This window comes from Panthera leo, chromosome B2 (assembly GCF_018350215.1).
Source record: "Panthera leo isolate Ple1 chromosome B2, P.leo_Ple1_pat1.1, whole genome shotgun sequence".
Classification (NCBI taxonomy): domain Eukaryota; kingdom Metazoa; phylum Chordata; class Mammalia; order Carnivora; family Felidae; genus Panthera; species Panthera leo.
Window position 1 is genome coordinate 24,970,155 of NC_056683.1, and position 286,641 is coordinate 25,256,795.

Below are 286,641 nucleotides of genomic sequence, written 5' to 3' on the forward strand. Positions count from 1 at the left end.
ACACATGTGAACTTTTGTACTCACCCCTTTCCCAAATGAGGAGGCACAATGGCCATTGTACCCATCACTGGATATGTTAATTACTTCTCCAATTCAGCCATAGTCCCACCGAATATTCTGTCACCTAAAGACTAAATGATAAAGTGTATTCATATATAAAATAATAATGGAAGGGGAAGAGAGAAGAAAAAGACTATCATACACACATAAAGACATACACAGAAAAGCAAAGAGAAAATAAGCAGAGCTACTTCAGTCCCTCTTAATGTAACTGGTCACTGTTATCTGTGGCTTCCTTCTTCCACCTCCCATTCCATATTTCCCTTGCCCTTAGCCAGAACTTCAACTGGTTGTTTAAGTCATAACCTGGTAAAATGACACAAAACTTCATTGGCAAAATGGTCTGAATCGTAATAATTATTTTCCCCTTTTTTGTGGGGGAGAAGGAAAGGTCTGCAGTTTTCTATAAACCTCACTACCAGGCATGTAAATATTTAGAGTTACCCTAGGAATCCCTGGGTTCCAGATACCATCCCCATTGCCCTACTGGGTAGCAGCAACATGATCTTCCCTTAGTTATTGGGATCAATCACTCAAGCCAGTAGAGTGACTTCTTCTACCCAGTGATTAGTGGTATAATAAACCCAGAATAGCCCTGTGGCAGTCTCATACAATTCATCGAAACCACTGTGGTGTCCAATAGTGGAAGCATTACCCCTTGGAGTAATATCTCCAGACTAGCAGAGCACAAAGATGCTGGCTAGGATAAGAACATTTCTGTAAGTGGGTTATTAATGACAATGGGGAGAAGAACAACCCTTCTCCTATTTCTTGAATCCTAGATCCGTGGATCTTAGCAAAGGAGAAACATCCCTTAAGACAGAATTCCATTCTTCAATCTGTTGTGTCCCAACAAGCATTTTAACAGAGTCTTCTTTAAGCAATTCCACGTTTCAGTTAAGCTAGCTGGCTGCTTCCAGGTGATGGAGTGAGTATATGGGCAATTTCATGACATGAGACCATTTCCACACTTCCCTCGTGAAGTGAGTTCCTTGATCAGAAGCAATGCTGTGCAGATTACCGTGACACTGAACAAGGCATTCCAGAGTCCACAGCGGCAGCCCTGGCAGAGGCAATACAGAGAGGTGAGTCATATCTATATGCAGAATATGTAGTCTATTCCTGTGAGGATGAATCTCTGCTCCCTCCATGATGCAAGAGCACCAATGCAATCTCCCTGTCCCCAGATGGCTAGCTAGTCTCTCCAAGGAAGATGCCATACTGGAGACTTAGTGTTGGTCTCTGCTGCTGGTATATTGGACACTTAGAAAAGTTCCAGGCTTTCTAACATGGAGGCAAGCAATCCAGTGGAGTCTTCCTGATCCCACAACTGTTTGACTGAGATAGAGGTAGGAGCTCCCTTGCCAGATGAATCCTACAGTGTTTTCTAGGAATCTTTTCTTGGATCTTATAACCTATTCTTCCAGATATTTCTAAGTATCTAATTTCTTGCATTAAATCCTTTATGTTTAACTTTTTCTCTTATCTGCAATTAAACCCTGTGTGTTATAATGCTTTATAATTAATATATTTGTATGACTGTATATGAATATATTTGATATGTCTGATGAATATTTTAACTAATGGATATACATGATTTAAATATTTTTAAAGACTTAACTAGAGGGCATGCAATGGTCCCTTGTGGACATAAAATTTTACAGGACTCCTGGAACACTGTAATAGTTACCAGGGGGTTATCTGACCCAATCTCAAATTTGCTTTAGGCTAATGAAGCATGTAGCATAGCCCTCTGCCATGCCCACATGCTCATGTGCCCTCTGACACAGGTGTGGGCAGTTGTTTGAACATGGTGCCCTCGTAAGGACAAGTACCTTGAAATGGCTTCTGCTGCTGCTGTTCCTGCCTCTTCTTCTTCTTCATCTTCATCTTCTTCTTCCTCCTTCTCCTTCCTCTTCCCCTTCTCCTTCTTCTTCTTTTTCCAAATCACACTTAGGTCAAATTCTTTTACCTATGCCTAAACTATATATCTCAAACAGATGCTTTAACCTTTGTGATTTTAATGAATGGTACCAAAAAGCTCCATTGGGTCTAAATCAAGCTTTTAATGTCCATTTTAGTCTTGTGCTTTTCCAGCTTCACCTGAGGCAGACTCAGAGACACACAATGGGCAAGAGGGCCAGATGGCTTCCTGGCCATTTCTCTGCCTCAAAGCTCCACTCCACTACACTCTCCATGCCACCTCTGACCCCCAGAGTATGTAGAGAGGAGAGAGGAAACACAGGAAAATGGCACAGGAGATGTTACGGTGTCATATTGGTAGCCTCTGGAGGTGGCTCTCTCTCCCACAGGCGAGTTTGTGGTTTCCTTAGAGACCTCATCTCCTAGGACCCTCCCACTGCCCCACTGCTAGGTGCAGGCTGTGCCCCCTTGACTGGCCATGGCCAGCACTATCTTGGCTCCCACTTGTAGAGGTAGACCCTGCTTTGACTCTCTCTCCCTCCACTCGGGCATAGTTCTACTGGAACATATCACACTGGCTGATTTCTCCACTGGCCACTCCTCCCAATACCCTCCCCCCCAATCCTGCTGCTGACAGAACTGCAGAAGCCAGCTCTCTTCTGTGCCATCAGAGCACCTGCAGCCGCCAAGGGCCTCCAGCTTCCTCAGGTACCAGTATTTGTGCTCACAGGTCACTCTCCATGAAGTTCTCTGAGAGTGCCCCTTACCTGACCTGTTGTGCATCAGAAGCACATGCCTTCCATGACACACAGCCTCTGACAGCCCATCCTCAGAAGTCCTCTTTCTCCATCAGGCTCTTCTGATCAGTCTGAACACAGGCAGGAAGTGGGAGACAGGCAAAGCCAGCAGGGCTAAAAAAAATCTCTTCTCTCTGTATGTGGTCGGCTCTGCTCATAAGGACTGGGCCCTGTTTTCTGTTATTGTTTTTTGTGTTTGTTTGACTTGGGTCTTGGTGGTGCTTTTATCCCATCCAGAAAATAAGAAAAGAGGAAAAATGGCATTTCAACATAGTGTTGTGTTAGAATCTTCCTCTCCTGGCTCAAAACACATTCAGGTTCTCCACATGTGTATTGTTCTAATAATTCTTAGCGGTAAATAGGCTCACATGCTAATATTATACCCGTTAAGATAACCAAGGCAACGTGAACTAAGGGCCTTGCAGGGGCCACTTAGGGAGTTATCACCTAAGGCTCATTTGAATTATACATTTCCCCACATGATGTTAATAATCTATACCCACAAAATAGCATTGTATTTCCACGTGGTATTACATCTGTATAGCTTATAATAATGCGAACAAGATCAGAAATGGGTTGTCAACCAACGTTGTTCACAGACATGCCAGTTGTAATATTTCTCACTCATTTGTAACCGACACCAGCTGGTGTCATGCTGACCCTTAACACCTAGATGACACTGGCCTGAATCCCTATTCCAGAATTTGTCCAAGTTCAGTGCCATCCTCAGCGTTTCTCCTGGTTCTCTCTGGCCCCGAGCCCATATACTCACCAAGGTGAGTTCAGTCTGCCATGTGTCCCACCCTGTGTGTGCAAGTGACCCCCCGCTGGGCCCAGTGTGGATCTGCAGGTGGATGACTGGTCCTTCCTGGGTCTGTACTAAAGAAACAGCACCCACACAGAGCTCTTGTCCCCAACACATTCCCTGAGGACGTGAGGAGATGGAGGAAGTTTTCACCAGAATAAAGTCAACATTCCTGTCCCTGATGTTCTATCAGCTCCTCCAAGACCAGGCACCACTGACCAACCACACCCTTCAGGGCCTACCCCAGGGTTGTCCTGATCCCCAGCACAGCTCAACTCTTTTCTCCCATTTTTCCTCATTCCTTCCTCCTCGATTGCTGCCAGGAACTCTGAGTTCCTCCCATTCTCTCCAGCTCTCCCAGCCCTATGCCCGGACTCAGCCTTGAACTCTTCTTTGCAAATCCAAGTCAAGATGCTGGGCTGAAATTAAGGGACACTTTTTCATCAGTAACACAACATTCCATGTTTACCCTCTAACACTTCCTTTAAGAGAATTGAACCTCCTTGGGGCACCTGGATGGCTCAGTTGGTTGAATGTCCGACTTCAGCTCGGGTCATGATCTCATGGTTCGTGAGTTCAAGCCCCACATTGAGCTCTGTGCTGGCAGTGCAAAGCCTGCTTCTGATCCTGTCTCTCTCTCTCCCTGCCCCTCTCCTGCTCACCCTTGCTGTCTCTCAAAAATAAGTAAACATTAAAAAAAGAAAAAGCTTCAAAATGAGAATCTAACCTCCTCAAAAAAAAAAAAAAACTAGATTGATTTTATTTCAAACAGCAATTTGTTTCTTTTTTTTTAATATACTATATTTATTGAAGTAGGTCCAGGGAGTCCTCTATTTGGAAAGACTTTATATTTCAGTTGGTTAGATTTATGAGACTATTTTAAACCCAGAAAATGAAGATTTCCAATCCATCCCACCCTGACTCCCAGCAATTAACACAAAGTAGTGGAATTTGCTTAACTACTAGATTTTATAGGCATCATTCTCTTTGTCAAGATGCTATGGCTAAAATCAAATGATCCTGAAGTAGCTATGAAGATTTTCAGGCCAGATGTAATAAAAGAAGGAGTAGAAGACAGTAAATTGTCTGTTCCTCCTTACTGCATGGGCATCCAGGTCTCCCTGTCAGCGGATTTGGGCCCTGATGATTGATCCTGCTTCACTCATCATTCCCTATCTCACCCTATGCCTCTCAGTAGACTTTCTGAACACTTCCTGCTGGGGCATCATCCATCTCTCACAAGCCAGAAACAATTCTTTAGTTTAGTTTTGTTGTGAGTCAGCCTACTCCCCAAAGTCCCCAAATGGGTTTCTTCAGTTTGTACATTTTAGGTGTCAGTCTTCCCAATAGACACCAAGCTCGTGAATCTGTAACGGCTGTTCCACAGGGCAGATTTGCTTTCCTGAATGGCTCTCAAAGCATTCCTTCTTCCCTTACCAAAAAGAAAAAAAAAAAGAAAGTCAAATCATGGATAAGCCAACTAGTACACCGTTTCTTCTTTCCCTTATTTCTGGTTTCTTCTCCCCTCTGAATCAAGCTTTTATCTCTGCCCTTGAGGATAATGTCCCAAATTAGGCCCAAGTATCCTATTTAAGTCATTTTTAAAATATAAATAATGGAATTGGAATGTAGTTTTACAGGAGGGAGGAGAAGGAGGAAAAGGAGAAGGAGAAGGAGAAGGAAAAGGAGAAGGAGGAAGGAAGGAAGGAAGGAAGGAAGGAAGGAAGGAAGGAAGATGGAAAGAAGGAAGGAAGGAAGGAAGGAAGGAAGGAAGGAAGGCAAGAAACCTCCAGCCCTGAATGTTTTACTACCTCATCACACCAGAGTCCTTTTCTCGCTCCCACAAACACCATCTCCATCCGGAAAGCCTTTCCCCATCAGTGATCTACTGCTTTCAGGCCAGCTTTATGTGGAAAACAAGTAATTTAGGGGCACCATAAAAGCTTATTGATTACCAATGGTCCACTCTGTGGTAGGTACTTAGGCAAGGAGAAAGAAGGAAAAATATAAATAATCCCCAAGTTTACTTCTGCAAAAATAAATGGGCCAAATACCAATATGGCACCTTCCCAGCCCAGATCATTTCTTGCACTCATTAAAATTCAAAAGCTGTGGTCCAAGTGTGTCCTGGAGGAAACTTCCCAGAGTCTCACTAATGGATCTCTCTACCCCACCTCTCCACCTCCAGCAAAGGCTCTCCAAGGGAAGAAGAGAAAGAAAGCCAGTGTCTCTCAAACTGGAGCGCATGTCAGAATCACCTAGAAGTTCTGTTAAACCACAGCTCACTGAGTCCCAACCCCACAAGAGCAGGGCCAGCCCGATAACTTGCATTTCTAACAAGTTCTTGATGATGTTCATGCTGCTGGTCCAGAGATCATTGAGAACCACTAGTTACAAAGCAGGAAACTATAGTGGCTAAGAACACAGTGTCTGAAAGTCAGACTGTCTGGATCCAAACCCTTGTTCCACCTCGCTCACTGTGTGGTCCTGGGCAATTACTTGTTGGTGCCTTAGTTTCCTCATTTGTAAATGGGAGTTAGGACTATAATCCTACTTCATAGCATTGTCTAAAGAACTGAATACATTTATTTGGATAAAGCACTTAGAACAATACCTGGCACATGGTAAAAACCATGCACAAATATTAGCTAATATTATAAATTTTTAAACTTAGACGATCGCGTTGTTTGTTCTGTGACCCCAGTCTGGCCCAGAGTAAGCAAATCCATTCTGCTAAATGTCTTGCATGTGAATCCACATTCTCCCCTCAGCTGTTTGCTGTTAGACTGAGACTAGTCAACTAATAACTGGGCCTCAGTTTCCTCACCCATAAAGTGGGAGAGTTGGAGAGTTGGTTTCAAGGTTCCTTTTAACAGAAACACAAAGTGATTTCTGCAGCTTACTGGAAGACCTTTGAATGTCCCTGGCTTGGAAACTACATCCAGTCACACCTTCTTTTGAACGTTCAAATGTTAAAAGTGTCTGCATCCTGCACCAGTTAGAGTGGCCGACAGTGTGTGAACTTGCCCTTGTGCTTCTCTTCTTTGTCGGGCGTATCTCCTGCTTCTCCACTTGGTTATAGCCAAAGTCTGTCTAAGCACAGACTCAGTGAGCTGTGGTTTAAAGGAGCCAAGCCAGACACAAGCACCTCCCATAATCCTTAGGGTGGCCCTAAGGGGCAGGTGGCATTGCCCCATTTTCCAGAGGAGGAAACTGAGCTAAGAAAGACAGTAACCTGCCCAGAGTTACCCAGCCGGCAAGCAATGAAGCTGCAATCTGAGCCCTGTTCAGAGGCCCGAGGGAGACACTGAGGGGTGGAGAGGTGGGGGTCACAAATAAGCAAACCAGAATGCCCCCACAGGGACCAGTGAAACAGAGTGGGCATGCTCTTAGCATGGTTGCTAGTTCTCAGCGTCTATTTGACACAGTCATCCCAGATTCAACCATCAACAAGGGCTATCAGGACCTCTCATCTGTGCCCCCAAAACTCCACAGGAGAATGAGGGGTGCCCAGCTCTTCCTCTTCGTAGTTCCTTCCGCACAGCTATTCCCCTGCTGGTGGTCAGAAAGCTCACCACTTCCTCCCCCAACCCTGTGCCCCCAGGGTAATCATTCATCTGTGAAGGCTGGGTCCATCACCACCCCTCCATGGGGTTTCTGGGGCCAGCACCCTCATCCTGCAGTGACCCTCCCTCAAACCACCACCATCCCCAGCACCCGACATGTTTATACCTCAGCATCTGAGACACTTTAAAGAATGCTTTCCTTCCCCTATCTGACCCTTATTATGGGCTAAATTGTGTTCCCTAACACACAATTCACATCTGAAGCCCTAACCCCCAGAGGTAACTAGGGTTAAATGAGGTCATTAGGGTGGGCACTAATCCAGTATGACTGGTGTTCTTTTTTTTTTTTTTTAATGCTTATTTATTTATTTTGAGGGAGAGAGAGAGAAAGAGAGAGAATGCATGCACGAGCATGAGGGGCAAAGAGAGGTGGGAGAGAGATTCCCAAGCTGGCTTTGCGCTGTCAGCATGGAGCCCAACACAGGGGTCAATCTCACAAACCATAGAGATCATGACCTGAGCGGAGATCAAGAGTTAGACATTCAATTGACTGAGCCACCAAGGTGTCCCAGCATGACTGGTGTATTTATAAGGAGATCAGGACACAGACACATACAGAAGGAAGACCATGTGAGGACACAGGATAGAGATGGCCATCTACAAGCTAAGGAGAGAGGCCTCAGAAGAAATCAACTCAGCTGACACCTTGATCTCAGCCCTCCAGGCTCCAGACCTTGAAGAACTGAATTTCTGTTGTTTAAGCCACCCAGCTCATGGTATGTGTTACTGCAGCCCCAGCAGATTAATACACCCACCCCAACAAATGTAATAGACACTTTGTCCTCTTAGAGATCAGTATTGTTTATCCTGGAAGTTCATGCCTGGACACCCTTATGCCTGGGGTAGTCCCTGGTTCCTAGGAGGCCCTTGGGAAGTGGATGTTCCCTGAATCATTGGATGAATCCATATATACAGCGTCCTGATATTTCATTAATAAAGCCCCATTGTATGCATCAGATATAAGAGACACATGAGATAAACTGAGAACCCTTACCACTGCCCAGAGCTATGCTTGAAAAACAACAGGCAAAAGGGAGTGGCTGAAAACACACAGGTTTTACTTTTGTTGAATGTGGAGAAAATTTTTTAAAAAGCAGTCCCAGATACCCAGAGGCTCACCTGGTCATCTTATTCTCCTATTGAACATAAGCCTTGGCACAGAACACCAACCCCAGATGTCACTCTGAAACCACAATAAAATGAGACAAAGCAAGGCCAGTTCATAATTTCATCTAAGCACAGACAAAAACAAGGTCACCGTGTCGCCCACAAAAATACTCTTCCCAAAGTCCCCTGTTTGGACTAAAATGACTGGTCTCCATAACTAAGAGACACTAAATTTCTGTTAAGCCACCCAGTTTGTGGTGACTGCTACTTTGCCAATTACAGCTTTATGTTGTTTTAGTCTCCCCTCTTCATAAAGATTTACTGAGGTGCCCAAAGAATTTCTCCCACCTTCTGGCAGCCCCCAACCTCCAAGCAGTCAATCTATAGAGCCAATCCTGACTTCCTTAGACCCTCCCCCAAATCAGGTAACCAAATCCCCAATCCTACAATAGGTCCTAACACCCTCCTACTGGATCCCCTGGTTGTTCACAGTGATGTTCTCACTGCAGTTAGTAATGAACCCCTAATGTGTCCCTGGTGATCTCAGGCTGGAGCCCCTTGACAATGCTGTTCAATTGGGTTTTGTTTGATGGAGTGGGATATACTAAGTGCCAAAAATTTAAGAAGGGGTGTGAAAAGGAAGATGAAGTGGAGTCATTAAAGTTTAAGAGGAGAGGTTTGTCAATTTCCAAAAGGAGAGACAGGTTTGGTGCCTCCATGGAGGCACCAAGAAGGTTGCCTCTATGAGGGCAACCCTTTCCTCCACCTCCCAACAAAAACTGCAATAGTGTCAGTACCATTCATTAAACTCTTGAAATTGGGTCTGGGGTTGGGGCAAAAGGGGCTGAATCTTACGATAATTGGCTGAAGAAACTGGACTATACGCAAATACCTTCAGAGAGGTGAGTGGCCCCAAGTACTATCTATTGGGTTACCAAGACTCCCTCTTCACCAGTCTGCAAACGTCTACAGGGCAGTTTGATAGTGATAAGAATAATTTCGTCCCCACAGTTTCCTATACCATGTGCTGGCCATGGTGGGTGATCAAGACTGATTAAGGAACTTGGTGACAATGACATTTCTCCAACCACTCCAGGAAACCCTTCAACCTTCCAAGAAAGCTGGTCATGAAACCCACCACTACCCTGCCCTCAGCTGATGGGATTTGCACTGGGCTTCTAGACCCAGGCAGCTAGTGTATAGGCTGGCTAGTGGTTCTTGAAGTGGACCTGACCCAAGGTTTGGGGGACCAGGAATGTCAGTGGAGGATGGAGAGATTCTGCTCCTTTCGGGGGCAGTTTGTATGTAAAATAGATAGAAGACATCACAAGTGAACTAGCTTTTTTTACTGCTGCTGTAACAAAGTACCACAAAGCTGGGTGACTTAACAGAAATTTAGTGTCTCTTAGTTATAGAGACCAGAAATCTGAGATCAAGGTACTGGTTGGTTCTTCCTGAGGGCTGTGAGGGAAGAATCTGCTCCCCACCTCTCTCTTGGGCTTGCAAAAAGGTATCCTCACATTCATATGATGTTCTGTCTGTACGTATTTCTCTGTGTCCAAATTTTCCCTTTTTATAAGGACATCAGTCAAACTAGATTAGCACTCACCCTGATGATGTGGGAGGTCATCCAATTTAACTTGACTTCCTCTGTAAAGGCCCTATCTCCAAATAAAGTCATCTTCTGAGCTAATGGAGGTTAGGACTTTAACATAAGAATTTGGGTAGGATACAACATAACCTGTAACAGTGAGTAACTGAGTGGACATTAAAGCAGACAATGAAAGTCAACATCTTGTGGGGCACCTAGGTGGCTCAATCGGTCGAGCATCCAACTTCAGCTTAGGTCATGATCTCACAGTTTGTGGGTTTGAGCCCCACATTGGGTTTGCTGCTGTCAGCAAAGAGCCTACTTCAGATCCTCTGCCCCCCCCTCGACTCTCTCTGCCCCTCCCCTGCTCACACACTCTCTCTCAAAAATGAATGAATATTTTTTAAAAAGACATCATCTTGTATGGTCCCTTTCAAACTATAATATGCACTAATATGCACATGCATCATCTGAAGACCTTATTAAATACAGGTTCTGATTCAGTCAATCTTGGGTGGGCCCTAGGATTCTGTATTTTTAAAACAGTTGGCAAGATGGTGCTGATGCCGATGCTGGTGGTCTATGAATCACATTTTGAGAGTGGAGGGAATACGGCCTCTCCCAGGACTATTCTCCTCTTGGAGAGGTCTTGCTAATGTGTGAGTAAGACTGAGCAATTCTCAACAAGGAAGTGTGTTCTGTGAACTCAGGGCAGAAGTTCTCAACATTCATAGCACATTAGACCCATCCAGGGAGCTTGAACAAAGTCCTCATGGTCCCACTTCCCAGAGATCCAGATTAGTCTGGGATTGGTGTCAGTATTTTTAAGAAGTTCCCCAGGTATTTCTACCACTGCTCTCAGGTATCTTTTCCACAGTTCATATATGAACATTTGTAACAGGTGCACTTGTTCAGTAAGTGACCTTAATTGTGACAATTTCAACCACCAATGTCAATGGTGGGGAAATATCTATGGACAGACAAGTCTTTTGTTCTTCAAATAACAGAATGAGGTCATTTTAGTGCTTTGTGAGATCATCCTTGTCTGAAAGTATAGGGGGCTGAGACATCGGCTGTCGTGTCATTTCCCTTATTTAGAACAGAGAAATTTACTCATTTTCTGAGAATGCATTGAGCTGTGCTCAAGCCAAGAACTAGCTCCCACCCTATACAACACCCATAATCCTCAAAGGACAGGAAACAGTCTTTCCGTTGTTGGTGGTGCTTTAGCAGAAAGAGGATGTCTGGATGGAAGTGGGCCTTCTGCCACCAGTTCCCTAGGGACCATGACACAGTAGGTTCCTACTGTCCCTACAATCCTAAGAACAGGTGCTTGAAAATAATCAAATATACCCATGAGACAATTAGCCTATGTAGGCCTGTTAGTGTTGGCAGTGAAGGCAAGAAGCTAAGATCTGGAAAAATAGGAGAATGGCATTTCAAAGAAGAGGGTTTTTTAAAAATCATACAGAATTTGAAAACATAAGCAAAAATAAAATGTTCCCCTATCAGCCTCTTTATCTAAGTGAACACCAAGTCTTGAACACTACTATTTAGAACTCACATCACACATTGTGCTGTAACTCCCCACTGATGACTGTCTCTCCCCTTGACTGTAAGTCCCTTCTTGTAAGGCCCGTGTTATCTGCATCAAAGAATCTCCAGTATCTAGCACAGTGCCTAGCACAAGGCGACATCACAGGAGGGCAGGATGTCTGCAGGGTCACTGCTCTATTCTAGCACCTGGGGCATAGAGGAGTTCAGCAAGTATTTGATGAATGAGTATCCGAGGACTCAAAAGTCAAGTTCTCACTATCCAGAGGCATGCCCTACCCTAGAGCTTTTCAGATTATTTCATTCGTGCAGATCGATGCAACTTTAGCAGGAGAGAGAATGGAAAGGGTGGGAGGTGGTTGCAGTGACGAGGTAGGAATCTTCGACCTTGACCTTCCTTTTTCCCCTGAAGATAGTCTAGATTCCAACAGCCCAGCCACCTAGTTTCCTGCCCACCACTGAGATCTGAGAGTCAGGAATCCAAGCTGCCTTTCTATAGAGTGGTGTTTCTTTATAAGATGACTGAAGTGTCCTTGTTGACAGCTCTTCTGTCTCACATTTCAACTGCTTCCCACGCAGTCCTGCCCTGATGCTCCCAGCTTTGCCTTCAAGTGACCCTGAAAGCTGTCTTGTTCCAAATGAGGACCCAGCGCATTTTTGCCACCGGCAGGCACCTTCGGGCCAGGGACTGCACATTCTAAATAAATTCAGAATAGCACAGCTGATATTTTGGAAACTGATTAGTAACCTGATGTTTGCTCGGCTCAGCTCTTAAGTTAAAATCTATTCATATCAATCAGCTAGTAGCTATGGAATATCAACTGGGAACCTGGGACTCTGCTAGGTCAAAAGAAGCACAGAGTGGGCCATATCTAAAAGCAGTTTCCCCCTTACCTGGGGAGGCCCTGGTTATGCTGAAGACAGCAGCTAGGTGCTTCACTGTGGGACGCGGATGCTGACAGTAACAGCAGCTGAAGGATGGGGGGATGACAAGGAACAGCGGCAGGTGGAGAAGGTAGGGGTGGGACTTGAACAGGGAAGTGCCAAAAGGGGGAATCGTGGAGTGTGAGGGTGGTGTGGGCACTAAGGCACAGGGACAGGAAAGATATGCTGTCTCAGGGCACCTCAACGAGACCAGCTTGTCTGGAGGGTGGGTGTGTGGGTCAACAGGGTTACCTAGCTGGGTGAGCCCAGCTGCCAGTGGTTAACTAGCTGGGTGGGGCCAGCTGGCAGGGGACATGCAAAGCCTTGGTGTATGAAGCAAAGCAAGTAATTCAGAGAGATTGGTCAGGAGGCAGCATAGGAGCAACCAGGGGTGGCAGAGACATTAACTAGGAGGAGTGGGGTAGGCTTTAGGAGGTGCTGGCCTGGCCTGGGGTAGCTGGGGTGGGGATGGGAAAGAAAGAACAACTCCAAGGTGAAAATGGCAGGATTTGGTAATAGATCAGATGCAACGGATGGAGAAAAGAGAGGCTTTAGGTAAGAGAGGTAAAAAGATTTGACGCTGCTAGGTTAAAAGTGTAGGGCAAATTCTTGTGTCATAAAAATGAGATGAAGAGTTATTTTCTTCCTTTTTTAAAAGAAATAGTTTTTTAGGGGCACCTGGGTGGCTCAGTCAGTTGAGCGTCTGACTCTTGATTTAGGTTTAGGTCACGATCTTGCAATTCGTGGGTTCAAACCCCGCATAGGGCTCTGTGCTGACAGCTCAGACCCTAGAGCCTGCTTCAGATTCTGTGTCTCCCTCTCCCTCTGCACCTCCCCTACTCATGCTCTGTCTCTCTCTCTCTCTCTTAAAAATAATAAATGTTACAAAAGTAAAAAAAAAAAAGAGCTTGGCTGAACTGTATTTTGTGGAAGGTAAATCCTGCAAGCAATAAAATTGGATATTTAGCTGAGGAGATTTCTAAGCAATATGTTGAAGAAGTGCTTTGGTTCACTTACAGAAAAACATGCTAGGAGAGAGAAATCGGAAGCAGTGACTCAAATAGACACATTTGTATGGCCATGTTCACAGCAACCGAAGGTGGGAGCAACCCAAATGTCAATGGAGGGATTAATGGAAAAACAAAATATTGTCTATACATACAAAGGAATATGATCCAGCCTTAAAAAGAAAAGAAATTCTGATACATGCTACGTCGTGGATGAATCTTGAAGACATTGTCCTGAGTGGACTAAGCCAAACACAAAGAGAACAATACTGGATAGTTCTATTCATACGAGGTTCCTAAAGTAATCAAATTCATAGAGACAGAAAATAGAAGTGTGGTTGCCAGGGGCTGGGGAAGGAGGGATGGGAAGTTAGTGATCAATAGGTAGAGACTTTCATTTGAAAAGATTAAAAAGTTCTGGTGACACATGGTGGTGATAGTTAAACAACATCGTGAGTGTCCTTGATGTCACTGAGCTGTACATGTGAAGAATAGTTAAAATGGTTAAATGGTTAAACCATTATGTTAAATGGTTTTCTTATGTTTCAACCATAAGAAACCCTTTCCACCATTCAGTCCATAGCAGTATGTGTCTGTTTTAGGTGACAACATGGAATGAGCACTGGACCTTATTCAGGTCAACTTCTGCTCTCATCCTGGCCCTTCCTTCTTGGAAAGCCATTTAACTACATTAGCTCTCAGTTTTGTGGTCCAGGGAAAAATGACCTTTCCCCAGAGTTGTATAAAGGGTTAGATCCAATTGTGAATGCGGAGGCATTTCAGTACCCTGCACACCTAAGGGATTCCTAGTCACAGCCTTCCAGGTTTAACAGTCAAACAACCAAAGCCCATCTCTAGCCTCATCCCTGGGGACACACCCCTCATACTAATCTCTTGCCTGCTGGTAAGTGCAGGAATGGTAGCATCCTCTTTTTTGGGTACTTTTTTTTACTGCTTTGGAGGGTACAGTGTTTTAGAACAGAGACCAAGGGTAGCAAATACTGTGTTGCAAAGGAGTCTCAGCACTGTCCAGTTTCAGCATGGCCTGATTGGGTGGTGGGGCCTGCCATGCACAAAGGGGGGAGGGGCACACTCAACCCAGACTACTTGGGGCTTTGGGTGTCAGTCACTGGGCTCTCATTTATAATTTCCCAGGTTCTCAGTAATGCTACTTACACTCTCCAGTATGGGGATTTGTTGTTCAAGGTTATGGAACCATAATATCAGAAGATAGTAAGCACTGTTTAATGATTAAACCACAAACTAAGATCCTGTGAATCCTCAGTATTCCCAGAAATGAGCATAGAGCCTACATGAAGTGAATGTTTGATGAGTGAGGTCCTGCATGCATGCACAAAGCATTGCTAAGTTAGTATTGCTAGATTTCATGCCTCAAGCATCATACCTTGAATTACGAAGCAAACAGAAAACTGCCACGTATCATCTCAGACAAGAAAAATACTTAAGAAAATTAAACCAATAAATAGTTACAAGCAGATTTACCTATGTTGACAGGCATCTCACTTCTGTATGCTCTAAGAGTACTTTTGTCACTCTGAGTACTTTTGTCACTTTTGTCAATGTCATTCTATTTTGTCTCTCCCATTAGACAATGAACTCCCTAAGGGCCAGAAGCCCCTCTTAATCTGTGTTGCCAAAGCTGGGCGCACAATCTCCCACATCAGTAGGATTGTTTGTGGGACAGAAGACTCAACAGATAAATGAGGAAGGGAGCTATCAAGTTCCCAAAGCTGGAGATGCCAGCCATGACTTCCTTTTCTCATTTCTTTCTCCCATATCCCATCACCTAAGGGTACCAAAGCGGTACCACTTGATTTATTTTGGTCTTTGTGTCTGCAAACGCATACATTAGCTGGCTTTTTAAAAAGAGGTGGCTATTCAAAAGACTGGAATTAGATGTTATTTTGGATGCTCACAGAGCTAATTATGGGATTAGAAAAATGCCCTTACCCTGAACAGGAATTGTGATGCATCCGATTATTTTTAATGTAAAACATGAAGCAAACATAACTCACTGTCATTTTTAATGTCCTGGTACATTTCAGAGACCCACTTAAGATAAATGATTTTCAAATGCCTGATCAGTCTGGTTTGAAAGCCTCTATGGAATTAATGTTCTATAATGTATTCAAATCATTTTAAATCCAGGCCCTGCTTTGATATTTGTTTTTCACTGCCATCATTGATGGAAGTACAAGTTCACATAAATAGGACATTGCCAATGGGATGTGTTCTGCCCCAGTCATTAATTCCAAGGCTCATTTTCTAGCACAACCTCGATGAACAGAGAGGTTGCAAGACAAGCCACTGGAAATGTTTATCATGACCCATGAGTAGTGAGGCAGGATAGAGGTGGAGGAGTATAAAATTGTGTGTGTGTGTGTGTGTGTGTGTGTGTGTGTGTGTGTTCAGCTTCAGATACTTATAGATATATACAGAGGAAAGATTTTGAAATCTGTCAGATATAACAGAGAAGAGTTTTTAAAATAGATACACATGGTTAAAACTCAGAACATGTGAAAAAATGATTTAAAAATTTGGCATTAAAAAGTCAGTCTCCCGCCTCTTACTTAATAGTTCCTGGTATGTCTCTCCAGCATTCCTCTGTGCACATGAGGATATATTTTATTTCCCCCCACCAATAGGATGATTATAAACAAGAAGTGCTAATTGCAGATGACATTTATTAGATATTTACAACATCCTCTAAGTGTTCATTTAATCCTCAAACTAATTCTGAGGTAAGTATTATTGCTACCCCCATTTTATAGATGCAGAAACTGAGGCAGGTACAAACTGAATTAAGTAATTTGCCCAAATGAGTGGAGAGGTAGGATTTGAACTAGGCGGGGTTGGAGATCCGACCTTCTACCCTCTTTCCACTCAGTCAGAGAGAAAACTCTGCAGAGTTTATATCCTCTCCAAGGGGATGAACCATTTCAGAATCAAATAAACCATTGCTCCTTGGGTATTAGAAGATAGGCCAATGAGGTCGCTGGACCATGAAGGGTAGAGTAGCAAAGACTGTCCCCAGCCAGAGAGCCATGGTAGGGTCATCACTGCTACAGGTTATCTCTGTGTCTGTGAAGGAGACCCGTGCTTCTTCTGAGGTATGTCTAAGGTTTGGTAGAAATGTAGGTGAACCTGGGCAGTCCTTCTGTCTACTCCAAGATGAAATCCAAGCTCCCTAGAATGTCAGGACCTAACTAGCAGTGAATTTGTCTACCCAGCACTTAGGGCAGCCTCTTACACAGGAGATACTAAATGAATGGATGCCCAGAATGAAGAATGAAACCATTCACTAATCAAAAAAATGATTGACAGCCATTATGGGCCAGATACTGGGCTAGAATGTTGGGAATACAGGGGAGAAAAAGACACATTTCTGCCTCAAAGAGTCTACAATTTAGAGAAGAACACAAAGAACACAAGTAGGCATACAGGATGCCACAACGTGGTGTTACAAATATGATGGTATGTGCACATGGGGGTACCGAGAATGGCCCCTGTGTCTGCAGGAACCTGTGGGTATACAGGTGGGAAACAAATTTCTCCAGACAATTCATCAGAAGGTGTGGATAGGATTAGGGGAAACAACTGGGGATTGTGGTATAATAAAAAAAAATATTGGGGGGGCGCCTGGGTGGCGCAGTCGGTTAAGCGTCCGACTTCAGCCAGGTCACGATCTCGCGGCCCGTGAGTTCGAGCCCCGCGTCAGGCTCTGGGCTGATGGCTCAGAGCCTGGAGCCTGTTTCCGATTCTGTGTCTCCCTCTCTCTCTGCCCCTCCCCCATTCATGCTCTGTCTCTCTCTGTCCCAAAAATAAATTAAAAAAAAAAAAAAAAAAAAATATTGGGGTGCTTGGGTGGCTTAGTCAGTTAAGCATCTGACTCTTGGTTTCTGCTCAGGTCATGATCTCACAGTTCATGAATTCAAGCCCGTGTTGGGCTCTGTGTTGACAGCATGGAGCCTGCTTGACATTCTCTCCCTCTCTCTCTGCCCCTTGCCTCTAAAAATAAATAAATAAACTTAAAAATTTTTATTTGGTCTTTGTCGCCCATTCTTGATACAGAGATTCTAAAATTCTTAGTATTTCCTGAGTGATGGGCATGTCTTTTGTTATTTATAATGAGCCCCTTTTGACCATACCTGAGTTTATGCTAATAAGGCAACTATTGGTGGGCCCTTAGACATCTTTAGGATGGTGCTGGTCCACAGAGGAACCACCACATGACTAGAGGGCTGGAAATTTCAGCCCCACTCTCTGACCTCCTGGGAGAAGAGAGAGCTTGGAGGTTGAGTTCAACCATCAACGGCCAATGATTTAATCAATTGTGTGGAAGTAACAAAACCTCCACAAAAACACTGAACAACAAGGCCCAGGGGACTGTCTGGTGAACATACTGATGCATTGGGAGGGTATTTCACCCCATCTCCATAAGAACAGAAGTGCCTGTACTCAGGACCTCCACAGACCTTGCCCTACACATCTCTTCCATTTGGCTGCTTCTGAGTTATATACTTTATAATAAAACTTTAGTTGTAGGTATAGTACTTTCCTGAGTTCTATCAGTCATTCTAGTAGGTTATCAAACCTGATGGTGTGTTGTGGGAATCCGTGAATTTGTAACCAAGTTGGACAGAAGTATGGGTCACCTGGAAACCTGGGATTTGCAACTGCCATCTGAAGCGGCAGGGGCGGGGGTGGAGAGGGGCAGTCTTGTGGGGCTGAGCCCCTTAGTCTGTGCTAACTCTGAGTGGTTAGTGTCAGGATTGAGCTGAATTATGGAACATCCAATTGGTGTCCAAAAAAATGGAGAATTGTTGAAAAGACATAGGGGTGTTAAGGTACCCAGAATCTGGCAGCAGAGAGAAGCTATTGGCAGCCCGCAGAACTGAAAGGACAAGGAGAAATACCAGTGGAAATCAGGGAGAACAGGAGGCATGCAGAGAGGCCACTTGGGCAGGAGCATTCATCCTGTGTGGGGCTGGAGCTGAAGATTCTGGGAGAGTTAGGGAATTCTCCCACCTATCAGGGAGTACCAGCCAAAGACCCCAGAAGTGGGCAATACACTTAAAAACCAAAATTAAGAAATAAGATGGACAGCATCAGGACTTGCCTTTGTTTCCACTGAGAAGAACTTACCAGCCTTCCAGAGAAACAGATCAAACTAGACTACGACTGTGCAGCAACTATTGTAAAAAGACATCATTGTATTAATAGCTCAGAAAATAGTTAAGAAAACCTCAGTCAAGTTTACCCACAGTGTTGTATTAACATCCTGAGTTAGAGAACATAACTTTGTCATTTGTTAAACAAGATCTAAAAAGCACAAACAACAATAGAAAAGGGTTGACAAATTAGACTATGTTAAAATTTAATACTTTCATCTAACGAAAGTCACCGTAATAAAGGTAAAACCAATACCAGCAACAAAACAAGCCATAGACCTGGAAAAGATATTAACAATGCTCGGAAGTGACAGAGGGTTAGTATCCAGTATATTGAAAAACCCCTCTAAATCATTGTTTCTAAGAATGAACAATTGGGGGGGGGGGTGGAGAATGAACAACCCAAATCTTCACCAATAGGGAAATGAATGAATTATTGTAATAAGTTTATACAAGTAATACTAAAATAGCAGTTCAAAATAAATGTACTAGATCTCCAAGTATCAAGCAAGACAAATTTGGAAAATATAGAATTGAATAAAAAACATAAGATGCATAAAACTGTATGAAGTGTCATTTATCTAAAATACAAACATCAGTACATATTGATCATTTGCAAATATACACGTAAAAACATAAAAGCACGGATGGAAAAGATAGACACCAGGATCCGAGGAGGGGATGCTGAGGGGAAGGTAAAGGGCAGGATGGTGGAGGAAGTGAAAGGAATTCCAAAGTATCTCTAAAAACCACGAAGTAGATATACCCACATTTGTAAAGTCCGAATGGTACATGCTTATACTATTCTCTGTTCTTTTCTACATGTTTGAAATATTTCAGAGAGAGAGAGGCTCTTCCAGGCATCTACCTGCAGCAAACCCACCCTGAGCCCTCTTTAAGCCCCAGCCACCCTGAGCTACTTGCTGGTCCCCAAACAGCCTGGTACACCTATTCTCCTCCCTTGAGATTCAAAGTGGGGATGACCAACAGCGATCACTAGCGGCTTCTTGAACATGTAGATCTCAGGTCCCACCCAGACCCAAAGATTCAGAATCTGCATTTTGACAAGCCCCGGGTAATTCCTAATGTACATTAAAGTCTGAGCCGCCTCCCGGAAACTGCTCCTGCTGCAATCCCTCCTGCCCGCTGTCCCTATTACCAGCCAACTCCTAAAACTCTAATCTGGATGTAGTTAAATGATTGCCTGTTCTAAGGTTTCTTTGAACCCCTGGGTAGGTCAAGAGTTGTTTTCTCAAAACCTGCAGCGTTATCATCATTTGCTAACTGGACTGTGAATTCCTTGTTAGTCTCCCATTACAAGCCTTTAGACAGTCGTCCTTTTCACAATATATGGCATAAGGCATAAATTCAAGGAATGTTCCATGAATCCACAAGACCCACATTTTTAGCCACGACTGGCCATCATTCATGTTAAAACTGTTCATCCAGGGGATGGGAATGTCTAGTTCTAAAGCACTTTAATACATGGAATCAATGTCTTACCACCTTTTTAGGCTCTAAATATAAAATAAATTAAATCTGCTTTTAAATTTTCAGCATTTAAGAAAACATGCATGCTTAAAATTTTGTAGCAAAGTGCTGTTTTTTTTGTGGGGTTGTTTTGTTTTGTTTCAGTTTGGTTTTCAATGGCACACCTTAGTCAAGCGGTGTTAAAAATGTCTCTACTTCAGGAACTCTTAATCTTTCCAGAAGTCTGGGCCCCATTTGAAAGCTTGATAAAGATGTGGGTCTTCTCCCCAGGTAAATGCACATAATTTAAGTTTATAATTTCAGTATCTACAAATTCCAAAGAAAGTCTAAAAGGCTGTGCAGGATAGCCTTACCTCTCATTGTTTTAGGGTTTTCCACAGTGTCATGTAAACAAAAATATGTCTGTGGACATTCCCACCATATGATACCTTTGGCAGCAACCTCATTTCTCTTGCTATAAAAGTAATCCCAGCAATCCTGTGAAAAGCATGACCACCTAATAACGTTTGCCATCACCAGCTAATAAAGTGTATTCAATTTGAATTAATCTCACAATTTCCACCTGTAAGTCTAGAAAACAAGAAGTCAGCACTAGAATCAATACTTACAGTCAGTCATAGGCAATCACAAAGGAGGGATGTGGGCCTGAGTAAGGAGTGAGTCCTATCTTCAGTTGCCTGGTTCAAACAATATTTTATCAAAAGGCTTTTTCCCCCCTCAAGATACATAAAATGTCCTTGGTAGCAGTCACAAAAGCAGTAGAAATCTTTTATTCTATTTACAAACACCATCTAACAACCACATGGTTTAAGCATTAGAAACATGTAAGGGGAGCCTGGGTGGCTCAGGGCATTAAGCGTCCGCCTTTGGCTCAGGTCATGATCTTGTGGTTCATGAGTTCGAGCCCTATGTCCACCTCTGTGCTGACAGCTCAGAGCCTGGAGCCTCCTTCAGATTCTGTGTCTCCCTCTCTCTCTGCCCCTCCCCAACTCATACTCTGTCTCCCAAAAAATGAATAAAACATTAAAAAAATTTAAAAAAAAACATGTAATGCCCAAAGGTATCAAGAGAAAGGAGGAGCCATCTGTGTAAGATTCTGGTGATGTAAGAAGCCCAGATCCTGAGGTTTAATTCCCCCAGGCTGCCTCAAAGGAAAGTCCAATGCCCACCCCTCCCAATGGGTGATCCCCAAGCCCTTCTGAAAAAAACACCACCTTCCAAGAATACTCACTTCTCCTGACATTTAGTCATCAGATCTGTGAGTACATTAGTACAAGAATAGTACTAATATAATAAGGAACATTTGCACTGTTTTCAGCTTTGCAAAGCTCTTTCACTTTGTGTAGGTCTAGCATTTTAATTATGTTGCCAGAAAGAGGAGTTTCCTTCTCCACAGAAGCCCTGAGCCCCCTGACAAGCCCCCAAACAAACCACCAACCTGTGTGGCTCTAAATTAGTGCTGAGTCATGGGAGCCTGGTCTATTTGTTGCCTTGTTTGCGTGCAGCTCTCAGATATTTGTGAAATGATTCCCTGGGGACATAAGTCAGCTCTTCCTAGAATCAGAGTGAGGTCAGAGGTTGATTGAAAAAGACAGAAATTTTGAAAAGGGCAGAAATTTCAAGCAAGGCAGAATTCATGAAAGAGCCTAGCGTTTTCAGAAGAACAGTCTTTCTTTCCGGGACTCATATACTTAAAAATGTGGAGATACAGTGAAACTTCGGATGAGTAACATTTTATTTTGGATTTTGATTTACTTTATTGCATTGATGTTCTTAAAATAAGATATCTCCATCAAAATAACAGAGGTAAACATGGTAGTACTTACTTCTGCCTGTGGCTGTTTAAATTCATTGGCCTAATGGGGGAGTCCATGCAGTCCCTTGTGGGTGGGTGGTTTCGCCTTGTGTTATCCATCTGGCCACTCACCGTTTACTGAGTCCCTACTAAGCACAGGATATGAAGGATGCACCCTTGGGTCTTCAAAGAGCTTGAAGTCTCTGGAGGAACTCAGAGAGAGCCTATTTTAATACATATAAGTTATTTGTTTACAGAGTGATGAAGGAGGAGAATCATTGGTATAAATCCATCATTTCTGCTAAAGGGAAAAATGCCCTGTTGATTGTATGTCAATGGTATTATTATCGATCATAAGATATTCTACACAATTTCAGTTCCCAGGGAGGCAGCACCAAGGATGTATTACGGGGAGCGGGAAAAACTGAGCTCTAGTCCCAGGCTGACCTGTGATTAACTGATTTAAGTCAAAGGATTCCATTTCTCTGGGGCCTCAGTTTCCTCTCCCAGAAAAGGAGGCTTAAGGTAGGTGACTAGAGACGCCATTCAGCTTCACTACTTGTTATCCTTTAAAAATTGCATTTCCTTCCTGAGAGAGGGAGAAATTATTATTATTTTTATTGTTTTGGAAGAAAACCAGATGTGGTGCACTAGCAAATACAGTAGTAAGCTCAACCCTGAACAAGCTGCTTCTTCCCGTCTTATATTTTGACCAGCTGCCATTGGTGGCCACCTAGCTCTTGAAACAAATGAGAAGAATGTCCTCCTTGTCCTGGGCATAAGCACAAGTGGATATTTGCAGAGGTACAGAAAGGCCTTGCTTAGTGTGTGTTCACACTTGGGTTTACTGCAAAACAGCATCTCTTAGCAACACAGAACTTCAAACAGTGAGGCTGAATTCCAGTGTGGACACTTCCAGAAGGGAGTAAGCAATCGATGTTGAAGGGGAAAATGAGAGACTTCTGATGGAATCCAGAAACCATGGTAACTAGAAGAGGAAGGGGACCCACCTGAATTAGTTTCCCCAGAAGGCTTAAGTAGCTGATTAGCATGTTACCCTGAAGTGACCGAAGATCCCCATCAAACTATTGATAAGGGTTCGTGGTGTTGAAACTTGCCAAACTGCCATCGACAAGATTTCACACCCTGAGGTTTAATTAGGTAGGGGAATGTAAACGGGGCACCCATCACATGTTTACTCCTTTGAAAGGGGAAAAATAAAAAGCAAGGAAGAGAGAACCCAAAGGAACAGGACTTTGTATTCTATCCTTTTATCTTCCCGCTGTTAGAAAGTGAGGCCCATCCGAGTAACCAGTAATAGCAAATATCACACATACCTTTAAGTAGAGGACATACATGCAAGGAAGGATTTAAATTCTTCACCAATTCCCCTTGGGGTTCAGACAGTTGTCAGTCTCATTAAATGAAAATGTGAAGGATAAACACTGGGCAAAGATCAAAAAGGGGCAGTATTGTAAAGCGGGAACAGAGAAGAAAGAAAGCTCTTTAGCAGCTAGCCACAGCCTGATCTCGAATTGCCTTTTTACCAAGGTGAGGGTGCCTCCCCTGAAAAGCTTTCGTGTGCCTCAGAAGAAAATCATTACTGTCAGAGCCACCTTAAGGACAACAAAAGACCTTCTTCCTCCTTATTTTATACTCACAGATCATTTTTAGCCCCAAATGATATTTCTCAGTTTAATCACTAAACCTGGTTTAAATTGACTTTAGCTACTTTTCTTAAAGTCAAGAGCATTAAAAAAAAAAAATCACAAGAGAAAATATTCATGAGGATGTGTTGCAGACTCCAAATGCAATTTCAAGAAAAGAGGGCCAGAAAAGGTTTGAACAATGGCTGCACATTTTTCCTAAGACTATTGTCCTCTGTTGAAGAGGAGAGAGATTCATAGGTACCCATTCAGGCCTGCTCGTTTAAAAATATGTTTCTGTATGTAAAAGTCTCACCTGATGCAAGACATTTTTAAATGAATTAGGTGGGGGGGAAAAGGCAAAAACAAAAAATAGATTCACAGGTAATAGAGTTTAGATTCTCCTTTTTTGGATCTTTTCTGCAGAAAGTTTCCCCAGGATCTCGGGAGGTATGTTTGGCTCCCTTGATGACTCAAACCAGCTCTGGCTCCAGCCCAGAAGGTGAATCCCTAAGGCCTCAAAAGAAAGGTGAAGGATTGAAGTACTTCACCTGTGCTTCTGGTTAGTTCCATTTGCAACAGCGGGATTTTCTGGGCATCTCACACAATGAAGATGGAGAGGGAGAGACAGAATTTTATACTCCAGAGACTTTTCAGTGGGAGAATATTTCTGAACCTGGAACAAAAGAGAATCAGGCAAATTTATAAGAAGACCTCATTGTTTAGAGTTCTGTTTTGTTCATTGGCTGAAGGTTAATGCCGAAATTATCCCCTTGACTAGGTAAACAATTCCTGGAGTGCTTAAAGGGCTCAGAGGTGTCTCCAGGGAGGGCAGTGGGTGACAGTAATGGCCTGAGGATCTAGAAGTGGACATTTTCCTGTAGGGAAGCACTTTGGGGTTTCCTAAGGTCACTGATGTTAGAACAGAGAGGAAACTGGTCCCAGAAGCAAAGGCACTCACAGGGGCCGAGGAAGCCCACCAAGTGTGACTTTGTGCTGAGAAGATGGAGAGAGAAAGGGGAAGCAGCCCTCTGGCTGGGGATGAGCCCTGTCAGATCTGGACATTCACCCAACCGAATCACAGAGATGAGGGAACCACAAATCCCTGCTTTGTGGAGCTTACTCCTACCAGAGCCAGGGATGGGGGTGGTGTGGGGGTGGAGGGAGGGCGGTTACTGTAGTGAACTAGAATCCTGAGCTCTGCTGTGAGGTTGAGTCCTGGTTCTGATACGTGCGACCTTGGGCAAGTTACTTGACGTCTTTAAAACTTGCTTTCCGGAGCACCATGGCAGCTTAGTCTGTTAAGCACCCGACTCTTGATTTTGGCTTGGGTCATGATCTCACAGTTCATGGGGCTTGGGATCCAGCCCCGCATTGGGCTCTACGCTGACAGCGTGGAGCCTGCTTGGGATTCTCTCTCTCTCCGCCCCTCCCCCACTTGAGCTGTCTCTCTAAACAAACAAACAAACAAATAAATCTTACTTTCCTCATTCCAAAATGGTGCAAATGGTGCTTCCTTCACAGGTGTGAAGGGTACTTTAAGTGAAGTAACACATGTATGGAAAGGTGTCAGAGGACTCAAGAAATGGAAACTATGATCATTATTTTTTTTTAATTTTTTTTAACGTTTATTTTTGAGACAGAGAGAGACACAGCATGAACGGGGGAGGGGCAGAGAGAGAGGGAGACACAGAATCGGAAGCAAGCTCCAGGCTCCGAGCCATCAGCCCAGAGCCCAACGCGGGGCTCGAACTCACCGACCGCGAGATCGTGACCTGAGCTGCAGTCAGACGCTTAACTGACTGAGCCACCCAGGCGCCCTGAAACTATGATCATTATTAAGGTTACTAGGACTGTGTCAGATTTCTGGTTCCTTCAAAGATGCAGAGCAATGTGTTTGCAGCAAGATGAGGCAAGCAGGATGAGGTAAGGCCAGAACATAGCATCAGATCTTACTAGTGGATAAAATCAGGGGCAGGAAACAGAGGCTGCTCCTGGTGCAGGCTGGGTCAGGAGGATGAGACCCTGTCCACAGCATGACGGTTCTCCACTCTTCGTGATGTTTATTTAGCCTGGTAGACAAGATGGAGGACAGGCTTGCCTGCCCCTGGACTGAGGCAACTGGGGATTCAGAACAATACACAAAGGCCTGGGCCAGCAAACATTCACTACCAGGAACTCTGACCACACGCAGCAAACTCCAGCTCTGTGTCTGTCTGACTCTACTGTAGAATTATTTAGCAGAGCTAATGGAATGAAATGTCCACTGGGGATTTCAACCTCTTTTCTCTATTTGATTGATATTGAAATCTGACCTCAGGTTTGTGGTGATGAAGAATCAGATAAACTAAGCATAGCTATCTCAGGTGGTTGGGGTCAACATGAACGCTTCTGATAGCACCTAAGTAATACTGGATGTTTGTATAACTGCTTACATTTGCAAGTGCCCTATGTTCACATTGTCATTTGTTTCTCACAGCAACCCTGTGTGATAGGTGGGTGAGGCAGGTGTTATGATGATTCCCATTCTACAGATGAAAAAACCAAGGCTCACAGAAGTGACTGGACTTGTTCAAGGTCACACAACCATAAGGCTGTGAGGTCTGGACAAATAATCAGGAAGTCTGACTTCAGATGCTGTTTACCCCACATGATCCTATCGAGTGTTTCTTTGGCCTTGAGACTTTTATCCTCATGTACTTAGGCTTTGATGCCTAGAAGTAGACCCTAAAATGGGGCTTCATGTGCAAGGAAGCAAGCAAGGGAACTGGGGCTTTTGTTGTCCCACACTCACCTGTCACAGGTTAAGGGGGAACTAAACTCCCAGGGACTTCCTGCTCTCCTGAAAAATCACCTTCACTGATCCCAGAGCAGTGTTTTGGAAGTAAGTCTAAGTTACAAGCTGATGGAAGTAAAAGCCCTTTAAAGCTAACCTCCTTTTCTCCAACCCCCAGACCTCCAAAAATAGTTAAAAGGGTCCTGAGGGGTCTGACTGAGCAAAGCACTGACATCATCCCCACAGTCACCTTAGCCAGGGGGCTTTGGAAGTCCTGTATCCCAATCACCTAATGATGGGCCATGTTAATGGTTCTCCCATACTTGCTTTAGATGAAAGATAGGGTTTAACTTGGAGTCCTTGGTGGTTCTGTAGCAGTTCTCTCTAATTTTTTTTCCTGAGTTATCCTGAAAAGGAGGAGGCTTTCCTGACACAGCCTATAACTAACAACACACCTACTTTCTGTCTTAGCTTGGGACCCACAATAACATCTATATATTTAAAAATCTAAAATTTGCACATTATTTCTAACAGGAACAACAGAAATGGACATTGTTGTTACTCCTTCTGGTAACTGTGCCTGGGAAACTCTGCTATTCCACTTTCAATCATCATGGTTCAGACTTGGCTATGGCTGCCTCCATGACATGTGACTAAGCCTAGCCAATTAGAGCATCATGGGCTGGGGACCATAGTGATAGGGTAAAAAATAGTACTGCCCCAGCCAATGAGATTGGCTGTGATATTATTGGAGCTTGTAGAAGAGAGGCATTCTCTTTCTGTCAGAGCCGCCAAGCTGAGCAGAGGAAACACCACACTGAGCCTGAGAATGAAGGTAACAGAGAAGGAAAACAAATCCAAGACATGGAAATAGACCATGATTTAGTCATGTGTAAGGCCATACAATCCTTGGTCTTTCTGATTACATAAGCTTATAAAGTCCCTTTTTTGCATAAGTCAGTTTGCCTTGGATTTTCTATAGTTTATATATGAAAAGATGCTAATGCCCTTACAGTATTGGTAATTTCTTATAGATTTTTTGCCATGTAAGGAAGTATGATGAGACCCTAGTATGCTGCCTAAAATAAGTCAATTTTTCAGATAAGGACATGTAAAGAATTCATTTTAGCTTTAGACTCACTCACCAGCATATTCTGTGGCATCTTTTCATTGTTACTTGTTTCCTCAAAGAATACAGGCATTATTCTAATTTCATAAACATGTAAGTTGGCCTATGCTGGGTCAGATGATGCCCTCTCCAGCCCTGGGTTCTTTATTTAATAGTGGCCATAAGGACAATTTTTGTGGATCCAAGGTATCATTTTCAAAAAGTGAGACATGACTTACTGTATAAGCCACCAATCCTACTCCTGGATATTTATCCAAGAGAAATTAAAACATATGTCTACATGATGACCCATATATTAAGGTTCATAGAAGCTTTATTCAAAGCAGCCCCAAACTAGAAACAACCCAAATGTCCATTAAAACAGAGAACGGATAAGAAGTTCTAGCACAGTTATTCAATGGAACACTACTCAGCAGTAAATAAAAAGGAATAGAACACTGATACATGCAACAATACGTGGGCAAACCTCATAAGCATCTTGCTGAGTAAAAGAAGCTAAACATGGAGCATCTGAGTGGCTCAGTTGGTTGAGTCTGACTCTTAATTTTGGCTCATATCATGACCCCAGGGTTGTGGGATTGAGCCCCACATTGGGCTCTGCACTGAGTATGGAGTCTGCTTAAGATTCTTCCTCTCTCTCTCTCTCTGCCCCTCTCCCCTGCTCACACTCTTTCTCTCTAAAATTAAAAAAAAATTTAAAAATAAGAAACTAGACACAAGAGAGCACATGCTATACAGTTCCATTTACTGTAAGTTCTAGAAGAAAAAAACTAGCCTATAGTGAGAAAAAGCAGATCAGTGGTTGCCTAGGGTCTTGTGTGGGATGGGGGGACTGGTTGCAAAGAAACACAACAGAACTTTTTGGGTGAGTGCAACGTTTTGTATCTTGATTGGGGTGATGGTCTCACAAATGTATACATCATGAAACTGTACATTAAAAATGTGTCAATGTAAAATATACCTCAATAAAGTTTAAGTGAAGTATTTCCCTAGGATTTTCTTAACTTTAAGACTCAAAATGTTTATATTTAAAGTAGTATCATCAAATTTTATTCTATAAATATTATGACTAAATGATACTATAGACATGCCATGAGGTCCACAAAATTTTCCAAATAGGCGATTCTTGCTACTTCTTTTGTACTTTCATTCCTGCTGTCCCCTCAACTGGGAACACACTCTTCCCTCTTCACTCCCTGACACAATCCTACATGTTATCCGATTCCTCATTCATTCATTCATTCATTCCCCAAATATATATGGAGTGCCAGGCCCTGTGACAGGCAGTGGGGTTGCTGAGATATAAATCAGGGGCCCCTGCCCTTTAGGGACATATGCTAGAAAATGGAGTTTTACTTGAATGCCGTTAGATTTATATTCCCAGAATTTCCTGGCTGATAAAAAGACTCTGTCAAAGACTGTTAACCTGGAGGCTACAGGCCGCTCTATTACATTACCTGAATGTGTGCTGGTTATTCCATACCCATGTATTTTGCAGCCTCCCTAAAGGTACTGTGTTAATTTTGAAGAAATGGAATCTTTGAGGAGGTTAACAAGACAGGAGGAAAACATCTCTGAGAAATTAAAGGAACACTTGGTTACAGTACATTCTTAGATGTATGATGAAAACATGACAAAACACGGAAACGTAACTCAAATGAAAGGGGAATCCGAACAGTAGGAGTTGCCAAGTTTCTCAGATGGGCCTTGAGGCTTACCCCGGCTTGGTGGCCTTTCAGACTAGAGCCTGGACCACAGCTGACTAGTTTGCTGATGGCATTTTTTTTTAGGTTTATTTATTTTTGAGAGAGAGAGGGAGACAGAGAGTGAGCGGGGGAGGGGCAGAGAGAGGGAGACACAGAATCCAAAGCAGGCTCCAGGCCCTAAGCTGCCAGAACACAGCCAGATGCAGGGCTTGAACACACAAACTGTGAGATCATGACCTGAACCGAAGTTGGACACTTAACGGATGAGCCACCCAGGCACCTCACTGATGGCATCTTTCAACATTTTGGAGTATTTTTAAAAATTGGTTACTATAACAAGATTTTATTAGCATTTATTTTTCAATTGTTTACGTTTTCTTCTTATTTACATCTTCTTCATTTTCTTCTCCCCCATCAACTTTGGGTTACAAACCATTAAAACTTTACTTGATTAAAAACATCATCACAGAGCTAGGACCTATACAGAGAAAAATTACTGATTTGCACTTAAATGAAATATTAATGTTTGAAAAGACTGTTAAATCACCTTTTTTTAAAAGAAGTTTTTCTTTTAGAATAATTTTAGACTTCTAGAAAAAGTTGCAAAGATAGTACACAGAGTTGCCATATACCACACATCTGATTTCCACTATTATTGATATCTAACATTTGTCACAACTAATGAACCAATAATGATACATTTTTATTAATTGAAGCCTAGTTCACTCAGATTTTCTTAGCGTTTACCTAATGTCCTTTCCTGTTCCAGGAACCCATCCAGAATGCCACATTACATTTTGATCATCTTGTCTCCTTAGCCTCCTCTTGGCTGTGACAGTTTCTCCAACTCTCCCTGTTTTTGATCACCTGGACAGTTTTTAGTACTGATCAGGTATTTTCTAGAATGCTCCGCAATTGGAATTTGTCTGATGTTCTCCTCGTGGTTAAAATGGGGTTATGGGTTTGGGGGACGAAGATCACAGAGGTAAAGGGCCATTCTTATCACATCATGTGGAGGCTACATGCTATCAACATGTTTCATCACTCTTGATGTTGACCTTGGTCACTTAGCTGAGGTAGTGATTATCAGGTTTTTCCACAGTAGCTTTTCTCTTTCTTTTCCCCCTTCCTTTCCATACTCTCCTCTTTGGAAAGAAATACTCTGTACAGTCCGCAGTTGAGAGTTATGTTCCACCTTGAGGGCCATGTATCTACATACATTCTTTGGAATTCTTCTGCAGAGAAGATTTGTCTCTTCTTCCCATTTCTTTCTTTTTTTTTTTTTTTTATTGAATCATTTATTTATATCAGTATGGATTCATGAATATTTTATACTTTGGGTTATTATCCAATACTACATGATTTTGTTGTTCAAATTAGCTCTTTCAGTCGGCTCGTGTGACACAACCCTATCATATAGGGGGTGGTTTCAGCATTTCCTTACTTTGAGGCACTACAAGGTGCCCCGAGCTCATCTTGTATATTTCCAGCCCCGGTCCTGGAATCAACCATAGCCCCAAGAAGGCTTGGTTCCTTTTAGTAGAGAATGGTATTAGAAACCAAGAACTCGGAGAGAGGAAGATGGCGGCGTAAGAGGACGCTGGGCTCACCGCGCATCCTGCTGATCACTTAGATTCCACCTACACCTGCCTAACTAACCCAGAAAACCACCAGAAGACTAGCAGAACGGAGTCTCCGGAGCCAAGCGCAGATGAGAGGCCCACAGAAGAGGGTAGGAAGGGCGGAGAGGTGGTGCGCGCTCCATGGACTGGCGGGAGGGAGCCGGGGCAGAGGGGCGGCCCGCTGGCCAAGCAGAGACCCCGAGTCTGGCTCGCAAAAGCGGAGGGGCCGGACGGACTGTGTTCCGACAGCAAGCGCGACTTAGCCTCTGGGAGGTCATAAGTTAACAGCTCTGCTCGGAAAGCGGAAAGGCTGGAGGACAAAGGGAGGGAGAGTTGCTGAGCCCCGGGGGGACAGAGCTCAGTTTGGCGGGGAACAAAGGCGCTCGCCAGCGCCATCTCCCTCGCCCATCCCCCAGCCAAAATCCCAAAGGGAACCAGTTCCTGCCAGGGAACTTGCTTGCTCCCCGCAAATACCCAACGCTGTGCTTCTGCAGAGCCACCCCTCCGGCAGCAGGTCTGACTCCCTCCCGCTGCCACAGGGCCCCTCCTGAAGTGGATCACCTAAGGAAAAGCAAGCTAAGCCTGCCCCTCCTGCCCCCGTGCACCTTGCCTACCCACCCCAGCTAATACGCCAGATCCCCAGCACCACAAGCCTGGCAGTGTGCAAGTAGCCCAGACGGGCCACGCCACCCCACAGTGAGTCCCGCCCCTAGGAGAGGGGAAGAGAAGGCACACACCAGTCTGACTGTGGCCCCAGCGGTGGGCTGGGGGCAGACATCAGGTCTGACTGCGGCCCCGCCCACCAACTCCAGTTATACACCACAGCACAGGGGAAGTGCCCTACAGGCCCGCACCACTCCAGGGACTATCCAAAATGACCAAACGGAAGAATTCCCCTCAGAAGAATCTCCAGGAAATAACAACAGCCAATGAACTGATCAAAAAGGATTTAAATAATATAACAGAAAGTGAATTTAGAATAATAGTCATAAAATTAATCACTGGGCTTGAGAACAGTATAGAGGACAGCAGAGAATCTCTTGCTACAGAGATCAAGGGACTAAGGAACAGTCACGAGGAGCTGAAAAACGCTTTAAACGAAATGCAAAACAAAATGGAAACGACGACGGCTCGGATTGAAGAGGCAGAGGAGAGAATAGGTGAACTAGAAGATAAAGTTATGGAAAAAGAGGAAGCTGAGAAAAAGAGAGATAAAAAAATCCAGGAGTACAAGGGGGAAATTAGAGAACTAAGTGATACACTAAAAAGAAATAATATATGCATAATTGGTAACCCAGAGGAGGAAGAGAGAGGGAAAGGTGCTGAAGGGGTACTTGAAGAAATAATAGCTGAGAACCTCCCTGAAATGGGGAAGGAAAAAGGCATTGAAATCCAAGAGGCACAGAGAACTCCCTTCAGATGTAACTTGAATCGATCTTCGGCACAACATATCATAGTGAAACTGGCAAAATACAAGGATAAAGAGAAAATTCTGAAAGCAGCAAGGGGTAAACGTGCCCTCACATATAAAGGGAGACCTATAAGACTCGTGACTGATCTCTCTTTTGAAACTTGGCAGGCCAGAAGGGATTGGCACGAGATCTTTAATGTGCTGAACAGGAAAAATATGCAGCCGAGAATCCTTTATCCAGCAAGTCTGTCATTTAGAATAGAAGGAGAGATAAAGGTCTTCCCAAACAAACAAAAACTGAAGGAACTTGTCACCACTAAACCAGCCCTACAAGAGATCCTAAGGGGGAACCTGTGAGACAAAGTACCAGAGACATCACTACAAGCATAAAACATACAGACATCACAATGACTCTAAACCCGTATCTTTCTATAATAACACTGAATGTAAATGGACTAAATGTGCCAACCAAAAGACATAGAGTATCAGAATGGATAAAAAAACAAGACCCATCTATTTGCTGTCTACAAGAGACTCGTTTTAGATCTGAGGACACCTTTAGATTGAGAGTGAGGGGATGGAGAACTATTATTCATGCTACTGGAAGCCAAAAGAAAGCTGGAGTAGCCATACTTATATCAGACAAACTAGACTTTAAATTAAAGGCTGTAACAAGAGATGAAGAAGGGCATTATATAATAATTACAGGGTCTATCCACCAGGAAGAGCTAACAATTATAAATGTCTATGCGCCGAATACCGGAGCCCCCAAATATATAAAACAATTACTCACAAACATAAGCAACCTTACTGATAAGAATGTGGTAATTGCAGGGGACTTTAACACTCCACTTACGGAAATGGATAGATCATCTATGACATGGTCAATAAAGAAACAAGGGCCCTGAATGACACATTGGATCAGATGGACTTGACAGATATATTTAGAACTCTGCATCCCAAAGCAACAGAATATACTTTCTTCTCGAGTGCACATGGAACATTCTTCAAGATAGATCATATACTGGGTCACAAAACAGCCCTTCATAAGTATACAAGAATTGAAATTATACCATGCATACTTTCAGACCACAATGCTATGAAGCTTGAAATCAACCACAGGAAAAAGTCTGGAAAACCTCCAAAAGCATGGAGGTTAAAGAACACCTTACTAAAGAATGAGTGGGTCAACCAGGCAATTAGAGAAGAAATTAAAAAATATATGGAAACAAACGAAAATGAAAATACAACAATCCAAACGCTTTGGGATGCAGCGAAGGCAGTCCTGAGAGGAAAATACATTGCAGTCCAGGCCTATCTCAAGAAACAAGAAAAATCCCAAATACAAAATCTAACAGCACACCTAAAGGAAATAGAAGCAGAACAGCAAAGGCAGCCTAAACCCAGCAGAAGAAGAGAAATAATAAAGATCAGAGCAGAAGTAAACAATATAGAATCTAAAAAAACTGTAGAGCAGATCAACGAAACCAAGAGTTGGTTTTTTGAAAAAATAAACAAAACTGACAAACCTCTAGCCAGGCTTCTCAAAAAGAAAAGGGAGATGACCCAAATAGATAAAATCATGAATGAAAATGGAATTATTACAACCAATCCCTCAGAGATACAAACAATTATCAGGGAATACTATGAAGAATTATATGCCAACAAATTGGACAACCTGGAAGAAATGGACAAATTCCTAAACACCCACACTCTTCCAAAACTCAATCAGGAGGAAATAGAAAGCTTGAACAGACCCATAACCAGCGAAGAAATTGAATCGGTTATCAAAAATCTCCCAACAAATAAGAGTCCAGGACCAGATGGCTTCCCAGGGGAGTTCTACCAGACGTTTAAAGCAGAGATAATACCTATCCTTCTCAAGCTATTCCAAGAAATCGAAAGGGAAGGAAAACTTCCAGACTCAGTCTATGAAGCCAGTATTACTTTGATTCCTAAACCAGACAGAGACCCAGTAAAAAAAGAGAACTACAGGCCAATATCCCTGATGAATATGGATGCAAAAATTCTCAATAAGATACTAGCAAATCGAATTCAACAGCATATAAAAAGAATTATTCACCATGATCAAGTGGGATTCATTTCTGGGATGCAGGGCTGGTTCAACATTCGCAAATCAATCAACGTGATACATCACATTAATAAAAGAAAAGATAAGAACCATATGATCCTGTCAATCGATGCAGAAAAGGCCTTTGACAAAATCCAGCACCATTTCTTAATAAAAACCCTTGAGAAAGTCGGGATAGAAGGAACATACTTAAAGATCATAAAAGCCAATTATGAAAAGCCCACAGCTAACATCATCCTCAATGGGGAAAAACTGAGAGCTTTTCCCCTGAGATCAGGAACACGACAGGGATGCCCACTCTCACCGCTGTTGTTTAACAAAGTGTTGGAAGTTCTAGCATCAGCAATCAGACAACAAAAGGAAATCAAAGGCATCAAAATTGGCAAAGATGAAGTCAAGCTTTCGCTTTTTGCAGATGACATGAAAATCCAATAGACTCCACCAAAAGTCTGTTAGAACTGATACATGAATTCAGCAAAGTTGCAGGATACAAAATCAATGTACAGAAATCAGTTGCATTCTTATACACTAACAATGAAGCAACAGAAAGACAAATAAAGAAACTGATCCCATTCACAATTGCACCAAGAAGCATAAAATACCTAGGAATAAATCTAACCAAAGATGTAAAAGATCTGTATGCTGAAAACTATAGAAAGCTTATGCAGGTAATTGAAGAAGATATAAAGAAATGGAAAGACATTCCCTGCTCATGGATTGGAAGAATAAATATTGTCAAAATGTCAATACTACCCAAAGCTATCTACATATTTAATGCAATCCCAATCAAAATTGCACCAGCATTCTTCTTGAAACTAGAACAAGCAATCCTAAAATTCATATGGAACCACAAAAGGCCCCGAATAGCCAAAGTAATTTTGAAGAAGAAGACCAAAGCAGGAGGCATCACAATCCCAGACTTTAGCCTCTACTACAAAGCTGTAATCATCAAGACAGCATGGTATTGGCACAAAAACAGATACATAGACCAATGGAATAGAATAGAAACCCCAGAACTAGACCCACAAACGTATGGCCAACTCATCTTTGACAAAGCAGGAAAGAACATCCAATGGAAAATAGACAGTCTCTTTAACAAATGGTGCTGGGAGAACTGGACAGCAACATGCAGAAGGTTGAAACTAGACCACTTTCTCACACCATTCACAAAAATAAACTCAAAATGGATAAAGGACCTGAATGTGAGACAGGAAACCATCAAAACCCTAGAGGAGAAAGCAGGAAAAGACCTCTCTGACCTCAGCCGTAGCAATCTCTTACTCGACACATCCCCAAAGGCAAGGGAATTAAAAGCAAAAGTGAATTACTGGGACCTTATGAAGATAAAAAGCTTCTGCACAGCAAAGGAAACAATCAACAAAACTAAAAGGCAACCAACGGAATGGGAAAGGATATTTGCAAATGACATATCGGACAAAGGGCTAGTATCCAAAATCCATAAAGAGCTCACCAAATTCCACACCCGAAAAACAAATAACCCAGTGAAGAAATGGGCAGAAAACATGAATAGACACTTCTCTAAAGAAGACATCCGGATGGCCAACAGGCACATGAAAAGATGCTCAACGTCGTTCCTTATCAGGGAAATACAAATCAAAACCACACTCAGATATCACCTCACGCCAGTCAGAGTGGCTAAAATGAACAAATCAAGAGACTACAGATGCTGGAGAGGATGTGGAGAAATGGGAACCCTCTTGCACTGTTGGTGGGAATGCAAATTGGTGCAGCCGCTCTGGAAAGCAGTGTGGAGGTTCCTCAGAAAATTAAAAATAGACCTACCCTATGACCCAGCAGTAGCACTGCTAGGAATTTACCCAAGGGATACAGGAGTACTGATGCATAGGGGCACTTGTACCCCAATGTTTATAGCAGCACTCTCAACAATAGCCAAATTATGGAAAGAGCCTAAATGTCCATCAACTGATGAATGGATAAAGAAATTGTGGTTTATATACACAATGGAGTACTACGTGGCAATGAGAAAGAATGAAATATGGCCCTTTGTAGCAACGTGGATGGAACTGGAGAGTGTGATGCTAAGTGAAATAAGCCATACAGAGAAAGACAGATACCATATGTTTTCACTCTTATGTGGATCCTGAGAAACTTAACAGAAACCCATGGAGGAGGGGAAGGAAAAAAAAAACAAAACAGGTTAGAGTGGGAGAGAGCCAAAGCATAAGAGACTCTTGAAAACTGAGAACAAACTGAGGGTTGATGGGGGGTGGGAGGGAGGGGAGGGTGGGTGATGGGTATTGAGGAGGGCACCTTTTGGGATGAGCACTGGGTGTTGTATGGAAACCAATTTGACAATAAATTTCATATATTGGAAAAAAAAAAAAAAGAAACCAAGAACTGATGTTAGGGGTACTCATTACTACTGGGGTGTTAAATAACATTTTGAAAGGTGTTTTACTTAAGTTTAAAAACTTAGCTTCATTTTTAAAATACTGTTAACAAAAAATGTTTCGGTGACTTTATCTATATATTTATATGTTATTTTACTATAGAAGCACTAAATTTTTATTCAAAGCTCTATTCAGTGTCCAACAAGTTAGACTGACAATAATATGCATATATGGCTAATTTTTAAAATTTTTTTTAAATGTATTTATTTTGCGAGAGAGAGAGAGAGAGAGAGAGAGAGTGCACGTGAACACCGGTGCTGGGGAGAGGCAGGGAGAGGGAGACAGAATCCTAAGCAGCATGGAGAATCCAGCACAGACAGTTTGGAGCCCACCTCAGGGCTCAAACTCATGAACCATGAGATCATCACTTGAGCCAAAACCAAGAGTTGGACACTTAACTGAATGACCACCTAGTCATCTCTAATTTTTTTAATATGAAAAGTCTTTCATGATTTTCATGACTTTCATGACTCTAATAGCCATAAATTCAGACCAAACTTATTAGAGACCAAACATTTATCTAAAAAATTTTTAACCAAAACATCTTGCTGTAGAAGGTATATTCTAGGTCTATGATTTATCCCATTCAGGATTATTCCCTACTCTCATACTTCTAGCTTCTAGTCATTGAAAGAAATCAGCTTCATAGATTCAGATTTGGCCAGGAGAACACCTAGACCATCCAGTTGTGAGTGCTTCTTCATCTCCATTTAGAATTATGAGGGAAAGAGGGGGAAAGAGTTGTTTAAAGAGCATTCTTTTTTTCTCTCTTAGGAAGTTAAAGCCTCTTTCTCTAAACTTGTTACTTGACTGTTGTTCCCACAAACCTTCCTGACAGTGGATTGCTCATTCAATGCTGAAAGTGTCCCTATTTAAAACCTGAGGTTCCTTTGCAAATTTTGGGATGATTCGCCCAAGCAAAAAGGGCTGTTTCTATGCTGGAATGAAACATATAATGTTTACTTGTCAGTCCTCTCATTCTACCCTTTTTCTGGTGTGTGTATGTGTGTGTGTGTGAGTGTGACAAAGAATATTCTTAAGCACAATAAGGCAAATGTGACATCTGTGATTTTTAGCAAACAAAAGCCAACATCAAATTCTAGATCAATTTTTTATACTAATTGTTTTTTAACTCAATTAAAGAGTTCAAAATTAAATTTTGACCAAGCTTTTAAAAGTAATTGGGCCTTATCAATCACATTTACAATTGAATAGAGTTTTGCATGGAAGCCTTATCTTCATTTTGTTATTTATTTTATTTGGCCTTTTGATCAGGAAGGATGAATTTGGCTCTACCCAATGAGTAAGTTTTTCTTAAGATATTACCTGTAGTTTTCTTTTGGATAGATTATGTGACATTTTTATTACTTCTGCCACTGAACAAAAGTAGATTTTTCATTTTCGTTTATGCTAGGTCTTGTAAATGTCAAATCTCTTGTTAGAAAGTCAGAGTTAACATTCCAAAAGTCAAAGGATGATATAAATAATGTTCAAGTATACACATTTAGAGTTTGAACTAATTTCATCTCACTTTTTCCTACCCCCCACCCCAATCAAGATAACCTACTTTTCAAACAATTATTTGAAAGAGAGAAATCAAACTATAGTAAGAAAAAAAATATAAAGACATAACATTCCAAACTGTGCTGTCTATCTATATTTCAAGTATAAATAAAAAACAGGAACATACAGGGACACCGGGCTGGCTAGTCAAAAGAGCATGTGACTCTTGATCTCTGGGTCATGAGTTCAAGCCCTACATTGGGTGTAGAAGCTGCTTAAATAAGCTTTAAAAAGAAAACATGAACATACAAGTAAAACTAATGTGAATTCCATTTGCTATGACTAGTATTATACATAATAAGTTAATTAACCCTGACACCAATTCCTTGGAACTAACTTTTAAAGAATTATGGAGGACTTAAAATTAGATTTCTATCAACTTTAGAAGTAAGCTAAAAATTTTTTTCCTCCTGTTATCTCCAAAGAAATAAAATTGTTCAAGTATGTTCATGATTAGGTTGTAGCTTTCATTTCTTTATTTCCTCAATTTTTAGGAAATTACAAACTGAGAGATTATTTAACATGCTTTTTCAAAAGCAAGAGAGAATGGCTCAGCTTCCTTACAGTGTTAAATGACAAAAGTTCAACAGAGTAAATTTTAAAGATCAAATCGGCTTTATTAATTCATTTATGAATTGGGCAACAGATTCATGCTTACAGCTGAGAGCTCCAAAGGGCTATAGGAAGGGAAAGGTTTTTAAAGACAGGACAATGAAGCCATAAACAAATAAAAAGATTCTTTCAGGCAAGGTTACCTTCTTTTAGGGACAAAAAGGTCTTAGTGTGTGGATTACTTCATCTTCCTTTGGGGGATGGAGAGGCCCCGTGTGACAGATGACCTTATGGGTACTGACCAGAAAATTCTTGACTGACCAGTTAAGACTACATTTCTGGAGGAGGTTGTAAGTGCAATTAAGTTAGGTTTTAAGCCCCAGTTTGGTGACATGCCCTAGCATAAGTGACTCCATTTGGGGCCTGTAGCTTTCTTTTTGACATTGGAGAAGAGTGAGTTCAGGATATGAATACAAGTTTAAGGTCATAAGCTCAGATGCTTTTGGGGGCCAGACAAATGACATGCATGAAGGGCATGTGCCAGGCAGGGACGAGGGGCAGTTGGAGAATACCTGCCCATCTGCTATACTCCAAGGAAGCATGGCCCTGCAAAAGGGAGCATCAAAAGGCCTTGGGCTTCTTCTATGTCATTGTTGTTTTTGGTTTTTTGTTTTTAATGTTCAGTCTCCTGATTTTCAAACATTGAGCATCATTTTTCTGGAAACATTGTGTGTGGTCTGTGAGCTGCATTTGGCTTACAAGCCAATCATCTGCAAGCTGATAACTGTGCACAAGAACATCATACTGGAGCTAATCCGTTTACAACAATAACTTATAAGAAGAAATATAATTGTTGGGTCCCCTCAGTGGCTCAGTCAGGTAAGCATCCTACTCTTGATTCGGCTCAGGCTATGATCTCACCATTTGTGAGATCAAGCCCTGCATCGGGCTCTGTGCTGACAGCCAGAGCCTGATTGGGATTCTCTCTCTCCCTCTCTCTCTCTCTCTCTCTCTCTCTGCCCCTTCCCCTGCTCAAATAAGCATGCATGCACATGCTCTTTCTCTCCCTCTCAAAGTAAATAAACATTTAAAAACTACATAACTGTTAAGTTCAAATGAATTCTCATGCTGGCTGATCTGAGCAGTGTATATGAGAGATTCAGCAAATAGGAAAAGGTTGCTTGGTGGCTTAAGAATCACAGGAAATAGAGCTGCAGCATCCTTGATGTTAATATCATCCAGTGATGATAACTTGACACCCTCATTTACTCAGCAGATTGAGGGTCTGAGTGTATTGAGTGCCCTGCATGTGCCAAGCACTGTGTCAGGCACCAGAAATACAGCTGAGAACAAATACAAAGTACCTGTCTAGAGGCAGGAGGTAGTAAATAAATAAGTAAATGAGAAAACTAGTACTTAGCAAGAGCTATCACCCAGAAGAGTAAAAGAGGGTAATGAGATAGTGGGTGCCAGATTGGCTCCCCCATACTAGCTGGTGAACCTCTATCCTTACCCTGAAGGTTATCAGAGTGTTAAATTCTCCCTTCCTTCTTGCAGTCTAGCTTTCTCTGTGAAGCCATTGGTGATGTCTTAATGAATTGAAGTCCAGTGTAATTTAAATTAGTTACTTTTTAATCTTGACTACATTTGGAGGGGGGAGAACCTTGTTCTGAGAGGGATTTAGGGAAACCTCTAATCTAATCAGGAACTTAATTAAAGTTAAGTCAGGGCTGGGTCAGGGCTGCAGACGGCTAATTGCAAACATTTTATATTGGTTCCTTTTAGTTTGAATTTTAGAGGTTACCATTTTCTAGTGCACTTCCAAATTCTGAGAATGTACCATTTGAGGATTTTTATCACCTTTGGGGACAAGGACTAATAACAACATGGCAATGAAACTTCTCCCCAGGGCTAGGGTTTCTCCCACCTAAAAATGTACATTAACAAGTATCTCTTAAAACTCCTCTTGGGTCATCTGACTGGCTCAGTCATTGGAGGGTGTGACTATTGATCTCAGGGTTGAGTTCGAGTCCCACTCTGGGTATAGAGACTACTTAAAAATAAAATCTTTAAAAAAATTTTTAAAACCAAAAACCCCCAAACTCTTCCTGTGGTATTATAATCTGCCCCTGCATGTTAAAATGGAGACATCCTGGAACGTCAGGTCAGAAGATCTGGGTTCAAAGCCAGTTATTTGGCTCTGCTGTGGGCAAACACTGTTATCTGACAGACACTTGACTTTTGTAGCCTCATCTTGGAGACCCACCACTTGGGGGTCCTGTGAGGCCTGAATGAGAGTGTGTATTAGAAAACTAACCCTGCAGAGTTCAATATTATTTATTCTTATGATTGGAATGGCCGTCAAGGTCACTGGCAATCCTTATTTTGTGATGAGTTCTAAAAAAATAAATGCGTCCTTGTGACTTTGGGGTACGGAGGCAGAGCCCAACAAAACAGAATGCTTCTGGAAAAATCAGCTACTGAAAAGGAAATTAATATCTGTAAAGCCATATTTAAATTCAGAAATAAAATGTAGATTTTATATAATAGTAACAGCGGTGGTAATAAGAAACAGCTACTATTAAGCACTTTCTCTGTTCCAGGCATGGTCAGCACTTTGCATTTATAATCCTTTCTAATGGCGAAAGGGGAAGAGAGAGAAAAAAATCAAGGTAATAAATAATATGAACTTGGAAAAGAAATCATTACTATACAATGTGCCCTATCACCCCCAAAAGCTCTTTAAATGCGTGCAGGTTTTGAGACCCATTTCTAGGAAGATTGGTGTCTTCTGCAGCCCTGCTGGCCCCTTTGGCCTACAGTTATCTAATCTCCCCTTCCAGCCACCCAAGAAAGTCCATGACCTCCTCCCATCCCCAAGGCCCAGCTCACCAACAGCCTTCAGAAATAATTCTCTCAGATGTGCCAGTATTTTAGTAGTAAGCACAGAATGCCCACAACAACAACAAAAAGAACTGCAGGTTTAAAATGTAAGCAAATAACGGAAATGTAAACGAATACCTTTTTTATATGTAGCTTAGAGTGTATTCTTTTGTAAAGCAAAAGTATTTCTTTTACATCCCCCCCCCCCCAAATCCTACTGGAAATGGGTTGCTCTAAGACTTCCATTAATAAACTTCTCAGAATGTGAAATGTCTCCAACATGCGGGGACGCTGGGGTGAAAGGTGCCACGCTATTCTCATTTCTGCCAGTCCCCGGGTGCAGGAGGAAATATGCTAATGCAGCCGTTTGCCGCAGGGCTGGTGTTATTTATATAGTGCTGGCTGGGCAAGGTTCGCGCTGGAGCACGGGAGAGGAGGGAGAGGTTTGTCTTCATGTGTGTGAATATAGACGCGTGCGCCTGTGCACTTGGCATTCGAAACGTGAATTCAAGATCTTGGGGAGGGGGTGGGGAATACCATCACCATTCACGTTTATGTGTATACAGTATAACTCGTGTTGGCCATGTATCCTTCTAGCATTGTACTTATACAGCATGCACTCTGGAGTGGGGAAGAAATGGCGATTTGGGAGTAGGTGCCGCGGTCGGTCGCGGGTGACCCGACGCTGCGGGTGACGAGCGACCTGATATTGGCAAATGCGCATTCTTGACGGTGCTCCGTGGATACAAAAATCAACCGTATCAGAATCCCTAAAAAGTGCGAGGGGGTTGTCCCCGAACGCGGGCTACTCTTGGGCTCAAGACTGGGAATGGGGTGTGGACAGCGGGATTGCAGGCACCTCTGAAGCCAACAGAGGTCACCGAGCCCCGGCGCAGGGGGTGGGTGGAAACCCCTCGAGGCTTCGGGAGCCAAAGCCTTGAAGACAACACGCTTCACACGCTCCGCGCGCACGCCGACTCCTCCGGGACCCTCAGACCACCCGCGCCTGCAGCTGCGCGCTCCTGCTCCTGCTCCTCCTCCGCCTCGCTCAGCGCGGAGGGGGAACAAGCAGGGGATTCTCCAGCCTGGCAGGAGCGGGGTGTCCCGTTTCCCCGCCCTCCCCCACCCCTCCGCTCCCGTGGATCCCGCGGCGGCGGCGGCGCGTCCCGGCTGGAGGGGGCGCTCGCGCGCAGGAGCCGGGCGCAGCAGGTGCCGCGGTTACCTCCACCTCGGCGGGGGGAGAGGGGGCGGGCCGGGGGCAGGGGAGGAGGAGGAGAAGGGAGGCCGGCTCGCGGAGCCGGAGAGCGCGGCGGCTCGGCAGGCTGGGACCCGAGCTCGCGGCTTCCGGGAGGCGCCCGAGGCCGGATAAATACATCCCGGGCTCCCGGGGAGCAGCGGACGCTACCCGCACCGCCGCCCGCGCCGACTGCACAGCGGTCCGCAGAGCACCGAGCCGCCTGGCTTAGGCGCGGAGCCCGCTCCTCCCCCTGCGGCCGGCGCGGAGCAGCGGAGAGCGGCGGGCTCGGCCGCCGGCGCCCGGGCCGCGGAGCCGATGAGCGGCGGCGGCTGAGGGCCCGGGCCGGCCTCTGCCCGCCCTCTGCCCGGCGCCCGAGCGGGGCCGCAGCGCCCGGGGCGCAGGGTCCGGGCCGGTGACATGGGGGCGGACTGAAGCACCCGAGGCGGCCGAGCGCTCTCTCTCGAGCCGCGGGCCCTCCTCCGCGGCGGCGGCGGCTGCGGGCGCCCGGCCCGGCGCGCTCTGCCCGGAGCGCCCGCGGGAGCCTCCGCCGCGCTTCTATGCGCCTTTGCGGGCGCCGTGGGCCCGGGCCATGGCGATAGACCGGCGGCGCGAGGCGGCGGGTGGCGGGCCCGGGCGGCAGCCGCCCCCGGCCGAGGAGAACGGCTCCCTGCCGCCCGGAGACGCGGCGGCCTCGGCGCCCCTCGGGGGACGCGCGGGCCCCAGCGGCGGTGGCGGGGAGATCCAGCCGCTGCCCGCCCCGCATCCCGCCGCCGGCGGCCAGCACCCGGGCTGCAGCTCGGCGGCGGCGGCGGCCCCGAGCCTCCTGTTGCTGGACTACGACGGGTCGGTGCTGCCCTTCCTCGGGGGCCTGGGCGGGGGCTACCAGAAGACCCTCGTGCTGCTCACCTGGATCCCGGCGCTGTTCATCGGCTTTAGCCAGTTCTCGGACTCCTTCCTCTTGGACCAGCCGAACTTCTGGTGCCGCGGAGCCGGCAAAGGCGCGGAGCTGGCGGGGGTCACCGCCACGGGCCGGTGGGACTCCGGCGACGTGGCCAACTGGACCAGCCCCCCGACCACCCCCTTCTCCACTGCCTCCTGGGGGGCCGCAGGCAACCTTAGCAACAGCAGCGGCGCGGACGGGGGCGACACGCCACCCCTGCCGTCCCCTCCGGACAAGGGGGACAACGCCTCCAACTGCGACTGCCACGCGTGGGACTACGGCATCCGCACAGGCCTCGTCCAAAACGTGGTCAGCAAGGTAAGGGCTGCGACCGCCCGGGCCTCGAGTCCTTCTCCCGAGCCTTTTACTCCTGGATCTCTTCCACCCTTCCCTCCGTCTCCCTCCGAGCAGACCGAGGTCCCTTAAAGCGATGCCAGCCTGTGTGTATGCATCTCGCGTTGGCTTCATCCTCCGTCCCCCAAACCAGATGCGCTTGCTTGGGTGTGAAGCAGGGGCTTTTCGCCTCCCTCCTCGGGGACACTGCCTCCCAACCCTAAGGGGGCTCCACAGCCTTTTCTAGTTTGCACCCGAACTCCCGTCCGAGTGCACATTTGGGGAGAGCGCCCCTCCCCCTAAAATGACTTGGGCTCCCTTCACCTATCCTTCAAACTATCACCCCGGTTCAGCCGGGGGTGTCCCTTGCCAAGGATAAGGCTGCTGACCTGTCAGCCGTCCAGCTCTGGAAGACTCGCCTCATTCAGGGTCTGATGGCTAGATCCAGGACCATGGCTCTGGCTCTAGTCTTCTGTGGGGCTAGAGTGTCCTTATGCCTCCCACAAAGAAATATCTATCCGTGGGACCGATGTCCTATTCCCAGGTGTTCGTTCCCGCAGACCTCAGTCATCCCGCGCCAGGTTTGGAAACAGACTATTAAAGCCAACTAAAGAACCCAGGTGCTGGCCACAAAAGCAAAGAGCTTGGGAAAATTCCCTTTCCCCCCCTCATCATGCTCATCCCTCTCCCAAGATTGGGATGTTTGATTTTAGATTTTGCCACCCAAGTGTTCCCTCAAGTGTTTTCTTGGGACTTTAGTCATATCCCTATAGAGTAGAGGAAGGAAACTAAGAATCTGTTTTGTATTCCGGGTCCACCACTGCTCTTATATAGCAGCTGCTTTTGTCTGAGTGAGGCATTGAGACCCTGGTAAGATTTTAGCAGAGCGGCTGCCTTGCTGAGAGTCCTGTAGCCCCTCTACAGAGGTGTTGCATTGTATGAAATGGAGCAGCAGTGTTTTTTGAGAAGATGTGTGCCAGCAGAAAAATGCAGAATGGGCAATGTCTGAAATCCAGTCCCTAAGACATCTGTATTTTCTGCTTTTCTTAACATCTAGGAGACGTTGTATGCCCATTTGTTAAGCAATTTGTGGTTTTTGCCCTTTCTGTGTTTTAAATAACAAATTTACATTTCCAAGTAGTGTAGACCTTTCCCCTCCCACCCTTCTGGGCAGTTCTGGGCAGAATTTTAAATACCTTGTTTAAAAGTGAGACTGAAATTGGACAGTTTGTAAAAATCAATGTGCATGCACTTTCTCCCCCAAATGAGTGTTAGTAAACAGTTGTAGCTCATGGATGTGTAAGATGAAACTCTTACATCATCATAATCGCTGTTTTAATCTTGTACCAGACTGGCAAGAAATGATCTGTCCTGTGGGAATTGACAGGATTCACTGTTAATGGGGAAGATCCTTCAGGCTAGGTTCACCTTGAGGTGTACCCCACCCCCACCCCCACCCCCAGCCCCAGCCCCACAGCCTCTCCTTTCCAAAGGTGTTTTGCTGTGACCCTCTCCCATCCGCGGAGGGCAGTGTTTGTTTTTTTGTTACCATCATGGAAAAATTCAGAACAATGACTACAGTGACAATTTTAATACTCTGTGAAAGTAAGAATTTGGCAACATTTTCAAATACTTTAAACCCCTTCTTTAAAGTAGAAGAGGAATAATATAGATGAAAGCGAATGTGTTTAGAAGCTGTTCCATCCTGGGGTCCAAGGGGAGGGGAACTTGAAAGTTAGGAGGTGGGAGACAGCATCATTATCCTAGTGGTGGGGACCCATGGACAGCTATTTACACTGCCATGGAGGGCGGGATGAAAAAACTAAAATAGTTCTTGAAAACTGGCTTTTAAGGCATATTGGAGAGGTGGACAATGTTTCTAAATTAGCACTCAAGAGGGTCAAAGATGGTAGGAATGTGTGCACTATGCTTTAGGGGTGCTTGATAGCTGTGCCATGGTTACGTGTAGCAGACACGGCGAAACTGGGAGCTGAAGACCTCCGGACAATAGTTAGAGATGCATTTTCCTGTAAAATAAAGACTAGAAAGGACATATTGATTTTCACACACAATAGAGATCTAAATAAAGGACTGTCCTGCCACAGCATTCTATTTCCATAACAAATGCTTCAAAGAGCTCCTTGAGCACATTTGGCATATACTAAGGCCAGACTTGCGCTGAAGCGGTCTGTGCACAGCGGATACTGTATCAGATGTACAAATATGGAATGTATACTGTGGTGGGTGCAGCATCCTAGAGGTCAGGTGCCTGTCAGCTTTGTTTGTATGTGGGAGCAGAAGTGGAGACGGTTCGCTTTCTGTCTGTAGATTGAAAGTTCAGAGTCTGAGAAGTTGCCTTTTGTACCCTCTTTCCTCACTCCAAACCATGATCTTCCCACTTGCAAATAATCTCACGCAGTGCCTTTGTCATTAGATTTGCCTCAGCCTATCCTTGGCCCTCCAATATGTGTCCTATTCTGTCCCTAAGTGTTAGGTGGGGTGGGGAACATAGAAAATCTGCCAGGCATATATTATATTATATTGCATTATATTATAAATATATATTATATTCTGAACATAGGTTGTATTATAAATACACCATTATAAATATACATTATTAATATATATTATATGCATTACATAGGCTATCACATATTTTATACGCATATAATACCACCTACACATGTGAAACTGCCAAGCCACTGGAATCCCAGGTTATAACACTTAAAAGGGATCTTTGGGCTGATGAGCCTATCTCCCCTCCTGATTAATATCCCTGACATGGATACCATTTCCAGGATGGGAAGGGAGGGCCCCATTGGCTATTGGCTAGGCAGCTCGCTCCATAATTGCAGCCAAGCATGTTTTTTGGTGAATATAACTCAGGTCATCTCACAGTTATTTGTATGGCTTGCCCCCTCTGAAGGGTTCTTTTTCCTTTGTATAATACGTGTTCAGATATTTGAGGATACCCAAGTGGTTTCTTCCCTGGCTAAAAAATCCCCAGCTACTTCAGACATTCCACACATAACAAAATTGGCCATAGCAATTGCTCTACTTGACATATGTGTGTCTTAAATTTTTTTTTTTTTAACGTTTATTTATTTTTGAGACAGAGAGAGACAGAGCATGAACGGGGGAGGGTCAGAGAGAGGGAGACACAGAATCTGAAACAGGATCCAGGCTCTGAGCTGTCAGCACAGAGCCCGACGCGGGGCTCGAACTCACTGACCGCGAGATCATGACCTGAGCTGAAGTCGGCCGCTCAACCCACTGAGCCACCCAGGCGCCCCATGTGTGTCTTAAACAGGACACTCTGAAAACAGCCTGGCAGACCCCATGTGTTCTAATCAAAAAGGACCATAGATGGACCCTATGCTTCCAATGACAAAACCTGCAATTGATGCATGAAAGGCTTTCAGTAAACATGACAAGCTTCTGTCTTTATAGGATTACATTAAGTCGAGATTTCTCAGGCTGCACTTCGGTGACGTGGCACATGATGTAGATTTCATCATAGTTTTGCGTTATTAAATCTTTCCTGTTAGGATCTTTTTATTTCTGTTTTATGCCTTGGTCCTTGGTATTTGTTATCTGTCCCAAAATTTTCAATGCCTTCAAAATAATCATAATATGACTTTTTGTGTGCAACCATATAAAGTTCTCCAAACATTTATCATGTTATTTCTTTTTATTAAGAATGTTGAGGGGCGCCAGGTGGCTCAGTGGGTTGAGCATCCAACTTCAGCTCAGGTCATTGTCTCGCAGTTTGTAGGTCCAGCCCCGCATCAGCCTCTGTGCTGACAGCTCAGAGCCTGGAGCCTGCTTCAGATTCTGTGTCCCTGTGTCTCTCTACCACCTCCTGCTCATGCTGTCTCTCTCTCTCTCTGTCTCTCAAAAATAAATAAACGTTAAAAAATTTTTAAAAAAAAGAATGTTGAATAATCCAGGTACCTGGGTGGCTCAGTTGGTTAAGCGTCCAACTCCTGATTTCTGCTCAAGTCATGATCTCACGGTTTGTGGGTTCAAGCCCTGAGTCAGGCTCTGTGCTAATGGCGTGGGGCCTGCTGGGCAGTCTCTCTCTCCCTGTCTCTGCCCCTCCCCTGCTCATGCACACTCTTTCTCTCTCTCTCTCTCTCAAAAATAAGTAAATAAAACTTAAAAAAAAAAAAAGAATATTGAATAATCCAAAGCCCGCCTTAACACTGAGCATTGTTGTGGATTTCCAGGTAACACATACCTGAGTGGGCCAGGTGTGGTGTACCTTGAGCCCTGTGTTCAACTGCATAGCTCTGCATTTTATCTCCCAGCCATGTTGAAAACCGTGTCTGTGTCTTCCTGAAACGAATCTCACCAAGCTCTGCAGTCACTTAGAGGTCAGCTGTGGAAGAACTGAGGCCGGACGTGAGCATTCCCTGGCAGCTCAGATGGTCAGAGATTTTACACAAGGTTAACAAAACCTCACGATTCTGTTGCCTTTAAAATATTCTTCTTAATAATTTGCATCGTTATCCCACGTTGTTCCGAGTGAATCTTCCTTGGTTTCCAGTGCTCACGACTTCCTTGAGTAATAAGCACGATCCTTTTCCTGTATATGAAGCTTGGGATGTTTGTCCCCAGTCTGATTCTTCTTCTGTTCTCCATGAATTCTCAAAAATTGCTGGCTTTCATCCTGTAAGTACATCTGAGAGTTGTTTAAATATCCTGGGAAGTAATTTGTATTCTTTTTCTGGGGCTCAAGTCTAGAAGTATTTAAAGTGATTCAGTACAATTTAATTAGGGTTAAAAATAATTACAATTTCATTGCAATGGTAATATTTTAAAAATAACCCAGTGTTAGGTCATCCTAATGGTATTTTATTTATTTTGTCTAGTGTATACAACACAGTAGTGAACATCTTTATGCATATCTATTTTTAGAAATTGACTGTAATAGATAATACATGCACATGTTACAGAAAGCGGACAGTAAAAGTAACATTTCTAGCCATCCCTGCCTCCAGTTTCCCTCTTCAGAAGCAACCATGGTTACCAGTTTCTTATGTATCCTTCCAGAAATAGTCTAAGTATATTTTCATTTATATATTTTCCTCTCACAAACAATGACATAATATATACATTGTTCTATGCCTTTTTTCACCTAAATTGGGGATGGGTGCATATCACTACTTAGAGAGCCCCTCATTGTTCATCCATTGTATGACCAGGCCATAATTTATTTAATTAGTCACCTACTAAGGGGGCATTTAGGTTGTTTTCAGTCTTTGCTGTTACATAATATATAATGAAATTCTGATATACATGAAACTCTTCGAAGTGGGGGGTCATGGGCACATTGGTGGCTCAGTGTGTTAGGCGGCTGACTCTTGATTTTGGGTCGTGATCTCACACATTGTGAGTTCGAGCCCTGTATTGGGCTCTTGCTGACAGTGCAGAGTCTGCTTGAGATCCTCTCTCTCTCCCTCTCTCTCTGCCACCTCATCTGCTCTTTCTCTCTAAAAGTATAAATAAATAAACTTTTTTTTTAAAAAGTGGAAGGTCAAAGTAGGCTCTGTTTTTATTTTGATACATGTTGTCAAAATGCTCTCTCTAGAGATCTTAACCAATTTACACTGCCATCAGTAATGCTTGAGGTCCTGTTCCCCACACCCTCCCTGGCCAAGGACTTACACACTTTAACATGTCTCCTAGTTTGATATGTGAGGTGCATATGGTTATTGTTGTAATCTGCATCTCTATTGTTATGAGCCAGGTTAAAGACGGCTCTGAAATTTCTTGAGCCATTCATGTGGCCTTTTCTTTGAACTGCCTCCTTAGGGACTTTGCCTTTGTGTGTGGTTTGGGGGAGGGGGTTTATTTTCTTACTGATCTGTCAGAGTACTTCAAGCAGAAAGTAAATTAACTCTTTGGATGTCTTGTGAATGTTTTTTCCCATGGTTTTTTTTGTGTGTCTTTTTATTCTATTTATGCTGGTTTTGTTATGCAGAAACTTGATTTGTATAGAGTCAAATTAATCTTTTCTGTTACGATTTCTGGGTTCTGCATTAAGATTTAGGGCTCCTGTAATCCTGGAATATCAGGAAAACACCCGTACTTTCTTCTAATTTTTTTTTATCCTAGTTCCTCTTTAATTTAGTGTTGCAGGTATCAGTTTTGCTTTTATTGAGCTAGCAGGATAAATTGCTAGAAAGGGAAGTAAATATTGGGTCTGTGGGTATAACCAGCGTTTCATGTGGGCTTTGACTTGCTCCTAACAGTGTCCTAAACATTGCATTTGGCAGTGGCCCCAGCAAGAAGACCAGAAGCTACACAGTTGTTAGCAGCTCTTGACGTGTTTTGGGAGCCAGTGATCATCCCCACGCACCGGGCTCACCTTTCCTTCATTGTCTTGTTCTGAGCCAGCTGCAAAACCTCTTCTTTCTTTCTTTGTTTTGTTTTGTTTTTTTTCTCTTTTTCCTCTTTTGTCCGTAGCATTTTCTGCAGGTCTCGATTCATTTTGGCCTTCAGCCCAAGGTAGGACTGAGTCAAAAGTTGATGTCATTTAAAAACATGATAGGCTTTGTGGATCTCCGTGTGGGCGTCGCCACAAACCAGCATTGTGCAGGGGCCAGCTGGGCCTCTCCGGACTCTGAGCCCGTGCCCCCATCTCCATCCACCTGCACACTCAGGAATGTCTTACTGTGGCTTGGAATCAGCCGTGGTGGGAACAGTTACCCCATGGAACTGGCAAACACTACACATGGGGTTTTCTTTTTTCTGCAGAAAGCCAGTTGTTAAACAATTATTGTGCCACCAAGTGTGACCCTAGGCCACCCCTTTCCTTTTTTTTCTTTCTTTTTTTAACTTTTCTGCCTCCTTCCTTCCATAGATGAGTCCCTTTTCTGGGCCAAGCCTTGTGCTATGTGTTCGGGATACAATGACATGTAGACAGCTCAGCTCACATAGAGCTTATAGACTAATGAGGGAATCACACCTTAACTAATTAATAATAATCCTTTAAGGTGCCTGGGTTTGCTTTTGGCTTAGGTCATGATCTCACAGTTCGTGAGACTGGCCTGGGCTCCAAGCTGATGGCGCAGAGCTTGCTTGGGATTCTCTCCCTCCCTCTCTCTGCCCCTTTCCCTCTTTCTCTCAAAATAAATAATAAGTACACATTGAAATAATAATAATTCTTTAATTACAAACTGAGTTAAGTGTGTAGAAAGAAAGGGAAATGAAAGACTAGAACAAAAAGCCTGGCCTAAACTGACTGGTCTCTGAGTGCAGCTGACATCTGAGTTAAGATCTTAGGTTTGAGTGGGAGAGAGAGAGAACGGCACTTGCACGGGCCCTCTGGTATGTGCCAGCTTAGAACTGACAGGAGGCAGTGAAGGTGGGAAGGTGGGGAGGGGTGGCTTATGAGTCATGTTCAGAACGTCAGCCATGAGATGAAGAGCTGAGGGGGTGAACCGGGATGGAGGGCGGCCAGGCAGAGCATGTGAAGTGAGAAGGGACATAGGACTCAGGGTGTGGGGCTCTGAAGAGAGGTTGGGGTGAGGGGAGAGGGTCAGATGGGGAGAGGCAGTCTGACCAAAGTCTCAGGTTGGGAGGTGGGGCGGGGAACCGGGTAGCTTGGGCTGTAGGGAGGAGGCCGGCCAGCCCAGGAAGCGGGTCTGAGGAGGAGCTGTGGGAAATTTTACTGCTGCTGCAGGCCCAGACCAGACCCCGGGCAAGTGGGCCTGAAGCCTCTTTCCAGGGCTATTGATAGGAAGCAGCACTGGCCCATTCGAGCGTTCTAGCATTTTCTCCTGCTCTCCTGGTCAAAAGAGGAGAATGCTGATTTCCACAAAGCTGAAAGACCCTGACAGGGGAAACCATCAGTCTAGAATTTACTTTGATTCAACCAGCTTTACCTTTACCGAATGCCTAGTGTAGGTTAAAAAAATGAATTGTCCTGGGCATGGCTAACGTATAACATTCTCTTCCTAGTCCAAAGTCCTCAGTTTACGGATGAGAAGACTGAGGCTGGAGTGAGTGTGGGGGGTGTCGCTGACTTACAGCCACCAGCCTATTAGGGCTAGAGTCTGGTTCCCCTCACCTGTACTCTTGCCTCTGGCCAGGAGCGGCCCCCATGAGGGGAGAAGGGCCGGGAAGAGCTGGAAGAATGGCTCCTGCCCATTCTCTTGGACTTGATCCCTTTCACTGGCCTGTCAGGCTCCATCCTCCTGTGCTGCCTGAGGAGGGTCATACCTGTCAGGAGCTGCACGCTGAGGTGTGGTTGGCTACACTGTGGCTTCTGGGGTGGGCTCGTGCAGACCACCTCTCTGTGCAGATGTCACTGACCTCTGCTCCTTCTGCCTTGTTAGCCCACTTGCCTGGGATGCCCTTTCCTCCTTCCTTCATCCGTTTGGTCCCTGTTCCTCCTCCAGGTCTGCTCATCCTCACTCGGTGTTTCTAGCACCCAACCATCCCTTTGTCCTAACACTGGCTGTGTGGTGATCAATGTGCTCGCTGTCCCCCTTCCGACTGGAGGCGTGCCTTGTTCAGCTTTTACCCACAGTCTTCCCTGTAAATGTCTGAGCTCACCTGAGTTTGCTGTCATGAAAAGAGGAAGGGCTTTTTAGTTTGGCAGGTGTGGGTTTAGGTCCTGGCTCTGCTGCTTACGCTCAGCAGGTATTACCAGCAGCTGTAACAGTTACAGGTCTAACTCTATTATCTGTATCTTTGGGAGCGGCAGGAACCTCGTCAGCAAAGTGGGTCATTGCTCACCTTACCTCGAGGGCTGTTGTAAGGCTAGGATGAGAAAAGCTGGGGAGAGCCCACTGCCCTCCCTCCAGGCACCTGGCAAATCAGGAGGAACCTGGGAATCTCAGATCCGTTTCTCCTTCCTATCTGTGGGGTGAGGACCAGCGGAATGAGTCATCTGAGAAATACTTAGGTGGGGAGGAGCTGACAGGCCACACCTGGAAGTGATTTATTCCTCGGGCAATCCGAGGTGTCTTTCTCCTCCGCCCAGAAACTGATAACATAGGGGAGCAGGTGTGCCCTTCATACAGGACACAGGAATCCAGGGAGGCCTGAGGAGTCAAACCAAAAAGGACCCCTAGTCTGATGAAAAAGACCATTTAATGGCTTTGTTTTCAGGTCACTGGTCACAGGGCTCCAAAGGATCTGAAAAGGAAAAGCCTTTTCTGGCCGACCTTGAGGAATGGGAGGGCAGGGCCCTGCCAGGGGCTTCATGCCCCCACAAAGGTCTTCGCTCAGAAACCTGACTTCATGCCCCTGGGTGGAGAATGATCTAAATATGTTAAAGCTTCTGGCTTAGCTGTGCTGTTGAAAACAGATCAGAGAAACCATGGACTTTTAGAGGAGTTGATGGTAACTTTGGACGTCAATGGCAGGCATCAGAGGGCTAACTTCAGGGGGTGGGTGAAGACCAGCCCCTGCCCCACCCACCTGGAGTGCTGTCCTTGCGGACTGACCCCAGGAACCTTCAGACTTTGATCTTCTGCAACTTGGGGTCTGTTCTTTCGTTTCCTCCAGGCTGCTCAGTGCTGGTCATTATGTGTGGGCAGATCTTCCTCTGAACAAGTGACCTAGAGATTGACAAGCCCTATATTGCTAGGAAAGAGGAACAGTGGTTATTGACAGATTTAGCTGGATGTCCCCTAAAATAAATCTTTGCTGAAAAAGAACCCTGCTGGGGGCTCTCCAGGCCACCCCATTTGCATAGGATTATATTCTACAAAACCTCTCCTGGGACTCTTTTGGTTTGCAAGTAACGAGAACAAATTTCAAATTCACAAAACAGAAGGGAAATCTCTTGGAACATGCAGGAATGGCTCACGGAACCCGGGATGGGATCTGAATATTGAGGGACAGGGGGTTGGATCTTTCGAGAGTCCACATGTGCTCTCGGCCCTTTCTCCAGAAGTCCGCTTTGTTCCCCCTGCGGACTGGCTTTGTCCATGCTTTTGCTTACCTGGTCAGGCAAGTCAGCACAGAGGCCAGCATTCCTCTGTCGATTCCAGATTTTCGGGTGTAGATCTGATGTCCAGCTTGGGGCTGGGGTGTCAGAGCAGGGGATACAGTTACCTAGCGCTGGGACAGCTCCTTTGAACTGTGTGACAGGAGGTGGTAGTGGCAGTTCTTTATTGGGATGCAAGGGATTAGAGATGAATCTTTTTGGCAATTAATTGGGAATAATTGAATATTGACAGTTTAACTATTAAATGCTTTAAATGAAGTATTCTTTTTCTTCCCAAAGACTCGGGATGTGACTTACCTGGCTGCTTAAGCTTAGCATGGAATTGGCAAGAATACCCTCCTGAGGCTTTTTTTTTTTTCTTTTCTAGAAATAGTGATAAATGGTTTCATTTATTAGCTCCAGATCACAGAGGGAGCTTGGAACCAGCCCTTGGGCGGTCACTGAAACAGTTTTACAAATAGTCACCCCCACCCCTGCCCCCACACAGGGTGAGTCCCCTTGTTTCTCCAAACCTTTCTGGTCAGGACCAGCAACCTAATTTGTGGGGCCCATTGCCAAAGGAAACGCAGAACCCCTGGCTGAAAAATTATTAAGATCAAGACAGTGACTGCCGAGCATGAAGCCAAATGTGGGCCCTTCTGAGTAGCAACGCTTCTGGTGACCTCCAGCCTGTGGTCTCTCACCAAGCCAGCTGTCACCGCTAAGCAAGCGTCCCCAAGCCATTCCAAGCCTTTCTTCCTGACTTGTCGGTGTCTTTTCTGCTTCTCTGTTCCTTGGTTGTGTTTTGTATCTTTTTCTAGATTTCTTGTAGTAAAAGTGAAACACACTTTTTGTGGGTCTGTTTTTCCCAGGGAACAGCTTCAGAAAGTCCTGGCCAGTTTTGTTTTGAATGTTGAGTTTGCTCAAGGTGTGCCACAGCCAGAAGGAGCCAGGGAGCATTCTTACATTTGAAAACACTGCCCCAGAAGTGGGACAGTTGGTTTACTTATCTGAGCAGTAAACCAAACAGCTGAGTCATAGGAATGTGTGGTAAAGAATGTTAAGTCATAGGAATGCTAGTTAAGTGTTTATCAGCCTTTTTTTTTTTTTTTTTTTTTTTTACGGGAGAAGAGGGTCAGCCCTCCCTCTAATTTAATTCTGTTTTAGCTAGCAGTCACACTTTATTTCTTCGTATCATTTGAAGAAGAAGTGCAAAGGAGATGATGCCAGTGTAAAGCCACCACGAGCATCCCAGTGGTCATATTAAATTATGGATGGGTTATGCACTCGGCATAGTAATTTGCACTACAGAGTGTTTCCTCCCAGATTAGATTAAAAGCTGCTTTTTTTTTTCTGTGTGTTTAAAAGATGCTTTACAAATTGGGCACCCTTGATTGTTACATACTGAGAAACTCCACTGTTCTCAAATGAATATACATGAGCATTTGCAGTGAACACAAAGTTTTGTCCTACTTTTTCAAGTTTTTTTTAATTGTGGTAAAATGCACATAACAGAAAATTTACCATTTTAACCATGTTTAAATGTACAGTCGAGTGGGATTCAGGACAGTCACACTGTTGGGTGATCACCACCACCATCCGTGTCCAGAACTTTGTCATCTTTCCAAACTGAAACTCTGTATCCATTAAACACTAACTGCCCACTCCCCTCCCCCAGCCCCTGGCAAGCACCCTTCCACTTTCTGTCTCTGAATCTGACTATTCTGGGGATCTCGTGTGAGTGGAACCATTATAGGACTTGTTCTTTTGTCACTGGCTTCTTTTACTTCGCGTGACATTCTCAGGCTTCATCCAAGTTGGAGCCTGTGTCAGAATTTCCTTCCTGTTTAATGCCGAACAATATTCCATTGTACGTATAGACCACGTTCTGCTTATCCAGTCATCCGTTGATGGACACGTAGGTTGCTTTCACCCTTTGGCTGTTGGAAATAATGCTGCTGTGGACATAGGTGTTGTCCTACTTTTTTGAAGAAAGTTACATACAGCCCCTCCTTCCCTCCCCTCCCCTCCCCTGTTAGAGGGATTTCTGCAGCCACACGTGTGGCACCTGGCCCTGGCCTATCTCTGCAGGCAGGCCTTCTGCCCTGCCTTGGGTAGGTGACACAGAGGGGTAGAAGATGGTTTGTGCCCTGGAGAAGGAGCTCATGGTGTAGCTGAGACCATCAGTAAGTGGAAGGTTAGTGTGGGACCAGCTAAGAGGAGGGTGTGGGGGCCAGGAGCTGAGGGTGTGGGGTGCTGAAGTGAGCATGCCCAGGAGAGCAGGTGAGGTGTGTGCCCTGACCTGTGAGTCCTCACCATGGGTGAGGGGATTTGGGTGCTATGGCATTGGAGCTGGGTCCTGAAGGTGGGCTGGGGTCTTAAAAGATGGAAAGGATTGAGAAAGGGCCTTGTGTGCAGAGGAACTGACAAGGGCTGGGAAGAGATGAGTGCAGGGTGCAGGGCGGGGGGGCCGTCACACAGGCCACCAGAGTCAGTCCTTGGAGATAGGTTTGGTTTTCCCCCAGTGGACAGTGAGTCATCTGAGCTTTGTAATGGAGAAATGATAGTAGAGACCCAGGGCAGGGGTACCCCCAGCCCCAGCCTGGGTCCACATGGCCCTGTGTCCTTGGGACCCCTGCAGCAGCCCTCTTGGCCTCTCCGGCTGCCACATGCATCTCCTGCAGCACGCATGTTGGTTTGGGCCTCCATGAAAAACGCTCGCCAAGCTCCCATCACAAGTGTGGCCAAGTCCCAGGGGCTGCGGCCCTCCCCTGGAAAGCACTGGCTTGGCCCAGCATCCCTGCCTCGCCTGCTGGGCCTTGTGGTCTCTGTGCCACAGATGGTGTCAGTTTGCCTGATGCCAGATCACTGGGACTGCTTCAGTGATCTTGGTCAGCCTCTGCATGGCATTGGCAGTGACCATTCAGTCTTCAGCACTCTCTCTTTGGGATGGGGGCAAGGGGCAGGGGCTGGTGAATGCTGCTTTTCCTTGATTTTTCTTCTGCCTCACTGGCTTCTCTTCTCTCTCAGGAATCCTTTCCATCACCCTCTATCTTCAGATCATTCCGCAGTGTCTCAGCCAGCTCGGGCTGCGTAACAAGTACCACAGACTGGGGGACTTACCCAACAGACATTTAGTTCCTCTTGGTTCTGGAAGTCTGAGATCAAATGTCAGCAGGACTTCCAAGGCCTCTCTTCTTGCCTTGTGCATGGTGTCTTCTCCCTGTGACCTCTGTGTATGTATCTGTGTCCTAATCTCTTATTACAAGGACACCAGCCCTGTTGGATTATGGCTCATCCCAATGACCTCATTTTAAGTTAATCACCTCTGTAAGGGCCCTGTCTCTATTTACATTCACATTCTGAGGTACTAGTGGTCAGGATTCCCAACATTTGAGGGCTTGGGGGCTTTTTTGGAGGGTGATAGGCCACAGTTCAGCCTATAACATCCAAGTTCCAGCACACCTGAGTAGGGCAGCACCAGATCTTTATCTGTAGCCTGAATGTTTCCTCAAAGCCCTAAACCTGTGTATTTGGTTAACATCTGGCCCCTGATCTTTTCCGCCCCCCTTGCTTCAAATCCCAGTGTTTTGGTCCTAAATTGAAGATGAGAAGCTTCTTTGACTTCCCTGCTTCAAATCATTTGTGGTTTGTGGTGCTCCATGACCCTCAGGATGAAGTTGGGTCTGGTTGGTTGGTTCTCGGGGTCCTTGATGGTCTGAACCCTGCACACTTCTCCTGCACTGCCTCCCCCCACCCCCATCATGCCTGTACAGGGACTCTGTGCTCCAGCCCCCAGTTTCTCAAATAATACTTGACCTTTGTATGTGGTGCTCTTTTGGCCCAGAATACACCTGCCCTCCCCATCATCCTGTCACCTTCTTCAAGCCTTTCCTGCCTCCCTATTCCTCCACTCTAATCCTCTGTCCCTGCTTTCCTGGCCCAGATCTGCATCCATGGTACCTGGATCTAGTAGGTGCTCAATTAACATTTCTTGAATGGTGAAGGTAAAGGGATAGTAAAGGGGCCTTTACTCTCATCTGGGCAAAGTAAGGTGATTTAATTCTAGGATGATAATAATAAGCCAGAGGACAGGTACATAGGCCAACTCAGACCTAAAGTCTAATTTCAGTGAGTTATTGAAAACTAAGGAAGGTGATGTAATATATTTGAAATAGCAGCTAATCAAACTTGAATTCATGCTAGGCTATAGACTAGATTGTATGTTTACTTTAAGTCCTGGTTTTTCAGAACTTTAAGTCACAGAGCCTTTTTTTCTCATGAAAGTGACACATAGAACTGGTCTGAATCTAGGACTGCAGTGGTGGTGGCTGGGGCTCTTCAGGTCACCCGGGAACTTTTGGAACCATCTATGGGACCCCAGCATCGGTTGTTTAAAAACATTCTCTGGATGATTTCCACATGGTACAGTTTTTCCCCCAGGGGACATTTGGCAATATCCAGAAACATTTTGGGTGGTCACAGCTGAGAAGGGAGTGCTACTGACATCTGGTGGGTAGAGACCAGGGATGCTGCTGAATATCCCACAATGCACAGGACAGCCCCCACAGCAAAGAATGATCCAGTTGAGCATGCCAAGTTTGAGAAATCCTGGTCTAGGCTAATACAGAAGTTCATTGTTTTTTCTGACCATACCCAGCAGATGGCCGGGGTCAGCCCGGTGAGACCTTGGTTCCTCTGTAACCCACAAGGGGAGCATTGGTATGCAGGCTCAGGAGTTATAGAAGAGCGATTCATCACACCAGGAATTATCACAGTTCAGCCAGGGCCCCTCTGCCCTCTGTGAAGAACGGGTTTGCTAAGTGCATTAGTGGTGTAAACCAAGTGTCAGCAGGCACGTTTAGCCTACCTAGGGAAGCGCATTATGAAACACTGCCTTAGCATATTTATGTACAAATGAATGTTGCTAAACGACCAAGTCACTCATTAAAGGAGGTCCTTTGAAACTGCTTGGAATAATGGTTAATTACTTGAAAAGGAAACATTTATTTGGAAGTAAAAGGTATTTATTTTCAAAACGTCTCTAATTCAGACCAGCTTTTTCCATAATTAATTCCCATTGAGGTGGTTTGATAATGTTTTCAGCAGCAGGAAACAAGAACTCCCCCAGGGGACAGAGGCCAAGAAGTAGAGTTCAGAATCAAACATAAGCACTGTTTACATTGACTGAGTAGCAGCTCGGGCTTGACCTTTCCCTTGGGCACAGGCAGTGAACCTTAAGTGGTCCTCTTGTGACATTTACCTGTGCTTATCTGTGAAAGTGAGGATGTGAGGTATCAGCTAGGGATGCTGGTGAGGCACCCCCTTAATTAACCTAAGCCAACTCCCCACCTCAGGGAGGTCCTGACCCCAGTCAGCTTCCATGCCCTCCTCAGCAGTGGACTCTTTCCTTCCTTAGATGTTCATGGCATAACCTGGCAGTCCCACTCATTTATATTACATTTGGAGAGTTTGTGCTTGATATCCTTGATATCCCTAATAAAGAACTGTCAAGGGCCACAGATGGTGAGACAGCTGAGTGTCCTGGGGCAGGGCAGAGAGTCCTATCTCACTCTTAGAAGGAACTTTCAAGTAGTAAATAAAGGTGCTTCAACTAGAGGTCATCCAGTGAGAGGTAGTGAAATGCAGGAAGGCGATGTGTCTTCATAGGAGCCTGGTAGTTTCTGGAGCCGTGTTGTATGGTGAGTCATCGGATCTTCTGTGTTCCAAGGTAGGATTTTTATTGTTTCATCTTAATAGAAGATTTATTTTTAATCTTTTTTCTGGGAAGTCCCATAAGAAACAAGTTTTCAAATATGTGTATCATCTAGGCTGTGAGAGTGTTTTGGGGTTTTGTTTTTGTTTTTGTTTTATTTTTGGTTTTTTTTGTTTTATTTTTGTGTAGCTGCGGATAACACGTTTGAATTAAACTGAATTGTGCTTAAGTATAAGCAGTGGTTTCTCTAATTAATTTCTCATCTGCCATTGGATTTATCCCCATTTATAATTCTAGTTCTTCTTTGACAGGACCTCAGATAAGTGACTAATGGGAGGGATGGTGAAAAGGAAAACTATAACCTCAATTATGAATCTCATCTCCAAAATCAATTTGGGGGAAACTGAAATGACCTTGAACAGGCAAAAGGTTACCAGGGAATTTAAAGACTCATAGTTTATCCTACTGAAAATAGGTTTTTAAATCTACATTCCTTTAGTATGGGGAGGCAGGACACACAGCAGTCTTTTTTCAATGATCTGTTTGTATAGCAAATATAGTGGCCTAATCTCATATAGTTAAAAGTATGTGCAGGGAAGACACCCCCGAGAAAAGTCCAGAGCAGCGTGTGATATGCACGTGTTCACTGAGCAGGCTGTCTGTGCAAGGCACTGTGCTGGGGCTGCTGGGGAGAAGGAGCCCGTGGGCTGTGCCTTGAAGATAGGCAGAGATGGGCAGTAGGAGAGCAGTCTGGGCAGAGGGAAGAATGGAGCAAACTGATGGTGAAGAGGGGGAGCAGGTATGAGTGGGGGAATAACCAGAACGTAAGGCCTGTGCAAGGAATGGGAAGAAGTATGTGTTTTCAGCGAGATGGGCGAGCACGTATGGTAGTGTAAAGGGTTTGAAAGCTTGGAGGGTTCATGAGGGTGCTGTCTGCTGCACATCGTAGAGAACCTCAGAGCAAATGCGCTTAAAAATTATCTTGAGGGGTGCCTGGGTGGCTCAGTTGGTTGAGCCTGAGTCTTGGTTTCAGCCCAGGTCATGATCTCACAGTTCGTGAGTTTGAGCCCCATGTCAGGCTCTGTACTAATGGTGAGAGCCCCACCTCTCTCCCTGTCTCTCTCTGTCATAAAATAAATAAACTTAAAAATTTTTTTAAATAGACAGAAATACCTGTGATGTTTCCAGAAATCCAGAGATAGGATGGGCTCCCCTGCATGCTTCTGGGCCTTCTTCAGCATTGCTTCACGCTAATGCTATGTTAGTCCGTGCTGCAGACTGGGGGCCTTGGACCACAGAACTCGTTCTTCACAGCTCTGGAGGCCAGAATCCCGAGATCAGGGGGCCGGCAGGATAGTTCCTTCCGAGGCCTCTCTCTTTGGCTTGCAGATGGCCATCTTCTCCCTGTGTCTTCACATAGTCTTCTCTCTGCGTGTGTCTGCGTCTGAATCTCTTCTTATAAGGACACTGGTCAGCGACCTCATTTTAACTTAAACCTCTGTACAAACCCTTTCTCCAAATACAGTCACGTTCTGAGGAATGGGGGTGGGAAATGGAGGGGGTTAGGACTTCAACAGGTGTATTTTTTTTTAATTTTTTTCTTAACGTTTATTTATTTTTGAGACAGAGAGAGACAGAGCATGAACGGGGGAGGGCCAGAGAGAGGGGGAGGCACAGAATCTGAAACAGGCTCCAGGCTCTGAGCTGTCAGCACAGAGCCTGACGCGGGGCTTGAACTCACAGACTGCGAGATCATAACCTGAGCCGAAGTCGGATGCTTAACCAACTGAGCCACCCAGGCACCCCTCAACAGGTGTATTTTGAGGGGATACAATTCAGCCCATAACAAATACCAAGTTCCTTGTAGTGTCAAGGTGACTTCCTATGACAGCAGGTTATTTGCTGTCCCCCCAGCCCCCTGGTGACTTGGAGAAGAGGGAACCAACAGCCTTCTCCTTGAGCACAGGGCGCGAATCCTTCTCTGTCATCTGCCCTCCCTTATCACATGCCTGCCCCTGGACTGACACCACTCACTGGGAAATGCCATGTGTGCACTAGGGATGGGCCACCTTACCCTGGGTGCTATGGGAGGAGGGTGTCTGTGTAAGCTGACTTCTGCAAAGAATGGCACTGGTGAGAGGAGGCACTGTAAGTTACCAGCACAGCCCATCGCTCTCTGCAGAGAGTTCAGATTTCCTCTGGCAGGTGATGGGGGGTATTGAAGGATTTAAAGAAAATTTTTTTATGTTTATTTATTTTTGAGACAGAAACAGAGCATGAGTCGGGGAGGGGCAGAGAGAGGGGGAAACACAGAATCTAAAGCAGGTTCCAGGCTCTGAGCTGTCAGCACAGAGCCTGATGTGGGGCTTGAACCCAGGAACTGTGAGATCATGACCTGAGCCGAAGGCAGACGCTCAACCAGCTGAGCCACCCAGGCGCCCCAAGGATTTTTTAAGCAAGGTCACGGCAGCATGACCTTCCCAGGTGCCCTTTATATTCCCAGCCGTGTACTGGCTGCTCTAAGTGGGCCCCTCGATTCACCCTTGGGAGAAGCCAATGAGGCTGCCCTGTTATCAGCATCTGCCAGGTGAGGAAACTGACATGAAGGTGCTAAGAAACTCGACCGGGGTCACACTGTGGACAGGTGGTGAAGTCAGCAGCCTACCAGGCATCACCCCAGCTCCAATATCTATGCTCGTTCTATGACAGCAGTGCCACATTTTCAGAAGACAAAGCTGGCTGTGCTGGAGGAGGGGGTAAGGTGCCAAGGGCCGGTGCTGCTGACGCTGGAGACCCAGGCCAGGGGTGCTGGAGAAGGAAGATAGAGCAAAGTCACTGACGTATCTGACGGAGGGAGATGAGAGGGCATGAAGCTTCGAGGGGATCTGAAATCCAGGTGTCTGTGGGGTTGGCTCCTTCCAATGGCTGGGGGAAGACTGCTCCAGCCCCTGGTGGTTGCTGCCGTCTTTGGTTTCTTTTCGGCTCATAAATGCATCACTCCCATCTTCCACCCTCCCGCAGCCTTCACCCCATGTCTTCCTATCTCCACCTCATCCTCCCTCCCTGTGTGTCTCTGTGTCCAAGTTGCCCCTTTTCATACAGATACCAGTCACACTGGGTTGAGGCCCACTTTAATGATGTCATTGTAACTTGATTACCTCTGTGAAGGCCCTGTTTCCAAATGAGGTCACGTTCTGTGGCCCTCGGGGGTAACACTTCACCAGAACTTAGAGGGGGTGGCGGGGGTGGGGAGACACAATTCACCCACCACAGAGCCCTTTCAGGGAGAAGGGAGAAGGTTCCAATCACTGGAACTCTGGTGATTGTATCTTTCACGTCAGTTTTGCAAGAAGGGGGCTTTCCATCCATTTTGGTGCTGTTGGAATCAAGGTGGTGACAGAAAGGGGCAGGTAAAGAGAAGAGGTAGCTGTGAACAAGGTGGGTACCTGTGGGGTACTTCACGCGGCGGGGAGGGGAAGGAGGAGGACACAGAGGCTGTGGCAGGTTTACTGGGGCCCAGTGTCTTACATGTGTCATCGCTGAGTCCTGACCACAGCCCTTCTGAGAAGTGGGCCTGGTTCCGGCTTACTCATAAGGAACTTGGACTTAAGAGAGATTAAAGGAACGTGGCTAAATGGACCCAGCTGACCAAAACGGCAGGGGTGGTGGGATTTGGGCCCCTGAGGGTCAGCGTTCCAGTTCTGGGGATGCATCACTGTCCCTGTGAACGGGCTTCTGAAGGCAGGCATTCGCGGAGGCTCCTTACCAGGGTGGTCGTAGCCCTGCATTTCTAGGGAGGAGTGTAAACCCAGGGTAGGGATCTGTTTTGCTTGCCTTTTGATACAGTAACAATAACACTCTTGTTTGGAACTGACGTACAACCCATAAGCACATTTGTTTAGAATCTCAGGCCTTGAAATAGCAACTGTGTAACTCCCTCTGTTCTGAGTGCTTGGCCTCCAGATCTACTGTAGAAGGGGAAAGTACAAACACATGCCTTCCCTCTTTGTGGTTAATCCAGCTATTTGAGATGTACTGTCAGCCAGGGGTCTGTGCCCTGGGCGGCTCCTTCCCCTTTCCCTCTGGCCAGTGGGAGGAGGAAACTGGGAAGCCCCAGTCACTTTGGGTATTCCTGTCTTATCTTTGGGGACCCATTTAAAACAATTTCCCAGATTTTTGAAGGTGGAGGTATCATTAACACGTTGGTAAAAAGCACATATTTTAACTGTATAGGTTAGTGGGTTTCAACTCCTCTTCCACCCATTAAGTACCATCTACATGAAGACAGAGAGCATCTCCCTCACCCTGTTCAGTTCCCTCGTGCCTGTCCAATCAGCTCACCCCCACAGGCAGCCACTGGTTTAATTTCCGGTACCCCAGCTTAGCTTTGCCTAGTGCAGAATGTCACAGAAATGCAGCCACACAGTATGCAGGCTTTTGTGTCTGCTGCTCCACCCAGCCCCATCTTTGAGACTCGTCCCGGCTACCGTGTAAACCAATAGTCTCTCCCTTTTGCTGCCACACAGTATTCCATTTTGTTTCTCTCTTCACCAGTCGGTGGACCCATGAGTTGTTTCCTGCTTCTGGCTATTATGCATTGATTGCCAAGAACATTCATCCTTTCTGGTCCTTACTACCTTCTAGCTCTAATATTTAAAAGTTGATTGACAGAATCAGAGCAGCTAGAGAGAAATCTTGACTTGTTTATAATCTAGGTAAGTTTCCTTTTTTGTCTTTTCTTTTTATGGGTAGAAGCAGGAGTGACAGGGTGCCTGTGGGAAGGAGGGGCCCCCGACTCTGTGGGGCGGGAATCTCGATACTATTTCCCTGGCCCTAGAGAGTTCTGGCACCACAGCTCTGGTGACTCACTCCCCAGGTTGAGGAGGAGGCCCTGAGGATGGTGGTTGCGACAGACCAGGAATAAGGACAGGCAGGGAGAGGCTACACCTGGACAAGGTACTGCCAGGCAGCTGCTGTCACCAAAGGGTTCTGATGTACACTTGACCCTTGAGCAACACAGATGTGAGCTCCAAGGGTCTACTTATGCATGGATTTCTTTCAAGAAATACAGGGCAGTAAACTTATTTCCTTTCTGATTTTCTTGATAACATTTTCTTTTCCCTGGCTCACTTTATTGTAAGAATATAGTATGTAATACATATATAACACATGTATTAATCAACTGTTTATGTTATCAGTAAGACTTCTGGTCAACCGTAGGCTGTTAGTAAAGTTTTGGAGGAATTAATTAAAAGTTCTATGTGGATTTTCAGCTACATGGGAGGTCAGTGCCCCTAGCTCCCACCTTATTCAAAGGTCAGCTGTAGTTTCATCCCATCTCTTGTGACACAGAGCCCCGGGCAGCTGCTCCTGTGACACAGAGAACCCCGTGCAGCAGCCAGGCCTTCCTGCCTGTTTTGTAGCTACCTCCCACTGGTGGCAACTTTGCTGACAACCTCCTCTTCCTTTCTTTCTTTAACAAGACGAAGGTCAGGGGCTCCTGGGTGGCTCAGTCAGTTAAGCATCTGACTTTGGCTCAGGTCACGATCTTCCAGTTTGTGGGTTCAAACCCTGTGTCAGGCTCTGTGCTCAGAGCACAGCTCAGAGCCTGGAGCCTGTGACAGCTCAGAGCCTGGAGCCTGCTTCAGATTCTGTGTCTCCCTCTCTCTCTCTCTGCTCCTCCCCCCGCCCCTCAAAAAATGAATATGCTTAAAAAAAAAAAAAAAAAAAAAAAAAAACAAGAAGAAGATGATAACGACCCAGGTCAATCTTGTGAGGGCAGAGACCTCAAGGTTTAAAGAACCTTTGGAGAAAACCCCAGACAAAACACATGGTACATCTCCTATCAGCCAGCCCATAGCTGGATGGAAATGGTGGCAAGGCCCCAGTTTGCAGGGGCCCTAGCAAGGGGAATTCTTCTCTGATGGAAAATCCTGTTTGTTCCTTTCACTGGATTAAGGGCGGAGTTAGGGGAGTATTTTTTTGTTCATGTTTATTTTTTGAGAGCGAGAGAGAGCACACCCATGCACACACCCATAAGCAGGGGAGGGGCAGAGAGAGGAGGACATAGGATCCAAAGCAGGCTCTGCATTGACAGCACAGAACCCGACACGGGGCTTGAACTCACAAACCACGAGATCATGACCTGAGCCCAAGTCGGACACAACTGACTGAGCCACCCCGGCACCCCTAGGGGAGTAATTCTCAACAGGAATGAGGGAATGAGAGGAGAGTAGGCCCTCCCAGTCTCTCAGTACCTGCCTGAAAACCTTAAAGGAAGCCATAAAATGTAGGCAGACGTTGCCCACCATTTTTAAACATACGACCATGTGGCATTTTTCACAGGGTTTTCACATTTCTGTTTGCAAATCACTCAGCGTTTTGTCAGGAGGTGTGTTTGTGCCTGTGCACACGTGTCAACCCAAGATGACCTGCATTTTTTTAAAGCTGGTGAAGCAACCAGGGGTGCACTTTTAGTGAATAACCATTTAGAGATTGGAGACCCCAACACGTTCACCGTACTGACCCATTCATCATGATGGCTGTTGAAATGACAAAACCCAAGAAGAAGGTTCTCCCTACATTTAGGCATTTAGTGTTTTGAACAACGTTTTTACACAGGAGCAAAGAAGCTTGGTCCCTTCAGGCTTTGTGAAAGCAGTCCCATGATTTGAAAAAAGACGTTTTTTTTAAAATGATTTTCGGCTTGGGCTTTTTCATGGTCTCGCAGCCAGCTCCCCTGCAAACCCTGAGTGGTTGGGAGGAATTCAGTGCACATCCAGCGGGGATCCGGGCTCTCCTGCATGCGGGTGCTGCGTGGAGTGGCGGTGGGGAGCCCAGCGTGGAGCTCAGTGCAGAAGACCCGGGTCTGAATCCCAGTGCTGCCTCTTCGCCTCTATGAAAAGCTGGGGGGTTCTTTAGCCTCTGGGAACCCCACTGCCAAGGTGGAGACAACGTTTACTGCATGAGGCTTTGTGGGGATTAAACCAAATGACTGATGTGCTCGCTCTGTCTCAGCAGAGTGTGTATTTTGAGTCCTTCTCTGCAAGAGGCTCACGTTGCACTTAGGAGGGCAGTCACGCAGTCGGCTCTGTAATGCACCTTGGAGCTTGCTGCACTGTCCCAGCCATTAACGTTAGACCTTTACAACAAGTATGGAAGGCCACCGGACATAATTAAGATCAGCCCTGGCAAATGCCAGTGTTTGCAGCCTGTGGCCAGCCAGCTGAGCCATGGAGACAGGCGGCTACTCCACTCTTTTTCACTTTGAGAAACCCTCTTCCTTTGGCCCCACCTCATCTCCAGGCTAGTCAACTGTTCCTCATTTAGGTGCATTTCCTAGGTCTCCTTAAATGCTCTGGTTCTCAAAATCTCCTCTCCCTGTTTTCTAAAACATCCAGGGGTGCCTGGGTGGCTCAGTAGGTTAAGCGTCTGACTTCAGCTCAGGTCATGATCTCATGGTTCACAAGTTCGAGCCCTACATTGGGCTCTGTGCTGACAGCTCAGAGCCTGGAGCCTGCTTCAGATTCTGTCTCCCTCTCTCTCTGCCCCTCCCCCACTTGCTCTCTCTCTCTCTCTCTCAAAAATAATTAAAAACATTTAAAAACAAAATATCTGTGCAACTCTCCTAGCTAAGAAATGAAAGCAGTTCACACCTAGGTATAAATGACTGATAGGATTAATTCTCTTCCTTTCTGGGCTCATCCACATCTTTAAACCTGTTAATCAATGACTAACCAACAACCTGCAACCCTCATGCCCACCCATGGGCAGGCTGTTTTGACAGTCTTTACCACCCTCCCTCCCACCCTGTCCCATGAAGAGCCAGGGGCAGGGATTTGGTTGTCTTCCTCTGAAAAAGGCTGAGATCTTTGATCAGGATATGTGTAACAACAGCAGCATCAAGCAAAAGCTAAAAGAAAGTTTGCTTTCAGTTAACATTTTAATTCCATTTAAAATTTGTTTTGGATCAATTTCAGCTCTGTAACATGGTGTGGGAGGCCCCCCCACAGGATTCGCCCCCTTGCTTGTCCCCACCCTCGTTCTAACTCCGTGTCGGGCCCAGGCGTGGGTCTCCTTCCTGCCCCATGTCAGGCCCAGGTGTGGGTCTCCTTCCTTCCCCATGCTTCTGCTGTCTTCTAGTGCAGCTTTCTGCTCACCCATAGCCCCATACATGCCCAAGGCTTGGAAGGTTCCCACAAAGAAGTCATGATGAGAAATGGAAACTTAGACCCCCCTGATGCACTGCTCGGGCACCTAATACACATCCACCATAAGGCCCTTCATTTCTCAGAGTTGTCATTCTTATTCGTGGCCATTTTCCATTCTTAGACTTGCAACTCTTCAGAGCCAGGACAGTGTTATTCCCCTGGGGTGTGGCGCCCTGTAGGTGAGCAGTACATGGTCATTAAACACTGAAGCTGTGCCGTACTCTGCAACACGCAGATGAGCTCCTGGTGGGCCTGAAGGAAAAAGTAAAACTGCTTATGTTGAGGGCCGGCCCTAAGAGCTTGGGGTAATCTGCCTGGAACATTGTGTGAGGTTGATGGGGAAGGTTGAGGGGCACAGGTGACAATGTGACACAGGAAGGTGCTGTCACTCTTCCTTTATTGTGGGGGATTTTCCTTTCCACCGTTCATCCATGGGCAAGTTTGAGGGGAAAAGGTATCTCCCTGCAAGATATAGTCACTCCAGTGGCAAGAGGGTGCCATGCAGAGGGGTCCGGACCTTGCAGATTTTCCTTGGTGTTAGAATCCACAGGACTGATGATACACAGGAAGGAAGTGGTTACACCACTATACTCTGCTAAGATCTTAATTTGGGGCTCTCTTCAAAGCGATAATGCTGTCTGTGCGTGAGTTACATGGAACACTGGTGAGCCCACATCCCCGTCCCACATCTTGAGTTTGTCATTAGCAGCACTGGAATGCAGTGAACAGTTGAAGCTAAGACTTGAAAATACACCAACAAAAATTGTTTTCTTAATGGTGGTAAAATACACATAAAATTCACCATCTTAGCTATTTTTAAGTGTAGAGTTCAGCGGCAGTAATGCTCACACTGTTGTACATCCATCATCGCCATGCTTCTCCAGAACTTCATCTTGCCCAACTGAAGCTCCGTCCCCATCTCACTTCTTTGGTGTAGACGACTTTTAAAAGAATGAGAGAGTGTGTGCAATTTCCTACAGAGTACATGCAACCGGTTGTGGGCTGGTGAGGGGGTGTCCTCCTTCAAGGGAAGCAGGGATGCACAAGGGCAGTTACGTTGCTTTTGGAGGAGGCTGGATTTTACACAGCTGATTGTCTCTTGTGGTGGTTGACCTTTTGCATATCATTTCCTAAGAGTATTTCATGTTTGTCCATCTGTTATCGGTGATCTTTTATGATCTCTTGCAAAAACAGAGGAAAATAGTTATCATTTTTATTTTCTCTGACCAAAAGGAGGGAAAACAAATCCCTATGCTTGCTTTCAGTGGCCCTCGAGTCATGTGATTAGCGCCCCGCCTCCCCACACGTGGCTTGCTGGAGTTGACGGGACTCCTTCACTCCAGCCTTAAAATCCAAGAATTGTCATGTTGTAATTCACATTGTGATCAGAGAGTAGTATGTCATGAAGGGCAAACAGAAAACACATGGCCAACATCTCTCGAATGCTGCAGTCCAAAAACACACCCTTTGAAGGGGGAGAGGGTTTCCAAGGTCAAATAAGTTTGGGAAATGCCATGTGTAGATCCCACCCTTCAGGATTCATGATGCATGTGAACATAGTCAAGGCTCTGACAGACCCGGCAAATGAGACCCCAGCTGCACTTCGTTTAACTGGATGTCACCACAAATTATGTGACCGTCCATCTCCTTTTTGAAATGAACATTTCCTGGTGCTTTTTCAGCCATGCTGCCTTGAGAAAATGCTTTAAATGCTGACTCAGAGGTGAATGGGTTTTAAAGATGCAGCCACACATGGGAGCACAGTCCAGGGGCAGGGTTTCGTTTATGGACCATTCACTTTATCTCATCGTTTGCTTCCTGTCTGCCTTAGAGAGAGGAGGAGTGAGGAGGACCTAATGTGTGGACAAGCTTTGTAAAAGCTGCTCTGTTGAATCAGTGGTTAATGGAGAATAGTTTTTTTTTTCTTAATGTTTATTTTTGAGATGCAAGTGGGGGTGGGGCAGATCCCCAAGCTGACAGCACAGAGCCCGATGTGGGGCTTGAACTCACCAACTGTGAGATCATGACCTGAGCTGAAGCCAGCCGCTTAACTGCCTGAGCCACCTAGGCGCCCCTGTGGTTAATGGAGAATATGAATTTGGATTGTATGAATTGAACCTTTTCAGAGCACGCCTTAGGGCTGGGATGGAATTCAGATGCCCTGGCTTAGCTAAGCCAGGCCAAGTTCATCCAGATAATGATTGCAGTTAGCACTATAGCAGAAACCCCATGGTTTTCTGAGGCTCACTGAGATCAGAACAGCTGTTTATTGTGTTCACTGGAAGGGGCTCCTCGAGACAAGTTCCCGGGTCCTGTAACTTAATTCTAGTCCATTAGCAGCAGAAGGATGTCCTCTCTGGAGCTAGCCCCTCCAGGCCTGTCATCAGCATTAAATACGATATAATTCTGACCACCTGCAGCATTGGGTGGGCTGAGGACATCCAGAAAAGCCACATTGGAGGGCCACTGGGAAACCACCTGGAAGCCATGGTCTTATAACTTTGCAGCTATGTTGGCTTGAAAGGGTCCCTTGTAACTCTTTCTCCTCTTGGTGAGATTCAGAACACCTAGCACATTCTCCATTTCCTTCTCCCATACATCTGGCTAGGCCCATGTGGGCTCCTGGGATCTGTCCTCAGGAGAATGGATTCATGGTAGGAAGCAGGGCCCCCAGTGAGATGATTCTGGCTTTGACTTCAGGATGCTTTTGAGTTTTATTTGAGGCAGAATCTTAGAGAACTGTCTGCCAGTGAACTTGTGCCCAGGGTGTCAGAGGCATCCAAAGTGGAAGGTAAAGGGCCCTTTCCTGGGGCAGGGCAGCCCCCCTACTGCTCCCCGTGCCCATGGGCTGTGTCTGCATGTTAACACCCTCCCCGCCCAGCCCCGGGCATCTGAGGAGACAAAGTGCATAGTCACATTTTGCTGTCACGTTGCCAGCTCGGCACAGTGTTTGTAGAAGATTAATAGTTCAGGGGGGAAAAAATATAAACGTGGCTTTGGGTAGAATAGTGTTGTCTGCTGCTTTTTCTCTTTTTGATCAGAGAAATAGTATTTTTACTGAATGACTGTGGAGGCTGGGAAATGGAGCTGTTGCTGCTGATGAGGTCAAAGTGAAGGGCATTGCATCCTGAGATCTGGCGGGGACTTGGAGAGCAGGTAGAAACCCTGTGCAGAGCTGTGCCCCTTCTCCTGATGGTCCCTCCCCAGCCGTGAGCACAGCTCTCCCCTCGGGGGGCAGCTTCTTTACTGGCCTCTCCCACCTTCTGTTCTGGCAACTAGCTAGTATATACAGCCAGTAAGATACCCCTTCATTTGGATCCATTAGGGGTAAGCCTATGTGAGTAACACAGACTCGAAATATCAAAACCCTTTTTGAAAATAGCTTAATTATTCTCACATTCAGGTGTTACTTATCAACAGACATCAGCCCCCAAGGAGCTGCTTAAATGACAGAATTAATGAGTGATCCTCACCTTGTACCAGTGACTACGCGAGGCACATTCTTTGTTATTGACTCAGAACAAACCTACAGTGTAGGTTTTGTGACTGCCCTATCATAGATGTTGAAACTCAAGCCACTAGAGGTGAAATTACTTCCCATGGTCACACGACTATCTGGGGCAACAAGAGAATCAAAACTCAGGTGCATCTGATGCAGAATCTGTGCCTCCCAGACATGACACCACCTCCCAACAGTCACATCTGGACCCTGGGCTCAGCCCTCATGTTGGGTTAGGTTTCATTCTTCCAGTGTTCTTGTTCCTCCTATGATGCTCCTCCTCGGGGGTGATGACAAACAGCTCAGCCCAAGTGCAATGAAGACAAAAATGGTAAAAATTCAACGACTTGTGCTGTCCTCTAGTTAGACCATTTGTTGTGTGCAGTAACGTGGGCCAGGGCACAGGCCAGGTGCAGCCTGTGGGCTCTGTGCACGTTGTCCTCAGCAGGTCCGTGTTGGCTGTCTTCGTGGAAAAGGTGGTACTGCTTTCCAGTCCGAGTCAGACAAAGCAAAAACATCCTTGTTCGAAGAGACCTTTTCACCTAATATTCACGCCCTTTCAAGATGCATAGAGCAGAGTTGAAACAGAAGAAAAGCTGGGATAGCTTCTCAACTACTCTGGTTCATACTATATTATAAAAAAGATAGCCATTCGACAGGAAGCCCAAAATTTGGTCTCCATTAAAATGCTGACCTTGACTTTTCCCAGCACTTTGGTGCTAAAATTTTTCTATGAATACTAAAGATACTGTGATATTCTTATTTTTAACAGTTACCATTTATGAAACACCTGCTATTCACAGGCACTTTCTAAGTTACTTTGGTTCCGTCACTGTAACAACGAAATAACACCAAAGCCTGTCCTACTTCCACTATAATGCTTTGCTTCTGTGTCCACGAAGTGTTGCATACCCAGCAACACCAAAGCTGTATAACCTATGACAATTGGGGCTCCTGAGTGGCTCAGTCGATTAAGCGTTTGGCTCAGGTCTGATCTCACCGTTTGTGAGTTTGAGCCCTGCATCAGGCTCTGTGCTGACAGCTCAGAGCCTGGAGGCCGCTTCAGATTCTGTGTCTCCCTCTCTCTCTGACCCTCCCCCACTCACACTCTGTCTCTCTCTCTCTCAAAAATAAATAAACATTAAAAAAAATTTTATAACCTGTGTAATACAAACCAGGGAGTTGTTTTTATTTGCATGAACTAGAGCTATTTCTTTGAGTTTATTGGGGGAAAGGATAGTAGTTTTCATCAGACATGGATTTCTTATCTTCTCTTAAAGATCCATTTGACCTCAGACTAGCTGCTTCACGTCTCTTAGCCTTGGTTTCTTCATCTGTAAAATGGGCACACTGATAATGATACCTGTGTTGTAGGATCGTTGTGATATCCGAATGAGAGAGGCTGGTCACAGCGGCTTGCAGAGTGCTAGACTATGGTAGTTAACAAATGTTAGTTCCTTTCTTCTTAAAACAATGCCTAATTTAAAATAGATATTTATTCTATTAGAGAGTTCTTTATTGTTTTAAGAAAAATTTCTCATATATTGAATATTCTCTTGGTTTTTGTAATAAAACTAGAATTATCTTTCCCTGGAGGTAAGTTGCTAATAGTGGAAAGGTAAGCGGAAACATTTAAAACTATATTGCCTATATAAATTTTGTATAATAATTACGTATTAATTATTTAAATTAAATTATATTTGAAGAACTACAGTCACGGTGGGGGGAAGAGTAGAAGATGCATGGTTCAGTGAACACAAGCAAATACAAAGAAATTCTGAGAGTGGGAGCTCCTGGGTGAGGATGCAGCTTTGCATATCCCCCCTTCCAGACATTAGCTTAGAGATTAGGGTTATAGAAATAAGACATGGTCTCTTTCTTGCAGGGACTCACAGTTTACTTCTGGGGTTGGCAAGTTTTAACTGTGAAGGGCCAAATAATAAATATTTTCAGCTTTGCAGGCCTTATGGTCTCTATTGTAACTACCTAACCCTGCATAAGCAGTGGAAACGCCTAAGCAGTCAGAGACAATATGTAAATGAATGAGTGTGGCTGTGTTCCAATAAAATTTTATTTACAAGTCAAGTGGCAGGGCCGTACTTGGCCTGCAGGCTGTAGTTTGCTGATCCCTGAGCTAGTAAAGAAAAACTTGTAAACAATAGGTGATTACAATATGCATGTTACATAGTCTGCATGTTTGTCGTGATACAGAATATCATAGAATAGGAGAAGGGGTCTCTGATCCAGTACAGGAACAAGAGACACCCTCAATTGAGTTTATTGAACTTGATAGATCTATGGAAATGTGTTCATTTGAATCTTTGTAATTTTGTACCCCTCTCCCTGTTCATTTAATTGCGTGCTTACAAAGATAATGCATGCTCATTGAAAGAAAACAATGCAAGCAGTACAGAAAGTCAGCACACTACAATGCACTGGTGATATACAATGTCATTGTATATCATTGGCTGAAATGAGTTTTGTCCTTCAGATGGGCATTGAGCCCAAAAAATTGGGGTGTATGTGGATATTGTGAGGCAGGTGCAGAAGAGCAATGCAGGCGAGGACCACGAGGCTTTTGGGGACCTGGCGGGTGCTTTGGTATGGCTGGATCATGCCAGGGGTTGGCAGGCAGGTGGGGCGGGCATGTGAATTGGAGGGGAGGGGCAGCTCAGGTCATACAGAGAACTTAACAGGGCTGTGTTAAGTCAGGCAGTAGGATGGGATTGAGGCATTTGTTTTCAGCAAACGAAAGATGATTTTCCTTCTGCCTCTGAATTCTTCTATGATTGATCACCTGGCTCATCAAATTCTTCTCATTCCAAAGGTTCCCTGATCCAACTGTCAAAAGTTTCCCATACTTGGCTCCTTCCAGAATTAGTGGAGCTATTTTAAATGTTAATGTTACAGTCCAGTTTTGCTCAGGCATTGTGTCATACTAAAAGATATCCTCTAGTAACATATGAAGCAACTTTTTTAATTTTTCAAGTTAAAAGTCTTCCAGTTACTTAAATATGAATTAGTGTGCTAAGGAGCCTGTGTGTTGATTTCACTCAGGGCATTAATAGTTCCTCCTGTTTAATGCCTAGGACTGTGGAGGTTTTTCTTTCTTTCTTTCTGGCTTTGCAATAGGCCTCTTTAATTTATAGGGCTTACTCTTAATTTCCCTTTATAAGGGTAGCTGGTGAGGGCCATTAGTAAAATATGCATTTTGGAATTTGGAAAGACTCTCCAAGGTTTTGGTTGGTAGAAGGGCATTACTTATTTATAATCTCATTGCCTTGTGGGATATAGATACAGTTTCCCCAAATGCCAAAGGGGGCATTAAACCAAATGAATAAGAATATTCAGTAATGTAAACCTCTGCTGAGAACAATACATGTCTTTATTTCCTTTAAGAAAAAGTAAAGGAAAATCAGTGTCTCCCATAGATGATCCTACATTGGTGGTTATTTTTCTGTTTACTTTTAAAATTCTCTTCGATCACAGTTTTGTATTTCTAGCACTTTAAAAAATGGTCAAATTCAGGAAGAACCAGGGAAGCCCCCAATATCAATAACTAAAGCATTGCAGTTTTCATTTCTCTTCCTGGGAACGTGACAGCAGGAAGTGGCAGGCAGTAAGAGTTGTCATTGGAAAAAGAAATGAAGAAACGAGATAGAGATCCCTGCATGAGGGTTAGAATGAATCCAAAATTACTACATTAACCAGAAATGGGGCTGTGTGAAGTTTAAGAAACATAATAAACTTTAATGCCTTGGTTCTGGATTGGGTGTCCTGCAAATGACTGGGAATGAAGGATTTCTAGTCGAAGTGTGTCTTATATCTAGCATGAACGGGCTTGCAATAGATTTTTGTGCAACTGTTTCCTTCAACATGCCTTGGTTTTTTGGCACTAAGTTAAGAAAAAAAAAAAAAAGAAAGTTAAAGAGCAATTTCAGTAGCAATTAATGAAAGACACAGAAACAAAACTAAAAAAAAAAAAAACCCAGAGTACCTGGCAAGGGTGTTTATTATGTCATATAAGGAAGCTTGCAAGGATGCCAACTTTAATTGTCAGTTGTGTTGGCTACTGTTGGCAGTGAGTCTCCTAGAATTGGAGGGTGAGCTTAGAGGCAAAAAGCAGAGAGCAATTTGGGGTTTTCAGGACATGCAGTATATTTTGAATTTTGATGAAGTCTTTTAGGGAAAAAAAAAATCCATGTACTGCTAGACTAAAAAATTATTTAAAAACACAGGGTAGAAGAGGCTGCCTAAATGTCGAGGAGCTGATTGTAGCTAATGTGCTTCGTCAGATTGCTCACGTAGAGTGTGTGCGTCCATGACTGATCTTGCAGGTAGACGGGTGTGTGCGCACTTGCCCATTTCTATGGTCTCCAATTAAGAAATGTGGAAATGGCAAATCCGTGGTCTATAAACCAGTGGTTCATGAGAAGCTGCTGGAATGCTACTTTAGGGAGAAAAATGGTGGCAGAAGAATGCTGACCTTATATCTCTCTAAATTCCTACAGCTCAGTTAGGAGTTTTATTTTATTTAAGCTTTTGAAATTTTAAGTGGCATTATCCCCTTTGTAGTGCTGAACAGAAATGTTTCCTTTTATCTCAACAGACTGTCCTCAGCTTTAGAACAGAGGACTTGCAGAGTGATGGGTGAAAGCATGTGGCTTCTAATGGAGCGAGCTCATCACTACAAGAGATGAGCTTGGAGAAAATTTTCTTTTTCCCATTTGTAAGAAATATGCCTTTGCTTTAGTCAGTGAGCATTAACATAAGCAATCTTTAGGCCCTGAAGATCTGGTTTTAAGTCAGTTTCCACACCAGCTTCCTCTAGGCTTGAGTTTTTAGATTGTGTTAAAATGCACATCCCTGAAAAGGTGGCAAGGTTTTTGGGTGTTATTTTTAATTTTTAATGATTTTTGTCTTACCCTCACCACCACCATTTCTGCCTACCATTGTGGGAGTTTACATTATATTTGCTGTATTTTTTCTGTCATTATAAGGTTCATAGATTCATTGTAGAAAGTTTGAGAAAGTCAAGGAAAGAATAAAATCAAAAATAAAGCTCAGTCTTAATTCAGCCCTCCAGAGATAATCACTTTAATAGTTTGGAATACCTTCTAATAATTTTCCCTACATACTTAAATATCTCTTCCATTCACTGGGTTCTTTTTTATTCTGAGTTTTTTTCATACCATTACATCATGAGCATTTTTCTCAATCATTAGTTTTCAAAGGCAAATTTTGTTTTAATGGGTGTTTTGAATTTTATTTATTTTGAGAGAGAGAGCGAGAGCGCATGCACACATGAGTTGGAGAGAGGCAGAGAGGGAGAGAGACAATCCCAAGCAGGCTGCGCTGTCAGTACAGAGCCCATCGCAGGGCTTGATCTCACCATGAGATCATGACCTGAGCTGAAATCAAGAGTCAGAAGCTTAACTGACTGAGCCACCCAGGTGCCCCAAGGCAGATTTTGTTTTAACTGACACATGGTGTTACATTAGTTTCAGGAGTCCAACATAGTGACTCAACAAGTCTCTACATTATGCAGTACTCATCACTGTAAGTATGTTACCATCTGTCATCATACAACATTATTACAATATTTATTGGCTGTATTCCTTATGCTGTACATTTCATCCAGGTGAAACTTTCTACCTGGAAGTTTGTACCTCTTAATCCCCTTTACTTATTTCACCCATCCCCTACCCCATCCCCTCTGGCAACCACCAGTGTTTTCTCCGTATTTATGAGTCTGTTTTTGTTTTTGTTTGTTCACTTATTTCATTTTTTAGATTCCACATGTAAGTGCAATTATATGGTATTTGTCTGACTTATTTCAGTTAGTATGGGGCCCTCTGTGTCCATCTATGTCATCACAAATGGCAAGATCTCATTCTTTTTTTATGGCTGAGTAATATTTCATTGTATATATCAGAAGCAAAATTTTAATGACTGTATAGTATTGAACATTTAGTCAAGTTCCCATTTTTTATTTTTATAGGTTAACAATCAGTGAACATCATTGCACTGAGACCTCTGTGGGTATCTCTGATAATTTCCTTGGGAAAAAGTTCCAAGAAAGGGAATTACTGGGGTAGAGTGCACACTGTTTAAAGTAACGTGATGTGTATTGTTAAACTGCCTTCTGGAAACAGGGTCTAGTTTACATTCCTAGCACAGATTTGCACCTTGGTGTTTCTCCTACATCTTTAAGAAATTAATCAAAGTGTTGTGCTTTGATTTTCATTAAAGGAATTGAGTATTTCTCAAATGTTTTTTGAGATTGAGTGCTTGACCCATTTCTAGTTGGAGTATTAGTCTATATTGTTATGTAAATGCTTATTAAATATTAAGGATATTAACTCTTTGGATATTGTAAAATACACTTTTCCCTCTACCCTCCTAGGTTCTGTGTCTGGGGCCCTGGAAATTAGACTGGCAAAAGGTTGATGAACAAGAGAAAAACAGAGTTTATGAACATATGCAGTGTGAAAACACACAGGAGAAACTCAGTGATAGTAACTCAAAGGGGTGTTAGAATCTGAGCTTATACAAATTCTGAACAAAGTACAGTAAATTTTTAGAGAAGTGACAAGACAAAGGAAAAGGGGGTTTGGCTGTCAAGGGAGGCAAATCTGGGAAGATAAATAATGTGGGGAAACTCATGGAAGATAAGGTTCCCTGTAGTGAGTTTTGTTTGCAGACCCATTTCTGTGCAGACTTTCTGTCTTGTTCATGGCCATAAAACTTCCCAGGAGAGGGGATTTATAGCAGTCCTCATTTCTCAGAAGTTTCTGCTTTTAATCAGATAAAAAAAGCTGTGAGAAGGCTTCTTTTTGTATATGTTGACTCTCATTTGCCTTCAGCTCAAAATAATCTTTATGCCAACATGGCATATTTTGGAACGGCATACTCTGATCCCCTAATATATTTGACAAATTTAGATCTTTATAATTTTGTTTATGGTATTTTTAACCCATGGAAGTTTCAAATAATAAATAAGCAATAATTTACATAATTTAAATCATAGTAAATAAATGAATAGTAATTAAGTAGTAAGGGTTAAAGTGTTATAAAATCTGTCAGTTCTTTCCTTAGGTACTTTTTTTTTTCTCCCTTAATTTTTAGAGATTTCATCTCCATTTCAAAATTGAAGAAGTAATCTGTTTTCTTCCAATATTTTCATGTTCTTGTTTTACATTTACTTTATCATAGGATTTATTATTACCGAAAATAAGATTGCTTTTCTTACCTCCCATTGATTTTGCATCTTCTTTAGAAATTTCATTAGTTTCCTTGATGAATATTTTTCTACTCTGGCAAGTCAAGCAATTAGATGATTCCTTTGAAAATAATGCAAATTTTATTTCTTTTCTTTGAGCTTATCCTTAAAATATATAGATAGAAAAACAGTCTGCCAGATTTTCCACAACCTCTGCCTTTTTTTTTTTTTTTTTTTTAAACAGAACATGTGCAGCTAAAATTGAGAACACTTTTTAGGGTCAGCTGTCTCACCATTTAGTCATGGCTGGCAAGCATCATGAGGCATCTCCATAGAATGTCCCTGGTTTGGGAACAATGGCAAAGAAAGCAAGCCTAAGATTACGAAACGGGGCCATGACTTAAACGCTTTTATGGTCGTGTTAAACCTGCTGATGAAGTGTTAACATGCTTAATTAGAGGATTGTTTTCATTGTTCTGTAGGGAATGGATTTGAGGGAGGCCAGAGTTAATGCATGGAGACGCTTGTATTAGTTCAGGAAGGGAGGATGGTGACATGGCCCACATCCTGTCCTCACCCTGCCAACTCGTCCCAAGGAAGTTTAATCAGGCTCTTTGGTTCAATTTGCAGATAACAGAAACTACTCTAGGTGTTAGGGAGTAGGGATCAAATACAGGGAAACAGTGCTCACTAAATTGCAGGAGCAGCTGTAGGCTGGGCCTCCAGAAGGTTTCCTAGAACAACTCCCTAGAACTGGCCCGCCCAGTGAGGAGGCTAAAGAATCAGGAGGTCACTGTCCAACTGCTGGCTCACGATTACACCTGAGCCACCTCCAGATGGAGCACTGCTAGATCTGAACAGCAGAATGGATGGCCCACTTACCCCCACTGCACACTCTTCCTAATGCAAGTGATCCCCCAAATTAGGTCTGGGTTGTGTACTGGAAGTTATTTTAGGGTGTGCAGCTGATTGACAGAACCTAAATCACCGCCGAAACCTTAGCTGGAAGGGAGTCCGGAAGTGGTTTGTTTTTAGCCTCCCAGCTCACATTGCAGAACACACACCAGAATGATGAGTGCATCCCTACCAAGTCCAGGTCGGTCAGGTTGCCCATAGTGAAGACGGAGTGTGGGGGATGGGGTCAGGATATGTTTGAAAGGGAGAATCCTCTGGATTCTGTGATTGTTTTGGTGGCAGGCAAAGGGTGTAGAGACTAATGTCAGGGACAAAGTACATTTTAGATTCTTTTTAAAAGTCTATTTGTTTATTTTGAGAGAGAGAGAGAGAGAGAGAGAGAGAGAGAGAGAGAATCCCAAGCAGGCTCCCTGTAGCATCAGCGCAGAGCCCGACGCAGGGCTCGAACTCATGGAACCATGAGATCATGACCTGAGCTGAAAACCAAGAGCCAGACACTCAACCGACTGAGCCACCCAGATACTACATACATTTTAGATTTTTAAAAGTCTCTTAGTCCTTGCTTAGCGAAATGACTAATTGCTCTATTTTATCAAGAGTTGGTGTGAACATATTTCAAGAGAAAGGTGATCTCAAAGCTTCCTCGTGCTTCTGAAATTCTTTTGGAGATATTACTGTATCTGAACACATTTTGTCTTCCAGTTACTTTTGTCCATCCTAGAAGTAGAAGTCAAAGGAAGGGATGCCATCTCCATGGATTCCCTCAGCCCCACCCTACCCAGCTTCTGGAATGTGCCCCAGGGGTGGTGTTACAGACAGATCCCCAGGAATGAGACACCTTATCTTGGGGAGTCTGGAGGCAGTTTGCTTATTGTCTCAGAGAAGTTGTCTAGTCTTGTGCCTAATTGGAGGGGGTCAGGGCACCCGCTGGGTTCCCTGACCCCCTACCCCAAGCTGAGAACAACCATGCTGGCCGACACTTCTAGGCAGGCTTTCTTTCCTTACTGGCCATGGGAGCAGTTCTGTCTCTCTCAACTGTGTTTTCTTTCATTCCAGCATTGTTAATTGATACAAGTTGTGTTAGGTAACCATGGAAAGTCTTATTAGGTAGCAACTAAGTGGGGTTGTGGCTGCCCTCAGCTGGGTACCATTATTGCTCAGGTGGCTGAGCTCACAACAGTATTGGCATTACCCCCGTCTCCCTGAATGTTTTCATTAAAATCTCTTTTGTCTCCTGGCCATCTAATATAAGCATAATGTACTCTTTTGCGTCACTTAACCTCAAATAAACTCATCAATGGGAAGTTTGTGTGGAGACATAAGCCAGTGATTCTTTGCCCCAGAGCCAGCAGCTGGTGCCCTCCTCCTCAACAGCAGCCTGGGACCAGGAGGCACTCCTGCCAAGAATGTGCCATGCTGAGGTGCAGGACAATCTGACGTGATTGGGACATTAATGATTACAGGTGTTGTAGGCACCTCCTCTTCAGATTGGCCAGGTGTGGTTATAGACGTAGCTCTTAGTCTTGGAATCAATTGCTCTGTGGGCAGGATCTGTGCTGGGCAGAGAGGAGAGAAAACAATTCAGAAATGGTTTCAGAATATATAAACCTAGCCGGAGAAACCAAATATACACACACAGTTATGATGCCGTAACTCACATTATAAAGCAGAACCTGTATTTCTGAAGATGGGTTGCACCTTGAAAGGTGTTTATTATTAAAATATATATTTACTCCAGGGGTACCTGGGTGGCTCAGTCAGTTAAATGTCCGACTTTGCTCAGGTCATGATCTCACAGTTCGTAAGTTCAAGCCCCATGTCCAGCTCTGCCCTGACAGCTCAGAGCCTGGAGCCTGCTCCAAATTCTGTGTCTCCCTCTCTCTCTGCCCCTCCCCTGCTTGTGCACTCTTTTTCTCTCTCAAAAATAAATAATAAAACGTTAAAAAAATTTTTTAAAATATATTTATTCCTGGAAACAATATATACATGAATATTGGTTTTCCAGATTTGCCTCCAAAAAGCCCACTTAAATCTAATTTTACATTCCTTCATTTGCAGTACAAGATAATAGACAATACTGTCGTATGTGCAGTTTTTGGCTGCATCCTGCCTTTGGTGAGTTGATTAAACCCCAGCCTTGGACTTCGAAGCTCATTCACCAACCTCAAAATGACAGGGAAATGGCAGGACAGGGCTGGCCATTGGTTCTCAGACTTAAGCAGGAATCAGAATTGCCTGGAAGGCTTGTAAACTACATTCCTGTGATTCACTCCAGGAGTTCTCATTCAATGGGTCTGGGGTGGGGCCCAAGAATTTGTATTTCCAACATGTTCCCAGGTGATGCTGAGGTTGCTGGTTGCTGGAGCACAGTTTGAAGACCACTGGAGTAGACACAGGAGGAAATTCACTCCCTAATGTATCTCAATTCTTAATGATGAGATTCTGTGCAAGCAGCAGTGCCCCGCTCCCAAACACCTGAATAAATCCCGACAAGAACCAAGCACAAACCATCCTTTGTTGACAAGGCCTGTGTGGTCTGTGCTTGCATTCCCTTTCTTCCTGAGCCTGGCATTGGACATCACTCTGCAAACAGATGGGGTAGAAGAGAAATTTATTCTCTCCAAGGTCTCTGGAAAGTCGAACATGCCTTGGGGGCATCAGGGAACAAATGTGTGTCCCAAGGAGTCATGGAACAGTGTGACAGGTGGCTGCCTTCCTGCTTTGTCTAGGCCCAGTGCTCTACTCTGCAATGGCAGGTGCAGAAGCTTGGCTTTTCCCAAAGTCTGTTGAAGTTGAGACCCACACCTAAGAGTTCCTAGGGAGGCTCCCTCAGGGGAGTTTGGAAACGGGGGGGCAGGACCAGAGCTTGCCATCTGGGTCTCAAGATGGACAGAAAAGGGGGCAGTGGGAGGTACTGAGTAAGACACAGCTAAGATCAGGTTTCACCCCAACAAATTCCCATTTCTGCTTCCAGAACTTCTGACATGTCCAGCTCCCCTGCCTTGTTGTGCATCTCTCCATCTCCACTGACCTGATGTTCTTTAGCCACTTCTTTGTGCCAGAAGGAGGACATCAATGGGGTGATGTGGGGTGGGGGCCACAGCCTTCATAGCGTCACCAGCGGAGATCCTGCTGGTTTGCTCCTGGGGCCCAGATATTTGTGGATTTGAACGCTGTGTCCTCCTCACATGTCTTCCACTTGGACACACATCACCTCCAGGGAACAAACATGGTTTTCTCTTCAGATTTTGCAAAAGGACAACAAAAACTTTGGAGGCTTGTTTTATTTTTTATTAAATAATAAAATGGAATTGTAAAAAGCGTCTAAATGCTGTATTTACCAATTGATTGGCTTTCTCTCTCTTCTCTAAGCAGATAGCCTTAGAATGGAATAAGGGAAAGCATAAGGGACACTTACAAGGGAAAAAGTGAGAATGTTTTGTTAGTTGATATTTCAACATTAAATATTAAATATTTTTAAGACTGCTTATAAAGCACAGGGGAGGTTTGGAGGATGGAAACACAGAAGTTGCCTTTAATTTTCTCATGTTGTGATACCTCTTGCAAAAAGTTGACAGGGCCTTCCCTCCCTGCGCATGTGACAGCTCTGTGGGTGAGAAGGGGTGTTGGTGCCCAGCCTCCTAGCTGCTTCCTCTCCCTCAGGTTATGTCCCCAAGTAGCTGGCACAGAAGAGCATGTGCCCCCACATTTCATGGGGTGCTCCCTGCAGACTTTTATGGTCTGTCCTGGACTAAAACATTACACTGCCTTTTGTGGGCAAATTCTATTTCTCATTGTTGGATTTTCAAACACATGGAAGGGACTCTTCATGGGATGTGTGACTTGGTGCTCCAAATGGTGTCATGATCCTTACTGTAGTTGTTATATTGCCCTTATGATTAACTACAACTGGCATCTGTGTATGTTTCTCTCTGATTTATTTTCTATTTGCCCCTCTCTAGTGGGATCTTGTGTGTGATAATGCCTGGAAGGTCCATATCGCTAAGTTCTCCTTACTGGTTGGATTAATCTTTGGCTACCTAATAACTGGATGCATTGCTGACTGGTGAGTACCAACATGCCGTGTGCACGAACCTTTGGAAGCCACAGCAAGCCTTTGCTGGCTAAAGAAGAATGGTCAGTGTTAGCTTACTGTAACTAGGTTTTTTCTCTGCCCTGGTGTTGGTGCTGGTGCAGAGGGCTGAAGCCATCACCTGGAGAATCCAGAACCAAAAGGATTGGCCAGTGCATACAACAGACCCTTTTGAAGTGAGAATTTAAAGTCATTGCAATTTGCTAGCTGCTAAGTCTAGCAAAACCTGCATGCAACTTGCAGCCCCATCTGCTCCTGATGTTTATTGTTGAGTTGGGAAGAGTTTGAGGGCATAGGTTCAGGGCTCTGTGGGCTGGGCTCTGAGGAGGTAGGTGTATGAGATGCATCAAAAAATGGGGAGAGGAGGAGCTAGAAAGTCCACCCACATGATTTGAATGGGTAGGCTGATGACATTTCCAAATACCATGCAGATTTCAGAGAGGCACAGTCCTTTACGGTTGGCTTGGCCAGGAGACACCTCTGCAGGGTCCATGGGGAAGGTGGATCTTGTAAGGTAGACAGCATTTGGATAATGGATGGATATTTGCAGGTGGAGGAAGGGTGGTGACCAGAGGTGAGAATGAATATGCTTTACTTGGGTGGGTAAGGAGTTCTTAGTGCCTGGAGCAAAGTGTGTGGTTCATGATAAAGTGAGAAGGTTAGAAAGATGGAGAGGAGTAGTGAAGAGAATTATAATGATGATGATAATGATGATGATAGCAACAATATTAGCAGCTAACACTGATTATTGTTGCCAGGCACTGTGCTAAATATTTCTATGCATTAAAATATCCCATCCTCAGAGCACCCCTGTTAGGTAGATACTATTTATTATCTTTGTTTTATAGTGCTTTACTTAGCACAGAAGTCTAAGTAAAATCCCAGGTTTACTCAGCTTTTCAAGCTGGATTTGAGCGAAAGCCCAGTGGCTCCAGAGCCTGCCTCTTCACAAGCATGCTACAGCACTTTTATTTAAGGCACCATGTGGTCACAAGGACAGCAGCGAGCACACATCTGAGCAGCATTGCCCAATGGTGACAGGGTTGTCCAGTAATGGGACTGCTCTAGGAGAGAGGTGTGGGGTAGCTGTTCTCCCACTCTTGACATTGTTTTGTTTTTAAAGGGACTTTTTGTGAATAGGGACTTCTTGGACCCAGTGATGTAATAAGGGCTAAGAGTGATATGGAGCAGACTCCTGACATCGTGGCTTTGCTCTGCACTGTTCCTGTACCCTGGTTAGCTGACACAGCTGGTTGAGGCCATCCAGCAAGAGGCTGGAGGGGGGCAGGGGAGCAATAGAGCAGCAGGTGGGGCCCAGAGGGGTTCCAAAAGCACTTCCAAGTTCTGGAAATTTCTTTCCAAAAGCAAACATCTATTTGGGAGTTCCTTGCATTCACAGGTAATGTGACTTCCTGTGCGTTCAGAATTTGCTTAATCAGCATTTGTAAATGCTTCTTAAGGACAAGTTCCCTGGGAACAGTAACAGAGAAGCTGTCAGTGACCTCTGAAAACCTATACTACAGCCCCCTTGGGGGTTTTTTTTGACATGGTCATGGGGAGGAGTGGGGAAGTGGGAGGAGCGTAGGGTTTTTTTAACCAAATACTTGAGCGTATAGGTTTTCAGAGTAAACGGTTACTAATTTGGAACATACTGTAATCCCAATATTTTCACCACAAGGACTTTTGTTTCCCAGTGATCTGCGTTGAAATAGATGAGGAAGATATACTAATATAATCCATGTCACTTCTTTCTAAAAACTGCAGAGTTGGCTGAGGTTTGAGTGTCCTTATTCAATTATATAATGGGAAAGTAAACATGGACTTCTATTAATGGATCAGTCTGTAATGGCTTCAACTGTTTAGAAGTTGTTTTTGTGATTTCTTACCTCTGGCACATACCTGCTGTTTGGCATCCCTGATCACACACCAGGCCTGGGGACAAAAGGCAGAGGAGTTTGGAGGTCTCCTTTTGCAAATAGCCAGAGTCTCATGCTGCAAAGCCACGTCTCTTGCGGTTGCTTTTCCAAAGTCTGGGGTGAGTGGGCGAGGGGTGCCCGGAGAGCCAGGCCAGGCTGCTTTGTGCTGTGGTTCTTGAACATCTTGAGAGGGCCTCAGTTCCAGCTTGAAAGTTTGGTGTTTTCCACCCTGTATTTATTATAATTTATTTTTGGCCTTTTACTCCCTGCTAGAGCCTTGCTGAAAGGAAATAAGCACATTTAGAGGGAACTTCAAACTTCACAGCTGCTAGCACCCGTTTCATGGCTACATAGGGAAGTTGACCAAGTCCTAGGTTAAGCTTTCTAAGACTGAAGTCAGCATATAATGAAATTCAGGAATACACTTTTTTTTTTTTTTAAAGTCATCTCTAGACCCAATGTGGGACTTGAACTTACAACCCTGAGATCAAGAGTCAAATGCTTTACTGGCTGAGCCAGCCAGACACCCCAGTACACCTTTTTCTTTAAAAAGGTATCATTTTCCACACAAATCTTGTTTGGGGATATACATTATATACTGTCCTGTAATGTGTTAGTTGAGACGTTTGAAAGGGAGTAGCCCAGTCACTGTTCTTGCTAGATGAGCTCCCTTCCTTCCGTGGTTGGTTCTGTTGCTGGATATTGAGCACACTTCCCTCCACGAGCCCTCTACATGGTCTCCAGCTGGCACTGGGCCCTGGGTCCTGGGCCCTGGCCTTTCTAGACTGCACCAGAGGACCCCTTGCCCTCTAGCTCCTGGCTGAACCTGGCCATGGGGAGAGAGTACCAGCTAGAGGTCTGAAGGAGAGATGATAGTGAGGCAGGATGTTTTTGTCCCCAGCTGGGTCTCTGCAGGGCTATCAGAGGCTAGCTGCCTCCCATTAGGAGCCCCTCCACATGGCACCTCTCTCTCTGGGTTCCCAGACCATCTTCCCCCTTATCCCCCTTCTGCTAGCAGACCCAAATTTCTCTTACAGCCTGCCCAGCCTTTTGCAAATAATCCCTTTATTAAAATCTCCTCAACTCACTCATTTTGAGTGGGGCATCTGTTCCCTATTGAGAGCCTGTATTACTTCTCAATGGCTGCTGTGACGAATTACCACGCACTTGGTAGCTTCAATTAATGAACTCACAGGTCTGCAGTTCATGGAAGGCTAAATTCTAGGTGCCAACAGAGTTGCATTTCTTTCTGGAGGCCCCAGGAAGTAATCCTTTCCTGTGCTTTTTCCAGCTTCCAGAAACTGCCCACATTTCTTGGCTTGTGGCCCCTTTTCTAGCCTCAAAGCCAGCAATGGCAATCAGGTCCTGTTCACGCTGATATCTCTCTGGCTCCCTACAGCCAGAAGAGGGTCTCCATGTACTTAGACTGGATCCACCTGAACGAATCACCACCTCGTCTCAGGGTCTTTAATCGTATTTGCATCTGTAGAGCACTTTTGCCATGAAAGGTAGCATATTCACATGTTCTGAGGAGTAGGACGTGGACATCCTTGAGGGCCACTCTTCTGCCCCCCCTTAGGTGCCCCCTCTGCATTACAGACTTAGGAGTGTAGTTTTGTCAGACATCTCTGAGCAGGATCCTGCTCTGGATGGAGCCAGTTCACACTAAAACTCCAGCGATTGTAACAGTTGTTGAACGCTTACTGAATCACATATCCCCACCTGACAGTAGCCCCCTTAGGTCGGCATTAACTGGTCCCTCCTAAAGAAAACTCAAGGCCCGTTTGAACAAGCTTAGTCTTTCCCAAGATCACATAGTTTCTAAGTGGTGAGCCTGGATTCAAGACCAGGGTGTCTGCTTTCAAAGACCATGTTTGCCCCAGAGTTCCTAAAAATAATTTTTACTTCATGATTTTAGCAACCATTTGGGATGGAGAGATTTAGAATAGTTTCTACAAGTTAAAAAAAAAAAAAAATCAGGATCTTTTCTAAAGTATTGGAACAGGGCAAACCATGTTTGGTGGGCAGCTGGGATGTAGATGTGTAGGGAGGAATCATACAAGCTAAACATTTAACCCTTTGGTCTGTGCTACACATTGTGCCTGTATCTGCCATCTCTTAATGATCTCGATGCTGTGAAGTCAGACTGTTATCCCCACTTTACAAACAAGGGGAGTAAAGGGAAATAAAAATGGGGAAGGTAGATCTCATCTTTGTTTTCCTTCATTTCAGGAGACCAACTAAGCCATATTCTAAATTTATTTCTTTAAATGAATTGTGTTTGGATAAAACTACGTATAGAGTCTTACGCAACAAGGGCTTAATGACCCCAGCACCAGTCAAAGGGACATAATGGCTAAAAACTCTTGACAAGATAGTTGACTTACATTGGCATTGAGTTCATGACCTTGGCTTCATTTCATTAAACTAGTGTGACTAATGGGGATGGTTAGAAGCCTAAGAAATTATGGATGAAATTGTTTCCTCGAGTTCCCTCCCCCAAATTTTCTTGAAATTACATCCATTTCTTTCATCGACAAGGATATGCATTACAGAGTATTGTTTTTTTCTTAATAGCTTTATTGAGAGGTAATTTATATACCATAAAACTCACTCAGTTTAAGTGTATAACTCAATGAATATTAGTATCTTTACAGAGTTATACAACCATCACCACATTCTAAGTGTCAAACATTTCCAGCACCTTAAAAGGAAATCTTGCATTCACTTTCAGTCATTTCCCTATTCTCATCCTGAGCCCTAGGCTGTGAATCTACTTTCTGTTTTTATTGGTCATAAGACTGTCACAAGGATGTCTAGGCGAGCTTAAGCCATTCAGCAACTCTTTAGGTGTTTGGGGTGCCAGGCGTAGATTTTTTTTCCCCTTGGCAGACAGTCCACTATCCAGTTTTTCTGTGAGCTAGACTTCTAGTTCAAGCCGATTATATTTATGTTAATTTGTGTGATGGAGAGTTTGGTTTTGTTTTTTGTTTTTTTTCCTAATGAGTGGATGAAGGAAAAGATGGAAAGGTAGCACTGGAAGAATGGAGAACTAGTGACTTCCCTTTCCCTGGGACCACCCCTACTGTCCTGCCAGCCCCACCTAGAAGCACATTGCCGCCTAGCGGTCACCGATCTTGCAGGAGCCCACTCTGTAGCCCGCCAACCTAGTGTTTGTGCTGCCCTTTTCAGAAACACAGTGGGCTGGGTTCTTTCCACCACCACCACTGCCCACCCCCGCACTCCCCCCACCCCCGCCACCCTCCCCCCATCCCCGCCTTGCTGCCTAGTAGGCTTCACTTTCAGGTCCACACTCCTTATTTAAAGTTCAGCCTGTCCTAGTTTAGCCTGTGATCCCTTAAAAAAAACAAGCCAGCAGCCATCAGGGCCCTGATTCTGATAGGCCGCATGTACCTGAGGTCAGGTAGGACAACTTAACATCCCAGAAAAAGGAAATGAAGCCACTCAGCTCAGTGTCCATGTTGACTTTGGAGCCAAATCCAAAGGTCAGCGATTTCTCAGCACATTTTATGCTGGGTGTGTCGAGGTTTGTGTTTGGGGAGTTACTATTGATTTTGTTACTCTTGCCTTGAGTCATCCTCCTACATACTTAGAAACAGACTTGCCAACAGGAATGGAGTCCCTGTCTCAATTCTGTTCAGTAGCTGTTTGACCTCTGTCCCCTTATGTACAAAACAAGGGTTTGGGCTGAATGTCTCCTGAGCGACCCCTAGATCTACCAAGTTGGTGTAGACACTACAAAGCCTTTTACTGTAGTGAGTACAGATCAACATCTGTAGAGCACCGGCTGGACACAGGGTTTCAGCATCTAGCATTCATCCTGTTTAACGATGATTCCTCATTTTTTCCCTCTCCATATGCAGGGTTGGCCGGCGGCCTGTGCTGCTTTTTTCCATCATCTTCATTCTGATCTTCGGACTAACTGTGGCACTGTCAGTGAATGTGACAATGTTCAGCACACTCAGGTTCTTTGAAGGATTCTGCCTGGCTGGGATAATTCTTACCTTGTATGCATTACGTAAGTAAGAGCCTTCACAACTGTCTTGAAAAAATTAGTAAAAGTAATTGCTGCTGCCTATGAGGTTATGGGCAGGGCGCCCTGCGTGCTGGTGGTTTGGGATGACAGTCTTTTGGAAGCACAAACTTTAGTGGCCTCAACTGTTCTGGAAAAGTTTTCTCAGGCAATGTCATCCAATACTCCGTTCTGACTTCCAGCTTGGGCTCAGGGCTCATGAGAGGACGTGGAGGGTCACACAATTGCTTGGAGGAGTGGGGGTCAGCCCGCTCCTGATATGGAGGGGCTTTTGCTTTCCTCCAGAATCTTCTGTGTTGACATTCTGTGTACTTCCAAATCCAGTGCATAATTGGGCATTCCTGAACTTAGTTCTGGAACAGCACAGTGAGTCCCACTGTTCGTTGGTCTAGGCTCAGCATTCTGATTGGCTCTTTGAGAGTGTTTCTTACTTTTTTTCTCAAGGGTTATATGGAGTCCAAATTTTCCACATTCTGTCGTGTCCAGATGTGGCCTTGTGTAATCTGGACTTGAACCCTCAGCATTGGTATTTGAAGAGCAAATGGTAGCATTTGTTAGTATTTGCTCTTTTTAGGGTGAAGAAAAATGTCTGCACTGACTTATCATGCTTGTTGGCTGTATTAATTCCCTTGTCAGATGTGGTTATATGTCACCTCTTTGTAGTTGAGATACAGCTGCAAACTCACAGGGAGGAGGAAGGTTTTAGGCATTGATGTTTTACTTATTTCCTGGTTTTATACTTTCTAATTACCTTGTGGAAAGATCTGTTAGGGACGATGTAAAATGATTTATAACGTATTTTGCCTGTTTCTTTCCTTTTGACAACATGGGTAGGAATCACATCAAGTGGCAATGCCCTATAGTTTTGATTTTCTTAGATTTGTATATTAGACTCAGTAGCACTTTTGGGTAACCTGAATTTTTGCTCCCTATTGTAGAGAATAGAAATAGAATCACTTTATAACATAGTCTTACAGTCACAAAGGAGGAATGAGCATAGAGAAAGGTGACAGATGTATTCTTCCAGATCCACAGCAGGCAGGTTCTGTCTTCCTCTTCCAACACTCAACTGAATTTTACTTTCTTAGAAATCACCGTTGCCAGTTTTTATTTGCATTTATTTTGGAACCCTTGCTTCTGGCAGGGAGGGTTTCTTTAGGAATATGTGCATTCAAGGTCAGTGGGTCTGGGTGATGGCTGTTTGGAGGTTTTGTTTCTTTGAGCAAACAACATGGGCATCAGGCTTGAACATTTGCGGACAAAATGCCAGTGCCAGTGTTTGGCCCTATCCACCCTGTGGTCTGTGGAGAGGAGGAGGTTCCTTGCTCTGTTTTCTGGAGGAGAGCCCCTGGCCCTGCTCTCAGATGCTCGCCTGCCCCACACATGTGCAGGCGTGATGGGTTTTCCCCTTTAGGCAGCCGTCCTTGCCAAGCTCCAGGTTCTCTCAGGAGGACATCAGCCCGGTGCATCCTCACGCATGCCGTGAGAGGCAGAATAGAATGGCTCTGCTCAGGAGCATTTCCTCCATCTCACCATCCTGGTACTTCTCAGACTCAGAGAGGGAGTGTTAATGGAAAACTCAGAAAACAAAGATGGCATACCAATGTACCTTGCATGCCAATCGCTAGTGGATGGCTGAGGCTGCCAGAGAACTCAGAGAAGCCTTCGGAGGACACTGGGCGAAACCACCTGGAGCCATTGGCCATGTCTGCCCATGATAAGCGAGGAGGGTGGGGAGGCACTTGCCATCTGTACAACTCTCCCTGAATGAAGCCAAAGCAGGAGACCAATTCTCCTGACCTGCATTGTTTCAGCCTCACGTGGAATGGTTTCACTGACGTGTGTGGTGACATCATGCCATCCGCCCTGCAAAACCTGTTGTTGTGTTTACTGTGGAAAATGAAGCGAAGGATGTGTTTTCATGAGATTACACAGTGAGCGCTTTAAAGTAGAAAGTTCTCTGCCACTACAGAACCATGCTTGGGTGTGCTTGTCCCAGGAAACTGCTGTGCACAGAATCATATAACCTGGTCATCTTCAGACTTTTTTCTGTAAAGGGCCAGATAGTAAATACTTCAGATTTTGCAGGTCTCTGTTGCAGCCACTGGACTCTGCCACTGTATCTTGAAAACAACCATAAATAATATGTAAATGAGTAGGTGTGGCTGTGTGCCAACAAAAATTCACTTACTGAAACAGAAAGTGGGCCAGGTTTGACCAATGAGCCATAATATTTCAGCCACTGATATGTGTGAGTCTCTCTCTGTCCACTGGCTTCTAGGGAGCTCTAAAAAGCTTAGACTGTAATCTAGCATGTGTGTGATGGGCCTGTCAGGCTGAGCTTTAAACTCTGGCCTCTTTCCTAATTCCTTCTGAACTTTCCTGCCTTCATTTGTCTTTTGCCCCATTTTCCTATTTCCGTAATGCAAGTGTTAACTTTATTGCATGTGTTTGTGTTAGGAGCCTTACATTTTTTTGGGAAATTAAGCCAGGCATGAATAAATAATTATTTTCTTAAATCGGGATTCCACGTCAAACACTGTGACAAATATCATTGCAACGAACATTTTCAAGTATCAACCTAGCAGTCCTCTGAGTTAATACCGTATCTGATAGAGCAAAGTTAAAGCAAAAGGATGTCAGCGAGTAGTGGGAGTTCATTGACTACTATCTAGACAATGTAAATTAGGGGGAGGTTGAGTCATGGCAGGAGAGCTAAGACTGGCAAGGGGAATCGAAAGTGGAAATGAAGTTGTAATGGGCAGACCAGATGGGGTAGGATATGGGATGTGCTGGGCTGAGATAGCCCATCTCTCTGGCAGTTTGGGGCAAAGACAGAGGCTGGTGATAAAACGTTGAGAGGCAAGCTCCCCAGTCAGTCGGGCAAGCTGAGTCTACGTGCCTGCTAGTGTTTATACCCAGGTAGTATATGTGCTTAGTTAATGCTTGGGAATTTGTTTTGCATAAAGGAAAGGTCACAGGGTTGAAATATTTATTGACTCTGAAGAAAAGTTTTTAAATTTGGGACATTGATTATTTGGAAAATATATTCTTAATGGTCCCAACGTTTTCTCCCTGCTTCAGCCGTGAGGTTTTTTATCTCACTTAATGCATCTGCTGGAAAGGCCTGTACTGTCTCAGAAGAGAACTGGATATTGTCCTTTTTTAGCCTTGCAGGTGCTTGGAGATGTAAGGAGGGGAAGTACTGATTTGTGCACATTTTGTTTCTTGTGTAGCTTGCCGTGAGCGTGGACTCTCAGTTTTGAGAAATGCTGCTGACTCGTGAAAGTTTTCGGCTTTATGTGCAAGGCAGCCTGAGGTTTTTTGTTTTTTGTTTTTTGCTTTGTTTTTTGTGGTTTTTTTTCTGCTTTGGAATTTTTCTAAGGTACATTCCAGTTAAATACGCCATCCTTTAAACTTTTGTTTCTTTCAAGTCATCAAAGGGAGATGTGGTTGTGTAATTAGGACATAAAATAGAGATTATTGGCAACTTCCCCAGGAGTTTTTACATGGAAGCGGAGTGCTTGGCACCAGAGTGAACCAGTGAAGGTAGATGGGTTTGTGTGTCCCTGTCTTCCTGGGAGGCCATCATGAGACACTGAAATAATTAAATATACTTGGGCTCAATCGGGGGCTTAATTGTATCCCTTTGCCTCTGGACTGAAAAAAAAAATAAGGGAGAAAATCTTGACTCTGCTAAGCAAGGGGTAGGGAACCACAGACTGAGAAAGGAAGCAATGGATTACATTTCCTTATTTGTTTATGAATGAAGTCTTCTCAAAGACTAAAGAAATAGTCACTTTTCAGTACAGGCTGTCATGATGCCTTGTGGTATGAATTCTTTCTCCAGCTGGGTTTCATAACATCACAGAAGAGTACTGCAATATCATTTCAAATGTATCTTTCTTCAAAAGAAGCCCATACGAGATTATCGCTTTTTAAGTTAATTTGATGTTGATGTAATAAGTCTTATGGGAGACAATTTTTTTAAATATAAATACTTTTTCTAGTCTCTCTCTTCATTTGATCTCTGTCTTCCCCCTCCCCATCACTGCCAACCTCCCCTGCCCCCAATTTGAAATAATGAACACTACTTTTTGCTGGCAGAGACCATATTTTAGTTAATATGGGCAAATGAATGTCACCTCCTTTGTTTTGTTTTTGGACCTAACAACAGTGAACACTTTTCTTGAAAATTGCTCTCAAAGCTTCATGTTCTCAGTAGAACAACCCTCCCTAGACCCAATCAGCCTCAATAACTGGGTGATTTTTACACATAATCAGGCAGTAACCAGAAGTGTCACAGGTGACTAAGGTACTGAGTATTTTGCAAAATTAGAAGCCAGGTCTAATTGGTAGATAGACTCAGAAAAGACTTGAGTTTGCTCAAGGTGTGATGTTCTCTGTCTCACATGGCACGGATGGTTTTAACTTCACACTGAAGTGGTCAAGTAATTCCTAATGTGCTGGTGTTGGGTGACTTCCTCACAATTGCATATATTTCTGTAACATGCTGTCTTTCTTAACTATTATTCCTTGGAACATATTTCAGTCAGATGGGTTGTTAACACCAAAGTCATACTGTACATTAACAGAAGAAGAAGAAGAAGAAGAAGAAGAAGAAGAAGAAGAAGAAGAAGAAGAATTGACTGAGCCAAAACTCTTCAGGTAGTGAGTTGCTGAACTGTGGAACAAATAGAAAGAACGGTGATTGCCACTGTCCAGTACAAATGACCTCCCCTGGCTTGTGGTTCTCTTCTTCTGCAGAGCAAATATTGGCAGTGCATTCGGGCAAAGGGGAAGTTTCACGTGAATTTGTGGTTGTCCACCACAGCCTTCCTCTTTCCCCTCTCACCCCTCCCCATCTTCAGATTCTGGGCCCTCCCCAGAGCAGCAAGACAGAGCCAGAACCCCGATCTTCTGGTGGGACCAGCTCTACTGACAGGGCTTTTTTCCACCAAGGAAATGAATCAGAGTTTACCAAAAGCCTTTGACAAATGCTTTTTTTTTTTTTTTTTTTTTTTTTTTTTTAAGCCTGGGAAGAATTTTGGGTTTATCCAGATTCAGACTGGAGTAGCTGGGAAATCAGAACAGACTGGGGCTTCCCCACCAGTCTTTTTCTTCACTGGAAACTTTACTAAGCATGCAGGCAGACTGTGAAGAGTAAGGGAGTTAATCTATAAGCAAATACATATAAATATATATATATATCCTCTCCCTCTCTACCTGCCTCTGTCACAGCTCTGAGGAACCATCGCTTCTTGGGGGTAACCAGGAAATATTGAGTCAGTACAGAAGCTCCTGGTCTGTGAGCTCTAGTCCCCAGGAGGGAGACAGTGTGGCAGCCAGTTAGGGCCATGCTTCTCACTGGCCCCACATGCTGGGGATGAGTTGTCCAACAGAGAACCAGAAAATGCCACTGAGGACTGATTTTTCTCACTTTAAATAAAAATTATTAAACATCTCTATCCCTACTTACATGTTAGCCCAAACTTGAATTTATATTGAGACTTTTCTCTGAAAAAAATACAATGTCTGTATGTCTGAAGAGCAGGTAAGGATTTATTGCCTCACTTGCACATTAGGATGGGATGAGGGGTAAGTGGAAGGGTACCCAGAGGAAGGGTAAGTGTCTGGGTGGTGTCATTGAGCCCCACACACCCAGTGTTCTTCTGTCCAGAAGTCAGGCCAAGACAGCGTGTATATATTATCTAAAAGTATAAGTAGGCTTCGAAGCACCTCTTTCTTTGGGTGTTTTAAATTTGCTGAAGATGGTCCTGTCTCAAAATCACGGGGATAAACAGCAGATATTTAGATATCCAGCATTTTGAAATCAGAGTATTGGATGCTGAAAGCTGTATGCATCCTTAAGGACGAGGTTTTTCCCACACTGGAATTTTAGTGGTGCTTCAGTTGAAACAAAACAGTTCACCACACTAACAGGGGAAGTAGAAAGATCTAGAAATCAGGAGATCTGAGCTGTGGTGTGAGCTCTGCCATGGACTGACTCTGTGTCAGTGACAAATTGCTTTATCTGTAAGCTTCTGTCTCCCCTGTCCATTAAGTCAGGGCACAGGCTTTCAAACTGTGTCCTGTGGAACTGTGCGATCCCTTCCTGGAACCATGTGTGGAGGAGATGGACAGAAAACAACAAAAAACAAACAAACAAAAACAATGGATTCTATATGACAACATTTAATATTGCTGTAAAAAAATAAACCAATAACAACAAAACCAAATGGAAAACCACAGGTCTCCACCGTTCCTTCTATGGCTCTTGAGTTCTAAGCTCAACTTCAGTGTTGGAGGGGCATGAAACCAGATGTGCTTGGACCTTGCATTGTGTTACTGTGTCTTGCCAGATAAACCCTCCTTTCGATAGTTTACCTTTTGGTCTTTGGTGACCCTCATGGAAACACAAGACTGCTTTCTTCTTCACTCACTTGCTTGGCAAACATGTGAGGGCTTACTAGGTGCCTGGGGAATGACTTGGGCACTTACCAGGCACTGTCAAGTGCTGAGCACACAAAGGCAGACGCACCTTCCTGCCGTCCAGGACCGTCAGAAGTTAATGAGTAAAGATGAGGGACAGGCCCTGGTTGAAGTGAGAGTGTCAGGAAGCGACCTCTGAATCATGAGGTCGGGGTCAGGGAGAATAGGTGCTTGTTATTTGCAGTGGGTGCTCAGAGGTCAAGGAGACTAGTAATTCTGGGGACTGTGGGTGATTTGGGACTGATTGGAACCCAGAGTCTGAATCACGAATGGCACAGCCTGGGAAGGAGGCTGGGACAGTGCACAAAGTCCCATCCTCCATGACCCTGGAACAGTGTCAGGCTACTGAAGGGTCTCAAGCAAGAAAGGCAAACCTTTATGTGCTTTGGGGGAATCACTTAGGCTGTGGCAGTGGAGAGCAGACTAAGGAAGAAGGTCATGCTAAAAGCTGGGAGCTGGTGCAGGATCCAGGTGCAGAAGAAGAGCCTGAAGAAAGCCATGGCCACAAGGAAAGAGACTTTAAGAAGGTGGAATCCACAGCCTAGCTGATTGAAGAACTGGGAGAATGGAGAGGGGGGACCAGGTGGCCAGCTTGGACAATTGGATGGATTTTCCCCCCAAGTGATGAGACAAGGGATGCAGCCTAGGCATCCTGATTCCAAATCCTTTAGGATTTAGAGGCTACTGTCCACTCCTTTCCTCTGGCAGGTTTGGTAGGGGAAGATGACAGTTTCAGTCTCAGATAGGGTGACTCGATGGTGCCTTAGGGATATCTGAGGGGGTTGCTTAGCAGGTGATTGGCTATTTAGAAGTTCAGAAGTAAGGTCTGTGTGTCCTCAGCATAAAGGTAGCAGTTAAGGGTTATGGATAACTGAGATCACCCAGACTCTATGGAACATGAGGAATAAATGGGTGGAGGTAGAAGAACTAGTTGAGGGAGATGGGAAGGGATAGCCTGCATAGTCAGCGGAAAGTCTGAATAGGCTAATAAGCAGGGTGTCAGGGAAGGGGCCGAGTGTCAAATGATGCAAGACTGGGATTGAGAAATGTCCATTGGATGTAGCCATGATTGCCCAGTAGGTCAGAGTTAACTAGAGCAAAAGCTACCATAATTCAATTTAGTGATTAATGTAATCTAAATCATTTCAAACATAGGTTTTACTTCCTGTCCTCCCCAGAGCAGCACTGCCTTGTCCTTAACGTCAAGTATTTTGAGAAAGGAAATAACGGGGGTTTTTTTATTGTGATTAAATATATATAGCATAAAATGTACCGTTTCAACCACTAAGTGTACAATTCAGTGGCTTAATTATACCCCATATTGCTGTGCAAGGAAATACATTTTTAACAATGGCAAATGTTCATTATAATTGAGAGAAAAAATTGAACTGGAAGGCAAATCTGGAATGACTGTTTTTCCTTGAAGTCACCTGAAACAGTACATTTTCATGGCTCGAAATGGGGCATTTAGAACTACAGTTGAATTAGAGATGTGGTTTTCGGGGTATTATTATTATTATTAAGTTTATTTATTTTGAGAGAGACAGCATGAGTTGGGGAGGGGCAGAGAGGGAGAGAGAGAATCCCAAGCAGGCTCCACACTGTCAGTGCAGAGCCCAACACAGGGCTCAAACTCATGAACCATGAGATCATGACCTGAGCCGAAGTCAAGAGTCATACCCCTAATCAACTGAGCCACCCAGGTGCCCCTTTTATTCTCTATACTTTTATTTATCTTTTATTTTTTTAATGTTTATGTATTTTTGGGAGAGAGAGACAGACAGAATGTGAGTAGTGGAGGGGCAGAGAGAGAGGGAGACACAGAATCTGAAGCAGGCTCCAGGCTCTGAGCTGTCAGCATAGGACTCGAACTCATAAACTGCAAGATCATGACCTGAGCTGAAGTCAGACACTTAACTGACTGAGCCACCCAGGCGCCCCTGTTTTAAATGGTAACTCAGAAAACTTGCTTGCGGTCCCTTCATGCAGCTATTGGCCTATTGTGGTCCTGTTGTCTGCCATGTTCTGCCATGATATTTCCAAACCCCCAAGCACGTACACTTTAAGGTCCAAGTGAGATTCTGGGGGTCTGCTTAGGATTAACTGATGTGTCCCCTGCACAAGCATCCTCCTTGTCTTTGGAAACTGAAGGTATTTGTGTCCCTTCCAACCTGTGCCTTTTGAAAATATATTTACTTTGTGTCATTTGCCCTCCTCCGTATCAGGAAGATGGCAACTCCTATTTTTGACATGATTTGTGTGAAAATGTCTGCTCCCAGGACAGGTGCGAGTGGGGTGTGAAGAGAAGTTTTACTTTGAAATGGCACAAGGTTCGTTTTCTGTTGTTCTTCCCAAATGACTCTTCAGGAGGAAAAGCTGTTCAGGAGCCACTTTCCACTTGCTGGTCCAAGAATCCAGAAGACTTGACCACTATGTGGGATGACATGATGGACAGCACCTGGTTTTATTTGTTGGTTTTGCTGCCCCCTCTGGAGAAGTGTTCCCTCTGCAGGAACAAGGCCCCCCAACCCAGCATCCAGGCCTTTAGGGACCATGTGTCAGAGGCTGAGCTGGGACGTCCTGTTAGGCTCTCTCCTGGGTTGTGGGACCCACTCGGTTCTTCTACCTGGAACCCACTAAACTCTATGGCAGGCAGGCCCTCCCTTCACCCCGTGTACCGCTCTTGCTGGCCGGGTCTCTGGATGTGGTGATTCTCTGTGAAGTTGGACCCCCCGGGGCCTCTGGGCATCTTTAAGGCTGTGACTCTACCCTGATGGAAACCAATCTCAAGGAGTCTGAGGAGCCCAGCAGCATAACAGCTGGGCCAGATGCCCCAGAATGAGACCGCAGGGCCTCCCCGGGCAGCATTCTCAGGTGACCGAGTAGGACAGCTCAGAGACCCAGGTTTCGAGTTCCCCCTGAGCCTCCTGCATGCAACACAGAGCCTGGAAAACTATGGGTCTCCGATTGAGGGCTACTATTTTCCCCTCCTTCCTCCTTCTGTGGGGCCTTTGACGATTCTTGTAGAAAAGGGTACTTTGTGTCCAACTGGAGTTGGTTCTGACCACACTTCTTTGAAAACTGAAAGGTGCCTGTGTCCCTTCCAACCTGTGCCTTTTGAAAGCATCAAGGCTTGATATCTGCTTTGTGCCAGTTCTGGGAAAGGGCTCAGAACTCGCTCCAAACCCCTGTCAGAGTGGGGGCAGGGGAGGAATTAGGGCCATTTAGTTCTAGCCCAGCCCCCAGTCACAGCAGTTTTACATAAGAAAGAGCTATTGCTAGTTCTGCTGTGACTTGGAATTTCTGTTTCTTCCCTGACATCTATGTAATTTGTCAAGCTGGCACGGCCCAGTCTATCTGGCCGTGGGCTCTAATTGCAGAGGCGACCAGGGGCTCCTGAGATGGAGTAGCGTGTAGGGATAAAAATGATTTACTATGTTGGGGTGTCTGGGTGTCACAGTTGGTTAAACATCCGACTCTTGATCTCGGCTCAGGCTCAGGTCATGATCTTGCGGTTTTGGAGTTGAAGCCCTGTGTCGGGGCTCTGCGCTGACAGTGCGGAGCCTGCTTAGGATTCTGTCTCTCCTTCTCTCTGACCCTCCCCTGCTTGTGATCTCTCTCTCAAAATAAATAAATAAACTTTAAAAACAAAAACAAAGGACCATGTTTGTAAATGTTATTAGCTTCTTTTGTGTGTGTGGATGGGAGGGCGTGTGACTGCCCTTCCTTACTGTGTAGGAGGTCATGCTGGGAGGCTGCCTGGCCCTTCATCCCCAGTCATTTGCTCACTCTTTAGCTGGTCTCAGTGCTTGAAGCATGATTTTGTCTGGTATCTCATTATATCACTCCCTTGCTTGGATGGGTGGATGGATGGATGGATGGATGGATGGATGCATGGATGCATGGATGGATGGATGGATGGATAAGTAGATAATGTCCCTTCTTTCCTTTTAGAAAGAGGCACAGGCAACTCTGATGTGCAAGGGTTTGACAGAATATCTAAGGGAAGCCTTGTGCTGTGACCTCCCTTTTCACACAGTCCAGCATGTGCATGGCATGTATGTAGCATGGTATTTCACAACTGAGTAGTATTTTGATGTTGAGGAGTAAAAAGGAGAAACTGAAGAGGTCATGATGATAGTTGTTTGGTAACAATAATAAGGTATTAATTGAGCATTTTCTAAGTTCAGATACTATGCTAAATTATTAATTTATACACACACACCCACATGCACACAACGTTTCAAATTTCATACTAACCTAGTAGATCCTAATAATGGGCATGTTTTAGAGATAAGGAAACTGAGACATCTAGTCCCTGTACCTGCCTGCCTACCTCACTAGTAGGGCCTTTAAGTAAGAGCTAATACTTATTGGGTTTTTGTAATGTACATTGCTGCTATGCTGAGTGTAATACAAATATTTAATTTAATCCACCCCATCATTCTATGGGCACTGTTATTTAACCCGTTTAACAAATGGAAACTTGACATGTGGGTGAGGGTAACTTGCCCAAGGTCCCTTACCAGAGGTAGAGAGCCAGAACTGAAAGCCAGGTCTGCATGGCTCCAGTGTTGTTTCAAACAGCCCTCTTTTTCTTTGTCTTAAAACATGTTGTTATAAGATTATTTAAATGTGTACAAATATCTTATAAGGAGTAGATTAGTTCTTATAATTTCTAAATAACTATAAGATCAAAATATTGACAACATCCAATTGGAAAACTGATACTATCCAAATTAATTGCGATACTTTAATGGGATAGATGATGGTCTTTTCTTGAAGGGGAATCCCCGCTCACCCCTGTTGGGTTAAATAGCAGAAAGGCAGAGCTTCAGGTGCAATTTCATATTTAATCTACTTTGGCATTTGGACTTGAAAAATTCAAGTGTTCATGATGCCTTTTCACTTATTTTGCTATCTAAACCATTGCGAACCATTCTAAGGCTTTGCCGTCGCGGAACACTCCAACCTCCTCCTGTCCCATCCCTGCTCATGAGTGCACCCGTGTCACTCATTCTAACAGGGTGCCTCCTGAGGGCTCTACCAACCCGTCTACTTCTCTTGAAGGTAAAGGTAGATTCATGGCATTATTCAAATACTGATTAAATTGGTGTTTAATCCACTTATGACTGGAATCGAGACTAGAAACCATCATTACCACCTGTTGCCTAGTACTCTTGTGCTTTGTGATGGGTACCCTCTTCCCGATGCCAGGCTCCACCGAGACCTGTGTGCCTATGCCATGGTACACATGTGGCCACTCCATTCTCCTGCTACTGTGTGTGGACTCCTGGGAAGCCTGCATTTGTGTAGCCTGTCATGATGACATTTGGTCTTTGTGAGTATACATCCAGATGCAGACGTGAGCTTGGAAATCTTAGGTCCACACTGAGTTACAAACTCCTCATCTAGATGAGCCAGGTTACGACTAAGATTTTCATTGACACAAGAATATAAAATTTAAAAATTCTTGTAGACCTCCAAGAACGCATCCACAGATGGCCACAGTCTTCCCGCCCCACTTCAGAAGTCCGTGTTCTAGAATGTGACCCTACCGAGGTGACCCATTCTCCCTGTCCTCTTCTGCCCTCAATTCCCACTTTGTTACTGTGCTGTGGCTCAGCTCAGACCTGCTCCCTGTTCCATTGTCCCTGTCATGGTTCAGCTTCCACTCTGACTCTTGGCGTTGTTCTCCAGCATCCCAAGACCTACCTCGGTCCCTGTCACTAAGAAGCCTGGCCAGCCCATATATGACCTCTCTACAGGTGGCGGCCGTGCAAAGATGGAACAGAGGAGGGACTGGGAAGCTTTTCCCAAAGGAGTCAGGCCATGGGGACAAGATGTTTGGGCTTTCTCTGTGGGCAGTGGAGAGCCGTCATCAGCTTTTGTTTTCTTTTGCGGGGAGATAACTCTCGGGATCTTTCCCTTGTCCCATGGGCCACCAGGAAGCAATACTCATTTGAGCAGTTTGACAAGTTTGACCCCTAAATTCCCCCCTTTGATGTATATGGCATCCCTGGGAAAAGTGAAATGGAGAACTAGTCTTCCAAATCTGTATTTCCCACAAACGAAATTTACCAAAACCATTCCTTTTCTTGACAGTGCTGTCACTGACAAGATGATCTTCTTTGGAATCATCGGGCAGCTTCCTCAGGCTTCTGGTGGACTCTTGAGTCTCACGCATAAAGAGCCTACGAACCACATACAAGAATTATAGTTAGAACTTTCATGTGAGCTTGGAATTGTCAGGGAGTATCGAGTTCCTCTAGGATACATGAATCTTGTTCTTTAAAAGGGTTTAATTGAATTACAGAAGGCGCCACCCAGTGAGTCCCCGGATGAAGTCCTGGGATATCACAGTGCCCAAATCCTGTTTTACCCAAGAACACAGTGGTGTTCTCTGACCTGTCCATGGTTGGATCTTATTTTCCATTTCCTTTGTGGGGTCACTGTACGGTCTTATTTCATGTTCTCTTCAGGGGGTAATTGCTCTTTTGCTGTTTTTCCAAACTCTCTTTTTTGGCCTGTTTCCTTTCTGTCTTGTGACGCTGGAAGCGAATGTTTGCACAGTTGGCCTTTCCATTCCGTCACTGCTGCTTCGGTGTTTGTGTGGAGTGGGGAGGGAAGGGGACATGCAGGGGACAGCCTCTGCCGCCTCCAGCACACTGAAAGATCACTTTTGCTTCCATCCGCCCTTTTTTAAAGGGGACGACAAGGCAATTCGAAATGGAAGAACAAATGAAACTCTTTGGACAATTATCCTCTGAAGTTGTAAAAGAAAAAAGAAAACCAAATGGGGAACGTATGCTTTTATTTTCTCTCCCATTCTTTCTCACGTGTGATCCTATGAGACAAGGCAAAGCAATCATAATAAACTGTTTCTAAAGAGTTTTGGAGCACAGCTTTCTAAGAAGACTTGCTGTAACAGTGGGAATGTCCTCTCTCTGCACTGGCCAGTGCTCTAACCGCTGGTCACACTGGACATGCGGGTGGTGCCACTGAGGAACTGAATCGGTAATTTCTGTTCATTTTATTGTATTTATTTTTCAAGTTTTCTAATGTTTATTTTTGAGAGAGAGAAAGAAAGAGAGAGAGAGAGCAGGGGGAGGGTCAGAGAGAGAGGGAGACACAGAATCTGAAGCAGGCTCCAGGTTCTGAGCGGTCAGCACAGAGCCCGATGCAGGGTTTCAACCCACAAACCATGAGCCGAGGGTGGACGCAGAACCTAGTGAGCCACCCAGGTGCCCTTTCTGTTTATTTTAATTAATCAAACTTAAGTAGCTTCAAGTGGCTAGTGGCCACTATATTGGTAGATCTGATGGAAATGTGACATTTAATCATCTCCATATGGTTTATGTCATAAACTTTGGCCTCCCTACCAGGTTCTACACTCCTATATCCACTTGCCTAGTGGATATTGCACTTGGTAGTCCCACAGGCATTTAAATTCCGTCTGGCCACCGTAGTACCCTCCTCCTCCTCCCGCAGCCTCAAACCTCCTCCTCCCTCATCTTTCCAGTCTCAGTAAGGAGAAACACCACCTGTGCACTTGTTCAGGCAAAGATATTTGAGCCACCCCTTCTTCCCTCTCTCTTGATCAGCCTCAGCTCTTCTCCAGAGTGTATACTGAGTCCCTGGATTTCTGTCCACCTCCACCGCAGCCCCTGAGGCAAAGCCTTTCATTTCTTGCCTGGATAATCATAACTTCCTGACGGATCTTCCTGCTTCCTGCCCAAACCTCTACAACTAATTCTTCCCCTACGACGAGGGTGATATTTCTGCAACGTGAATCAGACCTTATGCTCGCCTACTTCAAACGCTCTGTGTTAGTTAGCAACAGCTTCACTGTGAAACACTGAAAACCAAAACAACAGGGATTTAAACAAAGTAGAAGTTTGTTTCTGCCATCAGTATAGTCCAGGGCTGACAAGGAGAGTCTCGTGACACTGGGGTCCCAGACCCTTCCTGTGTGCCAGTCTGGCTGTCATGTCCATGTGCTAGCCAGCAGAGGAATGGAAAAGAAGAGGAGGGAGCCCTTCTTCCCAGTAAGGTCACTTTCCAGAACTTGTAGTTACCACTTTGTACACCCCACTGGCCACAGCTTAGTAACCTGCCCACCCCAGTTGCAAGGTGGCTGGGAAATACCGTCCCGTTTTGTATAGACATATGCCTGCAGGAAGAAGGGGAGAATGGTGTCTGGGATGACTACGGTCTTTGCCACACCCTCCAGAGGCTTTTATTGTGCAACGTAAGCTGCTCACCATGGCCATGAGGTTCTATGGGGTCTGACCCCTGTTGATCTCCCACGCATTCCAGCCAAATTGACCTTCTTTTGTTTCTTTACATGCCAAGCTCTCACTTGTTCCCTAGATCATTTGTACCAGCCTTTCCCCTTGCCAGAAACGTTCCATCCCTGACATCTGTGGGCCCAGCCATGTCTTGTCACTATGATTCTGCTCCTGTGACATCTGCAGAGCTTTCTCAGACCACCTATCCAATCGGCACTCAAAATTTCCTTAAAATCATCTGCCTTGTTTTAAGCATCTACCACTCCCTGAAAATAGATTTATTTATTTGCATTCCCATGCATGCCACTCACCTACTCTAGAGTAAACTGCACAAAAGCAGGACCTTATCATTCTTCTTATCCACTATGTCTTCTGCATCTGGCACAGAAAGAGCATCTAAATATGAGTTGGATGAACGAATGAACTCATGGAACATGATGAAAATCTATGCAGCAGTAGTTCCGAGTAGATGTAGGTGTATGACTGTAAATTAGTAAAGCTGGAAGGGCTGGAGTTCTTAGTTCAATTCCCACATAGTAAAGATGAGGATAAAGGACAACTGATGTTGTCACATAGGAGGTTATAAATAGTAGAGATAATGTGCTGAGACTTCCCGTGACATCCTCATGCACTGGATCGATTTGGACAGGACACCAAAAAAGTTGGTTGGGTTTAAAGCTGGCCTCAACCATGTCCCACAACTATTGATTAATGAACTGGTAGCAGTCAGATAAGCTCTTGGCGACTTGATGAGGACATTTATGTGCCAATAATGTTGTAATGAGCATAAAGTTAAGGGCTGTTCAAGAATGAATGATGACATAGGGTCACCATCTTCCTTTTATTTACCATAATTAGTTGATTTCCCCCAGGGTCATTGCTATTATCTTCATCATAGCTCCATGAGAGAGGGGACAGAACCTGTCTTGCATCCTCTGTGTGACACACAGTGCCTTCCCAATAGCCCAATAAAAACTTCTGAGGAATGATCACTAAAAGATGGGGGGAAATACCGTCAGGGGTTTCTGGTAAGTTTGGGAAACTTTCCATTGTTATAAGGAATCAGGGTATTGTTCTGTCCATGCAGTTCACCAGATTCATTTAAAAAGTGGAACCAACGTCAACAGTAAGTCTTCTGGTTCGCTCATACTGGTGTGTGAGGCTTTTCGGCAGGACTCCAGCTTCAGCGTTAGAGTCCTTGGCTCTAACTCTGTCCAGCCAATGGTGTGACTGACAGCCAGCATTTTATTTCAGCCCATAGGACCTGAAACCAATGTTTTGAAAATAAAGAAAGCAGAATTTCATATATTCTGTGTCCTCCCTCAGGGTCCAGTGACACATAGCAGTCCAATATGGGGTACATGCCAGCTCCCCCGTTTTCACCCAACCTTCCATATGTGACACAGATTGATCATGAAATGGAGCCAAGGTGGCTGCAGGGGAAGCGTCTCAGCCCAGATCATTCCTTAGCATATATTAAAACCTGCTGGTGGGCATAAAGTATACCCACAGCTCTGTCCACCTGGAAGGACTAGTTTACTCTGGGCTCTAAGGCTCTCCCTCATGGAGAGCCTGGGGGCTAAGGTCATTGCAACCATGAATAGAATTCTGGGCCTGCATAGGTTTGAATGGGGACTTGACTAGGCATTCGAATGGAGGAAAGAGGCAGTGAGGCAGGCAGAAGGACACAGGATGTGCCTAGATCTCTCTCCATTCTCATGGAGGGGATCTTTAGAATTGTGATGAGTGTGTTCTGTGATTTGAAGCCAGTTACTTGAGATGGCTGAGTGTATGTAAATTTTCCAGGCAATTGTTCATTTTTCTTCCAAACCTTTTCTTCTTCAGTGTCATCAGATATAAGATTTAGTTCAGGCCAAGAGGTTGTGAAGAGAGCACCATTCCCTTATGCCTGACTGTCGCTTACAGCTGGTAGCTGTTCCAAAGGAGCTAAGAGACAGATGGCAACACCCAGCCTGGTGATGGCATGCCAGGAGAGGTCTGTGCATTTTATCCAACACTGGACCTTTTTTGAAACACAAAATTATGATGTCACTTTCATCTATTAACTCACCCTTGGACTGGCTGAGTATTCTCTTTTGAGGACAAGTGACATCAACTTTGCAGAGTTAGCAAAAAAGGCAAATATTTGAAACTGGTTCCAACAAAGCACTTCTTCAGTAACAACTGCATAATGCTGGTTGGTTTCCAGCATCTGGCCACAACTTGAAATGTGCTTTCCCCTCATGCCTGGTTTGCATGTGTTCATTATGATGCTTTCACAAATCAGGAACAACAGCCTTTTCCCTCGTGCGGGCCGAATACATGTATATTAGCTCCTTCACCCTGATCAGTCTAGACCTTCATGAGGTTGGAGTAGGAGAGGATTGCCAGAAAATAACCTGCAAAGGTGAAAGACATGGAGTGGTCAGAGAGCAGCAGAAACAAAAGCTGCCAGAGATCTCTGCCTAGACATTTGTCCTGCCCTCCACCCAACTTCCTTCCTCAGAGAGCCCTTCCTCGACTCTTCTCTCAGAATTCACTAGCTTACTTCTATAAGCACACTCCAATTCTTTGCTTCAAAGAACATTTCAATTGTGGTAAAATAGAAGACCACATAAGATTGACTATCGTAACCACATCTAAGCTTGTAGCTCCGTGGATAGTATTGTTGTGCAGTGTCACCACCGTCCATTTCTGACTGAAACTCTGTCCCCATTGAACACCAACTCCCCATTCCCCTCTCCCCGCCCAGCCCCTGGCACCCACCCTTCTGTTTTCTGCCTCTGTGAATCTGACTGCTCTAAGGACCTCATAGAAGTGGGTTCGTCCACGTTGGAGCCTGTGATAGAGGCGCCTTTTCATGCCTGGGTAATAGTCCAGTATATGTATATACATTTTGTTTGCCCCTTCATCTGCTAACGGGCCCTTGGGTTACCTCCACCCTCTGGCTGTTGTCAGGAATGCTGCAGTGAACATGGCCGTACAAACACTACTTTCAGTTCTTCTGGACATTGACCCAGAAGCAGGATTGCTGGATCCTACAGACCCCCTTTCCTCATCTGTGAAACCAGAGGTTGGTCCTCGAAGCCCGCTCTGTGCTCTGGGGCTATCTCCAGCAATGCTTGGCATGACTGCTGAGGAACAAGGGCCCTCAGAGCCCCCAGCCTGCGGGGTGGGAGTTGCCCAGCGGTGCCAGTCACCTCTGTGGCACTAAGAACAAGGCTCTTGGAAGAACTTCCAGCCTCCGTGGCTGCTTTGTTTTGAGCCCCTCCTTCGATTTTGCAAACAAGCCAAGTGTTTGAGGAGGGATAGGGAGAAATGAGTTACAAGTGCCCACTTCCAGGGCTCATAGGTGTTGGCTTTGTGTATGGTTTCTGTGGAACAAGTGAGTATTTCTTTTTCCTTCTCTCTTTTCAGCTGGGAGGCTTGTCTGCCTCCTGCAATATCTGTATGGCCACCTCCCCACAGCAGCCCTGCCTGCTTTCCTCTCTCCCCTCCCCTCCGGTCCCTTTCTAAACTCCTAACTGTGCTTTCTGAGCCTTGGTGGCGTCCGGGGCATGTTTCTAGCTAATGTTGAGCGGGGTCACTTAAAAATCCGTCTTGCCAAGTATGTAAAGATGTAGGAAAGATATTTGTTAAAGCTTATTGGCATGTCTTCTCCAAGTCCAGCAGGGACTGATGTTTAAGGGGAATTTTCTCGCTGCATCAGTTAGGGCGCGATGCGTTTAATTTGGCAGCATGCCGCTTGAACTCAGAGCGGGGTCACTTGTCACAGTATTTTGGCAGCCTAATGGAGTATTCTGTGGATGTTCTCTAGAGAAGATGAACTGAAAAAACTTGGGTGACCAAATTTGCCCTCACAGCATCCCACCTCTAATGCATCTCTCCGTCCTGGCAACAAAGTGTTCTCTGAGGAATGTTTGGCTCTGAGGACAGGGTTTTTTGTTTTCCATATGGGCCAGTAACAGGTGCTTGTGTGGGGTACCATAGCTAGGTGGTCGGGGATACTCTGACCCCAGGCCAAGCACTTGCTGTGACCTTAAGGGACTTCCCCAAAGAAGTTTTTAAGGGAACCCAGACGATTGAGTCCAACAATGAGGGGCAAGTCTAGTCTGTAATAAACTCAGCACTTGTGTGGCATCCATTGAGGCATCCGTGTTTTGGAACTCTTTTGTTTTATTGTGAAAAAACATGCATAACGTAAAATTGATCAGTTAAACCATTTTTAAGTGTACAGCTCAGTGACATTAAGTACATTCACACTGTTGTGCAGCCATCTCCACCATCCCTCTCAGAACTTTTTCCATCTTGCAAAAATGATACTCTGTACCCATTCAACACTAACTCCCCTGCCCCCTCCTCCCTGGAAACCACCCTTCTGCTTCCTGTCTCCAGGAGTTTGACTACTCTAGGGACCTCATGTAAGTGAAATCATCCAGCATGTGTCCTTTGTGCCTGGCTTATTTCACCTGGCACAGTGTCCAAGGCTCATCTGTGTTGTAGCCTGTGTCAGAATCTCCTTCCCTGTTAAGGATGAATAATGTTTCATTATATGTCTCTACCACATTTTGTTTATCCACTTATCTGTTGATGGGCACTTGGATTTCTTCTGCCTTCTGGCCATGGTGAATAATGCTGCGATAAACATGGCTGTCCACTATAAACATGACTGTCTTGAGTATTTGTCTAAGACCCTGCTTTCAATTCTTTTAGATACATCCTCTGAAACAGAGTTACTGGATCAGAGTTTTAAGGACTCTTAAACTCACTCTATTCTTTGGAGAATATCTTTGGAGTTTTGGCCTAACTTGTCATAAGAATTTAATCCATAAAAGATTCTGTTGACATTTTTCAAAATAGAAGTAACAGGAGGCAAAAAACGTGGTCATTATTTAGTAATTAAGGTACAAGTTTGAACTAGGAGGCGTGATGATGAAACCAGAAGAGAAGACAGTGCTGGGTTTGTTTTTTTAATTTGAGAAAGAGAAAGAGCCCAAGCTGGGGAGAGTGGAAGAAGGAGAGAGAGAGAATTTTCAGCTAAGCGTGGAGAGCTCAATCCCATGACCCTGGGATCATGACCTGAGCTGGAATCAAGAGTCAGATGGTCAGCCAACTGAGCCACCCAGACGTCCCTTCTTTGTAACATTATGTATATCCATGTTTATTCTTGCCACTAGAGAAGTGTGGTTTTTAACTGATTTTCCTACTGCTACAATTTAAAGATATTTATAGCACTCGCAGTCTTCACTTGTCTATACTTTAAAAGTATTTTTAGGTAAATTTAAGCATTTTTAGATAGAATGCTTGTTTAAAGATAGAATGCTGATAGATTAAAATCTATTATTGTAAATTTGGTATATTGTAGGAGATTCTTTAATTTAGAGAAGGAACATCTGCTTTGCAAAGATCCACCATGGAGTGTCTTTACCATTGTTAGCTGGTGCGCTAATATTTATTTATTCCAGTGCACTAATATTTAATTCAATGTACAAAAAATTCACTTACACAAAATTTTATATTTCTGCTTATAACAGTCTCTAATCAATAAGCATCTGCTGTATTAATGAAGTACCTGGTAATTTTGGCCTGACACCTTCTTGGTTTTGTTCATTGGTTTAAGTAATAGGAGTATATACATCATTGCTCCACACATAACAGGAACTGTCATTGTTCTCAGCCCGGCAGAAAGCAGAGGGGACTTTCGGATAGCAGAGTAAACATGTTGCCACGGCAAGAACCGTCTTTATAAAAGACAACTCTGATCACATCTCTGTACTCCCTGGCTTCAATCTTTCAAAGGCTCAAGTTGCTTTTGGAATACAGTACACATTTTTCACTGCGGCTTGCAAGGCTTACTAGTGTGGCCCCAGGGGATCCTTGCCAGCCTGAGTTCCCTACGCTGCATGTTCCTTGCTGGTTTCAATTCCTTGAAAACGGTGTAATCTGTTGCATCTCTGGACTCTTGTACAGACTATTCTTGGCTAGAACACTCTTTCCTGACTTTTTCTCAGGGTGAAATTTGCTTTTGAAGTCCTCAAGTGACATGTGCCATTTTCTCTAGGGATTCTCTCCAGAGATCCGTGTCTGAGTTAGCCGTGCCTCCTCTCTGCTGGCCCCTCCCCTCCCAAAGCATTCTCTGCTGTCTTTCTTTTTTTTTTTTTTTTCATGTTTATTTGTTTTTGAGAGAAAGAGAGACAGAGCTCAAGCAGGGAGGGACAGAGAGAGAGGGAGACACTGAATCCAAAGCAGGCTCCAGGCTCTGAGCTGTCAGCACAGAGCCCAACACAGGGCTTGAACTCACAAGCCATGGGATCATGACCTGAGCCACAGTTGGAGGCCCAACTGACTGAGCCACCCAGGCGCCCCTCTGCTGTCTTTCTTACTGAATCCTAGTGCCCATCACAGTGACTCTACTTGTAAAATTCAGTTCAATTAAATATCAAGTACACATCAAAGGACCAATAAAACACATCAAGTATAAAAGATTCTGACACTATGCACATTTGTGCATATACCACCCAGTTCTAGAGAAGGAATATGGTCGTGACTTTTGAAATGCCCTATGTGCCCCTCCCAAGCGCTCCCTGTGTCCCTGCTGACCTCCCAGTAACCATGAGCCTGGCTTTGGTGTTCCTCCTTACCCTGCTTTTCTGTATAATTTTGCCTCATTTTTTAGGATCCTTAAACAATATATCATTTCATTTTGCATGGCTTGGGGCTTTTAGTAAGTCGAATCATAGCGCGTGTGTTTTTCTATGTGTGGTTTCTTTTTTTCACTCCTCATTATCCCTTAGATGCATCTACATTGACCTTTATAGCTGTAATTCATTCCACTGCCATGTGAATATACCACCATTATCTGGCCTGTACTTGTCTTTTTACATATTTCTATGCCTTTTCTTTCCCTTATGCCCCATCTTTATCCCAAGAGACAATTTTAAATTCCCCAAGGGCAAAGATTGAGTTTATCTTGCCCACTGTTATGTCCTAGTGTCCTGCATGTAAGAAAAGATCTGTTAAATGAGCCCCAGTAAATTTTGGTCTGAGAGTTTTCCGGGGAATGGTAATCAGTACAACCGCATTCTTGGTTGACAGAGGCTTTTCCTCCCTGCACCTTCCCGGGCTCTAGCACTCTGGACCAGGGCTCAGGTAACTTTTTATGTATCTAGCCAGATGGTAAGTATTTTATGCTTTGAGCCATATGGCTTCTCATGTGACTACTCAACTCAGCTACTGTAGAGTGAAAGCAGCCGTAGATGATACATAAACAAATGGGTGGTCCAATAAAACTTTATTTACAAGAATAGGCATTGGGCCGTATTTGGCCCACAGCCTATATAGCGTGCCAACCTCTGCTATAAAGTACTTTCCTGGTTCCATGTGTCTGGTTCTGGCCAGTGAGTAGAAATGACACGTTTCTTCTGGTCTGGAGCATTTAATTACTATTGACCAGTACAGCTACTGGGTCAAGAAAGGAAGCCTTGATCATCTTGTGCCTCCCAGGGGGACCCTCCCAGTCTAGCACAGACAAAGACAAATACAGTGGGCTTATGGCACCTTATCAGGCCTTAAGCAATATGATACAGCTATAGTCAAAGTGGAAAAGTAGCAGTTTTCAGACTAGGACCAACATGCATGTTCAAGGTTGTCATGAATGTATATAACATAAAGACTGTGTTACAAAGGCATGGATCAAAATACTACTATAATATTTGAGTTGCAGGCTGGGTAAGAGTTTGGATATCCATCTTACCATTTTTTATCCCTACGCTTTCTTTCCTGGTTCCTTTCTAACATCTGAGGCTTGAGCCTGGCTGGCTCTGCATACAGACAACTGAGAGCTGGTGTCTTAACTGTGTCAAGCACACCAAATATAGCCTGATGGAGGAAATGCTGACTTCTGTTTGTTGAGTTGAGCAGAACAGCTTCTTTGGAGAGTTCTAAGTATAAGTGGAGGGATGTGATGTCCTGGGTCATTTTCCTTACATTAAAGTGGACCCCCTTGTTTTCATGATACGGGCAAACCCATATCATGGGTAGAACGCCGCAGTGCAAGAATGCAGGCTCGGACAAACAGATCTGAAACCTGGCCCAGTGTTGGTCTTCTCATCATTTAAGTGAGAATACTTATACCTGCTTCACAGGATTATTGTGAGAAATACAACTTGCTCATTGCGGTAGCAAATTAGTTTCAAAGCAATATGGCTGAAAGGAGGTCCAGATGATGAGGATAAGCAAAAGAATAGGAATGACAAAAGCCAGAACGTACCATGCACTGCCAGGCACTGTTCTAGCTCGTTAGTCCTCCTTTTACCCTCACAGTGACCCTGGCAAGGAGGGTACTGTTACTGGCCCCCTTCATAGATGGTGAATAAAGCACCAGAGAAGGCAGGTCACTTGGCCAGTAAATGGTGGAAACAGGATTGTTACACATGTGTCTGGCTGGAGAGTCCCCACCCTTCACCAGGGCACTGCTTATCATGGTATTGGTACTGAGGCTTTAAGTCTGGCTATAGCAATAGCCAGTTGTGATTGGGGAATGCTCCTGAAATCCCTCACCACTGAGGTGACTTGGTCAGCCCATGCGGCTCTCCTGTAGTTGATTATACCCACCTATGGCAAATTGAAAAGATCCAAAGCTACACTGTGATACAGGTGCTGTGGTCATTGGCCAGGCAGGCATTGCTAAGCCGGGAATCCTGTCTCCCACCTCCCCAAGATGTTATGCCTCAATGCTCTATAAACATAACATGGCAAGGGACTTCAGTTAGTCCCAGGGATGGTTCTAGGGCTCTGATGAAGGAGACGTAGAAAGTGATCTAGAGATGTCAGCCATTTCTCTAAGGACACAAAGCAGCCAGGAAATCACGTCAGTGTCTTCACATATGATATGTATTTGGAACATTTTAAAATAATTAACTGCACATAACAAAGTATAGATGTCACTGGTGCCTTTTGCCAGTATTTCCCTTGAGATTGGGCAGGTCTATGTGTCTAGTTCTGGCCAATGAGCTGTGAGCAGAATTGACATGTCCCTTCTGGTCTGGAGCATTTAATTACCCGTGAGACAACCTCTAGGCCTCTAGCATTTCAACCAACAACATTCAAGATGGAGTCTGATCTTTGAACCTGCATCCCAAGTGACAGTGATGAGCAGAGCCAGACCCCCCCGCCCCACCCGCTGTCAACCCTCAATGGGAATGTAGTGTGAGCAAGAAATAAATTTATGGTATTTTAAGCCTCTAAAATTGTTAAGAGTTGTTTATTACTGTAGCATGACATAGTTCATGACTAATATATAAACATACTGCAGTTTTCTTGCAAACAGCTTTTTTATACAATTTTTTATTACTATTACTTGATAAGAGTTAAGCATGAAAGAAATGTTAGTGTTGACCTTGGGTATATAGAGTTTTTTAGAGAGTAAATAAGTTCCAAAAATAGAGTCCAGTTCCATAAGACCTTGTAACATATTGATAAATATCCCAAAATGGCTGGCTTCCTGATACTGTCAAGAAATGTTTATTTCCTTGGCAGGCCATTGTTAGGGGACTCAGATGTTTATAAATACTGTTAACTGATACATGCAAGTTACTCCCTTGATATTCTTCCTATCAGTTCCTTATTGTGGTTTGAAATCACTCTTTATAGGAAGACCTTCTACTAACATCTTACCCAACTATGTCAGACGTTACAGGATAGGTCAGTGTAGGTGTGGTGTTCAACAACATCATTCCTATTGGCCTGAACTGTTTTCTGTTCATTTGCAACTTCCACCTAAATATTTTAAAAACCTGCTTAAATTGTCAAGTTTGGGCAAACCATTCACCCCACTAGCCCTGTAGAGTTAGTGTATTGTCCCTATACAAGCACTATTCCAGCCCAGAACCTGTTTTCCATTCATCATGTCTTGAACAGCTACCATTTAGGATTTCTATGTCTTTCACCTTCTCTCCCCTTATCCCTCATCATGTTCTTCATATTTTTCTCTTTGTCTCACTCACACACTGGCATTCTCTCTCTCCCTCTCCCTTGTCCCCCTACACCCAAAGATTTAAATTGGTCCCGTTGTAAGATCCCTGACACTGGGGAAAATGTCTGCACGTTACTCATCACCCCCACTGAACACAGCTGTAGGAACCCTTTGAAACGCTTCTGCTGGGAACTTAGGGAGACTGGAGTAGTGCTCAGTAATCTGAGCCCACCCAGCTGCATGACTTCAGTTTGAACTGCCTAAGTTTCTGCCTCAAGCACGTACTCCAGAGGCTTAGGTTTTCAACTTGTGTTCAAGGTGATAGGGAACAGGGGTAGAATGCGTGGGGGAAATTTAATATTGAGGGAAAGGAAAGATGGCAGCGTTCCAATCCCCACAAGGTATGTTTGCCTTTCTCTTTCACATAAGCTAAAGTTTCCAAAACCAAGTAGAAATGCTGTCCATCCTCCCCTCTCCCTCCCTGTGCGCTGTAAGTGTGATGCCTTGAGTTTGCCACACGGTGCCCTTTAGTTCACTGACAGCGTCCCATAGCCTGGGATGAAAATTTCATCCTTGAAAAGGAGAAGCACAAGGAGAACCCTGAACTTTCTCAGGGAGCCTTTGATGATCTTTAAGGTTTATAGATTATCATTAAAAAGTGGGCCTTTCTGGGGCACCTGGGTGGCTCAGTCGGTTGAACATCCGACATCAGCTCAGGTTATGATCTTGCGGTTCCTGGGTTCGAGCCCTGTGTTGGGCTCTGTGCTGACAGCTCAGAGCCTGGAGCCTGCTTTGGATTCTGTGTCTCCCTGTCTCTCTGCCCCTCCCCCACTTGTACTCAGACTCTCTCCTCAAAAATAAAAAAGTAAATATATGTTTAAAAAAAAAAGTGGGACTTTCCCTCAGAGAGCTTCTAGTTTAGTAGGTTATAAGACATTTGCCAAGAAGAAAGCACCTGTTGGGGAGAAGTCTCTAAAGCCCCTTTGCTCTGCTCTCTTGTCTATACTCAGCATTAGAGTGGAGCTTGTCTCAGAGGTAGGCCAGGTAGAGGAGAGAATCTCCAGGGAGCTTGTTAAGGACTCAGGCTTACATCATGGAGAAAACAATGCAGACAGGGGCAGGCTGGGAGGGAGGCCCAGACCAGGCTGTCCTATAAAGACAGGCCTTGCTGGAGCTGTAGCGTTGGGCCCAGACTGCAGTCCAGCTCCTCCCTCCTGGGAAAATCTGATGCTACGGGAGGTTAAGAGATGTACCTATGTCCAGACAGTGTCTGAACCAGAGTCAGAACGGAAACCTATGAATAACTGTCAGATGCCCCTCAGATACTGGAAGGAGAGCGGAGTTGTCAGGGAATGTACAGAAAGTAAAGGGAATGATGGCTTCACATGAAAAATGGAGGTCCATTGCCTGAGTAGTAATGATGGCAATGGCCACTTTGTAAAAAGTTTTGTTTCAGTGCCCTTCAAGTCTTGCTGACACATGGGCTTTTAATTCCTGGGAGAACCACCCAGATTCCCCTTGTGCTCACCTGATGACCATGTTGACCTGTTGACCACAATGGCCATGGTGACCTCTGACCTTCCAGTGCACCCATCTGACTAATGCAGGCCCACCTGGAGGGGCTGTCCGGAGTGTCAGCAGTGCTAAATATTATAGAGAGTTGAGAACATGCAGGAATTAGTTACAAATGTGTTAAGTGTGTCTCATCGTTACTTTCCTGATAAACAGATGGCATAGCGATGTCACCCATCTCTGATATGTGCATCCTGGTTGGTAGTAGAACCACTCATAGGAGCTGCCTAACAGCATTGTCCTCAGCCAGCAGACTGTGTATGTCCTTTTGACCTTGGAGTGGCCACCAAGCCATGGGGGAGACTTGATATGTTCTCGGAATGTGCATTCTATGGAAGAGATAAGACCCTAGATGTGAGATATCACCACCTCCTTCCCATGGGGCAACTGCCCTGGCCAGGAGTGTGGAGGCCCCCCTGGAGGAGGTGCCATCTGAACTTCAGGAGGGGTCTTTGATCCCCTTCCCGGGGCTCTCATTCCTGTGGACCCACCCCTCCCCCTTCACTCTGCTCCTAACCCCTTCTCCATGCCTTCATTTGTACTTGAAATGCCTTCCCCCTCCATCCACCATTTGCAGTTCCAAATTCTACCAATGTCTCATTGAGCCAAGTCAAAAGGCCCCTTTTTTTTCTCTTTTAAATTTTTTTTTTTTTTCAACGTTTTTTTATTTATTTTTGGGACAGAGAGAGACAGAGCATGAACGGGGGAGGGGCAGAGAGAGAGGGAGACACAGAATCGGAAACAGGCTCCAGGCTCCGAGCCATCAGCCCAGAGCCTGACGCGGGGCTCGAACTCACGGACCGCGAGATCGTGACCTGGCTGAAGTCGGACGCTTAACCGACTGCGCCACCCAGGCGCCCCTTTTTTCTCTTTTAAAATCCAGAATGCTTCATGAATTTGTCTGTCATCTTGTGCAAGGGCCATACTAGTCTTCCCTGTATCATTCCAGTGTTTGTACATGTGCTGCCCAAGTGGGCACAAAATGCCCTTTTTCTACAGAGATCCTCCACCCCCCACACCCCAAGCCAGGGTGCGGCCCCCTCAGTCTCTGAGCCCCTGCCCCACTTGACTATAATTTTTGTATCATCAGTGTTCCTCTCCAGCCAGCTTACAGGGTAAATGTGTGTCCCACTGGGCTTTGTCCAACTGACCCCACACAGTGTTTGTACAGTGAACTACACCCAAATACACTGACCTGTATTTAACGGATCATAAAGTATTTGTAATAGCAGTGCGTGAATTAAGGATTGATGCAGGGGGCGTTAAAAGTCATTGGAAATTCAGGAGTAGAGAAGAAGGACATGAGCACTGAGAGCTGAGAAAGCCTTCCTGTGGGAACAAGGGCTGGAAGCAGAGGTGTTTCGTGGCAGGGAGAAGAAGGCACATTCTAGAATGAAAGGCACGAGGTGACAGGGTCAGATGCCAGCTGCAGGGTATGAGCACAGGGGCAGTGGAAGGGGGCAGGGTTGATAGGGGCTCACACCTAGCCCGGAAAGGCCGGCTTGCGAGGAGAGCTAGGGGAGCATTCGCTTTGCACCATGATTTTGTGTTGGCCTTGTTTGGCCAAGGCTCACATGAATTGCTCAATTCAGACCATGAAATGAAGAGGGAGGAGGAAGAGGCTGGGTGTCCATCCTTTGGTCTGGCTTCCCACTAGTGGGTGCCACCCTGAAATGATTGCACAATAAATGTTTGTCTTCTGAAGCCAGCATTAGTGTTTATTGCTGTGTTCTTACTGGCACAGTTGTTTAATGAAATCTGCAGGATCTTTATTACCCCAAATGCAATGTGTTTTTCCAGAGAAATATCTGTGGCCATAAAGCATTCAAAGATGAGATATAGAAAAGGCTTCCTAGTGCCTGCTAGAAATGGAATGGAAATACACACAGCACCAAATGAATTTGTTGCTAGTATTAAAATTCCTAGTTTGCCAAGTACTTGAAAGGCAAATTCAAGTAAACAGAAGAGACATGTGCTTTCCTCTAAGGGGAATGTTTTAATCAGAATAGAGACAGTTGATAGACATTTATATCTGGATCTCTTCTTTCTGCCCCATTAAACTAGAAATTGGTGTTTGCCAGTAGTGACCTAGTATATGTGTACAAGGCAAGATAATTAACTGGAAGGGGGCCATTTTGCAGAACTGCTTAGCCTGTCGTATTTAACATCAGCCTTGTATATTCGGTACAGATATACAACATTAGAGGCTTTACCTCCCCTCCCTGGAAAGAGAGAGCAGAGCAGTAAGTTATAAATGCTGAAAATAGGGTGTCCGGTAGGACTGAACTATTTCTCCCCAGAGCTCCTCTCTTTGCCCCACTCACAGCCGCGGCACTGGCCCACTGGCCCTCGATACTCCCCAGTGATCAAGTTCACTATAATGCATGGGCACCGTAGTAGGAGCAAATGGTTTAGCTGGATGTGTAACTGTGCAGGATATGTGGAAAAGCAATTAGCTTCCTGAGGGTCAGGAGCTGATATTCTATTTCAAAACACAGAGTGTGCTCAGATATAATCATGAGAATTAATCTGACTCAACTGTAGTTGTATAAGCAATATTGTGACAGGGGGTGGTTTGTTTTGAAGCTGGGCATACTGGAAACTTTAAATGATGAATAGCGGTGGATAAAGCAACTATCCACTCATTCATTTCTTGTTGGGCTTGCTTTTAATTTTTTTCTGCTTTTTTTTTTTCTTGTAGTTTATTGTCATTTAAAGGCTCACTTCTTATAGCTCTTAAGATTGTTCCTGTAAACACATTGTTTGTGTGTGAAATAGACAACGTCTGTATTTTCTTTCTGGACTTCCTTACTCCTGTCCTGTTAGTATCACCATGACTCACTCAGTTGCCTGCCTTTAACACTCCTGCTACTGTCATTAGATACCAGATCCATCCATTCTCTCTTTAGAAATGGTTCTTTAAGAACACAGCTCCCATCCTAATTCCATCCTGAATTTGTTGGAATCCTGAAGGGTGAGAGCGGGGAAGAATGACTGAGATGGTCAGGGACCACGTGTCAGCTGGTTGCATTGTCCTGGACCCTGATTGCCTTCACAGCAGACCTGGCACTGGCCTCACAGTGGGTCTGGGGCTCTGGCCACACCTCGTGCTGGGTGGCATCACTTCGTCCAGCAGCCTCTAACCTCCTCACCCTGCTGCGGGGCTCTGGCCCATCAAGCCATCCATCTGTCTGCCCCCAGATAAATCTTACCAAATCATCCCTTGGAACACCATCACTCTCTTCCTCACGGGCTGCCCATCGGTTTGAAACTCTGTTCATTTAAGGGTTGCCATGGTTTGGTTTCACCCAGTTTTACCCAGGCACACCTGTATTCCAGCCAGTCTTCTCTTGGTGCTCTCACCATATATGCTGGTCATTGCAGGGTCCACCTCTTTGCTCATACTGTTACTGCCACATGGATTGCCTGTTTCCCCTTCTGACTATTCAGAACTTACCTTTGAGATCCCCCTCAGTGTTCCCTGAGACCTATCATTACAGTTTCAGACCACGCTGACTTCCTCCTCCTGAACGGTGGTTCTCTTCCATCCATCTGTGCCTAAATGCTTATCGTCTGCAAAGTGCGGTGCCATACAGGAGACCCAGAGGTGTGCTGCATGTGAGCCTGGCCACACAGCTCAGAGGCTAGCACAGGCATTAAAACATGCATATAAATGATGTTAATGCTGGGTGGAATGTAATAAGGACTGTGGTTCTTAAAGATGTAGTAAAATTGAGCCTGTTTACACTAGTTCAGATTCACCTCTGGGTCCAGAGAGGGAGATGATGCAGCATCGTAGTTAAGGACTCAGATTCTGAAGCCAGAGGAGGTGTTGGCAATAACGAGGCAGGTGTGTATTATGTGACCTGGGGCAGTACGTCTCCTTTATGAGCTTAGCTTCCTCCTCTGTAAGAATGGAGATAATAACTGTGCCCACCTCCCGGGGCTGCTGGGAGAATCAAATGAATTAACACTGGAAGTACGCAGGAGAGTGTCAAACACGCGGTAAGCACCAGGTGAGTGTTAGCCATTATCATCTCCACCTGCCATCACCTTGGTCCTCATGGTCCTCCCCATCATCATCTCTTACATGTGACTGCAAATTTCAAGGACAGAAATGACAAGGTTAATATCTCCCTGAGCATGTGATGGGTGCTTGGTCAACATTTGAATAGAACAGTAGGTCATCTGATACCTGGTTTCCCGTGTACTCTGCTTCAGGACCAGCAGAGTAAGTGGGCTCTCTCTCTGCACCCCCCCCCCCCAACTTCCTATGCCTGGCACGGCACAGAAGGACAGTGTTCTGAAGTGAATTGGTTGAGGGTGGTTGTGTCAAGAGTCCCCAGGAGCACCCCCAGGATCAACGGGGGAGTCACTAGGTCTCACAGGACTCAGCATCTCAGCATCTAGTTTGGCTTATAGCAAAAGGATACAGAGAAAAATTAGCAAAGGGAAAAAACACATGGGACAAAGTGCAGAGGAAAGCAGCCTTCGAGAGTCCCCTCCAGGTGGGGTCACACGGGATGTGCTTCGCTGCTCCAGCAGTGAATTGTGACAACATGTGACAATTGTGACAACATAAATGTTGTCTACCGGGGAAGCTCCTTAGAGACCCAGCACCCAAGGTTTTTCCCAGAGGCTGTTCACACAGGCACCTTCTGCTGAGCATGTACCAAACTCCAGACTCTCAGAAGGAATGCAGGTGCTCAACATGAACCACATTGTCTGTACAAACAGTATGGGCACAGTGTGAGATACTCATCAGCTAAGGAATAGTAGGATTCCTGAAGTCCAAGTTCCCAGATGCCCGCCGAGGGCCAGCCATGCAAGCAGGCCCTTCTGAGGATGGCATTCTCGGGTCTGCTGTGTTGACGCCTCTGAGCACAACAACTCAGACCGAAGCTACGTGTTGAGCAAGCTTTTGACTAATTGGAATTTTACAGGAAAAAGAGAAATCTCATCCCACTGAGCATATTTTAAGCATTTTATTAATATTTGGTGATGAATTAATAATGGGGAGAAAGAGATTTGAGGCTAAACTTTAGAGAGGAGAAACAATTCTAAATTTGAAAGAGAATTTTGGCCCAGATTCTTCCGTAATTTCTGCGCTCACAGGCTTGTACCTAACACCTGCACTGTGCTTCCTGCTCTCAGTGGCTGACATGGAGACTAAGCCGGGAGGCCAGAACGTGTCCTGAGCCCCCTGTGCAGAGACCCAGGGGAGCATGATTCCACAGGCACCAGAGCTGCCGGCTGGTCTCTGGCCTTGGACTCCACCCCCAAACATTCCTTCCCCACAAGAAAATACATCTCAAGGATAAGAAACCTCTCCCTGGTCTTCTCTGCCCTGCTCTGCCCATGATCTGGACAGGATGCCCAGTATAGCTGTTACAAGGAATCTGCAAGCTTAAATGTTAGTGCGCCTTGCCATTGTTACTCTGTATTTTAGAATTCCTATTTTCTAGGGGTGCCTGGGTGGCTCAGTCAGTTAAGCATCTGACTCTTGATTTCAGCTCAGGTTATGATCTCACGGTTTGTGAGTTTGAGTCCCTCTTCAGGCTCCATGCTGATAAGTGCAGAGCCTGCTTGGGATTCTCTCTCTCCCTCTCTCTGACTTTCCCGCCCTCTCTCTCTCTCTCTCTCTCTCTCTGTTTCTCAAAATAAATAAATAAACTTAAAAAAAAAACTTAAGAATTCCTGTTTCCCGTTACCTCTTGCTGCACTAGCGCCCTACTTTGAAATACCAGAGGGACGTGATTGGCGTGAGGTGTGTCCTCTCCCTGAAGAAAAAGTTCACTTGTGCCAAGACTCCTCAAAGTGGATCGTGTTCCCGAAGTTCCAGCTGTTTCGGCTTCCAAGTGTTCATGCCCTTAAGGCACAGCTTCAACTCTAGACCAGGTTAACCTGCCTGTTTTACGAAGCACTGACACTTCTAGGTTTTTGAGCACAGACCGAAACTGTCCCTCAGTTTCCTCATCTGTAAACTTAGGGATGATAATAGGGATGATAGGTAATACCTATCCTACAGGATTGTTTTTGGCTTAACAGAGATACTGTTTTTATTGGTTCTAAAATGCGTCCTCCCCTCCCCACCCCCCCCCACCCCCCCCCCCCCCACGCACACACACACATTTCAGCATTTGTGAAATCAGAACGCATCTTACAATCAATGCTGTGTCAGAGGTTAACTGGCAGCTTTTTCTTTTTAGTGGTACATTCAGTAATGGTACACCCTAAAATCAATAGCACCATGGATTAGATGAAATACTGTAGAAGTTTATAGCACTTAACACAATGCCTCATAGGGAACAAATGTGCAGGATAGTTAGTTGTCATTGCCATTATCAAGGTCGTTGTCATTGCCATTATCAAGTTCATTGTCATCATCAAACAGATACTCCTCCAGGAAGGAGAACAGCTCTTTTTCCTGTTTAGGTATAGGAGCTTTAGAACTCACAAGACAAAGATTCCTATCCCCACTTGACAGATGAGCCAAGTGAGGTTCAGGAAGTCCTGGTGGCTTAGCTTCTCCCACAGAGCTGGCAAAGTGCACACCTGGAGTCTGCAAGCTACAGTCCACGACCAGACCTGGGCAGCCTTTCTAAAATTTTTTTATTTTTAATGTTTATTTTTGAGAGAGAGAGACAGAGAGAGAGTACGAGTGGGGGAGGAACAGAGAGAGAGGGAGACAGAGAATCTGAAGCAGGCTCCAGGCTCTGAGCTGTCAGCACAGAGCCTGACGCGGGGCTCGAACCCACAAACCGTGAGATCATGACCTGAGCTAAAGTCGGATGCTTAACCAACTGAGCCACCCAGGTGCCCCTGGCCAGCTGCTTTTTTAATGTGGTCTGTGAGCAATGAATGGTGTTTAGATTTTTTTTTAAATTGTAAACATCAGAAGAAGATTCATGTTTTGTGACACATAGAGATTATAAGAAATTCAAGTTTCAGTGTATATTCAATAAAGTTTTATTGGAACCCAGCCCTGTTCATACATTTACATCTAGTCTGTGATGGCCTTTGCACGACAGTGGCAGAGGTGAGTGCAACAGAAACCACATGGCCCCATGACACCTAAAATATTTGCCATTTGGTTTTTTAAGGGGAAAATTTTGCCAACTCCTCTTTGCACTCTGACGGGTGTCCTTTTGAGGAAAGAGAGTTTCTTGTTCATGATTTTATCTTCCAGACACGGTAAGCACACAGTAAGTGCTTGCTGAATTGAATTTCTGTAATCAGTCCTAAGTCTAGGAAGTAAATCTCAAGTCATGCTGGTTACCATGGCACCAGATAAACATCAAAATAAAATGCCCATAAGCTCAAGGAGAGGAAAACCAGTTACAGAAACTCTCTAAGACACTTTTTCACATGTTCACATTTGTTTTGCAGTATCTCTTAGAGAATAAATAAAATAAAATGATTCCCTAAGGACAAGGCCACATTCTAGGAGCAGCTGAATGGGTAAATAAGTCTCAGGTAGGAGATGTTTTCAGAAAACCGAGCACTTACAGTTCCCTGCTCATCAGCCCTCAGAAGGTGTGCCATACAGCTGCCACAGGGCCAAGTGCAGATGGCAGGGGGTTCAGCTGTCAGAAGACCCTTCAGCAGGTGTGTGAAGAAATGAATCCATGAAGTCCTGGCTTTGAAGTCCCTGTTAGTTTCAAGAGATCAATCAAATTATTGAAACTAAACCAGGATCAATGTTTCCTCCTCATTAAATGTTTACAACGTAGGCAAGCATAGACACACGCAAGGTCATTGTAGGGCTTGCTCAACTTGGAGTTTGAGCCAGCTGTGGGGCACATGGATCCACAGTCAGGTGATGGGTGCTGAGGTGAATGAGGAGCTCCACTCTGTCTGACTGCAGGAAGTAAGTGGCACAGGAACACCCGGGGGCTTCATGTGCTGGCAGCTAGAGCAGACTTAGACCAGCATAGCTGGCCAGTGCCCCAGCCAGCTCTGCAGTTATAGCCCTCTCTCCCCGCCCACCTGGAGACTGCTTGCTCTGGAGCTCAGGGGTCCCTCAGGAGAGAGCTCCATTCATTACACCCCGGTGGAGAAAGCCTCATGCAAAGTCAGAACCAAGAGCTGGGGCCACCTGCCCTTGGAAGTTTGCATGGACACTGCCCCCTCCCCCAGCCCCCTGGGAAGACCTGAAGTTCCTCAAGGACCAATTCAAGATTCCTCAAAACTAGTTTTAAGCATTTAAATTATTTTACCAAATAATTTCCCTTTTTAAGTCATTCCCCCCACCAAAAAACAATTTTAAAAATACTTCTTTGCATTCCTACATGTGGCTAATCACCTTCAGTTTTATACAGAAAATCAGTGGAAAAATAAGTTTAGGAGAAAAAAGCTCCAACCAAGGGATTTTTTAAAATAGAAGTGTGTGTTCCGTAAAGTGAAGTTCAGGACACTGTAATCCATTCTCTAATGGTCATCCTCATAAAATTGGATCTATTTTCATATAATTTGCCTCATTCTCTTAAAAGTGTGATGCACAACAAATATTAGTTGTGGTTATAATGTAGTGAGTTTTTTTTTCTCTTGAATATGGAAATGTACCTCTATGGGGGCACCTGGGTGGCTCAGTCAGTTAAGCATCTGACTCTTGATCTTGGGTCTTGATCTCAGGATTGTGAGTTCAAACCCCATGTTGAGCTCCATGCTGGGCATGGAGGAAAGGAAAGGAAAGGAAAGGAAAGGAAAGGAAAGGAGAGGAGAGAAGAGGGGAGGGGAGGGGAGGAAGGGAGGAAGAAAAGAGAGGGGGAGGGAGGGAGGGAGGGAGGAAGGAAGGAAGGAAGGAAAGAAAGAAAAAGAAAGAAAGATAGGAGGGAGGGAGGGAGGAGAGAAAGAAAGAGAAGGGAAGGAAGGAAGAGGAAGAAAGAAAGGGAAAGAGAAAAGAGAGAAAGAGAGAAAGAAAGGAAGAAAGAAAAGGAAGGAAGAAAAAGTATCTATATGGAAGGGAAACCACTTCTAATATTGAAGAAGTATTGATTGTTTCAACATAGACATGTTTTAAGACTGATGCATCTCAGCAGTCTTTGGGTTAAAATGCTTGTGTGGATGAGGCTAGGGCCTCTAAAAAAAGTGCTTCTAGTTGAGAATCTAAACCTATGTTTACACCATTATTTCTTTTTTTTTTTAATGTGTATTTATTTATTTTGAGAGAGAGAGCACATGCATGCATACCAGCAGGGGAGGGGCAGAGAGAGCGGGAGAGGAAGAATCCCAAACAGGTTCTGTGTTGTCAGTGCAGAGCCCAGTGCGGGGCTTGAACTCAGAACTGTGAGATCATGACCTGAGCAAAAATCAAGAGTTGGATGCTGAACAGACTAAGCCACCCATGCTTCCCTACACCATTATTTTTAATAAGCAAATTACACATCAACTTTTGAAAAGCATTTGTGAGGTGGAAATTGCCTCGAACATAGGGTTAGAGGAAAATTATAGGGAGTTGTGACTATAGTCCTTGCTTGTCATAATTTTTTTTTTGTCCTTGCGTTTCTAATTAGGGGCCCCAAAGGGTGGGACACAGGATTCCCCTGCTTTCATTAGTTCCCTTCTGCCTGGAGTGTCCCTATCTGTCTTGTGAAGAGATGCTTGAAGGGGTCTGGAGGAATTATCAGCTGCGCTAAATTATTCATGGGAATATTAAGAAGGAAAAAATGTATTTTCCTTAAAAAAAAAAGTAAACCTTACACGTTAAGTGACAGTCAGAATGAGGTTAAAAATAGAGCCATCTCTGGGAAAGACCACAGAATTTTAATTAGCTCATCACTCTGAGCAGTTCTGACGTGTCAGCAGGTTGGTCCCAGAGGGGATGCCAGGACCTCTGTGCTGCATTCACATTTTTTTCAGTACGTTGAGGTAAAAATAGGAACTGGTGTGCAGCCTCGACAGGCTGCCCATAGAGCCCACCTTATGAGCAGCATACATCTTGGCAACTGGAATTGGTTGGTTGCAAGCCCCGTGTGGAACTCCCTTTTCCGTTTTTCATTTCTGCTGGTTCTTGCTCTCCTTCCCTGATTCCTGTTCTTGTGCCCCTGCCCCTTCACAGCTGGTGAGCCCCCATTCTGTGGGGATCCTTTCTGAATAGCATCAGAGGGTTTGTTTTAATTTCCCTGAAATCTTACAGATTGAATTGCCCATCCTTGACTTTTTTCAGCTTTTAATCTCTCTGACCCACTTTATGTTGAAATTTGGCCAATTTGACAGAAATGAAAGCTCCTTTTAAAGCAATACTTCTGAGTCTTCTGAATCTTTTTTTGGGTCAGAGACCCCTTCAAGAATTTGATGAAAACAATAGGTCCTTCCCCTGGAAAAAATGCATCTCTCTCTCTCTCTCTCTCTCTCTCTCTCTCTCTCACACTCACACACACACTCACTCACTCACACACACACACACACACACACACACACACACACACACACGTGCCCACACAGTTTTACATAAAACTATAGAATATTCATGGTTATCCCTAAAACATATCTGTGGATCCTAGGTTGAGAACTACAGGCTCTGGCTGAGCACCAGGGCCAGGGGACCTGGACGGAGCCTGACTTGTGACCTAAACACTAGGATCTTGTGGAAGATGCATTCTGGGAAGAACCAGAGTGAGAAGCATAAAACCAAGATGGAGGTGCTGTCAATTACTTTGTCATATTGAACCAAGGATTCAAATTTTGGGTTGAAAACCCCGGTACCAGAAAATACCTTTGGCCAAAAGGGTGGGGATTTCAGTGGTTGCGACTTCCCACCCCAGAAGGCCTCCCAGCTTCTCTCCACCCTCAGTGGCCTTGACCTCGCTGGAACCCAGTGATGGGCTTTCCACGTGACAGGCACTTGGGATGCCTATAAAGCTGCAGAGAGCCTGAGTTTCTGAATGAGGCTGAGACAGCATAGTAGGACTTAGCATTCAAGAAAATGTGACTTAGCCCACTGAGAAGGGTGTGGGGACCAGTGCCTGGGTTTTGCCCTGTGGTAAGCAGAAGGAACACTGGTTACTCATTTGAGTCCCAATTGAGGACATGGGGTATAAGTGGGGATAGGGCACATCTAATCCCTTTTTTGCCTCATGTAACTAATCTTTAAGTGCTAATGAGATCCTTCAGCAGAGCAGCCACTAGAAAACCTCACCTAGGATGTAGTCTGCGTCCTTCTACTGCTACCACAAGCTGTGTGAGTTCGGGCAACCTGACTCACCTCCTTGAGCCTCAGTTTCCTCATCTGTGAGATGAGAATACCAATATCTTCCTCTCAGGGTGGTTATAAAGCCATGTAGTGAATGTCTGGCCCCTCCTCTCTGCTCTCCATGACCCAGATGTGGCTCGGTCCTGGCTGGGGTGGCCACAGGCCTGCACTGCTTGTGGGGGAGGGGGCATTGGCAGCGAGATACACAGGGCTATCTGCAGGTGCTGCTGAGGCCTGGGCCTGGGGCTGCGAGAGGATGGCCCTGCAGGTGCCATCAAGCCTGGCTCACTGATGCCTGAGGTGATGGCATATAGAAATAGACTTTTTCAAAGATGACCAAAGGACAAGGCTTTGAATATCCCAACTAATTGCACTTGCCTGGACCCCTCATCCTGCCTTGAAAATTTGATTTCTGGACTACTTATGTGCTTTGAATTCCTGAAGCTTGTGAGACAGAAGCAGCAGTGACCTCCAAGAAGCCCAAGAAAGCAGGAAGCTCCTTGAAAAAGAGCATTCCCCGTGATCTACATGTGCACTTTCTCTAAAGGTTTGCTAGCAGCGATGTCTGGCACGAAAAAACAAAGATGTTTGATCAGAAATTCATGGGGCACATGGATTGACCGATGGCTTTGTTTGTGTGTAGGTAGGATCCTGTTCATCTGCTCACTGCCCCAGACTTGAGATCGTCCCCTGCCCTTTCCTTCTAGAGGAAATACTTAGGGCGATTGCTGTAACACTGACAGATTTCAAAGAAGTTTTATTTTTAATTAGAGGATGGGGTGGGGACACAGGTCGCTTGCTTAAGCTAAATTTTGCCTACCATTGCTCCAGGGCCCACAGTGGCTCCTGGCAGGGGAGAAGTGGGGTGAGCTCTGTGGTTTAGTATTCCTCTAAGACTGATATTTGGGGTGGGTGTTTTGCTTATGAAAAAGGTCTGTGTGAGTTCTGTGGACTTCAGCTCAACACCTGTCTTACAGTAACAACAGAAAAGGAGATTTTTAATGGAATTATTCTGGAAAATCCATAATGGATAGTTTCCATGGTTATAGTTTTAAACTGTGTTCTATAATGTTTAATCCTTTGCCAGAAATACTGTGAAATGGAAAACGTGTGCTCTCCAAGGGCAGGTGTATCCTGCCAGCTTTGCTCACTGCTGCATCTGCAGAGCCCGAACAGGGACAGGCACACAATGGGGACTCAGCATATACTTAGTGCCTGATTGGGCTGTTCTGGAAGCCAGTGTTAAAGGAAGTCCTATCCTTTCTCCAGGCTCTGTGCTAAGTTAGGTTGATTGTGGTCTCCTTCCATGTTCTCCAGACCCAGAATACTGGTTGGAGGACTGGTCCATCTCTAGTCACAGCTTAGTGACAAGCAGACCCCTGTGTCTTATCCTCTTGTTCCTTTCTTTTCTCCGTGGCTCCCAGGGACCAAGAACAGCTTCTGATCCTCCCTCTGATCCCTTCTCCACTCCACAGCCAGAGTGACCTGTCTAAACCCCAAACCCATCACATCACTGTGCAGCATCAGATCCTTTCAGGGACCTGTGTCCCAGGCATCCTGAGCAGAAGGCCCAGCAGTGGATATGGGGCATGTCTCCTCCTTCCCTGGGTGGCTTCCTTAGCCTGAAGTAACTGTTCCTTCTCCCGCAGCTCCTTCACATGTGCGCTTCATGAACTGACACTGAAATGAAGCAGTGGGGGGACCTCCTGAAACCCTCCCTCACTTCTGTGTCAACTTTAGATGACCTTCCTGTAAGACCTCATCCCATGGTGTGAGCAAGGCACTTGGGACAGGTGTGACCTCATCCTGTAGGAAGAGCAAGGTACCCGGGCAGGTCATCACACAGAGTGAATAGGGCACGTGGGACAGATGTGACTTCATCCACAGTGCTTTACTGGTCCTGACTATTGGTTTTTGGTTTTTGTTTGAATAAGGGAATGAGCATGAAAGAACTTTAACCTAGGAGCCTAAAAATGTAGATTATGGCCCTAAAGTGAGGAATTTATTAGCTCTGTAACCGAGGCCAATTCACTTCAGAGAGCTAAGAGTTGAGTTATACCTATTCCATTTTACCCCCATCACACAGGATCAAACATGCTCGCATGCATGGAAAGGGTTTTGTAAACTAGAAAACTCCGTGCAGGTGTTCATTGGCACTGTCAGGGCATTTGGTGTTCATCTTCAAGGGAGGGAATATTGCATATTTGTGTGCAGATTGGATAATGAGCTTTTTTCTTCTGTATATGCCTTACCTTTGTCCCATCCCAAAGGGACTGATAAGAGTGCCCCAGCAGAGCTGGACAGCAGAGGCAGGGTTTGGTAAGGGGCATGGACGTAGGTCCACGCTGAGGTCTTGTGCTTTCTGGGCCAGTGGGTCAGGCCAGGTAAAGTCAGCATCCATCTGGGCCTCTAGACCAGACTCGAATCTCATGGCCTGAAGTTTAAGGATACCCTTTGGCTGTGCCTGGTAGGTGGCTAATGACTCGTGGGGCCAGGCAGTCCCTGGCTCTGTCCCATGTCTCTGTGTCCTCTTGGAGACATAAAGCTAGTACCGCTGAGTGTGCCAGGATAGGAGGGGTGGGAGCAGTGGGGTAATTGCTGAAGTGGAGCCTGAGTAGAGGTTGAGTCGGGCCCCTCTCAGCACTGCCCCTGGAAGAATCTGCTTCTTTCTCCCCATAGCATGGCAGTGGCTGGAGCAAGAAAGAGCCAGCCTACAGTGCTAGGTTTTCCTTTTTTTGGAAAGAAAAACCATTTTCCTTGTAGAGTAGGAGGCAGATAGAGTAGGAGGCAGGACCCTCAGTTCCTAGTCTTAATCTGGGTGTGGCAGCAGGGCCCCCCACTAGTCCTGGAGCTCGCCTCAGGCATCATCCTGTCTCATCAAGGTGACCCCTGGATGGCCAGGCAGTGAAAGGGGAACTGAGCCCCTGAGCCATGTTCTTACTTCCTCCTCCTCGCTTTATCCCTCCCAGCTTCCCCTCAGCCTGTGCCCCCTGGGCCATCACTGTTCTCTGAGGAGCAAGCCTGCCGTGGCCACAGCATCCCAGTTGGGCCATTTCTTATGTCCTGTTTTGGCTGGTGGCCTGGCCCCTGGGACAGAGCGCCACAGGCCCCTGCTGGCTGTCAGCCCTGATGTTACATGGCTATCTGAGCTCTCTGAACCTCTCCCCTGCTTCTGTGCACAGTGAGGACAGGTGAGGCAGGGCTGCAGAGAGAAAAAAACTGGTGAAGGGAGGACAACTGCTTGTGTTTTCTTGTTTGTTTTGAAACAATACAAACCTGAGTCACATGGAAAAAATGCCACTGCTCAAGCATGTCACACCTTTTTTTTTTTTTTTTAACAAAGAAAAGTCATCCTTAAGGAAAAATCAAAAACAAAAAACTGAGGTCAAATGGTTAGATTTCAAATACTGAAAATTGCAGTTCTAATTATCCCCTCTTAAAAGAACCATAGAAGTGAAGATTCTCCTAATCTGGCCCAACCATCACTATTAGTGTTCATATCAATGTGAACCAAAATAAATATTCATTAAACAGCTGCTTCCAAACTGAAAAAGAAGGCAGCATTCTGGCCTCAGTTTGTAACCACTGAATCTGGACCTCCTCTCTACATCTTCTACCACACCCTGCACCCTATTTCCTGCAATTGTCTGCTAAAAATGATGCCTTCCACTGCTGCCTCTGAAGCAGGTTAGCAAACTATGGCCCGCCACCTGTTTTTGTAAATAAAGTTTTATTGGAACACAGCCAAACAAAACAAAACAAAAAACCCACGTTATGTCCTCAGCTGAATGGAGGGCCCGTTTCTGACCTCGTCAGAAGTTATGGGTGGTGGGCTGCAGGACAGGCCCTGAGGGTAGCAGTGAAGGGCCCTTGTTAGACTTTCTCAGAGCAGGGGATGTCACCTGCTTTAGGCACAGGGATCAGGCCGCCTAGGCTGGCCGTAGCCTGCCGGAAGCTGTGGTGGGCACAGATCCCATCAAGTGCTGCCAGCTTGGTAGGAAGTGAGGTGAGCAGAATGCTAATAACAGCAGAACAGGAAACTGTTCCCGGCTGAGTGCTGAGCCATCAAGTGCGAATGCGGATCAAAACTCAGTTCCTCAGCCTTGGAGCATCCGTCACTGAAAGGCTGTTAATTGGCTGAGCCTGTTTAATATTTCATTCACACCCATGGAAACAAAGAGGCTGGCCCGTGGCAGAGGCTGGCACAGAACTTTCCCCTTTCCCCGCCACCCTGTCCCCCTTGCCCTCAAAAATCTTGATTTGATGGTCCTCTAACATCTCCACTTAATTCAGGTTGTGTCTCCTGGCTAAGAGGGGCCCACAGGCTTCTGGGACCTGCAACTGTGAACTGCTGTTTTCCACTGTGCGGCCTGAGTGGTGGAGAGACAAACCACATTCATAGATGACACATTGGGGATCTCCTCCTGCCCCAGAATTCTGGTCCTGCACTATCTTCTTCAGGAAGATTGGTCTGGGGCTTTGTTAGTGTCATTAATCCTAATCCTACAAAGCTTGGCTCCATGAGAGATCCCAGGAGGACCCCAGCAGGCCCTTGCCTATTGAACAACTATTTGGGTCAAGAACGGGTTTCAATGCCTAATTAAAATGTACACTAATTTTTTTTGTTGTTTTGTTTTGTTTTTAATGTTCATTTTCTTTCTGAAAGAGTGCGAGTTGGGGAGGGGTAGAGAGAGAGGGGGACAGAGGATCCAAAACAGGATCTGTGCTAACAGCAGACAGCCTGATGCAGGGCTCAAACTCAGGAACCATTAGATCATGACCTCAGCTGACGTCAGACGCTTAACCAACTCAGCCACCCAGACGCCCCTATACTAACATTTTTTGAGCATACTTTAAGATTATACCATGTGTGTGTACATGCACGCATGCCCAGTAGAGGTTTGCAGAGCCTTTAACTTACTGATATGCATATGAATCTCTGAGGAAGGTGAGCCACATGTTTTCTGTGTTTCTTTATGGTCTCTGCGTGGCAGCATGAGGCAGAGCAATGTTGGGATTTGGGGTGTTTTCTGGATCTCACTGTAGTTCACCCAGGGTAGGGACTGTGTCTGTACGCTCTTAGCTATTAACATGGGAATGACTCATGTGTCATACTTCACTAATGTTTATTGCACAAATGCCTCTTATAGTCCATGGAGATGGCCTTGTGTTTCTTATCACCCCAATGATATGTTTCAACAGAAAGAATATTAAGAAACAAAGCTATTGAGGGTTTTTCTTGGATCACATAGGGCTTGCTCTTGTCAAGACTGTGCTTTGTAGAGAGGGTGTTCCCAGCACTTTCAAAAGAGAGTGGGGTATTGGTGATGCAGAGAGATCTCTCCAGGGCATCAGCCCAGTCCCTTGCCCTGAAACTGGGAATAAAAGTGTAAATCTGACGGGCCAAACCCGAGAGTTTTGGAAATTGAACTAGTGATAGGTAGGCTCCCCACCTCCTCTCAGGACCTTGGCCTGTGTGACCTCTCCTAGCCGCTGAATTTCAGATACCTCCATCACTGTGACAGGTTGGCCCTTACCTGGCCATGCTATATGAGGTGACTCAAGGCACTCGAAGGACAGAGAAGGACAGGACGTGGGATAAACCACCCATTGGCACAGGTTTAATTCATCCAAGTTTTTAAAAAGATGAAAAATGATGTAGAAATCATCCTAAAGCATCTTAAAAAGGGAAGGCTTAGGGAACCCAACATCCTCCCTCTCAAAATGCCATTTGATGTGGATTGTTGATGTTTTGGTAGAAAGGTGGCACAGAGGGTATGTTTTGTGGGATGCAGCTACAGGTCTTCTTTGGGAAGGAAGCCCCAATCTAAATCCCAGCTAGTTGATGAGTCGTTTGAAGAATTTAAGTTGGGGACAAATGTAAAATGCATAGAAATAGAAAATAAATTATCTGTGGATATGTAAAATGTGGGGTGCTTTCTGCAGCCTGGATGTGGGGTCCTTCCAGCCTCGTGCTCCTCTGTTGCTGCGTGCACCCTGCTCTCCTCCATCACTGACCCACTGTGCTCTAGCTCCTGGCATGCCCCTCCTCCCACCATCCCATCCTAGGGAAGTCCCCTTCAGTTTGCCCTTCTCGGCCTGCTCTTGGCCCAGGCAGGATGCCCACATCATTTGCAGTGTCTGTTGGAGGACACCTGCTTCTCCCCTGTCTCTATCATGGAGGGCTCAGCTCCTGGTTCTCTTTGTTCCCTAAGTACCTGGGACAGCATCTGAGGCTGAGATGAGCATTGAACCATAGGTATAAGTGGAAGTGTGGAGATGTGTGTAATGAGATTGTCAGGGTTAACGTTAGGAGATGAAAAGGCCCTGAAGCAACTCCCCCTGCTATTGAGCCAGTGCCTGAAATCTGACCATTCGAATGTCATTTTCTATTTTAAGCCACATCGGACAGAGACTTGACCACTGAGAATGGTAACACAGCAAGCTCTATGAATCACTTCCATGTCTTGGTGATTGAGTTTATCTGATCCTCTGAAGGAAAAGAGGGGCCAGCACGAGGATCCTTGTGTCCTTGTGCAGGTAGAATAAGGTAGGGGATGGTCATAGACCCTGGGGGTCAGTGTCCCCAAGGGCAAATACACCTACTTTACATCTTGGGGTTTTTTTGTTTCTTTCTTTCTTTCTTTCTTTGTTTAGAGGAGGCTTTTTTTATTATGATAAAATACACATTAAATAAATTTTACCCATTTTAATTATTTTAAAGTGTACAATTCAGTGACATTAAGTACTTCACATTATCATTCCAGAACTTTTTCATCTTGCAAAACTGAAACTCTGTACCCATTAAACACTAACTTTTCATTTTCCCTCCCTGACCCCCTGGCAGCCACCTTCCTACTTTCTATCTCCATGAATTTAATGACTCTAGGGACCTCATGTGAGTGGGATAATACGTATTAATCCTTTTGTTACTGGCATATTTCACTGAGCATAATGCCCTCAGGGTTCATGCATGTTGTGTCCTGTGTCAGAACTTCCTTCCTTTTTAAGGCGGAACACTATTGTATTAATGAGGGATATACCCCATTTTGTTTACCCATTCATTAGCCAGTGAACATTTGGGTTGCTTCCACCTTTTGGCTACTGTGAATAATGCTGCCGTGAACATGAGTATACCAATATCATTTTGAGTCCTTGCTTTCAGTTATTGTGGGTACATATCCAGAGGTGGAATTGCTGGGTCATATAATAATTCTGTGTTTAGCTTTTTGAGGACCCACCATGCTGTTTTCCTCAAAGGCTGCACCATGTTAAGTTCCTACCAGCAGGGCACAGAGGCTCCTCTTTCCCCACATTCTTGCCATTCTGGCGGGGGCAAAGCGGTATCTCATCGTGGTTTGGATTTGCATTTCCTGAATGATCAGCGATGTTGAGCGCCTTTCCATGTGCTTATTGGCTATCTTCTATCTTCCTTGGTTTCTATTTTGTTTTAAGCTTGAACTCATGATACTCATTCATGTGGATACTTATGTGTGTGACCTGAGAAGAACCCCTCAATGATGAAAGATAGATGAGATGAGCAGCCAGCCTGGCTCACAGCATCTGCTGCCTGCCCAAAGGAGGCAGCTCCTCAGGGAGATGCTCATTCTTGCACTGCCCCAGAGTGACGTGTTCCAGGGTCCTACTCCTCACTCCCCCTTCTCAGTGCCCGTCCGGCTCTCAGTTGCAATGATCTGTGACTTTGGGTGTGGCCTCTCTGTGGCACTGAATTTATCAGGAGTTTTGTTTTTTGCAGGCACATAACCTGGACTTCTCGTCCTGTCATGCTAAGTGACTGGGATGCACAGGGGTGAAGGACGGGGAGGAGGGGGCAGCGAACCTGATGGAGAAACACCACAGGTAGGGGGAGAGAAAGCAGGGGATGCCAGAGCTTCCGTTTGATGTTGGGCAACATCTCCCAATGCCTTTGCCAGCCTCCCAAAGGCAAATCCCTGCTGTCTGCTTTTCACCAGAGCTGGGGCTCCTTATGGTCCTGTAGTTGGTTGATGACACAGAAACCCTCCCAGAGACTTTTTGACACTGATAACCAAACCTGTTCTCTCAGCCTCTTCTGCACAGGCCCTTTTTCTCCAAGGAGTTGCCTCCCACCCTGTCTATCTTAGTGCCCTTTTCTCCCCCAACACTCTACCAGGCAGGACAGTCCTACTGACTTTCCCCTTCAAGGTCAAATTCAAATGCTGATTCCTCTGCAAAATCCTCCCCAGGATTCACTCCTGCAGCATAGGCATCATACCTGGGTGTGCCTTGTCATGTGTCTCCTCCATCAGACTGCTGGCCCCTGAGACCAGGAATGTGGCTTAGTCATCTCAGCATCTCCCCAGGCATAGCACCACTGCATCATCTTTGCTGCATAAGTAGACAGGATGCATTCATTATGCACAACCATCCTTCTGTTTTCCCTTATTCACCATTATTCAGTGTTTTTCCTGGGTCAGGAGCTGGGCATGGGACATTGAGTAAGAAATGTCTCTAAACTCAAGGAGATGTTAATTTGGTTTAAAAAAAAAAAAAAGACACTAAGTTTCGATTTATGACGTGGTTTTAGATATTGTTTTGATACTTAAAACAATTTTTTTTAATCTTTATTTTTTCGAAGGGGGAGGGGCAGAGAGAGAAAGAGACACAAAATCTGAAGCAGGTTCCAGGCTCTGAGCTGTCAGCACAGAGCCGGATGCAGGGATCAAACTTAAGAGCCACGAGTTCGTGACCTGAGCCGAAGTTGGACACTTAACTGACTGAGCCACCCAGGCGCCCCTTGTTTTGATATTTAGAAAGGCATAAACAACACAACATATGGAGTTGAGTTTTTGAAATAGTTGAGATCTGTGGCTAGTACAGTGTGTAAAAAGCTGGGGGAAACACACCTACTCTGTGCTTGAAGTCATTGTTTCATGATAATTGACAAAGGACTAGTCTGTGTAACATTACTGAACCACATGTGTTTACATATGAAAGCTGTCTGGATAATTATTAGCGAACACTTTACTGAGGCTATGACAAGTCCTCCCAGCTGGTTGTTTGCACTGGGGGTTTTACAGTGCATTTGACCTTCGCTTAAGGTAAGGGAGGGTTTGTTTGGCAAAAACAGTGATAAATATTCCCATGGCATTTCAGAGCTGCCGGATTTTTGAGACTGGTAATGTGAGGTGGGCACTGCACCGAATGGAGCTTTTCCTACAGTGCCTGCCTCGTTCGTGTCTTATTTCTCGTTCTGTTTTGGTTTTCTCTTCTAGGCTGCATTGCTAGATTGTCTGCTTCAAGGTTGGGTGTGTGGTCTCGGCTGCTTTTCCCCCCAGGTGTGTTTTCCCCAGCTTTTTACACACTGTACTAGCCACAGACCTCAACTAGTTCAAAAACTCAACTCCATACATTGTGCTGGGGCTCGCCACAGTGATTGGAATCTAGAAACCTCTCTTGGAGACACTACTTGGCATCAGTGTGCCCATGAACTGACCTTCCAAAGGGCCATTTCCTATGTTAGAGATGGGAATAGTACTTCACGTCCCTATTTATAGGATTTGGTGAGGGCCTAGGAGGTAACACCTCCAAAAGTGCTTTGAAGGGCTTGGGCGTAACTGGACACCTTATTATGTGTGGTTGTTGGTATCCAAAGCCAAGGGTCCAAGCCAGCCAGTCCTTACACCACAGGTAGGAGGGAGATGGCCCGGCTACAACAAAGCTCCCGACTTGAGAAGAGAGGTTGCACACCTGGCCTCCCAGCTCAGTGCTAAAATAAACATGCCCGTGTCTTGAGCTGAAGATTTGCCCAGAGAAATAGAAAGGCCCCATGTGTAGTAGCTAAGTTTAGGGTCAGCTGCATTTGCAGAAGCAGAGGAGGAAGTGAGGGGCTGCCGGGATCACTCCCCAGAGGTTTTACTTTCCTTGAGAAGGTTGGCGTCCCCCCCCCCCCCGCCCCCCGCCCCACCCCGCCCTATGGGGGTATGGCCCTTTACCCTTGCAGGCAATTAGGTTGGGTTTAATACACTATTTTATGATCCATCCGGTTCTGTGAGCTGTTTAGTTGCTCACCATCTCCTTCTGAACAGTCCCTGTAGCCCCTGGTCCACATGCCAAGGGCTGACAGGCTTAGGGAAGGCACTCAGAAGAAGCATGTGTGCTTTGATTTCTTCTATCATTATTAATGATGAACTAATTCTGACATCAGGTATCTACCCACCCACTCCCCAGACTCAGAAACAAAGCTTTATTAGCGTAGTCTGACCCTCTTGCCCCACATCTTCCTCTTCCCCACCATTTCCAGAAGTTTTGCGTTGCTCTTTATCATCCCTGTGAATTTCCTTTGGTTTTTACTAACATCTCTACTCACCCTGCCACCTAGTGCTCTCTAGAACGCTGGAGGGTACTGTTTTGCCCTTTTTAAAAGCTCAAAATAAGTGATAATCATACTGTATTTGTTCTTCTGAACTCCCACCCCCCCACCCCCCGCCTTTTTTTTCCTTTTTGAACACTCAGTTTTATGTTTGGGAGGTCCCTACATGTCGACAGGGGTAGAAGGGATGAACTGGAATAGTACCAGTTTTGATAGTTGGGGCTGATTCAGGATTGAACAAGACTTAGACCCTCCCTTAAGAAATAGCACAGGAGTGAAGTAGATGAGCCAGGAAATAATGTGGTTCTGTTTCGTCTGTGTTAAAGTTAAAGTTTGGAAATTTGTCTTTCTCCTAGTTTTTAAGTTCAAAGCCTTCTACCACACATAATAAGTTCATCTCTCTCCTCTGATACTCTTACTTCAGATTTTCAGTTTGAAGATAAGACAATTGATAGTTAGGGCCTCTCTGTTCATCCTATTTCACAATGTAAAGATGAAGAGATTCTAGTCCATACTGGGGAGTGAGATGATTTTTTTGATTGGCGAGGGCAGTAACCACCAAAGGAGGGGACCGTTTCCAAGCTGCTGGAGGACAAGAACCCCAAGATAAGGATTTAAATACCAACATGCTGTAGAGGTATTGAAGCAATGTGTTGTTTGTTTGTTTCATTTTTGTGAACTCATTAATAGAAGCCTCCATATTTTTCCTGTTTCCTGTTTAAAGAAAATCATGGAGCACAAAGGCATTCAAATACTTCATGCTTTTAGGGACAGAATCAATGCTGTAACCCTCTGACCCTCAGATCATTGCTTTTCTATTACACCATCTCACCCACCCATGAACTGACAAAGCCACCATCTTAATTGACGTGGAAGGACAATTACTAATTGAAGGAGATGACATTGAATTATGAGATTCAGCAACCAATTACATGGTAACTTGGCTCAGCGTATTACCTTCCCCATTATAGACATTCACTAATTATTTGATTGATTAGTAGGAAATTAGAGATGGTGTTGTTAATTGAAATCTAAGCAACCCCTCCAACTTCTTGTCTTCCCCCTAAGGCTCTTAATGGGCATCTACTAAAAAACAGAGCATGTTTCAATTTATGCTGTAGTTTATCCACTAACAAATGGCTCACCCATCATTTATTGAGTGCCTGCTGGATGCTGGGGCTCTAAAGATGAAAAGATACTGTCCTGACATTGAGGTGCATGGTCTCTAGTATGACTATGGCATCTGACCATGGTACAGTGTTCGCTGTGACGGAGGCACATACTGAATGCAGTGGAGATATCAGAGAAGGACAATCTCAATCTTTCCGAGATTTTCTTTCCTTCGCTTAATTCGCCTTTAGGTAAAGGTGTTGTTTAACAAAAGCCAAGAGAAGGGGGAGTCTCTGAGTACCCTTATTTACTAGCTTTTTGGCAAATGTACATTTCCTGCTGATTTTACCATGGAGTCTTCTTGAAAGGAGTATCTGTGCCTCTGTGGGGAAAGGATCATTCTGTCATGCTAAGCTGTCTGTGTGTTTCTGGCTTGGAAGTTTCTCCCAGCCTTTCTTGGGGCTCTTGTCTGGGACTTGCCAACTCTAAGGAATAAATACCTATGATTGTCATTGAAATTCGCACAAGCCATTCAAGTCTGCCAGTGAGGTTTACCTAATCGGGAACTAATCAGTCACTCCTGGGAACACATCCGAGAATTCAGTCAACCTGCCCAAGGAGTGGTATTTTTTCCCACTGTCTTCCTAGAAAAGCAAAGCAGCCCACCCCCAGAAGATCTAGAAAACTGTCTGGCTAGGATTTGGAAGGAGCCTCTGCATGTGGCTTCTTTGGTACTGTCATGTTCAGAGCTAGGGTCCTGGGAAACATTCGCCAGTGGAGGAGAGGGGTCCGCCCCTACTAAGAAAGGGGCTGCAGGGGCTCCTTGAGTCGAGGCCCTTGGGGAAGCATTCCTGGAAGGAGAACTCACAGGAACACGTTGGAGTGGCAGTGGGAGGGACACAAAGAACTTGTCAGAGCTTCTGTAAGAAGAAGAGGAAGCTCCCCCACAACCTCCCCACCCCCTTCCCCACCCCACCGCCCACCTGGGAGAGTAACACTTGGTCCATTTGGTGATTTGGGGACCAAATACTAGCAGTTCTAGTCTTTTTGTTCATTTGAACTTTTTTCCTGATGGCTATACCTATATGATTTTTTTAAGGGTAATAGACACCTAATTCAGAGCAGTAGGATGTTTCAAAACCAAGGGTCTCAGCGTTCTCAACTGGGTATGATCCAGGCCACTTGACCTGAGAGATTTTGAGGGACACGGGCTGTTGTATAAACTAAAACAGCCACAGAAAAGGGTAAATTTGGCAACTTGAGAGGCTTGGGGAAGGGAGGCACCTCTTAATTGGAGTTCTGGCTGCAGTGTGGGGAATCGAACAGACAGAGCCTCTCTGTTTTTGTTCATTTATCGGAGAACAAGGTTTCAGTTCCGGCAGCCAGGTAAAGCCCCTAGTCATATGTGTTTTGCAGCACTCTGCTGTCTCTTCTTCCAAAAGATAAAGGTTATTCTTTTGGGCACAAGCAATTCTTATATGTAATTTTAGATTAAGCAGAGTTTTGGCAAGTCTTGGCTTCACCTGATGTATTGTGGGACAGTCAATATTTGTACAGTAATTATATTGACTTACCGCCTTCCTTTTTAAGTAAGACTTTTTGCCCTGCTTCTCAGCAACAAAGTTCTCTTGAAAGCAAGCCAGTCATCAGGGGTTGGTTCTGTTCACAGCAGGAAGGTCAGGTGGGCTATCTAATGTTCTCCCAGATGTTTGCACTGCTCTCAACACATCCGCATGTCGGACCCGAATGAGTTTCCAAAGTGTTGTGCAAGCTGAGGTTTTGCTATGTGCTTTCCCTTCTCAGCAAAAACCTCTCACTCGGATTAATGACAGAATTGTAGTCTTTTCTTTTACCACTGGTAAGCAGCACTAATCGTTCTCAGAAGTCACAGAAACTTGCTGCTAAGACATTGGCAGTTTTCACATGATGTGAGAATATGATTTAAGGACACAGGTGATTCCTTTTTCCATGATTCCGGTGAGTCCCCGTAGAGACTTCTGATTTATAGGTGGAAAAGTGAGACTCAGATGGAAACAAAGGGCAAAGCCTGTAGAAATTAAACCCTTGCAGCGAGCTTTCTTCAAACCCTTTTGTTGTAAACCATTGTTATCGTTGAAGCTTGACACTCTAGCGCACTCCTGGTCTCTCACTGTGTGTGTGTGTGTGTGTGTGTGTGTGTGTGTGTGTGTGTGTGTGTTTAGTTTTTCCCTGGCAGGGTACAAAGACAAGAGACACTTTTCCTTTCATAACTGCCCTTCTCTGTGGTCCCTGTAGGCCCAGGTTTGTTCTTTGCCTTTCTTGCCCACCTTCCAGCAGAGGGAGGCTGGAGAAAGCTTCCCCCTCCACTCTGATCTCACCCATCTGGGAAGGAGCAGCCCTGCCAGTTGGGCCTTGGGCGATCATCAACCCTGAGCATTCCTTCCTGCTCTCCTGTTTGCCAGGCCACGAGGGAACCAGGGCTGCCTCAGGGGGATCCCACCATCTGCAGAGCACGGGACAGGCCTTGGCATTGTTTTCCTTATTCCTTAATCCTGCCCAGGTAGGGGTATGCATATCTAATGAGAATACATTAGAGCCTTGGTCTCCTGACTCTGTCCAAAAGGAAGCAGCAAGTCTCCTTGGCTACCATTTTGGTACCAAATAGCAGAAATATGGCCTCCCTTAGGCCAGCTGCTATGGGAAGTGGGGGGGTTTGGGAGAGAGGTGGTGAATCTTCAAAGTGGCCAGTGGTACGTTCTCGGGCTGAAGCTGGGACAGGCAAAGAGGAGAGGTTTTTAGAGTTGCTGGGGTTGGGTGGGAATGGAGGTCGGGGAAGAAAGGGCCATTTATTCAGCCGCAGTGACTGCTCATTAGTTCTGACTATACACACTTGGCGAAGGCTGCACACGGGCCTCGCATTTTCAGACAAAACCCCAGGGTTTGTCGTCCATTGCCCACCTCAGCCATCCCACCCCCATAAAATCTTGAGATTTCTTTCTGCCAGCATGAGTGATAACATCAGATTACTTTTCCCTTCACCTTTTCCTTCTCCCCTCCTTTTTTCTACTCCAAGAGGCTAAATCCCCAGCATTTTCCACCATACTCTGATTACACTGGACAAAGAACCATGGGCTGTGATGCTAACAGGGAGATTTCTTTTCTATGCCGTGTGAGCCTCACAAAAGCTGAGGCTTTAGCTGTGGGGCCTCCCTAGCTCTCACTTTCTTTCCTGTAATTCTATACAAATGGCATTAGCCTTTTACGATGCCTTTGTTTGCAACTATTCTGAGGGTACTTTTCAGCTGACATTGGTTTCCTGAATTTTAAGTGAACTTTGTTCTAATCAGCCTGGTGGTATTTCTTGTAGAGGAAATGCAGGCTCATGATTTGTAAGTTACTAAAATGCAATAGGGATTGCTTTTTAAAAATCTTTCTCTCCCACCACAAATTAAATGCCTCAATAAGAGAAGAGCATTAAAAATTAAAACGCCCTTTGACGATGCTAGCTCATTGCTCTCGGAATACGTGAGCATGGCCATCTCCCCCACACCCTGAGAAATTCCATTTGTGTTATCTCTGATATGAAGATAGCTCAGCCTCCTTGAGGACTCTGTTCTCATAATAAAAATCATTATTTGCTTTCTTCAAGTGATATTACTGATTTTTCTGTTACAAGCTGAAGTAAAACTAGAACGTCTTAGCTCTGAAAACCAATTTGACAAATTAATCAGATAATCCAGTCTGCACCTATCATAGCCTTAGAACACATGTCAGCAAACTTTTTCCGTAAAAGGTCAAAAACTCAGTACATCAGGCCACCTGGGCTGTACAGGCTATGTTACGGCCACTCAGCACCAATGTTCTGGTGTGAAAGCAGCCACAGACAATCTGCAAATGAATGAAAGTGGCTGTGTTCCAATAAAACGTTGTTGGCAGACACTAAAATGTGAATTTCACATAAATTTCACACAAGAAATATTATTCTTCTTTGGTTGTTTTGAACCACTTGAAAATGTAAAAACCATTCTTAGCTCACACGCTGAATAAAAATAGGCAGCAGGCTGTGCAAAAACAGGCTGCGGGCAGCATTTGGCCCACAGGTCATAGTTTTCTGAGCTCTACTTGACATTTGATCTTAGCCAAAAGGCCAAGCGATGATTCTGAATCCTATTCTAAAGCCATATTTTATTTTATTTTTATTTCTTTAATGTTTATTTTATTTATTTTGAGAGAGAGAGAGGTAGAGTGCCAGCAGAGGAGGGCCAGAGACAGAAGGAAAGAGAGAGAATCCCAAGCAGGCTCCAAGCCACCAGCGCACAGCCTGGCACGGGGCTCAAACTCACAAATGGTGAGATGTTGACCTGAGCTGAAATCAAGTCAAAGGCTTAACCGGCTGAGCCACTCAGGTGCCTTCTAAAGCTGTATTTTCAAACTACAGTTCAGAACGCATCAGTCAAGGGGAGCCTGGGTGGCTCAGTTGGTTGAGCATCCAACTTCGGCTCAGGTCAAGATCTCCCGGCTGGTGGGTTCAGCCCTGTGCCGGGCTCTGTGCTGACAGCTCAGAGCCTGGAGCCTGCTTCAGATTCTGTGTCTCCCCTCTCTGCCACTTCCCTGCTCATGCTCTATGTGTGTGTTTCTCTCTCAAAAATAAACATTAAAAGAAAAAAAAATTTTTAATGCATCTGTGGGTTATGAAGTCCATTTGGGGGGTCCTCTCAGCATCTTAAAAGAAAAAGAAAAGGATTTAGTGCATCACACATAGTAAGAGTTAAATGTACTGGGTCACTGTGTTGAGCTTTCAGAAAGAATTTTATGTTAGCCGTGGCCCTCCCCATCCCCAGACTTTGTATACCCCAAGGAACATAAAGAGTCAGAATCAACAGAGTGCTCAGGTTGTTAGCCAACAAGAGGGACAGAAGCTAGTGTGGTCACCTTCCTTCATGTGTCAGAGCAGTCAAGACTTAACATCGATTTTCTCTCCTAGATCTGTAGTTGGAGAGAGATAACAGCAACAAGCAAATATCTATGCTTATGATATTAGGTTGGTTGGGTCACTGCACATGAAAGAAATTGCCTACTTTCATGCTTTGCTTCTTTCTAAGCAGTTCTAAGAATCCTTCTTTAGCTCTCTGCTCTTCTGCCACCCCAGACTCTGTGATATTTAAAGCACTTGGTTGGATATTCAGTATTCTTCACCAAACAGAAACACAATTGTGTGTGGGAAGAGGGATGGTGCATTTTAATCTGATAAAAACAACTTATGCCAACCATAACTGTTAGCCTAACTGCAAGCCAGGCTGTGAGGAGGTGGAGGAGGAGGAAGCAAGGAATATTTGGGCACTATAATAATTCCGGGCCCACAGGGGATGCCCTGGAGGTCATTCACATCCTAGAGAAGGTTCCGGGAACTCCAGGGGCCCTAGGGCTCTCTGGGACTGTGGCTTTGCATTCTGGTGGTCAGGGTCGGTCAGGCTGAAGAGTGTTCCAGCCGGTAAGATGGGGGAGGGGGCAGGAGAGATGGACCATTAGTTTCCTGCCTCTCAGACCAGTTCTAGAAAATGAGAGTGGGGAGGAAGAAGAAAAAGTGAGGGATAGAAACATGTCTGGAAACTGAACAGTGTGAAGCTTCAGCTCAGCCCTGTGCTTCCTGGTGCTTGGGGACGGCCTTCCTAGAGGGCTCTGGGCCTTCTCAGCTCTGTAGGCCTCCACAGAGAGGACATAATAGGAGCAGGGAGAATAGCCCTGAGGCCAGCTGGATGCTTCTGGCCAATGAGTGGGAAACACTCCATCTAGGAGCTGTTGGGAGGAGAGGAGTTGCTGGCTGAAGCACAAGGAGAGTCATGCTTCCGTGTTCTCTGGGTGAGACGATGCTTTGTGGCTTTCTTATTTACCCAAGGGGAGAAATGTTTACTCTTCTGAAGGGATAATGAAAGATTAGCCTCTATTTCCAGGGTGGTGATGAAGGTTGAAGTATAGGGTAGAAGGGAAGAGTGTCGGATGCTTCCCCTTCAGAACAAAGACTCTAACTGACACCAGATGTCTTCTCCCCTGCCCTGACCTTTGGGTAACTGCTTCTGACCTGTAGGTTGGCTGGGAGGGATTATCTCCTCATGGTCAAGGACCCTTGTTGTAAGGTCCTTGATCAGGGAATCTTCCCTAGGTGGAAGGTGTGAAGTCCCCTGTCCCCCGTGCAGTTTGTCCGTTGGATTTGGAGTGAGTAGACATGTAGTGAGGTGTCTAGCCTCAGATGTTGGGCAGGCAGGTCCTGGGAGTAGAGGAAAGCTTCACACCCAGCTCAGTATCTGAAACATGGTGGACACTCAAGGAATTGCTGAGTTAGTAAATGCAGAATGGCAGGGTGTGTCGTTCTGTCAACAGGGCCAGTGTCCTATATGGATGGGACAGATGGGAGCCAGCAAACCAGGCAGTGGCCCGCCTCAATACAGAATCATGAGAGAGGAAGATGAATAAAATACAGATTGGTATTGTCATTCGAAGCAAATGGCCACAAATCAGCCAGAGTACACCCTTGCAGATGTAGGCAGGTAAAATGGAAGCTCATGGAAAATAGAACCCCTGCTCCAGGGAAGATGGTGGTTGGGCTTTGCTTTAAAGTTAGGACCCCGTCATTTGGAGTAGTTGTACTGGGCAGTGGTCAGAAAGCAACTTCCTCCCTCCCTTCCCCACTTCCTTCCTTCCACAAGCACAGAACACCTGTAATGTTCAGGAGGATTAGAGATACAGTATTAAAGATGTGATATGGTATGCTCTTAGGTCTAGGACAGGATGGAGATCTATATCTGATTATACAGATAATCAGCCCCCCAGGTGGGACAAGTGCTATGAAGGAGGACTTTAGGGTGACTTAAAGTAACACGGAAGAACTGATTTTAGGTAAGGGGACAGAGGGGAAAAAAAGGCTCTCTGAGGACATGTCACCCTCACAGGGACCTCGAGGGCTAGCAAGGGGAAAGACAGGAGAAGAGCATCTGGGCAGAGGCTTCAAGCCCAGATGTCCTGTGGGTAGGAGAGCAGAGTAGCCCAGCATGGGGACAGGCAGAGAGGGAGAAGATGTGGCCTGGGGACGGCTGGGAGAATGAGGACAGTGTCAGGAAGAATCACCAGGTCTCCAGCATGAGCTGTGAGCAGGTATAGGTGCTTCTTTTTTTTTTTTTTTTTAATTTTTTTTTAACGTTTTATTTATTTTTGAGACAGAGAGAGACAGAACATGAACGGGGGAGGGCCAGAGAGAGAGGGAGACACAGAATCTGAAACAGGCTCCAGGCTCTGAGCTGTCAGCACAGAGCCCGATGCGGGGCTCAAACTCACGGACCACGAGATCATGACCTGAGCCGAAGTCGGCCGCTTAACCGACTGAGCCACCCAGGCGCCCCAAGTATAGGTGCTTCTTACTGAGGATGGGAAGCTGGAGGAGAAACAGTGTGGGAGATCCAGGAGACCCAAACAGAGATCCAAGCCCTTGGAGAGTTCATGCCGTGGTTGGGTCTTGCTTCCTGTTAGGTGGGGAAATGACCAGGTGTTTCTGCTGCAGTTGGATTCCATACTCTACATACAGTTCTGCTATTAGAAGTAAGATCTGGGGAAGCTCAGACATTAGCAGGTACAGCACTTAAATCAGTCAACCAACTGACCTTTATCCGGGGCTGGGTCAGTTTTTACTATATCATGGGGGACTGCCAGGAAGTAAGAGAGGAGGACCTGACCCTGACGCAAGTTAAGATGCATTTTAGGAGCTAAATACATATACATATAAGATAAAATGACCATACAAAATGGGAAGAAGCTAGGTGTCTGGCAGTGAAGAAATGGGTAGGGTCATTAATGGTGTAGCCATCAGTCACACCTCACACACTCACGAAACACCATATTTTAGGGGAATATTTAATGACTTGAGAAAATGTTTACAATGTCATGCTAAATAAAGAAAGCAAACTTATAGCCAATATCGTTTTTTTAAGTAACTCTTCAAAAGATAGAGAGGAAATGTTCTGGAATATCAACACTGGGCATTTGGATTACTGGTGATTCACTTAATGTAGACTTAACCTATATTTTCAAAATTTCCTGCATTGTTATGTGTCTTAATGTTTGAAGTTAAAATGTGAGTGTTGCTCTTTAAATGCTACAAGGGAACATGTGCCCTATGTCAAATGTATGTCCTGACCCCAGACAGTTTCACCAGGTCCTAGGACTCTAAGGTAGATCTTAGAAGGTGAGTAGCATTTGTCCTGGGGGTCAGCAAGGGCAGAATGTTTTTTGTAATGTTTATTTATTTTGAGAGAGAGAGAGAGAGAGCATGCGCATGTGCACACAAGCAGAGGAGGGCAGAGCTGGGGTGGGGGGGCGGGGCGGAGAGACAGAGAGGGAGGAAATCCCAAGCAGGCTCCATGCTCAGCATGGAGCCCCACACAGGGCTTGATCTCATGACTGTAAGATCATGACCTAAGCCAATGTCAAGAGTTGGACACTTAACTGACTGAGCCATCCAGGCATCCCCAAAATATTTCTAATGGGAGGACTGGGATTAGCAATGGCACCACAGAAAATAGACCAGAAGGCATCTGCAGGACAGCAAGGGAATGAGTACCGCTCAGTGCGCTACCTGGATGGTGGTGGGAAGGCACAGCTAGGAGAGTCACAGGAGGTGCTGGAATTCTAGCCACTATAGGAGTAGAATGCCAGCAGAAGGGTTTCAATAGCAACTTGATGGTTGAGGAATGATCTTGTAAGCTCTGTGGCAGATTTGGAGGGGGAGAAGAAGGGGACCCACATGAGCTGGAGCAGTAGGACAGAAATGGGGAGGATAGTCAGATCTAAGATCTGTAGGGAGAAATCTTGCTGGATCCAAAGACAGAGTCCTGACAGGGGGAGGAAGAGGCCCCCAGCTCTCACCTGGGGTGGTGAAGGGGTGTGTATGCCATTAACAGATGTAAGAGGTCAGCAGAAGAGTTGACTTCTGTGGAGGAGGGCAGGGGCAATGGGCAATTTCGTTTCAGATGTTGAGTATTGGGTTTTCAACACGGCAGAAACTTGCAAGCTGAGAAGCAGAGATGTAGAGCTGGAACTTAGAGGGAAGACAGTGCTGGCAGGGCACAGTGGCATCCTTCACGTACCAGAGGGGAGTCCGTGCCTCTAAAGGACAGCAGCCCATCTCTGGCTTTGAGCAGCTGGAGCACAGAAGAGGTTCAGTGGTACCAGGGTGAACTGCACCCAGGTTGTAAGTAGTCTCTGTGCCCAACATGGGTGTTGAACTCACAACCCCGAGATCAAGATTCCTGTGCTCCACCAACTGAGCCAGCCAGGCACCTGTGAAACACTTCACATGCTTGGATAGAAGCCCTTTAGTAGCCCAGGGCAGCTGACAGCAAAGCTGGGTTCCATGTCACTTCAGGGTCATGTGGTGTGTTCTCCAAAACCAAAGAAGCCTACTTTAGCATGCTTTAGAGAATAAAAGACCCCCAAATAAGGGAAAGGCTCATCTGTATGTATAGTAGGTTATAAATACAAAACAAGAACAAAACTGAAATCTGTTTACCATCAGGTAGGCAGTTCTTTTACAATGATTATTTGGGGGCAGAACAATTATTTGGGGTTTCTAAGCAATGGGAACGTATTACTGTCGTCAGCTGCTCAGATCACATGGACCATGCCACCTCGCATTTGTGTGAATACAAGTCCCACTTCTTATCCTGGGAAAGATGGCATGTTTTTAGAAATCTAGGCTACGTGTACTTTCTTTATAATTTAAAAGTGAGTGGTTTCCTGCTAAGAAACTATTTTCTTCGGGTGAGTAAAGATGGATCGCACGAAACTAAACACGTGTCTTCGGATTTTTTTCTCCATCATTGAAGTCTCTGTGGCCATTGAAACCCTTCCGTGCTCATTCCCCAGATGCTGATGCCTGGATTCTCCTGGATTTGAGAACATAATAGAAGTGGCACTAAAGTAGAAGAGTATAAAGAATTCTGACCAAGCCATGCATTCATCACATTTGGATGAGGGACATATTTATTACAGACTTAGCAATGGATCTTTTGTCAAGTATTGGACGATAAAGAGCCATTTTCTTTGTATAATGGAAGCTTACTCAGTGAGGGGTCCCCTTGTTTCCTGACACTTAATATTTATTGAATGATTTACCAAGAGTACAGAGATGGCTGCCTCAGCCCAGGTTCCCAGAGCTGCCTAAAGACAAAGCAAAACAAAAACAAACAAACAAAACAGAGCTTCCTGTGAATTTGCTTATAGCTACACAAGCACCTTCATTCTGTTTTAAGGAGGCAGCTGGCAGATAGCTTGCAAGAAGCTTGTTCCTGAAGTTATTTATAAAGATCAAAGGTTATGATATTGAGGGAGGGGTATGTGATTGCATAATGATTACTTATTTCAATATGCTTAAAGTTTGAAATTGGTTCTTTTAAGATGTGCTGGCCATTTCTACCTCGAGAAGAAGGACCTTTATGAATCATTCCCTGCATTCAAATTAGTTTTGCTTTAACATTCAAAGAAACTCCAAACATTCTAGAATTGTTCTTAGTTGTCCAGGAAACTTAGAACCCCCATGCAGTCTGGTTCTAGAGTCCAGGCAGGATCTTAACCACAGAGTTGTGTCGAACACCATTGCTTGTATGCTTTGAACTCTTCAGTAGAGCATTTACTGGATTCATTTAAGGGGTCCAGGGGGGCTTCTATATCTGTTGTGTTTTATTTCTTATCCTCACTTAAGCAAAGGTGGAGAGGGAAGATGACAAATGGAAAGATTTGACCAAGCCAAATGTTGGACACCCAAATGTTTTCTATTATCTCTTATACTTTTTCCATTATACAGTTGACCCTTGAACAACACAGGTTTGAACTGTGTGAATCCACTTATACGTGTTTTTTTTTTTTCCAATAAATACAATGCATTAATGTAAATGTATTTTCTCTTCCTTACTATTTTTTTAATAAAATTTTTTCTGTAGATTACTTTATGGTAGGAGTACAGTATATAATACATGTAACATAAAATGTGTGTTAATTAGGGGCTCCTGTGTGGCTCAGTCAGAGAAGTGTCTAACTTTGGCTCAGATCATGATCTTGTGGTTCATGGGTTCAAGCCCCACATCAGGCTCTGTGCTGACAGCTCAGAACCTGGAGCCTGCTTTGGATTCTGTGTCTCCCTCTCTCTCTGCCCCTCCCCTGTTCACACTCCATCTCTCTCTGCTTCTCAAAAATAAATTAAAAACATTAAAAAAAATTTTTTTAATGTGTGTTAATTTACTGCTTATGTTACCAGTGAACGATAAGCTATTGGTAGTTAAGTTTGGGGGAAGTCAAAAGTTATGTGTGGATTTTCAATTGCATGAGGGTGTCAGTTCCCCTAAATCCCTTATTGTTCAAGGATCGACTGTACTTGAAATATTTCATGATGTGAAAAAAATTCAAGTTCAATTTGACCTTTGTATTTATATTTTCTTGCAAATGTCTTTACTTTGACACTTTAACATCAGAGTTTAGATCAGCATTGTCTAATAGAATACTTGAAATGTGGCTAGTGCAACTGAACAACTACATTTTAAATTTTATTTAATTTCAAGTTTATTAAATTTAAGTTTAATTTCAACTTTATTAAATTTAAGTTTAATTTTAAATAGCCATATGTGGCTGCCATAGTGGACAGGTGCAGTTCTGGAAGAAAAATCTGCAAAAACCAGGATAGTCCTTCAGTGCTATCAGAGACTGGGCTGTATATTCTAATTTGTGAATCATTCCTTAGGAAAAAAAAAAATCCTCTTAAAGGCTTATTAGGAATTAATGAACCAGTCTAAAATTTACCAAAGGAAATAATATCCTAAATATTTATAGAATGTAAGTTCCTTCCAGTGCCTTATTGTACTTCTCCTTGTCCTTTTCCAGATGAAACCTCTTGTTCCCTTCCTGGTAAGAGCTACTCTCTAGCAGATACTAGTGTTTGACAAAGATTAGCTCTTCACTAGGTTTAACTGCATCCTAGTCCCTGAGGTCATCAATCAGTGTCATTATGTTTGGAAGCAGATGGACAATTCAAAAGCAACCTATGGTCCTTAGACATTTGACTGGTTGCTGAGTGTTTAATTATGTCTCGGCAAACACTGGCTAGAGCCCTCGTTGATAAGTGTAGTTTATTAAGGGCTGGTCTTGTTAACAGTCCTGGTGATAAATTGTGCTAGTCTTATTGAAAAGACATGACTAAAAGGAAGCTAGTGTGTTTGGAGGATGGGTTGTTTGCTTTGTTCTGAAAGGATAAATATGGTGTTTAAAATCAAAAGCTCTGAATTCTGGATATCATAAACCATATGACCTGAGGCCTAGTTGGTAACCAATCTCCTGGGACCACCCTGTAAAATGGGATTAATTCTTGTTTACATGACAAGAATATGGTTAGGACTAAATGCAGGGATGCAGCTGACTGTGTTTGCTAATGAAGGAGTCCAGAATATACCACTGTGGCATAAGGGTTATTTTGAGATGAAGACACTTGAGAATTGATAGATGCAGGACGAGGCTTTCTCTGTGCTCCCCTTACTGCCTAAAAGCAGATCCTTCCAAAAGAATTCAACTGTCATAAATCCTTCTTTAAGAGAAGCTTCCTGCACCAGAGAGAGGAGTGACCCTGTCACCAGAGATGAGAAATTGCTTAAATAGGCTTTACTAAAACAAACTTCGCCTTTCAATGCTTTCATCCATCTGTTTTGCAGTCATTTGCCACCATTTACTTGTTAAAATCCTAACTCCCTCCCCATGTTAAGATGGTAGATAAGCCCCTAAATTCTAACCACTTCTTTGAGCCACCTTCTTTATGATCCCTTGCAAGCACACGTTCACCAACAAACTTTGTCTTTTCTCTTGCTAATCTTTTGTCGGTTTAATTTACAGTCCCCAGTGATTGAATCTAAGAGGATATATAAAAGTTTTTCCTCCCCAACACTAATAGGTGAAGGTGTTCTTTGTACAGTAGTGGTTTGTGATGGATGGAAAATCCCAGCAATTTTGCTGACACTTGATGACAAAAGTTCTCAAACTTTAATGTGCATCAGAACCTCTTGGGCCCCCTGTTAAACTCTGGCCTCTGGGGTTCTACCCCGAAAGTATCTTGATACTGTAGGTCTGGGCTTAGGGCCCCAGGGAAGTCTGATGCAGAGGGTTAAGGAACCCACACTTCAAGAAGCACTGTTTTCAGGGACCTCTGCATATAGGAAGATCAAAAAGTGTAGGCAATGACCCAGGATGGCCCAACCTTGCATGGTTTCTGGGCTGTACTTCATTCTGAATTTCCATTTTAAGTTTAGGGTTTGGTTTATTTCACTTTGTTAGCTACGGTTAAATAACAAAAATTCAACGGAGTAAATTTTAAAGCTCTAGTTGGCTTTATTAATTGATTTGTGATGCAGGCAGCCTCCCATGTAGCAAGTAGAGGGCAGCTCCGATGAGTTGTACAAATTGGAAGGCTTATAGGAAGGAGGGTGGTACAGGGAAGAGATTAGCAAAATGAACAAAGAATTGTTGGGGCACCTGGGTATCTCAGTCGGTTAAGCATCCAACTTCGGCTCAGGTCATGATCTCGCAGTCTGTGGGTTTGAGCCCCGCGTCGGGCTCTGTGCTGACAGCTCAGAGCCTGGAGCCTGTTTCAGATTCTGTGTCTCCCTCTTTCTCTGACCCTCCCCTGTTCATGCTCTCTCTCTCTCTCTCTCTCTCTGTCTCAAAAATAAATAAATGTTTAAAAAAAATTTTTTTAATAGAATAAAAAAAAAGAATTGTTTCAGGCAAGGTCACCTTCCCTTAGGGGGAAGTGCTGGGGGTCTTATTAGGTGGACTACTTCATCCTCCTTTGGGGGATGGAGAGGGCCCACGTGACAGATTGATTGGTGTGACCAGAAAATTCCAGACTCAGTGGTGAAGAACACATTTCTGGGGGAGGTTGAAACTGCAATTAGGTTAGGTATTAAGGCCCAGTTTGGTGACTTGGCCTGGCAAAAATGACTCCATTTTGGGCCTGTGGTTTTCTTTTTAACACTACACAAAGACTTTTTGAAAGAGTTGAATTATGATAAGGAGATATATATCCTTGAAATATCAAACCATAACGAGTTGATTTGAAATTCAGAGCCCCACTGTAGCTGGGGCACAGGGATGTGGGAGCATCTGGCTCTGGGGGGTCCCAGATGGACTAGGTTCAGCCACTCACTGCTGACAAAATCCACAGGCAGAGAGATGAGGGGTCATGATGCAAGAAAGGAATTTATTTCCATGAGGCCAACACTGGGAGGACGTGGACTAGAGTCTCAAAGACTGTTGCCAAAGTACTGACAATCCTAGCAAGTTTAAGTCAGGAAGATGTGGGACAGAGATGGGCAGGTGCCTGCAGGTGGGCCATGAAGGTCAGGTGGGGTGGCTGTGGGATCAGTCACAGGGGTCTTGATGGCTCAGGACAGCCCTTGATGCTCAAGGGGGTAGTTTTGGCTCCCACAGGGAACACGGTGTCTTCTGCCCCAGTTCAGAGATGAGCAGGAATGAAGAACTTAATCAGTTAGAAAGTACTGACAACAGAATGCAGGTGCCAAAGTCCTCTTTCATCAGCTTGAAACAAAATGGTCACTAAAAATAAGTTTTCACTCTGACACCCCTAGCACTTAAACCGACACTATTTACCTAAAGGAAGAAAATGCTAGCTTTGGAATTGTTAAATCTAGATGATCTTCCTACCTCCACAAGTCAGATTGCTTCCTGTCTCCCTGAACCAAAGTTTAGGTGCACCTGAGTGGCTCAGTCAGTTAAGCACCCAACTCTTGGTTTCGGCTCAGGTCATGATCTCATGGTTCGTGGGTTCAAGCCCCATGTCAGGTTCTGCAGCTGGCAGCACAGAGCCTTCTTGGGATTCTCTCTCTCTTCCCTCTCTCTCTGACCCTCCCCTGCTCTGTCTCTCTCAAAACAAATAAATAAACTTAAAATATATATATGTTTAATCACTTAGGCCCTAGGAATTGTTTATGAAATGAGAGAAGTACATGGAGATTAGTTATATGACTTAAAAAAAAAACTGTTAACTTTTCTTTGAAAGTATTTACTTCAATTATTTATTTGGCATAAAGCACATCACTCGAATTTTATTTTTTTCCCCAAACCAGGCATGGGCTGGAGCTGTTCTCCATTTGTATTTCGTGGCCAAGCGGGGCTTCGGCTTCTCTCCCTCTGCCCCACCCCCAACTCTGGCAGGAAAGCCATGGCTTTGGTCTCATAGATGGTAAATGAATTGTTCACTTGGTTTCTGCTCTTTTGCCTCCTTCTCTTCTGTCAACTTTGTCAAAGGCAGCCCAGCATGAGTCAGGAGTGCTGGCTGAACATTTACCCCCAGAGTCTGGGAGTGTTTTGTGTGGTGGCATTTCCATGTGAATGTCGTCTGATACCACAGAAATGATTAACCAGGGACTGCTGCATCACCTCCAAGGTGCTGTAAATGGAATGGCTTCTTCTGTGTTTTTATGTCCTGGGCCGAAGAGACAGGGGGAGAGAGAACAAAACAAACCCACCAAAGGAGTTTTTCAGTGAGGTCGGACAGTTGTCTTACCAAACATGAGCATCAGGTGTGCCCTCGCAACTTCCAAATGGCCCCTTGGGCCATATAAAAGGTAGACTTCTGGAATAACATCTTTTGAACAACAAAAACAACAAATTTCTGTGGCGTAACTTTTCTAAACTTTAAATCCTTTGCATTTAAGGTTTTCCTCCCAACTCAATATGAGGGAATGCTTTCTGAGAAGCTCGTCCCACTGGGAAGAGCATTTGTGAATGGGCGAGCCTGTCTAAGGCATTAATGTGCAGAATATTTCTCTTCACAAAATAGTATGTGTTCTGAACATTTTTCTTTCAGAACCAAGCACTCACAGGAGCCATATAATCCCTGACTTCACAGCAGGCCGTTTTCAATAGTATAAAATGATCGGAAGGCATTGTTGCGTGCAAAATGTGATTTTAATGACCATGTGCACACGGAAAATAAAAGACAGGCCTCCTGACCGCTCAGCTTTCCCCCTAAAGAAAGAATGTAGTGTGAAAAAACTGCCCTTTTAAACATAAATATTCCAGACCTATATTATCTCCATTTCTGCTTTTCCAACTACTAAATGTGTCTGTTCCAAGTGGATCTGCATCAAAATCCACAAATATCTTGGGGAGATCCCCCTGCTCTCCCATTTTCAGCACATTGTGGGGCTGTGTGTTCTCCGTCAACCCCTGTCTGTTTTCCATAAGAATTGCACTCTGTTGCTCTGTAAATTTGCTATGGCAATTGTCTCATCCTTTTTCACATAGGACCTTGGAAATCTTTTCTTTTTTCCCCCTTTACACAGTAGATCATTTAGCAAGGCCTTTATATTGTGGTTAGAAATCCAGTCATTTTGGAAGTTGCCATTCTTATGCAAAAAGTCCCCAACTTTTGCAAGAGTTAGAGACTTTTATAAAAGTTCTTTTATATCATGGTTAACCTGGAAGTAAAGGGACATTTTTGTCACAGCCTCTGTTATGGTTGTGAACAGGCCCCCTGGCCAGCCCACAGTCGAGCTGTGTCCTTGAATTATACTGATGTGCTATGTCAAGGGACTATCATTCATTTTCTTCAATTCTTGCTCCCATTCTTCCAGATGGTACCTATGATCATTTCATAAGAGAGACAGGAGTACGCGAAGTACCGTGCTTAATGCCACTCACTTGGTACCTAAGTGGAAGATGGAAAGTCCAACCAACTTCAAAGCTTCCATTCTCTCCACTGCCTTCTCCAGTCTGTCACGCTTGGATAAAACTGTTTTTGTAGGAGAGCCTATGGGGAAGCAAGAAAAAGAAGGTGGATTCTCGTGGATACAGTCATTTTTAATCCCATACATCTGTCTACATCAGGAGGCCAGCCTTTGGGCATATATCCGAAAGCATTATGAGTTGGAAAGCTGAAGTTCTCACCCCAGGAGGCATGGGGCCAGGGCTCGGGAACTCAGCTGCACTGGGGAGTGGGCAGGAAACAAAAAGCTTTAGAGCAAAGCTTGACACAGTCTTTGAAGACGGATCATCATCTGTCTCCATCGAAGGCCTGTGCACACGGTGCTGTATTATTGGGTTAGGGATAGCATGGGGAGGGCAGGGGAAAGTATACTAGTTTTCTTTTTAATCAGAATTGGCGGGGAGTTTTAAGAGATGTGAAACCCTGATTGGCAGGCAGGAAGCTGGCATGGATTTGAGTTGTGATGGGAATAATAGCCACAGAGCCATTGTGTCACCTAAGGGATGACCGACTACCCTCTCCCTTGACCCTCCCTTTCTCTGTGTGTTCTCTCCACACCCCATCATGTGGCACTGCCACCACATCTCTTAGGTTTCAGCTTAGGGATTCATGTTCTCTATTAAGCCCTCCTGTACCCCCACTCCCTGCAACTCTCCCCCTGAAGCCCCTACCTTGATATCTCTCTTGCCTCTTATTCTCTATCTTATCATTCTTGCTGGAATAGCACTCTGGGCTGGAAAGAGCCAATGTTCTCAGACAAAAGGAGAAAATTCAAATGTCTACATCTTCTTGTACAATTGAACACTTTTATTTTTGCACACACACTTTTCTTTCTCAACATTGTTCCTTTTTAATAATTATTACCAAAAAAAATCATCACACAATTATAAAATGTTACAATTTTAAGAATGCAGGGGCACCCAGGTGGCTAAGTCGATTAAACATCCGACCTTGGCTCACAGTTCATGATCTCACAGTTTGTAAGTTCAAGCCCCTCATTGGGCTCTGCAATGACAGTGTGGAGCCTGCTTGGGATTCTCTCTGCCTCTCTCTCTGCCCCTTCCCCACTAGCACTCTCTATCTCAAAATAAATAAAACTTAAAAGAATGCAACTGTAGGAGAGGAAAAGTCTTTTCCTTTACTCTCTTAGATTCAATTATCTGGGGCCGTGTAAGTTAAATTGACAAAAGGCAGATTAACAAGAGAAAAGACAAAAAAATTTTATTTGATGTTAATATTGTAAGTTTTGTGTGTACGTAAGGTCTCACAGAAAATAAAGTGAAAACCCAAAGAAGCGTTAGCTCTGAGAGGTTATATATAATTTTAACAAGGGGCAATAATAGCAATAATATATGGAGATGGAGAGGTTACCTGCAAAAGAAAAAGGTTTAGATTTCTAAGATTGGTCAGTTGTGGAGATGTAACTATGTGGGGGAAAGCAATGGGAGATAAGGGCAACTTCAGAGAGTTGTGTTATGAGGACTCTAGTTGGTGGCATCTCCAGTGACAAGAGTCATCTCGTTTCCTCATCCAGGAAAGGGAAAGGGGGGACACCTTCAGAAAAGCAAATGTATTGCCCTGCTTTAGGCAGAAAGGAGGGGGGCAGGGGCACCTGGGTGGCTCAGTGGGTTGAGTGTCTGACTTCGGCCCAGGTCATGATCTCGCAGTTCATGGGTTTGAGCCCCATGTCGGGCTCTGTGTTGACAACTGGGAGCCTGGAGCCTGCTTCCAATTCTGTGTCTCCCTCTCTCTCTGCCCTTCCCCTGCTTGTGTGCTCTCTTTCTCTCTTTCTTGCTCAGAAATAATAAATGAATAAATTTTACTTAAAAAAAAAAGGAAGGCCGAGAAGCTTTTCCTGTATCTGATGTTTCTCAGCTGCCTTTAGCTCAAAGCAGTTTTTCCACCAAAGTGGCATATCTTGGAGTGGCAAACTCAGATCTCCAACGTTCCTTTTACAAATGAGAAAACTAAGTGCCCAGGGGAGTGCTCGAGGGTCACTGAGGCAGAGCCGAGCCTGGGGCCTTGCTGGACCTTTCTCCCACTCTGGCTGTCTACACCCTTTGTAGAGCGTGTGCACACCAGCACACAGGGAATACTGACCCGAGTCCTGTGCCTTCCTCTCCTATTACCATTCCACTGGGACTCCACAGAGACCTGGGCTTCAAATCTGCCCCTTCCCTTCACCAGCTGTATGTTTGTGAGCCAGTCAAGTAACTTTGCTGAGCCTCACATAAGAATGTTAACACCTAGGAGCACCTAGGTGGCTAGTCTGTTAAGCATCTGACTTCAGCTCAGGTCATGATCTTACTGTTTGTGGGTTCAAGCCCCACGTTAGGCTCTGTACTGACAGCTCAGAGCCTGGAGACTGCTTTTGGTTCTGTGTCTCCCTCTCTCTCTGCCCCTCCCCTGCTCACTCACACACGGTCTCTCTCTCTCTCAAAAATAAATAAACATTAAAAAAAAGAATATTAACACCTACCTAAGAGGGGGGGTGTGCAGATGAAATTTAAACAAGATGTGTGTATAGTACCCCACCCCACTGCGCATGAATCTGTGTGCATTACTGAGCCTGTCGCAGCCTGTTCATTCATTGGCACAAAACAGATCATAATCACACACTTTCGAGTTTCCCTGCAAGAATACAAAGAAAAAAAAAATAAAAATACAAGGTGCCATGCGCAGTGACTGGCAAATAGAAGCCCTCTGTAAATGGTACATGTGTCCCCCACCCCCAGCACCACCGTAGGAGCTCAGTAAATATCCATCGGAAGCCCTAGTGGGGGAGGGGGAGATTCTCTAACAAATAGGCCTGCAAGCTCTTCTGTTGTAGAACAGCTTTGAGAAGCTCATCACATCTGTGTTTGGTGCAAAGAGCCCTCCCAGGCTCTACTCATGATGGATCCTCATGCCCTCACGTCAGTGTGCTTCTTAATAAAAAGCTACAGTCCTTAGTTTACCAGATTCTCTGGCTCCTGTAGAAAATTGTGCCTCTCTCATTCCTGTGTTTTAAGTCAGCAGACACTTACTGAGCATCTGGCAGGTGCTGAATGCAATGCTAGATATGATGGAGGACGCAGAGAGGGGCAAGCATGCATTCTTCTTCTCAAGGATCCCGCGTCCGCACAAGGGGAAGGCTGTGTAAGAGCTGCTAGAATGCACTGGCCGAGTGCTCTGGGGTCCAGAAGGAAGAGGTTGCATCTGGCTTGGCCGTCAGGGAAGGTGCAGAGACAGCTGGGCCTTAGAAGGTGGGTAGACAGAGGCATGGCAGCTGGGAAGGGCAAGGGTGGAGGGCACAGTGTTAAGGCTTGGAATGGCCTGATTTGCCCGGCATATTGAGTTATGCGGGGAGAGCAGAGAATGAGAGAGAAATGCGCCAGGAAGGCGAAATCAGAGAGAACTGTCAACAGCATGCTCAGAATTTGGACTTGACTGGGCATTTTCAGTAATAGTGAAATATAACGGAGCCATGCTTTAGGGTCAGTAGTCTATCAGCACTCTCAGACGAATTTAGAGGAGAACCTTCTTGAGAAGCTATTGTAACAGTCCAAGTGAGAAACAACACGGGTAGCAGAGGAATCGTGCCATGGAGACTCTGTCTTCTGCCTCCAACCACCTGGAGTGGATGGCCAGGAGGACATTCTGGGAGCATTTGCCATCTGCCGAGTTGAGTGACTTGCACATCTCTGTGTGTGCACTCTCCATAGCTTCCAAGAGCCACCTGTAGGATACGGCAGAGCAGTACTTGAACATAGTGCCCCCCCAGGGGCTGGCTTGGAGTCTGCTGTGTTATAATCTCCTACGTCCTAGAGCTGGAGGGACAGACAGAGTCCCCCCAGGAGAGACAAGCACCTGACTTCCAGGAGAGAAGAAGCGCACACTCCCTGTTAGAAAGGCGAGGCCCCTGACTAAGGTTTAAGAGGATGAATGGTTGCCTCGAGGCCATACCACTGTAATTGGGGTCACTGTAGGGCAATACCCAGTGGAGTAAACTTGAGTCTGGCTGTGGAAGAGTTTGGCAAACTGGTGGGGGATTTAAGCTGAGGAGTATTCTGTTACTTGAAGTTTATAAAGATGTTACTCAGCATCTATTAACTGAGCCCGCACTGTGCATGCAGCAGGACATGGGTGTGATGAACACCGTGTGACCTTTGGAGTTCCCTAGATTGGACTTCAGAGCCGTGCCCTGTGAGGCTTTGTTCCCTCTTGGGACAAGAGGCTTTGCCACAGAGGAGGCGTTGTCTCACAATTTCCCAGGCAGGACTTGGCCAAGAACTAGTGCTCTGTAGTGTCAAATTCCTCACCTCCCCTCCCTCAACCCACATACAAGAAATTCAGAGTCAAACACCAAGTAGAGCAAACTGTCAGAAACAAGATGGCAGGGGTGCCTGGGTGGCTCAGTCAGTTAAGCGTCCGACTCTTGGTTGCAGCTCAGGTCATGATCTCACAGTTTTTGAGTTCAAGTCTCGCACTGGGCTCTGCGTTGTCGGTGCAAAGGCTGCTTGGGATCCTTCCTCCTTCTCTCTGCCCGACCTACCGTGCTAGTGCTCTCTCTCTTTCTCTCAAAATAAATAAATAAACTTAAAAAAGAAGAAGAACAACAACAACAACAAAACAAAACAAACAAGATGGCCCTGGGGCAAGATGGCAGTGGAACTTAGAACATCTCAGAACATCTTAGAACATCTCACACTCACTTCTGCTGAGAATACTGCACTTGGTTTGGGAGGAAAACCACTTGTTACTCCTTCTGGCCAGTATATGCCCTCACCACAGATCTAGTTCTTGAAAATCCCTTCCCAGTTGCTGGCCTGATCTGACCCTTTGTTTAGTTGGTTGATGTTCTTAGGTTGAATTGAGTACAAGGGGGTTTTCCAGTTTGGTGGAGGGGGAGAGAGCTAATTTTAACTGCCATGTGGCACGTCAAGTTTAATTTTTGTTTTTATTGTAATCTCCATTTAAAAATAAACCAGAAGCAATCCAAGTGACTTGTATTCTCCATAAGCGAGGCAGTAAAGCCCAGAGAGTCCCCGGCTTAGAATTCATGTTTGCTTTTGCTACCAGCTAACTCTGTGACCTTATTTTCCCCTTGAATAAAACGAGCAGTTTGGTGAGGTTCAGTGGCTGCAGGCTGCCAGTGAGTGGCCAGACCCTGACCCTAGGTATGTTTTGTGTGACCCAGACAGTGTTTTATTTTCTAATTGAATTTAAAGGCCTTTAAATGGGTGAGCACTGGGTGATTTGCCACAGGCCCCACCCCCCCATGCCAGGTCAGTTTCGCACGTTTCTTATCTGCCTGGCATTTGACTCCAGCAGCACTGGTGGGTGTTCTCTGAGTTTCCTTTCATCTGAAATAGACTAAGAGTTGAATTTCTTTGCAACACCAGGTCTTTTGTGCCTCTGCCTGCCTTGCCCTTTGGGCATTGGAAGAACTATTTTCTTCAATAGGGAAAATAAATCACATGTCTGGTGATAGGAAAAAAGCAAGCATCCAGTCTTGCCACAGCCAGTGGGCCAACAGGTATTATAAGTTGTAAGGTAGCTTTGTTTTGTTTTGTTTTTTTTTAATGTTTATTTATTTATTTATTTTTGAGGAAGAGAGAAATAGAGCATGAGTGGGGGAGGGACAGAGAGAGACTAAGAGAGAGACAGAGAATCTCAAGCAGGCTCCACACTGTCTAATGCAGGGCTTGAACTCACAAACTGTGAAATCATGACCTGAGCTGAAATCAAGAGTTGGCCACTTAACCAACTGAGCCACCCAGGTGCCCCGGTTTTAATATGCTAATGCTACAAAGGAAGAGTCAGTTGTGAGATCTCAGGCTTGAGGTGTATAAAACTTTGCCTACGTTGTTCAGAGCACTGGCTTGCAAAGTGTGGTCCCTGAACCTGTAGCATCTGTAATACCTGGGAATTTATTAGAAATGTAGATACTGGGACCCTGAATCCAAATCCCCAGACATGGGACCCAGAAATCTGTGTTTTGTCACCTTGAAAATAGAATGATAAAATAGTACCTACCTCATAGGCTGATTAGGAGGATAAAATGATATAATATTTGTAAAGTCCACTACAATAGTTCTTACAGTTAGCAGAATCACTACAGGGTTTGTTAACACAGATTACTGGACTCAACCCCAGATTCTGATTTGCTCAGTCGTCTGGAGAAAGGCCCTAAAATTTGTGTGTCCATCATGGTCCCAAGTGATGCTGATGCTGCTGGTCTGGGTCCACATTTGAGAACCAGCCTTTTTATAGACACTCTCACCCGGGTGATAAGTCATCAAGGAGAACTGGGGGAGTAAGGATTGCTATTCAGTATAAGCTGGTCAGGCAGAAAGCTTCCCTGATGAGGTGACGCTTGGACACAGACCCAAAGGAAGGGAGGACAGACCGCTGTGACTCTAGGGAGGGTGCTCCAAGCACAGGGGACAGACAGAAGTGCAGCAAAAGGCCAGTGTAGCCAAAGTGGCATGATGGAGGGGGAAAGTTGCAGATGAGGAGGTCTGAGGGGTGAGGGAGGGGTGGAGATCACATGAGGTCTTGAGTTATTGTGAAAGGCGTTGTTTTGCTCTGAGTGCAGTGGGAGGGTGACATGACGGGTGAAATTATCCATCACCCAGAGTGATCATGATTATATACTGCTGCCTCTTCTGAATTAACTATATTTCTGGGTGAAGAAATAGACCTCGTTGGTGAGTAAAAGTCCTTTACAAAATAGTTCAAGGTGAAAAAAAATGCACAATGAATGATGGAATTAGAAAGTCACATCACGATTTTGTACCCCCTAATGACATAATTGATAACGGGCATCAATCATCAGAGGATGCCAAAACCAGTAATGGGAATGTTGGTAAATGAATCCAGGACAGGAGGCTGAGAGGCCACCACTGGAATCAGGTGATTAATTTTCACATCATCTGAAGCAGGTGCGCCCCTGGGTGCTGTGAGGTGAAGTGCAAACCCACCCAGGAAACTTTCTTACCAAAAACGTTGAACTTGAGTCCAGTGAGATCTTTTGGTCTAGCTTCCAGTTTAGGGATAAGGAACCATGGGAAAGTAATCCCATAAAACCAGAACCCCTCTGGCTTCTCCAACGGAACCAGGCCATCACAGAGAAGTTGATGGGGAGGGGATTTTCTAGCTTGAAAGAGGCCTAAGAGATGTGCCACATACAGATCTTACTCGGACCTGATTTTTAAAAAGTACACCCACATAGGGACATTTTTGAGGCAACTGAATATTTTGAACACGAACTGGAGAGGAAATAATATCAAATAATTATTATTGATTTTTTTCCAATATGATGACAGTATTGTCTTTATGTAAGAAAATGTCTTTTTTTAAAGAGACATACATTAGTCTTTAGAAGTGAAATGACATAATTTCAAGCATTTGATTTAAAATATGGGACAGACTAAAAGAGAGAAAAGAGCAGAAGAACCAAGAGAAGCAAAATATTGATCATTGCTGATCTTAGCAGATGGTATATGGAGATTGATTACCCTATTCTCTCTTTGTGTATTTGTGAACTTACAAAAGTTCTTTCAGAAACAAGAGAAGATGGGAAGCTAAGAAAATAAGAAAAAAGAAAGGCCTTATTTAGAAAGACTAAGTTACTAATAATTCTTGCCTATTTAGGAAAATTACTCCACAGAGTGAAATGCACTTTTTCTTACTACATGTTACAAGTAATGATACTATGAACTCGTACTGAGATATATTCCATTTACTGTGAACCCAACCCTAAAACTCCTGGTTGCTTGCCAGTCTCATAAAATAACGACAATATCACCAGTCTCTGCCCTCGGACATCTGGGGAGCCAAGTGCATGCCGCTTGAAGTCAGAGCTGTAAGTAATTTAGGACTGTTCTGTTTGGCCACAATTGTTTCAAACAGCAAAGCCTGGGAGGTTTCCATTTGTTCATATTCATAATCTAATTATGCAAACGTGATCAGTTCGTAAGTGTGGTTTTAATCCAAAGCATGGACAGTACCAGAGAAAAGGAAGAGTGAGGATTGTTACTTTGGAACTGCCAGCTGGAAAACCTGGATGATAATTTGTAAAGTGTGGAATTTCTAAAGTGTGGAATTTTAAAGGATGATGATTTCTAAAATCACCACTCTCTGCCTCTGTGCTTTCACTCAGCTTGAATGATCCACAGATCTGAACTGCAGGGATTTCAATGGACTTGAGGCTGTTTTGGTGTTTGAAGTCATTTCTCTCCTTGGATTTTTTTTCTCTTATTAAATACCAGGAAACCAAAAAAGTGGTATTAATTTAAATTCTTCAGCATGTACTGCTGGATGTCAGGCATCACTGTTTTTGGGGTTTTTTTAATGTTTATGTATTCTGAGAGAGAGAGCATGAGGGAGAAGCAGAGAGAAAATCCCAAGAAGGCTCGACTGTGTCAGCACAGAGCCTAATGCGAAGCTTAATCCCACAAATCGTGAGATCATGACCTGAGCCGAAATCGAGAGTCTGGTGCTTAACCGACTGAGCCACCCAGGCATCCCCATCAGTCACTGTTTTTTAAACAGTGTTTCTGAGCAGAAACATTCATAAGCATTTAAACCCCCATGCCTCATTTTGAGTAATTGTAATGTTATTTTAAAAAAACATGAAGTAATAGAAATAATTTATTATCTGGAAAGGAAACTGAACTTTTTACAGTTCATAATTGGGTAGCTGGGTTTTATGGTTAATATTTCTCTCAAATTTTGATCAGCATGTGACTGCGTGCACATGTAAGACTAGCTTCTGCAGATTTACTGACTGATCTCAGCCACCATAACTGATTCCATCATAGAAATCTAAGAAAGGAGGAACAAAAAAGTGACAAATCTAGACAGGAAGAGTCCATGATGCAGCTTTGCATCATGCAGATATCCGAGCCCCTGCTGTGTGCCAGGCACTGTCCCAGGCTCTGGGGAAGGGCAGTGAGCAAAGCTGAAGAAGCCTTGGCCCTCACAGAGCTTAGACTCTGGCAGGACACAGCACAGAGGCCATACACACCAGGGGTTCTGTTTGAAGACAGCGCCTGCCTGTAGCAGAGGGCTGGAGATGCACAGGGGGGACCTGGCTTCAATTCCTGCGTCATTTCTCCCTTAGCTCTGTGATCTTGGATGAGTCACTTAACCACCCTGAGCTTCAAGGTCCTCTTGTGTAAAATGAGCATTAAAAACAATATTTATATCATAGAGTCGTCGTGCAGGTTAAGTGAGTTTAATGTGTGAAAAATGCCTACCAAAGCGTTTGGCCCCCAGTGAGTGGGAGTTGTTACTCAGGCCAGCAGTGGAGACATTATACTAGGTTACTGGACTGGTAATTAATTCAGTACTTCTACATCCGAGCTTTAAATGCCTCTGTCCACATGTCTGGCAGACAGTAGAATGTGATTTGTAAGAAATATGTCAATTTCTGTGCTTTTTATTTTCCCTTTCACTAAGTGGAGAAGGCAGCCTCTCGGACTCTTCTGAGCATTCCTTCATGACAGCAGGTCCTAAATGAAGAGGAAAAGGGAGTTTTCCACAGGGAAGATTCAGAGCTGTTCTGATAATAGCAACCTTTTACAGCCATACCCTCAAATGCTATTTGAGTCGACATGACTGGCAATTTCAGGCCCTCTTCTATAATAAGGAATTCCACAATCACATGCGCAGAGGTCTGTTTTGCAGGATCCTGGGGGGCCCTGTGTCCTCGGCCAGGGCCGTAATTACTGAGTGACACATTCACTTCCAGGCCCGGTGGGTGAGTGGCCAGAAGGAGAGGTTGAGTGCAGTGAGGAGGAGAGAGGCTCACAGGCGTTGGGAGACCGGAGGCCAGTGAGAGATTGGAAGGAATTCTTCTTGCTGGGAAGGGAGGAGGAAGGGGGAGCCTACAGTGGCTCGGGGGCTGCTTGGAGGGGGCTCCGGTGGCCGCTGGGTGGGCAGCAGCAGCCATGACGCTGAGCCGAGTGAGCCAGGCTGGAGGAAGCCAGTACCCGGGTGAGGCGGGTGGTGTTGCCAACGCCTCGTCTCCCAGATGAGGTGGGAGGACACCACTGAGCGAGCAGGGCCTCCTCCCACTGGGCAGTTTTTCTCCAGTGGCTGCAGTGAGTGCGCTTCTGAGCTATTTGATTGATAACAGAGGAGGGTTGGCAGAGGAGAGGGAGAGTGGGCTCCCTTTGAAAGGACCGTGACTTTGGTCAAGTGGCCTCTGAGAATGGCATGCGTTCTTGCATGGGGCTGTGTAGTGTGGTCGGTCTTTATGTGGGCTTGCCCCCTTGCAGGGCCACCAGTCAGAGTGTGCTGTTTCCATAGGTGTCTCATTCCCTGGGCCTTTCCGGGAATCGTGGTTAATTTTGGTGCTTGGATATGGTTTGGGGAAGACGCTGCCCTTTCCTGAACAGGTCTCGTCTCGCCCCCCCTCTCCTCCCTAAACTTGTGCTAACTCATCCTGTGTGGACAGGTGTCTCAGATCCGGTCAGAATAACCTGGGACAGTTCAGCCAGGGAAGCTGCAAAGGCCAAAGTTTCTCATAAACCAGGGTGTGCAACAGAAGTGTGCTCACCCCTTGCCGAACCCGTGAGGAGGAGTGTGTGCTTTTATATGCTCACAGGCCTATCCCCAGTGCAACTGTCTCTGCTCCCTTCCTTAGAAACTCGTGTATGAATTAATCAGGGAGGCAGGAGCGGGCCTGGGCCTGGGCTTCATGGTTAGAATGAAGGACCACAAGGGGGACGTGGATGGCAGGAAGAGAGGGATCTCAGGCTTCGCCCTCCCCCACCATGCCTCACAACCTCAGGTGGGATGAAGGCCCTTCCCAGAAGAGACTCTTTTCTTTTTTTATATATAATTATTTTTTTTAATTTTTATATTTTTTTGAGAAAGAGAGAGTACAAGTGAGCAAAGGGCAGAGAGAGGGAGAGAGACAGAGAGAATCCCACAAAGGGCAGAGAGAGAAGGAGAGAGAGAATCCCATGAGGGGCTTGAGCTCACCTGATGTAGGGCTTGAACTCACGAACCCTGAGACCACGACCTGAGCCAAAGTCACAGGCTTAACCAACTGAGCCACCCAGCTGCCCCCAGAAGATACTCTTCTTCTTTCCAAGGAGTTTTGTCAGCTTTCCCTGGATAGCAGAGACTATTAAAAAATAAGAATCCTATTATGGGGCTTGTACATCATATCACATCGTTTCAGTCAGTTCTGTCCAAATTTTGCCTAAAACACAGGATAGTTTAGGCCCCTGGTGGAAGAACTTCATTCACTGGAGTTAGTCTCTTAGCGACCTGAGCCCACCCAGACCCTTGCAGCAGTGGCCTGAGGTCTGTAAGGACAACAGTAAGTAGGAAGCCTTCTATACCAGTTAGGTATGCGCCAGTGTGAGCCAGGTCCTATTATTATCTGCTATATAGATGACGAAACAGGAGCACAGAGAGGTTGAGTGACTTCACCAGGCCTGGACGAGACAGGAGGAATTTAACCCCCACTGTCACCTATACCTGAGCCTCAACTAAGCTCCCCCTGCAGAGCACACTTCCTTATTCTCTGGTGTAAATATGATCAGTCAACTGCACAGATTCCTTCACTAATTGCCAACTCTGATCCAGAAAAATCCCAGAGACTCATTGTAGGAGAGCTGGGAGCATTTAGCAATCCCAAGAAAATGTAGATTTCAGCAAACATGCACAGAGCTTTTGGAATATGTATTTTAAGAAAGAAAAGGCCCGTGGTTTTTTCACTTACATATTCTAGAAGGATGGGACATGTCTTTTTAAGCCTGGTTCCAAAGTGATTGTTTTTAAATCAAATATTGTTATTCCCAAATCCAGTCAGCAGTTAGGTAAGTGTGCTGACAGGGGTTGGAAGGTGGGGACAGAATATTTCTGGCTGGCAAATACCTTAGACACTGACGCAGAGACGAGCTCTCCCAGCTAATGCCATCACAGACCCTCGTCTCTCCCCTAGTGCTCCTTGGCTGGAAGCTTCTCCACACGTGGAGCATGGCCCTGGTCCAACACTACATCACTTACCCAAGGGGGCCTGAGCAGGAGGTCAGGTGCACCTGCTGCTGAGTGCACATATCCACAAAGACTGCTTTATCTGAACAGGGCATCTTTTTTTTCTAATTAAATTATATAAGCAAGGAGTATCTAGAGTTATTATTTGGCATTGAATACCAGCTAAACCATAGGCTTTTAAAACCCATCAGGCTGAACATTATGATACAGAATAAATGAGACGGCAGAACCTTTGGTCTCAGCCCAAGGAGGACATTGAGGTTCTTGGTGGAACTTCAGGGGTGTTTTCTAGAAGAACTTTCCTCCATGGTTGTCACCTGAACTTCTAGGCTCTGCCTGCAGCACCTCCTAATTATCCAGGTTCCCCTAAAGGTGCCCTGTTGCCCACAGAGTTTGTAGCATTCCTGGTTCAGAGGTCACAGTGGAGCTGGATTTGAGTGCTGGAGCCACCCGGACCCACCCTGGGGACTCTGCACCTTTAAAACCATCCAGACCACATGGCTAATTTCAGCTGCTTCTGCTCTGATGCCATCACTTCGAGCAGGAGGGTGTTTGAAGTTTGGTCCCCTTGAGTATGAAGCTTCTTAGTGGCTCTTGTAGAATCATGGAATTTCCAAGCTGGATGGGACCTTGGAGAGACGTTTGTTCCCTTTTCAGATTGACCCTCAAATCCCTGGTGGGGAGGTTGTCAGTAGGACAGAGCATCCTCTCCTAACCCTGTGCTCCCAAAACAAAAATAAAAGCCATCGTGGTGTTTCTTAGTGCAGAGGGAAACAATGCCACCATCACAGGTTTGACTTAGATGCCCCCTTGAGCTTGGCAGTGCCCTGTGAGGCTGGGGCACCAGGTCCAGGCTGGCCTGGAGAGAGAAGCAGGTAGGAGGTGTCGATCCCCACTGGCAGCACTGTAGGAAGTCCAGGTGGCCGGCTGGGCCAGCGGCTCCTGAGACAAGGCTTCACGGGGAGCCCTGTATGACCCTCCATCAGTACAAGAAGCCTGCCCTCTGTATCAAGGCTCAACCAGAGAAACAGGAGTAGGAGGAGATCTATAGGAAGAGATTTTCTGCAAGGAAGATGCTTACACAACTGTGGGGGCACAGGAGGCAGATCTGAAATCCAGAGGGCAGGCCAGCAAGAAGAACCGGCTGGAACTGAGCAAAGAGTGAAGCTGCTGTCCACAGGCAGGATATTTTCTTTTTCCTCCGGGAAGCCTCAGCTCTATTTGCTAAGGCCTTGCAACTGATTGGGTCAGGCTCACCAAGATTAGGATAATCTCCCTTACTTAAGGTCAACTGATTATGGACTTTAATCACAGATATAAAATACCTTGATAGTAGCACCTCAATTACTATTAATTGAATACCTGAGACTGTAGCCTAGTCACACTGACCCATCACTCTGACCTTCACATCCTTCTTCTAAGGAGCAGCTGTGGGCCAGCTAATGACCCCCCCACACACACTTTGATGTCTGGTTCCCCTTGGGTCTTTGTCCTCCCTCACATGGAGCAACTGACCTGGGCAGCACACTTCCTTTCCTCCAGGAAATTTGTAAGAATCTGAAAGCTTCTAAAAGCACATCCTGCTAGGGTTACAGCCCCTGAAAAGCTCTCCTGTCCCAACACCACATCTCCAACAGAAGTCACCCGTGTTCCCTGGGCTGCTCCTGTCCCCTGCGTGATCAGACTGCTGTGGCTGTGATCCCCTGTTCTTCTACAGGCCAAATGCCTCAGTTAAGTCTTAATTACATGCTATTAATTCTCATAACCTTTTGCAGTTCCTCTGCTTATCGTCAAAATACATCAATCTTGGAAGAGTAGCTTTTAAGCCTTCTCCATGAAGGCATTAGGGGAAAAGTAATTTACCAGTAGGGATTTTTGATGTGGTTTTCTTGGAATCACTTGATTCTGGTTTTTAATTGGTGGATTGTTGCTAGGCCTGAGAGAATCTCCGTGAAATAAAATACAGGATAACCTTGGTTTGTGAGCATAATTCGTTCCAGAAAGATGCTTGTAACCCAAAGCACTCGTATATCAAAGCGAATTTCAAGAACCATTGGCTCCATTGCAATCATGTGAAATTCAACATCACATACTACTCGTATTGCAAAACATTGCTCATTTATCAAATTAAAATTTATCAGAAATGTTTGCTCGTCTTGCAGAACACACACAGAACAAATTTCTCACGATCCAGGGTTTTACTGTATATGGAGAAGAAAGAGTGCAGACTGTCACTGTGGGTTATTTCTCTTTTTCAGTCTTTTAGAACAAAACTCAGTCCTACCCTGAATCCATTCATTCATTCATTCGTTCACTCATTCATTCATTTATGTTTTTTAAAGTAATCTCTATACCCAGTATGGGGCTAGAACTCACAATCCTAAGATGAAAAGTCTCATGCTCTACCAACTAAGCCAGCCAGGCATGCCCCTTCAGTCCTACCCTGAAATTCACCAGATCAGGTGAATAATAATAAAGAGGTCAAATGAGACAAAAGAGTGACTTGCTAATAATTACATTATTATATATGGTAATAATCCGTATTATTACTTAAAAAAGCCAAAATATCACTTGTTCCATATGCAGGCGCTCCATGCTTATTTAATGCTCACAATGGCCCATTTTACAGATGACAGAACTCACAGATGACTGAACCACGGTCACAAGCTTGTAAGTGCTGGGACAGGATTGAAACCCGGCCTGTCTGGTGCCAGAGTGCATGTTCTCCACGTTTGAACCTGTGATGCCTCACCTAAGATGATCTTTTTTTGTGACGCTTAATTGTTTTACATAAGGAAGGGGGTGGGAGTTGTTTGCTGCTCATAAGTGAAAATCTGCTAAGATGACTTTAGGTTGGGCCTACAGTACAAGTGGCTCTAAGGAGTATTGCATGCAGCATGCAGCCCAGGCCACCCACAGGTGCTGCTGACCGGCTGGCACTTCAGGTCTGTGGATGCCTGCCTTTGGGTGACCTGTTCTGCATGATCCCCAGGTCCTGAGGAGGCAGTGGGACTGGGGATACCATTTCCTGCTGGTGGCAGGTTTCTCTGACTTTCAAGACCAAAACCGGTGGCCCTGACCTGGTGGCTGTAGGCATCTCCAAGGTGTGCAAACCCTTACACCAAGTGCTCCTGTTTGCAGAGCTGGGAGCAGGCCCTTTGTGGGCAGAAACCATCTACGTGCTGTCCCCATCCCTTTTTACTGGATGCCAGGACTTAAGGCTTTAATGCTCTGATGTATTTCTTCCTGTCTTCCACTTCAGGAAAACTGATTTCTCATCATCCAAAAGGGAACATGTGATTAATGGCAAGTGTAAAGTGCCCACGGTTCTTTGATAATTGCTTCTTTTTTTTTTTTTAAACATCTTTATAGCCACCTTCAGACTGTAGTTGATTTCAGGCAGTTGGGAAGGCATTTCTGGTGAGTCAAGGCTAAAAAGGTCATTATATGCAAGTGTCATACCTGTGTCCTTACATCAAATCACTGTGTTTCCCCTGCCCTGGCAGGAATGCTAAAATACATATGTATCAGCCGGACTGCTCTTACATTTTTCTACCTGATGAAATAAAGTAAAATCTCTGCTAAAATTCCTAACAAAAACAGAAGTGGAGGGGTCAGAAAATGATTTTACTTATTCAGCTCTCAGATAGTGTGTCTGGGAGGCAAAAACATTTCTCCTGCTATGGGTGAGGGTAACCATTTTGGGGAAGGATACTTAGCCAGTGCCTCTCAATGAGTGATCTGGGGATCTCGTTGAAATGCAGAAGCTGGTTCTGGATGTCTGCGTGGGGACTGAGGGTCTGTGTCATCCCTGACAGTCTCAAAGGTGGTGCAGATTCATCAGGACGTCTCAAGGAATTAGACTTGGACCACCTATGGGAGAAGGCCGAGAGAACCCTACGGGAGAGAAACTGACAGTTCATCATTGTCATATCGACAGTAACACTGACATATGCACCGGTCACAGCATGTCATTTGCAGCAAGGGAAGGGTGAGAAGTCAGACTGTGGAATCATTTGCCCATCAAGGGACAAATTTGGCCTCCACAAACCTAGACCCTCCTTCGGAAAGTTGCCTTGTGATCCTTCATGTGATAGCATGGAGTGTAGACTAGTGTGTGGGATTAGATGTCCCAAAGTGGGTCTTTGGTAAAGGAATCTATTTGTGGATAATTTTCATACTTACCATATTACGGAATTACCTATCACAGGTGGTGGAGAGATAAACCGCTAGCTGTGTGCTGTGCCCACTGTACCAGCAACCCACTGACATGAAGCCATTGTGCTATTTTGACATTATCTCTCTGACTTTGTTTAAAGGTTACCTGGGTGGCCAGGTGCTTCATTTTCTCTTCTGAGGGTACCTGGGTGGCTCAGTCAGTTAAGTGTCCAACTCTTGATATCGGCTCAGGTTATAATCCCATGCTTCATGAGTTTGAGGCCCGCACCAGGCTCTGTGCTGACAGTGCAGAGCCTGCTTAGGATTGCCTCTCTCCTTCTCTCTCTCTCTCTCTGTCTCTCTCTCTCTGTCTCTCTCTCTCTCTCTGTCTCTCTCTCTCTCTGCCCATCCCCCACTTGTGTGCACATGCACTCTCTCTCTCTTAAAATAAATAAACTTTTTTTTTTTTTTAAAAGGTTACCTGGGTGGCAAAGTGCTCCATTTCCTCTTCTGATAAGAGCCTGTGCTGAGCCCAGAGCCATGAATTTACCCTGGCTAATCCCAGTTTCTGGTTTCCATGGCAAATCTATGCATGTGCTTAATAAGTGAAAGCTAGCACGTGCACCAGTTTGCCCTTTCTAAAAAGCCCCTGATCTGTTATTTTTAAGAACAGAAATGCCATGTCTGGAGCGAATACCTGAGTCCCACCAGAAGTGATCTTTAAGTGAGCCTGATCTGTGCATGTGGAAAGAAAGAGCATCACAGTAAATGGCCAGGAGAGGGATGCTTAATCCTGTTTTCTTAATTAAATGGCAAAAAGTCCTTTATAAGCTACATTCAGTGAGGCCAGGTTTCTCACTCACTGGTAACTGCAATGATGGTCTGTTTGTGGTGGAGCAGGAATGGAAACGTTGATGACTTTGTTCTTCTTTCCTTGTAGTCGAGCCAGTGTGGATATTGGCCGGCATGATGTCCTATCCTTGTTAGGGCTGATTCTGTCCTTGTGGCCAACTGTAATTTGTCTGTTTTCCCCTCAAACCTGCTCCCCCTCATGTTGCCTTTCGATCTGCTACCTCAGCTCTGGTCTCTAGACAACCAGCAGAAGGGGTGTAGCAACCGATCTACAAACAATCTTTGAATAGAGACACATAAAAAGTATTCTCTCCTGAGAGTCTTTCCGCTTTTTTAAAAAGTCATTTTAACTCTACTTTGGGGGCACCTGGGTGGATCAGTTGGTTAAACATCCAACTTCAGCTCAGGTCATGATCTCTTGGTTCGTGGGTTCAAGCCCCATGTCAGGCTCTGTGCTGAGGGTTCAGAGCCTGGAGCCTGCTTCAGATTCTGTGTATGTGTGTCTCTCTCCCTCTCTCTCTCTCTCTCCCCCCTTCCCACACTCTCTCTGTCTCTCTCAAAAATAAACATTAAAAATATATATACTTTTTAAAAAGTCAGCTTTGAGGAATACTGCATATTGTACAAGACTAACAAGCAAACACACATGTTCTGTAAGGGAAATGTAGAAAACCCGGCTCCCATTCTAGCCCTGAGGACCTTGAGTATAGGAATTTACATACTAATCTGTACTGGCTGGCACTTGGATGCTACCATTTAAGCTTTGTGACCCTCTTTTTTAGGTCAAATTAAGAGCATAGATTCTTTTGCAAACAAGGGGGAGCATGGTGCCCCCCACCTTCAGTAGACAGTTATTGAAGGCAGACAGTGGTGTTGTTTTGAAGCTATGAAGATGAACCAGATTTGCCTCTGTCAGAGGAGCTGACTATCTAATAGGGACAGAGGAAGGGTAGTGGGACACACCCATGTCATCATGGGCTACAGAATTCCAGTATGGAGGAGGAGATACTACATGGTCCATATCTGCTTTATTGATTGTTTTTTGTGGGTTTTTTTTTCTTTTTTTTGTTTTTGTTTTTGTTTTGTTTTGTTTTTTTGGTCTTGTTCAAATAGATTAGTTGTGATGCAGCTTGGTCTGTGTTGGTCTCACAAGTGTGAGTAGGTTGCCCGGAGTTCTGAACTCCGAAGGAGCACTAGAGTCGGGGCCAGAAGGAGGGATGGTGCAGGTGGGTGGGAGTGAGCAGGTGCTCTGTGAGGGGTTGAGGGGGTCCCCTAATATGGCATCATGAGGGGAAGGAATGGGAGCACATGAGCCTCAGAGGGATCCTGCCTTACAACAAGCTCAGTAACATCCAGAGAGCAGAGGAAGTAGAATTGTGTGATACAAATACTATCCCCATACAAAGCAGCGTTTCCTAGTTTCTGGGCTGGGGCCACTCTGAATTACAGCGTTCTTTTGCCACTGACTTGCTCTGTGACCTCGAGCAATGATCGCTCCCTTCCCAGTTCAGGCCTCAGCTCATCCAGCTGTAAAAACAAGGATCTCAACATTGACATACGATGTAGGGCTCTCACGGAGTCCAGCAAATAAATACGATTTTATAGTTGTTGGCTGTTTGAGAAGTGCACTGACCATGGTGCACCCGTGGCTCCTCCAGGCTACGGGTCAGGGCGCTCACATCTCTCTTGTCCCTTCTGTGTTCCAGGAATAGAGCTGTGCCCCCCTGGAAAACGGTTCATGATCACGATGGTGGCGAGCTTCGTGGCCATGGCGGGGCAGTTCCTAATGCCCGGGCTGGCCGCCCTGTGCCGGGACTGGCAGGTCCTGCAGGCCCTCATCATCTGCCCCTTCCTCCTCATGCTGCTCTATTGGTCGTGAGTATCCTCCCCACAGGTGTCACCGCCTGGTACATCTGCAAATGCTTTCTGAAGGGCGCATCCCCTGGGGAGGAGACACATGAAGCAAACGACTGGGGTCCCACAGTGCCCCGGCTTCTTGCCGGTTTCAGCTTGTGCTTTTTTGTGTGTGTGAGGGAATTTTCCTCTTTTATGAAATTTCATTTTTTAAACACTTTATCTTGGGAAATGTTGAAACATACACAAAAGTAGACAGAAGAGGGGAGTGAGTTCCCAGGTGCCCTTCACCCAGCTCCAGGAACCTGCCCTCTATCAGTCTGCTCGGACTCCTGCTTGCTGGGTTCTTTTGACACGATTTTTATGAATTGATTTGCAAAGGGTGGGTTCTTGTATTGGAAGGGGTAAAATACGGAGATGTTCAAGGAGTGATTTAGGAAAGCCCCCTTATCACTTCCAGATTAGGGATGGGCAGAGAGACTATGGCCCATGGACCAAATCTGGCTTGCCATCTGTTTGGGGAAATAAAGTTTTATTGGAGCACAGCCTGCCCACATGTTTGCATAAGTGTCATCATCTCTGGCTGTTTTCACGCTATAGTGGCAGAGTTGAGTATGTTCCACAGACAAAGTGGCCTACAAAGCCGAATATATACCCTCTGCTCCTTTACGGAAGAAGTTTGCCCGCCCCTGCCCTAGATGAGTCCACTTGGACTTTTCAAACCATGTGTGACTTTGGCTTTTGGCTGGGGTGACTGTAGGCGGGAAACAACTGAACACACAGGGCCAGGGGGTCTGACTTGGGCAACCAGATTTTTAAAAACATCGATGTTTATCAATTGGCTGAACAGCCGAGGTCGAAAAACCCCACTTGTGAATAGAAAGATGTTTAGGGGAAAAATGATTGTTTGGCCTTTTTTATAAATAACTCTTTTCTTTCTTTCCCGGCCCCTCCCAGCCCCTCTTCATGCCAACAGTCACTTCACACCCTTAGCGCGAGACACTGTAGTATGGATAACGCGTACTGTGCTGTGTTGCTCTTGTTTAGTCACTGACGAAAACCAAATTTCTGGCAAGAGGTCAGTTGTGTCATAGCTTTCAGGAGCAGAGAGGGCTGCTCATCAGGCTTCCTTTTCTAAGGTGCCAGGGAGGGGAAGAAAGCACCTACCTTTTAACTTCACGGTGCTGGGCCCTGGCCCCACCCTGCGGGTAGGTCCTGCGGCAGAGAAACCGTTGGGTGAGGGCACAGGTGCATTTTCCTCCAGAGCCTAGCTCTTGCTCGCTAGATCAGGAGAGCCTCAGCAGCAGGCAGCTGGCGGTAACAGATGAAAAAAGGCCACCTGCCGGGGAGCCACGCATCAGGGGCCAAAACTGCGCCTGTCTCCTCTGCTTCTCTCCCCACGCTTCCTCCAGCCTTGCCAGCCCGCTGGGGTTGGACATCACACCCCCTCCCGCGGGAGCTGTGCATATTTCAGGACATCCTGCTCCCTCCAGCAGGGTCGCAAGAGGCAAAGAATGAAATCGTTTCCCAAAGCAGGATGGAGTAGGCAGTTCTTCCTTTTAATCTTCTATGCAAGTCCTTCCTGTTCCTTCCCTTGGTGCATCTAGAGTTTGTTTCACTTGTTTTGGAATTCAAGGGCATTGATTTATTTAACAAATGCTTATACCGTGTTTGCTCCATGTCAGACACAAATTGCAAGCGCTGTACAAATAGTAGATTATTCAGTCTTTGTGTTTCATCACCCCATTGTACAGATGACAAAACTGAGGTCTCCCAGCTGGCCCTTGAACCCAGGCCTCTCTTAACCACACGCAGCGCGGCCTCCTGTCTTCCCTGTGCTTCTGTCTCTTGTCTCTGACCACTGGAAACCCTCGCTCTGTGAGGTCTGGCATCATCTCAGCCACCTCCTCTCACTATAGCCCCAAGGGCCCCCAGGGCTGTCTGCCAGCCCCTGGGGGACTGGACAAGGTAGGCACAGCCTCTCGGAGGCTCACACTCCCATACAGGAAGATGGGGTTGTCCCCACCACCTCTAGGCTTTTAGGACACCTGGCAGGGGAAAAACGGCAGGAAAGGGTTTCCTGGAATAGGTCTATGGACCTGACCCACATGGTAAAGGACTGGGGGTTTCGCTTATCATATTTTATCTCTTATTTAAATTTAAAAAGTATATCAAGGTTTAATGACAGGTAGGACATTCGTGTATTTAAATATGTTATAAAACCTAAGGAAAAAAATCCTTTAAAACTCACAAATGTAAAAATAAAACTTTATAGTGAAAAAGGGCACCCAGGGTAATTTAATAAGTGAGACGTGTGTACACATGAACAGATAGACGGATGGATGTGCCGAGGCACTGACGCCATGTGGTTACAGCTCTGGTGCTGCCCTCTGGGGTAGACCAGCTCTACCCAAATATGTTACCTGCTGCGATCATCACAGTGCAGTAAAACCTTGGTTTGAGAACATAATTTGTTCCAGAAACATGCTTGTGATCCAAAGCACTCATATCTCAAAGTGAATTTCAAGAACCATTGGCTCAGTTGTGATCATGTGATGTTCCATGTCACATACTACTCGTATTGCAAGACATCTCTCACTTGTCAAGTTAAAGTTTATTAGAAATGTTTGCTTGTCCTTCAGAACGCTCACAGAAGAAGTTACTTGCCATCCAAGGTTTTACTGTAATTATTTTTTATTCATATTATTCTCTAAGGGGCTTGGCACATGTTTGACCTACAAGTGCTCATAAATATTAGCTACTTTATGACTGCGATTGTATCACTTCTTCATATGCATGGAAACTAGGGTGTAGCCAGGGGCAGGGTAAAGAAATCACTGGGGAGGGACATATTCCACCTTTGTCTATAGCCTTGAAAGTCTCCGTAAGAATCATGGTCTTTTTATCGCCTGCCACCCTTCCTCCCACCTGCTGCGGTAGGAAGTTCCTCACTCCTGAAGCCTCCATAGTTAGACAGGATGAAGTGGGCTGCTGGGGAGTGGACAGAGCTGCAGCACCAACTAGCAAGGCCAGCTGTTGGTGACAAAATGTTGAAAGCCTCTCGCTTTCCTTTTAATGAGCAAGTATATATGGTGGGTACCCAGGGTGCTCTCAGTACCTCTAAGAACAGATGCAGAAGCAGGTGTGTAAACAAGGACCATAAGCCAAACTGCATAACACAACATCACCAAGACGTAGGGTCTTGGCTTGGGAGCAGTAAGACAAAGGATGGAGATTGGCCAGAAGGGATTCTGTGGTCCAGATGGTGGGCTGAACTGACAGGGACCCTCCAAACACACACCCAAGGCTGGCTAAGACCCTGCACCAACCAAATATGTACACAGTGCTGAGTTCCAGTGCCAGAAAGGGGAACTCCCGGGGCCCAGACCAAGGAGAATGTTCGAGCAGGAGTGGACACAGACACAGCCTGCATGGCACATGAGCCAGAAAGAAGCTCAGAGAGCTTGAGGTGTAATACCTGCATTGAGGGCTGGAGCTGAGATCTCAGGCCCTTTCTGCACTTCGAACTGAGCTCCTTGAATGAATCCAGGCCTCCAAACCGTGCTGTTCTAATAACAGGATTAGAAAGTCTTTTCCCATCATAGGGACTCCCCTCCAAAGGTGGCTGACACCTTGGACTGTGGGCATAAATGATCCACCCTTACGACAGTGGAGCCTTGAAGTCTTGCACCACACGTGACTATGGGTTCCAAATTTCAACCGTTCTCCAAGATTGAGAAATAAGAACCAGTGAAGCTCGTTGGACCCTCTGGGTCCAGAATAAAACCTCCCCTGGAAAATCACTGGAGCCAGATACTCAAGACTCACGTAGAAGAAAATTTTCACCAAGGATGAACTCACAGCCAAAATTCACAGGGTCCACAGGAATCCATTAGGAGGGCCCAGAACTATAAATGGAGAAGTTTGCATCTCAGGAACTCTAGGAAATACAGCAATCTGAAAGAGAAGTGGATTCAAATAATTTATTAAAGTAGTTACTACCACCTCATGCCAAATTCTGTCCTAGATACTAAGGGTTCTAGAGAGGACCCAGACATGTGAGCAAAAATCTCATTTGAAACATACATTACAGTGGGTTATATGGGGGTGGGAGGGAGGCCAGAGACCATAAGCCCATAAACAAGCAAATAATATTCTTCAAAGAACCACCACTATGTCTATGAAACCAAGCGGTAAGTAGAGAGGAACAGTGGTCAGGATGGCGTCTCTGAGGGAGTGACATTCAGGCTGACACGTAAGGAAAGGATCAAAGAGAGGAAGTCACACAAGGTTCTGGGTGAGAAAACAGGCAAATGGGAACAGCAGGGCAAAATCTGGCTTCCACTGGAAGAGGAAGAAGACCATTGGGACTGAGAACAAAGGACAAGCTCAGACACACAACGGGGTTGTCTTCAGCATGATTGGGTTTGTTCTAAAAGCCATGAAAACACGTCAAGGTTTAATCCAGGGAGGAGTGTGCTCTGGTCGGTGCTGTGAGAAAGTCTCTTGGTGACCGAGGGGAGGATGGCCACTGCCACGGGGCCAGGAGTCTGCACCGGGGGCAGGCAGTTTGCTCACCTGGAGAGGCCTGACTCCAGGTGTGTTTGGGAGTAGCCCCAGTTAGGGGTGCTGCTGGGCCTATGAGGGCAAAGAATAGCAGCTCGGGCTGTTTCCTGGGGTGGAGAGACAGGGCTCTCTGTGGTGTGGAGGCCCCACCAGGGACTGGAGCATGGAGTCCTATCCTGAGGGCAGAGCTCAGAGAGCACATGCCCAGAAACAAGGTGACCAGCTGCGGGGAGCTTCAAAAAGGGATGGTTTGATCCTGAGGGTAGTGGGATGGAGAGCTCAGCCATGATTGAAAGCCAGCCCGATTGGAAGTGTACGTTTTTTATTAGCCAGGTGTGGGGTGAGGCTAGCAGATCAGGAGATGACCTCCACAAAGAAGACAAGTTGTTACTCTCTGTTCCCTAGAGAAGGGGGCACACCACATCCCAGGGGCCCCACAGGAAAGCACCAGCTGGTCAGGAGGCAGAAGGAGGGAGGGGAACATGGGCAAGAGCCTTCACTGTGGTTTCAGACAGAAGAAAGGGGTGAGGAAGGGTAGGCAGGCTCCAGGTTAGCTATTTGGAGTAATTTCTGCAGGCTGTGGGGCTCAGGGGCTGCCCCTGGTTGTCTGGCATCTGGCCCTGGGGCGATCAGAGCAGATGGACAGCGGCTGGAGTGTGAGAGCCACAGAGGAGGTGGTGGGGGTTGTGGGCTCTGATTGGTTGGTTTGTATCTGAAAGGTGTGCAGGTGAATTATTGGCTATCCCTAAGAATTGGCTGACCCTGGGAGGGGCAGTCTTTCCTCCCAGAAACATCAGAAAACATAGAAAATAAAAGGGCATGATTAATACACGGCCGTACAGCAGCTACAGGGTTACAGAATGCTCTCGAATGAAGTGAGCCCAGGACTAGAGAAGCCAGTCAGGAAGAGGTGGCAGCAGCAGAGGCATGATGTGCCTGGGGACCAGACAGAGTTTGACAGGGGGTGTGGTGAGGACAGGTGAATTCTGGGGAGGATGTGGCGTGTGCATGATTTGTGCCCCACCAAGTGGAGCCAAGATAGGAGTTTGATGTCACTTCATGAGCTGCCTGGGGATGCTCATACCTCCCAGGTCCAGGCAGGACCCACTGCAGTTGGCCTGTAGGCTTAGGTGAAGGGAGAGCTTCACTGGTGGCCCAGGAGAAGGAAAGGATGTGCTTGCTTGGGAGCTGGTATTCCAGCATGCTTCACAGAGTCATATTTAGGCACATTGTCGTGAAGCAAAAACAGAGGAGGGGATTCTGTGAATATTTCTTATCTGAATGAAAATCCTGTCAGAGGTAGTGGGTAAATCCACTGGCGGATGCCAGTGCCTGAAGCCAAGATCCACACTGCCTTTGTCCCTCAGGACACTAAGACCAAATAGAAGTGCTTCCTTAGTCATTTTTCTTGGGCATTCATTATCACTTAAGTCAGAGCAGTAGAGCTTCCATGCTAATCTAGAAGGAAATCCTATCGATCCATCCTTTTTCCAGAAGAAATGTGGAATTCTTCCAGGATCACAGAAAACAAATGGAGGCAGGGGGCAGAGGCGCAGATTCAGTAGCCAAAATACTAGAGGAAGGGAGAATCTAAGAGAGCATCTGCTTGGATGTGGAAGTGGCCAGTGACCCCAGAGTGGAAGAAGGGGCTGGTTGGAAGGGCTTCTGCTTTCTGATTGCACAGTGTGTAAAAGGTGTCCCTTCCAGGTGGCTGCAGCCTGCTCCAGGACACACAGCTCGGGGACAGGGTGCCCTTCTCGGCCAGGAGCCCTTGTGGGGGGCAGGGTGTTTGGGGCTCCAGGTCTGTGATAAGTGAGAACATCTAAGAAAACCACAGGGTGGAAAATCAGGAAGGCGATACACAGAACAGGTGGCACCTGGCCTTCTGGGTGGGTCTCGTAGAAGAATGACATAGGAGTGAGAAGGTGGTGGACAGGGCACCCACATGGTGTCTATATAAAGTGGAGGAAACAGCACCAAGTATGGATTCCAAGAGATGATGAAGATGTTACTGCCTCTCTTCCAAGATGTCAGTACGTGACATCACCATGCCTTAACATGTAAATTAGTGATGCTGGGTATGGGTGATTATTTGTAAAAACAAGTGTATGCATGTCAGCTTTGGACCCGGCATGTGCTGGGGAACACTTGTGATACCAGTTCAGTAAGGTCCCCATGAGTGCTGTCATTGCAACATGAGGACATGAGCAGAACATGAGTGTCAGGGTATCCTCATGAACATGGCAGACACCATCCTAACTCTTGGAACAGCTCGGCAAGGGAGGGAAACATCACATTTCACATCTCGAGCCTCCTTTGTGGCAGAGGCACAGTAATATATACTGATTTGAACATATCTTCAGATTTTAGGAACACACTTTTCCCGAGATCAGCTGCAAGCTTCTCTGTGTGTGACACTATATTAACCATTAACCCTTGGATTAGGTTGGTGGGATTATTCCTGGTTTTAGCTGGGGAAACCAGGGCATTTAGAAAGCTTCACCAGAACACTCAGAAGTGTGAGAAAGTCATTAAAAGCTGGCTTCTGAACATCAGTGGTTCTTGTTATGTGGTCCCTGGACCAGCATCATCATCACCACCTGGGAACGCATTAGAAACACAGATTCTCAGATGCCACCCCAGGCATACTGACTGGGTCAGAAGGTCTAGGGTGGGGTGCAGTTCTGTGGTTTAAGAAGCCCTCCAGGGGATGCTGATGAGTGCTCAAGGTCGAGAAGTATGATGGATGTATCATAGAAGAAAAAGCCAGATGTCCTGCACAAGGACTGAGGAACCTGGTGCTCCCCAGATAAAGGTGGTGTTGAGGCGTGAGGGAAGATCTGAGTCAGCTGTGGAGAAGCCACACGTCTTGTAGGAAGAGGTTTCTCGGCTCTGTAGGGAAAGAAAACAGATGCCATCCTTGAGGATCAGTGAGATATCATGCAAGACCTGGCTGTCCAATCCAATTCCACTGTGGAGAGCAAATTTGTCTCGTCATCTCAGACAGCAGATGTCATAGGTATTCCTGCAACTGATGAAAGAAGGCAAAAACTCTGGGTGCTGGATCTAACACTTTTATCCGTACTATGCAAACATAAACCTATACACAAGTATGTTTGGGAGTCTTAAATTACAGCCTGTGATCAAGGTTAATGGGAAGGAAAGGTTTCTCCCACCTTGCTTACCTGCCCTCTGAGCAGGCTGCTTTGGGGCATCTTCCTGTGAGTTTCTACCTTCAAATGCAGGAGAGCATTGCATACAGTTTTCTCTTGCTCTCTTCCAAGACTGTTAGCCAAGTACCGAGTTAGGACGGATTCTCATCTTGGACTCACCTAATGCGTGTTTTGCATGAGCTGCTTCGAGAAAGAACAGATATGTTGGAGAGTGCTTTGTTCAGTGGGAGTTTCATCCTGACGAGAGAAAAAGTGCTGTTGGCAATCCGTGTGATCATCCAAAGCATCTGGGAAAGCAATAAGAAGATAATAAACCGTATGGGAAATAATGAGGAAATTAGAGATGGATCAAGCAGCACTGAATAACACGGAGAATAAGTAATAGTATCAATTCCCCAAATGAAAGATAAACCTTGAGACAGAGGAAATTAGAGCACGCTGTCATAAGGAACTCACAGGGTAGAGGAGTAAAACAATTAAAAAACCCTTAGGAAAAAAGAATGTGCTAAAAGGGATTTTAATTTTTAAAAATTTCGAGAAAAAAAACCCATTGTAAAACATTTAAATGGCCTCAGGTTAGATAAGTATCCAGCATAAAAATTTACTAACAATTCCAATATGTAAATGGTCCTAAATATCATTGGCTCTTTTGAATATCATCAGAAATATTTTGGCCAGAATAATTCCACTTCTTTTTTAAGTTTTTTATTTTGAGAGAGTGCGTGAAGCAGGGGAAGGGCAGATAGAGAGAGAGAAAAAAAAATCCCAAGCAGGCTCCACACTGTCAGCACAGAGCCCAACGTGGGGCTTGAACTCATGAACCATGAGATCATGACCTGAGCCAAAATCGAGTCAGATATTCAACTGACTAAGCCACCCAAGCGCCCCCAGAATAATTCCAAGTTTTAACATATCTGGAAGGTTTGCTCCTATCCAGGTGCTGCCCAGCATTTTCAATAATTTGGTCCCTTAACTCCTCTCCCTAATCCTCTGAGGTAGGGACCAGGATGGCCTCCAGTACAGGTGGAGAAACTGAGGTACAGGGATATTTGCAGCTTGCCTTGAGGTCCTAGTACTCGTACCTGGAGCCAGGATATAAAAACCTGCAGGCAACCCGGAGCCAGGATGAGGACCACAAGCCTCTTGGCTCAGTCATATGTGCAGTGGTGCTGCTGGGCCCCAGGGATAGGACCGAAAATGTCAGGCAGATGAGCAGAGCCCTGGCCCACTGAGAGCAACATGCACCAGGCACAGAGCAACACTTCTCACCAGAGGAGTCTTCTCTTCTAGTTCCTCTTTTTATATCTGTTTAACATTTACAAAAGTATTCCTTTTTTTAAAAAAATTTTTTTAATGTTTATTTTCGAGAGAGACAGATCATGAGTAGAAGAGGGACAGAGAGAGAGAGAGAGAGAGAGAGACACAGAATCCAAAGCAGGCTGCAGGCTCTGAGCTGTCAGCACAGAGCCTGACGTGGGGCTGGAACTCAAGAACCGTGAGATGATGACCTGAGCTGAAGTCAGATGTTTAATCAACTGAACCACCCAGGTGCCCCACAAAGCATTTTTTAAAATCATTGGGTTATCAGTACCTTCCTTAATGGGGGGCTCAATAAAAATTTGTTAAATTGATGAATTAATTTTGCTTCTTGTCATTGTTAAAATTATTTCAAAAGACCCTTAAATTTTTTTTTTTTAATGTTTACTTTTTAGAGAGCGGCGGGGGCAGGGGGGGCAGTGTGCAAGTGGAGGAAGGGCAGAAAAAAGGGGAGACAGAGGATCCAAAGAGGCTCTGTGCTGACAGCAGAGAGCCCGATGTGGAATTTGAACCCACGGAGTGTGATCATGACCTGAGCCGAAGTCAGATGGACGCTCAACCAACTGAGCCACGCAGGCACCCTGACCCTTTAGATTAAATTTTATACACAGATACATAAATATATTCATTCCAGCGATTATCAGTCTTTTTTCTTGCCCACACACACTTGAGGGACCCAACACTTTCTTCCATCAAAAACAGTTTTATTTCAGAAGGGGGTCAAAGTACCACATGCTGAAAACTCTATTACTGGTAAAATAAGGGCCGCAGGGCTCCCTGCACAGCAGGAGGGAAACGGAATTTAGTTATACCAACAGTAAAGTCACTAGAGAAAATGCTTGCCTCAAAGGAAAGTGTAAGAGGTAAATCATAAAAGGCATATAGCCTCTGGGAGCTTGAAAATGTGCAATAATTATTTTTACAGGTTATCAGACAGTTAATTTGGGGAGACTTCTAGGAAATTTAAAGCCAAAAAAAATTACTCAAATCCCATTTGTCTACCAGTTATCCAGATGGCGAGAAGATTAGGTAATACTTACCAAGGCAAGTGTGTAAATAAAAATGGTAGCCCACATTTCGATCGTAACAATTGAATGAGCAATTAAAGGGGAGATCAAAATGTTCTCTGACTTGGTGTTTGGGGATTTGCTAATGGCATGGAATTTTAGGGAACCCTCAGGCAAGAGGCTGCCCATTTTTAACTTGTGAGTTGTGCAGAGATTATGTAAAATAATAGGAACCCCTGTGGTCAACAAAACCACTTCCTCTTCAAAGTGGAGAAAGCCTGGTGAACATGGCAACAAGTGATCCTTAAAAACCATGTGCTGTGCCAGAGGATATAGCCTCTGCTCTAAAAGCCAGTGTTACCAACTCCTTTGTCCCACTGTCCCCACACCTGGAATGTGCTGCAACATTCCGTCTCACTACCCTGTGGAAGCTGGGGTGCTTCAGGCCAGCTGGAGGAGCACTGAGCCTTGGAACCAGGCAGACCTCGGGGGGTCAGTGTGTGCACGCGTGTGCATGTACATGCATGCACGTGTGTCTTTTGTGGGAGTGGTGGGGTCGGACGGCTGGGAGCAGGCAGAAAGCAGGTAGATGGCCTCCCAGTGACAGATGTCTAGTGATAGCTGCTAAGCGGTTGCCCCCCGGACTGCTGGCAAGTGTCCACGTGGACAGGAACAGAGAGTGAGGCCAAGGGGCCCAGCCCCGTCAGCTGGCCACTCTAGCAAAGTACATGCCTGGTGCTACGAAGTGGGGGTTCCAGACAGAGCAGGATGACCTCACTCAGTCTCAGAGACTGTTTCTGTTGAGGTTGGGAGGGTGAACGTGCTAAAAGCAAGAAGCTGCTTTCCAGAGTCAGGTACAAGGTCAGGGTGGAACTGGCAGGAGCCACCCTCGTGATGAGTCCATGAATGTGTGGCCTCCGTGGGCTCCTTTGTCATCAAGATAGGACCCAGAAGGACAGAAGCAGACTCTGGGGAGAAGGTTGACAGGACTCCCTGGACAGACTGCTACGACAGAGGTGCCAATAAAATTCCAGTTAGAAGCAGGTGCCGCATAAACCCTCTGTTGCTTCTGCCTACTTCTCTCCTCCAGTTGTTTTCCAACATCACAGTTTTTTTAGTGTGATTTGCAAAAATGCCTGCCAAATTAATTCCCCCTGTAGCATTATGTTTTGAATGCCCTGGGTGCCTTATACTTTCTGTGGCCTCATAATTGCTTACATGGATAAATTAGTAAAAGGAACTGGAGAAAGAGAATATAAAGAGGGAGAATGTGGAAAAAATCAACCCAGGTACACTCAAGGCTACAGAATCTTTTTAGGTGAATTCCAAGCATTCATCTGTTTAGAACGTGAGCTGAAGGATGTTTTCAATTTATCACAACTGTTAAGTATTCCGGGGTTGCTTATTTAAAAGGCTAGCTCTAAAGACCTTTTTGTTACTGACTTCATTCTGCTTGGCAAAAACCTAAAGCAGTGTTAGAATTTGTACAGTGCATTGCCCTGATCAGTATCTTTTTTAACTTTCAGAAGAAGGCAACAGTCACCATTAGCCCCATGAAATAAATCTAGAGAATGTTGGTGCCTGGTAAGGCCTTGGTGTCATTCCGTACCCCCCACTCCATTCTGTAGATACAGAGAAACTGAGGTCTGGAGGGTGATGTGACTTTCCCAAGGTCACAAAGCTAGTATATAAACAGAGCGTTCCTGATGTATTTCCTCTATAATTTTTCTGTAACAGAAGAATTATGGCTCTTAGGTGGATACCATTTTGGAAAACATTAGAGACACAAAGTTCTGAGTTTATTTGACAGATAATTAAGTGGAAAGGCCATGTAATTATGAAAGAATTATATTCTACAAAGAGATTTATATGAAGAGTTTATTTGTCTCAGGAAAACTTTGGGGTTTAACCATCCTAAAAGCCAATTTTTATTTGATTTCATGATACTCATCCCTTCTCACTTAATTACTAAGTTTAACTCAAATCATGATTTAAAGTTTTGTTTAAAAAGAGCTCATTTATATTCACTTGCTATCCCCTGAATTGAACTGACTTAATTTTATATATATACATACATATATGTACCTATGTACACACATGTGTATGCATACATACATATACACATGTGCATATGTATATACATGTGTGTACATATGTATATATGTGTGTGTATAAATATATATCAGACAGAACTAAAGTTTTAAAAAAATCCAAGTGAAAGCTTGTTTACAGGAACCAAGCTTATATTATTATAAGAGCTTTGGACCAGAAACTTAAGATATTCTCCCAATTTGTAACTCATTCAATTCTAGACTTTGATTTTATTTTTTTTAATTTTGAGAACCTTTTCAGGATTTTATGTGATAACTTGGTGATAATCTGAAGTACCAACAGCTACAATTACCTCTAAATCAGAAGTACCCTTAGTACAGTCTGAGATTTTTTTTTTTTTTTCACATACACATTCAGGGAAACTTGACTTCTACAAAGCCTTTCATGACCCTTGTGTCCTTCCCTCTACATTGGATGGCCTACCTGCTGTAAGCTTTTACCTGTAAGGTGTCTGTTAAATGACATGTTTTTCTCTGCTGGCAGGTTGATCATGCCCCGTATACATTTATTCCATGAATGATGTAATGTTGTACTTGACAGTGTGAAGACATACCTCTCCACGTGTATCGCCCTAAAATTAATACTTGGAGATAAAATTAATAAGAGTATTAGCTGTTAATCTTAGTAACCTCTGTCCTATATTTCCTTTATGAATAAATATTCTAGGACAGTAATTTAAAGAGTATAGACATGCTTTTAATGTAGAGAATTGCCAAGTTGGCATCTCATCAGAGCTGGTGTTAAATGTATTAGGAAGAAGACAGCCTAGATAGTATACTTGTCTGTGTCAGGTTCTCCAATTGGGTAGAAGAAATATGTGGTTTTATCTTTAAATGTGAAAGAAAAATACTGACTTCATAGTATTAGGAAAGGATCACAGTATTGAGTTTTAATTACTGATTCTACTGAGTGACTACACAGGTTACAAAGACCAACGTGCGAAAACAGGTCAATGAATGTAAATCAGATGGGTTTATGACTTAGCCAAATAACAGAGAAAGCAGGAATGAAGGCAAAGATAGGAAAGTGTATCAGAAACAACACATGACTGTTAAATCATAAGAGTCTTGTGGTCTGAAAAGCATGTGGTGAATTGGGGTTGCTGGAGAAGCAGATAGGGTTCTCCTTGTCTGAATTGCACACAGACACACAGCTTTGAAGAACAACCACCTCATAGTATCAATTAGGCAAACACAGAAAATTTATCCGCCTATGATGACGTGGTAATATCAGTTGTGACGCTATTGGGAAAATAAGGTTTATGAAAATAAATTTTCCATATACCTCTTTAAGAGTTAACATTTTAGGGGCACCTGGGTGGCTCAGTCAGTTGAGCATCTGACTTCGGCTCATGAGTTTGGGCTCTGTGCTGACAGCTCAGAGCCTGGAGCCTGCTTCAGATTCTGTGTCTCCCTCTCTCTCTCTCTCTGCCTCTCCCCTGCTCGAGCTCTGTCTCTCTCTCTCTCAAAAATAAATAAACATTGGGGCGCCTGGGTGGCGCAGTCGGTTAAGCGTCCGACTTCAGCCAGGTCACGATCTCATGGTCCGTGAGTTCGAGCCCCGCGTCAGGCTCTGGGCTGATGGCTCAGAGCCTGGAGCCTGTTTCCGATTCTGTGTCTCCCTCTCTCTCTGTCCCTCCCCCGTTCATGCTCTGTCTCTCTCTGTCCCAAGAATAAATAAACGTTGAAAAAAAAAAAAATTTAAAAAATAAATAAATAAATAAATAAATAAATAAACATTAAAAAAATTTTTTTAAAGAGTCAACACTTCATTGTAGCTATTTGGTGGGCATCTTTCTTTTAAAAGTTTTTTTTAATGTTTATTTATTTTTGGGACAAAGAACACGAGTTGGGGAGGGGCAGAGAGACAGAGAGGGAGACACAGAATCTGAAACAGGCTCTAGGCTCTGAGCTGTCAGCACAGAGCCCGACACAGGGCTCGAACTCATGGACCGCGAGATCGTGACCTGAGCCAAAGTCGGACACTTAACCGACTGAGCCACCCAGGCGCCCCTGTAGGCATCTTTCTAAAATAGATTTTCCTGGTTTTGAAGCAATGTGGTAAACAGCATGACATGCAGAAAATTACACTGATCTAGAGGTCTAAAGATCAAGTTCCAGGTCTGACCCTGCCACTGATGTTACCCTTTTCCCCCAGGAGGGCATGGCAGGGGCTCAGCCCATGTGCTTGCCCTGAGGAGCTGGATTAAGTGCAAATGAGAGACACCCCCCTCAGACTCTGCGGTTTATTTTTGTAACTTTGCCTTTTCTTGGTGGGTGATGAGAGGGTTTGTGTCATGGCACTAGGCACATCTGTGTTATGGTGGGATGAGCCTTCACTGCACCTTGATCAAGGTTGGAACATCTGTGTTTTCCCATGTTGGCTGCTGTCCTGCTGTCTTTCCCAAGCCGGTGTGCACCCTCTGCCCCTTGGCCTGGGGCTGTCTAGACCACGGTTGTCTGAACGGGAGCTTCAGAGTTCTTTGAGGAAAGTCTGTGTTTCAGTGGATGTCCTCTGAAAGCTGCAGGTGATTGAGTCAAAGACCCTTTTCACTTGACTGCTGATTCTTGGCTTTCTGTGGAATAATTGAGGCCACAGGGTGAGTGACCTATAGAACGGTGGTTCTGTCATGTTCCAAGTACATGCTGGAAAATGATGCTGCTCACCTTGTTCTGATGTTGGACCAGCCTTGTGTCAGGTGCCCTCAGCCCACAAGTAGGAAGTTAGTGTAGGTCATATCTAGGACCTGGAGATAGAAACCACTATGCACACATCTGAGGGTGATGCTCTCTGCACCACTGATGTAGTCTGGCAGGAAGGGAATTTTTGAGGGTGAAACTCGTATTTTTCACTGAAAGTGGGGGCAATGCAATACAGCAGAAGAAACACCAAGATCTATCAGTGTACAAGTGCCCAGAGTATGATTGGAAGGAATCGCCCCCACCAGGCAGGTGTCTTTGCCCCTGGAAGGGAGGACAACGGGAGGGCGGAGGCCTTCTCGAGGGCCCCAGGATTGGGGGAAGGGTTCCAGGAGGGCTGGAATGCTTTAATTTTTTAAGTAGAGAATGGATTTATCTGTGATTTGCTTAATGCAAAATGAATTTCATAGCCCAAGCCTTTGATCCAGTCTCCCCAGCTGTAGTTCGGTGGATGGTGGCCTGCCTATGACTGCCAGGAGGCCATCAGGAGAGCCAGACAGGGCGTTGCCTGTGTCATTCAGGCAGGCACTCGGCAGGTGCCCCGCACCCCCCTCATCATCCATGTGCAGCTCCACCCTCGCCTGTCCCAAATTCTGAAGTGCCCAGCCCCCATCCCATCTTCAGCTACTCAGCATCAGATATTTGATGCTTCTGCAATGAAATGTTCGTACATTCATGAGGAGCTGTGCCTGAGACTCAGAATGCTCGTATCCATTAGGTCTGGTTCTGCCTCTGGTGAGGTCAGGCCAGTTCACGCTTCATTGCCAAGTGAATTAAATCAGTAAGGTTTTTGGATTTCAGAACCTTTGGGATTCTGAAATTGTGACTGAGGAATCAGGGACCTTCTAACCATCCTGATGTAGCTCGGAGAAGGCCTCAGAACAATCCATCATTTGCCTTGGGGCGAAAGGCCCATCAGACCTGTGATCTTCAGCAGAGGGAGGAGATGTCTGCCTGACAGGGTCCTCCATCCGCCCTTACTGTGCTCTTTGCTCACTTCCTTTGCAGGGTTTAAGACCAGAGCAGGTCGAGTGGAGACTTCAGATTTGCCTACATCCTTCTTGCAGAAGCCCTGGGGTTCATTGAACCACCTGGCTTGGAGCGATCCCAACCTCTCTAGTCATGGGTTCAAATTCACCTCTGTCACTTACCAGCTGTGCAAGCTGGACCATGTGCCTGTACTTTCTTTGCCTCAGTGTCCCCATCTGTAAAAGAGGAATAATAATAATAATAATAATAATAATAATAATAATAATAATAACAATACCTCATACTGAGCTTGAAAGAATTAAATGCTTGCAGCTTTTGAAACTTCCTGCTCTGCTCCTGGGGGTTGAGGCAAGCCATTTGCTCCGTGGACACTTCCTTCTTCCGGAGGCACGGCCTCCTCCAGCAGCCATCTGCAAAGCTATCTCCCAGAGAACCCACTGTGGCTTTTCTGCCAGGTTACCTTTCGTGGTAGCAGAAGTCACTCTCACGGCCATTTTCTCACCATATCTACACAGGAGGGGACACCAGGCAGACGTGGCCGCCCACTGCCTGCTGTGATCTTTTATTTTTGTTGAAAATGATCAATTTCTCTAAGGTTCAGCTGCATTCCTTCCAGGTCCTGGGCTGTCAGCCGGCTTTTTAATTTGCATGGTGTTATTACATTATGTACTTGTCAGGAGAGATTTCATTAAATTCCCATAACGTGGCCACACTACATGTTATCCAAACTAAAAAGCCATCTCTGGGCTTTCTCAGAGGCCAATGGGCCAACAAGTTCTTTATGACTTTGCAGTAAATTTAAATATGTGGAGGGCATCACAAAACTTCATTATTCCATGCATGTGCGCATCGGGCTTGTGGTTTTCTGGAACACCTGAGGAAGCATCACTAGAACGGTACCTCCTGAGCTGCTGTCACCTAAACACCATCTGGGCATGTGGAGTATGTTTCCTTGCCGCAGCCACTGAGGTTAAGGATGTGGGCTCCTGAGTCAGACTGCCTGGATTCTGATCAAGCTCTGCCACTTAACTAAAGGTCTGGACTTTCTGTGCCTGATTGTCCTTATCTGTGAAATGGGGGTAGTATTACTCTACCCCATCACAAGCTTGACAGAGCTTAGTATGTGGGAAACATGCAGAAGGGTGCCTGGTGGTCATAAATCCAGCCCTAGGGAAGGTGATTTGCAGTGCCATTTGCCATTGGCAGCAGGGTTGGGTGGCTAATGGGAGCTGGCCCATGTTCTCATGCTCAAGTCTCCCCAGAGAGCACTGCTTCTTCACTGCAGGTCCTTCTGGTCAGACGGCCGCCACTCATGAGATTCCAGGGCGCTCAGGAGCCTCTGCTGCCTGGGTCCTGCCACTCTCCCTCTCCTCTCTCTTCTCACCTCACCCCCAGCATTCCGTTTTACCAGCTTGCAGCCCCACCCCTCACCAGACACATGCTGTTTCACATCCTGCACCTCTTCTTGGGGTCCTGTCACCACACCCCTCCCACAGCCATGCTGTAGTACCTGCCCGTCTCCCTAAGGAGCCCAAGCACAGTGCTGCCCAACAGTCTTCCCTGCACCTCCTTTCTACAAGTGCTCACTCTTCTTGGCCCCAGTTGTGTCCCATACTGCACAGGCTTCTCTCCAAATCACTTATAAATCGTGTGTGTGTGTGTGTGTGTGTGTGTGTGTGTGTGTGTGTGTGTGTGTTTACTTATTTACTTTGTCCATCTACCTGTTTATTTACAGAGATCTCCTTGTACAGGACTCTGACGTTGTGGTCAGGGATACATCCATTTGGGATGATCAACACATGTTAGAAAAAAATACTTTGGTGACTGAATGGGTGTTTGAGCTCCAGAACAGGCCCACACCCACCTCTTAAATGCAAAGATCATGCCATGCATTTGCAAAGGTACTGTCCTTGAAGCCTCTTCCACAAGCTTTGCAAGTCTCAAAGATTCTCCAGGAAGAATCTTCCTCATTGTCATTTCTCGTAAAGGGTATTTAATTATTCTTAGCCATTTTTAGTTACCCAAAGTCTGTTGTCCTCAGGCACAATTTGGGTGAGACAAAACAAGTGATAGAGGGTGACGGGGGCAGCCAGCCGGGTGGGGCAGCCAGCCGGGTGGGGCAGCATCCCTGAGACCCATGAGCCTCTGCATCGCCAGACTGCATGTGACTCCTTCCCCATGGGACTGTGATCTCTGGGGAAAAAACCTCTTCTCCTGAAGGGCAAGGGCTCTGTGGGTCCTGGTAAGAGGTGAGCAGCTGTCCTCACTGGAGTTTAATGCCTAGACTGATGGGATTTCAGTAACAAAAATGTTGGCTTTTTATGTGTAATGCAGGGCTTTACCTTGAAGACAAAATGGCATCAAATAGACATCACTTTGTATTTTCCCAGAACTGTCACCTGCCTCCCATTCAGGGATCAAAACTGTTCACAGTAAGCATCTCCCTACAGTTCTCCACAACTAGTCCTACCCTGTTGGCAAAGCTTTAGGGTAAATCGAGGCCAAGGACCTCAGCGTGCTGGGGACATGCAAACCTTGTGTTCTGGTGGATGACGCTCCTTGCTTGTTTACTGGCCCTGTGCCTGTAGCCCTGGGCACCTGGGGATCGGCCTCGGAGTAGAGGTGAGCTGTGCTCCTCCCCACTGCTGCCTCCTGTGCTCTGGGCCCTATTCCTCTCTCATCATGCTTGTTTATGGTCTTGATTTTCAAATTCCACTCCCTGCTGTAGAGTTCCATAAACATTGGATATAAATTATTTTCAATTATTTTAAAAGAACTCTAAGCTTTCTCATGTTGTATACCATATTTTACACTTCAGAGACCACCTGCAAAACCACCATGTTGTCAGAGTAATACATTAGCTGGTGTCCTGGGATGCCTTTTAACAAGATTCTCCCAAAGTGGCGAAGCATATTTGGACCACCTGCAAACGTGCCCATGTGAGAAAGGCGGCAGCTGTGTGCTGGTGTTGGCGATGGGGCCTGTGCGCTGCCCCCCACCCTGAACGGCACACCATGGTCCACGCAGCCCCCTGGTCCCACGCTGAGGCCACAGCCATGCGGAGCCGAAGAGGCCCTGCACTGTCGCTGTGCCCAGTAGTCAAGTGCCGTGGCAGGTGTCCCGCCACGTTGGGGGCTGTCGTGTGGGGCATCCGGAAATGGGGGTGCTTCTTGGCTGGCCTGAGGCTCTCTATCCAGCCTCCCCAGCGTTGTTTATAGAAGCACCTTGATCAACACACAGGTCCCCACCATCACCCGCCGTGGGGCCGGCCACTCAGAATGGCCTGTGCAGGGAGTGCTCTCTACCCAAATCAGGACCTAAAATCTACAGTCAGGAGCAGCTTAACCCACTTCTCAGAGCTCAATAACTTGATCAGACAGATTAGAGGACGCAGAAAATGAGCTTGATTTAATAGTTGTGTTTGGGATCCTGCATGAAGAAATGGAAGATTTACAATCCAGCTTCTGGATTACTTTAATTAGAGGCTCTCCAGAGCTAGTATGGCCAGCATGGAGCAGTTACAATAGTAACGTCTCAGCAGCATTCGCCATGACTCCTTGATACTGTGTAACTGAAGTAAAGTATGGTGATAGCCGGAGCCCTGGCCTGATTTCTAGCTTTTGCTTTTCTCCCAATTAGGGGGGCCACCTCCCCTATAATAAAGGTCTAAGGGAACATAGGGAACCCCTGTTCCTGCATGTGCTGTCTGTGGCCGCTTCTGCATATGGCAGAGTTGAGAAATTATCACAGAGACCTCGTCGTGTGCAAAGTCTAGAATATTGACTTTCACCTTGTACAGAAAAAGCGAGCTGACCCTGCTCCAAACAGGCACATGGTTCTGTTTGGCTGACTTGTAAATGTCGTCATAAAAGGAAACTTAGAAAGTGCTTTGATAATAAAACACTAGTGGTTTTTTTATTATTATTATTGGGATCCTCACAAGATTTCAGACTAAGAACAAACAAGGAATCTGTTGCTAATAAAACTTGAAAACTGCTGTCTTGCAGCATTATCTCAGAGCAGTGTGGCATGTAGTTAGCAGCAAGATGAAAATAATTCTATAGGCAAGTCCTGTGAAATGTTCGAAAACTGAAAATAACTGTCCAGTTGCTCGTGCCGGGCATTTTTAAAACTTAAAATAATTCTATTAATGTTTGTTTTCATGAAAACATATAACAAAAGCAGCCCTTCAACAAACTGCTTAAACATGCTTTAGAAACACATAGTTATTTGGAAGAGTTTACACTGATTTCTTGATATAATTGGTAGGATGTTATTCCTATGTGCCACATTTTAAAAATCATAAGCTTTATACTTTTTTTAACTTTATTTTTGAGAGAGAGAGAAAGAGAGAGAGACCCTATGAGTGGGTGGGGCAGAGAGAGAGGAAGAGAATCACAAGCAGGCTCCACGCCATCAGCACAGAGACTGATGCGGGGTTCGAACCTGTGAAACGGTGAGATCGTGACCCAAGCCGAAACCAAGAGTCAGACACTTAACTGACTCAGCCACCCAGGCACCCCAGTTTTATACTTTCTCAAAAAAACAATTAGACACCGTCCACTGCTATGGTTTGGCTCAGGAGAGTCCTGAGCATTCACTGGCCTTCACTGCACGTGGGTAGGAATGAACACCACCCACCTGTGAAGCTTCCAGGCTCAGGACAGAAGCTGTTCTTCTGGATGCCCTGCAGAGTTGAAGACATTCACCAGTTCCCTTTGTCTCTTTGAAGGATATTCCCCGAGTCCCTCCGGTGGCTGATGGCTACCCAGCAGTTTGAGTCTGCAAAGAAGCTGATCTTGCACTTCACACAGAAGAACTGCATGAACCCTGAGAGTGACATCAAAGGTGTGATGGCCGGTGAGTACTGCTCACATCAACCCTGCAGCCCCACCCAGGTGGGGAGAGGTGCCTCCCATGCTGGACCAGGAGTCATCACTCTCCTACCAAGCAGCTTCCTTAGCTGTTTGTCTGCAGCCAAACTAGGAATGTGGGTGAATTGAAATTCTCTCCACCTTCCTTTGGAGAGAATTGAATTCTCTCCTGATTGAGCCTAACACACTGTGGCACCCCACATAGCCTCTCCAGACCCAGAAGTGAGGCCTGAGCCTAATATGCACCCACCTGTCAAGGAATATTTGGGAGGGGGACAACCTGAGTCTGGAACACAGCCTTGCCTGCCAGCCAGGTTTATATACCAGCAGAGTCCTGGCTGGGGGTAGGACTTGTCTGTACTGTCTCTGTTTTCCCTAGCATGATCTTCATAGATGCCATTGTTGGTTTCTGTCATGACCTGTTTGTTGGGCATCCGAAGCAGTGGAGAAGTGAAGTATTTTAATATAGCAGTTCAGATCCATAGAATTTGTCTGTGCCAGGAGCATCACCACAAGCTAGATCGGGGCTTTCAGGCTGGGGATCCTATATTAAGTATCACCAGGACATCATTAAAATCCATATTCTTGGGCCCCTCCCTGGTACCCAGAGATTCTATCCAGTAGATTTGGAATAAACTCTGAGAAGCTGCATTTTTAATAAGCACCAGAAGAAATTCTGAGGTACATGGCACACAGACCTTTTGAAAGTCCTGATAAAACCAGTCCCAAGCTCTGACCCACTGCAACAACCTGACAACCTGGTGTAGACAGAACTGTTGTTATAAATTTCCCAGGAAAATAATCTGCAGGCTCTAAGACAGAACATGCACATCCCCCTCTGCATGATCTGAAATTCTGTCCAACAGATATTTTTGAAACAGCTGCTGTGTATCAGGCATCAGGCACTGTTCTAGAACAGAGAAGGAAACAGGCAAAGCCTGGCTTTCGTGGAGCTTACCGGCAAGCAGGGGAAGGCATGCAGTGAACAATTAAGTGTATAATACATCAGGAGGAATGAATGCTGTCAGAAAAATCCAGAGTAGAGAGATAGAGGGTGGTGGTGAGGGGTCACAGTCAGATGCTCAGGGGGAGCCCGGCTCCAAGGTAACAGGTAAGCAGAGACCTAAGTGCGGGAGGAGAATGGACGTCTCCATTCACAACAGGAAAGGAACACAGGAAATCTGAATCACACTGGCTAGGAAGAGCTTCTGGAATCATCTATTCCATGGTTCTTAGGCTTTTCATTAGACTCCTGATTCAGGTCTGGGGTTCATGGTCAATAAAAGTCCCCCAGATGCTGCTGCTTAACCAGGTGGCATCTTTGCCTTGGCCTGTACCTATGACCTGGCAGATGGGGACAGTAAGGCTAGGCAGCCTCCACCTATAGGGTAGGCTTGATCTGCCAGGCACTTCAGCACAGGCAGAAGAGTTCAGGAAGCCTGGAACCCTTGCATTACTGGATTGAGGAAGGACATGAATCAGGTCTGCTTTACATGAAGAGTACTGAGTGCTGGTGCTTTGCAGAGGGACATCTGTGGTCCCTTTTTATCCAGTGGCAATGATAATAAACAGAATAACATTTACATAGTGCTTGTATGTCAGTCACTTTTCCAAATGATTTGCAAATACCAACTTCTATTTAATATAGAATCTAAGTGCCTCACATATATTAACTTCTATTTCTTCACAATAGTCCTCTGAGAGAGGTACTAAAATTATCTGGAATTGCAGATGAGGAAACTGAGGCACAGAGAGGTTAAGCATCTTGCTGAAAGTCAGACTAGTAAGTAATTGAGCTGGGACCTGAACCTGGGAAGTCCAAGAGAGGCAGCTTCACTGTGCTGCTTCTGAGAGATCAGGGGGAGCTGAGAGACAGAGATACTACTGTAACTATGGAGAAGAATGAGAATTGGTTTCATTTCCCCTTTGGGGCCATGTTTGCTCATTTTGGAATGTCCAGCCATCTTCCCAAACTTCTCTGGGCCACATTCATTAGCAGGTTCATGTTCTTAAGTCTTACAGTATAATTTGTTTCTGGCATTTCCCTAATTAAATCACCACAATCCACTTCTTTCCGGTTAAAATATTGTCTGGGAAAAGCTTGTTTTCTCAATACTAATTACACTGATTCATTTTCCTCCTATTTTTGGCAAGTGGTATTCCATCTTTTTGCCTGTCTTTGCTTATGAGTTCTGCTGCTGTCCCAGCAGGAGGCGGGGGGAGAGGTAGCTTGATGCATGTGACTTTCCCCCTCTTGGGAGGGTTATCACTGCGTTCACTCCCAGGGGACACATGTTTCCCCTCTGCCTCTGGAGTTCTGCTCACTCCCAGCTGTCAAATGCGTTGAAGCCAGTGCTGGGGGAAGGTAGGTGAAGTCTGCTTCATCTGAATCAGCCACTTCCAACTTTCTTAGGCTGGCTTGTTTTTCTGCTTGGAATCTTTCTCCCATCACCTCATCTCGTCCACCTGCCAATACCTGTCCCTTACTGGGACTCACATTAATGAGTCTTCTTCTCTCTGACCTCACTGCCCCTCCCCTCACATCACCTGCTCAGAAATCCCTCAGCAGTCTCCAGGGGCCTTCCAGCTAGATCCCTAAGACCTTCACTGAAGTTGCTCAGAGACCCTGTGTCATCTCTGCCTGCCTCTCCAAGGCGCTGCAGCCCGCATTAGGCTCTCAGAATACACCGAATGCCTCCCCACTGCAGGGCCGTCCCCACACTGGGTCCTCCTGCTACCCCATCTATACTGTGGTCAGCTCCTCAGGGACGAGGTCAGCCCTCCAGTTAGGTGTTTTCCCCCATCATTCACGTGCAGCTGTAGCTGACCAGTTTCTGTGGCTCCTTGTTGGGGCCGATCACCCTGCCATGGACAAGAGCTGGCATGGCAGCCTGGGTGTGCAAGGCTGGGCTCCCTTGCATCCTGGCACCAGCAGCAGACCTGACACGAAGCAGGCTTGCCCTGAATGTCTACTGAACGATTGAATCGAGGCCTCCCGCAGTCCGGGAGGGGGCAGGGCAGTTTCACATGGGAATCGGCCATGGCTGCTGGACACGTCACCTCTGGGTAGATGAGAGTCTCAGGCCTGGATGCATATGGGGGTTGGGGTGGGGGCAATGCTCATGCCCCTGCCAGCACATCCTTTTGCATTCATGCTAGAAGAAAACCTGACGTTCCAGAATTGTCCATGCCCTTTCCTCTTTTAAAGCCATCTTGGTTTATCTTTGAACATGTCAGCTTTCCCCAGCAGAGTTGATAGCTGAATTTAGGTAGATCAGCGGATGTGCCTCCTGAGTGTCATGGTCAGTGTCATTCCTGCAAACATTAGTGTTTGCAGAACAGAAAGCGACCAGGAACTGGCATCTGTCCTCACGTCCTAATTCCCAAGACTTTCAGCATCCTCTCAAGAGTCTGAGTGCTGCTGGCCCCAGCTGTGGCCTGTGGACTGCAGCCCACCGTGAGAAGACATCTTGGAGTCAGACCTGTGCTCAGCCCCTGGCAATAGTAACGGTAACACAGGCAGTCATTGGGCAGTGACTCTGCAGGCATGGGTGACACTCTCCACCGGCATTTGATTCTCACCAGAGTCTTAATGAGGTCAGTCGTCACATCATCCCTGCTTGACATATGGGGATGTGGGGCCCAGAGAAGCTAAGTGTTGGGGAGCACTGCTTCTTGCTGCTGATGTGGCTCCATGTGGAAAGAGCAAGCCCCGTGCAGGGAGTGGGTGTCCTCTGTCCTCATGCATCAGGCCCTCTCTGGGAAGCACCCCCCCGGAGAAGCCCACCTGGCCCAGCATTGCCAGATGGGAGGGTGAGTCCCAGCATGAGGCTTGGAGTCTGCCCTTACTGCCCCCTCTGTCTTGTCCAGATGGACAAGTTCGGAAACTGAGGTGAGAAGAGGGTCTGTGAATTACTCCTCATAGTCCCCAGGTTAGGTAACTTGCCCAAAGCCACACCACTAGAGAGTGATGACACCAAGGTCAGCCCAGGCAGGCTGACCCCAGCGCCCTGATCCTAACCTGAGTGGTTACAGAAAATTTCTCCTCCGGGCTTCAGGCCAGCTGCAGTCACGTGCACAGAGAGGGAGTCGCAGAGGTCAGCACTGCTGGGTCACTTGTCAAAACTTTGGGTAGATTTTGAAGAGAGAGCTGTGTGAGGTGACTTCGCTAAGGTCCGTATAGTCGCTCTCATCTGCTTGCTTCTGAAGCACTTACCCAAATGGCCAAGTGCCATCATTTCTAAATCCACACCTGAGGACTGAGGGGCTGTGTGGGGGAGACAATGGGCACCTTCTCTACTTCTGAGCTTGGGCCTGGGCCTCAGAGCCACTGCCTTGGAGCTTTTAGTGCATGCCATTGACAATGGCTGTGATGGGGGTGGGGGACTGCTATGCTGCTCTTCCTCTTCCTCCTCCTCCTCCCACTGCTCCTCCTTCTCCTGCCGTTCCTTCTCCCCCTGCCGTTCCTCCTCCCCCTGCTCTTCCTTCTACTCCTCCTCCTCCTCCTGCTCCTCCTCCTCCCCCTGCTCCTCCTCCTCCCCCTGCTCCTCCTTCTCCTCCTCCTGCTGTTCCTCCTCCTCCTCCCCCTCCTGCTGCTGCTCCTCCTTCTCCTGCCATTCCTCCTCCCCCTGCTCTTCCTCCTGCTGTTCCTCCTCCTCCTGCTCCTCCTCCTCCTCCCCCCTGCTCCTCCTGTTCCTCCTCCTCCTGCTGTTCCTCCTCATCCTGCTCCTCCCCTTCCTGCTGCTGCTCCTCCTCCTGCCATTCCTCCTCCCCCTGCTCTTCCTCCTCCCCCTGCTCTTCCTCCTCCCCCTGCTCTTCCTCCTCCTCCCCCTGCTCCTCCTGCTCCTCCTGCTCCTCCTTCTCCTGTTCCTCCTCCTGCTGTTCCTCCTCCTCCTGCTGCTGCTCCTCCTCCTGCTCCTCCTCTTCCTGCTGCTGCTCCTCCTGCTGTTCCTCCTCCCCCTGCTCCTCCTCCTCCTTCTTCTGCTGCTCCAACTCCTGCTCCTCCCCCTCCTCCTGTGCTCCTCCCCCTCCTGCTATTGCTGTTTCTTCTCCTGCTACATCTGCTTCTCCTCTTCCTGCTCTTCCTCCTCCCACTGCTCCTCCTGCTCCTCCTCCTGCTGCTCCAACTCCTGCTCCTCCCCCTCCTGTTATTACTGTTTCTTCTCCTGCTACATCTGCTTCTCCTGCTTCTGCTCCTCCTGATTCTGCTCCTCCTCCTCCCGTTCCTCCTCCCTCTTCTTTCCCCTACTTCTCTTGTCTTCTCTTTTCTATAACTGATGCTTTCCCAGTTTCACCCGTAATGCATTAACAGTGCACACAAGCATCAAAGCACAGCCAGTTAATCTCACACCCCCATCCAAACAAACACAGATTCTCGTCTGTGTGTGCTGTCCCTGCATCTCTGAGCCTGGGCTTCGGTGCACTATCACCGTCTTCTCCCTGTGCTGTCCTCAAGAAGCACAGTTTGGCCCCTCGCCTGGATCTCTTACATACGTAGAGGTCATGTCTCCTTCTGCGTGTCTGCAAGGACACCTCTCCCTTCTACAGCTGTTTGGGGGGGAGCCAGGACAGTCCTGGTCAGCCAGAGCACTGGGCTAGGAAGGCTGCCTGCCCACCAAGGGCCACGTGGGGCTTCATCTGCTTCCTTCATTTGGGCCTTGTAGGGGCATTGTCCCGCTTAATAGCTGAGAAACTGAGGCACAGAGCAGCTTTCCCAAGGAAGCTCAGCAAAGAGAATCAAAAGTGGGATTCTGCCAGGTCTCTCAGACTCCTTGCTGTATCCCAGGTTAGGTTGTGACCAAACATGCAGAGGAGAAGGGGCAGGGAAATACAGAGTGGAGTGGGAGCTGCTGGCTTGTCAAAACTAAATAAGCCCCACTTGGTTTTGTTTTGAAATTATTCTTTCTTTTTTTTAATGTTTATTTTTGAGACAGAGAGAAACAGGGTGAGTGGGGGAGGGGCAGAGAGAGAGGGAGACACAGAATCTGAAGCAGGCTCCAGGCTCTGAGTTGTCAGCATAGAGCCTGATGTGGGGCTTGAACCCACGATCCATGAGATCATGACCTGAGCCGAAGTCAGACACTTAACCGACTGAGCCACCCAGGCGCCCCATTTTGAAATTTTTCTAATGGCTGTGAATCCAGAGGGTCAGAGAGCTTGGGAGGAGAGACAGGGAGAGGAAATGCTTTTATCAGTCATTTCCTTGGTGCTCAGAGTCTGATCAACTTGCACTTCCCCTTCTTATTCTCATAAGTCACGTTCAGGGACTTTAGGACATCCCTGATTTCTGTCTGATGACTAGAGAGACAGAAAGGCCTCCTGTATTCAGTTACCTTAGGGTGTCTCAAAAGTCATCTGATGTTTCTCACAATGCAGAGATGGGGGATTTTTGTCCCAGAGAAACAGACCTAGTGCTGAGGAAGCTTTATGTTGTTATTCATAGGCTGGTAAGGTATGTAACAGAGACAACATGTCAATAGCTCCAGACAGGTTAATCTAATTCCATTTAGAATAATGCAGTTACCCCTGTAGACTACAGTCAGTTATTTAGACCTTGGGCTCTACAGTTTAATCCTATAAAAAAGAAAAATTAAGTCACAATTGAAATTGCTGCAGGTTCTTTAAACATCTATTTCATATACAATAATGTATTAGCAGTTAGATTTGGACCACATTACAAAAAGAGATTTTAACTTCTGTAAACATGCTAATAGACATTTAAATTTTCTTCTTGGATGATTTCCATGGTGAGCAAGTGTGGCTATTATAGTTGATTCCTGATGAGTTTTATAACCATGAAGATACTAAGATCATTGGATCCCACATTATCTGTTAACTGTAACATTGCCATGCTCTTTAAAAGTTTTTTAGTGTTTTAGCCATGGGGAAAGGATGTTTGTAAATCAGATTAGTCTATTTTTGCAGAGGGGAAAATAAAGGTTCCGAAGAGCTTGGGAGTCGAGGGGGATCCGTGGACAGACACCCAAAGTGCTAGCTGTTCTGGCTTTTGCACACACCTCAGGCTTTGCACCTAAAAGTGGGAAGGAAGAAAGGTCTGGGAACTCAAGTGGCATGGCATCCCTTTGACATCGAAAAGGTTTTTCCTTCTCCCTTCAATGCCCCAGCTGGTGACATTGATCCAAAAAATGTTTTAAGTAACTCCTAAAGCCTTATGGTTAAGCAACATATTTCCCTTCAAACTGGAATCAAGGAGGTGGAAGAGGCCCTAGGAAGTGCCAGAGAGCACACCAGTAGCAGTCCCCATGCACGTGGCTGCTGCAGGGTCTGTCCCGAGGTAATTCTGTTTCCTCCAAGCACAGAAGCCCTGCCCTCATTAGATGGGGCCTTCCCACCCATACTACTTGGCTTTGTGTTTTTGTTTCTTTCAGTAAACGTATTTTGCAATAATTTTAGGTTTACAGAAAGGTTACAAAATTAGTACAGAATTTCTGAATATAGTCTCCCCATTGTTAACATAATACCATAGGACCTTTGTCACAGTTGAGAAACTGCCATTGGTAGAGTAGTGTTAACCAAACCCCAGCCTTCATCTGGATGTCGCCAGTGTCTCCATTAATGACTTCCTGTTCCGGGATCCCATCCAGGATCACACTTTGTTGTCATCTCCCTAGCCTCCTCTGGTCTGGGCCTCGTTTCTCATGGCCTTGACAGTCTTGAGGAGCACGGGCCACGCAACCAATGGGTTAGGTCTCCTTTTTCTTGTTGAGCTCCTGAGTAGAGAGGATTACTCCCTGAGGATCTGCTGGGCTAGGAGAGCACAGAGGGGCCTTGGGGGCTGAATGTATGGCATTTCTGCTCGCAGACACAAGGGCAGATCCTGAAGGCTGAGACATTTCTGTGTTTTGACCCTCCCTGTTAAACTGCCAGGTTGACACCTGGGCTTCAGCAAATGTCAATGTGGCATTGGGGCACTAGTGGACTCTGTTCAGAATGGCTTTCAGAGCTAATCTGAGCCTCATGAGGAGTTCTGTCTAATAACTTTGTAGTTGGTCATATCACTCTGAGGCAGAACACTTTCTTGCTCAGCCCCCAAAGACCTTTGACTGTTAACTAAAATGTACATATACACATATGTGCGTACACACATATATGCACTTCTGTGCATACATGCTCATGCATGTGTTTATTTCTCTTTCCAAAGAGATGCACACCCTTAGGGGCCGCATCAGAAGGAGCAGCTACAGCCACAGCCACTGTACTTCCCACCTGTGAAGTTAGGGAGCATATGAGCACATGCTTCTCCTGGTCTCTGAACAGTGGGTGAGGTGGACAGATCAGACTCCACACAGAAAAGAACTGCTTGTTTTAATACAACCTGAACCTGATTAGTGCCTCTGTAACCCAAAATTAGTCCCTCTGTAACCCATTTGGGTTTGTTTGGTTTTTTTTTTACATGTTTTAAAATGTTTATTTTGAGAGAGACAGAGCATGAGAGCATGAGCAGAGGAGGGGCAGAGAGAGAGAAGGAGAGAGAGAATCCCAAGCAGGCTCTGTGCTCTCAGTGCAGAGCCCGATGTGGAGCTCGATCCCAGTAACCATGAGATCATGACCTAAGCCTAAATCAGGAGTCAGACACTTAACCGACTGAGTCACCCAGGCACCCCTGTCATTAAGTTTGGTACTCAGGCAAAGTGGAGTGAGTCTACACTCATTGTTTATTTGTATGTACCCTGCCTCACTCACAAGAAAGGCTTTGCAGTGAAAAGGTACACTTAGGGTGTGCCTCGGCTCCCTTCAGGCCCCATGGGGAAATTTGAACGGCAAAGTCAGTGTTTCTGTGAATGCGTTTTCTATCCTGAGAGCCAGACCCTATCCTCTGGCTTAAAGGAAAAAAAAAATTGCCCCTTTTCATGATGCCCCAATTCAGGAACACCTAGGAGGCTGCCTACCCAGGGTCTTGCCGACGGGTCACAGGTTCTCTTTGTCTGCAGAGCTGGAGAAGGAACTCTCCCGGAGGCCCAAGAAGGTCTGCATCGTGAAAGTGGTGGGAACCCGGAACCTGTGGAAGAACATCGTGGTCCTGTGTGTGAACTCGTGAGTCACAAGAGGGACACGAGCAGGGTGGAGGTCAGGGAGAGGCTGGAGAAGAGAGTGTCTGGAGGGGAGGCCGGCAGGGCCCTCCTTCTCCCACAGCTGCATCTTGAATTACAGCCACAACTCGGGGGTCTCTGGTCAGCCCAGGGCTTCGCACTTGGCCACAGGGCCCTGGATAAGTCTGATAAGCCCCAGGGTCGCTGTGTAGACCAAGAAGGTCTTTCCCATCTTCACTCACAGCTCAATAACCCTGCCCTTCCCTGACCACGCAGAGTGGCCCTCACTCAGGGTCACAGTTCACCTCAGGTGAGGGAGGATGTTAACTCTCATTTGATGTTAGAGACTATTGGAGGGCAGGGGGCAGGGTTTGCAGTCAATTTTGAAAGGCATCAGGACTCCTGTCCTGGAAAGAGAGAGACCCAGAGTCAGGGCTCTGTTCCTACCATTCCCCATGGCTATTTCTATCAAAGCCACTCCACTTCATCAGTTCTCGATGTTGGGGCTCCTCCTGTCACCTTTGTCCTACAGACAAGGACATGGAGACCCTAGCCACTCCATTGGTCAGGGCCGAGCCCTCAGGCTTCAGCCTCCCTGCCCAGAGTCGGCTCCAGACATGGCCACCGTGCTGCTGTCCAGTCTCAGGCAGATGCCGGCTAGGCTAACGGGACCATTACAAATGGAATGCCTTTTCCAACTTTAGTTTGAAAAAAAAAAACAAATTGTAACATAGAGGAGATGCCAAGTTTCTATTTTAATGCTTCTTATTTGGGGAAAGGGGGATCAATCTCTTTGACCTTGTTATCTTAAAATTACCCGTTATGATCCGAAGACTTCCTTCTTACCAGAACAAAAAGATGATTTCTCTGAGACCTCTGTAGGCCAAGAGACAGAGAAAGTCATCTGGGATCCCCAGAGATTAACCAAATCTCCCCAGTTGCAAGATTATAAAGCGACTGCCCCAGCAGGTCCTTTGCTGAGTACGTCCCAAGTGGAAATGAGTTCATTTGGCAGACAGCAGCTTCCCCTGTGGGGGCAAGGCTCTGCCGCAGTTGACCTTGATGCATCCTCACAGTTTGATGAAAGCACTTTGATTTCCCCAAAGCACGGAAGTGGGGGTTGGGAGAGAAGGACATTTGTCACTCTGGGGTGGGTGCCGAGCGCTGATGTAACAGATGCGCTCCTGCAGCACTGCCCATGCCCTGAACATGCACTTGCAGCCTCCCAGGTGCATGGGTGCATTCGTACCCCCGTCTCCCCAAGTGGACATCTGTCTCCAGCGGGTGGGACACACATTTCCCAGAAGGTTTATAGGAGCCTCCGAGCCTCTGGAGGCGTTAGAGAGGCTTGACCCAGGGCAAAGGGAGGGAAACGATGATAAATTAAGAACTGAAACAAAGTCTCTAAAACCAGGTGTCTTCATTTGGCCTGACTTCCTGCTGGCTTCCCCAGGGTGTGTTTGTCAATAGCAGCAGGAATGGGTTAAGCAGGTAGTTCTCTGGGTGGATCCCCAAGTTTCCAGAACCCTGAGCACTGAAAGCAGAGTCAGAGGTTCAGATAGGCAGTATGTCTAGTAACCTTCTGCAAGCTGCTTACCCTCTTTAAGCCTTTTTTCCCATCTGTAAAATGGGTCTGACAGCAGCTCTTATGGTGCTGACATGGGATTAAGTGAGTTAACGAATGGGAGTGCTTTGTCTTACATGTTGGATCCATTTGATGGTGTTTGAACAGAATGTCTCACCGCTTTCATGTTCACACTCTCTGCTAAAGTGATGGTGAGGAGAGTGATCAGGCACCCCCATGAGAAGGCTGCTGCTGTCCTTTCTCTGAAGTCTCTTTGCATTGCACCCCATCAGACATGCGGTCGTGGTAACAGCATGTTCTCTGTGATGTGTTGAGCTGCATGTCTGTTTCCTGGTCACTGAGCCCTCCTGTCCTTGTACGCCTGCACACCGCCCCCCTCGGCGTGTGCGTCTCCCACAGGCTGACGGGGTACGGGATCCACCACTGCTTTGCAAGGAGCATGATGGGCCACGAGGTGAAGGTGCCGCTCCTCGAGAACTTCTATGCCGACTACTACACCGTGGCCAGCATCGCCCTGGCGTCCTGCCTGGCTATGTGCGTGGTGGTCAGGTTCCTGGGGCGCAGGGGAGGGCTGCTGCTCTTCATGATCCTCACCGCCCTGGCCTCGCTCCTGCAGCTTGGGCTGCTCAACTGTGAGTGGGGGTTGGGGGTGCGGATGGGCCACGGGGGCAGAGCCTGGGGGAGGGGAGCTGGCCTGTGACCAAAGGGTTTTCAGCAGAGCTGGGGGAGACTTTAGGAAGTTTTCTGTGACCCAAGCTATTATTCCAAAGCCAACAGCTTGAGGGAAGTACCTTGGGAAGGACAGGTTTTAACTGGAATATCCATGGTGACTGTCCCTGAGTGCACTGTGCCTTTCCCCCTCCTGCCCCAGCCCAGCCCCCGGGCTGCCACTTGGAGCCTTCCTTCCTGGGTTCACCACAATTCCCTGCACGTGAGGCCTTCCCAGTCCTGGTGGACATGACTTCACTGACGGCCAGACTGTTTCTTTGTGACACATCACATGACCAGAAGAACAAAGCACTCTTTCATGGGAAACAAGGGGGACATTTGGACACCCCTACATCGGGACACTGCTTGTCAGCAGATGTTCCCAAGTTTACCAGCTTGCGTTTGGGCCAAAGAATTCCTCAGTAAATGTTAAAAATAATTTAAATGAAAATGAGGGAATCCATGTAGCGCCTCCAACTGTGGGAGGCGTACTTGGTACAGCTCCTCGTGCATGGAAAAGGCACCAGGCATCTCTCTCTGACCTGCCCAGAGCGAGACACAAAAGAGCCGGGCAGCCGAGCCTGCTCTGAGCAGGCGCGGTCCTCCTGGGACAGGCTGGGACACTGCAGGAAACAGATGCCGCCGATCATCCCCCAGCTTCACAAGGAGAGCCAGGAATCAGACTCATGACTGTCCAGGTGCAGTGGAACTTCAGGGAAAACAGCCTTCACGTCATCCACGCTGCGAGAGTCTGTATCCAGAACAGACGGAAAAACTCCACACTTTCTCAACCTCATTGTGCAAACCGGATTAAAGAGCAGCTACTTGCAAACCCAGGAGCCCTTTCTCTAATTTGGTCACATCCTCATGCACTCCGTATCTTAATGGGAGACTGGTCTTATTGTCAGCTGTGACCAATAAGGAAATGGAGAAGTGGCAACTGGCTCCTGACCATCCCATCCCCTTGTGCAAGCTCATGAGCTTTGGGTGACAGCAGCAGCCCCTGGGAGTGTCACAGAGGCCCTCTTTGTCCCTGAGCAGGAATGTCCCAGGCACTCCTTGCACACAAGTAACTATGAGCATCAGGGCTCGGAGCTCGCAGAAATGCCGCCTGACGGGTCTGCCCCCGCAGAACTTGCTGCTTCCTTGAGCACAGACCAGCAGTGACTCTGGGATAATTTTTTTCACAATGAAGTTAACCCTTTGGCTTGAGGTCTAGAAGGTGTGCTAGAGTCTCTGTTCTGAAGAGTTCCATTTTCTCCCCACACTTGGAGTCCAGAACGGTTTTAGCCCTCTCCCCTCCAAACAAAACGAGTTTTGTTTAGTCAGGTGCTAATCCCAGTGTCCAGGGACTCTGTTAGCCCCAGGTCTCCGTGTCCCTCTAGCACTTGGCCCCTCCATGGGTGTTGGTTCTGCTCCCCAAGTGGGCCTGGAGGGCTGGCAGTGGGGCCAACCCAGATGTGGAGGGGAGTTGGCTTAGAAACTGGTCCCATGGAAAAGCACAGTGACAGCTTTGTACCTAACATGCTTTCTCTCTCCCCTCTTTACCCACCTTCTTCACCTTCGTCTGCATGGGCCCAGTGATTGGGAAATACAGCCAGCATCCAGACTCAGGTGAGCCCCAAATGCCTGTGCTGTGCACATCACCATTTTTTATTGCACCCAAATACACGTTTTCATAGACTCACAGACCTGTGGTTTCCCTTCCCTCTCTCTTTCTCCTCCTCTCTTCCTACCCTTCAAGAGTTGCAGCTGAAGTTGGCCGTAGGTTGGACACTATAAGCATACATTTGTATTCTCTACTCCCTCTTGCCTCTAGAAAGAGCACCTCGTTTCCCCGTTTGCGCCCGGCTTGCACGCATGGCCTCATGTCTTCCGCTGGCATGGGCGGTCAGCGCAGGGCACCCTGGTGCCGACGCAGTGCCACGGGCTATCTTTCGGACAGTGCCTGGGTGACATCAGAGAACCCCAGGGAGCATTGGAGGCCTGGCTGACTGTGCTGCCTGGGGAAGCTGCTATCCCCCTTTGTGAATCGTGAAAGCTCGCTGCTCTTGGCCATGGGGATGGCAGAGCTGGTGTCCCGCATCTTGCTGGTCACACACGCCTGGCCTGACCCGAGCCCATGCTGCCAGGGCTTTCTGCAGCGGGCTCCCTGAGTTCGTAATGCAGCCTTGCAGGGAACTGAGCTGTGCCCCACGTGTATGACCCCAACAGCATGCCAATGCCCTGTGCTAGATGATGCGTGGGTGTGTGGTCAGACTCTGGTGCCATTTGCAAATGCCTGGATGGGTTAAGTCTGACCCTCTGGGCTGTAAATTCTTCTGTTTGGGCTATTTGAGTTTTTATTCCCTTAAATCCAGCCTAGTAAACCCTGTCCTGTGTACTGGACAGGTCAGCCCTGAGGCCAGAATAGCAGAGACCTTCTTTCTCTGAAAGCTGGGATAGAAGGGGTGTTGCTAGAGCACCAGGGAGACCAGCCTTCCCCTCTTTACCCACCTTCCCTCCTGCCAGGCCCGGCTTGTGGCCTAAGGAACTCTGGCAGAGTCCGCGTGAGCTCTAGCATTTGAGGCCCACAGGAAATCACGGGAACCCCAACAAAGTCTCCACCAAGAGCGTCTGACCTCTTACACCTGACGTGCTCCTCAGTCTCCAGAGGGAACTGAGTGCCCTAGTCTGCACTTCTACTCGGGAAGGAGGAAGACCCTTCCTGTGGTCCCAGGCCTTCCTCCCACCCCTGTCCCACTGCTGTCTCTGCACCCCTCCCCCACCCCCTGCCTGCCGTGCCAGCCTCCTTTTCCCTTCCCTCCTGCCCCCCTCACTGTCTCCCTCTGATTCTCCTTCAGGTATGAGTGATAGTGTCAAGGACAAATTCTCCATCACGTTTTCCATCGTGGGCATGTTCGCCTCCCACGCGGTGGGAAGCCTCAGCGTGTTCTTCTGTGCAGAGATCACCCCCACAGTAATTAGGTACGTAATGGGAGGTGCCCCCCCAGGGCATCTTCTTCCTAGGACTCCGGAGAGGGCAGGAGGTTTAGCAAGGCTTGTGTGGAACGAACCAGCATCAGCTTTGTCCCACCCTGGCCTCCGGATGAGGGCGTGGCTTGTGTGCTGGACCTGTCAGGGCTTCCGATGGGGAAATTTGCCCTGACTCTGAGGCAACTGAGAGTCAGCCGAGAACTTGACCCTGGGGTCCATCCAGGCAAGGAGCCTGAGGAACAGGGAGCAGGGACCTTTTCAGGGTATAGGAAGCTCGTGCTTAGCTACTTTTGTTTTAGTTCACAAGGTAAGGTTTGATCCTTTCTCGTGCTATGCCCACATAGTGGTACATGGATGCTCCATGATGCTATTAAGATCACAGCATAATAAAAGGGTTTCCCTTCATTTAAAAGGGCATCACTAAACTACAGAGTCGTGTCATTTTCCTGGTAATTACTGTTTGTGACTTATGGAAGAGCTCATCTTGATTTACATCACACTGAACTTTGCATGGGAATATCATTAGCATGTTTAACACACATGCTTTTTAAAAAATATGAATTGTGAATAAATCAGGCAGTTACTCAGCCATGAATTAAAATGCAGAAGTCAGCTTGATGCCACCCATCCACCCTTACTTGCCCACATGAGCAAACAAGTGGAGCCCAGTACAATTCAAGGCAGGACTTGTGCAGACTAATCATTTTAGCCCCTCGGGTGCTGCATGGGGCTCTGGGAGCAGACAGGCAGGTTCATGGACTTTCTTCCTACATTTCCACGAGTCATGCTGACCAGAGAAATTTCACATGACCTCATTTTGCTTCATTCTCCTGGATTATTACAATACATGCCAAGGAACTGTATATTTAAGAAAAAAGCAATTAAATGCCAAGTAATTCATCCTGTTCCAACCCTCTGCTAAGCCAAAGTGAAGAGCCTAAAGCTTATTTCATGCTAGAGGTTGCAAAATGCCTTAGGCGGACAGCATCTCCCTCAGTGTCCTTTCTTTACCTAAATTCCCTTACTTTACGAAAGAATGCAGCAAAGAGGGTTCTTTCATTAGTGCCCAAGTCAAGGTTGGACCTTCTGGCTTTCCAGCTGGCCTCCCCGCAGATTTGTGTGATTATGTATCGTTCTCTGGGAGCGGCCAGCTACCCCTGAACTCTGGGAGTTGATAGACCTCATTAGTCATTGTTAGATTTTGCTTAACAAGCTAAACTGAAGGAAATACAGTATCCTTTTCCTCTTTGATGCAAACCTGGAAAGATTATTTGGGAATACAAATTCAACAAATATGTTCTTAGATTCGGCTTGCCAAGATGACAAACTGGAAAAAATATTTGACCTTTGGTGATCTTTTTGTACTTGCCGAGGATGAAAGGAAATCAAGTACAAAGGGGGTCTCGGGCCAGGAGGGAAGAGTTGCTGGTGTCATTCCCTTACCCTTCCCTTCAGAGTCTCTTTCTTGCAAATACACTCAGGGACAATTCCCATGGAGTCCCTGGACAATAATTGGCCTCCCTCCCCTCCCCCCACTTTACAAAGATAAATCCAAGATAAACTAGGATGAGCGGCTTGAGGTGTGTGAGCTTCGTTTGTTTGTTTGTTTGTTTTTTTCTTTTTTTCATTGAAGTGTCATTGATATCCAGTGTTATATTAGTTTCATTTTTCTTCATACTAAACTAACCTTTTTTTTACAAGGCTGTTATGAAAAACATACCTTCTGAACCAGGACAGTAGCCAAGGTTAAGATGCCAGGATTAACTAACTAGAAGCAAATAGGAGGATAAGACCTTTTTTTGAACAAAGGCTTGTGGAAATCCATTGTCCAAGAATGACGGAGACTCAGGGCACCTCTTGCTTTTTTGGCTCAGGTCACAATCTCCGGGCCTTGGGATCAATCCCCACCTTGGGCTCCGTACTGAGCATGGAGCCTGCTTAAGATTCTCTCTCTCTCCCTCTGCCCTTCTCCCCCACTCAAGAAGTCTCTCTTTCATTCCCTCTAAAATAATTTTTTTTCGTTTTAAATTAAAAAAATTGACAGAGACTCACTAGAATCTAATGAACTGATTAATACCATTGTTTCATGAGACTCCATCCAGACTTTATATTACAGAGAAGCACTTCCCTCCGACCCAAGCGTGGTCCACATGCTGTTCATTTATCATCAGCTGATGCAACAAGTTCTTGGATTCTCTTCCAAAGGCTTCAGGAGTTACGTGCCTCTGCAGGCAGACAGGGACGAGAGAGAGAGAGAGAGAGAGAGAGAGACAGAGAGAGAGGGAGAATGAGAGGGAGAGCAAGCGAGAGAGGGGAAGACCTGTCTGCAGCACCCTCTCCCCTTTGGCTTGGTGAGAAGTGGCCAGGGGCCCTGGTTGGTCTACAAGCAGTTGGTGGCTTTTTTGTGCAAGATCATCTTTTCCATGCAGTGTCCATCTGGAAGCTGCAGGTGGGAGCCCCTGAGGCCTTTGCTGTCTTGCTCACCCCTCACAAAAGGGATCAGTTAATAGAGGAGGCAGGCACTGGTGATAACAGGCCCATTTCATTTTCCAACAATTCCACACAGATTCCTCAGAGCCCCTGGGCCTTGGCTGTTAATTCTCTGTTCTGTCTGAGCTTACCTAATCCTTCCTAGTGTCTTCTCCTGCTTTCCTCCCCTCCAGGCTATCTCACCCCTTTCTTCTAGAAACTTCTTTCTTGGAACTTGCCTTCTTGGAGACCTTCCTTCTGAGTAACTCCTCCCTACGCCCACGTCAGGATTAAGAACCTGGGCCCTGATGTCCTCCTCTCTAAAGTGCCTCAAGGACAGAGATGGCCTATGTGTAATGTGACATCTGGAGTCTGTTTAACCTTTCTAAAGATTTGTGTCTTACATAATCTACATACATACGTATATTACAAATGCTGAGGACCAAGGAGCCAAGGCACACTGGCTAGTTCAAGAGCAGGGTGAGAACAACCAAAGTGCAGAGGATGTGGCCTAGAGCCTCAGACTCGCATCTCCAGCACGAGGAAGGAGTGACATGGAACTGTGTGTGATCCCAAGGGCTGCTTTTCTGGGTGGCCTTAGGCAAGTCCCTCTGCCAGCCTTCATTCATCTCTTTTGCCCTAACATGAAACTCGTTATGACCGCCTTATTATTTGGCGGGGATGCTGAGGGGAAAAAGGATATGTAGAAAGGATCCAGCCTCAGCAGATGACAGTTGATATTATTAATTATTCCTACCTGAATGTTGTTGGCAGTTATATTTATTTCTGTAAGAATTGGCACAAATTTTTGTTTATCCTTGACTTACAGAAATAGAGTAAAGACAAACTAAGTAATATAAAAGAGGAAGTGAAAACTGGGAGGTTTGTTCTGTTTAAATGCAAGATGCTGGGATTCCAGTGTTTAAAAGCATAATTTCAAGATTCTAGAATTCTTAATTTAAGCTTGCTACTTCTAACAGTTGGCCTGTGTATTACTCTTTATATCTTTAATTTAGATACTATTACTAGTAAAATAAAAGCCACTGGATATTAAAATGTTTCTGCTTCTAAAGCACGGGGAGGCAAAATTTGCCCCCTGGTTCTCTTTTAACTGTAAATTGAGGTGGCCGCCTGCTGTGATATTTAAACATGGGCATATGCTGCCCTCTAGTGCCAATCGAAAGAAAAGCAAAAAATGCACAAAGTCAGCATTTAGAAGAGGAAAATTAACGTAATGTTAATAATGACCCCATTCTCTAAACTGAGATTTCAGAAAAACAACACCAAGCCAAAAATGGTATACCAAATTCTTCCAAAAGCGTCCCTCACCTTCCTGTGTAATTTCAAAGTATCCTTGATAGAAAACCAAATAGCAAATTGCTTTCATGGAAAAAATATATAAAGATATACTGCATATTATATATGCACGTGGACTGCACCTTATATATACACACATATGTAGATACTTTTCTTAAATGAGCTGTCTAATCCTACCATAAATCAAATATATATGGCAGGATTTATTAACATTAATATTACATATTTTTATATTATGAAGTCAGACTTTCATCCCATGCCAACTTCTCTAACGGTGAATCTGTGAACCCCCTTCCTTGTGGGCCTGTGTCCTCTACCCTCCTGTATATAAACTCATGTGTGGACTTCATTTGCACTAAGCAAGTTAAGTCTCTCTCACTGCTAGTCAGTACCATCCACACTTAACGACAAGAAGGTCGGGCAGAAACCCAGAAGGTTTCAGAGAAAATGATGTCTCACTGGTATTAACAGCCCCAAGGAAACACACCCATTACCCCCAGCATCCAGTATGTCCCTTGCAGCATCCTGTGGCTTCCAGAGTGGCCAGAATTATCAAAAAGACTGAGTGGCTATTTTGGGTGTTCATATTATCCATCTTACAGATGGTTTTACTCACATCACCCTTCATAATGGCTGTCTATATTTAACCTACCCCATTCATTTGGGTGAGCTGACCTTCCTACCTAGGAAGCCAGTATAGTCCACAAGCATCCAATATTTATTAGGCATAAATAATACGTGCCAGTTGGTATTCTAGAAAATAATCCTTGCCCTTGACAAGCTCATAGACTAAATGAAGATGGTGGGCATATGAGGAAATACTAACAAAAAGGTACAGAGTGTCTTTAAAAAGTGGTCTGGGACTCTGCCTGGGAAGGAGGTTGATATCTGGGAGATCCTCCCCTCTCCAAAATATTGCGATTCCTTATTTGTGTCCCCTTGTTGGCCCAGTAGCACAATGGTGTGACTATTCCTACAGTACATCCGGTCTCTCTCCCTTGGTGAAAGGCTTTCTTTTTTTTTTTTTTTTAATGTCTGTTTATTTTTGAGAAATGGAGAGAAAGAGAAAGCAGGGGAGGGACAAAGAGAGGGGAGACAGAGGATCCAAAGCAGGCTCTGTGCTGACAAGAGAGTCAGATGTGGGGTTCAAACTCACGAACCCACAAACCATGTGATCATGACCTGTGCCAAAGTTGGATGCTTAGCCAACAGAGCCACCCAGGTGCCTCTGGTGGTGGAAGAGTTTCTAACTGGTGACACATCACAGCCTGGTGAGAGCAGGCTGTCTATTTTCTTCCATAGCTAAGGCTAGGAAATTCCATCACTCACTGAGTGTATTAGTTATCTATTGCTGTGTAACATTACCCCCCAGAACTTAGTGGCTTAAAACAGCACAGGCTTGCTGTCTCACAGTTTCCGTGGGCAGGAGTCAGCAAGGCCTAGCTGTATCCTCTGCTTCAGGATCTCCCACAGGCTGCAGTGGACCAGGGTAGGATCAGTCTTCAAGCTCATTCAGTAATGGGTAGATCTCTTAGTCTGTTGGGTCTGCTAGAACAGAATACCACAGACTGAGTGGCTTATAAACAACAGTAATTTATTTCTTACAGTTTTAGAGGCTGGAAGTCCAAGATCAAGGTGTCAGCAGATTTGGTGTTTAGTCTGATTCCTGGTTCACTGATGGCCATCTTCCCCCTGTGTCCTCACATGGGAGAGAGGTGAGGGAGCTCTCTGGGGCCGCTTTTCTAAGGGCACTAATACCATTCATGAGTGCCCCACCCTCATGACCTAATCAGCTCCCAAAGGCCCCCTCCTAATACCATCACAATGGGGGTTAGGAATTGGGGGGTATAGACATTCAGACCATAACAGCAGGATTCAGTTCCTCTCTGGCTATTGGACCAAGAGCCTCAGTTCTCTGCTGGCTGGAGGTCACCTTAGCCTTGCTGCCTGGAGTGTAGCAGCATAATAGCTTGTTTCATCAAAGCCAGCAAGAGAATCTACTAGAAGTAAGTCTTTCATAACCTAATCACAGAAGGAACATCACATTACCTTTGCCATATTTCACTGGTGAAAAGTAACTGGGTCCAGCTCACACTCAAGGTACAAGGGTATGAATGCTTGGGAGGTGCGAATCATTGGAGCCACTTTAGAAATCTGACTGCCATGCAGAGGGATACCAAACTGAGTTCACCTGGTTCCTGCCCCTGAAAACAACTAATGTCTGTTAGAGACACAGACACAAACACAAAGGAGTCTTTCGGCTCTGTAAGGTGCACCGAGGGGAGGGAGGACGGGGCAGCTGGGCCAGAGCACTTTTTCGGCTTGGTCAGTCTGCGCTCTGGAAACTGCCGGGACTGTGATTTGCAGAGAGACGGTGGCCCGGGAGGAGGGATGTGTGTATCCGAAGCAGAGGCAGGAGGGAGCGAGCGTTCATTCCGAAGGAGCAGGGAGCCTGAGCAGGGGTCCCTGGGAGGAAGAGGGTGGGTGGGTTTGAGGCAGCTTCAAGAGGCGTCCTTTGCAGGGTGTGGGTGGGAGGCCAGGGGGAGAAGGAAGAGGAAGGACCAAAGTGGCACCGGCATCCTCTGCCACCTGTGGGTCTCATCCCTGGAGGCTCCGGTGGACCCATGAGAAGGGCTCATGCTGTCTTCATCCCATCAGTTCTTGAACTTGCTCAGCCCCAGCTGGGCCCCTGCCGTCAGGCTTCTCCCCAGCACTTGCGGGACAGACACCACCACCCGAGACCAACCCACCGATCTCCCGGTCTTCCCTTCACTTCCTGCTCTGTGTCACTTGTTGAATATTAACGCAGCAAGAAAGAAGTTAGAAATACACCAATATTTCTGCTTTGTGAGGAGAAGGGAGAAGGAGCTTAGACAGCTGGGAATCAAAACAGCCAACGTGTACTCAGCACGTCCTGTCCCAGCAGTAGGGACACAGTGCCCCAGCTTTGCCAATGCATGACTTCTTGTCCCCATTTCAGATCCTCCCTGAGGCTCACAGAGGTGAGGCTGCTCATGACAGAGCCAGAATTCTTACCCGGGCCCACCGGCTCCCAACCTGTGCTCTTAAATCAGTGCATCTCCAGCCTGGGGAGCAAGAAAGGTCTGTTCGGCAGCTGCTCTGGACTGGCCCGTGCGTGTGGGCCAGGCGGCTGCCCGTCCTCACAACCTCTACCTGAACAAACCCCAGTGAGCCTCTCTGTGCCAGGCCCAGGGACCGCAGGGGACGAGACTTGTCTCCTTCCAGAGCAACGGATGGGGAGACCATTTCCAGCTGGGGAACAAGCAGAACTGAGCAGAGCAGAGGCGAGAGCCTCACAGAGGGAGTGGGGTCTGGGGAGCCAAGGAGTTCAGGGATTGGGGTGCAGGGCCAGGGGTCGGCCAGAGGCCAGCGAGCGTATTCTAGAAAAGTCACTTGTCAGCAGTGAGGAAAGAACCCGAGGGAATAGGAGGAGGACACAAGATATGCCAGTTAGGGGGGTGTGACCCAGACAGGCTGAACTTGGCCATGGGGCTTGGCCATGGGTTGGACAGAAGAGGCTGGGAAAGGGAACAGACTCCCAGGCTCCGGCTCTGTCCTGGGGGCCGTGTGCTTGGTGAGCCGGCAAGCGGTGTCACCCCACCCCCACCTTGGCCTCAGCACAAGGGACATGAGGAAACCCCTCCCGCGTGTGAAGGTATAAGACCGCTGCTCATTTGGGGCTGAGAGAAGGGAAGGGAGAAGTGTCTTCTCTTGTTATGAAACATGACAAAATGGGGAAGGGAGACTCACCCACTGTCCCACCCAAGCACAGGATTGTCATTCTTCTGTTCCATTCTTTGTTAACGTGTTTCTTTACTTTTCTTTTTCTCTTTTTAAAAAAATTTTTTAACATTTATTTATTTTTGAGAAAGAGAGAGAGTGCAAGCAGAAAAGGGGCAGAGAGAGGAGAGGGGGACACAGAATCCGAAGCAGGCTCAGTGCTGACGGCAGACAGCCCAACGCGGGGTTGGAAACCATGAACCCTGAGATCATGACCTGAGCCAAAGTCAGATGCTTAACCAACTATGCCACCCAGGTGCCCCAAAAAGTGTTTCTTTTCTGTGCTCCTTCCTGTCTTGGCCGTAGAGTTCTGATATGTCTGCTTTAAGGTAGCACTTAGGTACAACTGTCAACCTGGAGAGCCCCAAGGCGCCTGCCCTCCCTGTCGGAGTCCCCCTTGTTCCTGTCACTCCTGCGCATCCAAGACTGGCCAGCAGGACAGGAGGAGCTCGTCCCACTCACTGTTGACAGCAAAGGCTCCAGGGAGAAGGAACCGGCTGCTCAGACACCCGAGCCTGAGCAGGGATGACAGAGAGGGGCAGCCACTGGAAGCTTTGGGGGTTTGTGTCTGCAGGAGGACCCAGTCCCCACAGCTGGAATAATTTGGGGTGTTTTTTAACAGCTTTATTGAGGTATAATTTACATACCATATAATCCGTCCATTTTAAATCTACAATTCAATGATCTTAGTGCAGTCGCCACCATAAACCCAGTTATAGAACATTTCCATCACCTCCAAAAGTTGTCTCCTGGCCCTTTGCAGTCCGTCTCTGTCCCCACTCCCAGCCCGACAATCACTCATCTTTCTGTCTTGCAGATTTGCACCCCCCTTGCCTTTTCTGGTATTTCATAAATGGAATCACACAATCAGTATATTTTTGAAACTCACCCATGAGCACCTGTTGCACCTCACCCCCTTTCTTCCTGTCGAATACTGTTCCGTTGTGCATGGCGTGCCTTTTTTTGTTTATCCAGTCACCTGTGGACGGACATCGGGATTCTTTCTGGTTTTTGGCTATGATGAATAATGCCGCAGCGAACCTTCGCTTCTAGGTTTTTGGGTGGTCTATGTTTTCATGTCTCATAAGAGTGGAATTGCTGGGTCATACAAAAGTTTATATTTAATTTTTTCACCAACTGCCAAACTTTTCCACAGCCGCCACCCTCCTTCCTCGCAGTAGGGTTTGTGGGTCTCATCCTCTCCTCAGCCTTGCCAACACAGGTTACTCTCTGCCTTTTAGATTCCTGCCGTCCTAGTGCGTGTCGGTGAGGCGGTGTCTCATTGGGGTGGGGATATCCATGTCTCTAATGGCCAGGGATACCATACACCTGCTTGTGGGCTCCAGGTGTTTTATAGTTTGTACAGTTTCTCTGGAGAAATGTCTGTTCAGATCTGTGCCTCATTTATTACATTGGGTGTCTTCACACTAACAGTTCTTTATATATTCTGGATACAAGTCCTTTATCAGACATGCTCAGTAACCGTGTTCTCCCAGGCCGTGGCTTCCATTTTCATTTTCTTGAGAGTGTCTCTTGAAGGGCAGAAGTTTTTTATTGTGATGAAGTCCTATTGATCATTTTCTCTTCTAGATCCTGCTTCTGATTTCACATGTAATCTTTGCCGCATCTAAGATCACAACAAGTTTCCCTTATATTTTCTTCTTAAAATTGTTGTAGGGTTGGGGCACCTGGGTGGCTCAGTCGGTTAAGCATCCGACCTCAGCTCAGGTGGTGATCTCACAGCTCATGGGTTCAAGCCCTGCATCAGGCTCTGTGCTGACAGCTCAGAGCCTGGATCCTGCTTCCAATTCTGTGTCTCCCTCTCTCTCTGACCCTCCCCTGCTCATACTGTCTATCTCTGTCTCAAAAATAAACATTAAAAAAAAGTGTTCTAGGGTTAGCGCTTATACTCGAGTCCTCAAATCCATTCTTTGTTAACTTTTATGCGTGATATTACATAAACGCCCAACTTTGTTCTTTTGCATGTGGATTTCCAGTTGTCCCAGAACCATTGTTGAAAAGACTCTCCTTTCTCCATTGAATTTGCCTCTGTCAAAAATCAGTTGACTGTAAATGTAAGAGTTTTTTCTTCTGAACTCTCAGTTGTTCCATTGATCTATCGACACACCAATAAATACCACACTGCCTTTATTACTAGAGCTTTATCCTAAGTCCTAAAATTGGGAAGGTAAGCCCTTGAATTTTGTTACGTTTCAAAATCATTTTGGTTCTTCTGGGTCCTTTACATTCCCATATAAATCTTGGGATCAGATTATCTTTTTCTGGAAAAAAAAAAGTCATCTGGGAAGTTGATAGGGGTTGTGTTGCATCTATACATTCCTTCTAAGATGGAAGAATTGCCATCTTGACAGTATTGAGTCCTCCAAACCATGAACATGGAATGTCTCTTCATTTATTATATATTTTTAATCTTTTCTCAGCAATGGTTTATAGATTTCGGTATACAAGTATTGCAATTTTTTTGTTTTTATTTCTAAGTATTTATTCTTTTGATGTTGCTATAACTGGAATTTTCTTAATTTCATTTTCAGCTTCTTTGTTGCTAGCATGTAGACGTACAGTTGACTTTCGCACATTGGTTTTGTGTCTCATCCCCTTGTATGTCAGTACTTTTGTGAGTTAGAGCCACCTGTAGTGCCAACCAAGAGAATCAGAGGCTCCTCCGAGAGCCTGCTGCAGGGGCCTTCTGCCCAAGCACATCCAAGAATAAAGGTCATTTTACTAAAGGGTGGTGCATAAGCTCTTAAGCAACTCCAGTGAAAGTTCTTCCTTTTTAAAACAACTGAAATCCACATTCCTGTACCCTCTGCCCACTGGTCTGGGTCTGCTCTCTGAGACGACCCCTTCCTTGAGACAAGACTGCATCCATCAGGCCCCTTCATTGTAGCTCCAGTGCAGAGACCAGACAGCCCTCCCTGGCCTATTCATTGCAGGGCCCAGTGGGGCCACGACTTCCTGTCACCTGAATGTCATGGTCCCCTTTACTGCAGCCTGGCCCTGCACTGCTTTCTCAGTGGCCACATGATACCTTATCCCCCAAAATATGCTTTTATGTCAAAGGAGAGATGTTGGAGCTTTGACGGATTTTAATGTTGCATATCTACTAATCTCTCTAGAACTTTTGGTAGGTTCCCTCAAATGGCAGAGGAACGGAGATAAATGGCACTCACTCTAGGCTTACATTTAGGACTTTCTGAGCTCAGTGCTGCTGTGAATTTCTCTCAATCACAGTGTAAGGTTCCTGGTATAGTAGCTCCCCAAGCTGGGAATGATGGTATGGTGTGCAACAATAAATAACGACTCACGGTGAGAAAAATTATTGTCCTTCAAAGTATCTCCCAGTCTCTCTAGTTATGGCCAGAGAAAATCTGTTAGTGCTGGTATGTCTATATTACTCTCTTTAACCTCTGTTAATCCACCCCCACCCCTACTCCCCAGTTTCTAAATGAAGAGCAAACCTTGGGAAAGAGCATAATTTAATAACACTTTGTTTTTCATTGCATATCATTTATGGCAAGTGGTACTGGTTTTCCATTTACAGTAGTGTTGTGAAATTGCCTTTCAAAATAAAGTAAAACAACTTGCGCTGGTGAGAAAAAGTATTCTCTAGAGGTGGTACAAAGCCGGCCAAGGCGAAGGTGGTTTGGGATATCCATCATGTGGGATACACTGGGGTGGTGCCATGAACTTGCTCCGTGATCCTGCCCAAGCGTGTCCCCTCCCTCCGCCACCCCCCACAGAGTTGCCGTGCCCTTCCATGGCAGGGTGTGACTGTGGACACTGACCGTGTGTGCTCGTGCCCTCCTGCAGGTGCGGCGGGCTGGGGCTGGTGCTGGCCAGCGCGGGCTTCGGCATGCTGACGGCACCCATCATCGATCTGCACAACCAGAAAGGCTACTTCCTGCACCACATCATTTTTGCCTGCTGCACGCTCATCTGCATCATCTGCATCCTCCTGCTGCCTGAGAGCAGGAACCAGAGCCTGCCCGAGAACATCTCCAATGGGGAGCACTACACACGGCAGCCGCTCCTGCCGCACAAGAAGGGGGAGCAGCCCCTCCTGCTCACCAACGCCGAGCTCAAGGACTACTCTGGCCTCCACGACGCGGCCACCGCGGGGGATGGGCTGCCGGAGAATGCCACGGCCAACGGCATGAAGTCCATGTAGCTCTCAGCATGGCCTTCCCTGAAGGGGGGCGCTGTGGGCTCCAAGGGTTTGGGGCTGTTTGGGCACAGGTTTACAGACCAGGGACCGAACACGTGGCTGGGGGCAGGGAAACCCTAATTCTCCTGCTGATGCCACAGATGATAAGACTGTCAACTGGTGTGGGGAAACTCTGTCTTTCCAAGACTCTAAGGACCGTGTTTGAAGAAGCAGACTCTTTGGAAATAACCCTTTGGACTTTCTTTTCTGCCATGAAATGTTTGTATTTATTTTGGTCATTTTTACAAGAAGCACTTTATTCCCTTTTCCTCTGATCTCGAAACGGAACCACCTCCTTCGGAAGAGGGACACGGCCACCAAGGAGGACGCTGTAGGCAACCAGCGCAGCGGTCCTGGAGGTTACACACCATCCTTGCCCAGCACCCCACAGAGGAGCCAGGGGTCGCTCCCTCTGGGCCCGCTCCCCCCAAGGCCGCCTGCCTGTGTGCAGACTGACCGGTCGTGGAGCATCTCCATGACCACATTGTAGACAGAGTGAAATGTAAATGATTAGGTTTTTGCTAGAGAGTCTGTGTATGGTTTTTAAAGGGTTTTTGTGTGTGTGTGTTTGTGAGGTAAGAGCTTCTGTTCCATGTGTTGGGGGAAAGCAGCTCCCAGATGTCATTAAAACCAGCTTAGTCTTTCCTTCAGGATCATCCTTTCGTACTTGACGCTGGAAGGTGTCTGGGGAAAAGTTTGGACATTTCACCAGAAATCCTAAACAATGAGTGGTACTACGGCCACAGTTCGCTGACGCAGGCTTGCCTGGCCGAGCTCACGACAAGCAACGGTGTGGAGACATGAGACATGTTAACATGATCAGGAATCCTTCCCGGGTTTGGCTCCACCAGGAAAGCGCCCCGTTCACACTCAGCTTCTTGGCCAGTGCAACTTGAAAACATGGCTACTCTCTGAACTGAAAACCACTAGGGACATAACTGAAACAGACGCCTGAGGCAAACCCACAGGAGCGAGGGGTGCTCTCCCAGACACAGCCCGTCACCCACATCTCGAGCACACACCACCGCATAGAGATCACCAGCCCGGACGACTGTCAGCTCTCACTGACCTCACGCTGAGAGACTGCGAAGCCTGTGGGAGCCGCTGCCCCCTCCAGCCTGCCTTTGCCTGCTTCCTGCTTCCTGTCACTTCCGTCAGCACAGAGGGGGGCTTAGGGCGAGGAGTGGGAATCTCACAGGTGAGTCCACCTGACCTCCAGCCTCTTTAAAGCATCAAGACCAGTGGAGAGAAAGCAATAACTCACCAAAGTTCAACACCCATCCCCGATAGCCAAGGGTTTTCATTGTGTTCCTCATTTTTGTCCCAGACAGTGAAGGCTTCTTCCTGCCTTTTCCAGGTCAGGCTTTCTCCGCCTGTCTGGGGGTACTTCAGAGGAACCTTGGAGGGCCTCCTCAAGGACACCCAGGGGGCCACTAAGAAACAACACTGGAGCAGGCAGGCACTGCCTTGTAGCAACGCAGGCACCCGATTTTTTGGACAGCCTGGGTTCTTTCTAGAATTGTCCACCTCTGCACTCTGTGACATATGTCTTTGCTGTGAGCTGTGTTCTTCCAGGGAACTTGTGGCCTCGAGTCTGTGAAGCAACTAGGTGACTTCCAGCTGACAGCTGCTAGAACTCAAAAGGGCCAGAAAAGAGATTGCTGTAACTTCCCCTTCTCCCTTTCCAGCTTTCCACCTGGCCTATTCTCAGTCCACCCACCTCTCTCCTCCAAAACTGCTAGACCCCAGTAGGAGCCCTCGGATGTGATAAAAACATTGCTGGGGAGGTGAGCAGACTTGCAGGCATGCGTGATTCCAGGGAGTCAACTGCACTGTGTCTGACTCATCACTAGTGCCTGGGGTGTCCAGCCTGCCTGCAAAGGAGGCCACCTGGGAAGCAGGCTGCCTGGGAAGGAAAGCCATCTGGGAAGGAGGCTGCCTGGGAAGGAGGCCATCTGGGAAGGAAGGCCACCTGGATGGAGGCCGCCTGGGATGGAGGCCGCCTGGGAAGGAGGCCACCTGGGAAGAAGGCTGCCTGGGAAGGAGGCCGCCTGGGAAGGAGGCCATCTGGGAAGGAAGGCCTCCTGGGAAGGAAGCCACCTGGGAAGGAGGGCCTCCTGGGAAGGAAGGGCGCCTAGCAGTCTCTCCCCATTTCTACCTGCTCTGAGCCCAGCTCACCCAGGCCTTCCTTCATGTCGGTTAAGTCACTTTTGTTCCATGTTTCAATGTTAGTCTGCATTCACCTTAATTTAAAAAGAACTTTCTTTACATCTGTGCAGCCTTCACGTGCCAAACTTGTGACATACCTTTTGCCTTTTTTAGAGTACTTGCTACAAAGCCACCTGGCAGCAAGACCCATTAAGTCCAGGCAGCAGTCAGGCCACAGGGCAGCTGGGGAGGCGGGAAGGAGCCAGTGAGGTCCCTGGGGCTGCTCCTGGCCGGGTACATGTCTGCATCCCTCACCCCAGCCCCGGGACACCTTGCAGTGCTGGGACAGCCCCCTTGCTGTCCTGCAGGACGAGCGTGTTCTCTCGCTGGTCACGTAGACCTTCTGTAAGAAATGTACTGAAGCTGTCATGTGCTGCCAGTAATCTCTATCCAGGAAGGCAGAGGCGAGGCACAGCACAAAGTCCTGTTCCTTGGTCTCTGAGCTCCATCTGACGTGACAACTACAAAAACTAGTCCAGCAGAGACAGCACTGTCGCTTCAGCGATCAGGACTAACTCATCATCCACTAGAAGAGAAGCTAGCGTGAGGACTGGGCTCTTGGGACCAAAGTCTGGCAGATGTGAAGGAGGCTGTCTTGCCAACAATCAGTGAGGTCTCAGCAAAGAGGTCCCACAGCTCTTCTCTCCCAGCAGCCTCAGGGTCGGGCTGAGCTCCTGTCCTGTTGCTGGTTCAGCTTAGGGATTTCTGAAGCTCTTGAGGAATGCCTTTACGAAACGGAGCCAAAGCAGAAAAGCTTCCGTGTGGGCTGAGCACTGGGAAATCCCGTACCAAGTGAGCAAGGCAGCAGGGGGCCCACCGGAGCCTGATCCATCTCTGCATGGGTGGGGGCTGAGGCCACCAGCTCCCTGGCACCTGTCAGTAGTGTTTGGACTCCTCGGTCCTGTTTCCTTCGTCGTTAGTGAGGAAACACTTCTCAGGCACCTGCTATTCAAGTCCGCCCTCCCCACCACCTCCACCACCCCCACCCCCCACTGCCTGGGGAGACATCCCAGGGTACGTGCTCCAGCTCTCCTCCTCCTCTGCCACCCACTCGTGCATCCTGCTATCCTATCAGGGAGCTGTGATCCCCTTTCAATAAAAGTTATGCACAAATGTGAACACTTGAGACAGGGCTGGATATTTCATTTTGTTCTTTTCCAGAAGTCAACAAGAACACCACATGCACTAAATATTAGCACCAAGACAAATAGGAAACAGTTTTAAATGCTTTGTTTTCTAAAAGAGTATAATCACTTTCAACTAGGGAAAAGGGGCTGGTAAGTTGGTTTCGCCACAGAACAGAAAGAGAGCAAAAATAAACCTCGTAAAGGAAGTAATTGCACTCAAACATTACCACTTCCTAGAGCCAAACAAGAAATGACTGAAGTGCCATTAAATGAATCGTGTGACCATCGCATCGCCCAGCCCCTAGGTGGCGCGCAGGTGCACGCACATGCTGGGGGAGCCCACACTTCAACTCTTTTAAAGGACACCTCACTTTAATGTATTGTGTGTTTTGGAAAAGCAGTACAGTGTGTTATGTCTAGTGGGGAATACTTCCCTCTGTCCTTCCTGCAACCCCAACATTTGAGGTTTCTCTGTAAGAACCGTGTTACTGTACATGTCGACCGGGATTACTCTGGAGGTGCTCATTCATAGCACAAGCCTAAATCGGGTTCTGAACTGTCGTTCAAAGCTAAACGTCTGCATGATGTCACATCTGTTGTACCTTTCGGGAAAATTTGTATGTAAATGTACAGAAATAAAAATGTTGCCCCATTAACAAATTTCCACTGGAATGTCTTCCCTACCTCATCTGATGGTATCCAGTGAAGGGCATTTCACAACCATTGACTACAAAGTAATAAAAACTCTACCTGTTTATGCAGCTCTCACTGTCCCTACTTCAGCGCCTCTGTAAACCGAGTCTTTACTCTCACCCTGAGGGGACAGCGGGTGGCCTCTTACCTCGCTTGCAGGGTCCTAGTCTTAAAAGGCAGGCAGAAGCAGAGATTGGAGTAAACACAAACTGTTCACTTAGTGATATTCTCAAACCACCTGAGAAACGGGAGCCATCAGGAAATTGGAGAGTTCTTTTCTCTTGTGTGTCGATGTCCTATTCTGTGGCCTGACAGTCCCTAGAGAGGTCAAGAAATGACTCTCTTACACTGTGATTCTGGGAGGAAAGACTGATAACCCAAAACTCTCTTTAATGTAGTATTTTTTAACAAGAAAACACTATTTCTTTAATAAAGTATTTATACCAAACTCTTCTCTCCATATCCCTGATTTTGTGTTACTTACTCTTCTTAGAGAGGGGCCCACTGTGCTTGCAACCTACCATGTGGCCGAGGCCTTTGACATTAGCACAGGAAGTCTGCAAAGGAGGCAAGTGTCTTAAACCCCAGATCGGCTCCTCTCAAGTGCCTTTATGTCCTGGCCAGAGTGTACCCACCCCTGGTTGCCTACTAGCTCAGTACGAGACTTTTGCCACTGCATGAAACATGTTACAGGGCCCTCAACTATCTGCCTCTAGCAACAAAAGGGGTCCACATGGACCCTGAAGATTAGAAAATCCTTTGCCAGGGGTCCTCAACCCTGCCTCTGCAGAGCAACATTGTGGGGAGCTTTCCAACTCCACCAAAACCTGGGTGCAGGCCATCTGAACCTCTGGGGAAAGGTCAGGCGTGGGCAATCTGTGAAGGCCACCCCCAGGGATTCAGATGTGAAGCTGGGGTTAGAAGCCACTGACCCATGAAATACTGGCTTTTAGAAAAGAGTGTGAAAGAAAATGTGTAGTGTGGGAAACTAGAAAGTCCGGAATCCACTACACATGGCAGGCAGGAAAGGGCTACAGATCGAAGGTAGCCAAAGCAGGTTCTTAGGACTTGGGAGAAAAGAAAGTGATAGCAAGAAGAGCAAGGAGGAACTAAAGCATTTGGATCCATAAAAATTAAGTGGATAAATACAATAACCGACATCTGAATTGTGAGGGCACTCACAGAGTCTGCAAAACATGTAGGTGTACTTAATGCTAACAACAACCCAGTCAAGGCAGAGATTATTCTTGATTTACAGGTGAGGAAACAGGGCCCAGAGAAGTTAGAACTTCACCCAGTCCATAAATCCAGTGAGCAGTGTGAGGCAGGACTGGACCCAGGCCCAAGGGAGAACACGGCAGGAGGAGCCATGATGGGAAAAGGCTCAGCCAGAATGGGACAGGAAGAACATAATGTGAAGCACAAAGACTTATTACCTTAATTCTAATTGGGAAGGTACACAGCAGGGTCATAACTAATTTACCTCCTTCCTAAATTATCAGTTCCAACAAAATCCCTTTTTTATTTTTAAAAAAAATTTTTAACATTTATTCATTTTTGAGAGATGGAAAGAGACAGAGCATGAGTGGGGGAGGGGCAGAGAGAGAGAGAGGGAGACACAGAATCCGAAGCAAGCTCCAGGCTCTGAGCTGTCAGCACAGAGCATGATGTGGGGCTCGATCCTACGGACCGTGAGATCATGACCTGAGCCGAAGTTGGACACTTAACCAACTGAGCCACCCAGGCGCCCCAAAATCCCATTTTTTACCCCAGCTCCCTAGTACTGACCGGTCACAAGGGGAACCCCACCTGCCCATTTTGCTTTTCTCCTCCCCCAAGCTGATCAATTGTAGCCTTTGGCCCAGAAGCTGGTGAGGGGAAGAAGGAAAGTTAGGAAGATTAACCCTTTAAAAACAAAACGTCAACACATACATGAACCTAATGACAAACAGTGAAATTCAATCCATTTATTTAAATGTACATTGTACATAAGTTACAAATCCTCACTTCTGCCACTCTGCCTAGAACTTTTCCGGAAAAGCCTCCATTTCTTCCTTGATCCTGTTTTCTACGAGTAATGCGAAGTTACTGTCCGTGTTTTGAAGGTTATAGCTGACAAACACTTGTTTGTTGGTCTTCCTGGCTAAAAAGAGAAAACATTGGCACAGACGTGACTGAAAAGCCTGGAGGCTGTGTGCGCCTCACACCTACCTCACAGCAGACAGATGCCTGGGACAAGACAGCAAGGTCTCAGGGAGAGAAGGTGGATCTAATCTGTAATGCTCTTCCCCAGCAGCAGCCACAAATGCAGACTACAGTCATTGAGACCCCCTCCTGCTCTCTGCCTCAGTGGTTCTCCAAGCATGGCCCCACCTCAGCAGCAGCACCTGAAAGCTTGTTAGAGCTGCAGATTCTCAGGCCCCCATCCCGGAAGCCGGGGGTGAGGCCAGCAACCTGCTTCACAAGCCCTCCAGGGGATCCAAGCGCTAATCCACTATTCTACTTAAAAAGTTGGTTTGTTTTTTTGTGGGGTTTTTTCACTTTTTTAAAATACAGATAATACCAAAGTATTTAAAAAACTTAATTTCTCCTTCAGTACCACCCTCTCTACCATTCCAGTCTTTTCCCAGGGATAATCCTGGGGCTACATTTCTGTACATTTATATAACACACGCTTACATGCACATATTGTGTGAATATACACACAAATGTAGGACTTTCAATTTGATGTTGAAGAGACATTTTGACCCTTTCTACAGAACCAACAGTTGGGGTGTACTGCTCCAACTACAAAAATCAAGCACAGTCACATGCCCAGAATCAGAAAGACCTATCCTGACGGCAATTCAGGCAGTAAGCCTAAACCAGTTAAATATCGACCACACCAGTGATGACGCCTCCTCACGCAACCTGGCCTCACCACACACACAGGGCAAGTGCAAACTCCTACTCCCCACAGAGACACCCACCCGCCCTCCGCCAGCCCACAGACATCAGATGACCATGCCAGCCCTGTCATCAAAGGTGAAAACACGGTGAGGTGAGGTGAGGTGAGGTGAGGTGAGGTGAGGTGAGGTGAGGTGAGGTTGGCATCTGTCAAGTCACAGCCCACTCGGCCTACTCTTGTTCGGTGGCAGGAAATTCCTTGTCCCCAGAAGGGGGGGTGGGCAATCACTCTACTTGCTCAGACAGGCTCTTACAGGGAGCAAAACTATCTGCCTGCACTGTTCACCCAGCAGACCCAGCTGTGCCCTCTGTGCTGCACAGAATAAGGGCGTCCCCATGCACACCAAAGCCCTCCAATGCTTCTGGGGTTACTCTGAACCCACTAGATCTTCTCTTTTTCTACTTCCTTTCATCCTCCATATAAGATACCGTTTCAGGGAGCGCCTGGGTGGCTCAGTCAGTTAAGCGTCCAACTTCGGCTCAGGTCATGACCTCACAGTTTGTGAGTTCAAGCCCCATGTTGGGCTCCACACTGACAGCTCAGAGCCTGGAGCCTGCTTCAGATTCTGTCTCCCTCTCTCTCTCTCTGCCCCTCTCCACTCATGCTGTGTCTCTCTCTCTCAAAAATAAACGTTAAAAAAAGTTAAAAAAAACAAAAAACAAAAAAAGATACTGTTTCAGGATGCTTCTCTCTTCTCATTACCCCTCTACACAAGCAATGTCTTTTCAACTGCAGGGTCCAGACCTAAGCTCGAGATGACCAGAACAGGGAAGGGCAGTGCTGGACAGCCCCCTGGTGCCCCCAGCACCAGTGCATCACCAGACCCAGCCACATCATACCACTGACTTTTCCAGATTTTTCTGTGTGCCTGTCCTTGCTGGGACTCAAGACTTAGGACTGCCAGGTTTTGCTGATAACAAGGCAGGAGGGACCCTTCGTTAATATCTGAGTTTAATAATAAGTTGGTGAGGACTTATTTTGTCTATGTTCTGTCACAATTTATACAGATTATTATAAATTGATGGAAACCACATAGGAAAAATATTTTTTAAAATTTGCACAAAACTAAAAAAAAATAATAGTTTGTTGCATACAAACTGCTCCTAGGCTTTCATCTCAAGGGTACCCTTGGGCCCATCTTACTTTATTGGCATAAACAATTTATTCGTGGCACAGCAAACAAGCCCCCGCCATCCTCTACCAGAATCCGTCTCCCACACTGGGGCGATCCTATAAACATGAACACTCTCCCACGTCTTCGTCTGACCAGGCAGGGCTTGCAGTGGTCTATTTGATATTACGTGTGTCAGCCCTTCAACGCCGGTAAACACACAGTGATGCACATAGAAGCCAAGGGGCATCTTGTCGTCAACTAACTTCACGTGGTTCAGAAAAAAATAGTATCAACACAGGGAATGAGAGCAACTGGGAATCTAGGCGAAGGCTAAGCAGAAATTCCCGGTATCTTTGGGGCAAATTTTCTGTAAATGTAAAATTATTTCCTAATAACAAGTTACCAGAACTTACTAGTTTGGTTACTAGCACACACTAGTTACTAGCCAGGTTTCTCTAAAAAGGTACAGGAGATGTTCCTAAAATGCCACAGCTGCCCTCGTGGTCGGCCCTCCTCACACACAGAACTCAGAGTGGCAAGTCTAGAATGACCAGTCCTCACCCTGCCCCCTCCTCCCCCACCCCCCCTCCAGTGTGTGGCTGTGCTGTTCACCCAGTTGCCTCCCTGAGTGACCAGCATGTAAACTCCCACTAAGCAGGGATAGGTCGATAGAAATGCCAGTGCCACTAAACCAGAAGCTTCTTAAAGTCAGGACCCAGACCTCAGCCACCGTACACCCCAGCACCAGGACATGGGGCCCCATAATGGGCTCTGGAACCGAACTGACAGGGAGCACTGGTGAACACGATGCCCGAGGAGGAGACAGAGGTTGCCCGGCTGTCCCATGTCTCCAGGTGCCCTGGGAGACGTGGCGACTGAGCACCGGCAGAGGGCAGAACACATACCATCCTTACCCCAACTACCTGGGTATTTCCAGAAAGTATGTGTTTGGGGCCCAGGAGAGGGTGGCGCTTTTAACCTCTCGTTCTTGCTCACCACCCTCCACGCCACACTCAGGTCAGGCCAGCCTCCCCTCTTGCGAGCTCTGAACAAGGACAATCCCTCCTGTGCATTGCTGGCAGGCGGCTGCCCGGGGTCTCCTGAGTCACCAGGCGGCTACCCGGAGCCACTGCCTGATAGGTACTGTGGGCACCACTCACACTCTCCTCCCACGAGGAGGTCATGTGTTTACAGGAGGGAACTGAATCACCTTGTCATTCATCAGCTTGCACAGCAGCCAAGGCATGACGTGGGAGGCCCTTAAGAACATGCTGGCCCTGAGACAGTGGTCATGGTCAAGGGCATGGACAAGCCCTCCTTAAAGAAGACATCTGTGCTCATCTCTCAATACAAGGATTCTTTCCTTCTAAAGTCACCGGCCTCATGGTTCCATTAAACAGAGAGGTCCCCACCCAGCTGCTCCTGCAGCACCAGCCGTGGGCACGTACCTAAGCGCTGGGCAAGGCCAGAGGAGGTCGTATCAGAAGTGTCTCCGAGGAGGGAGGTAGACACGGGGATGGAATCCTAAAAAGAAACAAAGAAAATAATGCTGCTTCTCCATCGGCCAAACTTCTGTAGCTTCTGATTCATCCTTCCTGGCAGTGGCAGGTTCTGGTAGGTTAGACACTTTTACCAAGAGGAGGAAGGTCTGGCATCTGTGTCAACAGCCAGGCCGGTTGACCCTCTACTGTATGTGATGTCACAGAGCTAGGACAGACGAAGAGCAGTCACCTGAAGCTGGCATCACAGTGCTGTTAATAAGCTATAAGACTTACTTTACACAAAAGGCTTGTTTTAGGGTTGGAAGCCCCAAAGCATGCTGAAGGGCAACATTACCACCAAGAGATCATTAAGGGAGCAGAGGAAAGCTCGTCACAGAGTCTGGGTGCCACTGCTACCAGGTCCCTCTCGCCCGCAAGTCAGGCATCAACGGAGAAGGCAGGACGCCAATCTCCTCATCCAGACCTGTAAGAGAGCACATGGCTCCATGCCCCTGAAGGGGTCTACGCTCTTCAAGGTCAACAAGGGCCCTATGAGTTTGCAAAAGGACATCAGTCATCAGGGTCCAAATAACGAATAAAGGAACATCAGATTATGTTTGGCCAATCCTCATTTCAGATAAGAAGCAATAAAACTAAAGATAAATAAATGTGGCCCTTCTGAAATTTAGAAGAAATGTTACTTCCAATTACTTTGGGGTTTTGTTTATTTGTTTATTTTGAGAGAGAGAGAAAGAAAGTGGGAGGGAGAGAGGGAGAGAGGGGGAGAGGGGGAGGGGGGGAGGGGGGGAGGGGGAGAGGGGGAGGGGGAGAGGGAGAGGGAGAGGGAGAGGGAGAGAGAGAGAGAGAGAGAGAGAGAGAGAGAGAGAGAGAGAGAATCCCAAGCAGGCTCCATACTGTCAGCCCAAAGTTCAATGAGGGGCTCAAACTCACAAACCAGGAGATCATGACCTGAGCCGAAATCAAGAGTCAAATGCTTAACTGACTGAGCCACCCAGGCGCCCCATTCAATTACTTTTGGAAGTAACTCCCCTTACCATTAAAATTCCTACGTAGCTTAGGAGAAAAAAAAATCACTAACTTATAATATGGTCAAACTTACTTCTATCAAAATATTAAACTTCTAAAAGAAACAGCCTCGGTACAGAGGCAAGATTTTTAGAAGAATAAGCTTCTGCCACCAAAGGCTCTGGGGTTGGTGCCCATCCCCCCACACTGTCCAGGTAGAGACAGGTGAACTGAACAAACACCTGCTGTGTGCCAGATACTGTGAGTAAAGCATGGATCAGAGACTGCTCTTGGTCTCCTAGGGGTTCAAAGTCACTTCAAAAGGAGAGAGAACTTGTTCGGGTCTATAAGAGATGATCAAAAAACACAGGGTAAGAACAAAAGCATTTACTGCAAGCTTTTTTGTTGAAAAGATAACAAAAACATGATCTTAATGAATATGCTGTTTACAAAGTTCAAGTTCAACATTCAGCTCTATGCTAATAGTATCTAAACTCTAGAAAATCTACCTTAACAAGGTGGTCATTTCCCACCAAAAACAAAACTAAAAACTCCATATTGTTACCCTTAGTACTTCGTTATTTCCAAAATCATACTGCACCCAACTGGTCTCCCAGGCACACATATAGGCCTAGACAGTTTTACTGTGGATGGGGCACCAAGTGGGCCCAACACATGCTAAATTACCTGAGCAAATAGGGCCCATGTCCCCTTTTCCCTGGTCTCAGGCCAGCCTCCATCATGTTGGGGGAATCTGTATCACCCTTGTTCTAAAGCCTCTCATGGTGCCACAAACAGACCACATGGGGCCAGCTGGAAGAAAAGCAGGGCATGTGATTTTGTTCTAGATGGTCTTGTCTTGCGTGTGGGGGTAGAGGGGAAAGGGAGGAGGGAGGAGACATCACAGACCCTTTGGTGCCATCCTCCATGCATGGGCCAACAACCTTTTCCTAGGAAGGGCCAAAGGGTAATCGTTTAGGTTTTTGTTGTTGTTGCTGCTTTTTTAAATGTTTCTATTTATTTTTGACAGTGAGAGAAACAAAGCACGAGTGGGGGAGGGGCAGAGAGAGAGGGAGACAGAATCTGAAGCAGGTTCCAGGCTCTGAGCTGTCAGCACAGGGCCCAATGCAGGGCTAGAACTCATAAACCACGAGATCATGACCTGAGCTGAAGTCTGACGCTTTACCGACTGAGCCACCCAGGCGCCCCTAAATCATTTAGTTTTTTATGGAGAAGGTCCAGTTGTAACTGTTTCATGCTGCTATCAAATTACAAAAGCTCTGACAGACATTACTGAATGGATGGGCAGATCTATGTTCCAATAAAACTTTGTTACAAAAGTAGACTGGCAGCAGGCCAGCCTGTAGGTCCTGGTTTGCCAAGCCCTATTCCACAGGAATCTTGTGTTTCCTGCTGTAAGCTATGGTCTACACTTCTCTCCGGTTGGCTGGGTGCTCTGTTCCTGAAGGACAATGTACAGGTACACAACGTGGCCAATAAGTGGGGAATGAACTTCTGACAGGTCTGGTAACTGAGACTGGCCCCTTTTCCTTTTCCTACCTGATCTTCGTGGAATGTGAGCTTCCATTTGAGAAAATACACCCTTCTAGGAACTATGACTACCAAATGGTCAGACTGCCAAACTGCACCAAAGCAGCCCACAGGAGGAATCCTGAAATTGATTCAAGGAAGCAATGCCTGGTTTTACTAATGAGCAGTCCTGAGCCCCATGTGACCCACAGCCTAACCCACTGTCTATGACTATAGCCTTAGGACTATGAAAGAAGGAGGTTCCAGGGCACCACAAGCTCCAAACACACCACCGTATCCGTCACCCTGTACCTCCGCAGACCCTCTACCTCTCCCCTCCAATGAAAGAAGACATGGAACTGCCACCTGCCCAAAGGCCCAGCTGCGGGTACCCACCAGAAAAGAAATCAAAGAAAACCCACCCAGGAAAAGAACAGCAAGAAGGGAAAGGGCAGAAGAAGGACACTGTGTGAAGACATCCAGAGGTCCCATTCAGAGGCTGTCTCCTTCCCGAAGCCTTGCCCAGGTCCTGCCTGATGGCTCTCTCCTCTGATTGCCCACCACCCCAAGGGCCCCTTATAGATTACAATCCTTACAGTCTGCCAGGCTGCAGGTTACTACTGGTAGCCCTCCCTAGCAAACCCAGAGTTCCTCCAGGGGGGCCTCATTGTTTCATTCAGCAATGATTTAATGAGCAGCTTGCCAGGCTACTCCTAAACCAGACAAACCTCACCTCCATCATGGATACTGACAATAAACTGCAGAGGAAGCAATACTGGGGCATGCCCATGTACTAAAGCAGGGAGGAAGGCAGTAGCAGGGGAGCTCTACCAGGTAGCAGAGCCTAAAGGGTTACTGTAAAGTCTCTGACCTGTACTCTGAGGTTACCTCTTGAAAGGTCTGCAGCAGCAGGATGACAGTATCTGATTGCCGTCTGCTGCCCTGCAGGCAACTAGCCACATGGCAGTGTTGTGGGCTGAACTGTGTCCTCCAAAAAGAAAAGTCCACATCCTAACCCTTAGCACTTGTGAATGTGACTTTACTGGAAATAGGGTCTTTGCAGAGATGTAAGTTAAGATGAGGTCATAATGGAATAGGGTGGACCCTTAATCTATTATGACTGGGATCTTTACAAGAAAACACACAGAGAAACACACAGAGAAGATGGCCAGTGACACCACAGGCAGAGATCTGAGTGATGAAGCCACAAGCCAAGGAATGCCAGGATTGCCCCCAACACCAGAAGATGGGAGAGGCATGGGAAGATTTCTCCCTACGAGCCACCAGAAGGAACCAGCCCTGCTGACACCTTGACTTTGGACTTCTGGCCTCCAGAACTGTGAGGGAATAGATCTTGGTTGATTTAAGCCCCCCAGTTTGTGGCACTTTGTCACAGCAGCTCTAAGAAATGAACACAAACAGCAAAGGGGGAATCAGGCTAGGAGGAAAGGAGATGCTGCGGGCTTCACCGAGGGCAGGCTGGAAAGGAGGTGAAAGGTATGTAAGCAACCTTTTAGGCAACCAACTTGAACAATGGAAACCTGAGTAAGACAGAAGGGCCCACAGTGCCCTCCAACCCCTTGGCTGAATACAAACAGGCCCATTAGGTGACCCACCTCAAAATATCCTTAAGTCCTAGCTGACCAATGGGTGGGTTACTTATACTTGGGCACAGGTGTTGGAAAAGTAAATAAAGTATGCCAAAGATGGCCAAAGGGGCTAAAACAAACTCTGGTCTCTAGCTTAGAGACCCCTCCTCCAGGTTCTTCTTCCTTTGCTGTGTGCACGAAAACCCCCACAGATATGGAAGCTGGCAGCTATAAATTACCCTCCTCACTTGCATTCCGGGCTCAGACCTTTGGAGAAACAGTCTCCTCTGAGAACACTGGTATGAAATAATTATCTCCAATCCACAAAGATCTCCTAGTGCCGCTTGGTTTTTCCGCCAGGGTTCCAGCCTGGTTCCGTAACACAGGTACCAAAAAAGGAAAATTCCATTAGAACCCACACCCCCTTAACTACAGCCCCTCACCACTGCCTCCAGGCAGTCTCTCCCTTGCTGTCCTTGCCCCAGCTCCCTTGCGGTGTATTCAATAAACTTCTACCTCCTTTGTTCTGCCTTGGGTGAATTCTTTCACTGACCCAGCCAGGCCAACAGGGTGGTTGGATTCCCCCCTATGTGTTGATGGACGGCAATGCCTACAGATTCACTGACACTCGCCATGGGGAGAGTGGGAGAGTAATCAAGGTTCGAATGGAGTTTCCACAACAACAGATGGGCTGGCTGTGAAAGAAGCAGGTCTGAGGGAAGAGGTTAAGAGTTAGGTCTTAACTTTTCTAAAGAAAACATCCAGATAGCCAACAGGCACATGAAAAGATGCTCAACGTCACTCCTCATCAGGGAAATACAAATCAAAACCACACTCAGATACCACCTCACACTGGTCAGAGAGGCTAAAATGAACAAAACAGGAGACTATAGATGCTGGAGAGGATGTGGAGAAATGGGAACTCTCTTGCACTGTTGGTGGGAATGCAAACTGGTGCAGCCGCTCTGGAAAACAGTGTGGAGGTTCCTCAAAAAATTAAAAATAAATCTACCCTATGACCCAGCAATAGCACTGCTAGGAATTTACCCAAGGAATACAGGAGTGCTGATGCACAGCAGCACTTTCAACAATAGCCAAATTATGGAAAGAACCTAAATGTCCATCAACTGACGAATGGATAAAGATGTGGTTTATATATACAACGGAATACTACTTGGCAATGAGAAAGAATGAAATCTGGCCACTTGTAGCAACATGGATGGAACTGGAGAGTGTTATAAGGGAAATAAGTCAGGCAGAGAAAGACAGATACCCTATGTTTTCACTCATATGTGGATCCTGAGAAACTCAACAGAAGACCAAGGGGGAGAAGAAGGAGGGGAAAAAAGTTACAGAGAGGAAAGGAGGCAAACCATGAGACTCTTTTAAATACTGAGAATAAACTGAAGGTTGATGGGGGTTGGGTGTAAGTGGGTGATGGGCATTGAGAAGGGCACCTGTTGGGATGAGCACTGGGTATTGCATGGAAACCAATTCGACAAATAAATTTCATATTTAAAAAAAAGCAGCACCTTAGAAGTAGCGGGGGGGGGGGGGGGCGGGGAGGAAGGAGTTGGATCTTAAAATAAGTCTAGTGTGAGATGCCTATCAGATTTTCAGGTGGAGACACAGGAGTCCGAGGTCTGTACTGGAAACAAAGAAAATTAGGTGTGTTCAATACAGAGATGGCAGGAAAACTAAAAGGTGGATACCATCCTCCGGGAGGGTGAGTGTGACCAGACAGAAGTCCCACAACAAAGCCCTGAACATTCCAACTACTGAGCGGGGCTCGAGGAGCCAGCAGAGGGGCGCCCGCCTTAAAGATAGAGGAGGAAGGGATCTGAGGGGATTGCCTGGGGGCCCACGCCCGGCCGACGGCATTCGGCTCCCCACGGATGGTGCAGGCCAGAACCCCGGTTCCTGAAGACATCACAGGAAGAGTTCCGGAGAGCCCCGAGGCCCCCTGGGCCCAGGAAAGACTGAGGGCACAAGTAGGGAAGCACAACCCCCACTACTCCGGGCGGGCACCAGGCGCGTGCCTGGACCCTCAGTCACGTGCCTGGACCCTCAGTCACCTTGCCTCCCAGCCCCCGCCCCCATACCCGCCCGACCCCTCGCACCTCAACCTTCCACGCCGGCCGGCATTCCCAGTCCTTCCCCCAGCCTCCGCCCCCTCCCGACCCGCACTCACGTAGCGGTTGCACATGGCCACCGCGAGGTTGCGCAGGTGAGGCGTGGCCCCCACCCACAGGAAGAGCGAGTCCGTCAGCCGCATGACGTGGAAGTGGACGAGCTGCTCCCACAGCCTCGCGCTGAAGTTGTGCAGGGAGACGTCCCCGCCAGCGGCGGCCGGCGGCCCGTCCATGCCGCCCGGCGGGCCCACGCCCGCAAACGCCGAGACTCCGGTCCCGCTGCCGTCGTCGGCCGGGCCAGACCCAAGCAAGCGAGCGACGAGAGGTCGAGCGCGCTTTCGCTTTCGGTCCAGGGGAGAAGGCGGGGCTAGCCCGGGACGTAGGCGGGGCCGGGAGTGGGCGGGGGCGGGCGGCTAGAAAACGCCGAGTAGGCCGAGCCCTGGCTGCGCTGTCCCGCCGGCCTCTCCCGGCGCCCGGGTCTACTGAAAACCCGCGGTCCTCAGCAGCAGGGGCTGGGCCGGTGTCCGGCGGTGACCTTAGGGAGTCCGCGGGCGCCTGGCAGAACCCGCCCTTGCTTGTTCCTTCCCTCCTTCACCCCAATTAGTGTTCGATGAGTAGCATTCAAGGGCTGGAGCTAGCTGCCTCGTCTTCCCAAGTCCTGACTCACAGCCCTTCGGAGACAACCACTTTTAAATTAGTGCCTTAAGCGCTCATAGCGCAGCCTCCTCCCCTCACACCGTCTTAGGTTTGGTTTACCAAAATCCTCCTCCCCTAGCAGCCCTGTACCTTCAGGGAAGCCTTGAATGCAGCTAGGCTTTGAGAAAGGCAGCAATATTGGGAGAAAGCCTCTAAAAGTTGAGTCAACTAAATTGGCAGGAGGCTGGGCTGGAACTCTTGATTGAACTCAGACCCCCTGAGGTTTGTAGTCTTGGGCAAGCCTGGGCCTTGGGGTGACCTTTTAACCTTTCTGAGACTCAGCTTCCTCGTAGGCAAAACGAAAATAAGAATAGGTAACTTTCAGAGGAGTAGAAAGCATGAGTCTCTATGTAGGAAGCACCATCAATGGTGGCCATTATAACGCCTGCTAAAGAACCCGTTAATTGGACATTGCAGAGTTGAAATAAGGAAGCCTGCAATATAAGAGAATGTTTATGGTAAAAGCAAGCAGCACCCATTTTGTCAGATTCTGTTACAACAGGCTCTTGGGTTTTACATCAAAACTATCAGAGTCCAGGGGTGCCTGGGTGGCTCAGTCCGTTGGGTGTCCGACTTCAGCTCAGGTCACGATCTTGCCGCCAGTGAGTTCGATCCCCGCCTCCGGCTCTGTGCTGACAGCTCAGAGCCTGGAGCCTGTTTCAGATTCTGGGTCTCCCTCTCTCTCTGACCCACCCCGTTCATGCTCTATCTCTCTCTGTCTCAAAAATAAATAAATGTTAAAAAAAAAAAAATTAAAAATAAAAAATAAATAAAACTATCAGAGTCCTACTTTTTAAATCTCTAATAGGTCTCAGTTGACTAAATTGAAATTTAAAAGGTTAAGTACTGGGGTGCCTGGGTGGCCCAGTGGTTTAAGCATCTGACTTCTGTTCAGGTCATGGTCTCAGAGTGCCTGAGTTTGAGCCCCCATTGGGCTGCTATCAGCAAGAGCCTGCTTCAGATCCTCTGTCTCATTCTCTCTGCCCCTCCCCTGCATGCCCTCTCTCTCTCAAAAATAAGTAAACGTTAGGGGCGCCTGGGTGGCTCAGTCGGTTAAGCATCCGACTTCAGCTCAGGTCACGATCTCACAGTCTGTGAGTTCGAGCCCCATGTCGGGCTCTGGGCTGATGGCTCAGAGCCTGGAGCCTGCTTCCAATTCTGTGTCTCCCTCTCTCTCTGCCCCTCCCCTGTTCATGCTCTGTCTCTCTCTGTCTCAAAAATAAAATAAACGTTAAAAAAAAATTTTTTTTTAAAAAAATAAGTAAACGTTAAAAAAATAATAAAAGATTAAGTATTTTTACAGGTCTATTCTATTTGCTAATTAGCAATGATGCACTATAATAGTTAACTTTCAGGTCAATTTTTTAAACAGCTTTATTAAGATATAATTGACATACAATAACTACCCATATTTAAAGTGTATATATTGAAGTTTTGACACATGTACAACCAGTGAAACCATGGCTACAATCAAGATAGTGAACATGTCCATCAGCCCCGGAGGTTTCCTCAAGCCCCTCTTTAATCCTTCCTGCTGCCCATGACCACTAATCTGCATTTTGTCACTACAGATTAGTTTGAATTTTCGAGAGTTTTAGATAAATGGAATGATAGAGTATGTACAATTATTTTTGTCTGCCTTTTCACTCACCATAGTTACTTTGAGATCCATCCATTGTTGTGTGTATCAATAGTTCATTTCTTTTTATTGCTGAGCAGTATTCCATCGTATGGTCACACCACTCTTTGTTTACTCCTTCACACACTGATGCTCATTTAGGCTGTTTCCAGTTTGGGGCTATTACACTAAAGCCGTTACCCATATGCTTTCACTTCTCATATATAAAGACCTAGGAGTAGAATGGTTGTATCATACAGTAGCTGTATGTGTAACCTTTTAAGAACCTGACAAACTGTTTTCCATAGTGATTATACCATTGTACATTCCCATCTGTGTATGGAGTTCTAGGTCCTCCACATCCCCATCAAACAGCAAGGACCATGCCAACTACTTGATATAATCAAGATTGTTCATTTTAGTCATTCTAAGTGGCATGTAGTGGTATCTCATTATGGTTTTAATTTGTATTTCCTTAATTACTAATGAACCTCAGTTTATACTTCACACCATGCACAAAAACAAACTCAGAGTGGTTCATAGACCTAAACATAAAATTTAAAACTATAAAACTTCCAGAGGAAAATGTAAGAGGAAACCTTTGTGACCTTTAGACAAAGATTTCATAGATACAAGAAAGCATCATGAAAGAAAGCAAGATCCATAAAAGAACAAATTGGTAAATGGAACCAATGGAGCAGATGATCTCACCACCTCTCACCTCTAACACCCTCTAATGCTTCATCCCCTAGACAACAAACAATTTTTAAAATGAGAATTTATATCTAAGGAATCCAGAAGAACTGTCTGGAGAAATTGGGCAACTAGTTAATAGCCTATTGCCTCGATGCTCTCCTCCACACGCACCCAGCACAGGTGGAAGAGAACCCCTCTCTGCACCTACGTCAGGGCACTGAGCACCCCTGGGAAAACCACCTGACCCAGCAGGTGAGGGTCACAGTCAGCCATGGCCCTCAACATCAGTTGCCCCTCAAACATTACCCTGCAGTCCCTAGACTGTGTCCTCTCTCATTTATTCTAAGGACTATTCTCCTCAAGCCTTAACCCTACCAGAGCTCAAGTTCACCAGATAAGCTGCCTCTAATTTTACAAACAAAACAGAGGTTACTCTTATCTTCATCTGACCTCATTCTTGCCATCTTCTCCTCCCTCCATTACAGTGAGTTTCTCCTCCCCTGTCAAAGGTTAATCTATCCACCTGTACTCTGAACCTGTCTTTCTCCACATCCTCAAGAATTCTGTCAACTTTGGTGGCTTCTCCAAAGGGTCAGTGGTGGGCTCTGAGATGTACGACCCAGATCCCCCTTCAGGAAAGGACTTGTCTCAGCTGCTGGAAAAGCTGTTAGCAGAAAGTCTTCTATTGTCACCTCCTTTGGAGTTTGAATACCCCTCCCAGGGCAGCTCACATCCAATGACTGATGGAGGTAACAGTATAGAGGTCAGGCCATTTCAGTCCAATGCAAGACAACTATGATGGGCCATTTTTGCTCCACAGTGCCCACGGATTCAACTGAGGCTGATTACAAGAGTTGTATTCACCTTACACCATCAGAGGAAACTATGGATGGATGATTGGGATGCTGAGTGTGTCACCCCAGTCAAATCTTATGGTCCCTTGCTCAGTTTCCAGACCTAGAACCCAATAACTGAAGACATGTCCTGGTCCCCTGCAACACCATAGTAAGTATACACAGTATTACTATCCAGCCCTCCCCCAAAGAGGCCGAAAGTCATTTACTCAGGTAACACTATGCTAGGGAAAGAGGAAGATCTGAGCATTTTAAGAGTGAGAGTTGGAACTGACTCTTCCAGGAACCAGACATTAGATGGAGTCCCCGCCAAGGGTCCATTTGGTCTGCAGCCCCATCTGGGATCATTTGCCTGGTCCCTGAATATATGATTGGAATAGGCATAGTTGAAAGTTGGCACAATCCCCACAGTGGGGCCTGTACCTGGGGGATAAGAGGTATCATAGTGAAGAAAGCCAAGTGGAAGCCTATGAAACTGCCCCTGCCCCAGCCAAGCAATATTGCATCAAGGGGAGCATGGTGGAAATTAGTGCCACCCCTAAGGATCCAGAGGATTCAATGGTGGTGGCCTTCACCATATTTCTACTTCCCCAGTTGAATCCTGGAAGGTGGCAATAGACTACGATAAACTCAACCAAGAAGCAGTCCCAATTGCAGCTGATGTGATATCTTTGATAGAGCAGTGTAATAAGGCCTCAGGTACATAGTATGTGGCCAAAGCTTTGGGAAATGCATTCTTTTCTATTGCAATCAGAAAAGAGGAGCAGAAACAGTTTGCATTTACATGAGATGGACAATATTCACATACAGTTTCATCCAAGACCATGTTAAATCTCCACCCTTGGTCAGAATGTCATTTGAAGAGATCTAGACTATCCAGACATCCCACAAAATATCACACTGATGACTTACGTCACTATCACTTCTGTTTCACCAATGCCCTGTCTTGAGTTAGCACCTATGGCTGCATGGGGGATCCCATAGGAATAGCTGAAGAATGAGGTAAAAGCCAGAGCTTGGATTTGGGATGGGTCAGTGCGTGGGTGCAAGGTACACACGGGCGCAGCTGTGATGCGGCCTCACTCTGGCAGTGCACCTGGTCATCCATGCCATGTGGGCAGAGCAGTAGCCCCAGGTCAGAGTGCACACAGACTTAGGGGCAGTGGGGAATGACTTGGCCTGGCCAGTCAGGAAACTGTGGGAAAGATGGGAAGATGGAGAATGGGACAGGGAGGTCGGGGGAAGAGGCATGTGGATAGAGGGCCCACAAAGTATGAGGATCCCTGTATCACGAGTGTTATGACCCAACAGAGAACATGAGTGGGCAAAGTGACACAGCCAGTTGATGACAGCCCCTGTCTCCCACCACTCAGGCTGGTACAGTAAACAGGCCATGCACAAAACAGCCGCGGTAACAGAGGTGAGGTTGTGTGGGGCCAACAGCATGGAATTCTGCTTGCCAAGCTGTTCTTGCTGCTGTCACCAAACATCCTACCTACCCACAGAGACCCAGGCTGACGCTCTGTTATGTGCAGCACCACTGCTCAAGGAGAACTGACCACTACATAGCAAGGTGGGGATGTTGGGTTCTTTCCACCCAGAAGGACCAGCAATTTGTTGTGACAGAAATAGAACCACGTGGTGGGTATGTGTTTGCCCTTCCTGTCCACAGAGCCTTAGTGCCATTATCTGAGTGCTTACAGAGTGTGTGATCCTCCGGCATAGCTTTGTGTGTGATGTCACATGAGACAGCAGAAGAGGTGGGAGAGTGGACCCAGAACAAGGGGAGCCAATGGCCCCCTCACACAGTCTGTGCTACCCACAAGCTGCCCACTGAAGACAGAAATGCTCAGAGATGGTAATTTACAAGGATGGAGAATCATCCCTGTGTCCAGAGCCCAGCAACTCAAAAAGAAGAGTCACCATCCTGGGGGAGGGTCTCCCTCCTCATCATAAGGAGGAGATGGGGCTGTTGTCACCAGGTGGGGGCAGGGAGGAAACTGTCTGGCACTCAGGTGACCTACTTGGGTGCCACTTGGTACTCCCTTGCCCAGTTGTGACAGCAGATAACTGTAACTCTGGCCTAAGGGCAGATCCTCCTTCTAGCAAAGAATTGTTGCCCAGCTGCTAGGAACATAGGGCCTTCAAGAGTCAATCCTTTAGTGATTACCTCTGCTACTGAGAGCTGTCTTGCCCCAAGGTCTTTCCTGGGACTGAGGGGGATGGGTGGTGGGGGCTCTCTGATGGGGGCAAGGGAAAAAAGATGCAGCCACTTTAGCCCAATGCACTCAACTCTGACAGCCACGTGAGCTTCAGAGGTCCCCATAGGGTCAACTGAGGCTTTTCCTTCTTCCTCTGCCTACTCCTACTTCCTCTCACTCCCCTGCAAGGGTATTGATCCCAAGGGTACTCCCTAATAAAATATTCAGATTAAATTCTGAAATTGCTTTCTGGCGAACCCAACCTGGGACAGGCTCCTTCTATGGCCTGTTCTCCTCTCACCGTATGCATTCCTGGGCAATTTCATCCATGGTAATGATTTCCTTGACACCTAATCTCTAAAGTATGAATGTACGGCCATCATAGCTCTTTTTAGAGGCACGCACATGCTGCACTGCCTCCTGGCCCTTACTTCCCAACTGTCCCCAACAACACCTGGACCCTCAGTATGTCCATGCCCAATATCATCATCTCTTCCATCCTCACCTTCCTGCCCCCCCTCTTTTCCTTACTGTATTCCCTACATTGGTGAATGTTCCCGAACCACAACTAAAGAATCTTCTCAGTTACTGCAAACAGCACTGCCTGCGGATTTCTCCCACACTCCTCCTTCACATCTGCCCCACCTGCGCTTCCGTCCTGGTGCAGACCCTGCCCTTCTCCTCTTGCCTGAACTTCTGCCCTGGAATTCTGACTGGCTCCCCTGCTTCGTGTTGCAGTAGGCCCCAGTGTGTCTTTCTCACCATCGCCAGAGAGATCTACTGAATGGATAAATCTGCTCACAGTATTTCCTGTAATGAAAAATTCTTCAGGGATGTTCAGGGATGTTCTCAATGCCTTTGCAGACATACAAGGCCCTCACCCAGCTGTCAGTCTACTTATGCCTGTCCCTTCCCTCACCTCCTGCTTTCCTGAACCCCATAACGCGGCCAGAACCCACCACCTCTATTTGCCTTGTGCACCATTGTTCCTGCTTCCCCCTGCCTGGGCCCATCCCTGACTCACCTGCTGGAGAAACCCCTCGGCCTGAAGTCAGCCCCAGTACCACTCCTTGGGGTAGCCCTTCTGGCCCTTCATCTTCACCTCCCCCAGAGCACTCATTTTAGGTGCTGGCCTGTATGCAGGCTCATCATCCTTCTCAGGAAGCTCCTTGAGGGCTACCAGGGCTCTCATCTTCAGTGCCCTGCACCTAATAGGCACAGAACAAATATGGATTGAGTGGTTGAGTGAGTAAACGAGTAAATGCTGGAAAGATAAATAAGGCCTCCTAAGGCCCTTAGGCTGAGGCTAGGCCTGGCTCCACCACTAATTAGTTCTAAGCCTCTCTTCTAGGTCTCTGTTACCTTAGCTGTAAACTGAGAAGATCGGCTTAGATGATCTGTAAGGCGCCTTCCAGAACTAATGCCCTTTGCAGATCAGATAAGAAGGAGGAATGGTAACAAGAGCCTTGCAGGCGGCCAGTCCCGAGCAGGAGGGTGTAATTCTTCCTGGTGCCACTAGGTGGCAGGTGGGAAGGAAACGGGCTAACTGCGCCTGAGAGCTTTCGCTTTCGGAAAGCAAGGGTGAGTGGCTGGATTCCCACTCTTTTTAACTCAGGAACTCTGTCAGGGGTAGTGTTTTCACCAGGCTCTGCAATTTTAGAATGCTGAGATGACACAACAAGTCTTGTTTCTCAGGAAGCCCACAGCCCACGGATGCAAAACACCCAGCTGTACATCACCAAAGAGGCCAGCCGACTGGCTGTCTGCTTGAAAAGAGGGCCAGGAGGGTATTAGTGCTTTGATTCATCCCTCTCCTCTTTCTGCCACCAATCTGGGCTGTGAATTTCAGTAGGAACCAAGAATTTCAGGATTTTTTAGATGACAGATAAGGAAGCTGCTCTGTGGGGAGGATTACCTGTCACCTCCCTTCCAGGTGAGGAAAGATGAGTCTTGGAATTATAATGCACGCCATCTGAAGACAGAGCTGCCCCTGGCACATTCAAAGTGCAATTATATGAGTCATAAGAACATCCAGGATGTTTTCAGCATCACAGCATTCTCTCATGAGACCCTTGGGCATTTAATCCAAAACCCAACCCAAACTCTGTTATATGCCGTGACTGGTGATGTGGTGCTTGGTTTAGCAGTAGGCTGGGTTATGCTTTGGTAACATTTTAATCCTGCAAGGGCATTGGCATTGGGGGTAGGAGGTAAGGTGGGAGAACTTTGCTCCATATAGTTTTTTAGGGACCCCAGACAACATCTGGTGTTGGGTCTGGCCTTTTGATGCTCTGACCTAGAAGTGACATATCAAATCTTCTTGTAGCCCGTTAGCCAGAAACTGTCACCTGTTGTTGGCTCCCTGCATTCGGGGGAGGGGTGTGTGCAAAAAACTGGGAGGCAGACAGAACATTTGGTGAACACCACTGTCCTGCTGTGGAGGCCACCTTCAGGCCTGTTGCCTGAAATGCTTGAGCAATGGAAACTTAAGGCAAAAGGGCCCACAGTGACTACTGAGCTGACAGTCTCATAAGTGACCACCTTGAATGACCACAAGCCCTAACTGACCAATGGGCTACTTACAACCAGGCACAGTTACCAAAAAAGGGAAAATTCCATAGGTTCCCAACCCCCCTCACTGCACCCCATAACTACAGGCCCCTACCACCACCTCCTGGCAGACAGTCTCTCTTTTGCTGTCCTGCCCACTGCTCCCTTGCAGTATACTCAGAAAGTTCTCCTTTGATCTGCCCTGGGTAAATTCTTTCACCGCCCACACCAGTCAGAATGCCCCACACCTGCCACAGTGACAAGATGTACAAATGATTTGCCGAGTCACTACATCTGCCAATCAGTGTTTGTCCAGATTCTCCACTGAGGAACCCCTGTGGCCTGGAGTCAAGAGGTGTAGCCCAAAGCTCTGTTCATCACCCAAGTGGCCTCCCTCTGATCTAGAGAGCATAGAATAATTCACGTTCTGCTCCAAATCTGCTCCTCCCACCAAACCCAACAAACTGTCTACAACTGAACCCAGTAAGTCCGCTTTGGTTCCCGTTACTACAGATGAACCTTCTGTTGGCACCCAAAGATAACCCTACACCTGTGCACCTGTCCCCTTCCTCCTCACCCCTCCTCAAGGACAGCATGCCATTGATTTGTATCTCTCTCTCCTGTATCATGGATCTTCTCCTCTCTACTAGGCTATTTTCATCAGCATACAGATATTGGCTTTAAAATATCTTTCTTTGCCTCACATCACTCTGACTACCTCCCTGTGTCCCTGCCCCTTCTACAGAAAAACCCCTGGGAAAGGCTCCCATGGCTGTCTCCAGATCCTCGCCTCCCTTTCTGTCCTGGCATCCTGCCCTCCCTTCACTACTCTGCTCTTGCCAAGGTCACTGAAGGTCTCTAGATGTCAAGGCCTAGAGTCTCTTCCTTGCCCTGGGCAGCACTGACTCCAGGGACAGGATTCTGTCTCTTCCCTCCTTGCCCCTCCTCCCAGAACCTCTGCTGGTTCTCACTCATAGTCCCAGCCTCCCCCGTGGAAATGCTCCACCGGCAGTTCTCTCCTCCAGCTGCCCTCCTGCAAGGTGCTCTCCCCCAGCCCATGGCTTCCATGCCTTCTGCACACTGATGACTCCCACATTTGTGGCTCTGAGCTTTCCTGAGCTCTAACCCTGTTCTAGAGTCAGCTGCCTACCCAGCACCTCCACTGGAGCGTGTGTTGGAAACTTCACAAGGGTCCCCCACAAAGCCTGCCTTCCTCACAGCCTTCCTCATTCAGAAAGTGGCACCTGTTTTCTTCCAGGCAGTCAGGTCAAAAACCTTGGCATCTTCCTTGACCCCTCTCATCCTCTCCCAGCTCACCCCATGCATCAGCAAATCCTGCTGGCTTTGTCCAGACTGACTGTGGCCATCCTCTCCACCATCAATCAGCTCTCGTCTGGACTCATGTGCTGACCTAAATGGTCTCCCTACTTCCGCCCTTATCCACTTACCATTTATTCTCAACATAACAGTCAGAAGGACTCTTGCAAAGCAGTTTTCCTCTTACCTTATTTATGAAATAGAAGGATTAGGTTCTAATACCAAAATTGTCTAATTTGAGCAGTCTGTGTCCAAGGGAGGCTTCCAGAATGTTAGACTTTCTTGGTGCTATAAGAACAATTCATACTTTTTAAAATTTCCCCTATCAGTCCTTGAATCCCCCCAAAGGCAATTATTCTCAAGCACATCCACCTCTTCCCTGCCCCCATCCCTACCTTCTCCACCCTGCTTCCCCCATCCCCCACTCTTCACAAGTGCAGACAAAATATTTTTGCTGGCTGCAGCTGTCCCATAGCATTTCTCAGCACACGGAAGAAAAACCCCTGCCCAAGTTCTAATGTCATCAGGCTCCGGCACAAAAGGAAAATAAGCTAATCCTATCAGGTTGTTGCGGGGGGCGGGGGGCGGGGGGGGGGAATCTCAAAGTGGATTGGAAACAAGTTGACCGTTGTCACTGTTGGTCACAGGCAGAATCCACCACAAAGAGATTTTTATAACTCTTTGAAAATGTTAATATAGTTTTCTTAACCATCAAAGCTTCGATACGGCTCTGCCTTACCCAGAGGACAGCTGGTAAGTCAACTGTACCTCTGCCATTTAGACTGGACAGCCCTGCCAGGGGCCCCAGAGGGGGCCGTCCCCTTCTTCACTGCACCCCAGCTACACAGGAGCCCAAATTCTACCCTCTCACAGTGCAGGTGCAGGTCTGGAGCAGCCATGAGTGGGGAATAAAATTGTTCCTCCCTAGTCAGGTGAGCCAAGGGGCAGCCTATGCGCATACTTACTTGTTTTAGGAAAGGGCACAGCCTGAGGATTTAGGGAAGCAAAGCAGGAAAGGGGTTTCCAACAAGAAGCAGTTTGGAAGCGACAGACGGTGGCAGTTTGTCTTCACCTTCCTGACGCCTCTGCTTCTTTCAGCAGCTTTTATGATACACTGAGCTCTGAGCCATAGAGTATTTAATCTTGATCTCCAGGTACACACAGATTGCTGAAGAGACAAGACGATAATTAACAATGGAGGGCAGGGCACACGCAAGCCAGCGAGAGGTCCAGGGGCCAAGTACTCACAGGTCAGGAGTTCAAGGAAGGCTGGGTAAGGCTGGACAGGCAGTCGGGGCCTGAATGAGGGGAGGTGGATAACAGGCTGAAAGAAGAGAGGAGGGTGTACTGAGGCAAGAGGGAGGCAGATTTGTCCTGGGAAGTAGATTAGCCCAGCTGGAAAAGAGCGATGTCACACATTTGAAGACTCCCACATTGTCCCAATTGAGCCTCACAAAAATCCTGTGAAGTAGGTATTATGATTCACAAGGAAATGGACGCTCAGAGAATAGATGAAGTGCTCAGAGGCACCCACGCCCTGCAGGTGGAGCTGGGCCTCCCTTAGATCCTGCACCTACCCAGATACTCCTCTCTCCCCACTGAACATGCACTATGCCGCCTCGCACGTCAACTCCCAAGGGCTGTTCATCCACAGCAGGCCCTGAAGATGGATCGTGGCTCTGAGACCACGTCACTGAAGCCAGTGGGACTTGTATTCTATCCCCTTGCTCTAGGTGTCTTATCCAATAGCCTGGGATTCCCCCACACAACCCTAATTTGTAATATTTCAATTACGTGCAGGCCTCAGTATGATTTTATCTTGTGACTCCACGCTTTTTCATTGAGCAAACTCACACATATGGAGGGATTGTTTTAATCGGCAGCATGTACCCTGCTGAGGAGAGGTGAGGAGATATGTGATAGTCCATATGTGTGCCTGTGTTTGGGGGTTACTTTAAGGCTCTGGGATACACAGAGGGTTAGTAAGACACAACAAACTCACCAGGAAGCAGGCACAGCTCTACTATCTCAGGGGAGGCAGAATTTACATCCCTAGGCCCAAATTAGTGCCTAGTGAAAGACCATCCTGTCTGCTGGGTGCGTCTTCTGACACTTTATTAGAACCCTTGGCCTGACGTCAGAGCCTTGTGCCAGAGATAAGCAATCATGGAGGATGGCAGAACAAAAGACTGTTTCTCTCCATCTCTCTTTCCCTGTCTCTCTCTCTCTCTCTCTCTCCCCCCCTCCTCCTGCTGAAACAGATCACGTGATGCTGAAGCAGCCTCCTTCTGCAGAGGCCTTGTGGATGGGAGGGGCAGGTGGGCTGGCTGTTCAGCACACTGTGGGGTTTTTTCCAATAATGTTGAAACCTTCCCCCCGGCTCCCGCCCCCGCATTGGTGCCGGGACACTGCATGACTCATGAACCATGGCCTGTCTGTCAGCCTGGTCACTTGGCCCTTCTGATTCCCCACACATGGCCTTTTGAGTCCTGATGGACTGTAAGTAAACCTCCATCTAATCCGAAGATGGTTCTATTCTTGGCACAAAAGAAATCTCCTTTGCAGAGAATATGGCTGCCTGGAGGGCCTATTTCTGCACTTGTTTTATCTTCTTGGCACCGAAAGCAAGCACAACTACCCAATACAGAAAGATGCAGCCCATGAAAGCAGCTGTATTTCAGGGGGAGTCGAATAAGCCAAGGGATAAATGAAAAGATCCAGTGACAAAATGTCCATTCATCGGGTTCACTCAGCAAACATTTACTGAAGCCATCTGTGCTCCAGGCATTGCACTGAGGGCCGGACAGACACAAAGATGCCCTTGAGAATGGTGACCACACCTCCCCTGAGCAGTCCAGCCCTGGAAGCTCCAAACAAGCGCACCACAGGGAGCGGGAGACACCGGCCCACGCAGATGCAGCACGGCTCACCATCCACGGTGCTACGGTGTCTGAGGAGCAGAGCACTCGTGGGAGGTGTGTGTGAGTGTACAAGGAGATGAATGAATCTCAGAAAAAGAAGCAACACATCAAAGAGTACATACTGGCATGGGGTGCCTGGGTGACTCAGTCGGTTAAGTGTCCGACTCTTGATTTCTGCTCAGGTCATGATCTCAAGGTTCATGAGATTGAGCCCCTCACTGAACTTGGTGCTGACAGCATGGAGCCTGCTTGGAATTTTCTCTCTCTTCTTCTCTCCCTGCCCTTCCCCCACTCATGCTCACTCGCTTGCTCTCTCTCTCAAATTAATGTTTATTTATTTTTGAGACAGAGAGAGACAGAGCATGAATGGGGGAGGGTCAGAGAGAGAGACACAGAATCCGAAGCAGGCTCCAGGCTCTGAGCTGTCAGCACAGAGCCCGACGTGGGGCTCGAACTCACAGACTGTGAGATCATGACGAAGTTGGAAGCTCAACCAACTGAGCCACCCAGGCGCACCTCTCTCTCAAATTAGATAAATAAACTTAAAAAAAAAAAAAAAGAGAGAGAGCGGGAACATACTGGCAGATTCTATTTCTATAAAGTCCCAATATAACTTCACTAATCCTTGGTGCAACAGGTTGGGGCAGTGTTACTTTTGGAGGTTGGGGTGAGAGGGAGGACATCAAGGGCTTCTGGAAGGCTGGTAGTGTTCACTAGGACTTGTGTCGAGCTAAATACCCATGACCTGAAGGTTGTTCTGAATCTAGCCTTCAGCAGCTTAAGAATCTATTTATACATGTCTTTACATATATTTGTATACTGAGTCGGAGAGCAGGAGGTCTTTAAAGGCAGCTATTCTATGTATTACCTTTGCTCAAGATCGTATCTAAATAATTCTGGCCCCTTCAGTGTTCACCCCAAACTTTAACATGTCTCCCCTTAAGAGGTCTTCTTTATGGCCAATCTCAGCCCATGAAATGCAGCCATCATGCCCACTGATTATGATGATAGCGTCTGGTTTGCGCGGTGACTTCCCAAGCAGCTTTTCATTTATTCGTGCACATGGTTATCCTCCAAACATTTCTGAGTTCCTACTGTGCGCCAGGCACCAAGGATATCAAAAAAAGAAGACAAAGCTCTTTTTAGTGAAAGAAATGGACCAGTGAAAACTATAAGACAGCACAGCAAGTGCTGGGCTAAAAATAAACAGAGTGACTTAGGAGGCTCTCCAAGGGCAGGTGGGGCTGATAGGAGAGCTTCCTGGAATAGGTGAGAGCAGAGCAGAATGAAAGGATGATGAGGAGTCCAATGCACTTGGCAGGAGCCCTGGGCAGGGCAGTGAGGGCACATGCATGAGAGGGGAAGGAAGCCAGATGGGGGAACAGCAAGGTGATGGGAAGGTGGGGGCAATATGGGAACAAAGGCGGTACCACAGGATGGAGCCCCTTAGGAAGCCATTACTCAAGTAGGGAGAGACATAATTAGCTAAGAAAGGGCAGCAATATGGAAGAAAAGGGCAGAACTAAATTCAATAAAATGCCCCCTGTCGATATGATCCCCTGTAAAACCCTCAGCTGAATGTCTGGGAACCTACTTAGAAAGGTAACCTTGTCTTAAAGAGGAAGGAAATTCTGGGGTGCTCAGGTGGCTCAGTCTGTTAAGCGTCCAACTCCTGATCTTGGCTCAGGTCATGATCTCATGGCTCATAAGTTCGAGTCGCACATCGAGCTCTGTACTCACAGTGTGGAACCAGCTTTGGATTCTGCCCCAACCAGCTATCTCTCTGCCCCTCCCCTGCTCACTCATGATCTCTCTGTCTCTCTCAAAATAAATAATAAACTAAAGAAAAAAAAAAAGGAAAGAATTCCTGACATGTGCTACCACATGGAGGAAACTTGAGGACATATGCTCAGTGAAATAAGCCAGAAAGTTCAAATACTGGATGGTTCCATATATAAGGGGTTCCAAGTGTAGTCAAATTGTCAGATACAGAAAGTAGAATGGGGGCTTCCAGGGGCAAGGGGAGGGGAAGGAGGAGTCAGTGTTTAAGTGGGACAGAGTTTTAGTTTTGCAACATGAAAAGAGTTCACTGGATGGATGGTGTGATGGTTACACAGCTTTAAGTGAATGTACTTAATGCCACTGAGCCATAAATTATACATTATGGTAATTTATACTATGTGTGTTTTACCATAATTAAAAATTAAAAGGTAAAAAAGGAAGATGACCTTGGCTTGGAAAGTCCATCATCTTGTGAACGAATTTAACCAAACCCCATCATCCCAAGGTGCTTCTATGTACAGTGTTGCCCAAAATATAAGAGGTCCTCCTCCAAGAACCCAGAACAAGTAACAAATTATCGACTCTAGAATGACCCCATTTTACAGTTCTCCTAACTTCTGAATCAACTTCATTTCCAAAAGCCCTACGGGGTCAATAGCCCACTTTCTGGACACCGCTCTGGAAGCTGTGGCCACAAGCCCACCATGCACAGCTTCTCAGGGCAGGAAGAATCACTGCTTAGCAACTGTGAACTGCTTGCCAAGTTCCCTCTGTCCCTGACAGCAGCACCATGAGGAGAACTGACTGTCTCATCAAGAGGTCAAACAGTTAAAAAAAAAAGTTTAATGTTTATTTCATTTTCGAGACAGAGAAAGAAAGAGACAGAGCACAAGTGGGGGAGGGGCAGAGAGAGGAGACAGAATCTGAAGCAGGCTCCAGGCTCTGAGCTGTCAGCACAGAGCCTGACATGGGGCTCCAACTCACAAGCCATTAGATCATGACCTGAGGTGAAGTTGGAAGCTCAGCCAACTGAGCCACCCAGGTGTCCCAGAGGTCAAAGAGTTAAGTGACTTTCTCACAGGCCCGCAGACATTGAGCCAAGAGGAGAAGTCAGTCTGTGCCTTTCCCATTTAACCTGCTTAATTAACTCCTTTGTACTTTTCTTTCCTGTCTACAGCATTAAAATGCATGTTCTCGTTCTCAGTTCTGACACCAAGATTTTCTTCCCAAGCATTTGGCACATTGGATGATCCCCCATCCCATAATAGAACGAGGATAGTAGTTACCAATCAACGGTGCCTACCACGCGTTTGGAACTCTGCTCAGGGCCGTTAAGTGCTCACACTACCAGTATAGGGAGGTACTAATCTTCCTTGGGTTCATCATTTAATTACAAAATTTGATTCCAAACCTGATGCTTTTCCCACTCTGCTCTTCTTCATTCATGCATTATGGGCTCCCCTTGAAAGTATATTTAAGGCTTCCCTCCAGGTTAAAGAGAATGTAACAACATACTTAACTTTGTCACATACTCCTGCGACCTATTGCTTCTCCTATATCCTGCCCGGCCTGCCCCATTCCTTCCAGGCCTCTAACTGGACCTAATGTCTCGTCCAATAACAATTCCAACACCAATGGCACTTGTCTGCATGGAATACAACCCCAACGCACCTGTTGACTAGCCCATGGGGAAAAGACCCATATCCTCCTGGATGGATGCTGTGCCATTCCTGGATCGAAGTCCATCTGAGGCTGAAGGATGGGCAAGCAGCTGCCCAAATCCTGCCCTCCTGCTGATCACTCCTTCCCAGATGCAAACCACAGAAATTCTTGCAGCCAGTGGGAGCCGACACTAGAGGGGAGGAAGCACATTCTTTGTCTCTTCTTTTACCTTTCAAAATGTCATTGCTAAGTTCGGGCCCAGAGGGCTCATGGTACAGGTCTTCATAAAGTCGTGGTAGAATCTAATAATTGGTAACTCGAATAGTTGGTAAAGGCATAAGCTAGAGGATCTGTAACCCGGCTTCTATGGCAGTGTGTGCTGTCTTCTCCCGGCTGCAAATGAAAATCCTCACGTGGTCACCAGCATCCATCCCATTGCACCCTGAAGTAGACTTTTATGGAAAAGTCCCCTCCCCCCACTCCAACCCGCAACAAATCACAAGAAGCTCTGTGGGCTCCTCCCAGTGCTCACCCCGCAGGCTCCGAGCCTTGTGGCTGGAGGCTGGGGCCAAAAGAATCCCTGATTTTGCATTTGAGACCCAGGGGGGTTTGCTCCGCCACCCCCTCATATAGCAAAGTGGGCTTCACAGTGCAATATACAAACACTGAACATGGGAACACGGAGAATTTCTGGGAGTGCAGTGACGTAGAGCTTTAAGGGTTTGTTTGCAGATCTAAGCCTTACACATACATCTTTTCTGTAAGTGTTGTGCCTGCAAACGTTCTGTGTTCTGTGGGCTCAGCTTTTCTAACTGGACTTTCATACTCCCCCAGTGCAGATTTCACAGAAGAATGGCACACCTCTCGCGCCAGGGTTCTTGCTGCAGGGACAGGAAACTCTCTAAATTGCCCCTGAGTCCCATGCAGAGAGAGACAGAGAGTGTAGTGAATGATGTGGAGGCGGCATGGCCTGATTTCATCCCGGAGTCAAACTCAGGGCAAGCCTGCACACCCAAATAACCCATCTCTCTTACAGTAAGAAAGCACCCTTTATGGATGGAGGAAGGACTTGGGGTTTGACCAGAACAGGAGTCTGAAAGTATCATACAGAAGTGCTGGATAGGGACACCTGGGTGGCTCAGTCAGTTGAGCGTCTGACTTCGGCTCAGGTCATGATCTCACAATTTGTGGGTTCGACCCCCTCATTGGTCTCTGTGCTAACAGCTCAGAGACTGGAGCCTGCTTCAGATTCTATGTCTCCCTCTCTCTCTGCCGCTCCCCTGCTCACACTCTGTCTCTTTGTCTCCCAAAAATGAATAAACATTAAAATAAAATTTTTAAGAGGTACTGATTACAGGGATTATAGGGGAAAAGTGTGCATACCAAATGGAAAAGAAATAAAGCATAGTAGATGGAAAGACCTGAAAAAGTAGAAGTCATTAAGTCACTTGTTAACTAACATTTGAGCTGAATTATGTGTAGAAATGTGGCAGGGACCATGGTATTAAGTCTTACATTTACTTATGGCAATATAGATTATGGTGACAGTTTATTAAAAGGAAGGACAATATAGGGGTGACCCATGGCTCAGTAAGTTGGGCGACCAACTCTTGATCTCGGCTCAGGTCATGATCTCACATTCGAGCCCCACACTGACAGCTCAGACAGAGCCTGCTTGGGATTCTTTCTCTGCTCCTCCCTGATTCATCTCTCTCTCTCTCTCTCAAAATAAATAAAATAAACTTTATAAAAAAAAAAGGAAAGACAATGTGAACATTTCACACACGTAAGATTAGAGAGGCGCCTGCATTGCAGAAAACAGGCCTGAAGGTGAGGCAGAACTGGCGTTAGCCACGTGCAGTTTGCTTGTTAACACACATGCTCACGTGCAATAAAATTGCAAGTTTGGTAAAACAACGCATCTACCCTCTCTCTGCAATAGCAACACTCACTAACTAAAGACTGACAATTGGGGGTGGGGGGGTGGGAAGAAAAATAGCAAAGATCAATGACACTAAGTGAACAATTTTTCATCCAATCTGTGTTCCACTGGTGCAGGCAAAGGGTATGGAAGAATATAGACAACGTAAGATTCCAGCGTGCAGTTCTGCAGGCTGTGGGGGAGGTGTCACACCATGGCTGTGATAACATGCCGGGACCCCTGAGTGCCAACCTGAGAGGAGTTCAAAGCACACGGCAGCATTATCTCATCTCAGGAAAGCACGTTATTATTCTTATTATTCCCACCTACAGATGAAACTGCACTGAAGATGCACTGCAGGGGCAGGTGGCTGGCTTGTTCAAGGTCTCATAGCTGGTTGGTGAAAGGCTGAGAAAGCAAATTCGGTCGGGCAGCTCCTTCCTAGTGAATTCAGCTGCCTCGTGTTGTGTTCTGAATCCATTTGTCACTGTAAAAATTGTCGCCTAATAAGAGGACCTACCTTCCAACCCTCCCACTGGCTAACCTGACAATGAGTAAGTATGTCTGGTAAAATATTGACCTTTGTCTCTCTGTGTGATATTACCTGTGGATGAGCCCCGAGGATGGAATTCATTTAGCATTGAACTTCACCCTTTCCTGGCTATAGCTGTTCGATAAAAGAGTAATTTTTTTTACTTATTAGTATTATTTTTTTGGTGGTGGTGGTGGGGAGCACTGTTTAATTTGGGGTTTCCAACACTATTTTCTTAGCCAACTAGAGGTCACTCTAGTAATGATTCTTTAATAACTAAAGACACCAATGTTTAGGCTGTCAGATTATTTCTTTGTTTGCTTGTTTTGAATGAAATCCTAGAATCAGTCACTAATTTTCCTATACCAGGTAATCTATAGTCATTCAGATAGAGAAAAAGAGTGAAGGAAAGAGAAAAGATGGTGGGGGAGTGTGAGGGGTGTGGAGCCATATTGGAGGCTGGAGCAGTGTCATTACTGAATGTGGCAGTGAGATTCAGATAACCTTGGCTGCACCTGTCTAATAAAGCCATCCCAGACACTCTTTTATTATAGTATCACCTAAGTCCTTTGTAACCTTTAATTACCCCCTCATCACACATGCTATTTAACAGAGGAGAGAGGTTATGGAAAAGAATCAAGACAGGGATGAAAAAAACTAACGAAGGGGGAAGGAAATAAGAAAGAACACAAAGGCAGGAAACTGCAGACTTGAAGAACTGTACGTTTCAGTTGGCAAGGCTAACTGCAGTGTCCGTCCCCGGGGGGCAGCGATTCATGCCTGATTCATGCACTGCTATCTTTCTGGCGCCTAGAACAGTGCTTGACACACAGTACATATTTGTTGGATGAGCTTGATGGCCTCTAACGTTGTTTTAAAGGATGAACTGGGTGTGCCAGGCTGTAAGACAATGCAGTTGACCCTTGAGCAACACAGGGGTTAGGGACTCCCCAAAAATGTAACTACTAATAGCCTGCTCTTAACTAGAAGCCTTACTAAGAACATAAACAGTCGATTAACACATGTTTTGTATGTTCTATGTATCATATACTGTATTCTTATAATAAAGTAAGCTATAAAAAAGAAAATGTTATTAAGGACATTATAAGGGGGGGGGGGGCGCCTGGGTGACTCAGTCGGTTAAGCGTCCGATTTCAGCTCAAGACATGATCTTGCAGTTTGTGAGTTCGAGCCCCGCATCAGGCTCTGTGCTGACAGCTCTCTCTCTCTCTCTCTCTCTCTCTCTCTCTCTCTCTCTCTCTCTCTCCCAAAAATAAATAAACATAAAAGAAATTTTAAAAAAGTTATAAGGAAGAGAAAATACATTGACAGTATGGCACTGTATTTATTGGAAAGAAAATCCACATGTAAGCGGACCCACACAGTTCAAACCCGTGGTGTTCAAGGGTCACCTGTGCTTCCAAAGGCCCTGAGGGTCTTACACTGGGCTTCCTAGTTCACCTGGAGGAGGAGGCCAGAGCCCATTTTCCTTGGAAGTCCACCGGGCCTCTTTGCACATCTAGAGAAAGCACAAGTATGTCATACCTGGTCTACACCTGGAACCAAAGGTGGCTTTGGGAAGCACTGTGAGGCAAGCACTGTTTTCCCAACCTCACCTCCCATTGTGACATAACCCACTCTCCCTGGGTTCTTCTGATCCTGAGGAATATAGGGTCAGAGAAGTCCATGCACCTTTAAAGTGGCAGCGTGCCACCACTGTCAGGAACACATATGATTTCAAACCATTTCTAGGATAAAGACAACAACTCGTACAAAGGAACAAGTCACGTGTGCTGCCACTCCAGATCACTGATTTCTTGAGTGAGGAGATTAGTGGAGGTGCAGACCTCCTCACTGCACTTCAGTTTATAGGATTGTTTCTTTTCTCCAATTTAGAGTACCTTGACATTTCTTTCTTTCTTTTTTAATGTTATTTATTTATTTATTTATTTATTTATTTATTTTGAGAGAGGGAGGGAGGGAGGGAGGGAGGGAGGGGCAGAGAGAGGAAGAGAGAATCCCAAGGAGGCTCCACGCTGTCAGCGCAGAGTCGGATGTGGGGCTTGAGCCCATGAACCATACGATCATGACCTGAGCCAAAATTAAGAGTCAGACACTTAAAACTGACTGAGCCACCCAGGCACCCCACAGTACCTTGACATTTCTGAACGTTAAAAATATATATTAAAGGTAGTTCATTTGCATAATGTTTTCATAACATTTACAATAATTTGCTAATCACTCAAATTATAATAACCAAAACAAAACAGTTGGGTCGTACTGCAGGCGGCTTCATCTTCAGAGTCGTCTTCATTTGCAGCTCAAAATGCACATTTTGTTTAGGTCAGCCTAAGCAAATAAAAAATTTAATAAAAGTAGTACAACGAAAATGGGTTTGAAGCATGGGGAATGTTTCCAACAACCTGTTTGTTGTTACGATGAAGGTCTGACGAGGCCTGTGAGTCATCCCGTGACCAGCCATGAGAGGAGGGTCGAATCTGGACCCGAAGACATTCCTGAATCTCACAGAAGGTGGAGACAATAGTCCCTGGTCCTGGGCTGGGCCGAGGGTGGAGTGGTCTTTTCAGGTCAGGAGAAGAGTATGTGAGGGCCTCGATTCGAAAAGGTGGACTCTCTTCAGGGCCAAAAGACACGTCCCTGGGTCCAGGGGAGAGCCTGCTTCAATTTTGCAGTATTCCCTAAGTCTGGAGGAGAAGCCCCATAAGAATGAGATGTGGACAAAGACGCAGAGGCCCCCCCACAGTGATGAGGTGTCCAAGTGAACTCTGTGGCATCTTCTTATTGAAAGTCCGTGTTCTCTGACACCAGCATTACCTTTGATAGTCATCACTATAAAAGGGAAGAGTTTCTTGGGTTTATTGATGAAGGCTCCTGGAGCCTATGTCCTAGGAAATTTTGTAAGAGAAGGGAAGAGAAGAAGAGAAGAGAAGAGAAGAGAAGAGAAGAGAAGAGAAGAGAAGAGAAGAGAGAAGAGAAGAGAGAGAAGAGAAGAGTAATTCGGAGCTATGGATACATCATCCATGTGGGTACTGGGCACAGCTGGTATATGCCTCAATTCAGTGAGTGGAGAAGAGAAGCATGGTGAAAAGGATTTCTCTCTGCGGGCCCTGATTTTAGCTCTGTGAATTTCTGTCCCAGGCTCTGGCGTATTTCCCCATCCTCTCCAGAAGGACAGCGGGCCAGCTGTCGTGAGCTTTCTCACCATGAAGAACAGTCTGGTCATAATTCATTCAACGTGTCTTCATTCCCCTGCTTGTAACTTTTCACTTCTGCAGCTGGTAGTTTCTGTTGTTTCTTTTCCTATTTATACCAACCATGAATAAGGGCCTTTTTCAGAACCAAGTCTTTCTCTAGTTAGAGATCATTAAGGATCTGAATTTTCTGCTGCAAGGTTTCTTCTTTTGTTTTCCCGCAGAATTATGACCGAACGGCATGCCTAAATGACCCCTCACCACTCAGCTCATGTTGGAAACAAAGGATTTAGCAAAGATTCATCTATGAGCACTTTATCTTCTTCCTTCTCTGATTAAAAAAAAAAAAAAAAAAAAAAAAAAAAAAATCCCATTCCAATGATCTCTCTGTTTCAATTGCAAAATGTAATTATTTAAAGTTTCAATTTCCTTCCCTCTGCAAGCAAGGCTTTTTAGACATCTTTCTAAGAGTTCTCATATGATTTTGTTGGTCCACTGAGCTCAGAGTGTTCCTTTTCCAGTCATTTTCCCACAATAACAGCTCCATGTTTCTCTTCAATTTGGTCATCTTCTTCTTTAGCCTGGTGGAGTTTAGACATCATCTTTTGCTAGGTCAGCTTCATTACAACATACTTTTCTCTCTGAAAGTTTTCTAACATTCCTTAGAAAAACATGATGTTTTTATAGAGTTTTGACTTCCCCATACATGGCATTTGTCTTTTGTTGTCAAAGAAGCAGAATTTTCTGCTGCCACAGGATTCCTTTCTTCCAACCCTTTGACTGTGTCACTAAACCCTCTCACCTCAGACACTCTTATTTTGCATAGTGAGTTCAAAAGGCACCTTTGTTGCTTTGATCTTCTGTCTAAAATCTTACAATTTTCCACCTCTGGGCATATATCCAAAGGATACCAAATCACTAACCCTAAGAGATAAAATAATAATAATAATAAAATAAAGCAAAACAAAATAAAATAAAATAAAATAAAAATAAAATCTTACAATTTGTTTAGGATTTTATTTTTTATTTTTTTATTTATTTTTTCACGATATATTTTTGAACGTCTGTGCGATCTGCTTTTCCATCATTTGATAATCTTCTGCTCTTTGTGGCAGAAGTAGCTTCCTGAATAAACTGGCCAACAACCAATTCCCTGGGAGGCGGTAATAGCTCCAATTTGTGGGAGATTGGTCAGCCTCAGGTCATCGGCCAGGGTCACCACCAGCATCCTGGAATAGCATTTGCAACATCCTTCACTGAAAGAGTAGAATGTCCCCCTCTGTGAAGGATTTCCATATTTGTTTCCAGGCTATATTCAGACGTACCATTATCGCTTAGGTCACAAGCTATTAAAAAGCCAACCTTTCTAAGATCTGTTTCTACATTCTTTAGGATCCCCTTTTTCCCCCCCAAAATGACTCACAGATACTATATTTCCTTAGTTCTTCTATGTTCAAAAATATTTGTTACCTTTAAAATTAAAAGGCAGTATAACTGGATAAACAAATATTGGGGCATACTGTGTTTGAAAATTTCATGAGAATTGTCCTATTATTGGGATGCCTGGTGGTTTAGTTGGTTAAGCTTCTGACTCTCGGTTTTGGCTTAGGTCATAATCTTATAGTTCATGTGTTTGAGCCCCGCATTGGGCTCTGTGCTCACAGCACTGAGCCTGCTTGGGATTCTCTCTCTCTTTTTCTCTCACTGCCCCTCCCCTGCTCTCTCTCAAAATAAATAAACTTAAAAAAAATTGTCCTATTATCTTTTAGCATCCAATATTGTTTGGGAAAATCTGGGACAACTGTGATTTTTTTTCCCACCTTTATGAATGACTTGATCTTTTTTCTGGGTAGCCCAAAGGACTCTTTCTTTACCAGTGAGATCCAGAAAGTTGATATTGACTGTTTCATCTTTCCCCTGGTTCATGAAAGATGGAATTTGCAGTTTTGTGTCTCCTCCTCCTTTCCTCATTCAGGAGGGAGAAAACCACTTTGTTCTGTCATCTCCAAACTTGCTCATGAAGATAGTTGTCTGATTAAGTCCCCTGATTTATATGGTGAGAAATAGGAGACAATCAATCAAACAATGCTGATTTCTAAGGAATGATTTCCTTCTCTCCTTCCCTTCTGCCGTATTAGGTAGGCTTAACCAGGGATCTCAGTCATGCATTACCAATGTGGATAAGAGAGTGTGCAAATGCAAGAGAAGGGCTGGGCAGCTGCTTGTAAGGAATTGGAAGATCATTCCAGAGAAGGCCTCATTTTCTGGACCCTACAGTATCAACCATCCTGCTGGAACAGCATGGTCTGGGAAAGATGGGACTCGGCCTGGCCGGGCTAGGAGGTAATGATGAAGAAGGAGAAGGATAGTTTCGTACTACTTACCTGCAGAATAGCCTGCTCCTGCTTCAGGTTAGAAAAGAGCTGGGTTTTTTGTTTTTTGTTTTTTTCTGGTTGCCGTCTGTTTGAAGTATTTTATTTGCTCAAGGACTATTTGTTGTTTGCCTATACTTCGTGTAGGAGATACAAAGGCTAATCAGACATAGTATGGTCCCTGCCACCAAGGAGTCACAAACCAGTGGGAAACTGAGGCATCTATGGAACTAGTTCTAATCTAATCTAGAAATCTCAGAGTGGGGCAGGCAAGGGCATCCTTTGTAGTATGAAAAGAAACTATGAGAACTCTTTTTTATACTTATTTCCTATGGAAATAAATTACTGGTTTTTAAACGGTTATTTATGTATCTTGAGAGAGAGAAAGTACGTGTGTGCATGCGCACACACACACACACACACACACACACACACACGAGTGGGGGAGGGGCAGAGGGAGAGGGAAGGAAAGAATCCCAGCAGGCTCCTGCTGTCAGCACACAGCCTGTTGTGGGGCCCGATCCCATGAACTGTGAGATCATGACCTGAGCTAAAATCAAGAGTCTGGCACTCAACCAACTGTGTCACGCAAGCACCCCCCGAAATAAATTACTCTTTAAATAAATGTTCAAATGACACTGGTGTCCTCACAGGATGCTTATGTCTTTGGGTCACATGTCGTGAATCATTCCGTAGAAAGGGAGGTTCATAAAGGAGGAATTGACAGTAGTTTGCTGACCATGTTACCTAGATTTTGCTCCACTGATCTTCACAACTGGGCAAGGGACTTGAAACACTACAGCAAAGAAGTGGTGAAGTGAAGGTGATGTTAATGATGTGAACACATAAGGAAATAGCAGAGCTGACACTCTGCTGCTTATGTAAGCTCTTAGTCGGGCCCGCTGCCAGGTAAGGGAACCACAAGGAACTCCAGTGTGGCAAGATGTTGGCCAAAATAGGGGCGCCTAGGTGGCTCAGTTGGTTGAGCATCTGAGCCTGATCTTACGGTTTGTGAGTTTGAGCACTGTGTAGAGCTCTATGCTGACAGTTCAGAGCGTGGAGCTTGCTTCGGATTCTGTGTCTCCTTCTCTCTCTGCCCATCCCCCGCTCATGCTCTGTCTGTCTCTCTTTCTCTCTCTCTCAAAAATAAATAAACATTAAAAAATATTTTTAAAAAAGATGTTGGCCAAAATAAGATTAAAAGTTACAGAAAAGTGTATTTGAAATATTAACACCTGATATCATTAATGATGTATCTCAATCTAAGTATATACACCTTAAAATACTGACTTAAAACAATACACATATATAGTTTATAAATATATATATATATATATATATATATATATATATATATATGCTCAACTTTTCTTTTTTTACTGGATAAGCTTGGTGACCATTGTTTTAATGTAATAAATGCAGAACCTGTAGTAGGAAGGAAGAAACTTCTGGGTATGCATAACAGTTCATTGTTTCAGGCAACCAGAGGATATATCACAGATGGTTGAGCTGCATCATCAAGAATGAATGAAATGTCACCAGATGAAGAAGAGAAGAGGTTCATTTCAGGTTGATGGAACAGTATGAGCAGAGACTCAGAGGCTCAGACAACATGACCTAAAAAGGAAAGCAATGGGCAAGTTCAAGTCTTCTAGAATGTACCATGTCTAGGCAGGAGGGTGGCCGGAAACACAGAAAAGGTGGATCACACCCAAATTCCAAAGACTTGAATTCTATGCTAGGAATTTGGACCATGCACTACAAGCTATAGGGAGTTAATAGAGATGAATGAACAAGATCCAATTAGGAGCTTAGTTGTCTGATATCACTGTCAGTAGTATAGTGGCCTGGGGAAGTGTTAGACTAGGCTCTACAAGGATACCTGGAGGTCAGCAAGGAGGATGTCAAGGCCAGTTAATGGGAAGGTCAAAGGTCTGTCCTGGCAGCACTCCACAAGAAGCCAATCAAACCAGACAGGCCCAAGATGGTAGGTGAGATGACAGGAAACCACTGACTAAATTAGGAAGAAAAATCATGAAACCCTGCTTTCTACCCAAGTAATGAATATTCTGCTCCCCTAGTTAACAACTATCGGGGCGCCTGGGTGGCGCAGTCGGTTAAGCGTCCGACTTCAGCCAGGTCACGATCTCGCGGTCCGTGAGTTCGAGCCCCGCGTCAGGCTCTGGGCTGATGGCTCGGAGCCTGGAGCCTGTTTCCGATTCTGTGTCTCCCTCTCTCTCTGCCCCTCCCCCGTTCATGCTCTGTCCCTCTCTGTCCCAAAAATAAATAAAAAAAAAAAAAACAACTATCAATAAAAGATAAAAACCCAGGGATGCCTGGGTGGCTTAGTGGGTTAAATGCCTGACTGACTCTTGGTTTCTGCCTAGGTCATGATCTCATGGTTCATGGGATCAAGCCCCAGGTAGGGCTCTATGCTGATAGCACAGGGCCTGCTTGAGATTTTCTCTCTCCTCTCTCTCTCTGCTCCTCCCCAACTTGTGTGAGCATGTGCATTCACATGCTCTTTTTCTCTCTGTCTCTCTCAAAAAAAGAAAAAGAAAAAGAAAAAGAAACCCAACCCCTAGGGCAAGCAACACTCGCCCACTCTCAAACCCCCAGTTTACTTGGCAACAGAAGGAGCAATAAATGATGATATTGACATTGGTTTTAAGGATATCTACCTATTGGGTTCCTGGGTAGCTCAGCTGGTTAAGTGTCCAACTTCTGCTCAGGTCATGATCTCAGGGTTTGTGAGTTCGAGTCCAGTGTTGGGCTCTGTGCTGACAGCTCAAATCCTGGAGCCTGCTTCTGATTCTGTGTGTTTCTCTCTCTCTGCTCCTCCCCTGCTAGCACATTCTCTCTCTCTCAAAAATAAACAAACATTAAAAAAAATTAAAGGATATTTATCTATCTATCACCACTTATTTTTCATTGGGAAACGTACAGTCCTATATTAGCACCAAGACAAAAAATGCCGCTTAATATTTAGAAGATACTGAGAAACCAATCTTTTTTTTAGTTCACTTTTAATTGTGGTAAAATGCACAGAACATACAATTTCCATCTTATTCACTACTAAGTGTGAATTCAATGGCATGAAGTACATTCTCTAAAAGCTGTACATCCATCACCACCATCCATCTCCAGAAGTCTTTTCATCTTGCAAAACTGAAACTCTGTCCCCATTAGACACTAAGTCTCCATTATCCTCTCTCCTCAGCCCCTGGCAATCACCATCCTTTCTGACTATGAATGAATTTGACTATTCTAGGGACCTCATACACATGAAATCATCAAGCATTTGTCCTTTGATAACTGGCTTATTTCCTTAGCATAATATCTTCAAATTCATCCATGTTGTAGCATGTGTCAGAATTTCCTTTTTTTTTTAAAGGATAAGTAATATTCCATTGTATGTGCATGCCACATTTTATTTATTCATCTGTCTATGAATACTTACGTTCTTCCACCTCTTTGAAGTTGTGTATAATGCTGCTACAAACATGGGTGTACAAATACCTCTTCTTTTTTTCTTTAATTTTTTTTAAAGTTTATTTTTTAAGGAGAGAGATACAGAGCATGAATGGGGGAGGGCAGAGAGAGAGGAAGACACAGAATCCGAAGCAGGCTCCAGGCTCTGCATGGTCAGCACAGAGCTCCAACTCACAAACTGTGAGACCATGACTGGAACTGAAGTCAGAGGCTTAACCAACTGAGCCACCCAGGCGCCCCTGCAAATACCTCTTCAGAACTCTACTTTCAATTCTTTGGGGTATGTATGAAAAACTTTATCTTTTAATAAGTTACAATGTTTTTCCTCTGGGTTATTTTGGGTTTTTAAAAAACTTTTTAATGCTTATTTATTTTTGAGAGAGTGAGAGAGAGACAGAGCCTGGAGTGGGGGAGGGATGGAGAGAGAGAGGGAGACAGAATCTGAAGCAGGCTCCAGGTTCTGAGCTGTTAGCACAGAGCCCAATGCTGGGCTTGAACTCACACTCGAACTCATGCTCAAACTCATGCTTGAACTCATGAGAACTCATGAGTTGTGAGATCATGAGCCCAACTCAGACACTTAACGGACTGAGCCACTCAGGCGCCCCTCCTCTGGGTTATTTTGAAAGAGGTAGGTTCCCTTAATGCATTATTTTCTTGAAAACGTAAGGAGAATGTGCGCTGTCACTCCAAAGTAGGCTGGGCATGTCAAGAGAAGAGTTCCTGTTCAGAAGCTGACCTATTTCTTTCTTCTGTGAAGACATAGCTAAAGTCCACCAGGCATCCAAATCCAAGAGGCAAGGGGTTACCATATGTATCTATATCTATCTGAATATGAGTGTTTTAATTTTATTTAAATGGCAAGCAAAGGTCTAGGGGCCCATGTAGAAGAGACACTGTGAGCTGCCTAGCCCTCTGTGAGCAGCAGCTGCTGGTGGAAGTTTCTAAGGTGTGGTGACGGAACTGCCATCGCATGAATCCACAGCAGTCTGCCACTGCCACTTAAAATGGCTCCCGAATGTATCTTCTTGTGTGCAATTCATTTCATTAGGGATTTATTTATAAATTTGTCTACTGCACGGACTGCACCTTGCAAGCTGCACCCTGTCAAGCTTAGTATTTTATAATGTTCCCATTTAAGAGTACTCTCTACTCCTGTGTTTCTGCTTTTGCACAGTCTGGCTCTGTATCTGAGATGCCATTTACCTAGGATTCACAGAGCGAGCATTCTCTGGCTTGCCCTCCCCCAGCCTAAGAGTCTTACAGATCATTGATACACTGGGGGAGGAGGGGCTGCTTATGAAAGGGCGCCGGCGCCTTGGAAAGCCGGGTTCTACTCCCTCTGCGCATTTGTATGACAAAGAAGGCAAATCTCTTCCGTGAAAGCTCAGCACTCTCAGCCTGCACTGAGGCCATTTTAACCCAAATTCGAACGCAGGCAACGGGAAAGCAGCCAGCTTTACCAAGGAACAAAAGTAAATATTTCCGCACTGCCCTGCATTCACGGGCTCGCAATTTTCTCTGCTCATTCCACTTTTTTGTTACCTGGGCCGGCTGGTCCCCACAGAGCCCTACGACTGCGGAAGGTCAAGGGCTCTGAGACTCACAGCCCCGCAACCCTTGGACCAAATAGCACGGGGCCGACTCTGCCGGGAACTGCTGGCTTCTCATCAGGGGAGGGGAAGGCCTGGGAGTGGGGGGAGGACAGTGGGATATGAACAGAGAGAATGACAAAGCCGAGAAAGCGCAGGTCTCAGTGGAGCCTAGGAAGCCCCCGCACCACCTTCTCCCCACAGTCACAACATAGGGCTGCGACCCCTTCCCCTGGGCATTTGACTTCTTTACATAAAAGTTAGGATTGGTAGCTTTCCAATACCTCTAGCTGGAGAGTATTGGGAAGAGTTAAAAAAAAAAAAGAAAGAAAGAAAGAAAGAAAGAAAGAAAGAAAGAAAGAAAGAAAGAAAGGAAAAGAAAAAGGAAATAATGATGGATTTGCGGTCTCTTTCAATCTCTCTTCATTCATTGGCCAAGTGTCGGTTGCCTAGGAAACCGCGTGCATCTCGCTGCGGAGTAGGCTGTTAGGCTAACCGGGCTTGGAGCTGTGTATTAAGTGGTGAATGCAGACAGGCAGTAAGGAAATGCGAAAGCTAGAGGTCTTGTGATTTCAATAAGCGTGTAAAACAAAAAAAATCTTGCTTTAAGGAAACAATGCTTTAAAAATTCACCACCAATTCAGCTGTACAGTACTCCCTATCAGACTTCAATTAATTAAAACAGTGACTCTACGTGTACTAATAGATAAATGCAAAATCACTTGAGAATTTGCCATTTAAATACTCTCAATGTTGTGAGGGCAAATATAATTTTAATTGCTTAGGGGGTATCCTACCTCAGCCATACAATCAGTTATGCATAAAATAAATGTTGAACTTTATTTTACACCAAGTTATGTCTACAACTTCTGGTGAAGGGAAAATTTAGAAATATTAGCATATCATTAAAGCTACTTAGCCTGTAAGTGATGGTGAAATACATAGTTCTGACACCTTTAACGCCTGATATACAATGACCTAGATGGAGAGGAATTCTGTGTAATTCACAAAAGAAATGATGGAAGACCCAAATGCGGCCGAATCTCTTTTTCCTCACCAGCCTCTCCTCAGGAACTATACGGAATAAGAATGATAAGGATCAGCAGATAAACTGAAAGATTTGGCTGTCACCAACGTAAAATCAGCTTCTTGTGAAAATAAAAATGTGCAGCAGCATAAATCCAAAAAGGGCGGGGTGGGGGGGAGGGAGGCAGGGGGAGATGTAAAACCAAGAACAAGAATGCCAGCTTCGCAGCGGCTGGGGGTGGGCGACAGTACCCGCAAATGTGTGAAAGGAAGGGCTTCGAGTTCCAGCCTCACTCTATCCCAAGCCTTTTCCCCCGAAGTAAACCCAAGAGGAAAGGGTCCTTTTAGCCACATAATCTTGAGCTCACGCTTTCCCCCGACACTCCGAGGAAATCTGGCTCTGAAACCGAAGCTGAGAAAATAAACCGTTAGGTGAGGGAGGCTGGAGGCCGGCTCAAATTTCCCGGCATGGAGCCGATCCCCTGGAGCCCCGCGCGCCAGGGTTACCCCTCGGCCCTGGTAGCCAGGCGCTAACCGCTCAGTGAGCGTCTACACTGGGCGCGGGTGCCACCCTCGCTGGGTTCCTTCCCGCACGCCTCGGTCCCATCGCAGCCGCCCTCCAGGTCCGGGTGCTGGCACCAACCACAGCTCTTGCGGCCCCAACGTGGCCCCCTTCCCCGAGGCCTGGGGGCCCGGAAGACGGGATTGCAGACTGAGCCCTGTTTTTAACTTGCTGTGTGACCTCGGGAGTCGTTCACCCTCGACGCTTCTGCATCTGTAGTTGCTGGATTAGAAACTCGGGGTCCTGGGTCCTTGGAACCCCGCAAGTGTGGCATGTGGGCAGACCTTCGGCTCCTCTGCCTCTCTCCCGACCCCCTCCTAACCCCAAGAAGGGAAGCCGCGTCTGGGGAATTCTGAAGGTTCAGTCTGGGCGCCATGGGTGTCTGGGGGAGGCTGGGCTTTTGTTCTCTCGGTTTCTCTTTGTGCACTGGAATTGAGTTGAAAGCCCCCCTTCCACCTCCCAGCGGGAAAGAAAGGCGGTGACAGCTTGCTGATAGTTCTGGGAGGGTCTCACTCAACAGCTGCAGGCTCCGCTTCCCCACGGGAACCCGGGTCATTCGGCCCTTCTCGCCAGAGGATGAAAAAGGGTCACGTCACCTTGCAGGCGACCGGTCCTGAGTCGACAAGGGGAAGGGTCCTGCACCCATGATATTGCAGGGGTCAGGTTCCAGGTCCGTAGTAAACATTTCATGCACGCTTTCAACTCTCACCCTTAAACACAAGCAGATTCCGCACCCCGCCCCCAATACACACGTACACACGAAAAGTAACAAAGAGATAATCTCCTTCGACTACCTACAAACTGTGGATTTTAAAGTGTCAGTGCTCAGAGTCTGCGCACGCGCTCTGTACGCGTCAGGGTCTCGGGTGGCCTCTCCCTCGCTGTGCCGCAGTTTTTAGGCGTGTCCCTCACCCCCAAGCAGTAGCACCAAGGTTGGGGACCTCGTGGCAGGCAGGCAGCAGGGTCCAGCACCTGATGAAAGATAAGAGTGTTAGCGGTGGAGCGGGCGATGATCACCCTTGAAACCCATCTCCTTAGTGGACAATAGATGAACCAAATCCAGACAGGAGTAGTGCCTGGGGTGTGATTTTTAAATACTCAGTTGTGAGAGGTATCCCACATATTTGTGAGCCCTTTGTTCTGCCGCAGCCCCGCCCCCCGTACCCCACCCACTTTCTGACCACTGGACAGTACCAGTGCGCGGACAGCCACACCCACCCCATCTACTCCCAAGGAACAAAAGCCAGTCCCTGGGGTGGAAGGGTCTTTGGTACCATCCAGGGAGCTGGGGAGTCTTGGAGAGAGTCGGGTGGGGCTGGAGGGGGCGTGGAGGTCGCCCCACCCCTGGATGCAGCAACCGCAAGCGAGAGGGAGCCAGAAGCCCTTAACAGAGACAAAAGAGAGAGCTAGTGGATGCTGGGGGAGGGGTGGAGAGCCCCCTGGGGCTCCTGGGCTTTGGGTGTCCAGGGGCACTGTTCTTCAGACCCCAAAAGCCTTATCACACACGATTTTCCTCTGGGCTCGCGTGTGTCCCAAGGCTCTGTGTGACCGGGGTTCGGCCGCTGGACAGTCGGTGGTTTCTAGGGTTGGGGAAAGAGGCAGGGGTCTCACGAGGGACGGGTAGGTTAGAGATCCCTGGCCGTTAGCTGAGGGGGCGCCTCAATCAACGCTGGCAGAGCAACCTGCCACATATGCCCTCCACCTCAACCTTCCACCTGCCAGCCTCCGGAGCACCGTGCGCTCCTTTCCAGAGCACCTGAGGGCCTCTCCACCTGCTCCAGTCTCCCTGCTCACCCCATCTAGTACCAGCTCTCCCCCCATCACCGGCCTACCACACGGGTTACCCTGGCTTCGCCCACCTCCCGCCCTCAGTTCCCTCACGTACCCCCAATTCTCAGTACCCATCTCTTCCACCTCCCCCCATCCAAGTCCTAGACAATGCCCACGCCCCCACCCTACTACCCTAAGCCCCCAGCCCTCGCCTGGTCCGCAAGCCTGTGCTGATTGGCTGCGGGCCCAATGTCCAGCCCCCGGGATGGTCCTTGGGGCTCGGAGCATTACGTCAGCTGGGCCTGGAGAGCGCTAGCGCGAAGGGGACTGGGGGGCTCCGGCTGGGGGCGCGGCCTACGCAGGCTGCCCCACCCTCCCTGCATAAAAGGCCCAGTCCGCCGGGCCGACGTTCTCAGCCAGTCGGCTCCCGAGCGCGTTCCCGGTGACCCCACAGTGGGTGTTTAAGGGAGGACGGACAGACTGACCAGACGCCGACCAGGGCCAGAAGAAGCTAGCTAACACCATGCGTGAGATCGTGCACATCCAGGCGGGCCAGTGTGGCAACCAGATCGGCGCCAAGGTGGGCGCGCCGCGCCGGGAGGGGTCGGGGGGTGGTGGGGTGCCTTCGCCTGCAGCCCCTCGGGGTTCCCGGGTGCGAGCCTCGACCTGAGCAGGCCCTGGGTTCCCCAAGAACAGACCTTCCCGGCTGCTTTGTGCGGCGGTGTGGGGCGTGGGCTCGGAGGCGACTTGGAGGGGGGAGGAACCTCTCTTTCATTTTTGCTGTAACTCATTTGGAATCCCGGGCACTCCTCGGTCTCCGCTTCCTCCCTGCTCCTCACTCGGCAAGGCAAGCGTGCCTCGAGAAGGCTCGGGTGTGTCCCCGAGGCTGTGCGCGCGGGTTTACCGGAGGGGCAGAGACTCCCGGAGAAGTGGTTTTACCCGCTGGAACCCCAGGCGAGCTGTGGGGGAGGGGAGGAGAGCGATTGTCTAGAGGTCTCAGGACGTGCTTTGAATCCCAAACCACCCTCCTTCCGCTGCCTCCGGTCCCTGCTCCCCAGCCCACCCCCTCCGCGCCCGCCTCCTGCTGCCGCACGCAGCTGCGACTCTGAGCGCGCAATTCCGCAGTCGCCGGAGCCCGCAGCTTGCTGGCTGCCCCCCTCGACCCCGCCCCGACGAGACTCCCACCTCCTGCCGCCGGCAGCTGTTCGCCAGGGAAACGCCCAATTTCAACTTTCTCACTCTGTAAAATACAAGCCTTGAGGCTGGGCCGGGTCACGCTGCCTGAAAGTTTGGGTTTTTGCAACTGAGTCGAGGGCTTTTCATTGTGAGACGCAAGCTCTCTGAGAGGTCGGGCGTGGCTAAATGCAAACTTTTTTCTGTGTCTTAGTTTTGGGAGGTCATCAGTGATGAGCATGGGATCGACCCCACTGGCAGTTACCATGGAGACAGTGACTTGCAGCTGGAGAGAATCAATGTGTACTACAACGAAGCCACTGGTAATTGCTTTACACCTGCCCCCCAGGCCGCCCTTCACTTTTTTACTCTCTAGTCCCCGGGACTAACTCCAGGAGTGTGGCCCCAGGGGAGAGAGGACTCTAGGATTCAGGATTCCCACTTTACACTGCATGATTTCAATGGGTTCCCCGGTTCACAACCAAAGCCTTTGAGCCTCTCCTATGTCCTTTGTTGGGGACAAGAGCAGTGCCTGCAAAAAGGAGAAAAGCCTTTCCCTTTAGAGCTCTCTGCCTATATGTCTAAGTCCAGCTGTGTTCCCTGCAGGTAACAAATATGTACCTCGGGCCATCCTGGTGGATCTGGAGCCAGGCACCATGGACTCAGTCAGGTCTGGACCATTCGGTCAGATCTTCAGGCCAGACAACTTCGTGTTTGGTGAGTGACTGGCATGGCTGATGGCATGGGACGCTCATTTGACAGCTCGGGGTGGAGGGGTGTATGACTGCCCAAGGGAGAAAGTAGCTTACTGTGTGAAGAACATCCCTGTTGTGTGTGCCAGTTCAGTCTTCGTGTCGGCTAAAACAATTTGCCTTTCAGCCTTAATAGTCAGGTATTCCTAGTCTTTCTTATTTATAATTATATGTATAACCACATATTTTAATGTCTGGTCATTTTGGTGATAATCTGAAGTAATCCTAACACTGACTCATTAATCTACATGAAGGGGTTTAAGGTAAAAAAAGAATTTAGTCCAGTCATCAGTGACTTACGAAGTCTCTCCCTCTGGCAGGCCAGAGTGGTGCTGGAAACAACTGGGCAAAGGGCCACTACACAGAGGGAGCCGAGCTGGTCGACTCGGTCCTGGACGTGGTGAGGAAGGAATCAGAAAGCTGTGACTGTCTGCAGGGCTTCCAGCTGACCCACTCGCTGGGGGGCGGCACAGGGTCTGGGATGGGCACCCTGCTCATCAGCAAGATCCGGGAGGAGTACCCCGACCGCATCATGAACACCTTCAGCGTCATGCCCTCGCCCAAGGTGTCAGACACGGTGGTCGAGCCCTACAACGCCACCCTGTCGGTGCACCAGCTGGTGGAGAACACAGATGAAACCTACTGCATCGACAACGAGGCGCTGTACGACATCTGCTTCCGCACCCTGAAACTGACCACCCCCACGTACGGCGACCTCAACCACCTGGTGTCGGCCACCATGAGCGGGGTCACCACCTGCCTGCGCTTCCCGGGCCAGCTGAACGCCGACCTGCGCAAGCTGGCCGTGAACATGGTGCCCTTCCCGCGCCTGCACTTCTTCATGCCCGGCTTCGCGCCGCTCACCAGCCGGGGCAGCCAGCAGTACCGCGCGCTCACGGTGCCCGAGCTGACCCAGCAGATGTTCGACTCCAAGAACATGATGGCCGCGTGCGACCCGCGCCACGGCCGCTACCTGACCGTGGCTGCCATCTTCCGCGGCCGCATGTCCATGAAGGAGGTGGACGAGCAGATGCTCAACGTGCAGAACAAGAACAGCAGCTACTTCGTCGAGTGGATCCCCAACAACGTGAAGACGGCCGTGTGCGACATCCCGCCGCGCGGCCTCAAGATGTCGGCCACCTTCATCGGCAACAGCACGGCCATCCAGGAGCTGTTCAAGCGCATCTCGGAGCAGTTCACGGCCATGTTCCGGCGCAAGGCCTTCCTGCACTGGTACACGGGCGAGGGCATGGATGAGATGGAGTTCACCGAGGCCGAGAGCAACATGAACGACCTGGTGTCCGAGTACCAGCAGTACCAGGACGCCACGGCCGACGAGCAGGGCGAGTTCGAGGAGGAGGAGGGCGAGGACGAGGCTTAAGCTCGCGGTGTAAAGCGGGTTAGGGAAAGCTGAGAAGGAAAAGCACGGGGGAGGGGGGCTTAGTGGTGAAAATCTCGTGGCAGTCGAAGGAAAGAAGCATGGTCTTCTCTAGGTGTGTGCGCGGCATCTCTGGTGCTCTTCACTGTTGCCTGTCATTTGGTTTCCTTTCTTTTTGTAATATTGACATCAATGTAACATTTGAGCTATTTCTGAACTACTGTTGTAACGGCTAAAATCACATAAACGTTTGTGTCCTAATGGTGTCCTCTCTTCTGCCTCCTTCTCTTTATTGAGTTCTTTATTGCCATTTGAATGTAACTTTTGGAACACATTATATTAAATTCTTCCTCTAGCAAAGGGAAGGGATGGGTGAAAATGAATTTACCGATGGCATGCTAAAATTGAACCAACCACAGTCATACCCAGCTGAAGATGTGACATCAACCCGAATTTGTAAATGCCTTTAAATATTTTATTAGTTGAAAGGTTGCCTACTTGAAAGCCAACTAAGTGTCCTTTCATGTAGAAATCCTACTGTGTCTTCACTTGCTTTACCAAAAAAAAATTTTTTTTTAATAAGTTACTGCGTGCAAACAGCACAAAATTCTAAAGGATAGAGAGTGGAAAGTACATCTCTTCCTCCTGTGTTTCTTGCTACACTTTTCTTCCCTGGAGGGCAACCATTCTTATTGTTCTTTCCTGAATCCTTGCAGAAATATCCCATATGTCTTCAAATCTGGGTAGATTATTCCCTTTTTTTCCCTTCACACATTTTATGATAGGAACACTGTTCTGCTGACTCTTCTTCACTGAACAGTTTATCTTCAAAATATAGAGAGCTTCCCTCCTTTAAATGGATACACAGTATGGTGCCATACTTTATTTAACCAGTTCCCTACCAATGGACATGTAGGTTGTTCACACTTTTTTCCTACAGTATAGTGCCACAATAAATAATTTTGTGTATATGTCATTGTGTGTATGAGAATAGCTATCCCTTAAATTTTTCCATGGAAATTTTCTGCCAAGTTGTGTCATGCTCTGCCTTAGTTTGGGCTGGTCAGTTTCTCATTTGGGGAAGAGAAGCGGAGAGTAAGTTATAAACAAAGGTACAAAATTTGTTTACATACCCTTATAGAAAGAAAAATAAATAAAACACTGGAGCTATAATTTTTCTCATTTTTTAAACAAATGCAAAATTGGAAAAATTATTACTTTAAATCTGACCCTGTATTTATTTCATTCTACTTGCTTCTATTCCTACACAAATGTGTTTTTTTTGTTTTTTTTAATTAATTTATTTTTTAAGGAATTTTTTTTTTTACATTTATTTATTTTTGAGGGACAGAGTGAGCAGGGGAGGGGCAGAGAGAGAGAAGGAGACACAGAATCAGAAGCAGGCTCCAGGCTCCGAGCTGTCCGCACAGAGCCCAATGTGGGGCTCGAACCCACGAACCGTGAGACCATGACCTGAGCTGAAGTCCGACGCTCAACCGACTGAGCCACCCAGGTGCCCCTGTTTTGTTTTGTTTTTTTAAAGAAGGAGGAGGAGGAGAAAAGATGAGGGGTGGGTAAGGGATTTCTGTTTTAAAGAGGCTGAGGTATTCATGAAAACAGTTCCAAAGAAAAAGTGTGAGCAGCGTCATTCTAAATGGTGTGAAAACGGCCCTCACAATGGAAAAGAGCAGCAGTTTACAAGAATTCTATATTATAAAAACTAGACCTAGTGATGAGTAGGGGCACGAGTCAAGAGTCAGTGACTTCTGTTTCAATATTCTGTATTTAACAGTGAACTGGCTGGTGCCATTCCTGCTGGGCTGATGTAAAGCTTCCAACAACCTAATTGAAGGGGAACATTGGTTTTAAATGCCCTGAACACTTGGGTCAGCTGCCAGGGCCCCCTGGATCCTTGGCCATGCATTCCCCACAACCTGTCAGACACATGATCCAGTGACTTTGGAGAAGACAGGGATCACTGCCAGGTGCTTCTTGGCATATTGTAAGTATCCTGCCTCTTTCGCACCTTGTGAGAAGGGGACAGGCAGGCACCCAGCAGGCCAGCCTGCTAGCCTGTCAGCATACCCAGGTCTGTGTGCTGCTAGACCTTACTTCCGCATGATCAGAACAGTGGGTGCCAGACTGACCAGTCCAAGCAGATGCTCTGGGGCAAAGCTTTAAAAGCACAGTTGTATACTATGACTTGGAATGCATACTTAGGAAAACAGTTCAAAAGCAAGAAAATGCAGACTAACACTTAGATTAAAAGATACTTTTTGAAACTCTTAGTTTCCTTTGTTGCATTACCATTGTACATTGATGGAATTTGTAGTGGTGGGGATAGTCATGGCAGTGGGGCTGGTGGGGCTGGTGGTGGTGGTGGTGAGTGTATGTGTGTACGTGTATGTGTGTGGGTTTTCACCCCTCAACAAAGGAAATGTTCTATTGCTCCCTGAGGTGCCACCAAGAGGATATTCACTATTAGGCAGACACAGTATCCAAAATATAAAACCCACTGGGATGTGATGCAGGATTCAAAGGTTGGGATTCAAAGGTTGGGGTTAGGGAGGAGAAGCTGGAGTTACCTTGAGGTCCTTCCAAGAATCTGAGAAGGAACAGAAATCCCATATGTTCCAAATTTGTCTGCCCCTCTACATCAGCCCCAGAGATGATCTTAGACTATGTTGGAGCTCCCATTTCATCACAAGTGTGTTCAATTAATCGAAATTTGAACCAAAGAGATCATCTAGCTTGACCTCTTTATTTTGGAAGGGAAGAGATTGAAGCTCAGTGACTTTTGTTTAAGGTCACTGGACTTTTTCTGTACAAATCAGATCTTGGACTCAGGGTTCTTCTCTCTACAACATCTCTCAGGTTCTGTTATATACAAGGCCACATGAAAACGAGAAAGAGAAATGTCCTGGCTTCCAGAAAAAAATTCCAATGCAACTCAACCTCCCTGGATAGGTTGGGCACAGATGAAATGCTGAAGGGCCTTTGTCTCTAGTGGCATCACTGTTTGACTGATGATGCTGAATTTCCTGGTTCTAAAACACTGCAGATACACTGTTCTAGTGTAATCATGGTGGTTAGAATGTTCTGTCGGGGGATGGTTACTGTGAAAATGAGTAGGAAGTTAATGAGTAGGAAGTAGCACATTGGAGTGCCACCTTCTACACATCCCCATTTTAGTTGAGATGTGACTTATATACTAGACAAAGCTGTTTGACAACTACTGTAATGCTGATTTCCTTCCAGTGTTTAAGAGAGATTCTATCATGTAGTCATGCTTTTTTTAAATGCACCTCAAAGTTGAGCTATTACCTTGAAAATTGGCCCACTCATACCTTTGTTTCTTAGAAGCTTTCCCCCCATCTTCCCTGTTCCTCATGTTTTTCTTCAGGCATGCTTGCCAACACATACCCAGAGAAGCCTATTTGGGTGCAGTCTATTTCACTCAAAATGTTTCATAGTCATATTTTCTTTTCCTTTTAACTGAGATAGAATTTACAGGCCATAAAAATTCACCTGCAGAAGAGTACAAATCAGTGAGTTTTATTATATTCACAGAGTTGTGCAACTATTACCACTATGTAATTGCAGGGCATTTTCATCACCCAAAAAACAAGCCCCATGCCCATTGGCAGACCTTCCCTCTCCCCTCTTCCTCCAGCCCCTTGGCAACCACTACTCTTTCTGACACTATGGATTTGCCTAGTCTAGACATTTCATGTAAATGGAATCATACACTCTGGTTTTTTTGTGTCTGGTTTTTTTTTTTTTTTTTACTTTGCATAATGTTTCCAAGGGTCATCCATGCCATAGCACGTGTCAGTGCCTCAGTCCTGTTTATGGATGAATATTATTCCATTGCATGGATATGCCACATTTTGTTTATCAGTTTGTCACTTGGTGGACATTTAGGTTGTTTCCACTTTTTAGCTATCAAGAATAATGCTGCTGGGCACCTGAGTGGCTCAGTTGGTTAAAGGTCCAACACAGTTTTGGCTTAGGTCATGATCTCATGGTTTGTGGGTTTGAGTCCCACGTTGGGCTTCATGCTGACAGTGTGGAACCTACTTGGGATTCTCTCTCCCCATCTCTCTCTGTCCCTCCCCTGCTTGCTCTCTCGCTCTCTCTCAAAATAAATAAATAAACTTAAAAAATTAAAAAAATAATAACACTGCTATGAATATTCATGTACGTGTGTGTGTGTGTGTGTGTGTGTGTTTCTCCTGGCTATATACCTAGGAGTGGAATTGTAGGGTCACATGTAACTCTATGCTCAAAATCATTTTAACTTCCACCTAACGATGTAAATGCTTTTGAATTTGCCCAGATGGCCAAGATAAAATAGAGATTAGGAAAGCCTTGGGATTTTGTACTTGTGCACTCATATAGAGTCTTAATATTGTATAGTTAGAGGAATGGAGGGGACTGTAGAGATCTAAGCAGGGAAGAGGGGGAAGAGGGAGGGTAAAAAGGTACCTTCTAGCTAAGTAAGCCACCTTAAAGATAATGTCAGGAGTCCCCCCAAAGACTTTTTCTTCCATTGCATTGGCTACCCTTTTTGCAGGGAAGGCTGTACAAATAGGCTTTTAGATGGACACATTATCCCCCCAATAATTTAGAGGTTCTGTTAGAAAGGAAGAAGTGGAGAATGGACACTGGATGGGAAACTGGAAGTTTCTTTCATAATTAAAAAGTGGTCAAGAAGTGACATTAACCCAGATCTCTCAGCTCCTTTCCAGTGCTCTCTGTAGATATAAGTTTGCAAAGGGCTTCATGTTTAAAGTGCTCATTTTCCAAAGCACAGAGCTGAAGACTGAATGAAAGATTTCTTTTCTTGTCTTGTCTTTTTTTAAGTAGGCTTCACACCCAGCACAGAGCCCAACTCATGACCCTGAGGTCAAAACCTGAGCTGAGATCAAGAGTCAGATGCTTAACCGACTGGGCCACCCAGATGCCCCTGAAAGAAGATGTCTCTTCTTCGGGATTACAATATTTAGAAAATTTAGAGTCAAATTTCTAAATCAAAATGTTTACTTAGTTCTCAGCATTTCTAATTTGTGATCAACTGATGACAACACACATTCATGACTTCTAGAGAAATTCCTTTCAAAGAGCTATAATGAAATGTTCGTAGTAGTAGGTTGTGCTGATCGTGAACATTTGGCCTATAGGCCAAAGCAATAGGATTTTTCTTTCATGAATGTATTTCACTGTGACTTGCAAACTTGATCACTGAGGAGAAAGAACCAAAGCTACTTTGGTGAATCGGGTGGGAGGAGAGGGCACCAGGGAACACACCAGGCATGAGCAACTGTGGGGCCACATGGGTCACATGGAAGAAATTATGGGAGACACCTGCTCAGGAAGATACTGGTAGGCATCAGTGACTAGTGCAAGTCAAAGGGCTAGAGGGCCAGCCCATGCCAGGGAATCTGAGATACCCATATCCAGAAGTAGCTGGGAATCTTGGAGGTCAGCTGAGAGGGACAAGCTTTCAGAGGTTAGGACAGGAAGAGTCAAACATTAAGTAGGAAAGATTGTTCCAAGTTAATGCTCTGATGAGTGAACTATGCCTAAGTGAGCCAGATCTAGAGAAGCAAGTTACCAGACTCTGCTTTCCTTTAGATCTCTGGGTAGTTAGGCATAATTTTAGGGTCTCATTTACAGGAAAGAGGAAGGGAATCAACATTTACCAAATGCCCACCATGTGCTAGGAATGCTTTGCAGAGACTATAGTGTAGAATGAGAAACACCTCATTTATGTCATTTATTAACTTCGGGTCCTTAACAAGCTACCCCCCACCTCTCTAAATCCTCCTATAAAACAGAGTTCTTAATATCTACTTATCAGAGGTTTAAATGTCATTGAGGTGTATACAGTGATAAGAAAATGATAATGGGGGCGCCTGGGTGGCTCAGTCGGTTAAGCGTCCGACTTCGACTCAGGTCATGATCTCGCGGTCTGTGGGTTCGAGCCCCGTGTTGGGCTCTGTGCTGACAGCTCAGAGCCTGGAGCCTGCTTCCGATTCTGTGTCTCCCTCTCTCTCTGACCCTCCCCCATTCATGCTCTGTCTCTCTCTGTCTCAAAAATAAATAAACATTAAAAAAAAATAAAAATTAAAAAAAATAAAAATAAAAAAAAAAGAAAATGATAATGACCAGTATTAATCGAATGTGAACTGTTTGTTACACATTTTTCTCATTTCATCCTACAGAAATGCTATATAGTTTAGGTGCTTTTGACTGAGTCCAAGATAATTTAAAAGTTTGCTCATGAAAAGGTAAGTTTTGGAAATTATGGACTCACATAATCAAAAAGTCCAGGGGCAGATCTTTCAAGTTCCACCATGATTACATCTGGAGCCTCTAAATATGTTATCAGAACTTTTTCCTTTATTACTGTCCTACCTCCGCATTCTGTTTCAGCTTCATTCTTTGGCGGGCTTTCCCCACATAGTGGCACATTTAGGCTCATTTCAACCCACCCTATTGCTAGAGAACCAGAGAAAAGAAGAAGGTAGACTGGTCAGAACTGTGTCAGGTGCCCATCCCTGAATCAGTAATGTGAGAAAGGAAAAGACACACTAATCAACTAACTACCTGTATCATGTGCCCTCCTAGCAGGTGCACAAGGAAGGGCCACATGACTGACAGTCTCATCGTTTAGGGAACTGACAGTTTCTAAAAGAATTCAGGCTTAGATTAAACAATTTGCCCCAAATCACTCAGCTCTAAGTGGAGGATCTGGATGTAAACCCTAGGGATTTCTGACTCCAAAGTGCATGATATTTGCAGCACATCAAAAAAGTGATGAGAGCCACGTATAAAGGGATATCTAGAGCAGCAGGTGAGGACACATGCCTGATACACAGATAAGCAAATCTTCAGAGGTTCCATCTTGACTATTGACTCAAGTCTAAATTCAAAGAACTGGACCATCTGGCAAACCTCTTCACCTCCCTTATTAGTTTCCAATATACTGCACGATTACTTTCTTTTATTAATTTCTCCAACTAAAATGTCACACTTCCTCTTCTCCATCCTTCACCATTGTAGATACCATCCTCCCCTCCCCCCTAGAATATCCTGTTTTACTTCTCTTCCCAAAATGATTTTCAGCTCTTAGCATTATACTAAGGTTCTACTTCTTCTCAGAAAACTTTCTTTACCTGATGCCTCATGTGGCACATTCTTTGAATTTCGTATAATAAAAGTCTAGTCCTAGGAGCCAGGCCATTTCATCTCGAGTCCTAACATTTTCACCTTCAATTTTGGTTATTGTTCATTGGTTCTCTATTATGAGTGAGGTTTTTTTATTCCGTTTTTATCTCCACTATTGGTTTCATTGTGTATATGTTTTTTAGTGGTTATTCTAAGTTGTTCTTTTTAATTTTTTTAATGTTTATTTTTTGAGAGACAGAGAGAGAGACAGAGAGAGAGAGAAAATGAGTGGGGAAAGGGCAGAGAAAGAGGAAGACACAGGATCTGAAGCAGGCTCCAGACTATGAGCTGTCAGCACAGAACCCAACATGGAGCTCGAACTCACAAACCGTGAGATCATGACCTGAGCTGAAGTTGGTAACTTAACCAACTGAGCCAGCCAGGCGCCCCTCTAGGGTTTTTAAGATAAATCTTTAACTTACCATCATCTACCTTCAAAATAGTGTCTCATTTCACATACAGGATGAGATCCTTCCAGTAGCGTGCTTCCATTGACCCTTCTGTTTTCTGTGCGTTTGTAGCCATATCTTATTTTCACATATTTGAAAACCCCACTCTACACTGTCACTGCTTTGCTTTAAACAGTTATTATAAAACATTAAAAACTAAGGAAAACATATTTATCCACATATTTACCAATTCAGGTCTCTTCCTCTGTTTGGGTTGAATAACATTTTCTTCTACCTGAAAAGCTTCCTTTCACATTTTTTGTTCGCTGATCTTCTGGCAATGAATCTTTCAGCTTTTGTTTGGCTGAAAAAATCTTCATTCTGCTTCATTTTTGACAGATATTTTTGCTGGATATAGAATTTTACATAGATGATGTATTTTCTGCCGACACTTTAAAGATGCCATTCTAGGGGCATCTGGGTGGCTCAGTCGGCTCAGGTCATGATCTCACTGTTCATGAGTTCTAGCTCCACATCGGGCTCTGTGCTGACAGCTCAGAGCCTGGAGCCTGCTTCTGATTCTGTGTCTCCCTGTCTCTCTGCCCCTCTCCTGCTCATGCTCTGTCTCTCTCTGTCTCTCAACAATAAATAAATGTTAAAAAAAAAAAAAAGTTTAAAGATGGCATTGTATTGTCTCCTGACTTGTGTTGTATGAGCAGTCACTAGTCATTATCAACTTTGTTTCCCTGTATGTAATGTTTTATTATGCCTAGCTGCTTTTATTAAGATGATCTCTTTTCTTCCTTTTTTTTAAAAAAAACTTGTTATTTAAGAAGAGTGGACATACTTGGAATAGGTTGGATCTTTTCGAAGCTTGCTTCTAAGCTACAATAGGGCAAGTCCAGAGTACTCTTAGGTCTCGGGATAATTTAGCCCCACTATTAAGGCAATGCCCAGGAGGCATTTCCATTCCAGCTCACAGGAACATAAATCATTCCTAGCCCTGTGTGACCTCAAGGAATTGTTTGGTTTACTGCTTTCCAGTTGTTCCTTCCCTATTCTTGAGTAATTTCTAATTTTGTATGTGCCTGTCAATTCTCAGCCCAAGACTGGAGAGGACCTTTCTGCAGATCTCCAGAGCTCTCTGGGAGAGATTTTACATAGATGATGTATTTCTCCCCCGTCTGTCATGCATTGCTTGTTGTGCAATGTCCTGAGAAATATTGGTTCATATATTTTGCCCCCCTTTTTAGTTATTGCAGTCAGGAAGATATATCTAACGCTGATTGCCTCATCCCAGCCAAAAGTAGAAATCCTGTCTTCATTTTCTTTGATTAAAATGTGTTTTTGGGGCACCTGGGTGTCGGTTGGGCGCCCAAGTCTTGATTTTGGCTCAGGTCATGATCTCACGGTTCCTGAGTTCGAGCCCTGCATTGGGCTCTATGCTGATGGTGCAGAGCCTGCTTTGGATTCTCTCTCTCTCTGTCTCTCTCTCTGTCCCTCCCATGCTCTCTCTCTCTCTCTCTCTCTCTCAAAATAAATAAATTTTAAAAGTGTGTTTTCTTTCTTTCCATCTACTAATTCTCTTAGTGTCCGTCCTGTTTCCTTGCTCTTGTGTTCCTTTTAATTTGGACTTCATTTTTAACTTTTTCTTTATTTTTACCTTTTTTTCTCAGTTCTTTCACTTATTTACAAATATTTCTTTTCTCCAAGAATCTCATGTCAGAGTTTTTCTAATTTTAACATATTTTTTCCTTATATATCTGTTATCCTTTGCTTGACTTTCCTTCTTTTTTTGGCGAATTTGAAATTTGAGGTGACAGTTTTCACTAGTTTGTATCTGTTGTCTTTCTGGCATACTTTCATCATTTGTAAGACATTAGTCTGCTCCTGTTTATTCTTGATTTTATTGGATTTGATCATGATCCTTTTCTGTTGCCCATTTTTAGATGAAATGAGTTTTACGGTGGTTTTAGGAGTAAGAGAAAGGCCAGGATAGTTTTAAGGGGTGAATGGCTCTATAGCTCCCCCTTCTGTTGGCTTCAGAAGCCGCCCTACTTTAAAGATCTTCAATGTTGCCTCTCCTTCATTTTTACTGGGATATTCTTTTTCCTTTGCTGCTGTTAATCTTATCCTCCATATCATGGAATCTCCTTCCAGCAGTTTTTACTCACTTTCAGGCTTGTTCTGAAAGGGATTTTGGTTTTTTAGTTTGAGCATTCATTTAGTTAGCTTCTTGGTCTGTTTTTTGTTTCTTTGTTTTTTGGGGGTTTTTTGATGGGGGGGTGGTGCTGATGGGGAAGGATGGTCAAGGGAGATTCAAACCTATGGTCCCACCTCCACTATCTTCCACATCTCCCAGAATCCAGTCATTTCTAAAGTCTTGTAGCTCCATCTGTCATGTTTCTATTTAATTATTCATTTACTTCAACAAATATTTATTGGGTACCCACTGCGTGCATGATGTTGTGCTAAAAATTACAAATAGGAATAAACATACTCTAGCCTTCAAGGAGTCTCCAAAGTCAGTCAGGGAGGCAAGTATAAGCACAATTAAGTACAGCCAGACTGCGGTAAATGCTGTGAAGGTGCCATGGAGACACAGAGATGACAACAACTAATTCTTATTGGTTTGAAGCCAGGGCAATTTTCATAAAGAAGCAACATTTACATTCCCCCAAACTAAAAGGTCTAATGTGATCCACATAATAATAGGAATCAGGATTCTTGTAGGAGGGTGGACTGATTTAAACAGTAGCTCTTGAAACAGCCAAGCTATGTTATTAAAGAAAATGCAGAGAGATAATGAGTACTGTCTCCTGTACAGAACTGTGTGCTTCTTGTCACCCTCAGCATGGACTCCTTTTCCTTCTATTGTTTTATTTGCTAGCAATGCTGACAGGTCTCTGGGAGGAAGACAGTATGACTGTTACTTGTTGTAGATCCTGTCTCTTTCTCTTCATGGGAGACACACCAGACTATAGCTTGCCACTCTTCTGCTGGAAGCGGGGTCCTGCACTCAGCATTCCTGCCTTCTTGACCTGTGGTGTTCACCCCCAGCCCTGCACCATCCGGCCACCTGGGTAGGCTCACAGGCTGGCTCCTTGGCTAGCATTTCACACAATCAAGCTCCTTTGTTTGGGTATTCTTATAAAGCCAAGGGGTTGGTGTGTGTGCTGGCACAGGAAGAGGGCAGGCTGCCATCTACCCAGCTTTTACCCAGAGCAGTCTTTGTGGGCAGATCTTCATTATACAGCACCCATGTGTGTGGGTCTGACTTCTATTCATAAGAATTAAAAAAAATTTTTTTTTTTTAGTGTTGAATCCTATACTCAACTATGCAAGGCTTCAGCTAGGTTTTTTTTTTTTTTTTTTTTTTTTTTAACATAGAAGATGTGGTTATTTTCTGCAGTATTTCCTCAGTCTGTGATGCTATTGCTTCTTACAGAACCAGAAGCTCAGAAGCAGGAGGAGGCCAGCCAGGCAGGAGGTGGAAGAAAGGAGGATGTGAGTTAAAGAAGGCCTTCTCTATATGAGCACCAATAATGACCTTCCAGAAGGAGGAGCCTGTTAAGGAGAAACACAGCTGGAAGCTGTTGACTAAAAGAGGAGGAGGAGGAAGAGAATTTACAGTCCAGGACAGGAGGGATTAACAGCCTTCCTAGATGCCCCTCATCCTGGCCCTTCTGGGTGCCCTGCCATCCCCAGACCAGCTTCTATGTCCAGGCCTTCAGGCAAGTCACTGCAAGATCACCACTCCTCCTGCAATCTAGGGGTTCACTGACACTCCCAATTTCTCGCCAGGTGGGGAGCCCTTTTGCAAGATTGTTCCTTTAAAAAAAAAAAGGTTTGTTTGTTTTTTTAAGTTTATTTATTTAGAGAGAGACAGAGAGTGTGAGTAGGGAGGGGCTGAGAGAGAGGGAGAGAAAGAGAATCCCAAGCAGGCTCTGCACTGTCAGCATGGAGGCCGATGCAGGGCTTGAACTCATGAACTGTGAGATCATGACCTGAGCCTAAATCAAGAGTCGGATGCTTAACCAAGTGAGCCCCCCAGGCACCCCTGTAGGACAGTTCTGTAAGATGAACTTAGAAACTTCATTGAAGAAATTAGAAACTACAAACTCTAGAGGCGCCTGGGTGGCTCAGTCAGCTGAGCGTCTGACTTTGGCTCAGGTCATAATCTCACAGCTCATGAGTTCAAGCCCCGTGTAGGGCTCTGTGCTGACAGCTCAGAGCCTGGAGCCTGCTTTGGATTCTGTGTCTCCCTCTCTCTTTGCCCCTCCCCCACTCATGCCATGTCTCCCTCTGTCTCTCAAAAATAAATAAACATTAAAAAAAAAAAGAAAAAGAAACAAGAAACTCTAAAGCTTGGGAGCAGAGGACTTCTAAGCTGCAAGATTCTTGTCCTAACTCAACTGTCTTGCAGATTGGCTCAGCTGGCACCGTCCACTGGGCTCCCCTCCGCCATCTTCCTTACTTCAACCCTGTCTGAGTTGGGCACCAAGCAGAGAGACTGGGTCATTTGGGCCACAATGGACCTGGGATGGGGCCCTCTGTCCCCCTAAGTACTGGTTTCCTTCCTTCTCTCACTTCTGGGCATGGCCTGAGGTGGGAGCTCTGGCTTTGGGCTACCCAGGGTTTCTGTTTTGTTCTTTCAGTTATCCCTGAGCCACTGGCGATGCAGACACTTCCCCTTTGGACAGTCGGTATTTCTCTCTGGGGCTTCAAATCTTCTTGAACAAATCCTTCAGCTCCATGGCCTTAGCCTGGTATTCTCCCCCCACCTTGGCTCCATTTCTCCTGCCTTCCACACACACAGTCAACCGGTTGTTCATGACAACAGCATCTTTTAGTAAAGATCCCTCTATTTGTCCCAGACACATGGGCTGGAGTTTGGGACTGATTATGCCTCAGTTACGGGGACGTAGTAGGAGCACCTTGGTTCCAGGGAACACATCTACCCTGCAGTGAGATGGATAGCCAGATCCATATGTCCTGTTTTAACTCATTTTTTTTTTTAACGTTTATTTATTGTTGAGACAGAGAGAGACAGAGCATGAACGGGGGAGGGGCAGAGAGAGAGGGAGACACAGAATCCGAAGCAGGCTCCAGGCTCAGAGCCATCAGCCTAGAGCCCGACGCGGGGCTCAAACTCACGGACCGCGAGATGGTGACCTGAGCTGAAGTCTGACGCTTAACCAACTGAGCCACCCAGGCGCCCCATGTTTTAACTCATTTTTAAGCCATTCACTAAGTCCCAAGTTCCTTCTGAATGCTTTCTCTAGCTTTTAGCTCTCATGTCCAACAATAAATGAGCAAAGCTCTTTTGCTGAAGGTTTTGTCCAATAGAGCATCAAGCAGCTCTGCTACCGGTGCCCAAATGATAATCCGGCATTGTTCTGATTATAAGCTGTGTGACTTGGGCGAGTTACTTAACCTCTCTAGGTTTTAGTTTCTGCATCATTAAACTAGGAATGGTCATTATGGCTGTTCTGTAAGGTTATATACAAATGCAATACCTAGAACAGTGCATTTGTGTACCTAGAACAGTGCTAAAATAGCAGTGTTTTTTAAATGTTCACTTATTTATTTTGAGAGAGACACAGAGAGTGTGTGAGTAGGGGAGGGGCACAGAGAGAGGGAGAGAGAATCCCAAGCAAACCATAAGATCATGACCTGAGTGGAGATCAAGAGCCAGACACTTAACTGACTGAGCCACCCAGGCACCCCTAGTATTTGATATTATTACTGATTGTGGTCAGGACTATGGATAGCATTAAACACATACAGAAGAACTGTCATCTCTCTCTTTTTTTAATGTTT

General features: G+C 46.0%; 3 protein-coding genes and 1 non-coding gene across 15 annotated transcripts; 2 read left to right on the top strand and 2 right to left on the bottom strand.

The window, feature by feature from the left end:
• Nucleotides 1-43,510: 43,510 nt before the first annotated feature.
• Nucleotides 43,511-225,366, top strand: SLC22A23 (solute carrier family 22 member 23). 12 transcript variants are annotated; one of them, XR_006202491.1, is made up of 11 exons: nt 43,511-44,179; nt 83,665-83,768; nt 89,596-89,750; nt 174,254-174,422; nt 194,998-195,125; nt 204,091-204,193; nt 206,174-206,406; nt 208,064-208,096; nt 209,326-209,449; nt 220,877-222,468; nt 223,593-225,366. XR_006202491.1 is itself a non-coding variant. In XM_042938045.1 (10 exons), exons 1-10 carry the CDS (start codon nt 43,511-43,513, stop codon nt 221,232-221,234), a joined length of 2,076 nt encoding a protein of 691 aa, XP_042793979.1. In that variant the 3' UTR covers nt 221,235-225,366. The 12 variants fall into 12 exon arrangements, 10 of the variants coding, with proteins under 10 accessions (XP_042793979.1, XP_042793981.1, XP_042793982.1 ...); XM_042938045.1 differs by having other exon boundaries at nt 220,877-225,366; XM_042938053.1 differs by lacking the exon at nt 43,511-44,179 and adding an exon at nt 81,764-81,817 and having other exon boundaries at nt 220,877-225,366.
• LOC122220828 lies at nt 116,967-117,072 on the bottom strand. Its single transcript, XR_006203005.1, has one exon. It is a non-coding gene; the product is annotated as a U6 spliceosomal RNA (small nuclear RNA).
• Nucleotides 225,367-227,250: 1,884 nt separating the features above from the next.
• On the bottom strand, nt 227,251-237,441 carry PSMG4 (proteasome assembly chaperone 4). The gene is made up of 3 exons (XM_042938055.1): nt 237,177-237,441; nt 230,808-230,883; nt 227,251-227,441 (listed from the first exon to the last, which is right to left on the bottom strand). Exons 1-3 carry the CDS (start codon nt 237,348-237,350, stop codon nt 227,320-227,322), a joined length of 372 nt encoding a protein of 123 aa, XP_042793989.1. The 5' UTR covers nt 237,351-237,441; the 3' UTR covers nt 227,251-227,319.
• A 32,759-nt stretch (nt 237,442-270,200) lies between these two features.
• Nucleotides 270,201-273,451, top strand: TUBB2B (tubulin beta 2B class IIb). Its single transcript, XM_042938056.1, has 4 exons — nt 270,201-270,473; nt 271,281-271,389; nt 271,673-271,783; nt 272,139-273,451. Exons 1-4 carry the CDS (start codon nt 270,417-270,419, stop codon nt 273,197-273,199), a joined length of 1,338 nt encoding a protein of 445 aa, XP_042793990.1. The 5' UTR covers nt 270,201-270,416; the 3' UTR covers nt 273,200-273,451.
• The last annotated feature ends 13,190 nt before the right edge of the window (nt 273,452-286,641 follow it).

Bases quoted from the DNA above. Each gene is read 5' to 3' on its own strand.
- SLC22A23 (XM_042938045.1), top strand. From the start codon at position 43,511: ATGGCGATAGACCGGCGGCGCGAGGCGGCGGGTGGCGGGCCCGGGCGG. The intron at 206,407-208,063 runs GTGAGTGGGGGT...GCATGGGCCCAG, and splicing joins GCAGCTTGGGCTGCTCAACT to TGATTGGGAAATACAGCCAG. The intron at 208,097-209,325 runs GTGAGCCCCAAA...ATTCTCCTTCAG, and splicing joins CAGCCAGCATCCAGACTCAG to GTATGAGTGATAGTGTCAAG.
- PSMG4 (XM_042938055.1), bottom strand. From the start codon at position 237,350: ATGGACGGGCCGCCGGCCGCCGCTGGCGGGGACGTCTCCCTGCACAAC. The intron at 230,884-237,176 runs GTGAGTGCGGGT...GTTTCTTTTTAG, and splicing joins TGGCCATGTGCAACCGCTAC to GATTCCATCCCCGTGTCTAC. The intron at 227,442-230,807 runs GTACGTGCCCAC...TTCTCTTTTTAG, and splicing joins TGGCCTTGCCCAGCGCTTAG to CCAGGAAGACCAACAAACAA.
- TUBB2B (XM_042938056.1), top strand. From the start codon at position 270,417: ATGCGTGAGATCGTGCACATCCAGGCGGGCCAGTGTGGCAACCAGATC. The intron at 270,474-271,280 runs GTGGGCGCGCCG...TCTGTGTCTTAG, and splicing joins GCAACCAGATCGGCGCCAAG to TTTTGGGAGGTCATCAGTGA. The intron at 271,390-271,672 runs GTAATTGCTTTA...TGTTCCCTGCAG, and splicing joins GTACTACAACGAAGCCACTG to GTAACAAATATGTACCTCGG.